Below are 288,358 nucleotides of genomic sequence, written 5' to 3' on the forward strand. Positions count from 1 at the left end.
GTTTGAAGAAATCAACTGTGGGAGCAATTTTTAGGAAATGGAAGACATACAAGACCACTGATAATCTCCCTCGATCTGGGGCTCCACGCAAGATCTCACCCCGTGGGGTCAAAATGATCACAAGAACGGTGAGCAAAAATCCCAGAACCACACGAGGGGACCTAGTGAATGACCTGCAGAGAGCTGGGACCAAAGTAACAAAGCCTACCATCAGTAACACACTACGCCGCCAGGGACTCAAATCCTGCATTGCCAGACGTGTCCCCCTGCTTAAGCCAGTACATGTCCAGGCCCATCTGAAGTTTGCTAGAGTGCATTTGGATGATCCAGAAGAGGATTGGGAGAATGTCATATGGTCAGATGAAACCAAAATTGAACTTTTTGGTAAAAACTAAACTCGTCGTGTTTGGAGGACAAAGAATGCCGAGTTGCATCCAAAGAACACCATACCTACTGTGAAGCATGGGGGTGGAAACATCATGCTTTGGGGCTGTTTTTCTGCAAAGGGACCAGGACGACTGATCCGTGTAAAGGAAAGAATGAATGGGGCCATGTATCGTGAGATTGAGTGAAAACCTCCTTCCATCAGCAAGGGCATTGAAGATGAAACGTGGCTGGGTCTTTCAGCATGACAATGATCCCAAACACACCGCCCGGGCAACGAAGGAGTGGCTTCGTAAGAAGCATTTCAAGGTCCTGGAGTGGCCTAGCCAGTCTCCAGATCTCAACCCCATAGAAAATCTTTGGAGGGAGTTGAAAGTCCGTGTTGCCCAGCGACAGCCCCAAAACATCACTGCTCTAGAGGAGATCTGCATGGAGGAATGGGCCAAAATACCAGCAAGTGTGTGAAAACCTTGTGAAGACTTACAGAAAACGTTTGACCTGTGTCATTGCCAACAAAGGGTATATAACAAAGTATTGAGAAACTTTTGTTATTGACCAAATACTTATTTTCCACCATAATTTGCAAATAAATTCATAAAAAATCCTACAATGTGATTTTCTGGAAAATCTTTTTCTCATTTTGTCTGTCATAGTTGACGTGTACCTATGATGAAAATTACAGGCCTCTCATCTTTTTAAGTGGGAGAACATGCACAATTGGTGGCTGACTAAATACTTTTTCCCCCCACTGTACATGTACATATTACCTCGACTAACCTGTGCCCCCGCACATTGACTCTGTACCGGTACACCCTGTATATAGCCTCACTACCTGTTATTTTACTGCTTCTCTGTAATTATTTTTTACTTGTCTATTTTTCATCAAATTTTATTTGTCACAATGTTGCAAGTTTGCTAGCACCAGCTTCAGGCCAGACATAGTTGATACAATGTTTCAAGTTCGTTGCAGACAGCCTTGTGTAGCCAATGTGATTTCTAGGATTTTTTAAAAAGAATTATAAAAATCAGGATTTTTTTCTACCTGCAGGCTGCAATGGTTTTATTTGTTGGCTTTATGTAGGCTATTTTTTATTCATGTCAATAGAAGTTACTTTAAAATGTGTATAATTTAGATAGAATTTAGAGTAACTACATGACAATGACTGAGATCCAAAGACTTATAAATTAAATGAAAATGTTCTACAAAAATATGTGTCTAAAAATAATAACTGGCACGCAGATCGGTAGAAATGGTAAGATAAATTGGCACTCCAACTGGAAAAGGTTGCCGACCCCTGGTGTAGCCTTTAACCAACAACTTCAGGAGCGTAGCAGCGGGTCGAGGGGGGGGGGACCCTAATGGGTATACATGATAAAACATTTGATGTACCAATCGCAGATTTCGATTTTAACAAAATGTATATATTTAGTGTGTCAACGGGCAAAGTGTCTCAGGCCAAGCATCCCTGCCAGTAGTGGGATGCAGACAGGGATAGTAGGAAACAGGGTTTCTGTGTGCAGGGTGATAGTCAAAGCAGCGCTGTAACTTATCCTGCCTTTCTAACACTTAACTAAACCCGTCTTACATTGAAAATGTGAGACGCTGGCTTGGGGGTCCTTCATGGTTATGCTGTTGGGACGGGTGTGGCAGGTGCGACGGCAGCGGCCTCCGGCTTGGCTCCCTTCTGCTCAGAAATGGGCGTAGAGGGGACCTGCTCGTCCTTGGGCTCCACGATGCTCACGTGGTCGGGGAGAGGCTTCTTGGGGCCAATCTTACCGCTGGGATCCCAGGGCAGCATGATCTTCACCTTAATCCCCAGCACACCTTTGGATAGGCAGAACAGATTGCACCCCAAATATTAGTCACCATTTCATCACTTTAATTATTTTGGTACTGTTGCATAACACGTCCTCTTGGTCATGGTCTGGCCCATCACTAATGCTTGATTCACACCATAGGGCAGACCCCAACCATACAGAGCTAGCTTGGATAATTTATTCTCACTTTGTGCCTTCCTGTAATATCGCCTTTGTCCTTAAGTGTACACTCGTTCACTACCTCCCACAAATCTAAAAACATTGGATTGGTGGAGGCATGGGCTAGTTTCAACCATATTTCTTATACCAACCATTTCCTTTCAAATCAGTGAAAGGACGTGAACAAGTGCACACTTTTGGATGAATAAGAGATCATTGGGATATAGCCTCATTGTCCATTTCAGCACAGTTCTAGCAACCATGTTGGATGCGTAAAGAGGCCAGTGAAGACAGTGCCTTCAGAAAGTATTCACACCCCTTCATTTTTCCACATTTTGTTGTGTTACAGCCTGAATTCAAAATTGATTAAATTGAGATTGTGTCACTGGCCTACACACAATACCCCATAATGTAAAAGTGGAATTATGTTCAGAAACGTTTACAAATTAATTAAAACTGAAAAGCTGAAATGTGTTGAGTCAATAAGTATTCTACCCCTTTGTTATGGCAAGCCTTTAAAAAAATGCTTTAACATTTACATTTTAGTCATTTAGCAGACGCTCTTATCCAGAGCGACTTACAGTTAGTGAATACATATTTTTTTTATACTGGCCCCCGTGGGAAACGAACCCACAACCCTGGCGTTGCAAACGCCATGCTCTATCAACTGAGCTACATCCCTGCCGGCCATTCCCTCCCCTACCCTGGACAACGCTAGGCCAATTGTGCGCCGCCCATGAGTCTCCCGGTCTATTATTGCACAGTCCATTCAAAAGGTTGAATGGACTGTGCAATAATAGTGTTTAACATGATTTCAGTGACTCATCTCTGTACACCACACATACAATTATCCGTAATGTCCCCCAGTCGAGCAGTGAATTTAAAACAGAAATTCTACCACAAAGACCAGGGAGGTTTTCCAATGCCTTGGTAGATGGATTTTTTTTTTTTTAAGCACTTTGGATGGTGTATCAATACACCCAGTCACAAAGATGCAGGCATATGTCCTAACTCAGCTGCCTGAGACAAAGGAAACCGCTCAGGGATTTCACCATGAAGCCAATGGTGACTTTAAAACAGTTACAGAGTTGAATGGCTATGATAGAAAACTGAGGATGGATCAACAACATTGTAGTTATTTCACAATACTAACCTAATTGACAGTCAAAAGAAGGAAGCCTGTACAGAAAATATTCAAAAACATGCATCCTGTTTGCAACAAGACTAAATAAAGTAACACCGCAAAGTGTTATTTAAATATTTATTTTTGTTGGTTATAATTTTGTTTTTGTGTAATTGTTATTTTTACCCCTTTTTCCTCCCTCAATTTCGTGATATCAAATTGGTAGTTACAGTCTTGTCCCACTGCTGCAACTCCCCTACGGACTCGGGAGAGGCAAAGCTCGAGAGCCATGCGTCCTCCGAAACACGACCCTGCCAAGCCGCACTGCTTCTTGACACGCAGCTCGCTTAACCCGGAAGCCAGCCGCACCAATTTGTCAGAAGAAACACTGTCCAGTTGGCGACCGAAGTCAGCTTGCAGGCGGCCAAACCCTCCCCTAACCCAGACGACGCTGGGTGAATTGTGCGCCGCCTCATGGGTCTCCCGGTCACAGCCGGTTGTGACACTGCCTGGGACCGAACCCGGGTCTGTAGTGACGCCTCAAGCACTGCGATGCAGTGCCTTAGACCGCTGCGCCACTCAGGAGGCCAAAGTGTTATTTTTGGGGCAACTCCAATACAACACATTAATGAGTACCACGCTCCATATTTTCAAGCATAGTAGTGGCTGCATCATGTTATGGGTATGTTGGAAATCTTTATGGACTGGGCAGTTTTTCCAGGTTAATTCACGTTTCAGCAGGACAATACCCTAAAATTCACGTTTCAGCAGGACAATAACCTAAAACACAAGGCCATTTCTACACTGGAGTTGCTTACCAAGAAGACAGTGAATGTTCCTGAGTGGCCAAGTCACAGTTTGACCCAAATCTACTTTAAAATCTATGGCAATCTGAAAATGGTTGTCGAGCAATGATCAAAACCCAATTTGACAAAGCTTGAACAATTTTGAAAAGAATAATGGTTAAATGTTGCACAATCCATGGGTGCAACGCTCTTAGAGACTTAGCCAGAAAGACAGCTGTAATCGCTGCCAAAGGTGCTTCTACAAAGTATTGACTCAGGGGTGTGAATACTTATGCAAATGAGATAAATTTGCAAATGTGTCTAAAAACATGTTTTCACTTTTTCCCATTATCAGGTACTGTGTGTAGATAAGTTACTTTAAAAAATATTTAATACATTTTGTAATCAGGCTGTAACAAAATGTGGAATACATCAAGGGGTATGAATACTTTCTGAAGGCACTGTATAGTGTGAATCAAGCATGAAACCCCTGGGTGAACTCACCTTGACGGAGCAGCACGTGGCGGACAGCGGTGTCGACGTAGTAGTTAACGGGGTCTCCACTGTGGATCATGAGGCCATCAACGAACTTCATGGATTTGGCCCTCTGGCCCCTGAGCTTTCCAGAGACCACTACCTCGCAACCCTTGGACCCGCTCTCCATGATGAACCGTAGGACACCATAGCAGGCTCTGCAACACAAAAACGAGCAGCATTAGAAACAACATATAATCTTACAAGTGCTGTCTTCAACTTCCCCAGACAGTGCCATGAAAAATATCAAATGTTCCAATATTACAATGACATTCAAGAGATACTTATAGTCTTGATCTCCTAAACACTATTCATCCCACCAGTTAGAAGTGTAAAATATTGACTTTCACAACAACGGGATCTTCCAGTTGCAACTAAGGAATAACTGTATTCACAAGAGGTGTAACACTACACTACCTTTTCATTTGCGTATTCATGATAACTATTCGTTAAGTGTTATAAAGGTGAACTGGGGCTAAAGGCATAAAGTTTACAGTACGCTGTCAGTTCCAATTAATGGTTGTTCTAATACACAACTGAAAACTAAGCTTACCATTTTCACTGCACTTGACATACTCCACAAACATCTTAAAAGTTTGAAATGTCAGTGCATATAAATTTAACCTGCTAAATAGTTGCATTTCTAAATTCAGAGTACGTGTACTCGATATTAGCAATCAAACACAATCATGAATACGAACCTTGAATCAAGTACTATCCCTAGGCAGCATTTTTTTTTTTTTAAGTCAAAGATCCTAACCTGCGGACAGCCAGACCCCCGAGAAGCTTGTAGCGCAGAGACTCTGCCTGGGCGATGGCGCACAGACCACGTGTGGCAACCTTCTCAGCATACAGCTGATGGCAGCGGAAACAGACATGGCAAGTTACATAAAACACACTCAGACAGTATGGTGCAAACCTCAGTACAGAACACCGTTTTGGGGACAATGAGACAACAATGGTAGAATTACTGGTAGTATTTGACAAGGAACAAGCAAATATCAACTTTATAGTCACTCACCACCCCTCAAACAGGTTCCTGTGTGCAGGGGGGGGAAAGAACAGCACTGTGCAAGATGCACTGTAAGTTATCCTGCAGTCGGACCTTTCCTCCATCTGATATGATCTGAAATATAATTTACCTCAACACTGCCCTCTGGGAAGCCAAACCTCTTCTGGACCACTGCAGTCAGCTCACGTATACGACGCCCCTTCTCACCAAGCACGTTCTGTGTCCTGGAGAAAGAGAATGTTTCCTATTAGCGTACCCAGCTGTTGCAGAAAATGATTTGAAAATATAGGGAACGTTATTTCATTCACCACGAACAGCGATCCCTCGTAAAAAAAAAAAACATGTTTTGTCACTGGATACAGCTATGTGCCACAATCCAAAATGAAGGGAACAGATTTGCATCATGTAATTTCCTGATTTGCTGTGTTAAGCATTTCTATTCATTTTGAGTTGAGGCATATTGCACAACCAATAACGTGGATTAATCTTGACAGACAACTTTTGAGGTCAAAATATCCAACAAACTTTGATTTTGGAGTGGAACATGCTTTCAAGAATCTCATGATACAATAAATCAAGTGGTCAGTATTGAGTAGATGGCCATCACTAGTCCTCTGTGGTTTTGATGTCCGGGTTTTTGGTCTCACCTGGTAGCCAGGATAATGATTTCAGTTCTAGTTGGGGTGACACGAACCTCCACACCGGAGTAGCCATCCTCAGCCAACTCTCTTGTGAGAAACTCGTTCAGTTCGGCTTTGAAGATGCCATCGGCGACAAACTAAAAATATGAGACAAAGTGTAAAAATATGAGGACAGGCGGAGAGCGTGGTCATCAGCAGGGAACTTGGTGAGCCATCTTAACAGGGATGTCGTTTGACAGACGGCAACCTAGCTACTTGTTACAACAATGTTTAACTAAAGTAAAGACTGGCATGTTACATGTACACTTCAATCATTAGGGAAACAATTAACTCTCCTAGTCCAAATGAGAAAACCCCATATATCCCGTGTAACATTTACATTAACTAGTTTGCTAATAGTTTTCGAACGCACCTATTCTTCAGCCTCGCGGTGGCATTTTGATGTTTTATGTAAAACTGAAAATATTGTATAAGAAACATGCATGGCCAGGATAATACCCTTCAAGTTGGTGATTGCGTGACATCGAGGCTGCGGGATATAAAAGGTAACGGTGGGTTAGCAAAGTAGTTCAGTCTTTCGCTAGTTCGCTACACTAGTTAAGAGGAATATATTTCGGCACTTGTTCAGTACAGTATGGGATCATGTGCGCGTGCTGGCTAGCATGCTAACGAACTAGTTCACCGGCTGTGGCTTCCAAAAAAGCTACAGCATATCTTAATTCTACTCAAATGACATGGGCCGCAGAAATTAACTTAACTATAAGGATGGTTTCTGTTTAAGTGAATTAAAAACTCTAAAGATAAATCGGCACAAACCTTCCTCTTCTTAGAAATTTGCACGGCCATCTTTGGATGTGTCGTAGACCGGAAAGACCGATCTTTGGTTTCCGGGAAATAGTAATATGCAAACGTTTTTATATCAACGCATGCGCGCGCATTCCCCATGTAGGCTAGCCATTAGGTAGAATATAAACACACTGCTCAAAAAAAATAAAGGGAACACTTAAACAACACAATGTAACTCCAAATCAATCACACTTCTGTGAAATCAAACTGTCCACTTAGGAAGCAACACTGATTGACAATAAATTTCACATGCTGTTGTGCAAATGGAATAGACAACAGGTGGAAATTATAGGCAATTAGCAAGACACCCCCAATAAAGGAATGGTTCTGCAAGTTGTGACCACAGACCACTTCTCAGTTCCTATGCTTCCTGGCTGATATTTTGGTCACTTTTGAATGCTGGCGGTGCTTTCACTCTAGTGGTAGCATGAGACGGAGTCTACAACCCACACAAGTGGCTCAGGTAGTGCAGCTCATCCAGGAAGGCGCATCAATGCGAGCTGTGGCAAGAAGGTTTGCTGTGTCTGTCAGCGTAGTGTCCAGAGCATGGAGGCGCTACCAGGAGACAGGCCAGTACATCAGGAGACGTGGAGGAGGCCGTAGGAGGGCAACAACCCAGCAGCAGGACCGCTACCTCCGCCTTTGTGCAAGGAGGAGCAGGAGGAGCACTGCCAGAGCCCTGCAAAATGACCTCCAGCAGGCCACAAATGTGCATGTGTCTGCTCAAACGGTCAGAAACAGACTCCATGAGGGTGGTATGAGGGCCCGACGTCCACAGGTGGGGGTTGTGCTTACAGCCCAACACCGTGCAGGACGTTTGGCATTTGCCAGAGAACACCAAGATTGGCAAATTCGCCACTGGCGCCCTGTGCTCTTCACAGATGAAAGCAGGTTCACACTGAGCACATGTGACAGTCTGGAGACGCCGTGGAGAACGTTCTGCTGCCTGCAACATCCTCCAACATGACCGGTTTGGCGGTGGGTCAGTCATGGTGTGGGGTGGCATTTCTTTGAGGGGCCGCACAGCCTTCCATGTGCTCGCCAGAGGTAGCCTGACTGCCATTAGGTACCGAGATGAGATCCTCAGACCCCTTATGCTGGTGCGGTTGGCCCTGGGTTCCTCCTAATGCAAGACAATGCTAGACCTCATGTGGCTGGAGTGTGTCAGCAGTTCCTGCAAGAGGAAGGCATTGATGCTATGGACTGGCCCGCCCGTTCCCCAGACCTGAATCCAATTGAGCACATCTGGGACATCATGTCTCACTCCATCCACCAACGCCACGTTGCACCACAGACTGTCCAGGAGTTGGCGGATGCTTTAGTCCAGGTCTGGGAGGAGATCCCTCAGGAGACCATCCGCCACCTCATCAGGAGCATGCCCAGGCGTTGTAGGGAGGTCATACAGGCACGTGGAGGCCACACACACACTACGGAGCCTCATTTTGACTTGTTTTAAGGACATTACATCAAAGTTGGATCAGCCTGTAGTGTGGTTTTCCACTTTAATTTTGAGGGTGACTCCAAATCCAGACCTCCATGGGTTGATACATTTGATTTCCATTGATAATTTTTTTGTGATTTTGTTGTCAGCACATTCAACTATGTAAAGAAAAAAGTATTTAATAAGATTATTTCATTCATTCAGATCTAGGATGTGTTGTTTAAGTGTTCCCTTAATTTTTTTGAGCAGTGTATATACAAAATCTCAATACAGGTCTGACATTTACCATTCAGTTTATTTCCGTCTGGTAGTGTACTTTTTAGTTTGTCAGTGCTTTGTCTTTGATCAAATAAAGCCAGGATACGATCCTGTAGTTCAGTTGGTAGAGCATCGCGCTTGCAACGCCAGGGTTGTGGGTTCGATTCCCACGGGGGGCCAGTATGAAAAATTTATGCACTCACTAACTGTAAGTCGCTCTGGATAAGAGCGTCTGCTAAATGACTAAAATGTAAAATGATAAAAACAGTCATATATATGCTTCATGTAGGCCTACTGCCCTAGCTGAAATCCTTTGTGAAATTTTTAATAAAACAGAACAAATAATGGATTTCAGCGAATTTTATTTCATATTTAATCTTACAAGTTTTTTTTATATCCAATGAAATACTTTTGTTTCTCTACTGTTGCTGTAGTAGAGGCTACATCATAGAGTAGTGCAGCGTTTTCCAAACTTGGTCCCGAGGACCCCAAGAGGTGCCTGCACGTTTTGTTTTTAGCCATAGCACAACACAGCTGATTCAAATAATGGACTCATCATCAAGCTTTGATTATTTGAATCAGCTCGTAGTGGGTCATTTGTTTCTACCATATCTGAAGATGCTGAAAATAAATCAGAAACAGAATTAACTAAACAAACTTTAAAGTTGTGGGAAAGTGTATTTCACAACAGCATGTAATCTTTCAATAGAACAGGGTAAATGTAAACTTCAAAAATAAGTTGGATGACATTCAGATCTTAAGATCAACGAAAACACAGTAAAGTGGCTGACAGATACCCATTTCCCTCTGATCAACAACTAACATTTATCAATACGTTTCCTTGTGTTTTTATCCTCAGAAAATTGCTGCACAGATATCCATCTCCAAGCGCTCTGTAAACTATTAAAATTACATAAATTATATGAAAGAGCATACCTCCAACGCAAAGAGACACTACAATGGCTATTTTTTAAGACTAAATAAATCAAATGCCTTTTTAAAAAACAAGGAGAACAATACTCATACCAATATAGTAGGAGCAAAAACTATTAAAGGAGGCAAACAATGCAGCATTCACGAGAGAGACCAACCAGCAATACTGAAAAGGGCATTAACAAGAGAATAACAAAAAAGTGCTTCAGTATTTTAGACAGTTCACATTTCCTGTAGGTAGCTAGGAACTAAGGTGATTCTCCTCCGGGTACTTGAAGGCAAGTCCGACCCAGGGACACGTCACAGTACCCATGACGCTCCCCACGACAGCGAATCACCTTGAGATGCATTCCGTCTTGAACTGCGACCCATCTGCATTCCTGACTGAAGAAGAACTATTCTCACCAGCGACCATTATTATTGGCTAGTTTAAGCCTAGATTAGTATTGATAACATAGCTAGATCCTTATTTTTACAACAGAAAACAGCACAAAGATAGTCTAGATTTACTCATACACTACAGATTGCTCCTGGCTGTTTTGAAATGGCCCACCTTTTAATACAAAGAAATTGTACAAAGAAATTTGACATTTGTTATAGAGTAGGAATATTCAAAAGTTTCAGGGGCAGTTTTGTTCTGGTTTCACAGTGTGACCCAGATTTTGCCCCCAATGGGGCGATTTCTATCTATAACATTTACACCCCTCCAAAATTGCCACTTTTCCCTTGTTTATGAAATGTTAAGAAACACTTCTTTTTTTAAGATGTTGCTATTACAGGTACAGGAAAGGTACCAGCCTCTGCCATGTTGTGAATTTCCCTGAAATGTGTTTAGACAACAATAACACAACCCACCAAGAACCAAACAGATCTGGCTTGGACTTTTTAAAACTTTGTGACAGATGTACAATCCTCCCACGAAATTGGCATAACTTTGATGCATAGTAATCAAATGGTGATATCTTGCTTGAAAAATACCCCCCATAGCTCAATGCCCAGTTATGAAGGTGAGTGAGCTAGACAGAGAGAAAAAGAGAAAGAGGGAGGTAGAAAGAGAGAGAGAATACATAGTGAGAGATACAGCACAAATAAAGGAGGGAGAAAATGAGAGAGATAGACCAAGGAAAAGATGGGTAACAGAGAAAAATAATAAAGAGAACGAGAGGATAGAAAGAGGGATGTGGGGTTGGAAACTGTGTCAGAAAGGCACAATTGTTTGGGTTCTCCCCACCACACACCGTTTCAGCCCTACTGGCTTTGGACTGTGTGGACAGAGATGAGCCAAATCTCAGGCCCCCTCATGGAGCCTCTCCAGTGGGGAGTGGGGATATTCCCTGGCTGGGGAGGCTGGTTCAGGGGCTCTGGAGCCCGTTGTCCCTCCCTGGAAGAGGGGGGTCAGTCGGTCGGGGAACCTGGATCCACCAGGTCCGTTCTGATCTGGTATGGTTGTGGGAAGCAGCCACCGCCACCAAGGCAGCGCCGTTACACCAGCGTGATCTCCACCTCCTCCCTTCTCTTCACCTGGCCGCGAGGCTGCTGCGGCTTGGGGGGCGGCGGAGCAGCACGGACCTGTCCACAACATAGAACTAGTTATTTCTTTGAGCTCCAAGTGGAGCCTCGACAAAATACAACAAGTGTGTCTTATCAAACAGGACAAGGGTCAGTATCCATACAGTATTTATGATGCTTTTCATTAGCTTACAGAAGCATGTTTATGTGGTGACTTACAGGTCGAATGGTGCCCCCCGCACCACAATCTGCTGGGTACCTGGGGGGCTGGGTGGAGCTCTGGGAAGGACCTGAGGGTGAGGAAGGCAGACAGAATCATCAGCACCACGTCTTGGCTTAGAAACCACAAGAAAGCACTACAGGATCGTGACATTGTGCTCTAACGAACACAACCCAGATATGTCTCTCAGAATTAGGATTTTTAAAATCCATGCTGTTGTTTATTACTACTTTTATACATGAACTATTTTGTATGCATTTAATATGATAAATAACGTAGCCTGGTCCCAGATCTGGTTTTGCAGTCTTGCCAACAGATCTGGTTTTGCTGTCATGCCACAGACTATTATACAGCACAAAACAGATTTGGGACCAGGCAATGAATTATGTTCAATGCGATAACATTTCGAAAGCCAAGTAATAAATAGTCAGCCTTTGAGGAGTGGTTCTTACTCTGCAAGGGGCTTTTGAGTGGTGCAGGCGGTGGCCTATGGTGGCCGTTGATGTAGGAGGGTGGGCGAGATATGGGGGAGGCGTTGGCACTGGAGGGGCTGGACTGGAGTGAGGGCAGAGTGGGGGTCTGGAGGGGGCTGCTGTGGAACGGGCCCATCTGAAAGAGGCTCCGTGGGGAGCACTCAGAAAGAGGAGAGGGGGACACCTGAAAGACAATGTTCACCACAGAATGAAATAAAACAGTAATATATTGATTACTATTATTTGGATGAGGATGTATATCGTGAGCGAGAACTTCGGCATGCATTTTGTGATTGTAGAGTGTGCATCTAAAGGCCGGTTTCCCGCACCAAGATTAAGCTTGGTCCTGGATTTTAAAAATCATTCTCAACAGAAAATCTCCATGGAAAGTATGTTTTACAGGATAAGGTTTAAACCGGTTTTAAGTGTCCATTCATTCATTCACGTGTGTAAACAGCTCCTAGGGTGGGTGCATATGTGTGTGTACCTGCGCGCTGCTGCTGGCCTCTCCCAGGCTGTCGCCATTCTCGCCGTCTGCACTGGCGCCGCCCACCGCCAGCAGGTCCTCCACCAGCACGGCGGGGAAGACGCCCACGGCGCCGTTAAACTCGCCCTCCCAGAAGCCGTCGTCCTCGTGGGTTTCGCGGCTCAGCACGCGGATGATGGCACCCTCGGGGAACGAGAGCTCCTCGTCCGTCTGGCCCGCGTAGTCGTACAGGGCCTTGGCAAAGCACACTGAGGGAGGGAGAGGGGGGAGAGAGATGGGGTGAAAAGGGGAGTGGAAAGATAGTAAAAGCACGGAGTAAGAGATCGAAATGGAAAGACAGGGAGGAAAAAAAATGTCACAACACATCTGAATGATCTCAATGACATTGCCTGTATTACATATGTATACGTGTTTATTCTGTGTGGTGCGAATCCTAACTTTTACTTAAGTCCAGTTTCCTCTCATCTCCCATTGACATCAATGCATGACTAAGTGAAAATCTGATTTAAGTGAAGTTCAGGATTCACCCCTGTGAGAATGTTGAGTCATGCCACTCTGATAGTTTCACCCAAATTCGCTGTGTCTCTCACCACTGCTGGAGTCGCCGTTGATGCTGGGTGTGCCCGGCGTGGGCAGCTCTGACTCGAGCAGCTCGGGCTCGGTGGAGTTGCTGGAGGAGTGGGAGCGGGCGTCCAGTGCGGCCAGAGACTGGAGCATGCTCAGTAGGCTGTTGGACGAGGGCAGCTGCAGGTACTTCTCCGGGACGTAGCCCACCTGGCCCATCCGGTTCCTGGCCTAGAGACAATGTTGGAACACACACACAGGGTTACCAGTCAGTGATAGTAGGGCACACCACAGTAAAATGTTTTGCAATGGACAACAAAACTAAAACCTCCCCATTTCACTCCATAAAAAAAAAAAATATCCCTATTGAACACAACCCCTGGTGTGTAGGCATATGATGACTTTAGAGTACCACTTGCTTTATTCGAGTTTAAACGCAAACAGTGAAGTAGTGCCACTTTTGGAAAGCACTCTGTACCTTGACCCAGTCCTCCATGTCCCCATCATCGATAACCTCCAGCACCTCCTGTTCCTCGATGGTCAGCTCATCTGGCTGAGACGCCTGGGAGAGGAAGGAGGTCATGTTTCATTACTGCTAGACTGCCCCAGTTAAGATATTGTCGTCCATATTGTATGTTGGAGCTGTATTTGTGAAGTCTGAATTTGAATATTATAATGCGTGCTGAAGTGCTCAAAAGGACTTATATGGTACGAGGTACGGTACCATATTGCATCGCATCCAAGGCGCTGGGTTGATTGCAAGCTCAAAGGTGAGAATAGGACTACACTGTGTGCGTGTGTGTGTGTATACCTTGTATGAGTAGAGCACTTTGCAGTTGAGGGGGTAGTTCCTGAGGGTACAGGAGGGGCTGGAGCTGCTGTCGTCCAACACCTCTCCACTATCCTCCAGCTCCTCATCCTCCTCCTCTCTCTCCAGGTCAGCTGTACCCTAAAGACACACACACGGCAGGTTGGATGGGATCACTTGGAGCAAGGCAAACCACAGAATCGATACTTTTGATCACAGAGTGAGAAGTTATTTGGGATGCAAGGTGATTTGTAAATCAGTGATTCTGCGCAATCTAACTGCAAAATCAGTAGCCTTGTTAAACCAGCCTGATCTCAAGCTCACATGCAGTCAGCGGTCAGTCTGGTTTCACAAGGCTAGTCAATCTCAAACACAACACACTCCTTAAAGGAAAAATCCACCCAAAACCACTAATTCCAAATCAAATCAAATGTTATTTGCCACATGTGCCGAATACAACAGGTGTAGACATTACAGTGAAATGCTTACTTACAAGCCCTTAACCAACAATGAATTTTTTTTAATTAAGAAAAAAAAATATATATAATAGTGTTAAGTTAAAAAATAAAAGCTAATAACTAAAGAGCAGCATTAAAATAAAATAACAGTAGGGAGGCTATATACAGGGGGGTACCGGTGCAGAGTCAATGTGCGGGGGCACCGGCTAGTCGAGGTAATTGAGGTCATATGTACATGTGGGTAGAGTTAAAGACTATGCATAAATAATAAACAAAGTAGCAGCAGCGTAAAATAGGGGTTGGGGGAGGGGGGGCAGTGCAAATAGTCTGGGTAGCCATGATTAGCTGTTCAGGAGTCTTATGGCTTGGGGGTAGAAGCTGTTGAGAAGCCTTTTGGACCCAGACTTGGCGCTCCGGTACCGCTTGCCGTGCGGTAGCAGAGAGAACAGTCTATGACGAGGGTGGCTGGAGGCTTTGACAATTTTGAGGGCCTTCCTCTGACACCGCCTGGTATAGAAGTCCTGGATGGCAGGAAGCTTGGCCCCAGTGATGTACTGGGCCATACGCACTACCCTCTGTAGTGCCTTGCGGTCGGAGGCCGAGCAGTTGCCATACCAGGCGATGATGCAACCAGTCAGGATGCTCTCGATGGTGCAGCTGTATAACTTTTTGAGGATCTGAGGACCCATGCCAAATCTTTTCAGTCTCCTGAGGGGAATAGGCTTTGTCGTGCCCTCTACACGACTGTCTTGGTGTGTTTGGACCATGGTGTGTTTGGATCTCCTGAGTGGCGCAGTGGTCTAAGGCACCGCATCGCAGTGCTAACTGTGCCACTAGAGATCCTGGTTCGAATCCAGGCTCTGTCGCAGCCGGCCGCGACCGGGAGACTCATGGGCGACGCACAATTGGCCCAGCGTCGTCCAGGGTAGGGGAGGGAATGGCCGGCAGGGATGTAGCTCAGTTGATAGAGCATGGCGTTTGCAACGCCAGGGTTGTGGGTTCGATTCCCATGGGGGGCCAGTATTACAAAAAAAATACAAAAATATGTATTCACTAACTGTAAGTCGCTCTGGATAAGAGCGTCTGCTAAATATGTAAAATGTAAAAATGTAATGATAGTTCGTTGGTGATGTGGACACCAAGGAACTTGAAGCTCTCAACCTGTTCCACTACAGCCCCGTCGATGAGAATGGGGGCGTGCTCAGTCCTCTTTTTCCCCCTGTAATTTACAGTGTAAAATAACACTAATATGTGAGAACAATATTTTTTGTCAACAAATGTTTCATTTTGCCGTTATAATAAGGTTGGTAGCAACATGGAAAATCGTTGTGGAAATCTGTTGCAGCTCAAGTCGACTACAAAATCCAAAATGCAATGTTCTCTCTATTGGCTGGCTAGCTACGTAGCTAGCAAACGTAGCTAAACACAATAATTCCAAAGACAATATCAGCATGTAAAGTAGCTAGTTAGTGGTAAAATCGCCTAGAACTGCACTATCAATTTAGGAGTCTACAACCATGTTCAACCTGCAGATCGATGTGCCTCACAGAGCGGAGTCCAACATTCACAACGGCAAATATACTTTTGAGGAGATTGGAAACGTTGCCCATGCTACATCGATGGGCAGCGAGGTGCATTCTGGCCGATTCTAGGACAAGGAGAGCTCTCCTTCAAGGAGTGAATGGGAGTATATTGGGCGCTAGCTCAAAAACCCAACATTAGCACGAATTTTGTCAACAAGAAGTACAACATTGAAAATATTTTCCGAGATGTGAGATAATTAACTTGCTATCTGTCATATCATATAGCTTTGGAATCGTGACATTACTTACTTGAGAAAAATAGCCACGTTTCTCAACATATACACTGACTTTGAGAAGGGATTGCATGATGATTAGCTTAGCAACCGCGTAACGCAACAACGTGAACGCGATTGGTCGACAGTCGGCTGGGTGGGGCGTTTTACGTTCCTTCATTCATTGGATTCCTATCTCCTTTCTATAATATCTCTGGCAACGGCACCATGCAGTGAACCCTGGACTAATGAAGCGGACAAATAGGCAAAATGTACTAGACCCTCCGTTAAATTACACATTTCTCGAGGTAGTAATATCGAGAAAAAAAAATAATATATATATATATGATCAATGGCTCATTCGAGAGAATACATCCTCCCGGAGTTATGACATTGGCCAGTATTGAAATCTGACATGTATGATAGACGTTTTCGCGATTTAAAAGTCGTATTCCTATTAACGTCCAGTGTAGTGAGAGCGACTACGTCACAGTTCTACGTCATACCGGCCAGATTTCTGCCTGCTTGAACGCCAATAACTCAGACACACATGAAAACATGAAATGACCCAGGGAATCGATAGAACATCACTCAGAGATGCACAAAAACAATATAACATAAAAAACGGGTGAACCTTTCCTTTAAGGTTGAGAAACAGTGCTTTAAAGAAACACCCCAGTTTCCTTATCATGTGATTTACCTGAGCCCGAGAAATTTCAGTAGGCAGGTACAGGGGACAAAATGGAAAATGTTGATGTGTATGCACAAAGATGTGAGAAAATTTGCATTTTTGTCTCATCTTTCAATGTGTTTTATGACTCACGGAGAGTGACGGATCATGGGTGTTCAGGTTAGCCCACCGCTCGTTCTCCAGCTCCTCCATCACCTGGTTCATGGCGCTCTTCAGCCACGTCTCCACAGTGACGCCTGCCTCTCTCAGCAGGGCCAGGCGAGCCTCTGCCTTCAGCTTCACCGTCTGGAGTTAATAACATCATCATATGTTTTGTCATGTTTGTCATATTACGAATTTCTTGCTTATTCCCTCCTAATTCCAGCAATCTTTCCACTGGGACTTCTGGAAAAACTGTCAGTCATCATGTTATAATATGCTCTCATAAGAAGCTCCATCAGAACTACATGTTGGATGTAGTCTGCCTCATCAACCAGCAGGGGGAATCAGAGGCAAGAGAGGCTGAAGTGAGACAACCTACTGGCCCACTGATATACCAACCTCAGTTAGGGATCACACACACAAGCATGTAACTGGTGGGATCTGAACTCCGGTCTCTGGCTCGAGACACCAACGTCTTAAACATTCCCTTTTTGGCAGATTTTAAGTCACAGGCAGGGTTACCTTATCATGACAGCGTGAGTCCTACTCACCATCGCCACACACACACACAAGTTTACCTCTGCTCTCCGCAGGTTCTCCCTGGCCTCCTCCATCTTCAGCTCCAGCTCGCTGCGGTTCTGCTCCGATGGCCCCTGCTGTGTCCTATAGTCCTCCAGGGCCTAAAAGGTCACAGATAACATGTAGAGAACAAACCAATCTCAATGGCTGTGTCTGAAATGGCACCCTATTCCCTATATAGTACACTACTTTTCACCAGCGCCCTATGGGGATTGTTGATGGAGCTCATGACCTGGGCCTCTCTGAGCTAGATCTGTGAGTGTGTGTGTGTGTGTGTGTGTGTGCGTAAATTATGTATGTCTATGGTGTATTTACTGTAGGCACCTGATCTGTGCCATAAGTGAGACTAGGCATCTATCACCCCACTACCTATATTTTTGTCCCCCCCACTTCGGTTCTGAAAATGTCCATCACCCACTAATTAACTTGTCATTTTTGCAGATTAAGTGTTTGAGCTAGTAATATATATTTATTGTTTACAAATTAGCTATGACATAGCCAATGAATATATAGCACCATTTTGGATTTAACCTCCATCTCAAAATCGAATGGTTTTGACCGTTTTGAAGTTTTTAGTGAGCTTCTTTTCTCCTCCTGCTTTGGCCATGCAGTACGCCTCGCAAAGTGATTTATGTCCTCGTTATGAAATTATAAACTTTACCCTGTACAGTGGTGTAAAGTACTTAAGTAAAAATACTTTAAAGTACTACTTAAATGTGTTTTTTTGTATCTGTACTTAGCTTTAATATTAATATTTATGACAACCTTTACTTTTACTTCACTACATTCCTAAAGAAAATAATGTACTTTTTACTCCATACATTTTCGCTGACACCCAAAAGTACTCGTTACATTTTTAATGCTTAGCAGGACAGGAAAATGGTCCAATTCACGCACTTATCAAGAGAACATCCCTGGTCATCCCCACTTCCTCTGATCTGGCGGACTCACTAAACACACATGCTTCGTTTGTAAATTATGTCTGAGTGTTGGAGTGTGCCCCTGGCTGTCTGTAAATAAAAAATAAAAATAAATGGTGCCATCTGGTTTGCTTAATATAAGGAATTTGAAATGATTTACACTTTAACTTGATACTTAAGTATATTTTAAACCAAATACTTTTAGACTTTTACTCAAGTAGTATTTTACTGGGTGACTTTCACTTTTACTTGAGTTATTTTCTATTAAGGTATCTTTACTTTTACTCAAGCATATCCAGGAACCAGGAACAGGCTGCCTACCTCGCATTGGTCAGCGTGCGAAGCTGATCACAGTGCGCAGTTTGACTAGGCTACTGATATTCCCCGGTGTTGTTCAGCATACAAAATACCTTGTAGAGATCAATGACTGTCAACACAGTTACATGCTTAGTTCAACACTGAAGGAGAGGACGCATTCTTTGTCACAAAATATGAGGCACTTTCGAAAGTAATATGAGCAAAAAACAATGTGAATCATCGATTCCTAATGTTTGAATGGTTTTTCTGACTGATGCATGCTACATTTGGATCTGTTGGGAGTCGCGGACCGATGCAATCGTATCTTTATTATATATATATATATATATATCTTTTTTTAAATCGGGGACAGATGCATATCTCTGAATCGTTACATCGCTAGAATAGATAGAACTATCCCCTCCCTCTTCCTTTCCTACCCTTTCCCTTCCTTCCTCTCACCCGCTGGCTGTGGATGATGCTCTTGTGTTCTCGTGCCACTCGAGTCGCCCACTTCCGTGCCTCCTTATCCAGACTGTGCTCCTCCGCTGTGCCACTCTCCTTCTGCAGCTGCCCCACCTAGTGACCAGGGATGATGGATGGGGTAGAGAGAAAGACAGCGTTTAATAGTCTGATAATATTCAGCTAAACATCGTGTTTGTGTGTCTCTGTCTGTGCGTGTATCGCAATAGGTCAAAAATATACAGAACAAAAATATAAAAACGCAACATGTAAAGTGTTGGTCCATGTTTCATGAGCTGAAATAAAAAGACACCAGAAATGTTCTATACGCTTATTTCTCTAATATGTTGTGCACACATTTGTTTACATCCCTGTTAGTGAGCATTTCTCCTTTGCCAAAACAATCCATCCACCTGAAAGGTGTGGCACATCAAGAAGCTGATTAAACAGCATGATCATTACACGTGCACCTTGTGCTGGGGACAATATAAGGGCACTTAAAAATTTGCAGTTTAGTCACACAACACAATGCCACAGATGTCTCAACTTTTGAGGGAGCGTTCAATTGGTATGCTGACTGCAGGAATGTCCACCAGAGCTGTTGTCAGATAAATTAATGTTCATTTCTCTACTATAAGCCGTCTCCAACGTCATTTAGAGAATTTGGCAGACCGTCCAACCGGCCTCACAACTGCAGAGCACTTGTAACCACGCCAGCCCAGGACCTCCACATCCGGCTTCTTCACCTGCAGGATCGTCTGAGACCAGCCACCCGTACAGTTGATGAAATTATGGGTTTGCAAAACCGAATAAGTTCTGCACAAACTGTCAGAAACCGTCTCAGGGAAGTTCATCTGCGTGCTCGTCGTCCTCACAAGGGTCTTGACCTGACTGCAGTTCGTCGTCTTAACCGACTTCAGTAGGCAAATGCTCACCTTCGATGGCCACTGGCATGCTGGAGAAGTGTGCTCTTCACGGATGAATCCCGGTTTTAACTGTACCGTGCAGATGGCAGACAGCGTGTATGTTGTCGTGTTGGCAAGTGGTTTGCTGATGTCAATGTTGTGAACAGAGTGCCCCATGGTGGCGGTGGGGTTATGGTATGGGCAGGCATAAGTTATGGACAACGAACACAATTGCATTTTATTGATGGCAATTTGAATGCACAGAGATAACGTGACCTGATCCTGAGGCCCATTGTCGTGCCATTAATCCGCCGCCAACACCTCATATATCCAGCATCTTTGCACAGCCATTGAACAGGAGTGGGACAACATTCCACAGGCCACAATCAACAGCCTGATCAACTCTATGCGAAGGAGATGTGTCGTGCTGCATGAGGCAAATGGTGGTCACACCAGATACTGACTGGTTTTCTGATCAACGCCCCTACCTTTTTTAAGGTATCTGTGAGCAACAGATGCATATCTGTATTCCCAGTCATGTGAAATCCATAGATTAGGGCCTAATTACATTATTTCAATTGACTGATTTCCTTATATGAACTGTTACCCAGTAAACTCTTTGAAATTGTTGCATGTTGCGTTTATATTTTTGTTCCATATTTACGGAAAGATTTTGGAGCAGATATCCGTTTGAGGGTGGATGTTGGCAAATATTATTAAATGAGATTTCTGATACATTTACATTTTACATTTTAGTCATTTAGCAGACGCTCCTATCCAGAGCGACTTACAGTTAGTGAGTGCATACATTATTATTTTTATTCATACTGGCCCCCCGTGGGAATCGAACCCACAACCCTGGCGTTGCAAACGCCATGCTCTACCAACTGAGCTACATCCCTGCCGGCCATTCCCTCCCCTACCCTGGACGACGCTGGGCCAATTGTGCACCGCCCCATGGGTCTCCCGGTCGCGGCCGGCTACGACAGAGCCTGGATTCGAACCAGGATCTCTAGTGGCACAGCTAGCACTGCGATGCAGTGCCTTAGACCGCTGCGCCACTCGGGAGACTGGTGTCGTAGTAAAACTACTGAATCCCACTACTGAGGCAGACGGCCAAACAAACCATGTGTTGGTGTCAAAAGGAAAACAACCGAGGAAAAAATACTTCCTATGAATGACCTCACAAGAGACAAACAGCCAATCCATGCGCCCCTTTGGGATGAGAGGCAATGTCTCGAAATCAGGGATGTTATCAGGATAACACTGAAAATCGTGAAACTTAGAATATTGGTTTGGGGGTTAGTCGATTCCAATAAAATAGGATTAGAGGATGATCAGAAAAACAGGAATTCCAGATTAATATGGGAAAATCCTGTGCTTATTTCTCTCCAAAACCCCTCTCCAAGGCCTGAAGTCTCATTCCAGGCCACACTGGACCAGACTGGATTCTGGGGTGTACTCAGTAATGTGATATGTTCTGAACATCGCAAAATAGAAATGGAACGAATAGAGCTGACACGGTTCTTTAGTCTACATGACAGACAAACATATATGTTCTATACAGTACATTTCTATCAGAACGTTCTGTAATGCTATTTGTTCATTATCCACCAAACGGAAGAAAATGTACTGAAACAGGGATGGATAACCCTAGACTTGTCTAATAAGAAAGACTTATTCTCGTTTCCGGATACAAAATGATTTCAAATGTTTTCCATTGCACACTAATGAACAACCCTGGCTGGTTGGGATGATGGACACACACAACAGGACCAGGAGGTTTGGTCTCACCTCTCCTCAGGAAGTGTATAGGTCAACCCCCATGACTGATGATCCCTGGTATGCTTCATGTGCACAGAGCTGACTTCAAACCTCTGAGCCTTGACATAAGAATAAACACAGTCCAAATGGCAGATTAACTGAATGTGCTAAAAATAAGGTTTTTCCAACTACAGGTTGAAGAGGGAAAAAGAGCACCACAGGTGGAGCGCCGAGTTACGTTAGAGGAGGGAGGGGGAGAAAGAGAAACAGTGTTGTTCAGTGTGGACCGTACGTAAGGCCCATAAATCAGTGAAGGAGAGTAGAGCCACACCTAGTTCCTGTTAGAGGCTGAGGCAGGCAGTGGGGGAGGGGGGGAGGGGGTAGGAGTGAGCACACTGACGAGGCCCCCTTACAATGCCCCCTTTTCACAGATGCCTACGCCGTCCATGGTCCTGCCTTCCTGCAAAACGCCCCCACCCCCCTACGGCCCCTCTTTCAGTGCAGTTCTTTTCCGGATCCCTCCGTCGTCTCGCACAGGGAGGGGAAAGGGGGGGTGGGTTTGAGAGAGGTGGAGGAGGCAACTGCATCACTAAATGTTTTCTTTAGGAACAGGCCAGCGCTTGTTTGACTTCCAACGAAAACAACAACGAAGGCCTTGGAGGTTTCTAACAATTTGTCCAGTGTAGAGGAGGGGCGGATCGGATGTGAGGAGGAGGGGAGCGGGTGGAGGAGGGTGCGGACGAGTGCACTGGCGGGCAGACGACTGACTGGGTCAGCTGAGAACATAAATAAATAATATAAATAATATGCCATTTAGCAGACGCTTTTATCCAAAGCGACTTACAGTCATGTGTGCATATTTTTACATATGGGTGGTCCCGGGGATCGAACCCACTACCCTGGCGTTACAAGCGCCATGCTCTACCAATTGAGCTACAGAGGACCAGGTTGCTACACAGAACAGGTTCCTAAGGCACAGGATCTCTGGGGCGCACAGGCACACCATATACACGCACGTCATACACACATGTGCACCATACACATGCGCTACCCACACATCGGTCTTACACACATACACACCATAAATACAGACAAAGCTGCGTGCAACACAAACAAGCTCCACACACTCACCAACACACATGCACCACATGTAATAGCCGTCACTGTGTCGTTTAACAGCTTTGCTTCCTCTCTCACAAGTTCGCTACTGAGATTGATCTTGTCGCCCTCTGTCTTGCAATGCCTTAGCCAGCTTTGCCACCAAAAAGCTAGCAATTCGATGGCGCAGGTGGAGGCATTTATAATAATAATAATAATAATATGCCATTTAGCAGACGCTTTTATCCAAAGCGACTTACAGTCATGCGTGCATAAATTTTTCAAGCTGAGGAGTGAGCTTACCTATTCAACTCGGTTACACAGACGCAGAAGCATGTACGGTAAAGCGAGTTAGCTAGCCTAGCCTAGCAGTGAGGAATGATCAGTGGTTCTATGAGCAGGAAGTTTTAGCATAGCTAGTGTGTAGCGTAGCACTAGCCACCACGTTCCATGAGAACAGTAGCGTTAGCATAGCACTACTACCCACCTTGTCAGTGTCACTGGGCTGGAAGAGGATGGCTGGGGCACTGTGGAACACTGGGTTCTGCTGTACAAACTGCTGCTGGTGTAAGTCCTGCATCACCTGGAGAGAACACAGACATGCACACACTTGTTTAGGTAACCTCATAATAGAGGCATCTGATAATCTGACAGAGGCATGAAGGGATTAGAATAGATAACATATCATTATCATGACAGAAGAGGCTTTACTCAATCCTTTGAGAGTTTATTATGTCATTGGAGGGCAACCACACTGATCTTATTTAAGTCAGGGCCATCGAAGGACCACTGACGGTCAGAGCAGAGCGCAGTGTGACCCAAAGTCATGGGGGAGCATTCACAGTCACCTTAAGGGTGACCGTGAACACACACTCACACACACACACACACACACACACACACACACACACAGCCTGCTGTGTGGCGTAACAGTGAAAGAGGAATCATATGGGTCAACGGGTCGAAATCTGACCACTGTTAAAAAACAGAGTGCCCGCAGCTCGCTGACTCGCCAGAGATATACGGTCACGCTGGTCTGATAGGAAGCTAACTGTAAACCAAGGTCGGGTTACAGAAACGCTAGATGACCCCAAGAGCTCTGGACTAAGAGAGGCCAATAGCTGAGGGGTAACAGAATAGCTAGTAACACGACAGAGTATTGGGATAGGTAAATAGTAATCTCTAAATCTTTGATGGAAAAACAAAGCCCTAAACCATGGCATTAATGTGAATATGACAGACTAGGTTTCAAACCCGGGTCTTCTGCACGCCACAAGACTGTTAGCCATCTGAGCTAAAGCCTAGGCATTAGCTTGTGGAAACGTGACTGAACCAGCTCTGTTACACCAATTTCTGCGCATTCTCCTCATGAGGACCTTAGGAGTCGGCAAGACGGCACAAACAGATCTGGTAGCAGGCTAGTTCAATGAAAGCTAATATGTGGGCTAGTTTCCATGCCCTCACCCCGTTGGAGCTTTCCAGGAGGACATTGAAGGTGTCGTGGACAGCCTGGTAGGCATCCAACTCCGTCTGGCTCAGAGAGACCAGGTAGTCTTTCACCTGCTCATAGATGCCCCCATCCAGAACCTGAGGAGCACAGGGCAACAGGGAAATAACTTAGGAACTTAACAACTTGTAATTGATCAGTAAAGCTGCAATAAGCCAGCATCTCACTCACTCGTACATTAGTGGTTGTGTTCCATGCTAACTATGACATAGCAATCGTCTGAGATATGCAGCACGACTGCAAAAAAAGATGACCTGGAATGCCCCCATACGTGTGTGTGTGTGTGTGTGTGTGCTGACGCCTCACCTTGATGCAGTCGATCAGGTCCGTGTCGTAGTAACGCTGCTGGTGAGCGTTAGCCGCGGCTAGCGTGAGGAGATAGTCATTCCTGGCGTGGGTGGCTTTGGAGTTACACTCACTCCTTTTGGCTTTCAGCTGGTGAAAAAATAAAAAACACACTCCACATGTGTCAGTATATTAGTTTGATAGGTTGATGCTACAACATAAAAAAAAAAGAATCCCCTATGCAGTTGAGTTTGTGGTCATGGCCAATGTATTAATTTAATGCTCTCACCTTTACACTGGCCCTCTGCAGACTGGACCTGGACTGGAACAGACTCAGTTTGGACCTGGACAGAACAGAAGGAGAGAAGGATCATGTATGTGAACCGAGTTCCACAAGACCAGTGGTTCCAACCAAAAGTCTTACATTTTCACCCCTGTACATCTGAGGATTGGATATGTAGCATTACGGTAATAGCTCCACATTGCCCTCTGATAGGCTAGGTGGAATTGTCACCAGATTTCTTACCCATCTGATCCTCTCAGATCTCCACAAGGCTATAGATTGGACATAGTGTGTGTGTGTGTCTGCATGTACTGTACATACTTGGCATCCTGCTCAGCCTTGTCTCTGACGGTCTGGGCCATGGTCTCAGTCTCCTGGTACTTCTTCCTGGTCTTGGCCAGCTCCTTCACAGAGTCCTGCAGCTCCGCCTGCACCAGCGTCAGCTGGTCAATACACTAAACAAACAACAACCAGAGGTTATCAGTATGTGGTACAGTATGTGTATATACACTAAACAGTTATCAATATATGGTGGTGAAATACACTATATGTACTAAAGTATGTGGACACCCCTTAAAATTCTGCTAATTCAGCCACACCCATTGCTGACAGGTGTATAAAATCGAACACACAGCCATACAATCTCCACAGACAAACATTGTCAGTAGAATGGCCTTACTGAAGAGCTATGTGACTTTCAACATAGGTTGCCACTTTATTTAAAAATATATTGATATTTTCCTTTATTATTCTTCCCTGTAAGTGCGGTTACTGTGAAGTGGAAACGTATAGGAGCAACAACGGCTCAGCCGCAAAGTGGTAGGCCACACCAGCTCACAGAACGAGACCGCCAAGGGCTGAAGCACATAGTGCGTACAAAAATCATCTGTCCACGGTTGCAACACTCACTTCTGAGTTCCAAACTGCCTCTGAAAGCAACGTCAGCACAATAACTGTTTGTCGGGAGCTTCATGAAATGGGTTTCCATGGCTGAGCTGCCGCACAAAAGCCTAAGATCACCATGCGCAATGCCAAGCGTCAGCTGGAGTGGTGTAAAGCTCGCAGCCATTGGACTCTGGAGCAGTGGAAATGCGTTCTCTGGAGTGATGAATCCCGCTTCACCATCTGGCAGTTCGACGGACGAATCTGGGTTTGTCGGATGCCAGAAGAACGCTACCTGCTCGAATGCATAGTGCCAACTGTAAAGTTTGGTGGAGGAGGAATAAAGGTCTGGGGTCGGGCTAGGCCCCTTAGTTCCAGTAAAGGGAAATCTTAACGCTACATTCTAGACGATTCAGTGCTTCCAACTCCGTGGAAACAGTTTGGGGAATGCACAAAGCGAGGTCCATACAGAAATGGTTTGTCGAGATTGGTGTGGAAGAACTTGACTGGTCTGCACACAGCCCTGACCTCAACCCCATCGAACACCTTTGGGATGAATTGGAACGCTGACTGCGAGCCAGGCCTAATCACCAAACATCAGTGCCCGACCTCACAAATGCTTGTGGCTGAATGGAAGCGAATCCCTGCAGCAATGTTCCAACATCTAGTGGAAAGCCTTCCCAGAAGAGTGGAGGCTGTTATAGCAGCAAAGGGGGGACCAACTCCATATTATTGCCCATGATCTTGGAATGAGATGTTCGACGAGCAGGTCTCCACATACTTTTGGTAATTTAGTGTACATGTCAGCTAATCAATACACTGGACAAACAAGTGATGACATAGAGTTATTAAATATGTAAGAAATACTTGGTAGGGATGTAACGATTCACCTAAGGTATGCGGCACCTTCATTATTCAAATGCTAAAATGTCTTGAGCGTTATTAGGCCTTATTAGTTGAGTGACAACCTATGTAATTTGCTAGGTTATTGTTATCTATGAATTGTTGAAAATGGTGCTTTACCGGAATAAAAGTAAGCTACCAGAGACAACTCATCTGGCTATAGGCTACGTGCTGAACTAGACTTACAAACAATTTTATTTTGATTGTTCAGGTTCACCATCAGCAATAGTTTTGTTTTAAAGAATCAGTGTATATAGTAATTTTTGGATATACAGGGTAAAGTTCATAATTTCATAACGAGGACAGAAATCACTTTGCGAGGCGTACTGCATGGCCAAAGCAGGAGGAGAAAAGAAGCTCACTAAAAACTTCAAAACGGTCAAAACCATTTGATTTTGAGATGGAGGTGAAATCCAAAATTGTGATACAGTGAGGGAAAAAAGTATTTGATCCCCTGCTGATTTTGTACGTTTGTCCACTGACAAAGAAATGGTCAGTCTATAATTTTAATGGTAGGTTTATTTGAACAGCGAGAGACAGAATAACAAACAAAAAATCCAGAAAAACACATGTCAAAAATGTTATAAATTGATTTGCATTTTAATGAGGGAAATAAGTATTTGACCCCTCTGCAAAACATGACTTAGTACTTGGTGGCAAAACCCTTGTTGGCAATCACAGAGGTCAGACGTTTCTTGTAGTTGGCCACCAGGTTTGCACACATCTCAGGAGGGATTTTGTCCCACTCCTCTTTGCAGATCTTCTCCAAGTCATTAAGGTTGAGGCTGACGTTTGGCAACTCGAACCTTCAGCTCCCTCCACAGATTTTCTATGGGATTAAGGTCTGGAGACTGGCTAGGCCACTCCAGGACCTTAATGTGCTTCTTCTTGAGCCACTCCTTTGTTGCCTTGGCTGTGTGTTTTGGGTCATTGTCATGCTGGAATACCCATCCACGACCCATTTTCAATGCCCTGGCTGAGGGAAGGAGGTTCTCACCCAAGATTTGACGGTACATGGCCCCGTCCATCGTCCCTTTGATGCGGTGAAGTTGTCCTGTCCCATTAGCAGAAAAACACCCCCAAAGCATAATGTTTCCCCCTCCATGTTTGACGGTGGTGATGGTGTTCTTGGGGTCATAGGCAGCATTCCTCCTCCTCCAAACACGACGAGTTGAGTTGATGCCAAAGAGCTCCATTTTGGTCTCATCTGACCACAACACTTTCACCCAGTTCTCCTCTGAATCATTCAGATGTTCATTGGCAAACTTCAGACGGGCATGTATATGTGCTTTCTTGAGCAGGGGGACCTTGCGGGCGCTGCAGGATTTCAGTTCTTCACGGCGTAGTGTGTTACCAATTGTTTTCTTGGTGACTATGGTCCCAGCTGCCTTGAGATCATTGACAAGATCCTCCCGTGTAGTTATGGGCTGATTCCTCACCGTTCTCATGATCATTGCAACTCCACGAGGTGAGATCTTGCATGGAGCCCCAGGCCGAGGGAGATTTACAGTTATTTTGTGTTTCTTCCATTTGCGAATAATCGCACCAACTGTTGTCACCTTCTCACCAAGCTGCTTGGCGATGGTCTTGTAGCCCATTCCAGCCTTGTGTAGGTCTATAATCTTGTCCCTGACATCCTTGGAGAGTTCTTTGGTCTTGGCCATGGTGGAGAGTTTGGAATCTGATTGATTGATTGCTTCTGTGGACAGGTGTCTTTTATACAGGTAACAAACTGAGATTAGGAGCACTCCCTTTAAGAGTGTGCTCCTTATCTCAGCTCGTTACCTGTATAAAAGACACCTGGGAGCCAGAAATCTTTCTGATTGAGAGGGGGTCAAACACTTATTTCCCTCATTAAAATGCAAATCAATTTATAACATAATCATTTTTTTGACATGCGTTTTTCTGGATTATTTTGTTGTTATTCTGTCTCTCACTGTTCAAATAAACCTACCGTTAAAATTATAGACTGATCATTTCTTTGTCAGTGGGCAAACGTACAAAATCAGCAGGGGATCAAATACTTTTTTCCCCTCCCTGTATATATTCATTGGCTATGTCATAGCTAATTTGTAAACAATAAATATTGATACATTAGTAGCTCAAATACTTAATCTGCAAAAATGACAAGTTAATTAGTGGGTGATGGTGATTTCAGAAGCAAAGTGGGGGGACAAAAAAAATGCATATATATTGCTCCCCCCAATCTGTTAGTGGTAGTGGGGTGGTAGATGCCTAGTCTCCCTTATGGCTCAGATCAGGTGCCTCCAGTAGTCGGACAAAACGAGTATCGTAACGGATAGACAATTTTCTGGATACGATTATGCTTCAAGTATCTTTTTTATTATTATCTGTGATAGGGAAAAAAGTACTTTTTGTGTGCCAGTACACAACTTTCTCTTGTCAGTCAGTCATGTGCAAGGTTCTACGTGGTCTAAATAAATCAACTGTCTGTCTGTAAAGAGAAGGGCGGGCTGTACGTTGATCCTGTTGCTCTGATTGGATAGAGTGAAGCTGTATTTCTCCGTCCACTCGCTTCATGATTTCACCCGATCAGTTTTCCTCGCATGTTTTTTGGTTTGATCAGTTAGATTGCTGCTGCCTGCTACTATGATAAATCACATTACGAGGACGTTTGCTATCAAGCTATCAATGTGCATAATATCTAACAAGCAGGGCAAGGGTAGGGAAAAAGATGAACCGCTGATGTGCATTCTGACTGAGTTACAGGAAACTTGGCTGCCCGCTGCGAACTGAGGACACACACACACCCCCACCCCTCCGTGCGCTGCTCCTCATCTGCACCTTTTTTTGCAGTGAGAATGTGCAGGGAGGTATTTTGACATCTATTTAGGCATATTAAAACACTTCAGTTTTTTCCAATCACAAGTACCATCCGAACCAATTATCAACTGTCAATTTACGGATACGATTACGAGTATGGCCATGTCGACATAGTACATATGCCACAGACATGCATCATTTACACACGCACACATACTAGGGATTAACACCGGTAACCGGGATCCCAGGAACACTTCACATTTCCAGATTTTTAAAAAATGACCCTGGATATTACAACATTTTACGCCAATATCGCACTGCTGCAATTCCACAAAATACACAACATGCGCAGCAGCAGATTGGCAAAAATGTAGTTTTTTCCCCCCACATTATCCAAACAAGTTGTCGCATGGAAGCCTTTAGAATGCAGTGTAGAGTTCTCGTCAGAACCCAAGCCCGGTGAGCTGAAGCCCGAGCCCTGGTCCGACATCACAGAAATTAAATGAGCCCGAACCCGAAAAAAATACAAATGTTTTGAAAACAGTAGGCTATATTGATTTAAACTGGTGTTGAGAACAATGCAGCGGAGTGAGGAGACGAGGAAACAGCCATTGGGCCTAGAAAAAGCGCAGAAAGAGGAAAACTCACCTTAGTTATGATCAGCTGAATTATGAAAATATTGGAATAAAGTCGGCTAATGCAATTGAAGGCATGTATCACATTCTTGCTTGTACTGAAACTCCCAAAGTCATATCAAACCGTTATACTACTTTAAAGCAATAGTCATGTGTGGTCACCTAGATTATTATTTCAGCACCGTTTTGTTTGGAACAGCGCCATCGTGCTACTTTGAGACAGGAGTGGGGGGTACTCGTCTAGATAAATCAATCAATGTCAGATTTTTGTTTTCACTGAATCTCCGTTTGGATATTTAGTAATTAGGCTAGGGAAATGCTAGCTAAGTTAAGGTGAGTACTAATGATCATTTTTATTCTAGTTTGCTCATATATTAGCTGATTAGAAAAAATTTCTAGCATGTTATACAAGTGGATTTTGCTCTTTAGCCTGTCCTACTCCTGACCAAAAACCTGTGACTTGTCTGATAATCAATGTGATTTTGTTTCACTGAATCTGTCTGTATATTTGGTTAATTGATCTCTGGCTTCGTTTGCTCATCTTTCACTGATCAGAAACATTTAGCATGCAACAATGTAGCCTAAATCAAGTGTATTATTTAATATATTGACTCACGTAGTAGCCTTATATGGCCTCATATAGAGCCTATAGGCTATTTTCCTGTTGTCCCAATCCCACTGAAACCCAAAATCCTGACTCCTGTCTCGCATAATTCCAAACTTTATTCTGTAATCCATAGGTTGCATTATCAAAGCACGTCTCGCCTATGCATGTCAAAATACAGCTATAACATTTCCCCCACTTCTCTGCGCCGTCTCGTATTGCTGCTCATATGAGAGCTTCGGTAGAGAATTTGTGATCAAGAAACAGTATTACAATAGATATATTTTGTTTTTTATAGAGTTGGTCCCCGTTAAGATACCTTGATATTTAAAACAATTTCCTCTCTTCATCTCCCAATTATTTATGAGCTGATTTGCTATCCATAAAATCATCAACTCGATTTAGCCAAATAGGAAATATTCTGTCATTAGTTGGAGGTTATTTAGCAAGCTTAGCAACTTTGGTCATTTGACTTTTGTTTGACTGCAGTTAAAGTTTGTATGATTCGACAACGCTATATTCAGGTTGCACTCTGTGCCTCCTCAGCGCGCTCTGTGACAAGATAGTCTAGGCCTACTGCTGAAATGCGCTGAATTAATTGAGCAACATCATAAAACTCAGAATTTATGAAGGGCCTGTTTCGCAATTCACAACAAAGTCTTTACAATGTGGCGCAGCACCTGTCTTATTTTGGGAGAACCCTGGTATTGTGACCATATCTTGGTTTTAAACGCTTTAAAATGGGCACTTCCGATTTTTACGGTATTTCCTGGGACTAAGGTAAATATGAATTATTCCTGGTATTGAAACTTGGTAGATTCTCGGGAAAATATTACTCCCTAACACATACAGAAGTAATCTCAGACAGATCCAGCTCAGAGGCCCAGCTCATTAGCTCCATAAGCAGCAGATTTTAATTTAGAATGGAAAATGAATGTGTTTATGCAACAAATGTTAATGCATCAAATCGATTTGTTCTCTAATCAAACCGAATTGCACTGAATCGTTTCAAACTAAAACGTATCGTTCCTGTATCATATCGGAGCCCATGTATCTAGATATGAATCGAATCGTCTTGAAAGGGAGATGCATATCCCTAATACTCGGCTATATTCAGATGCATTGCCAATACAGTTAACATGCCTGGAAATGCATGCCTGTCTATTGGTAACCCATTCTAAGACGTACTAAGAGCTAACATAATATTCTTATTATGTTAGTCAGGGTGAACAAGAGGGTGCTCGTTGATGGTAGCCAGTGGAATGTGGAGACTGGACCGAGGTAACTAGAGACCAAGTGTTGGTCAAAGCCTGACCAATAGGTAGGGAAGCAATGTGGCCAAGTAGCTCCCGAGTGGCGCAGTGGTCTAAGGCACTGCATCTCAGTGCTTGAGGCGTCACTACAGACCTCCTGGTTCGACTCCAGGCTGTATCACAACCGGCCATGATTGGGAGTCCCGTAGGGCGGCGCACAATTGGCCCAGCGTCGTCCGAGTTTGGCCGGTGTAGGCCGTCATTGCAAATAAGAATTTGTTCTTAACTGACTTGCCTAGTTAAATAAAGGAGAAAAAAAAAAGTTATAAAATAAAATAAAAATGAGGGAAGCACGGGCATATTCAGTCGGGCGAAAACGTCTCTGAATGGAGTAAAGGGGGAGGATACTACCTGAACCTGTCCAATGAGAACACAATAATCCATTGCAAAATCTTTCGATAGGCTGTGTACAGAAACTATTCATACCCCTTGACTTATTCCAGATTTGTTGTGTTACAGCCTGAATTCAAAATGGGTTAAAATATTATTTTTTCTCTCCCATCCATCCACACACACACACACACTACCCTATAATGTCGAAGTGAAAACATGTTTTTAGAAATGTTTGCAAATGTATTGAAAATGAAATACAGTATCTCATTTACATAAGTATTCACACCCGAGTCAATACTTTGTAGAAGCACCTTTAGTAGAGATTACACCTGTGAGTCTTTCTGGGTAAGTCTATAAGAGCTTTCCATTTACATTTTAGTCATTCAGCAGACGCTCTTATCCAGAGCGACTTACAGTTAGTGCATACATTTTCATACTGGCCCCCCGTGGGAATCGAACCCACAACCCTGATGTTGCAAACGCCATGCTCGACTCTTTCCACACCTGGGTTGTGCAACAATTGCCCATTACTATTTTCAAAATTCGTCAAGCTCTGTCAAATTGGTTGTTGATCATTGCTAGACCACCATTTGCATGTATTGCCATAGATCTTCAAGTAGATTTAAGTCAAAAGTGTACAGTGCATTCGGAAAGACCCCTTCTCCACATTTTGTTACATTACAACCGTACTCTAAAATTGATAAAATTATTATTCTTCCTCATCAATACCCCATAATGACAAAGAGAAAATAGGTTTTTAGAAACTTTGCACATTTATTAAAAATTAAAACAGAAATACCTTATTTACATAGGTATTCAGACCCTTTTCTATGAGATGAAATTAAGCTCAGGTGCATCCTGTTTCCATTGATCATCCTTGAGATGTTTCTACAACTTGATTGGAGTTCTCCTGTGATAAATTCAATTGGATTGGACATGATTTGGAAAGGCACACACCTGTCTATATAAGGTCCCACAGTTGACAGTGCATGTCAGAGCAAAAACCAAGCCATGAGGTCGAAGGAATTGTCCGTTGAGCTCTGAGACAGGATTGTGTCGAGGCACAGATCTGGGGAAGGGTACAAACACATTTCTGCAGCATTGAAGGTCCACAAGAAAAGAGGCCTCCATCATTCTTAAATGGAAGTTTGGAACCAACAATACTCTACCTAGAGCTGGCCGCCAAGCCAAACTGAGCAATTGGGGGAGAAGGGCCTTGGTTAGGGAGGTGACCAAGAACCCGATGGTCACACTGACAGAGCTCCAGAGTTCCTCTGTGGAGATGGGGGAACCTTCCAGAAGGACAACCATCTCTGCAGCACTCCACCAATCAAGTATTTATGGTTGAGTGGCCAGACGGAAGCCACTCCTCAGTAAAAGGCACACGACAGCCCGGTTTGAGTTTGCCAAAAGGCACCTAAATGACTCTCAGACCATGAGAAACAAGATTCTCTGGTCTGATGAAACCAAGATTGAACTCTTTGGCCTGAATGCCAAGCGTCACTTCTGGAGGAAACCTGGTATCATTCCTACAGTGAAGCATGGTGGTGGCACCATCATGCTGTGGGGTTGTTTTTCAGCGGCAGGGACTGGGAGACTAGTCAGGATCGAGGGAAAGATGAACGGAGAAAAATAGAGAGATCCTATATGAAAACCTGCTCCAGAGCACTCAGGACCTCAGACTGGGGCGAAGGTTCACCTTCCAACAGGACAACAACCCTAAGCACACAGCCAAGACAACGCAGGAGTGGCTTCGGGACAAGTCTCTGAATGTCCTTGAATGGCCCAGCAAGAGCCCAGACTTGAACCAGATCGAACATCTCTAGATAGACCATAGCTGTACAGTGACGCTCCCCATCCAACCTGACAGAGCTTGAGAGGATCTGCAGAAAATAATGAGAGAAACTCCCCAAATACAGGTGTGCCAAGCTTGTAGCATCATACCCAAGAAGACTCGAGGCTGTAATCGCTGCCAAAGGTGCTTCAACAAAGTACTGAGTAAAGGGTCTGAATACTTATGTAAATGTGATATAATTTCTTTTATTTTAAATACATTTTCTAAAATGTCTAAAAACCTGTTTTGCTTTGTCATTATGGGGTATTGTGTGTAGATTGATAAGGGAAGTTTTAAATTCATTTTAGAATAAGGCTGTAACGTAACAAAATGTGGAAAAAGTAAAGGGGTCTGAATACTTTCCGAATGCACTGTAACTCGGCCACTCAGGAACATTCACTGACTTCTTGGTAAGCAACTGTACTGTAGATTTGGCCTTGTGTTTTAGGTTTTTGTCCTGCTGAAAAGTGAATTCATCTCCCAGTGTCTGGTGGAAAGCAGTCTGAACCAGGTTCTCTCTAGGATTTTGCCTGTGCTGAGCTCCATTCCATTTCTTTTTTATCCTGAAAAACTCCCCAGTCCTTAATGATTACAAGCATACCCATAGCATGATGCAGCCACCACTATGCTTGAAAATATGGAGAGTGGTACTCAGTAATGTGTTGTATTGGATTTGCCCCAAACATAACTTTAAGTCCTAAATACAAAGTGTTAATTGCTTTGCCACATTTTTTGCAGTATTACTTTAGTGCTTTGTTGAAAACAGGATGCATGTTTTGGAATATTTATATTCTGTACAGACTTCTTTTCACTCTGTCAATTTGGTTAGTATTGTGGAGTAACTACAATGTTGATCCATCCTCAGTTTTCTCCCATCACAGCCATTAAACTCTGTAACTGTTTTAAAGTTGGCCTCGTGAAATCCTTGAGTGGTTTCCTTCCTCTCCGGCAACTGTGTTAGGAGGGACGCCTGTACCTTTGTAGTGACTGGGTGTATTGATACACCATCCAAAGTGTAATTAATAACTTCCCCATGCTCAAAGGGATATACAGTGTGGAAAAAAAGTATTTAGTCAGCCACCAATTGTGCAACTTCTCCCACTTAAAAAGATGAGAGAGGCCTGTAATTTTCATCATAGGTACACGTCAACTATGACAGACAGAATGAGAAGAAAAAAAAAAATCCAGAAAATCACATTGTAGGATTTGTAATGAATTTATTTGCAAATTATGGTGGAAAATAAGTATTTGGTCAATATCAAAAGTTTCTCAATACGTTGTTATATACCCTTTGTTGGCAATGACACAGGTCAAACGTTTTCTGTAAGTCTTCACAAGGTTTTCACACACTGTTGCTGGTATTTTGGCCCATTCCTCCATGCAGATCTCCTCTAGAGCAGTGATGTTTTGGGGCTGTCGCTGGGCAACACGGACTTTCAACTCCCTCCAAAGATTTTCTATGGGTTTGAGATCTGGAGACTGGCTAGGCCACTCCAGGACCTTGAAATGCTTCTTACGAAGCCACTCCTTCGTTGCCTGGGCGGTGTGTTTGGGATCATTGTCATGCTGAAAGACCCAGCCACGTTTCATCTTCAATGCCCTTGCTGATGGAAGGAGGTTTTCACTCAACATCTCACGATACATGGCCCCATTCATTCTTTCCTTTACACGGATCAGTCGTCCTGGTCCCTTTGCAGAAAAACAGCCCCAAAGCATGATGTTTCCACCCCCATGCTTCACAGTAGGTATGGTGTTCTTTGGATGCAACTCAGCATTCTTTGTCCTCCAAACACGACGAGTTGAGTTTTTACCAAAAAGTTCTATTTTGGTTTCATCTGACCATATGACATTCTCCCAATCCTCTTCTGGATCATCCAAATGCACTCTAGCAAACTTCAGACGGGCCTGGACATGTACTGGCTTAAGCAGGGGGACACGTCTTGCACTGCAGGATTTGAGTCCCTGGCGGCGTAGTGTGTTACTGATGGTAGGCTTTGTTACTTTGGTCCCAGCTCTCTGCAGGTCATTCACTAGGTCCCCCCGTGTGGTTCTGGGATTTTTGCTCACCGTTCTTGTGATCATTTTGACCCCACGGGGTGAGATCTTGCGTGGAGCCCCAGAACGAGGGAGATTATCAGTGGTCTTGTATGTCTTCCATTTCCTAATAATTGCTCCCACAGTTGATTTCTTCAAACCAAGCTGCTTACCTATTGCAGATTCAGTCTTCCCAGCCTGGTGCAGGTCTACAATTTTGTTTCTGGTGTCCTTTGATAGCTCTTTGGTCTTGGCCATAATGGAGTTTGGAGTGTGACTGTTTGAGGTTGTGGACAGGTGTCTTTTATACTGATAACAAGTTCAAACAGGTGCCATTAATACAGGTAACGAGTGGAGGACAGAGGAGCCTCTTAAAGAAGAAGTTACAGGTCTGTGAGAGCCAGAAATCTTGCTTGTTTGTAGGTGACCAAATACTTATTTTCCACCATAATTTGCAAATAAATTCATAAAAAAATCCTACAATGTGATTTTCTGGAATTCTTTCTCTCAATTTGTCTGTCATAGTTGACGTGTACCTATGATGAAAATTACAGGCCTCTCTCATCTTTTTAAGTGGGAGAACTTGCACAATTGGTGGCTGACTAAATACTTTTTCCCCCACTGTATATATATATATATATATATTTTAACGCATCTACCAATAGGTGCCCTTCTTTGCGAGGCATTTGAATACCTCCCTGGTCTTTGTGGTTGAATCTGTGTTTGAAATTCGCTGCTCGACTGAGGGACCTTACAGATGTGTGTGGTACAGAGATGAGGTAGTCATTCAAAAATAATGTTAAACACTATTATTGCACACAGAGTGAGTCCATGCAACTTATTATGTGACTTGTTAAGCACATTTTTACTCCTGAATTTATTTAAGCATGCCATAACAAAGGGGTTGAATACTTATTGACTCAACACATTTCAGCTTTTCATTTTTAATTAATTTGTAAACATTTCGAAAAACATAATTCCACATTGACATTATGGGGTATTGTGTGTAGGCCAGTGACCAAAAAAATCTACATTTAATAAAATGTTTAATTCAGGCTGTAACACAACAAAATGTGGAAAAAGTCCAGGGGTGTGAATACTTTCTGAAGGCACTGTAAATACACTGGTTGGTATCCAAAGAACAGCGTAGCTCCCCTTAGAAGGCAGAAAAAAACACATATCCTGAATTGTTTCAGTGGTTTCAACTCACCAACTGTATAAATGGAGACATGCATCCAATGTAAGACATGGGAGAGGAGAGAGTCTGCAAACTATGCAAAACTAAGCCGTGTTGTGGTGGTTTGGCCTCCATACCTTCCTGAGCTGCTGCTCCTTCTGCAGCCTGGCAGTCTTGGCCGGGTCCGACACCTGGTTCCTGTAGTTCTCACAGGCCGTGATCCTGGACTGGGTCAGCTGCACCGTGCCCTCCAGGTAGGCCTTCCAAACCGTGTACATGTTCCTGTGACGACACGCACACGTGCACACAGGCGCGCACGCGCGCACACACACACACACACAGGGACAAACGTTAAACTGTTATGGAGACAAATACATTTGACATGTTCTACCTTGTTGTTTACATGTTACACTTGTGCATAACTGTATACATACTGGTAAGCATAATTATGGAGAAATAACACATTTTTGTCCATTTCACTTGAGGGGGAGAGAGTGACAATAATTGACAATAAGATTTCTGATGATTCCACAGTGACGATGAGATTTCTGATGATGCCACTCTTTGCCGAGAGGTCTTACCTGTGGTCTGTGGGCTCCTCTGGTAGGCTGGCTGGCCATTCCCTCTTCAGGTACTGATTGGCCAGCTTGTGTAGAGCCTACGGGGGAGGAAGAAGACAGAAGACATTTAACCTTTGAACTCCTGACCCACTTTCTACCCCACCCCCCCAGATACTGCTGCTTCCAAGGCCTCTCATGATGACCTTGGCCTGGGTCGTGTTCAATAGGCATGAAACGGAGCAAAATAGTCCGGAAAGGAGAAGGTACTATCTAATCCTAGAGGGCCACTGATGTGGCGATCAACCTACTCCCTCACATCTGATTCCAGCGACCAATCCAGAGCCTGAGCGTCTTCTTTTTTGGGGAATCCCGATGGACGACGTCATCGAATAGGCCGTCATCACGACCACCGCCCACCCTGCTTCCCCGCAAGAAATGCAGGAGAGGACAATGTAGGAAGACGGCAACACCTGAAGTCCCTGACACATACACGGAGCAAGACACGGTAATTGGAGGAGTGGCCAGAAAAAAGCCATTGCTTAAAAAAAAGGCAGCAAAATAGGAAAAATGTCAAGGGGGTGAATACTTTTGCAAGCCACTGTACCTTCCACGATCCACACTGCTCCTATCTCAGTGGGGTCTCCCAAAAACCCATTGGTCAGAGCTGTGAAAATCTGTTTGAATATACCATACACATTTCCAGGTATGTTGCAATCATTATGTTCCAATGGTTTGTTAAAGACATCCACTTTCTGATAGCGCACTAATTATTCAAGTTGGATTTAAACAGAACTGTGCAGAACAGCTGCATATTCAATAATATGAGATCCATTTCTTTAAAGGCACTTTGCTTCAAAGGGATAAAATGATAATGTCCAATTACAAGCCATGTTGGAGTAGTAGTGTACCCGTTGAGCTAGCATTGATATATGGAGATTTAAGATAATGTTTTGGTTCATCCTGATGAAGGATGTCTTATAGGGAAATAGTTAGATTGTTCTTATATAGTGACCAATGGAGGAAGATATTATGGATATTATGGATTGTGATTTGTCATGTAATGTCATATGTCACTCAGTCTACAGTGAGAACTCTGCTAGACTCGGGCTGATGTTGTCCTCCCCAGGGGGACTGAGCTACACTCACTTGAACCAGGAAGTTTCTTTCAGGGCCACTGTGCCCTAGAGACCCACCCTTGGGCTTTGGCCCTACTGTCAGGGCCTGTGTGTGTGTTAAATATGATTTATGCATTCTTGAAAAATAGTAATAATACCAGTAATAACAATGGTTGATTATGATGCTAACAACGTGGATATTCAAGTTATAACACTGTTTGAAGTTTAATAAGATATTGTATTTGTAGCAGATTTTTTCCCAATAAAAACACTGACCCATCAAAAAAAATACAAAAATAAAAGACAGTAATTAACTTGTCCAACAAGTCTATATCTGATACAGTGGGGGAAAAAAAGTATTTAGTCAGCCACCAATTGTGCAAGTTCTCCCACTTAAAAAGATGAGAGAGGCCTGTAATTTTCATCATAGGTACACGTCAACTATGACAGACAAAATGAGAAAAAGACTTTCCAGAAAATCACATTGTAGGATTTTTTTATGAATTTATTTGCAAATTATGGTGGAAAATAAGTATTTGGTCAATAACAAAAGTTTCTCAATACTTTGTTATATACCCGTTGTTGGCAATGACACAGGTCAAACGTTTTCTGTAAGTCTTCACAAGGTTTTCACACACTGTTGCTGGTATTTTGGCCCATTCCTCCATGCAGATCTCCTCTAGAGCAGTGATGTTTTGGGGCTGTCGCTGGGCAACACGGACTTTCAACTCCCTCCAAAGATGTTCTATGGGGTTGAGATCTGGAGACTGGCTAGGCCACTCCAGGACCTTGAAATGCTTCTTATGAAGCCACTCCTTCGTTACCCGGGCGGTGTGCTTGGGATCATTGTCATGCTGAAAGACCCAGCCACGTTTCATCTTCAATGCCCTTGCTGATGGAAGGAGGTTTTCACTCAAAATCTCACGATACATGGCCCCATTCATTCTTTCCTTTACACGGATCAGTCGTCCTGGTCCCTTTGCAGAAAAACAGCCCCAAAGCATGATGTTTCCACCCCCATGCTTCACAGTAGGTATGGTGTTCTTTGGATGCAACTCAGCATTCTTTGTCCTCCAAACACGACGAGTTGAGTTTTTACCAAAAATTTCTATTTTTGTTTCATCTGACCATATGACATTCTCCCAATCCTCTTCTGGATCATCCAAATGCACTCTAGCAAAACTTCAGACGGGCCTGGACATTTACTGGCTTAAGCAGGGGGACACGTCTGGCACTGCAGGATTTGAGTCCCTGGCGGCGTAGTGTGTTACTGATGGTAGGCTTTGTTACTTTGGTCCCAGCTCTCTGCAGGTCATTCACTAGGTCCCCCCGTGTGGTTCTGGGATTTTTGCTCACCGTTCTTGTGATCATTTTGACCCCACGGGGTGAGATCTTGCGTGGAGCCCCAGAACGAGGGAGATTATCAGTGGTCTTGTATGTCTTCCATTTCCTAATAATTGCTCCCACAGTTGATTTCTTCAAACCAAGCTGCTTACCTATTGCAGATTCAGTCTTCCCAGCCTGGTGCAGGTCTACAATTTTGTTTCTGGTGTCCTTTGACAGCTCTTTGGTCTTGGCCATAGTGGAGTTTGGAGTGTGACTGTTTGAGGTTGTGGACAGGTGTCTTTTATATTGATTACAAGTTCAAACAGGTGCCATTAATACAGGTAACGAGTGGAGGACAGAGGAGCCTCTTAAAGAAGAAGTTACAGGTCTGTGAGAGCCAGAAATCTTGCTTGTTTGTAGGTGACCAAAAACGTATTTTCCACCATAATTTGCAAATAAATTCATTAAAAATCCTACAATGTGATTTTCTGGATTTTTTTTCCTCAATTTGTCTGTCATAGTTGACGTGTACCTATGATGAAAATTACAGGCCTCTCTCATCTTTTTAAGTGGGAGAACTTGCACAATTGGTGGCTGACTAAATACTTTTTTCCCCCACTGTACATGTTAATCTGCCCTAGGTAAGGAACTATCATTTGTCCCAACATCACAGGCCAATGACTTTGATACAGTTATACTTTCAAAAGTTGTTCCGCAGTTTGAGTGACTGAGTTTTTTGGTAATGGGTTTTCTCCCTATACACCTGCCAATGTTAATCCATTGAACGATATTAGTAACCAGACAGGTAACGGTGCTAATGTTTTTCCCATTGATAACCTGAATGACGATGAACTTGACTCTCGCCCTGAGGACATGACTAGGGAAAATATATATTTTAAGAGGAAGAGCACAAATTTACCATCCAAAATAAATCCCTCTCTTGAAACATATTGCCGCCTAGTTGAGAAAGATGTACATAATATCCTGGCTAAGAAAAAAAGAATACAAGGTATTCCACAATATGTCCAAAGCAGAGAAAGAATCTCTTATTGAACTCAACAATGACTCCAGTATCATTATAAAACCTGCCGTCAAAGGAGGTGCAATAGTGATACAAAATGCTGCAGACTATGAAAAGGAAATTCTGAGACAACTTAGTGATGCTGAATTTGACAAAAGACTCCCTAAGGACCCTACTGATCAATTCAAGTCTCTGATCCATGATAAATTGTCTAAATGTTTTGAATGAAGGGGAAATTACAAAGACAGAATATGAGTATATGAAAGTTGACTGCCCAATCACACCTGTCATATATGCTCTCCCCAAAATTCACAAGAGCATGATGCCAGCTATACCAGGCAGGCCCATTGTGAGTAGTAACGGATCTCTGACAGAGAATATCTCTACCTTTGTAGACTATTTTGTGAAACCCTGGGCGATCTCCCTTCCCACATATACCAGAGACTCTATTGATTTTATTATTCTTTTGAAATCGTCGGACAATATACCTGAAAATTAAATTCTGTGTACTTTTGATGTTACCAGTCTATATACTATCATCCCCCATCAGGGCGGCCTAAAGGCCCTCAAGTTCTACCTCAATGAACGTCCCCCTAATGCCCTTCCCAGCACCAATTGTATTTGTGGACTTGGCTGAACTGGTACTAACCTCCAACTATTTTCTCTTCAGAGGATACTTTTTCTTCCAGACCAGAGGGACAGCAATGGGGAGCACTATGGCTCCTAATTATGCTAACCTACAGTGCCTTCGGAGAGTATTCAGACCCCTTGACTTTTTCCACATTGTTACGTTACAGCCTTATTCTAAAATTGATTAAATACATAAAAATCCTCAGCAATCTACACACAATACCCCATAATGACAAAGCGAAAACAGGTTTTTAGACATTTTAGCAAAATCCTTTGCTATGAAACTCGAAATTGAGCTCAGGTGCGTCCTGTTTCCATTTATCATCCTTGAGATGTTTCTAAAACTTGATTGGAGTCCACCAGTGGTAAATTCAATTGATTGGACATGATTTGGAAAGGCACACACCTGTCTATATAAGGTCCCACAGTTGACAGTGCATGTCAGAGTAAAACCCAAGCCATGAGGTCGAAGGAATTGTCCGTAGAGCTCCGAGACAGGATTGTGTCGAGGCACAGATCTGGGGAAGGGTCCCTAAATATTTCTGCAGCATTGAAGGTCCCCAAGAACACAGTGGCCTCCATCATTCTTAAATGAAAGATGTTTGGAACCACCAAGACTCTTCCTAGAGCTGGCCGCCCGGCCAAACTGAGCAATCAGGGGAGAAGGGCCTTGGTCAGGGAGGTGACCAAGAACTTGATGGTCACTGACAGAGCTCTATAGTTCCTCTGTGGAGATGGGAGAACCTTCCAGAAGGACAACCATCTATGCAGCACTCCACCAAATCAGGCCTTTATGGTAGAGTGGCCAGACGGAAGCCACTCCTCAGTAAAAGGCACATGACCACCCGCTTGGAGTTTGACAAAAGGAACCTAAAGACTCTCAGACCATGAGAAACAAGATTCTCTGGTCTGATGAAACCAAGATTTAACTCTTTGGCCTGAATGCCAAGCATCACGTCTGGAGGAAACCTGGCACCATCCCTACGGTGAAGTATGGTGGTGGCAGCATCATGCTGTGAGGATGTTTTTCCAGTAGCAGGGACTGGGAGACTAGTCAGGATCGATGGAAAGATGAACGGCGCAAAGTACAGAGAGATCCTTGATGAAAACCTGCTCCAGAGCGCTCAGGACCTCAGACTGGGGCGAAGGTTCACCTTCCAACAGAACAACGACCCTAAGCACACAGCCAAGACAACGCAAGAGTGGCTTCGGGACAAGACTCTGAATATCCTTGAGTGGCCCAGCCAGAGCCCGGACTTGAACCCGATCGAACATCTCTGGAGAGACCTGAAAATACCTGTGCAGCAACGCAGAGAAGAATGGGAGAAACTCCCCAAATACAGGTGTGCCAAGCTTGTAGAGTCATACCCAATAAGACTCGATGCTGTAATCGCTGCCAAAGGTGCTTCAACAAAGTACTAAGTAAAGGGTCTGAATACTTATGTAAATGTGATTTCAGTATTTAATAAATTAGCAAATATTTCAAATAACCTGTTTTTGCTTTGTCATTATGGGGTATTGTGTGTAGATTGATGAGAAAAACAAACATTTTAAATCAATTTTAGAATAAGGCTGTAAAGTAACAAAATATGGAAAAGGTCAAGGGGTCTGAACACTTTCCGAAGGCACTGTATATCTAGGAATGTTTGAAAAACAGGTGGTGCTGAATCCAGACCTTAAACCTTTTCTCTCCAATATTCTCCTAATTCTGAGATATATAAGGATGATATTTTCGAGATGTATACAGGGACCCAGGAAGAACTCTTCGAATTCCATGCCTATCTAAACTATGAATGAACACCTTAGTTTCAACATGAACTATGACCGATCACAAATCAGTTTTCTTGATGTGATGGTTAAGGACAAAACCTCCCGTAAAACACCAGTCTCCACGTCAACAGCGAAGAGGTGACTCCGGGATGCTGACCTTCTAGGCAGAGTTGCAAAGAAAAAGCCATATCTCAGACTGGACAATAAAAATAAAAGATTAAGATCTTTGCAACTCTGCCTAGAAGGTCAGCATCCCGGAGTCGCCTCTTCACTGTTGACGTTGAGACTGGTGTTTTGCGGGTACTATTTAATGAAGTTGCAAGTTGAGGACCTGTGAGGCGTCTGTTTCTCAAACTAGACACTAATGTATTTGTCCTCTTGCTCAGTTCTTCACCGGGGCCACCCACTCCTCTTTCTATTCTGGTTAGAGCCAGTTTGCGCTGTTCTGTGAAGGGAGTAGTACACAGCGTTGTACGAGATCTTCAATTTCTTGGCAATTTCTCGCATGGAATAGACTGAAGAGCTTCAGAAGAAAGTTATTTGTTTCTGGCCATTTTGAGCATGTAATCGAACCTACAATTGCTGATGCTCCAGATACTCAACTAGTCTCAAGAAGGCCAGTTTTATTGCTTCTTTAAATCAGCACAACAGTTTTCAGCTGTGCTAACATTATTGCAAAAGGGTTTTCTAATGATCAATTAGCCTTTTAAAATGATAAACCTGGATTAGCAAACACAACGTGCCATTGGAACACAGGACTGATGGTTGCTGATAATGGGCCTCTGTACGCCTATGTTGATATACCATTAAAAATCAGCCGTTTCCAGCTACAATAGCAATTTACAACATTAACCATGTCTACACTGTATTTCTGATCACTTTGATGTTATTTTAATGAACAAAAAAATGAATTGCTTTTCTTTCAAAAACAAGGACATTTCTATGTGACCCCAAACTTTTGAATGGTAGTGTACACACACACACACTCTCTCTACCGGTCAAATGTTTTAGAACAACTACTCATTCAAGGGTTTTTCTTTGTTTTCTACATTGTAGAATAATAGTGAAGATATCAAAACTATGAAATAACACATATTGAATCATGTAGGAACCAAAAAAGTGTTAAACAAATCAAAATATATTTTACATTTGAGATTCTTCAAATACCTACCATTTGCCTTGATAACGGCTTTGCACACTCTTAGCATTCTCTCAACCAGCTTCATGAGGTAGTCACCTGGAATGCATTTCAAATAAGCTCAAATAAGCAAATAGAAACGACAGTCCATCAATATTTTAAGACATGAAGGTCAGTTAATCCAGAAAATGGCAAGAACTTTGAAAGTTCATTCAAGTGCAGTCGCAAAAACCATAAAGCGCTATGATGAAACTGGCTCTCATGAAGGTTTTCACACACTGTTGCTGGTATTTTGGCCCATTCCTCCATGCAGATCTCCTCTAGAGCAGTGATGTTTTGGGGCTGTCGCTGGGCAACACGGACTTTCAACTCCCTCCAAAGATTTTTTATGGGGTTGAGATCTGGAGACTGGCTAGGCCACTCCAGGACCTTGAAATGCTTCTTACGAAGCCACTCCTTCGTTGCCCGGGCGGTGTGTTTGGGATCATTGTCATGCTGAAAGACCCAGCCACGTTTAATCTTCAATGCCCTTGCTGATGGAAGGAGGTTTTCACTCAAAATCTCACGATACATGGCCCCATTCATTCTTTCCTTTACACGGATCAGTCGTCCTGGTCCCTTTGCAGAAAAACAGCCCCAAAGCATGATGTTTCCACCCCCATGCTTCACAGTAGGTATGGTGTTCTTTGGATGCAACTCAGCATTCTTTGTCCTCCAAACACGACGAGTTGAGTTTTTACCAAAAAGTTCTATTTTGGTTTCATCTGACCATATGACATTCTCCCAATCCTCTTCTGGATCATCCAAATGCACTCTAGCAAACTTCAGACAGGCCTTGACATGTACTGGCTTAAGCAGGGGGACACGTCTGGCACTGCAGGATTTGAGTCCCTGGCGGCGTAGTGTGTTACTGATGGTAGGCTTTGTTACTTTGGTCCCAGCTCTCTGCAGGTCATTCACTAGGTCCCCCCGTGTGGTTCTGGGATTTTTGCTCACCGTTCTCGTGATCATTTTGACCCCACGGGGTGAGATCTTGCGTGGAGCCCCAGAACGAGGGAGATTATCAGTGGTCTTGTATGTCTTCCATTTCCTAATAATTGCTCCCACAGTTGATTTCTTCAAACCAAGCTGCTTACCTATTGCAGATTCAGTCTTCCCAGCCTGGTGCAGGTCTACAATTTTGTTTCTGGTGTCCTTTGACAGCTCTTTGGTCTTGGCCATAGTGGAGTTTGGAGTGTGACTGTTTGAGGTTGTGGACAGGTGTCTTTTATACTGATAACAAGTTCAAAGAGGTGCCATTAATACAGGTAACGAGTGGAGGACAGAGGAGCCTCTTAAAGAAGAAGTTACAGGTCTGTGAGAGCCAGAAATCTTGCTTGTTTGTAGGTGACCAAATACTTATTTTCCACCATAATTTGCAAATAAATTCATAAAAAATCCTACAATGTGATTTTCTGGATGTATATGTGTATATATATATATATATATATATATATATATATATATATATATATATACACATATACATACATACATACATATATATATATATACACACACACACACACACACACACACATATACATACATACACAGTGGGGAAAAAAAAGTATTTAGTCAGCCACCAATTGTGCAAGTTCTCCCACTTAAAAAGATGAGAGAGGCCTGTAATTTTCATCATATGTACACGTCAACTATGACAGACAAATTGAGATTTTTTTTCTCCAGAAAATCACATTGTAGGGTTTTTAATGAATTTATTTGCAAATTATGGTGGAAAATAAGTATTTGGTCACCTACAAACAAGCAAGATTTCTGGCTCTCACAGACCTGTAACTTCTTCTTTAAGAGGCTCCTCTGTCCTCCACTCGTTACCTGTATTAATGGCACCTCTTTGAACTTGTTATCAGTATAAAAGACACCTGTCCACAACCTCAAACAGTCACACTCCAAACTCCACTATGGCCAAGACCAAAGAGCTGTCAAAGGACACCAGAAACAAAATTGTAGACCTGCACCAGGCTGGGAAGACTGAATCTGCAATAGGTAAGCAGCTTGGTTTGAAGAAATCAACTGTGGGAGCAATTATTAGGAAATGGAAGACATACAAGACCACTGATAATCTCCCTCGTTCTGGGGCTCCACGCAAGATCTCACCCCGTGGGGTCAAAATGATCACAAGAACGGTGAGCAAAAATCCCAGAACCACACGGGGGGACCTAGTGAATGACCTGCAGAGAGCTGGGACCAAAGTAACAAAGCCTACCATCAGTAACACACTACGCCGCCAGGGACTCAAATCCTGCAGTGCCAGACGTGTCCCCCTGCTTAAGCCAGTACATGTCCAGGCCCGTCTGAAGTTTGCTAGAGTGCATTTGGATGATCCAGAAGAGGATTGGGAGAATGTCATATGGTCAGATGAAACCAAAATAGAACTTTTTGGTAAAAACTCAACTCGTCGTGTTTGGAGGACAAAGAATGCTGAGTTGCATCCAGAGAACACCATACCTACTGTGAAGCATGGGGGTGGAAACATCATGCTTTGGGGCTGTTTTTCTGCAAAGGGACCAGGACGACTGATCCGTGTAAAGGAAAGAATGAATGGGGCCATGTATCGTGAGATTTTGAGTGAAAACCTCCTTCCATCAGCAAGGGCATTGAAGATTAAACATGGCTGGGTCTTTCAGCATGACAATGATCCCAAACACACCGCCCGGGCAACGAAGGAGTGGCTTCGTAAGAAGCATTTCAAGGTCCTGGAGTGGCCTAGCCAGTCTCCAGATCTCAACCCCTTAGAAAATCTTTGGAGGGAGTTGAAAGTCCGTGTTGCCCAGCGACAGCCCCAAAACATCACTGCTCTAGAGGAGATCTGCATGGAGGAATGGGCCAAAATACCAGCAACAGTGTGTGAAAACCTTGTGAAGACTTACAGAAAACGTTTGACCTGTGTCATTGCCAACAAAGGGTATATAACAAAGTATTGAGAAACTTTTGTTATTGACCAAATACTTATTTTCCACCATAATTTGCAAATAAATAAATTAAAAATCCTACAATGTGATTTTCTGGATTTTTTCTTCTCATTTTGTCTGTCATAGTTGACGTGTACCTATGATGAAAATTACAGGCCTCTCATCTTTTTAAGTGGGAGAACTTGCACAATTGGTGGCTGACTAAATACTTTTTTCCCCACTGTATATATATATATTACTGTAAATATTGATCACATTCCTTGTGTATGATCATATCTTTTGATACATTGAATGTTTAATATTGTGAACCTATGTTATATATTTTTTAGCGGCGGCAGGTAGCTTAGTGGTTAAGAGCGTTGTGCCAGTAACCGAAAAGTCGCTGGTTCTAATCCCCAAGCCGACTAGGTGAAAAATCTGTCGATGTGCCCTTGAGCAGGGCACTTAACCCTAATTGCTCCTGTAAAACGCTCTGGATAAGAGCGTCTGCTAAATGACTAATTATTATTTATTATTATTTTTACCTCCTGTTTTAGGAAGTGATGTCACTGAGTACTGCCCCTATATATAGGACCTTCCACCCCTACCTGGGATATGGATGCCTGATGAAGCCCTAAGGGTCAAAACATTGTTATAAATAAAAATCACCTGGGAGCATGAGCAGCAGTGTGTGGTGTTTTCCTTTTATTTTACATGAATAAAAGGAAAACCTATAACAGCACCTGCAAAAAGTACCTGGATGTGCCTATGTTCTTCAGCTTTTGTACAAGAAGGTAAGATAGATAGCGAGAGCATTCAGGTGTCTGGGCAGTTCATTGTCCCCCAGGGCTCAGTTCTAGGCCCTCTCCTTTTCTCCCTATACACCAAGTCACTTGGCTCTGTCATATCCTCACATGGCCTCTCCTATCATTGCTACGCTGACGATACACAACTAATCTTCTCCTTTCCCCCTTCTGATAACCAGGTGGCGAATCGCATCTCTGGCAGACATATCAGTATGGATGACGGATCACCACCTAAAGCTGAACCCTGGCAAGACGGAGCTGCTCTTCCTCCCGGGGAAGGACTGCCCGTTCCATGATCTCGCCATCACGGTTGACAACTCCGTTGTGTCCTCCTCCCAGAGTGCGAAGAGCCTTGGCGTGACCCTGGACAACACCCTGTCGTTCTCCGCTAACATCAAGGCGGTGACCCGCTCCTGCAGGTTCATGCTCTACAACATTCGGAGAGTACGACCCTGCCTTACACAGGAAGCGGCACAGGTCCTAATCCAGGCACTTGTCATCTCCCGTCTGGACTACTGCAACTCGCTGTTGGCTGTCCTCCCTGCCTGTGCCATTAAACCCCTACAACTCATCCAGAATGCCGCAGCCCGTCTGGTGTTCAACCTTCCCAAGTTCTCTCACGTCACCCCCCTCCTCCACACACTCCCCTGGCTTCCAGTTGAAGCTCGCATCCGCTACAAGACCATGGTGCTTGCCTATGGAGCAGTGAGGGGAACGGCACCTCTGTACCTTCGGGCTTTGATCAGTCCCTACACCCAAACGAGGGCATTGCGTTCATCCACCTCTGGCCTGCTGGCTCCCCTTCCTCTGCGGAAGCATAGTTCCCGCTCAGCCCAGTCAAAACTGTTCGCTGCTCTGGCACCCCAATGGTGGAACAAGCTCCCTCACGACGCCAGGACAGCAGAGTCACTCACCACCTTCCGGAGACATTTGAAACCCCACCTCTTTAAGGAATACCTGGGATAGGATAAAGTAATCCTTCTACCCCCCCCCCCCCCCAAAAAAAAAATTGTAAAGCGGTTATCCCACTGCCTATAGGGTGAATGCACCAATTTGTGAGTCGCTCTGTTTAAGAGCGTCTGCTAAATTACGTAAATGTGCCCTTGAGCAAGGCACTTAACCCTAATTGCTCCTGTAAGTCGCTCTGGATAAGAGCGTCTGCTAAATGACTAAAATGTAAATGTAAATTGCATACGTGCTAGATCCCACATGGACCTCACCAGTCTCTGATCTCTCTGGGTTCTGAACGTTTCCAATAAGAAATACTCAATTTCGCTTTCCGTTGCAAAATGTGTTGTAACGGTGTGCCATAATGAACACAACCCTAGAACACCACAGGTCCAAGTTCCAGTTTGTCTACATTTTAGAACGGTGGATGTTAAAGAACAACGGGCCTGGGGGTGGGGACTTCATCCCTTCTTTGAAGTAATCAGTGATTAGAAATGATTGGACAGGTTAACTTAAGGGATCCACCTCATGACCCTATGGGCCCTGGTCAAAAGTAATGCACTATATATAGGGAAAAGGGTGCCATTTCAGATGCAGCCATGGACTCATTCACCTAGAGCATGGGTAGAGTTAAGTGGTGGCTGTTGCAGGCTTGCAGCACATTTATGCTGAGCTGGGCTCATTTTCATTTTGCAATGTAATTCATTTATTTTAAACCACAGCAGCACCCCCTGGAGATACCGCTTGCCGGCAGTGAGGTTCAGCTTTGAGGAACTGAAATAGCATTGCAGAGTAAACACTGAAAGACCAACAAATATTTCAGCCTTTTTTCCCCAGTGGGGCCTTTGGTATGCGAGGGCGCAAAGTCAAGCCGACGTGCGCACACTGCTATACGGAGCACATTCTCAGGTGAACAGAGAGACAGGTGATCTCAATGGGAACTTGGGCAAATGTCTGAGCTAAACATAGAATGCAGGCTACAGCAGGCTAGCTAGCACCTACTACCGTCCTGAAGGCCTACAAACCGACCGAGCGTGTTTGAGATCAATTACTATAATGCAGTTGGCTACTAATCAATCACCTTGCATCCAAAATGAATATCATTATGATTTATAGATCAGTCAGTCTGCAGTTGCCAACTGCAATGTAGTCCATCTCAAACACTGACTTACTGACTGACTGCTGTAGAGTTCATGCAGGGAGGTGAGTTCAATTCAATCGAGCCTGGTCCCAAATCGGTTTGTGCCATCTTGCCAACTTCTATGGTCATTGCCATACCAAATAACTGTAGGAGTTGGCTATAAAGCACAAACTGATCTGGGACCAGGCTAAATTCAATCCACAAGGGACACACTCCCATCCTGACACACTTCAGGCTCAGTCTCTGAACCCTTTGGTGCCTCTGGGTTCTGGTGCCAAAGTTCCAAATGGCCGAATCCACCGCCACAAACCCAGCCATTGTGGGAGTCACAAAGAGGGTAGCAAGCAGAGCGGACATGTCTGAATGGTGTAGCGGGGGGTGAGGGAGGGATGGATGGACGGACAGACAGAGGGAGGAGGGGATGGGAAGACGGGGTAAGGACGAGGGACAGAGACACACAGGGGGTCATTTTATCACTTACTGTGATTTGAATATCAATCAGGTCATGGCAGCATGCAGGTGTTAAGAGAGAGAGGAAAAAGAGAGGGATAGAGAAGACGCAAAAGGAAGAGGGGTAAGTTAGAGAAAAATAAGCGTTTCAGAGTCGACTGTGACCCGCTTTGATTCAGTCTAAAGCTCGTCTCTAATTTGGCGCCCAATAAAGCCATCTGTTGCTTCTACCAGCTCATTAGGGAAAACGTTTAGAAATGTTTTGCAATGGAAAATGACTACAAGTGCTTCTTATTGAACAAGTCCAGGTAGTCCCTCCCTGTTTCAGACCGTTTAAAAAAACATTTGGTACCTAATGAACACAACCCATGACAGTTCAGAGACGAAAGCTGCAAGCAGAGTGAGAAAAATACTCCTGTTGCATTATCACAAGCAAACACAACTGTATGTCATTGAAACACATGTTGGGAAAGTCATATTGATTGCATGTACAGACAATCCTCATGCTTGGCAACTACAGCGTGTGCTCTTGGCGTAAGGGTCAGTTTAGCATTTCCATGACTAATGGATAAGGTTAGGATTGAGGGATGGGAAGCTGATCCTAGATCTGTACCTAGGGGAAACTTCACCCCGGAGTGTGTGCTCTTTAGGGAAATCCAAATAGTCATAATCAAATGACCTAGTATGAGTCACTGGAATAAATAGGCACAAACATGAGCCAGGTGGTGTTCCCCAATGTATACAACCCAGTTGACCTTTTCCACATTTTGTTACGTTACAGATTTATTCTAAAATGGATTATATAACTTTTTTTCCTCATCAACACACAATACCCCATAATCACAAAGCGAAAACAGTTTTTTTGACATTTTAGCAAATGTATTTAAAAAAAAAATATTTACATAAGTATTCAGACCCTTTGCTATGGAGACATGAAATTGAGCTCAGGTGCATCCTGTTTCCATTGATCATCCTTGAGATGTTTCTACAACTTGATTGGAGTCCACCTGTGGTAAATTCAATTGATTGGACATGATTTGGAAAGGCACACACCTGTCTATATAAGGTCCCACAGCTGGCAGTGCATGTCAGAGCAAAAACTAAGCCATGAGGTCGAAGGAATTGTCCGTAGAGCTCCAAGACAGGATTCTGTCGAGGCACAGATCTGGGGAAGGGTACCAAAATATTTCTGTAGCATTGAAGGTCCAAGAACACAGTGGCCTCCATCATTCTTAAATGGAAGAAGTTTGGTACCACGAAGACTCTTCCTAGAGCTGTCCAAACTGAGCAATCGGGGGAGAAGGGCCTTGGTCAGAGAGGTGACCAAGAACCTGATGGTCACTCTGACAGAGCTCCAGAGTTCCTCTGTGGTGATGGGAGAACCTTCCAGAAGGACAACCATCTATGCAGCACTCCACCAATTAGGCCATTATGGTAGAGTGGCCAGATGGAAACCACTCCTCAGTAAAAGGCACATGACAGCCCGCTTGGAGTTTGCCAAAAGGCACCTAAATGACTCTCAGACCATGAGAAACAAGATTCTATGGTCTGATGAAACCAAGATTGAACTATTTGGCCTGAATGCCAAGCGTCACGTCTGGAAGAAACCTGGCACCACCCCAACGGTGAAGCATGGTGGTGGAAGCATCATGCTGCGGGGATGTTTTTCAGCGGCAGGGACTAAGAGACTAGTCAGGATCGACGGAAAGATGAACGGAGAAAAGAAAAGAGAGATCCTTGATGAAAACCTGCTCCAGAGCACTCAGGACCTCAGACTGGGGCTAAGGTTCACCTTCCAACAGGAAACAACACTAAGCACACAGCCAAGAGAACGCACGAGTGGCTTCGGGACAAGTCTCTGAATGTCCTTGAGTGACCCAGCCAGAGCCCAGACTTCAACCCGATCAAACATCTCTGGAGAGACCTGAAAATAGCTGTGCAGCGACGCTCCCCATCCAACCTGAAAGAGTTTGAGAGGATCTACAGAGAAGAATGGGAGAAACTCCCCAAATACAGGTGTGCCAAGCTTGTAGCGTCATACCCAAGAAGACTCGAGGCTGTAATCGCTGCCAAAGGCGCTTCAACAAAGTAAAGGGTCTGAATACTTATGTAAATGTGATATTTCAGTTAAATTTTATATATAGTTGTAAACATTTCTAAAAACCTGTTTTTGCTTTGTCATTATGGGGTATTGTGTGTAGATTGATGAGAGGAAAAAACTATTTAATCCATTTTAGAATAAGGCTGTAACGTAACAAAATGTGGAAAAGGTCAAGGGGTCTGAATACTTTCCTAATGCACTGTATCTCTTAGACTGACGTCTACATGAGACAGAGACTATATATTACTGAGTGGGGGTTGTTTGGAGTGCGTGTGTGCGTGTGTGCGTGTGTGTTTGCATAATCTTGCCCCCAGGCTCAAATTACTGGTGCATAGAGGTAACAGTGTGGGACTGTTTGGGACTCAGGGGGTGTGGATTTCCTGAGAGACATGATAATCAATTCACATTCTGAGCTAGTCACACGACTATGAGGCGTGGCTCCAAATCGAGGCAGAAAAGTGTTTATTATGGTGCACCACATAAATAATAACAAGCATCAGTAATGTATTTGAGAAGCAGCTGCATGGCTACCTTAGAAAGATATCTTAAAAAATACATGTGTGTATCTATAGTTCACAGGATGGCTTTAGGGAAAGACACAATGACACAGGAAGTAGTACAAAAAATGCTATTCGACAATAGATCATGTGGTGATGAGAATTATTCAGTGTCCTTGTTTATAGAGTCCGTGTGCACGTTTGTATATTGTGCACAAAAGACTTGCATGCTATTTATGGTTTTGTTGTGTGGCACCCTGAATCTTTAGCCGGATAAAGTGTTGGTTTTAGAGTGGGTGTGAGAAAGTGTCTTGGAAGCGCTCTGTCTTGAGGGTGACTCTTGATATATAGAAAATGGTGGTACATACAGTGCCTTCAGAAAGTATTCACACCCCTTGAATTTTTCCAAATTTTGTTGTGTTACAGCCTGAATTAAACATGTATTACATTTATATTTCTGTCACTGGCCTACACACAATACCCCATAATGTCAAATTGGAATTATGTTTTGATTTTGATTTTTTATTTGTATTAATAAAAAGCTGAAATGTCTTGAGTCAATAAGTATTAATAATAATATGCCATTTAGCAGACGCTTTTATCCAAAGCGACTTACAGTCATGTGTGCATACATTTTTTTTGTGTACGGGTGGTCCCGGGGATCGAACCCACTACCTTGGCGTTACAAGCGCCGTGCTCTACCAGCTGAGCTACAGAGGACCAACCCCTTTGTTATGGCAAGCCTAAATAAGTTCAGGAGAGACAATTTGCTTAACAAGTCACATCATAAGTTGCATGGACTCACTTTGTGTGCAATAATATTGTTTAACATGATTTTTGAATGACTACCTCATCTCTATAACTCACACACACAATTATCTGTGTAAGGTCTCTCAGTTGAGCAGTGAATTTCAAACACAGATTCAACCACAAAGACCAGGGAGGTTTTCCAATGGCTCGCAGAGAAGGGCACCTATTGGTAGATGGGTAGAAATAAACATTGTAGTTACTCCACAATACTAACCTAATTGACAATGAAAAGAAGGAAGCTACGGTAGCCTCAACAGCACTCTCAAGGGTAGCACCATGGTGTAGCTGGAGGACAGCTAACTTCCTTCCTCCTCTGGGTACATTTACTTCAATACAAAACCTAGGAGGCTCATGGTTCTCACCCCCTTCCATAGACTTACACAGTAATTATGACAACTTCTGGATGACGTCCTCCAACCTGTCAGAGCTCTTGCGGTATGAACTGACATCCTGTCCACCCAATCAAAGGATCAGAGAATGAATCTAACACTGAAAGAATAAGCTACAGCTAGCTAGCACTGCAGTGCATAAAATGTGGTGAGTAGTTGACTCAAAGACAGAAAGACAATAGCTAAACAGTTTTGAACAAATACATTCCTTAAAAAATGAAGGAGAAGCAAGAGAGCGGGGAGAGAGAGCTAGCTATATTTCGTAGTATTTTTTACACTTTCACTTCGCTAGTTTAGCCTACTCAATCACCCGGCTCAAACAGAGAGGGTTGCTATGTTAGCTAGCTGGCTGGCTGGCTATCCAACACTGGAACTCTTCCAAGTCAAGGTAAGCTTTCGATTTTACTAATTTATTGCCACCGGGGCCCGCCGGTGTAACTGCTAAACTGCCTTCTGACTGTACACTGTACTGCATGATTGTAGCAGGTTTACTAATGCGTTAGTTCTATTAGCTATGTAGACTATGATGGTAGATAATATAGTGACAATGATGTAGGTTGTGTGTAGCGCTTAGCGGTTATGATATGACGGTTGTCTTCTAAAGGTTTTTTTTCGCCTGGTCACAGACACCTGATGTGTTGTGCACTAAAGTCCACAGGTGGAGGGAAAATGTGAGAGAAGATGAGAGCGTGTTGATGCGAAAAGGAATTACAACGAGCAAAGTGATCATTCTGTTTGTTTGCGGCTGCTATGAAAGTAAACTGTGTTTACGTGTGATAAGGGGTGTATTCATTCCGCCGATTCTGTTGAAAAACCTTTCTTAAAACGGAAGCAAACGGAACGAAGATAAACATAGAAACTCTCGTTTACAAATGCTGGAATAATGATGATTACACCCTAGATCAGCTAGATGCAAGCAATAGTGTGCAAGGTGTCTGTCACCTTGATTATTAAAAATTATCTCAACCTGTGCACCTACGTTGTAAACTTTTATTCATAGGCTAGGTTGTAGTAACCTCATGATGGGTATAGGGAAAATGTGAGTATCATGTAGTAGCCTAAACCTATCGATGTTACATTGAGCTGGGTGAATGGAATATGAATGACAGTCATCCATTATGCTGTAATAGAAATAAGCCCACACTCATTTAAAAAATGAACCGCGCTCCCTCATCTTAAACGGTCCTGTTCGCAACAAGGCACTAAAGTAATAGAGCAAAGAATATGGCAAAGCAAATAACTTTCTGTCCTGAACAAAGTGTTATGTTAGGGGCAAATCCAATACAACCCATTACTGAGTACCACTTTCCATATGTTCAAGCATAGTGGTGGCTGCATCATGTTATGGGTATCCTTGTAATCGTTAAGGGAGTTTTCAGGATAAAAAAGAAACGGAATGGAGCTGAGCACAGGCAAAATCCTAAGAAAAACTGGTTCAGTCTGCTTTCTACCAGATACAGATTAATTCACCATTCAGGACAAAAAACTAAAACAAGACCAAATATACACTGGAGTTGCTTACCAAGATGACATTGAATCATCCTGAGTGGCCTAGTTAGAGTTCAGTTAAATCTACTTGAAAATCTATAGCCAAGACCTGAAAATGGTTGTCTAGCAATGATCAACAACCAATTTGACAGAGCTTGAAGAATTTTGAAATAATGTGCGAATATTGTACAATCCAGGTGTGCAAAGCTCTAAGAGACTTACCCAGAAAGACTCACAGCTGTAATCACGGCCAAAGGTGCTTCTACAAAGTATTGAATTAGGGGGTGGAATACCTTGTAAATGAGATATTTATGCATTTCATTTTCAATACATTTGCGAAAACATTAAAAAACATGCTTTCACTTTGTCATTATGGGGTGTTGTGTGTAGATGAGCGAGATTTATTTTTGAATCCACTTTGAATTCAGGCTATTACACAACAAAATATGGAATAAGTCAAGGGGTATGAATACTTTCTGAAGGCACAGTATGAATGGTATATGAGCAGGGTGTGAATGAAATCCTCAAAACAAAAACACACAGACTCAAACACAACAGCAATCTCTCTCGCCCCCTCTCACACACAACACTACATTACACACAATGAAGTGGCTGGGTACTGCCTGGTTGGGGGAACTCCCAAGCCAGGCCCCTCTTTTCTCACAGTAATGGTTCACATTCCACACAGGGATGCAAAGCCGGAAAAGACCAAAGTAGAGGGGGGATTTTCGGACAGTAAATTGACATCCACAGGAAACTGTGGCATAAACAACTTGACGACAAGGAAGTGGGCCACATTAAACATCACAACTGAGACAGAACCCTTTAGAGTGGTCCTCTGGAATAGATGAGTAATCCATCTGACCACAATTGAGCCCAGATCCACCCAACAACTGCAACCTTACCCGAACCCCTTTGTGGGTCGTTATTTGGAGGCAAGTTATTTTTTGGGTGACACAAATGAAAAGACAGAAACGCCACAATGAAATGGCATCCACATGCAGGAATGAACACGCCTCCAGAGGGAGAGAGAGAACGAAGGATGGAGAGAGAGAGAGAGAGAGACACTCACCTGGGCATAGTCCCTCTCTACGGCAGCTTTCTTCTGACTGAATGTCCTACAAGGAGTAAAGGTAAAACCACAAAATGATATACAAAATAATGAATTAACTGGGAAAAGAGACTGAATGGACACTACAGGACAAAATAAATTAGGCAAAGCACGATATATTTAGTAGGGCTGACTCCATTTAGTCAACTGGTCGATTGTTTGGTCGATCGAGATTTCTTTAGGTCGAGCAGTCGCATATTTTTTATGGGTTTTTTCATGGTGCACAAGACACCTGTCTGATTCACGCCTGTCTCAGTGGACTAATACATTGTGGACGCCACGGGGATGGCACAGTCACTCCCAAGTCATTTGATACTGAAATTGTATATGGTTATATTATGTAAAAATAATGGTGCAACACTAATAAATCTAATATTATTTTATAACAAATGTGCTTTCTCCCACGTTGTATACGGACGCTGTCCGCGGTTCTGAAACATAATCTTCAGTGCGCTGTAGAATTGGCGCCTTTCCCTATGTTGCTATGTGCATAATAGCAAAGTTAACCAGCATATTGGGATTGAGAAGAATGCGGCGGAGGCAGCAGCAGAGACGAAGAAACAGCCCTTGCCTTAGCCTTGTTGTCTAAGAAAATTGAGGAGAGAGGAAACCCCAACTTAATTAGGTCTTTAATCAATAGCCTAACTGTTAAATGTGCCTGGCTTTATAATGTATCCATATATATCTACAGAAATAAGACAGATCCTGCTTCTGTTGCCTATTGAGTGTTTGTTTAATAGCATACTGATTCTGTGAGCACCAAGCCTCATGCAACGGCAAAATGTCGGATAAAGCGATTTCACAGATTTTGCTGTTTTTAGTCGTTGCTATGCTGTAATAAAGGCTTTAAAAATATATATAATTAGAGCAGTCTGGTATTACTTAGAATGTATTTAGTGTTGTCTACACTGTTCCAAACAGGCATTCAAATAATATTGTAATCTAACAGCACCTGTTTGTCACACATAATATGCACGCAGCTCTCGCTCCTATACCCTCCTTTTTCTTGATCTCCTTCTTATTGTTATTATTATGATCATCATTATAATAATAAGTAATGTCATTATCATTAGTAGGCTTTGTAGAGCAGCCTTGTATAACCACTATCGAGCTGTAGGCCCAAGAGCGCGTCCAGTTGTCTTAATACCGTAACTTACTTACTATATTCCAATATACAGGCTACTGTATCAATCAATCATTCATTCGTTCATGCCATCACACAGCATTCGAGACATTCATGCTTTGAAATGCAATCAAGCATTTTAGTTTTAAAATTAAATAAAGGGAGCTTTGAATAATTGGCCTAAACAATAAATAAACCGTAATTCATGAATGCATGCAACTGTTTTTAGTCTGCTGTAATAAAGGCTATATATCATTTTTTTATCTCGTTAGAACAGACTCTCTGGTACACTTATTTATTTAGTGTTGTTTACACTGTTCCAAATTGCCAGAAAAAATATTGTAATCTAACAGCAACTGTTTGGCACACATAATACTCACGCAGCTCCTATACCCTCATTTTTCTTGTTCTCCAGTAGTTTCCACAACTAAGTAAAATGTCCTCCACAGATCTGACTTCCCTTTCCCTTCCTGAGCAACTAGTAAACATTTGCCCGTTTCGAGTTTCTTTTTCATGTCCTCCGCATCCATTTAGCTGTTATAACAAATGTATTGATGTGATTATGATAGGCTATAGGTCAGGCCCTATTGGTCACATGCATGTGATGCTTACGCATTTCATGTAAAGAGAGCAAGGGTTGAGGGAATAGGGAATGTTTTACCTAAACAAATTAGGGATTTCAGTAACAGAACAGAACTTTTCAGTCAGAAACAAGTAAGAAACAAAATGCCTGAAATGTTGCAGCTTCAGCACGGACAGCGCAACAAACACTTGCTGTGCTGTGGTGCCTTTTCGCTGCAGTAGGGAGGAGAGCGAGACAAGGTGCGCCAGTCACACAGGCACTCACTGTCATTTCTTTAACAGTGTGACCATTGGGTTCTTTCTTGAGTCATTTGTGTGTCTTAATTATGTAACTAAACATTATGCTTAAAGCATCAGACAAAGCTCAGTGCATATATGTAGTTGATTTAATTCAAACACATAGGGTGTGTCTGTCTATAAATGGAAAACTAAGGTTAAACATTTTGACCAATCGATTGGTCGAAAGAACAGGACGACTCGGTCAACCAAGATATTTCTTTGTTGGGGACAGCCCTAAGATTCAAGAGCCAATGATATGCTAGGCATCATAACTGATGTATCAGTCTGATATCTAGTGAGTTGTGGCTTGTTGAATAGCATGTCAGATGATAAACCTGACAAATTGTTTGATTGAGATCAAAATAGTAGTAGTGGTGCAAAAAACATAAGCAGTGTAGACGTGATGTAGTATTTTTTCTCCATCTGAGCTCAGGTGCATCTTGTTTCCATTGATCATCCTTGAGATGTTTCTACAACTTGATTGGAGTCCACCTGTGGTAAATTCAATTGATTGGACATGATTTGGAAAGGCACACACCTGTCTATATTAGGTCCCACAGTTGACAGTGCATGTCAGAGAAAAAAAAGCCATAAGGTCGAAGGAATAGTCCGTAGAGCCTTGAGACAGGATTGTGTCGAGGCACAGATCTGGGGAAGGGTACCAAAAAATGTATGCAGAATTGAAGGTCCCCAAGAACACAGTGGCCTCCATCATTCTTAAATGGAAGAAGTTTGGAACCAACAATACTCTTCCTTGAGCTGGCCGCCTGGCCAAACTGAGCAATCGGGGGAGAAGGGCCTTGGTCAGGGAGGTGACCAAGAACCCGGTGGTCACTCTGACAGAACTCCAGAGTTCCTCTGTGGAGATGGGAGAACCTTCTAGAATGACAACCATCTCCGCAGCACTCCACCAATCAGGCCTTTATGGTAGAGTGGCTAGACGGAAGCCACTCCTCAGTAAAAGGCACTTGACAGCTCGCTTGGAGTTTGTCAAAAAGGCACCTAAAGGACTCTCAGACCATGAGAAACAAGATTCTCTGGTCTGATGAAACCAAGATTGAACTCTTTGGCCTGAATGCCAAGCGTGTGGAGGAAACCAGGTACCATCCCTACGGTGAAGCATGGTGGTGGCACCATCATGCTGTAGGGATGTTTTTCAGCGGCAGGGACTGGGAGACTAGTCAGGATCGAGGGAAAGATGAACGGAGCAAAGTACAGAGAGATCCTTGGCGAAAACCTGCTCCAGAGAGCTCAGTACCTCAGACTGGGACAATATTTCACCTTCCAATAGGACAATGACCCTAAGCACACAGCCAAGACAACACAGGAGTGGCTTTGGGACAAGTCTCTGAATGCCCTTGAGAGGCCCAGCCAGAGCCCGGACTTGAAACCCTATTGAACATCTCTGGAGAGACCTGAAAATAGCTGTAGAGCGACACTCCCCATCCAACCTGACAGAGCTTGAGAGGATCTGCAGAAAATAATGGGAGAAACTCCCCAAATACAGGTGTGCCAAGCTTGTAGCGTCATACCCAAGAAGACCCAAGGCTGTAATTGCTGCCAAAGGTGCTTCAACAAAGTACTGAGTAAAGGGTCTGAATACCTATGTAAATGTAATATTTACATTTGTTTTCATAAACGTGCAAACAAATTCTAAAAACCTGTTTTGCTTTGTCATTATGGGGTATTGTGTGTAGATTGATGAGGGAAAAAACAATTTAATCAATTTTAGAATAAGGCTGTAACGTAACAGAATGTGGAAAAAGTCAAGGGGTCTGAATACTTTCCGAATGCACTGTAGAGGTCCTGGATGGCAGGGAGCTCGGCCCCAGTGATATACTGGGCTGGCCGCACCACCCAATGTAGCGCCCTTTTCACGACTGTGTGGGTGTGTGGACGCCAAGGAACTTCAAGCTCTTGACCCGCTCCACAACAGCCCTGTCGATGTGGATGGGGGCGTGCTCTCCCCTCTTTCTCCTATAGTCCACGATCAGCTCCTTGGTCTTGCTGACTTTGAGGGAGAGGTTGACATGTCCAAATAGTCCCTCCCTGTTTCAGTCCGTTTTATTCCGTTTGATGTCTAATGAATATGACCCAGGTTGTGTTGTTTGGAGTCTTTACAGTTCCAGGAGTGAGCAGAGTATGGCACATCTTGTTCTCTCTCACGTGTAAACAGTAAGAGAACCACAGTGTCAACTGGCCTAGTCCTTCTGTGATCAATGTCTTTTTCCTCCCCTCTCACAACAAAAAATTATCCTATTTTTTTCCCAATACTGATTTACCCGGTTTCTCCCTCTGCGTTTATTAGGAACCAAACTGAGAAAAATGGACTGAAACAGGGAGGGACTACCTGGACCTGTCCAATAAGAAATGTATTTTCATTTTCCGTTGCAAGACGTTTCAAAAGACGTTGCAAGACGTTTCAGTGGCAATTGAACACAACCCAGCCTCCTTGACGAGAGGACGAGCCAGACATACAGTCAGACACCCCAGGGCCACAGTCAGTTCCTTTTGATTGGTTGGTGAAGTAGGCCAATTGGCTTTGACTAGACTGGTCATGTACACTGGGCATTTCATTGGAAATTAAAGCTAGAATCCTTAGTTGCTACATCCATTTTTGTACTTATAAATGAATAGCCCAGTCCACCTGGGTCACTTCAGGCTAAAACAAGACTACTGGTCTGAGTGCTCCAGTATTCAGCAAGGCCAAACTGACAACAGATCTGGCTTCCTCTCAGGTGATTTGCATGTCCTCTAGGCCTGTTCTTCCTTTCCCTCTGCATGGGTCATGTTTATTAGAGCACATATTTTAGTTTTTCCATTGCAAACTGAGTGTTTCTTATTGGAGTCCAAGTAGTCCAGTGTTTCCCAAACTCGGTCCTCGGGACCCCAAGGGGTGCACGTTTTGGTTTTTGCCCTAACGCTACCCAGCTGATCAAAGCTTGATGATTAGTTGAATCAGCTGTGCAGTGCTAGGGTAAAAACCAAAACGTGCACCCCTTGGGGTCCCGAGGACCAATTTTGGGAAACCCTGACTTAGCACCTCTGAACAGAGTGCCAGCTGTAATTTTCAAACCGATTCTATAATCTCGCGAAAATGTCGGCAGTCAGACACCCACCAGCGAGACTGACATTCGGTGCGGTGTGTCCGCTCCCTTAGGAATCACGTTGGCTCTATTCATGGTATTTCTATCTGCAACGTTCAACAATGTTTGCCAATTGAATGTGGCCCTGCTCTCCCTCTGCTTCCCTATATTATATCACTGCCTGTCCCTATCACTCTCCCTCTCCAATTATCAATATTGTTTTATTCTGGTAACTTTCCCAAAATTCCCATTTGGAGGATTCCAAGATTTCCTTATTATTCCATCCTAATTCCAGGAATCTTCCAACCAGGACTTCTGGAAAACCTGGTAATTTTAGGAATTACGCAACCCTGATTTTAACACTGAAAGTTATCATTTTCCTCCAAGAGTGACTGGCTGAACATCTCTGACTCGTTTGATCTTTAGTTATTTTTCTTCTCTTTGTCATCCTCCTCTCTTACATTTTACATTTTAGTCATTTAGCAGACGCTCTTATCCAGAACGACTTACATGAGCAATTAGGGTTAAGTGCCTTGCTCAAGGGCACATCGACAGATTTTTCACCTAGTCGGCTCGGGGATTAGAACCAGCGACCTTTAGGTTACTGGCACAACGCTCTTAACCACTAAGCTACCTGCCCCCCCAGCAAATCATTTATGGCAGCCAGACCATCTGGGAGAAACTTGCTTTTCACTACCAACTGTTTAGTGTGGATGGTTCTCCCTCACCCAAGCCAAAGGACAGGAAGCGAGACCCAAGACTACTGTCCCATTCCAAATAAACCCCTACCCCACAAGGGCACTTCATTTCATAGACATATACAAAGGTTGGAAGGTATTACCAATATGGTAATAGCGGCAAGGCCCTCTGACAGGCTAGGTGGAATTGTAGCCATTGATTATTTATATCCAAGCCTTTCACAACTATACAAGTGCCTAGGTAGTAGGGGATAGGGGTTGATTTGGAACTGGGGATATAGAAGCAGCCTCAATTGCCATCCACCGGCTCCCTCCACCACCAACTTCCACCATCATCTTCTAGCCCTGCACCCCCCTCTTCCACCTTCTATCCTCCCCTTACCTCAGGTCCTCCAGTAGGTCACACTCTGTCTGGTGTTTGATGTGTAGTCCGCTCATCTGCTCAGCGTGAGTGTGTTTCAGCTCCTGGGTAACCTTGACCTGAGAGAGGCAAAACAATTTTATCAGAAAAAGTGGGCAAGACATCCAAATCCAGCTCTCGTAAACATGGAGCAGAATACAGTCAACTCCTGATAAGTGCACTGCATGTAATTTAAGTGCAAACACATTTTTTACAGTCTCTGGATATCTGCGTGTTTCCGGTTGACACATTTACAACAGTACCAAGCCATTAAATTGATCTGGGTCATGTTCATTAGGACACAGCAAAACAAAATTGCGCATATCTTATTGGATAATTTCACAATTCCCCTCCCTGTTTCGGACCATTTTATTTTCTAGTGAACAAGGCCAAGGAGTTAACTGTGTACAAATCCACAGGCAGATGAAGCAAGGTAAAATGCTTCTCTCTGGGGCCTCGGTGGAGGAAAGCAGAGTGGCCTCTGTCGACTTCCAATTGGCCCCTGGGTTAGGTAACCCAGTCTCAGGACTAGTAATTGGGTGTGTGGTCAACTGGGAAAACATTAGGGTTCAAACTACACTCACTGACCTTATAGGATACCTTGAGAAGATAATTCTGTCGTCATGCATGGTGTTTATCTTGACTTGTCATTCGATCTCAAGTTGATCTGGACCGTGCATTAGTTGGTGTGTGTAGTACTGTAGGTCATAATACTATATATTTTGTGGTGGTGATTTGACTCCTATTTCTGAAGTGAACTGGTGAACCATAGCCTACTGTACTGTATTATTATACTATTATCATAACTTATAACTCATAACACAGCTGATCATTAGGGGAAAATATACTAAGGCTAAAATTAGAAGGCTATATTCAGGCAACTACAAACAAGTCAAGTGGTTGATCTAATTGACATTTCAATGGCTTTTGAAATGTTTTTTTCCCATTAGGATCATCATTGTTAAAAAATAAATTAAATCTGGATTTTATAGAATTTGATATCCAGTCAAGGTTCAACTTCAACTGATGGAATTGTAACAAAACACAGTACAATTTCTTATCTAAACAGACCTCGTCGACTTCTCCGATGTTGTGTAATGTTTCTGCAACATGATACCGTAACAGGACTCCCACTACAATAATTGTTTTGCTGTTCTAGTTACATTTGTGTTGCTCTTTTCTTTACACAGGTCAAAATTCTGTCATCCATCACCACTACAGCTTGCTACAAATTATCTCCACCAAAAGCAAGACTGTTACAAATGATATTTTTCATAGTTTGTGAGCCACGCAAAGGCTACAACATATTTGGAACCGTGCGATTTTTTTTCCTCCTTTAATTGAATACTAGAACACACAGGACATTTCTTAGGCTACTTTGGAACATCGCAACAAAAAAAAACAGTTTCAAGAAGTAGCCTACTATCCAAAAAGGTAGCGTTTGCGTTTGATAAAAACTATACAACTTTGTGCCAACGTAGTGGGCACATATCTTAAAGTTGGACTGCAACAAAGCGTGCACCTTCCAACAATTAAATATGCAACATTCGTCGAAACATTTGCAGAGAAAAGTAAAAACTGGACAACTCACCTTTCTCGGCGGAGGCTGCATGTTTGAATTTTGACCCCCCCACACAAAAAAAATCCTAACAAATATTTGCGTTAATCCGGAAATCCCGTGCAAAACTTTCGATTGTATCTAAATCACAGAAAGATAACCATGCACTGTGTGAATTTAGCTAGTCTGGTACAGGCGGCCATAACGACCCAACTCAACACACCGACGAAGTCCTGTTAAAAATGGACTGCCTCCGGGAACATAAAAGCGAAGTTTGCGATTCAGTGGGGTTTCCGGTGGAGGAGAGTAGAATGGCGACACGCTGAGGAAGTGCACGGGATTTTTCATGGGAATTGAATTGCTCTGGGTTGGGATGGAGACTCGCCGTGGGCTATATCCCTCTAGTGGCAAATGTCCTCTTCATAAACATTGGGATTAGTTGGGGATTAGGTGATACATTACATCTCTCTGACCCCTGCACATCTGTGCGTTTAGGCCTATGCCGTGGCCCTCATAAATACACCTATTTTATGATTATTTCTCCCTCAATTGTCTCAGATTAATATTGAGATGTATTCCTACCACAGATAAATGACACGTAAAGGCAAAAGTATACATATTTCTAGTAGCCTATCATTCAACATGGTTGACTAAAACAATGTCCAGGTTGTCTTGTGTTGTAGGCCTACTTTTGTGATTAAAGTAGGCTATTGGTCGTTAGCAGTGCACTGAGTCTGATGTGTTTATAATATAAGAGATTCATGGGAGAATACGATTGCATTTGTGAACGGGGCATTTAACAGGGACAGGCTCTTCAACAGCTTCTATCCCCAAGCAAAATATCTACCCGGACTATCTGAGTTAACCTTGTATCTTTATTGACCTTTTATTTTAATTGTTGCACTCTCTATGCACACTCACAGGGCCCTACACACTCACACACACTCACTCCATCATCTTCTCACTCACACATAATATGCACACACACTACACACACGCACACCCACTCACATACAAGCTGCTCCTACTCTGTTTATCTCATATCCTGTTGCCTAGTCACCTTACCCCTATACATATCTACCTCAATCACTCCAGTGTCCTTGCACATTGTAAATATGGTATTGGAACTGACCCTGTATATAGTATATTTACTTACTTACTTATTGTGATCTTCATATTTCTTCTTATTTTTCATGTTTATTTATTCTAGTATTACATTGTTATTGATTATTGCATTGTTGGGTTTTGAGTTTGCAAGAAAGGCATTTCACTGTACTTGTTCATGTGACATTAAAACTTGAAACTTAAAACTTGAAACTGAAACTAGACTGGGACCAGAAATCGGCCCAGGCATTTCTAACACACCAGACCATTTTTTCCTCAAGGACCCCACACCAGCCCATTCTTAGCAAAATAATGATATTTTGGCGCTTAAACCCTAATTTAGACAGGCCCACTGGGCTAAAGATGGACCAGCCCATTTGCCAAAATTGTCCTTTGGCCAGTAGACCTGGGTCCGTATCCATGAAGCATCTCAGTGTAGGAGTGCTGAACTAGGATAGGTCCCTATCTGTCCATATAATTGTAATCATTATGATCTACAAGACTAAATTGATCCTAGATCTGCATTCCTACTCTGAGACATTTGTGGATATGGGCCCTTCAAATACTATTTAGGGTATTTTAATTTCTTTCAAAGTCATTTGGAATTAATATTTTTTATTTGAAAACACAAGTAGTTAATTATTGGAATGTATTTGGATATACCCTTGGAAAGTATTGGCATGTATTTGAAAATACTCAAATACACAGTAATTATACAAATACTTAAATACTCCCATGCATTTGAACCAGGTTTGTTTGGTATTTAAAATAATGTATTTGAAATAGAAATAAGTATTTGAAAATACTTTCACATACACTGTACATCCAGTATGAGTAGTTGATTCGGGCCACATCATTTGAAAATACTCAGATACACAGAAAATAATTATTTTAATAACAAATAGACAAATACACATATTTGAACCCAGGTCTGATGGCTGTCTCTGCCGTTAAATGATAAAATCCCTGTGTAGGAGCTGGCTGTCCCCCTTACACAAAAGGTGTTATGACTTAACTTAATGGTTGAGAAATTACTTAAAACAGCTGATTCAGGCAATTTAAAACATATTGGCAGCTATAAACCAGTGGTTCCCCTGGTTGTCTTTGGAAAGGGTCAACCCCTTTCAATCACAACATTTCTCCACTGACGCATAGCTGACGTTAGAAATCTGAAGTGTAGTCTACGTCTTATCCTTTGACCGATTGCTTTGTTGCAATCTACAGAGAGGCCACAATGTTCCTTTAAGATGAATTGGCGGAGGACACAAATGTAACACAAGTAAAAGCTGGGCTTTTTGGGAAAGATTTTAATAGTTATTGAATGTTCTACATCGTACAGTAAGTATTATACAATTACAAACTTGCCTTACTTCTGTCACCAGGATCACTAACTGATCCTCATTAGAACGACATAAAAACAAAAACAGATTTACACTTCATATACACAAGTCTGATGTGGGTCTCTGCTTCACAAACGTCCCAGCTTATGTTACAAAAACATTCCGCCAGCGTTGCTGCAACCATGTGACAGAACGTTGCAAGAGCTGTTGGGGCCATTAGTTGGGAAGTGATTTTAATCTCAAGGTGCTGACTCTTTTAAACAATTTTTTGATTATTTTTTTGGGAAGACCCAAGAGTATACTTCACTCTCTCGAAATTAGTGTTCAAATCAAAGGTTGACAAGCCCGAAGTTCATCGTGACCAAAGAAAACAGACAAAGCATGGAGATAGTGTGTTCAACCTTGGTGGAGCTGCTTGCTTCTCGACCCCCGGGCACTGAGACACTCAGGGTCGCTCCCATAGCCTAGAATCCAAACTGAGTTTGTTACGTTGTATGGTTGTCACATAAAATGAAGTGAAACAACGGTGAAACGTAGTGAAAGCAGTTTCGATCGCAGGCTACAGCTCTCATGCTTCAGTCCGCAAACTGTGGACCCATATACTTTAGCATGTTTCAATAAACATACATTGTAGTGTAAGGACTTGACTCTGGGCTAACTTTCAGTCTATGCCCAGTTAGCACATTAGGTTCCCTGGATGTTCTGGGAACTTCGGTTTATGGTGTCAGTTTGGTTCTGGGAACATTCCTCTCGTGTTTCAATGCCCTGGGTCTTTGAGGGGAAAAGGCCAGCGTGTGGGGGGGACCTGTATGCCAGTCGCTTCTGACCGGATTGCCAGATTGTGTCCATCCGCACATCTGCTCCACTCATCCGACAGACTTGTGTTCTGAAATGCCTTCTGAAACCCCAAGAGGCAACCCACTTGAGCTTGACAATAAAGATCTTCTATCTTAAGAATAATAAACATCAATCAATCAACAAAACCTTAAATAACACTTATGGTAAAAAGCGCTTAAATTACATATCAGAAATGAAAAGTGTATCATTCTTTTCTTTTTTTTTTCCTCTTTTTTTTTCTTTTTAAACACTGCGGTTATACTCATAGTACGCATGGTTAAATTATTTTTGAGGTTTTTAACCTCCAAAGATTTAGCACTCAGCATAGTGTGCAACTAGTCATATGCATTGTTCAGTTCTTGAATCACATTACATGTTCTAATGAATAATTTTTCGATGGTCTTCCCTCTAATCGTCCCAAAAAATGTGGGACAATACATTTACTTTTGAGACTTGTTTTCAATGTTTTTCTTCTGTTTGGCTCTGTGATATGCTACTGACAGGGGAGAGTAGAGGTTAGGTGACGTTAGCTCTACACAGTCTGACCAGTGCCATGTTGGGAGGAAACTCTTACACAGGACTGTATACATGCTTCACACATGCGCGTGCACACACACACGCGCACGCATGCACACACACAAACACACATGCACACACACACACACACACACATGGTAGACGAGGGGCTGATAGCACACTGCCCACTGATACCTTCCCTCATACAGTCAACACACACTCACTCATATACACATCTATACCTCGTTCACTAGTGAATGCTACTCTATCAATTGTCATATGTTGGGTGCAGAATGCCTCTCCTTTAAATCAATGTTTTATTTCCATTGGCGACGTAACACTGTGACAAATAAAATTGCATTTAGAATTTTACATAGTAGTTAACTGATTGTAACAGATTGAAATAAGCAGTAGCAATTATTCACAACAGATATTCTCTTAAATGTACAGTTGTTGTTTATTGAGACCAAAGAGTACCCTATCAAATGCACTGAACTAAATGAACTCTTAAGATGTCTCTTAAAAGATGAGCTAAGTACCTGTTATTTAGTATAGATTATTACTTTTAGATGTTTGTGCAATACATTTTTGACACACTCACATGATAACTCTGATATGTGGTCACGACACGGTAACCTAGTGCTGAACCATAATAACCTAGTATGGAACTCCTCCTCACAACCTTTAAACTCCACCCAAGCGGAACCCTGCTTCCTTGCCAACTCCAATTCTGAATTCCAAAAGAACTCTAGCCCCGCCTCCCTAGCCACTCCTGTGGTTGTAGGCGGACTGGGTCAATACACTGTAAGCATTACGGTAAAATCTTGCCTTCTGATTGGCTAGGTGGAAATGTTGGCCATATTGCTTTCACCTATCCCAATCCTCTCAGGTCTACAGGTGTAGGGGCTAGGGAGGGAGTAGAGGATAGGGAGTAGGGGTTATGGGTTGATTTGGAGTCAATTTTCTCCCAACTCAGTGCCCCTGTCAAAGGGTTTTTGGACCCCGACTAAAGGCACATGATTGAAACCTTTCTAAAAATGTTCCCAATTTCCTGTTTGAACACAAATTCTTCTTCTCATACCCATGATTCCCTTCACGATCCTAACTCCCTTCCATTGTGTCTGCTATTGGATGCCCTGGAAACAATGATGTCCTGAGCCTGTTCTAAAGTGTTTTAGAGCATTTCTACACCTGCCATTGTTTAGAAGCGTTCACAAGAAAGGTGAACTAGTGTCAATTGCATGGACTACTTAGTAACATACACATCGAGACCAGATGATGACACAATTCTCTGGATTGGAACACATCTCTGTTGAGGTCAGTCTGTCTTCTAAAACCTTGTTTGCGTCCCAAATGGCACTCAATTCCCTATATAGTGCGCTACTTTTGACCAGAGCCCTATATAGGAAGGGAATAGGGGCCCTTCTAAAACCCTGAGCCAACCAAGCAGTGCACCAAAGGCATCCGCATGCTTCCCATCCGAAACAGTTTGGAACAGTTCATGCATATATTATGACGACATTTGGTGGAGTTTTTGTTCGTTTTGGCCTTCGGCAGGTTATTTTTTTCAACTGTTCGTGCACACACATTTTTTCTCTCGAGGCAAGCCGAAGTTCGGCAGCCGAAGTTTACGCCCTTTCATCAGTGATTGGTCAACAGTTTGCAAAAACGTCAAAATTAATGACATATTTCTTAGATTAATTTGGACTATTTTGGCTATGGAGTCCCAAAATGGACAAACAGTACTATTGCCTATTTCTTCTAGTTTTTCAAGCGAAGGTAAGGTCGGAAGGTATGCGAGCACACTCGTTCGGTTCGATTAGGCGCCACCCGAACTGAAGCATGCGGAAGAAGCCTTAACTCTGCTGCCTGCCCCGCACCCCTCACTACTGCCCTCTACCGGTCACTTGAAGAACTAGTGACACTGATCAGGGCCATGTTCAGTTCAGGAGAAGACGTTTTGAAAAGGAGTAAAACAGGGAGGTACTACCTGAATCTGTCCAATAAGAACACCAATTTTCGTTTTCCATTGCAAAACGTTTTGCTCTGGCGTGCCTTGCTGAACACGACCCAGGTAAATGGTGCAGTTTAGGACCTAGATCTCTATTAAACATGTAAACATGACATCACATGGGATCTTTATTGCGAATAACACTCATCTCCAGTCTGTGAGATCAATGGGAGGCATGCAGCTCAAGGCTATGGGCATAGATGCTTGACCACTATACAATTTAGATGCTTTTTTCACTCACTACTCCCCTTGTATTCCTTTATCCCCCTCTCTTCTACTGACCTTAAATCCCTCTGAATCCTTCGATTTAGCAATCCCTGGTCCAACTGACAATTTGCCTCACCCCTCAAACTCCATGCACCTCAGTTGACACTAGATTAGAATTGGAATCAGTTCACAACATAGCCTGCAAGTTATGAGGGAGACCCTATCCAGCAATTTATCCATTGCATCCTATGCCATCTACACTTTTGCGTGTGTGTGTGTGATGTCCTATAAATCTGTATATGTATATGCGTACATGTGCCACTACTCATGCCAACTGAAATACCTAAATGTGAGTGTGTTTTCAAGTTTGGCGAGCTTTTACGTGTACAAAAGAACCACAAACACGCGCAGGCGCTCGCTCACACGTCAGTATTCCTATATATAATATATTCATGTATAGATATTTAAATTGCTTACTATACTTTAGTAGACGTAAAAGCTAATTATGTCCACTGAACTTACTGAAAATGTACTCTACATGGTGTGTAACTATTACGGTACTTACGGTATTAGTCTTTCTTCTACCACATGACTGATATACAGTGGGTATAATCTTAAGAAGCCAAGTTAATGCACTGTTGCTACAAGCTGGAAGACGACCCTTGTTATCTTGTGCTGGAAGATGGTTGTGTTTGAACATAAACCGAAATGGGAATGCAAATCAATAAGGTAGAAAGTAATCTAGGCGCGACACTCATACTGCGCTTTCCCCCAAATGTTTTTTGAAACATTTGAAAATTTGGCAGCATACAAAGACGTGTACATTCTCACGGCTGAAGGGACTGGCTTTGCGTCGGAACCAGTGTTCAGAACAGAAAAATACACACACACTCACACACAAAAGAAGAAGCACAAATGTACTATACATGTACTATACTGCTGGTCAGTGTGTGTCTGGATTATAAGAGAGTCAAAATAAAAAAACAAATCCAAAAAATCTGAGGCTGGTAAAAAATAATAAAAACATGAAAAAGCAGCTTTTCCAAATCACAAAAGAATGCATAGTGACCCTTGCACTTTAGTTTTTTGTTCTTGCTGACAGACTTGATGCTCGTATGCCAGACCTCCTGCACCAATGTAAGACTTGAGTTGTGAGCAATGTTTGACTCCCGATCTGAGGGGAAAGAGTGAGAGAGAGAGAGATGGAGAGGGGGAGAGCAGTAGAAGGATGGAGAGGGGAGGGAGAAGACAAATGGTATTATGTATTATATATGTAATTTACAAAGAAAATATCACATTTGTCCTATAAATTCTTTTTCCAAAACCAAGTGACAATAACTCAAAATTACAGTTGCTCATATATATATTTTTATAATAATAAAAAATCAACGCACTTACGTATCAAAGCACTGTCAATAGATCGGCCCTTAACTCTCCTAACCATAGACTGGGATAACATTGTGATAGGTTAAAACTGATCTAGGACCAGTAACTTACATGAGTGGGGCCCAGTGGGGTCTACCAGTGAGGAGGCACATAGCTGTACCCAGGCGTCCCCTGGGGCCGATAGGTTGGCACGGTGACCGGATGTCCACCAATGTGCTGAGTGGCGTGCTGAGGCGTGGTCAGCAGAGTACCTGGGCAAAGAGGGTCAATCAGACAGACAGAGGTCATCAGCATGGTAACACGGCCAGACAGTTGTCATCACCATGGAAACATGTCGGTGGCCAAACACATCTACTCCTTGAGAACTAATCGACCGAATACTGTTAGAAATGTGTTATAAACACAGCCTTTACTCCAAACAGAAACATCACTGTAAGTAATAGTTGTGTGAACAATTTGTTTGAGCTGTTGATAGGGTCACAAAATTCCAGTAACTTTACCAAAATGCTCAGGTTTTCCAAAAATCTTGGTTGTAGGATTCCCAGATTTCCTGGATATTCTATCCTGATTCCACAAATCTTCCAACCGGGATTTCTGGAAAACCTGGGAATTTTGCAACCCTAGTAGTTTAGTTTTGACTTCTTACCAGCAGACATGGCCATGGTTGTGCCAGCCACCATGCCCATGGCCATATGGCCGTTGGAGCGGGGCTGTTGGACAGGGGCAGGGTAGAGGGCGGATGGGATGCTGTTGGGCTGCACCACTGTGGTGTGGTGTATGACGTGGGGCTGAGCTGCATACATCGGCTGTGTATAGTACGCACCCTGAGAGGAATAGAAGAAAAGATAAGTGATTTTTGGAATGCTTTGGCAATATTCAATATTGAAAAATTTAGAATTGGCTTTTCTTACTTTTCTAGCACAGCTAATTTTACTCAGCAAGCTAACTGTCTTCTAACAATCAAAAAACAAGTAGAGAGAGGTCATCAATCACATCTTATAAGTAGGTAGGTGATATTGTCAAACAGACAGCCAACCCCAGTGAGTAAAAGCCAGGCCAGGTCCTTACCTGAGTGTAGAGGTTCTGTTGGGGATAGGCACTTCTGATGGGGTACATGGCCGCCTGGTAGGGGTTAGGGGACGGGGAGTAGGGAGGGGGCGCCCCATTGGACTGACCAGGGGGGACCTTGTAGGGTGTCCCAGCAGTGTATCCTAGATGAGAGAGAGAGATAGAGAGAGGGAAGGATGGAAAGAGAGAAAGAAAGAAAGTGAAAGTCAGGGAGAAAAAAGCAAGAGAGAGAGAGAGAGTAAGAGAGAGATCAAGACGGGAGAGGGAAAGATGGAGAAAGAGAAAGCAAAAGAGAGGGAGGCAGAAAGAAAGAGAACATGCGGTGAGCGAGACCTAGTTTCAGTTTCCAGATCAGTTTTAATTGTCTTGAGATTCAGTGTGTCATTGGAGGAGGAGAACACTGAGGATTGACTGAATAACAGTGCTCCTTTACAAAATACATGTAGCCTCCAAGATATATATATAGTTTCCACAGAGCTTTGGACAGATATGAAGCAGAACCAGCTGTATTATGAATGCCCAAAGAGAGGCCATGGGCTTGTTCGACATTGCAGCCGACGTGATGCATTTTGGGTAAATTGTGACTGACTGATCTACAAATAATAATAAGTAGTTATATTTGATGCAAGGTAATTTGTAGATCAGTCAGTCGACAGTCGGCTGCAATCGTGAACAAGCCCTGTGACAACTACACAGAGAATGTGAACATTCTTTTTTTATACTCAAACACTCAAGCACACACAGCCAGGCACACACAGACACACACACACACACACACACACACACAGACACACACACACACACACACACACACACACACACACACACACACACACACACAGAGAAGTGTCTGTTCTGGTGGGTTTTAGAGGACATTGATCATTACATTAATGTTAGGAAACCACCAAATCACTTCCATGACTCGAACACACATTATCTATCCAACTGAAACGTAGTTACACTATTTGAGAAGAATGTATGCTGCAGCAGCCAGCAAATGTGTTATATGATACCGCACAGCAAATCAAATCAAATCAAATTGTATTTGCCACATGCGCCGAATACAACAGGTGTAGACATTACCGTGAAATGCTTACTTACAGCCCTTAACCAACAATGAATTTTTTTTTAAATAAAAAAGTAAAATAAAACAACAACAACAAAAAAGTGTTAGAAAAAAAGAGCAGAAGTAAAATAAAATAACAGTAGGGAGGCTATATACAGGGGGGTACCGGTGCAGAGTCAATGTGCGGGGGCACCGGCTAATTGAGGTAGTTGAGGTAGTTGAGGTAATATGTACATGTGGGTAGAGTTAAAGTGACTATGCATAAATAATTAACAGAGTAGCAGCAGCGTAAAAAGATGGGGTGGTGGTGGGGGGGGCAGTGCAAATAGTCCGGGTAGCCATGATTAGCTGTTCAGGAGTCTTATGGCTTGGGGGTAGAAGCTGTTGAGAAGCCTTTTGGACCTAGACTAGGCGCTCCGGTACTGCTTGCCGTGCGGTAGCAGAGAGAACAGTCTATGACTAGGGTGGCTGGAGTCTTTGACAATTTTGAGGGCCTTCCTCTGACACTGCCTGGTATAGAGGTCCTGGATGGCAGGAAGCTTGGCCCCAGTGATGTACTGGGCCGTACGCACTACCCTCTGTAGTGCCTTGCGGTCGGAGGCCGAGCAGTTGCCATACTAGGCGGTGATGCAACCAGTCAGGATGCTCTCGATGGTGCAGTTGTAGAACTTTTTCAGGATCTGAGGACCCATGCCAAATCTTTTCAGTCTCCTGAGGGGGAATAGGCTTTGTCGTGCCCTCTTCACGACTGTCTTGGTGTGTTTGGACCATGATAGTTCGTTGGTGATGTGGACACCAAGGAACTTGAAGCTCTCAACCTGTTCCACTACAGCCCCGTCGATGAGAATGGGGTGTGCTCAGTCCTCTTTTTTTTTTCTGTAGTCCACAATCATCTCCTCCCTATAGGCTGTCTCATCGGATGGTGTTGGAGTCGTGCCTGGCCATGCAGTCATGGGTGAACAGGGAGTACAGGAGGGGACTGAGCACGCACCCCTGAGGGGCCCCCGTGTTGAGGATCAGCGTGGCAGATGTGTTGTTACCTACCCTTACCACCTGGGGGCGGCCCGTCAGGAAGTCCAGGATCCAATTGCAGAGGGAGGTGTTTAGTCCCAGGATCCTTAGCTTAGTGATTAGCTTTGAGGGCACTATGGTGTTGAATGCTGAGCTGTAGTCAATTAATAGCATTCTCACAATTGACTACAGCTCAGCATTCAACACCATAGTGCCCTCAAAGCTAATGTCCAGGTGGGAAAGGGCAGTGTGGAGTGCAATAGAGATTGCATCATCTGTGGATCTGTTGGGGCGGTATGCAAATTGCAGTGGGTCTAGGGTTTCTGGGATAATGGTGTTGATGTGAGCCATGACCAGCCTTTCAAAGCACTTCATGGCTACAGACGTCAGTGCTACGGGTCGGTAGTCATTTAGGCAGGTTATCTTAGTGTCCTTGGGCACAGGGACTATGGTGGTCTGCTTGAAACATGTTGGTATTACAGACTCAGTCAGGGACATGTTGAAAATGTCAGTGAAGACACTTGCCAGTTGGTCAGCACATGCTCGGAGTACACGTCCTGGTAATCCGTCTGGCCCCGCGGCCTTGTGAATGTTGACCTGCTTAAAAGTCTTACTCACATCGGCTACGGAGCGCGTGATCACATAGTCATCCGGAACAGCTGGTGCTCTCATGCATGCTTCAGTGTTGCTTGCCTCGAAGCGAGCATAGAAGTGGTTTAGCTCGTCTGGTAGGCTTGTGTCACTGGGCAGCTCGCGGCTGTGCTTCCTAACCTGCTACAAATAGTCAAGTCTGATGTTAATTGGGCAAAAGCCAGATCCCTTCTAGCGATGACAGGCTGGCCCTGGTGTTTAAGCCAAGCATGATGCCATCCCACAGCCCCTCCCCCTACGATGTCATTTCCCCTGTGATGTCACTCACTACCTCACATCCTCCCATCGGCCTGTCTTACTCCAAACCTTTTCCTAACACCTTTTTCCCAAGAGTTCGAAACCCAGCCCAGCTCTGAATGTACCCCCAGCCATGCCAACATGTATGTGTGTGTGTTTGTGTGTGTAAATACAAATGTGTGTGTGTGTGTGTGTGTGTGTGTGTGTGTGTGTGTGTGTGTGTGTGTGTGTGTGTGTGTGTGTGTGTGTGTGTGTGTGTGTGTGTGTGTGAGACTGTGTGCCAGGGTTTCCATTAGGAAAATGTGGCACCGGACAACATGACCGGCAATCAAAATCACATTTACATTATTGTAATTCATTTTAACAGAATAGAAATTAGCCTGTAAAGTCTTGATAAAATAAAGTAGAACGATGTTCTTATACCAACATGACAGGTTTTATTGAAAAGCAAAACATTGCCCGTTGCATCTTCATCCCTGCTATAAATCACAAATTTAAAATTTAAAAACATTTAGCCTACAAGAACAAGTCGCCTACACAGGAATAAAACACAATTTCATAATATCATATTTGTATAATTTAATTTGCGAATGACTTGACCTGTAGGCTATTTGTATGACATTTTAATTAATAAATAACAAAACACAGCTGTTTTCAAATACAATCTAGGCCTCTCTAATTTAATTTAGCCCCGGCATGAACATTTTAATTAGGCCTAATAAATAACTAAACATGGCTGTCTACTAACACCAGGGCCAGCCTGTCATCGCTAGAAGGGATCTAGCTTTTGCCCAATTAACATCAGACTTGACTATTTGTAGCAGGTTAGGATAACTTATGCAACAGGTTAGCATAATTAATGTGGCAGGTTAGAAGAATTAGGTTAAGGTTAGGAAAAGGGTTAGGGATAGCTCAAATGCAACAAAAAAAGGACAAAAGCTGGATCGCCCCACTCCCCATTCCCGCTGCCATTCAGCACCACAGCAGTGGAAAGAGGACACTCTAGGCGGCCACAAAATGAAGAAATTATAGAACTGATGTTGGACAATCAAATTCGATATGTAAATAAACAAAAATAAGGCTGGTTAATTGAGAGAAAGCTTATTTTACAATGCTCCTCTGAAACGAGGCCTGCACCATGCATTCATGAAAGCACTTATTTCCAAAGTTCAAATGATATATCTCTCTTTTCACAGTTCTACTAGATGCTGTTAATAAATGTTATGCCTATTGTAATTTGAACTATCGTGGACTCGTGTCATGTGTCATGTGTGATATACATGGCTTATTGATAACAACTCTGTTTCCTACTATAGGCAGTTGGCTGCCTAGTGATTGCAACATTGTAACTCTCCGATGTGAATAGTTAGCAATAATGTTTTGTTTCCAAGTGCTACTGAATAAGCTCAACAGAAATGCACCAATTGCGCATGATACATCATTACTCTACTCTAGTCTATCAATCCATTCCAAATATTTATACTATACATGACACAGGGGCAGCATATGTTGATCTTGCCTAGGGCGGCAGCAGAACTGCTAGGACCGGGCCTGACGAACACAATAATTTGCCTCTAATTTACTTGTGTTTGAGGCGGACTTTCGCCTAAAGTGAGCTGCTGCTGTTGGGAAGTCAAAACTGTCCAACTCCTTGGAGCAGCTTGATGTGTATCAGCCTCGTTACTTTGTCCTGGCGCTGTCTTGAGGCAGTCTTTACTCTGTTTTGGAGAAAGTATACGGGGACACTGGAAATGGGAATAATCAAGACAATCTTCGCCAATTTTGCCCAGTCGGGGTACACTTAGCTGAAGTCTCTTATGAGGACCTCGCATCTTTTGCGTGAGTAAAAATACCCAACACTAATTTACAAGCAGCTTAATGGTTTTATTAGCATATGAAGTATATTTGCCTTTGAAGTTGGAGCACATCGACTGGTATTTCCTTCAATTAATAAAAAGCATAATTTTTCAATGGATTTTATCTTTCCTGGACAACTTGGTCGGCAACAATGTTATTTATCAGCTTTTCATATTATTATATTTTGGCCAAAAGCCACCATTTACCGGCTAACAGAAACCCTGCTGCGTGCATCCTGTGTATGTACGTGTGAGAGTGCATGCAAACGTGTGTGTGAGTATGTCTGTGTGCATACATATCTGTGTGTGTAGAGTACATAGGGTCATATTTACTGAAAGCTGCGGCTGAGGCCTGGTACTGGCGGCCCTCTGAGCCTGCGTCCATGGCCAGGTCATAGGAGCCCTCTGGGGCCCCTGCAGCACCGGAGGCCTGGGGCCAGCCCTGCTTCACCAGCAGCACTGTCCCAGACACAGACACAGAGAGATTACACACACACCCTCACACACGTAGAACACAGAGACAGATATAGAAGACAGACATGGATAGATAGTAATAAAACACACACAGCATGCAAATGCACTCACAAAAGCACGCACATAGAGAATACACACAAACAGAGTACACACAGAGTATACAGTACACACCTGGTCGCTAGTGAAAGTCTACACACCCCTTGCACATTCTTCACATTTTGTTTCCTTAAAATTAAATCTAAAAAGGGAATAAATTAAGAGTTTTTTTCTACCGATCTACACAACCTACTCCACATGTTCAAAGTGAAAGAAAACTATATAAAATGTTCTCTTATTGTGGTGGCAGCATCATGTTATGGGTATGCTTGTCACCAGCAGAGACTGGGGAGTTTGTCACGATCAAAATAAATATGAAAGGAGCAAAGACCAGATAAAAATTGAGGAAACCCTGCCTCAGTCTTCTGAAAACCTAACCCTGGGATAGAGTTTTATTTTTCAGCAGGACAAAAACATTTTATGCCAAAGACACACCAGAATGGCTTTCCAATTGGTGTTGAGTGTTCCTGAGTGGTCTAGTCTCAGTCCTGTCTTAAATCTGCTTGAAAATCAGAGACAAGGCATGAATATTGCTGTCCATCAATGACTCCCAACCAGATTTACTTAGTTTGAGCAATTTTGACAAAGACAATGGATATAAAAATCAGCAAAAAAAAGAAACGTCCCTTTTTGAGGACCCTATCTTTCAAAGATAATTCGTAAAAATCCAAATAACTTCACAGATCTTCATTGTAAAGGGTTTAAACACTGTTTCCCATGCTTGTTCAATGAACCATAAACAATTAATGAACATGCACCTGTGGAACGGTCGTTAAGACACTAACAGCTTACAGACGGTAGGCAATTAAGGTCACAGTTATGAAAACTTAGGACACTAAAGAGGCCTTTCTACTGACTCTGAAAAACACCAAAAGAAAGATGCCCAGGGTCCCTGCTCATCTGCGTGAAGGTGCCTTAGGCATGCTGCAAGGAGGCATGACGACTGCAGATGTGGCCAGGGCAATAAATTGCAATGTCTGTACTGTGAGATGCCTAAGACAGCGCTACAGGGAGACAGGACGGACAGCTGATCGTCCTCGCAGTGGCAGACCACGTGTAACAACACCTGGACAGGATCGGTACATCCGAACATCACACCTGCGGGACAGGTACAGGATGGCAACAACACTGCCCGAGTTACACCAGGAACGCACAATCCCTCCATCAGTGCTCAGACTGTCTGCAATAGGCTGAGAGAGGCAGGTCCTCACCAGACATCACCGGCAACAACGTCGCCTATGGGCACAAACCCACCGTCGCTGGACCAGACAGGACTGGCAAAAAGTGCTCTTCACTGACGAGTTGCGGTTTTGTCTCACCAGGGGTGATGGTCGGATTCGCGTTTAAGGAATGAGCGTTACACTGAGGCCTGTACTCTGGAGTGGGATCGATTTGGAGGTGGAGGGTCCGTCATGGTCTGGGGCGGTGTGTCACAGCATCAGCGGACTGAGTTTGTTGTCATTGCAGGCAATCGCAACACTGTGCGTTACAGGGAAGACATCCTCCTCCCTCATGTGGTACCCTTCCTGCAGGCTCATGCTGACATGACCCTCCAGCATGACAATGCCACCAGCCATACTGCTCGTTCTGTGCGTGATTTCCTGCAAGACAGGAATGTCAGTGATCTGCCATGGCCAGCGAAGAGGCCGGATCTCAATCCCATTGAGCACGTCTAGGATCTGTTGGATCGGAGGGTGAGGGCTAGGGCCATTCCCCCCAGAAATGTCAGGGAACTTGCAGGTGCCTTGGTGGAAGAGTAGGGTAACATCTCACAGAAATAACTGGCAAATATGGTGCAGTCCATGAGGAGGAGATGCACTGCAGTACTTAATGCAGCTGGTGGCCACACCAGATACTGACTGTTACTTTTGATTTTGACCCCCCCTTTGTTCAGGGACACATTATTCCATTTCTGTTAGTCACATGTCTGTGGAACTTGTTCAGTTTATATCTCAGTTGTTGAATCTTGTTATGTTCATACAAATATTTACACATGTTAAGTTTGCTGAAAATAAACGCAGTTGACAGTGAGAGGTTTCTTTTTTTGCTGAGTTTATGTTGCCCTACGAGTTGTACAAAGTTGGTAGAATCTTATTCCAAATGATTCACAGCTGTAATGGCTGCCAAAGGGTGCTTCCACCAAGTATTAACTCTGGGGCGTTAAGACATACGCAATCAAGACATTTTCATTTTCTTTTTTTTTTTATTCATTTGGAAAATGATCCATAATTGTTATTTTACTTTGAAAATGTGGTGTAGGTTGTGTACATAACATTTTATACATGTTATGTATTTAATTTAAAGGCAGCAAAATGTGAAGGCTGTGCAAGGGGTGTGTAGGCTTTCATTAGACAATGTATACACACACACAAACAGAGTACACACACACACACACACAGAGCACAGAAATAGAGTACATACACACAAACAGAGTGCACAGAGTACACACGCTAACACACACATAGAGAATACACACACAGACAAAGAGTACACACACTAACATACACATATAGAATACATAACATTTCACACATTAAACACACTGACATACAAGCATACACACACACACACACACGTACACACATCATTCATCCATTCCATTGTCGAACTTGGGCTTAGTTTCGGACGCATTTTCTCGTGTTTCATGCCTAGGGAACATGACCCAGCCCAGTAACGGCAGTGCTGCAGTGCACTGTAGTGCGACAACATGGCACAGCTCTCACTGACCTACTTCACTCCACTCTCTGATGCCCATCAAACCCTCTGGAGCTCCAGGAGAAATGCAGTAAAACCAGATTCTGCACATAACAAATATGGATCACCACCAACCACAACACAAACTACTAGCTACCAAAGCTAGGGTCAATTCCATTTCAGTTCAGTCAATTCAGGAAGTAAAGTGAAATTCCAGCTCCATTTTTTCTCATAGAGAAGCATTGAGGAAATTTTGAATTGAATACTTGCTGAATTGAAAAGTAATTGACCCCAACCCTAATACCTACCCAACCTTTGATGTGAAGAGATGCATTCCATTGAAACTACATTCATTTATTCTAACTAGCACAAGGAGATGCTAGAGAGCCCAACACTGCTTCTAGACATCTTAACGACAAACAGTATTACAGTATTTACGGTAATAAAATGCCAAACAACCCCAGGTTATATCACTTTCACTAACTGACAAACATCTCAAGCCATCCTCTAACATCAAAGGGCAATGTAACCACAACCATAGTAAGGCCTACATGTCAGAATCGTTTATCACAATAAAACAGAAAATAAATTCGGAATCATCTTATTAACAGTCATTCTCAAGGCATTCTCAAGTTCACACCAAAACACAACATTACACGCACACAAAACACACACACGCACACACACATTTCTGGACAGAACGTTCTAGATCACTGTGTGGATACAACATGAACAAAGCCTCTCTAGCAGCTCTACATAAGAGTCCTCAAGGCATTGTGAAGGCTCTGGGGTGAAGTTTCATGTAGGTACAGATCTAGGATCAGCTTCCCCTCACCCAATCTTAACCTTAACCATTAGTGGTGAAAATGTTAAACTGACCCAAGATCAGCGTCTAGGGGAAACTTCTCATTATGTGGATCGAGACATTCTTGAGTGCTGTGTAGTGCTGTAAGATATGCACTCAAGAATACGTGTGGAATAGACACATGTAAACAGAGAGGATGTTTGAGTGTGTGTGTGTGTGTGTGTGTGTGTGTATACGTGGTTGTGTGTGTGTGCATGCGGGTGTTTTTACCTTTGAGTAGACTGCACCGCCAATCTGATTCATATAGTGTGTGTTGTATTACATGTGTGCATATTCTTACCTTGGAGGATAGAGTGGACTGCTGGTTTGATCAAACTGTGTGTGTGCTTGTGTGCATGTGTGTGTGTGTGTGCATGTTTGTGCGTGCATGCATTTGTGTGTGTGTGTTCTTACCTGGGGGATAGCCTGGGCTGCCAGTCTGGTAGAGGTTGGGTGTGTAGGTAGGAGCCTGAGGATAACCTGCAGGATAGCCTGAGGACAGAGAACAGAGGCCTTTTAGAACATCATCGCCTGAGGGTGTGTGTGAGTTTGTTTGTGTGTGTGTGTGTATATTTGTTTGTTTGTGTGTGTGTGTGTGTGTGTGTGTGTGTTTGTTTGTTTGTTTGTTTGTTTGTTTGTTTGTTTGTTTGTTTGTGTGTGTGTATGTTTGTGCAGCATGGACGTGTGAGTGCATGCAAGTTAATATATGAGTGGATGTGGATGTGTGTGTGTTGTGAGACGGAAGGTCAAAGGTAGGACAGCACAGAGACAGTGTTCCAGAGTGCCTGTGTGGAGGGGATAATCACATGTTATTACTCTATGGAGCCTCCATCTCCCCACATCCCCATCACAGTGATTTACAGTGCAGCCCCACCCTCCTGCACCTGATTCATAAAATATATGGATAGGACACTGCAGTGGATGCAACCCATCCACATACAGTGGGGAGAACAAGTATTTGATACACTGCCGATTTTCCAGGTTTTCCTACTTACAAAGCATGTAGAGGTCTGTCATTTTTATCATAGGTACACTTCAACTGTGAGAGACGGAATCTAAAACAAAAATCCAGAAAATCACATTGTATGATTTTTAAGTAATTAATTTGCATTTTATTGCATGACATAAGTATTTGATACATCAGAAATGCAGAACTTAATATTTGGTACAGAAACCTTTGTTTGCAATTACAGAGATCATACGTTTCCTGTAGGTCTTGACCAGGTTTGCACACACTGCAGCAGGGATTTTGGCCCACTCCTCCATACAGACCTCCAGATCCTTCAGGTTTCGGGGCTGTCGCTGGGCAATACGGACTTTCAGCTCCCTCCAAAGATTTTCTATTGGGTTCAGGTTTGGAGACTGGCTAGGCCACTCCAGGACCTTGAGATGCTTCTTACGGAGCCACTCCTTAGTTGCCCTGGCTGTGTGTTTCGGGTCGTTGTCATGCTGGAAGACCCAGCCACGACACATCTTCAATGCTCTTACTGAGGGAAGGAGGTTGTTGGCCAAGATCTTGCGATACATGGCCCCATCCATCCTCCCCTCAATACGGTGCAGTCGTCCTGTCCCCTTTGCAGAAAAGCATCCCCAAAGAATGATGTTTCCACCTCCATGCTTCACGGTTGGGATGGTGTTCTTGGGGTTGTACTCATCCTTCTTCTTCCTCCAAACACGGCGAGTGGAGTTTAGACCAAAAAGCTCTATTTTTGTCTCATCAGACCACATGACCTTCTCCCATTCCTCCTCTGGATCATCCAGATGTTCATTGTCAAACTTCAGACGGGCCTGGACATGCGCTGGCTTGAGCAGGGGGACCTTGCGTGCACTGCAGGATTTTAATCCATGACAGCGTAGTGTGTTACTAATGGTTTTCTTTGAGACTGTGGTCCCAGCTCTCTTCAGGTCATTGACCAGGTCCTGCCGTGTAGTTCTGGGCTGATCCCTCACCTTCCTCATGATCATTGATGCCCCACGAGGTGAGATCTTGCATGGAGCCCCAGACCGAGGATGATTGACCGTCATCTTGAACTTCTTCCATTTTCTAATAATTGCGCCAACAGTTGTTGCCTTCTCACCAAGCTGCTTGCCTATTGTCCTGTAGCCCATCCCAGCCTTGTGCAGGTCTACAATTTTATCCCTGATGTCCTTACACAGCTCTCTGGTCTTGGCCATTGTGGAGAGGTTGGAGTCTGTTTGATTGAGTGTGTGGAAAGGTGTCTTTTATACAGGTAACGAGTTCAAACAGGTGCAGTTAATACAGGTAATGAGTGGAGAACAGGAGGGCTTCTTAAAGAAAAACTAACAGGTCTGTGAGAGCCGGAATTCTTAATGGTTGGTAGGTGATCAAATACTTATGTCATGCAATAAAATGCAAATTAATTACTTAAAAATCATACAATGTGATTTTCTGGATTTTTGTTTTAGATTCCGTCTCTCACAGTTGAAGTGTACCTATGATACAAATTACAGACCTCTATATGCTTTGTAAGTAGGAAAACCTGCAAAATCGGCAGTGTATCAAATACTTGTTCTCCCCACTATAGGTTGGATGTCAGCGATTGTGTGAAGTTGCTGACAGTTCAGATAAGATAAGGTTGAAGTCTCCTGGGTCGTATTCATTAGGGTACCGACTGGAAGAAAACAGACTGAAACGGAGCGACTACCTGAACTTGTCCAATATAAGAAATGCTTGTTTTCATTTTACGTTGCAAAACATTTTGTTGTGTCTTAATGAATACGACACTGGTTCAGTTTGAATGGGATGTATTGAGGTACTTGGTGACTCATAGATTATCTTATTTCAAAGGATATAGGAAGGAAGTGCTTTAGAAGGTGAAATGTGACTTTAGCTCCATTCAGTTTCTTTTTTATCCTGAAAAACTCCCCAGTCCTTAACGATTACAAGCATACCCATAATACGATGCAGCCACCACTATCCATGTAAATATGGAGTGGTACTCAGTAATGTCTTGTATTGGATTTGCCCCAAAGCAACTGAGTTAGGAAGGACACCTGTATCTTTGTAGTGACTGGGTGTATTGATACACCATCCAAAGTGTAATGAATAACTTCAACATGGTCAAAGGGATATTCAGCGTCTGCTACAATAGGTGCCCTTCTTTGTGAGACATTGGAAAACCTCTGTTGTCTTTGTGGTTGAATCTGTGTTTGAAATTCCCTGCTCGACTGAAGGACCTTACAGATGTATATGTGGTAGTCATTCAAAAATCATGTTAAACACTATTATTGCACACAGAGTGAGTCCATGCAACTTATTATGACTTGTTAAGCGTATTTTTTTACTCCTGAACCTATTTAGGCTTGTCATAACAAAGGGGTTGAATACTTATTGACTCAAGACATTTCAGCTTTTCATTTTTTATTAATTTGTTAAACATATATAGATAAACTTTAACATTATGGGGTATTGTGTGTAGGCCAGTGACAAAAAAGCGAGGGGGTGGTTGAGAGGAGGCGAAGGAGGGATGATCATACCGTATTGATCACCATGAGAAATAGAGAATAGTTCAGCAGACACCCATTCAAGTGTGTGTGTGTGTGTGTAAACGTCCATTTGTATACAGCGTGTTTGTGTGCATACACTGGTATGCATGCCTGTGTGTGTGTGTGTGTCTGTGTGCATGTATGCCTGTGTATGCGTGCATGTGGTGTATAAACATATGATTGTGTGTGGTGAGGAAGAGAGTTCATTGGAGGACAGGGAGGAGGTGGAACATCAAAGTACTTATCATTCATTTGAACTGTAATGGAACATGAGGTGGCACCATGGAGTCTAAACCTCATTGACAAGAGTTATCTTCTACAGTACTGGACCATGAAGTGGCACCATGGAGTCTAAACCTCATTGACAAGAGTTATCTTCTACAGCGTGAAGAGGCTCCTTCTCCTCTGCACTGCACACTACACTACCTGGCTGTCACTAATCACAGCACTGATATGAGAAGGAAAAAGGGGACTGAAGAGAGACAGGATTGAAGGGAGGGAAAAAAGAAAAAGACAGAGAGGGAGAGAGAAAGAGAGGGAGAGAGAAAGAGAGGGAGAGAGAAAGAGAGGGAGAGAGAAAGAGAGGGAGAGAGAGAGGGAGAGAGAGGAAGAGAGGGAGAGAGAAAGAGAGGGAGAGAGAAATAAAGAGAGGGGGAGAGAGAGGGAGAGAGAGGAAGAGAGGGAGAGAGGAAGAGAGAGGAAGAGAGGGAGAAAGGAAGAGAGAAAGAGAGAAAGAGAGAAAGAGAGGGAGAGAGAAAGAGAGGGAGAGAGAAAGAGAGAAAGAGAGGGAGAGAGAAAGAGAGGGAGAGAGAGGGAGAGAAAGAGAGAAAGAGAGAAAGAGAGGAAGAGAGAAAGAGAGGGAGAGAAAGAGAGAAAGAGAGGGAGAGAGAAAGAGAGGGAGAGAGAAAGAGAGAAAGAGAGGGAGAGAGAAAGAGAGGGAGAGAGAAAGAGAGGGGGAGAGAGGAAGAGAGAAAGGGAGAAAGAGAGGGAGCGAGAAATAGAGGAAGAGAGAAAGAGAGGAAGAGAGAAAGAGAGGAAGAGGGAGAGAGAAAGAGAGGGAGAGAGAAAGAGAGGGAGAGAGATAGAGAGAGCGAGAATAGAACCACACAGCGCCTTCAGAAAGTATTCACACCCCTTGACTTTTTCCACATTTTGTTGTGTTACAGCCTGAATTTAAAATTGATTAAATTTAGATTTTTTTTGTCACTGGCCTACACACAATACCCCATAATGTTAAAGTATATCTATATATGTTTAACAAATTAATAAAAAATGAAAAGCTGAAATGTCTTGAGTCAATAAGTATTCAACCCCTTTGTTATAACAAGCCTAAATAGGTTCAGGAGTAAAATATACACTTAACAAGTCATAATAAGTTGCATGGACTCACTCTGTGTGCAATAATAGTGTTTAACATGATTTTTGAATGACTACCACATATACATCTGTAAGGTCCTACAGTCGAGCAGGGAATTTCAAACACAGATTCAACCACAAAGACAACAGAGGTTTTCCAATGTCTCACAAAGAAGGGCACCTATTGTAGCAGATGCTGAATATCCCTTTGAACATGGTGAAGTTATTCATTACACTTTGGATGGTGTATCAATACACCCAGTCACTACAAAGATACAGGTGTCCTTCCTAACTCAGTTGCTTTGGGGCAAATCCAATACAAGACATTACTGAGTACCACTCCATATTTACATGGATAGTGGTGGCTGCATCGTATTATGGGTATGCTTGTAATCATTAAGGACTGGGGAGTTTTTCAGGATAAAAAAGAAACTGAATGGAGCTAAGGACAGTCAAAATCCTAGAGAAAAACATGGTTCAGTCTGCTTTCCCCCAGACAGAGATTAATTCACCTTTCAGCAGGAAAATAACTTAAAACATGAGGCCAAATCTACACGGTAGTTGCTTACCAAGAAGACAGTGAATGTTTCTGAGTGGTCGAGTTACAGTTTTCACTTAAATCCACTTGAAAATCAATGGCAAGACCTGAAAATGATTGTCTAGCAATGATCAACAACCAATTTGACAGAGCTTGAAGAATTTTGAAAAGAATAATGGGCAAATGTTGCACAATCCAGATGTGGAAAGCTCTTCGAGACTTACCCAGAAAGACTCACAGTTGTAACCGCTGCCAAAGATGCTTCTACAAAGTATTGACTCAGGATTGTGAATACTTATGCAAATGAGATATTTCTGTATTTCATTTTCAATACATTAACAAACATTTCTAAAAACACGTTTTCACTTCATTACGGGGTATTTTGTGTAGATGGGTGATGGGTGAAAATAAATCTATTTAATCCATTTAGAATTTAAGCTGTTACACAACAAAATGTGGAATAAGTCAATGAACAGATGAATCCTTTCTGAAGGCACTGAATGTCTCAGTTAGGTCACACAGAGGGAGCAGATCCACCTAGAGGGAATGTTCTCAATAATTATTACTGGGCATAGAACAAGGCCCTGTCCTCCTCAGTACTCATGACCACTTGTCACCCTAGAGAAAGGCTGAGTCCCAAATGGTACCCTATCCCTATATACAGTAGTGAACGTATTTTGACCAGGGCCCATAGGGTGGAAATCAGATGGAAACTTAAAGGCACACAGCATTTCCTGGAAATTGAAAAGATGGGGTTGGGGAAGATACAGAGAATAGAGGACAATACTTAAAGCTAGTCTAAGAAGCAGTAGATCTGTTTTATGTGCGCTATTTCTATGCTTCCCGTTAAGTTTAGTTTTTGCATCTTTTACTTTCAGTTTTTTACAGCAGCTTCAAACAACTGAAAATACAATATTTTGGTTATGGAAAATATATTTCACAGGGGTTTAGATGGTACAATGATTTTCTACACAATGCTTATTTTGTCACAAACTGAAATTAGGTAAACTATTTGAATTTTAGCAACCAGGAAATGGCTAAGCAATTTCTGCATATTGCACCTTTAAATAATATACAGTTGAAGTCGGAAGTTTACATACACCTTAGACAAATACATTTAAACTCAGTTTTTCACAATTCCTGACATTTAATCCTAGTAAAATTTCCCTGTCTTCCATCAGTTAGGATCACCACTTTATTTTAAGAATGTGAAATGTCAGAATAATAGTAGAGAGAATCATTTATTTCAGCTTTTATTTCTTTCATCACATTCCCAGTGGGTCAGAAGTTTACATACACTCAATTAGTATTTGGTAGCATTGCCTTTAAATTGTTTAACTTGGGTCAAATGTTTTGGGTAGCCTTCCACAAGCTTCCCACAATAAGTTGAGTGAATTTTGGCCCATTCCTCCTGACAGAGCTGGTTTAACTGAGTCAGGTTTGTAGGCCTCCTTGCTCGCACACACTTTTTCAGTTCTGCCCACACATTTTCTATAGGATTGAGGTCAGGGCTTTGTGATGGCCACTCCAATACCTTGACTTTGTTGTCCTTAAGCCATTTTGCCACAACTTTGGAAGTATGCTTGGGGTCGTTGTCCATTTGGAAGACCCATTTGCGAACAAGCTTTAACTTCCTGACTGATGTCTTGAGATGTTGCTTGAATATATCCACATAATTTTCCTTCCTCATGATGCCATCCATTTTGTGAAGTGCACCAGTCCCTCCTGCAGCAAAGCACCCCCACAGGATGACGCTGCCACCCCCTTATTCCTCCAAACATAACGATGGTCATTATGGCCAAACAGTTTTATTTTTGTTTAATCAGACCAGAGGACATTTCTCCAAAAGTACGATCATTGTCCCCATGTGCAGTTGCAAACCATAGTCTGGCTTTTGTTATGGCGGTTTTGGAGCAGTGGCCTCTTCCTTGCTGAGCGGCCTTTCAGGTTATGTCGATATAGGACTTGTTTTACTGTGGATATAGATACTTTTGTACCTGTTTCCTCCAGCATCTTCACAAGGTCCTTTGCTGTTGTTCTGGGATTGATTTGCACTTTTCGCACCAAAGTACGTTCAGCTCTAGGAGACAGAACGCGTCTACTGCCTGAGCGGTATGACGGCTGCATGGTCCCATGGTGTTTATACTTGCGTACTATTGTTTGTACAGATGAACGTGGTACCTTCAGGCGTTTGGAAATTGCTCCCAAGGATGAACCAGACTTGTGGAGGTCTACAATTCTTTTTCTGAGGTCTTGGCAGATTTCTTTTGATTTCCCCATGATGTCAAGCAAAGAGGCACTGAGTTTGAAGGTAGGCCTTGAAATACATCCACAGGTACACCTCCAATTGACTCAAATGATGTCAATTAGCCTATCAGAAGCTTCTAAAGCCATGACATCATTTTCTGGAATTTTCCATGCTGTTTAAAGGCACAGTCAACTTAGTAAACTTCTGACCCACTGGAATTGTGATTAATTGTGTCATGCACAAAGTAAATGTCCTAACCAAATTGCCAAAACTATAGTTTGTTAACAAGAAATTTGTGGAGGGGTTGAAAAATGAGTTTTAATGACTCCAACCTAAGTGTATGTAAACTTCCGACTTCAACTGTAGAAGATAAATATTTACTTGATGTTAGGCAGCCTATATGGAAAATAAGAGGTTGGGAAGATATGGGATATGGGAGAAAGGGGAAAATATTTACTGAAGGTTAGGCAGGCCTACTGTATATATTATATATAAATGGGGGAAAAAATAGTAATTATATAATTGGTATGACTATGAATTGTACTGATAACATAGCAATCACACTAAAACAAAGTAGCCTATTATTGGAAATAACAAAGCATGCAGGAGCAGCCTGTGTGTGTGTGTGTGTGTGTGTGTGTGTGTGTATCTCAATTCTGAGGCTACACACCACCCACGCAGCCAGATCTGACCGACCGACCGCCCACACATACACACACACACACACACACACACACACAGAGCCAGACCCCACGCCTCACTAATTAGCCTCCGTATTTATGGAACAGTGTGACTGTGGACTAATTGTGAGCAAAAGAGAAGCAGCCTGAGACAATTAGGGAGAGAGAAGAGGGAGGGAAGAACAGAGGAACGGAGGAATGGAGGGAGGGAGGAAACGGAGGGAGGGACGGAGGAACGGAGGGAGGGATGGAGGAACAGAGGAAGGGAGGAACGGAGGGAGGGAGGAACGGAGGGAATAACAGAGGGAGGAACGGAGGGAGGGGAGGAACGGAGGGAGGGAGCAATGGAGGGAGGAATGGGGGGAGGGGAGGAACGGAGGGAGGGAGCAATGGAGGGAGGAATGGGGGGAGGGAGGGAGGAACGGAGGGAATAAAAGAGGGAGGGAGGAACGGAGGGAGGGGAGGAACAGAGTGGAGGGAGGATGGAGGGAGGTAGGAACGGAGGAATGGAGGGAGAGATGGAGGGAGGAAGGGAGGGAGGACCGGAGGGAGGTAGGGAGGGAGGGAAGAACAGAGAGAGGGAGGGAGGGAGGGATCCCTACTATCAGCAGTATCTGAGATGCACCTGCTGCTCGCCGGTAGCTCACCTGTGTTCCCTATAAATGTTGTTTTGAATTAATAAGATTTGTACCAACACACTGAAGAAAGCTGCAACGTCTGTGTTACCTATCCCTGATGCAGTGAAAGATAATAATAATTAAGTAAGCTTTATGCAACATCTTTTGGAGTGCGGACCCATCACACTTTTTTGCTTATCTGAATATATGGGTTTTACGCAACAACCAACATTTTGGGACAGCGCGACAGTCCTCATTTAATTAGCAGTATCTGAGATGACATGGAGGGGGCCCCAACCGCACTCCTTTGGTCTGCTGTCCCCAAGATGTGTGTGTGTTTGTGTGTGTATGCTCCTGCGTGTGTATCCCCCAGCCTCCCGCCACACAGACTCCATCACACAAGGCTACTGCAACCACTGCAGGCGTCTGTCCTTTCTCTTAACTCTCTGATCAGCTGCAGCCTAAGGATGAGCAGCAATGCATTGTGGGTATGAAGAAGCGACAAGAGAGAAATAATAATAATATAACATGCCATTTAGCAGACGCTTTTATCCAAAGCGACTTACAGTCATATGTGCATACATTTTTACGTATGGGTGCTCACGGGGATCGAACCCACTACCCTGGCATTACAAGCGCCATGCTCTACCAATTGAGCTACAGAGGACCACTGAGAGCTAAGGGCACCTTAAAAATAAACTCCCTCTTATCAAAGCCGGCGCTGTGGTAACAGCTTGGCCAATGAATCACTAGCCGAGTGGCAGTAACGGGCTCTGCCACCTCGAGCCAGCGGAGGAAAGCACCACCAGTGTAATCACATTTCTATTTCCACACTCTATGTCCTCTTCTCCTCTTCCCTTTTCTTGTCTTCCTGCCTTCTCTTTTTCCGCCTGTCTTTGTACACGCCATGTGAATACTCAATTTTCACACAGACAGATCATTCAATGCATAGACTCATCTAGTGGTGAATGCACTCATAGCCGCGGGAAGTAGTTTGGGGGTGGGGGTAGGGGTGTATCATCTATATTGGTCCCCTAATACAGGACTAGTACAGGCCCAGTGCATTACTTTTGTGAAAGAATGTAAATGTATTTGAGTGTTTACCAGCATTTGTAACTTTAGTCTGATAATTATCTGTACAAAACAGTTTATCTGATAATACTTGTGGAATATAAAAATACTTGCTTGGTATACAGTATGTTTTCCAGTTTCTTTAAATACTTTGCAAATGCAACTTATTTCTATGTGAAAGCTGAAATCGTCTATTCATTCCTTTCCCATTTTATCCAGAGCAACTTACCGTAGTGAGTGTTGACATTTTCATACTTGTCCCCCGTAGGAATCGAACCCACAACCCTAGCATTACAAGCACCATGCGCTACCAACAGAGCCACATCATCACATCAGTACAAACCACTTGACGTCTCAATGTACTCAATTACTGTATTGTGCATTGTTTTCTTCATGGTGATGGAAGTCTACAGGTACAAACCTAGATGACCAGCTTCTATATCGTCCGCTAATACTAGTTAAGGCCCAGTGCACTACTTTTGTGAAAAAATAAGTTTGTGTCAGCGGGGACACCTCAAATGCTGTACTGCTCTTGTAAAACAAAACAAAACTGTATCTCCATTGTAAACCCAGTCATGATGATGACAGGAGAGAAGATTCAAAGCAACTGAAATGAATTAAAGCACAAAAGAGAATACAAGTCATTTCAGTTATTGCCAAGTAATTTCAGTTATTGCAGACGTGAGACAACGAGAGCAGGGAAAGGATGTGGAGGAAATACATAGGTGATGTAACACATTGTCACGCCCTGGCTCTGGGGACTATGTTATGTTGAGCCAGGGTGTGTAAGTCTATGTTTTGTATATCTAGGTTGGCCTTAGTGACTCCCAATCAGAGGCAACGAGTGTCAGCTGGTTGTCTCTGATTGGGAGCCATATTTAACTATCGGTCTTTTCACTTTGTGTTGTGGTTTCTTGTTCCTTTTGGTTTGTGTGTATCGAAGGACTTCACGTTTCGTTCGTTGTTTTGATCGGGTGATCTGTTTAATAAATAATATGTACGCATTCAACGCTGCGCATTGGTCCTCCTCCTTAAGCGAACGTGACAGAAGAAACCACCAAAAATGGACCAAGCAGCGTGAAGAGGAGAGAGGAAGGACCTGGGATCAGGGGAGTAGGAGTTTCGGCTGGGCCACGCTAAGTGAAGAGGAGAGAGGCTGGTCTATGAAGCAATGGATCGAGAGTCTGGCGAGAGCTAGGGAGGCCTGGTCCACGGGGAGGAGAGAACCCCAGAAATTTTTTAGGGGGGGGGCTCACGACGTGGACGACGGGGCAGCAGGAGGCCGCGATGGAGCGGTCCAGCGGGTGTGAAGAGGAGGCCGCCAGGTTAAGGGGGCCACTGGTCACAGAGGAGAGGGAAAGTGTGGAGGCACGGCAAGAGGTACTGGGGTGTATTACCAGTCCGGTCCGGCCCGTTCCTGATCCCTGCATAGGGCCAGTGGCGTGTGTCCCCAGTACGGTTCGGCCTGTTCCTGCCTCTCGCACCGAGCCTGTGGTGCGCGTCGTCAGCCCTGTCCGGCCCGTTCCTGCTCTCCGTACCAAGTCTGTGGTGCGCGTCGCCAGCCCAGTCCGGCCCATCCAAGCTCCCCGCACCAGGTCAGTGGTGCGCGTCGTCAGCCCGGTCCGGCTCATTCCTGCTCCCCGCACCAAGTCAGGGGTGCGCTTCGTCAGCCCGGTCCGGCCCGTTCCTCCTCCACGCATCAAGCCAGGGGTGTGCGTCGTCAGTCCAGCACAACCCGTGCCTGGGTCATGTCCGGAGCCGGATCCGCCGCCGAGGCGGAGTGCCCACCCGGTCCCTCCCCTGTTGTGGTTGTTTGGCGCGGCCGGAGTCCGCGCCTTTGGGGGGGGGTACTGTCACGCCCTGGCTCTGGGGACTATGTTATGTTGAGCCAGGGTGTGTAAGTCTATGTTTTGTATATCTAGGTTGGCCTGAGTGACTCCCAATCAGAGGCAACGAGTGTTAGCTGGTTGTCTCTGATTGGGAGCCATATTTAACTATCGGTCTTTTCACTTTGTGTTGTGGTTTCTTGTTCATTTTGGTTTGTGTGTATCGAAGGACTTCACGTTTCGTTCGTTGTTTTGATCGGGTGATCTGTTTAATAAATAATATGTACGCATTCAACGCTGCGCATTGGTCCTCCTCCTTAAGCGAACGTGACACACATATAATTAAATAGAGCATCATCCACTCTAGTAAATTATATATCTCTATGACGTAACTAAACAGTATAAGAACATGATCGAACGCATCTTATGCTCTACATAGGCCTTGCCGAATGGGCCAAGAGATTTTAAGAGAGTACCTGCCACTGTATTGGTATGGTATTGCTGGTTGTTTTTGTTGTTGTTGTTTTGGCACTCACCTGCGTATGCCATGTTCTTGGGGTTCCCGTACGGTGTCCCGGGCTGGACAGGACTGTACACAGGATTCATGTCGGAAGACAGTCTACCCTTACTGCAGGGAGAACAGACAGACAGACAGAGAGAGAGAGAGAGAGAGAGAGAGAGAGAGAGAGAGAGAGAGAGAGTAGAGAGAGAGAAGAGAGTAGAGAAGAGAGAGTAGAGAGAAGAGAGTAGAGAGTAGAGAAGAGAGAGTAGAGAGAGAAGAGAGTAGAGAAGGAAGAGAGTAGAGAGAGAAGAGAGTAGAGAAGAGAGTAGAGAAGAGAGAAGAGAAGAGAGTAGAGAGAGAGAGAAGAGAGTAGAGAGAGAGAAGAGAGAGAGAGAGAGAGCAAAACAGAGAGAGAGACATGAACATTTGGTGAGACGAAAGACATGGCTTTCAATAGTTATTAATTGAGGATATGCATAAGCTCAGAGGTCCCCATCTTGGAAGTGTTCCATAGTCAGCTTGAAGACATTTGACGTCTGCAAAACTAAACTGTACTCCACAAACAAATTATTTTTGCTGGTTGAAAGTAATCCAGGAGAAAATGTCAAGCACACAATACAAGGCACAGATCTGGGGAAGGGTACCAAAAAATGTCTGCAGCATTGAATGTCCCCAAGAACACAGTGGCCTCCATCATTCTTAAATGTAAGAAGTTTGGAACCACCAAAACTCTTCCTCGAGCTGGCCACCCAGCCAAACTGAGCAATCGGAGGAGAAGGGGTCAGGGAGGTGACCAAGAACCTGATGGTCACTCTGACAGAGCTCTAGAGTTCCACAGAAGGACAACCATCTATGCAGCACTCCACCAATCAGGCCTTTATGGCACCATCCCTACGGTGAAGCATGGTGGTGGCAGCTTCATGCTGTGGGGATGTTTTTCAGCGGCAGGGACTGGGAGACTAGTCAGGATCGAGGGAAAGATTAACGGAGCAAAGTACCGAGAGATCCTTGATGAAAACCTGCTCCAGAGCACTCAGGACCTCAGACTGGGGCGAAGTTTCACCTTCCAACAGGACGACAACCCTGAGCACACAGCCAAGACAACGCAAGAGAGGCTTCGGGACAAGTCTGTGAATGTCCTAGAGTGGCCCAGCCAGAGCCCGGACTTGAACCCGATCTAACATCTCTGGAGAGACCTGAAAATAGCTGTGCAGAGACGCTCCCCATCCAACCTGACAGAGCTTGAGAGGATCTGCAGAGAAGAATGGGAGAAACTCCCCAAATAAAGGTGTGCCAAGCTTGTAGCGTCATACCCAAGAAGACTTGAGGCTGTAATCACTGCCAAAGGTGCCATAAGTACTGAGTAAAGGGTCTGAATACTTATGTAAATGTGATATTTCAACAACAAAAAATTATACATTTGCAAACAAACAGTTCTAAAAACCTGTTTTTGCTTTGTCATTATGGGGTATTGTGTGTAGATTGATGAGGAAAATGTTTTATTTAATCAATTTTAGAATAAGGCTGTAACGTAACAAAATGTGGAAAAAGGGAAGGGGTCTGAATACTTTCCGAATGCACTGTATACTGAACAAAAATATAAACGCAACATGTAAAGTGTTGGTCCCATTTTTCATGAGCTGAAATAAAAGATCCCAGAAATTTTCCATACGCACAAAAAAGCTGATTTCTCTCAAATTGTGCACAATTATTTTTTTTACATACCTGTTAGTTAGCGTTTCTCCTTTGCCAAGATAATCTATCCACCTGACAGGTTTGGCATATCAAGAAGCTGATTAAACAGCATGATCATTACACAAGTGCACCTTGTGCTGGGGACAATAAAAGGCCACTCTAAAATGTGCAGTTTTGTCACACAACATAATGCCACATATGTCTCACATTTTGGCTGCAGGAATGTCCACCAGAACTGTTGCCAGAGAATGACATGTTGATTTCTCTACCATAAGCCGCCTCCAACGTCATTTTAGAGAATTTGGCAGTACATCCAACCGGCCTCACAACCGCAGACATCGTGTAACCACGCTAGCCCAGGACCTTCACATCCGGCTTCTTCACCTTCTTATACCGTCTTATACCAGCCACCCGGACAGCTGATGAAACTGAGGACTATTTCAGTGGGTGGGCCTGGCTCCCAAGTGGGTGGGCCTATACACACCCATGGCTGCGCCCCTGCCCAGTCATGTGAAATCCATAGATTAGGGCCTAATGAATTTATTTCAATTGACTGATTTCCTTATATGAACGATAACTCAGTAAAATCGTTGAAACTGTTGCATGTTGCATAGGCTGGTTTGCTGACAGGTTTGTCGATTTTCCATCACCAAACAGAAAAACAATGCCCAATAGAAATACGGAAAGGTGAATACAATGGAGGAACACAACTGATATGAATGGATTGGCCTAAATTCACACCAAAGCAAACCTCTAAAATGGAAGGTCACAATGTTGGAGATGACTACTTAGAAGTAACCCAACTTCATTTTCTGCATCTGTGCATGCAATGTTGTCAGAAATCATAAAAATTAGACAGTCCCCATTGCCTAGATCTTTCCCTATATTGTACATGAATTTGCACTGATGGAATGATTTCGAACTTTGTGCACTAGTATTTACTGATTGCTGGAGACAGCAGACACATTTGCACACATTTCTCTTCTGATGAAAACATTTTTTTTATATTCTAGAAACAAAACACTTGACAGTGAATTTTGTATTCACTAATGAGGCAAGAAAGTGATCAGAAGTTTGGCAAGTGTATTAAGGCATTTGATCATTGTTGTTCTTCTGTAGATACATTTGACCCCAGAAATTTGATTGAGGAAAAACGGTAATAGCCAAGAAACAGCTGCAGATAGAGAGATAGAGAGATAGAGAGCGCTTAAAGAAAAGAAGAGCAAAAGGAATGGACTGATAATGTCACGGTCGTCTATGTCGTCTAAGTAAGACCAAGGCGCAGCGTGTCCAAGAAACATGACTTTAATAGAGTAAAGCACGTAATACAAAACAAAAGACGACTCACATGAAGTCCACGGTACACTGACCGAAACGGAACAAAAACCCACAACCACAAGGTGAAAACACACAGTATAAATATGGCTCCCAATCAGAGATAACGAGCCGACAGCTGACACTCGTTACCTCCGATTGGGAGTCACTGACCAAACACGGAAACAAAACCAAAACCAAACACAACAAATGAACACACCCTATACCCAACACAACCAAATGAATACACCCTGGCTCAAACAACACAGTCCCGGAGCCAGAGCGTGACAGTACCCCCCCCTAAAGGCGCGGACTGCGACCGCGCCTCAATACGGGCTAAACAAGGGAGGGCTGGGCGGGCATACCTCCTCGGCGGTGGTTCTGGCTCCGGTCGTGGTCCCCACCCCACCATAGTCACTACCCGCTTTCGTCGCCTCCTCCAACTGACCCCCACCGGATTAAGGGGCAGCACCGGACTAAGAGGCAGCACCGGACTAAGGGGCAGCACCGGACTAAGAGGTAGCACCTCATGCCCAGCATAAGGCGCTGGTAGATTCGGGCGCAGCTGGGAATTTTATTGATAAAAAGTTTTGTTTAGCGTTAGGGATTCCCCTCATTCCTGTTGATGTTCCTTTTCCCGTTCACGCCCTAGATAGTCGTCCGTTGGGTACGGGCTTGATCAGGGAGGTCACGGCGCCACTTAGGATGTGTGCGCAGGGGGGTCATCAGGAGATGATTCAGCTGTTCCTGATTGACTCTCCTGCGTATCCGGTGGTGCTGGGAATGCCCTGGTTGAGTACCCATAACCCAGTGATTTCGTGGCAGGAGAGGGCTCTGATGGAGTGGTCTGCTCAGTGTGTGGGTAGATGTTTGGGCGTTTCCGTAGGGGCTACCTCGGTGGAGAGTCCAAACCAGGTGCCCGCATTGCACATTCCACCTGAGTATGGGGATTTGGCTATTGCGTTTAGTAAGGCGAGGGCGACGCAGTTGCCACCCCATAGGCAGGGGGATTGTGCGATAAACCTCCAGGCAGGAGCTGCGCTCCCACGGAGCCATGTGTATCCTCTGTCTCAGGAGGAGAAGAAAGCTATGGAGATTTACATAGACGAATCACTGAGACAAGGATACATACGGCCGTCCACTTCCCCCGCGTCCTCGAGTTTCTTTTTCGTGAAGAAGAAGGATGGTGGTTTGCGCCCATGCATCGATTACCGTGGTCTCAATCAGATTACGGTGAAGTATAGTTATCCACTCCCGCTGATTGCGACCATGACTGAGTCGTTGCATGGGGCGCGTTTCTTCACGAAACTAGATCTCAGGAGCGCGTACAACTTGGTGCGCATCAGGGAGAACGATGAATGGAAAACAGCCTTTAGTACCACCTCGGGCCATTACGAGTATCTGGTCATGCCATACGGGTTGATGAACGCTCCATCAGTTTTCCAATCATTTGTGGATGAGATCTTCAGGGACATGCAGGGGCAGGGGGTGGTGGTGTACATTGATGACATTCTCGTGTACTCACCTACCTGTGTCGAGCATGTAGCCCTGGTGCGCAAGGTGTTGCGGAGGCTGGTGGAGCACGACCTGTATGTGAAGGCAGAGAAGTGTCTGTTTTTCCAGGAGTCGGTCTCCTTTTTGGGTTATCAGTTGTCTGCGTCAGGGGTGAGGATGGAGGTAGATCGAGTGTCGGCCGTGCGTAATTGGCAAACACCAACCACTGTGAAGGAGGTGGGTTTTTCTGTCACGGTCGTCTATGTCGTCTAAGTAAGACCAAGGCGCAGCGTGTCCAAGAAACATGACTTTAATAGAGTAAAGCACGTAATACAAAACAAAAGACGACTCACATGAAGTCCACGGTACACTGACCGAAACGGAACAAAAACCCACAACCACAAGGTGAAAACACACAGTATAAATATGGCTCCCAATCAGAGATAACGAGCCGACAGCTGACACTCGTTACCTCCGATTGGGAGTCACTGACCAAACACGGAAACAAAACCAAAACCAAACACAACAAATGAACACACCCTATACCCAACACAACCAAATGAATACACCCTGGCTCAAACAACACATACCCGGAGCCAGAGCGTGACAGATAAGAGAGGAGTTCACAGATGGATGGGTTGTGTGTGTGTGTGTGTGTGTGTGTGTGTGTGTGTGTGTGTGGGGAGTATAAACAAAAAATAAACGAAGAGAGAGTCAGATACAAGAAGATGACTGACAAACGACAGAATAAAAAGACATCACATGATGGACAGATGGTGTAGGAAGAGAGGTGACAATGGAATATTGAACTGGACAGATTAGATGGGATGATGGATGGATGCATGGAGGTGGTGAGAAGAAGGGATGAGGAACTGATGGAGTGGTATAATAAAGAGTGAGTATTTACGACTGGTTAAGGAAAGTCCAGGAAAGCAGACATATATCTACACTGAGTGTACAAAACATTAAGAACACCTTCCTAATATTGAGTCATATCCCTCCAACCACCCCACCGTTTGCCCTCAAAATAGCCTCAATTCGTCGGGGCATAGACTCTACAAGGTGTCGAAAGCGTTCCACAGGGATGCTGACCCATGTTGACTAAAATGCTTCCCACAGTTGTGTCAAGTTGGCTAGATGTCCTTTGGGTGGTGGACCATTTTTGACACACACAGGAAACTGTTGAGCATGAAAAACCCAGCAGCATTGCAGTTCTTGACACAAACCAGTGCTCCTAGCACCTACTACCATACCCCGTTCAAAGGCACTTAAATATTTTGTGGTACACATACACAGTTCATGTCTCCATTGTCTCAAGGCTTAAACATGATTATTTAACCTTTCTCCTCCCCTTCATCTACACTGATTGAAGTGGATTTAACAAGTGACATCAATAAGGGATCATAGCCTTCACCTGGTCAGTCTGTCATGGAAAGAGCAGGTGTTCTTAATGATTTGTACACTCAGTGTATTTACTACATTGGCCATATACTGCACATATATATTGACCAATTACAAATATATGGGCCATATACAACACATACACTACCAGTCAAAAGTTTGGACACACCTACTCATTCAAGGGTTTTTCTTTATTTTTACTATTTTTTACATTGTATAATAATAGTGAAGACATCAAAACTATGAAATAACACACATGGAATCATGTAGTAACCAAAAAAGTGTTAAACAAATCAAAATATATTTGATATTTGAGATTCTTCAAATAGCCACCCTTTGCCTTGATGACAGCTTTGCACACTCTTGGCAACTCTCAATCAGCTTCATGAGATAGTCACCTGAAATGCATTTCAATTAACAGGTGTGCCTTCTTACAAGTCAATTTGTGGAATTTCTTTCCTTCTTAATGCGTTTGAGCCAATCAGTTGTGTTGTGACAAGGTAGGGGGGGTATACAGAAGATAGCCCTATTTGGTAAAAGATCAAGTCCATATTATGGCAAGAACAGCTCAAATAAGCAAAGAGAAACAACAGTCCATCATTACTTTAAGACATGAAGGTCAGTCAATACGGAAAATCTCAAGTACTTTAAAAGTTTCTTCAAGTGCAGTCACAAAAATGAGGACCGCCACAAGAATGGGAGACCCAGAGTTACCTCTGCTGCAGAGGATAAGTTCATTAGAGTTACCAGCCTCAGAAATTGCAGCCCAAATAAATGCTTCACAGAGTTCAAGTAACAGACACATCTCAACATCAACTGTTCAGAGAAGACTGTGTGAATCAGGCCTTCATGGTCGAATTGCTGCAAAGAAACCACTACTAAAGGACACCAATAAGAAGAAGAGACTTGCTTGGGCCAACAAACACGAGCAACGGACATTAGACAGGTGGAAATTCGTCCTTTGGTCTGGAGTCCAAATTGGAGATTTTTGGTTCCAACCGCCGTGTATTTGTGAGACGCGGTGTGGGTGAACGCATGATCTCCGCATGTGTATTTCCCACGGTAAAGCATGGAGGAGGAGGTGTTATGGTGTGGGGGTGCTTTGCTGGTGACACTGTCCGTGATTTATTTAGAATTCAAGGCACACTTAACCAGTATGGCTACCACAGCATTCTGCAGTGATACGCCATCCCATCAGTTTTTTTGCTTACTACATGATTCCATATGTGTTATTTCATTGTTTTGAAGTCTTCACTATTATTCTACAATGTAGATAATAGTAAAAATAAAGACAAACCCTGGAATGAGTAGGTGTGTCCAAACTTTCGACTGGTACTGTATATTGGCCATATACAACAAATATATTGGCCATATTCTACAAATATATTGGCTATATGTTGCAAATATATATGGGCCATATACAGTGTACTACACATAAATTGTCCATATACTGTACATATAGCATACAGCGCTACCCAGGTAGGTACAGCACTGCAGGGTTTCCGAGCTGCTACCCACTCACTGCGGTAAGACCGGCACCTACCTACCTCAGCCTTCCCAAAATAAACTGGTGGGTTGTTGGAGAGAAAAACAAGCTGCTCTGCTACAAACAAAGCATCAAGACTCTGTGGGCTCAGAGGAATCATATGACAGCAGAATGCCAGCGAAGGGCTGTCTAAATATACACACACAAAATAGCACTGAGACGCTTGAAATCACTTGTATGTTTTCATGCAAAACACATGTACGCTTTCAGGGTTGGGTTGGTTACATTCACAATGTAATCCGTCACAGTTACTAGTTACCTGTCCAGAATTGTAATCAGTAACGTAATAGTGGTCTCTGACTTGTGGTCAGACTCGCTCAGGTGGAACAAACTTAAACTTTTTTTAATGCTGAATTGAAAGTCATTGAGAATGTGTCATAATGTATTTTTTCACAAACATCCTTTCTGAATTTAAAAGTAATCCAAACATAATCATCTATTTTTTCAAAAGCATCTGTAATCTAAATACAATATTTTAGCTGGTAACGTAACTGATTACAGTTCATTTTTTTGTAATCATATTAAATGTAATCAGTTACTCCCCAACCCTGTATGCTTTGTACATATATATTATTATAATTCACTGTATAGCACAAGGCCTATACTCTGTCACTGAGTAGCAGTTAGAGAGATATAGAGGAGAGTGTACACTTGAAATCACTCATATGTTTTCACCCAAAACATGATATGTACATGTATGGGATTATAATTTAGCCTTTAACACAAGGCCTATACTCTGATATGACTGTCACTGAGTAGCAGATAAAAGAAATACGGGAGGGGATTGTAAACCACGGATTGGTAGACACAGAAAATGCAGAGAGGAGAGAGTGGAGTAGGAGGTCAGTGAGTGAGTAAGCAAATCCTTCTCCCCCTTTCTGTGCTCCAGTAGAAAGATTCAAGCACTCCTGTCACTGTCTGGCTTATCATGGATCCTTCTGTATAGGTGTTGACACGGCCAGTCTCAGAGGCACCAACACAAACCTCTCATTCAAACATACAAATGTTTATGATGCAAGCATTCACTGTAATATAGTAACAGTATAGTATAGTATAGTATAGTATAGTATAGTATAGTATAGTATAGTATAGTATAGAGTGGAGACAACAGAAATATACATAAAGCAATAAACTGTGCATAAAGGTTAGGAAATAAATAATATCATAGTACACTGTAATATATAAATACTGGTAAGGACTTAAGGTGTGGTCATCCACTTTGCATCATTTTGCATTCATCACATTCAAACATTCATTTGGTGACATGTTTAGAAGTCGGCAAGACATGAACCACAACCTCACACCTGTAGCCTATTCAGTGAGGTGAAAAGTTGCAGAAAGTTGCAGATATAAATGTAATGGATACTGCCGACACGATTCCCTATTCTACACAATCTATTTCTATCTCAACGTTCTGTTAGGGAGTGGTCAAAATGTACACAATTGTTACCGGGAGGAAAATTGGGAAGGGTCATGCTTTTTCAATTTCAGTCAGGGGGAGGGTTTTGTAATTTGTAATTGATTAACAAACCTAACACAATGGTAAATCTAAGTGGTGGCGGTAGTGCTATAGGTTCTGGGTTATCATCACAGTGCTGGCGGTGGCACAAAAGGGCTGGGTTTTCATGAATAAACCAGTTGTGGGTGTGTTGAGGCATGGCTGCTCACTGGCCAATTGGAACGTGCTCCATGGCTAAATATGAGAGGAGGGGAGGCTATGCTTGGTTTTTAATCAAATAAAACGAATTGGGAAAAAACATCCGTTTCTAAATACAAAGTACAGTGGGGAAAAAAAGTATTTAGTCAGCCACCAATTGTGTAAGTTCTCCCACTTAAAAAGATGAGAGAGGCCTGTAATTTTCATCATAAACAAAATGACAATTTATTTTCCTGAAAATCACATTGTAGGATTTTTAATGAATTTATTTGCAAATTATGGTGGAAAATAAGTATTTGGTGAATAACAAACGTTTCTCAATACTTTGTTATATACCCTTTGTTGGCAATGACACAGGTCAAACGTTTTCTGTAAGTCTTCACAAGGTTTTCACACACTGTTGCTGGTATGTTGGCCCATTCCTCCATGCTGATCTCCTCTAGAGCAGTGATGTTTTGGGGCTGTCGCTGGGCAACACGGACTTTCAACTCCCTCCAAAGATTTTCTATGGGGTTGAGATCTGGAGACTGGCTAGGCCACTACAGGACCTTGAAATGCTTCTTACGAAGCCACTCCTTCGTTGCCCGGGCGGTGTGTTTGGGATCATTGTCATGCTGAAAGACCCAGCCACGTTTCATCTTCAATGCCCTTGCTGATGGAAGGAGGTTTTCACTCAAAATCTCACGATACATGGCCCCATTCATTCTTTCCTTTACACGGATCAGTCGTCCTGGTCCCTTTGCAGAAAAACAGCCCCAAAGCATGATGTTTCCATCCCCATGCTTCACAGTAGGTATGGTGTTCTTTGGATGCAACTCAGCATTCTTTGTCCTCCAAACACGACGAGTTGAGTTTTTACCAAAAAGTTCTATTTTGGTTTCATCTGACCATATGACATTCTCCCAATCCTCTTCTGGATCATCCAAATGCACTCTAGCAAACTTCAGACGGGCCTGGACATGTACTGGCTTAAGCAGGGGGACACGTCTGGCGCTGCAGGATTTGAGTCCCTGGCGGCGTAGTGTGTTACTGATGGTAGGCTTTGTTACTTTGGTCCCAGCTCTCTGCAGGTCATTCACTAGGTCCCCCCGTGTGGTTCTGGGATTTTTGCTCACCGTTCTTGTGATCATCTTGCGTGGAGCCCCAGATCGAGGGAGATTATCAGTGGTCTTGTATGTCTTCCATTTCCTAATAATTGCTCCCACAGTTGATTTCTTCAAACCAAGCTGCTTACCTATTGCAGATTAAGTATTCCCAGCCTTGTGCAGGTCTACAATTTTGTTTCTGGTGTCCTTTGACAGCTCTTTGGTCTTGGCCATAGTGGAGTTTGGAGTGTGACTGTTTGAGGTTGTGGACAGGTGTCTTTTATACTGATAACAAGTTCAAACAGGTGCCATTAATACAGGTAACGAGTGGAGGACAGAGGAGCCTCTTAAAGAAGAAGTTACAGGTCTGTGAGAGCCAGAAATCTTGCTTGTTTGTAGGTGACCAAATACTTATTTTCCACCATAATTTGCAAATAAATTCATAAAAAATCCTACAATGTGATTTTCTGGAAAGAAAATTCTCAATTTGTCTGTCATAGTTGACGTGTACCTATGATGAAAATTACAGGCCTCTCTCATCTTTTTAAGCGGGAGAACTTGCACAATTGGTGGCTGACTAAATACTTTTTTCCCCCACTGTATACAAGCACCAAAAGCAAATTACTCTTGTTCCATGCACATATGGGCAGTGTGCTGGATAGGGCTGGATAGGCTGCGTATTCGCTGTCAAAATTAATGTCATAACAAACCGTGTTACCATTAAAACCAGCTTTTTGTTGGTCTTAAATATCCCTACCAGCGCTGCCTGAAATTAGCACTTTGGATCATGTTTTTAAGGACACATATCAAATATTTCCACCCCTCCCATCTGAGCGCAAGCAAGCTAATACAAGACAGGTAAATTACCCATCCTTGCTCAACAGTTTGAAAATAGCAGAGCACTGGCTTTAACAGGTCGAAATTGGAAACGAACAGGTGTTTGACACTAGGGCCGCCTTAACACCAGCCAAAAATAGAGCCCTGAATGTCATATTGCTGTGTTTGAGTTGGAGCCTATTTCTTCCTATTCAAGAAATAAGAGGTAGGCCTACCTGTTTGACAGACAAACTTATAGTCTACTATCCATAGAATTTGTCAGCCAATTCCTTCAGTCACCATGCATTTACATTTTAGTCATTTAGCAGACGCTCTTATCCAGAGCAACTTACAGTTAGTGAATACATTTTTTTTTATATACTGGCCCCCCGTGGGAATTGAACCCACAACCCTGGCGTTGCAAACGCCATGCTCTATCAACTGAGCTACATCCCTGCTGGCCATTCCCTCCCCTACCCTGGACAAATTGTGCGCCGCCCATGAGTCTCCCGGTCGCGGCCGGCTGCAACAGAGCCTGGATTCGAACCAGGATCTCTAGTGGCACAGTTAGCACTGCGATGCAGTGCCTTAGACCACTGCGCCACTCAGGAGACCATGCACTCCTTAAATATCTCAGTGTCAGTAAGTGAAGGGCTTGGTGTGTTAAGCTAAAACCAGGGCTCAAATTGAGGGTATGTAAGAGTATTGACGCTTTTGTTAAACCTTCTATAGCCAAGGAGAAAAAAAAAGGACTATTAAACAACATACTATCTCTAAATCAGTCAGGACCAAGCCAGGTAACCTCGGAAGGAATGAAAATGAATTATTTAGGCTATATTATTATTATTTCAAGGCTATAGCCTGAAATGTAAGAAATAAATTGCAAAGCCTTTCTGAAATGAAATTTGGAAAAATTATTACTTAGAATTAAATAACAATGAAAGAAAAAAATGTCTTATTAGGCTATACAATCATTCTACAGTGCCTTTGAATTCACTTTTAGAAACACAAGTTTGGCCAGTCTTTGGCTTGAGGATCATGCGATGAGCTATGCATGCCTAATTTGTTAATTTAGCCTAGCAGATGCTCTTATATTCCCATGCCCTAATCACAGTCAACAGAAATCTATTTTGTAACAACAATATCATGGAATAAAATTGAATACATTTGAAAATGATAGTTTCCCGAATGAAAAAAAGTTACAAGTGCATATAGGCCTACCTGATAATATGAGGCTGTTGTGTTAAAAAACAAATGGCTTTTTCTCAAATTCATTGATGATCAGATACTTCAGTTGTAACTGGTTCTGTTGTGCTCAATTTTTACAGTTGATAGACAACTTTAGCACTGTTCCAAACTTAGACTATCCTCTTTTTTAACAACAGCCTGAATAGAAATCAAAACCTCTTTGGTGCTGCAGCAAGAACTAATTTGTTGTCATGCTCTGTTGTGGTATTAAACGATTCTGCGTATCTCCAGTCATGTAAAATGATGTAGAATTGCATGAAATGCGTTTATGAAGGCATTTTTTTCTCAGACTGCAAATAAGATGATAGATTCATGCAGTGCTTTTATTATAATGGAGATATTTTCACCCCTACCCTTGTCTTCTGGCTATTTTGCCATGTAGGCTAATGCTTACAAAATGAAGAAGTTTCTAAAACTGCATATCTAAAGGCTCTGGTCTGTCCTAGGAGTGAGGGTACACAGTAGGCATGTTCTCTGCTATTTTGGGTATAGGGGAGGGTCACTAGTTTTTTTTCAAGCGTTACCCGAGGAAAGAGAAAGAGAGAGAGGAGAGAAAGAGATAGGGGGAGGAGAGAGAGAGGAGGAGGAGGAGAGAGGTCATGATAATTGAACAGTAGAAGCAAAGGTAGGTCACAACTAAAGCAGAAGCACAGAGCACACATACAGCAGCATGACAGAGGTGCAAATGCAAAAACACTGTGGGTGGAAGGTAACCAAACAAAGCAATGTGGTTTAATGATCCAAGACACATGAAATCCATGCCATATTTTCTAACAATAGCTTGAATTGAGGTGTGTTCCACCTCCTCATTAATTCACATAGAAGTAGCCCATTTAACTGTTGCGGACAATTTACTACCTGCCACATTTTTTCTCTGAAAAAACAGTGTGGCCAGCTCAAATGCTGACTGTTGCGTCAATCATAACTGGACGTTCTAAATAAGTGTTCTAATCACACTGGTTTGAGTGTACGCTGCAGGGACAACTGTAGAATGATCACACCAGTATGTTCATAAGTGTCAAAGGGTTAAGTCCATTGGCTCTCAAAGTTGTTCCTCAAACCAGTTTTATCTCCACCACGGCTCTTGAAGTGAAGCGCACGTCTTCACATTTTTGTCTTTATATTTTTGTTCTTGGGTTCTTAGACAGATGCGGTAAGAGGTAAGTTGCATTTTAATTACCTTCTGCCTTTTGTATTATGATATATTTCTGGAGTAAGTATTTCTAAGATATAATTCTGCTATTGAAATTGTGTTTTGACGACAAGTGCAAATCAAATGGCTAGGTAGACTTCATGACAAAGTATGTGGACACCTGCTTGTCAAATCAAATCAAATTTGTGTTTAGCAGATGTTATTGCGGGTGTAGTGAAATGCTTGCGCTTCTAGCTCCGACAGTGCAGTAATATCTAACAAGTAATATCTAACAATTTTACAACATAAACCCAATACACACAAATCTAGTAAGGAATGGAATTTAAGAATATATACATACAGTGGGGGAAAAAAGTATTTAGTCAGCCACCAATTGTGCAAGTTCTCCCACTTAAAAAGATGAGAGAGGCCTGTAATTTTCATCATAGGTACACGTCAACAATGACAGACAAAATGAGAAAAAAAATCCAGAAAATCACATTGTAGGATTTTTAATAAATGTATTTGCAAATTATGGTGGAAAATAAGTATTTGGTCAATAACAAAAGTTTCTCAATACTTTGTTATATACCCTTTGTTGGCAATGACACAGGTCAAAAGTTTTCTGTAAGTCTTCACAAGGTTTTCACACACTGTTGCTGGTATCTTGGCCCATTCCTCCATGCAGATCTCCTCTAGAGCAGTGATGTTTTGGGGCTGTCGCTGGGCAACACGGACATTCAACTCCCTCCAAATATTTTCTATGGGGTTGAGATCTGGAGACTGGCTAGGCCACTACAGGACCTTGAAATGCTTCTTACGAAGCCACTCCTTCGTTGCCCGGGCGGTGTGTTTGGGATCATTGTCATGCTGAAAGACCCAGCCACGTTTCATCTTCAATGCCCTTGCTGATGGAAGGAGGTTTTCACTCAAAATCTCACGATACATGGCCCCATTCATTCTTTCCTTTACACGGATCAGTCGTCCTGGTCCCTTTGCAGAAAAACAGCCCCAAAGCATGATGTTTCCACCCCCATGCTTCACAGTAGGTATGGTGTTCTTTGGATGCAACTCAGCATTCTTTGTCTTCCAAACACGACGAGTTGAGTTTTTACCAAAAAGTTATATTTTGGTTTAATCTGACCATATGACATTCTCCCAATCCTCTTCTGGATCATCCAAATGCACTCTAGCAAACTTCCGACGGGCCTGGACGTACTGGCTTAAGCAGGGGGACACGTCTGGCACTGCAGGATTTGAGTCCCTGGCGGTGTAGTGTGTTACTGATGGTAGGCTTTGTTACTTTGGTCCCAGCTCTCTGCAGGTCATTCACTAGGTCCCCCTGTGTGGTTCTGGGATTTTTGCTCACCGTTCTTGTGATCATTTTGACCCCACGGGGTGAGATCTTGCGTGGAGCCCCAGATCGAGGACGATTATCAGTGGTCTTGTATGTCTTCCATTTCCTAATAATTGCTCCCACAGTTGATTTCTTCAAACCAAGCTGCTTACCTATTGCAGATTCAGTCTTCCCAGCCTGGTGCAGGTCTACAATTTTGTTTCTGGTGTCCTTTGACAGCTCTTTGGTCTTGGCCATAGTGGAGTTTGGAGTGTGACTGTTTGAGGTTGTGGACAGGTGTCTTTTATACTGATAACAAGTTCAAACAGGTGCCATTAATACAGGTAACGAGTGGAGGACAGAGGAGCCTCTTAAAGAAGAAGTTACAGGTCTGTGAGAGCCAGAAATCTTGCTTGTTTGTAGGTGACCAAATACTTATTTTCCACCATAATTTGCAAATAAATTCATTAAAAATCCTACAATGTGATTTTCTGGATTTTTTTTCCTCAATTTGTCTGTCATAGTTGACGTGTACCTACAGTGGGGAAAAAAAGTATTTAGTCAGCCACCAATTGTGCAAGTTCTCCCACTTAAAAAGATGAGAGAGGCCTGTAATTTTCATCATAGGTACACGTCAACTTTGACAGACAAAATGAGAAAAAAAAATCCAGAAAATCACATTGTAGGATTTTTTATGAATTTATTGGCATATGATGGTGGAAAATAAGTATTTGGTCAATAACAAAAGTTTCTCAATACTTTGTTATATACCCTTTGTTGGCAATGACACAGGTCAAACGTTTTCTGTAAGTCTTCACAAGGTTTTCACACATTGTTGCTGCTATTTTGGCCCATTCCTCCATGCAGATCTCCTCTAGAGCAGTGATGTTTTGGGGCTGTCGCTGGGCAACACAGACTTTAAACTCCCTCCAAAGATTTTCTATGGGGTTGAGATCTGGAGACTGGCTAGGCCACTCCAGGACCTTTAAATGCTTCTTACGAAGCCACTCCTTCGTTGCCCGGGCGGTGTGTTTGGGATCATTGTCATGCTGAAAGACCCAGCCACGTTTCATCTTCAATGCCCTTGCTGATGGAAGGAGGGTTTCACTCAAAATCTCACAATACATGGCCCCATTCATTCTTTCCTTTACACGGATCAGTCGTCCTGGTCCCTTTGCAGAAAAACAGCCCCAAAGCATGATGTTTCCAACCCCATGCTTCACAGTAGGTATGGTGTTCTTTGGATGCAACTCAGCATTCTTTGTCCTCCAAACATGACGAGTTGAGTTTTTACCAAAAAGTTATATTTTGGTTTCATCTGACCATATGACATTCTCCCAATCCTCTTCTGGATCATCCAAATGCACTTCAGACGGGCCTGGACATGTACTGGCTTAAGCAGGGGGACACGTCTCGCACTGCAGGATTTGAGTCCCTGGCGGCGTAGTGTGTTACTGATGGTAGGCTTTGTTACTTTGGTCCCAGCTCTCTGCAGGTCATTCACTAGGTCCCCCCGTGTGGTTCTGGGATTTTTGCTCACCGTTCTTGTGATCATTTTGACCTCACGGGGTGAGATCTTGCATGGAGCCCCAGATCGAGGGAGATTATCAGTGGTCTTGTATGTCTTCCATTTCCTAATAATTGCTCCCACAGTTGATTTCTTCAAACCAAGCTGCTTACCTATTGCAGATTCAGTCTTCCCAGCCTGGTGCAGGTCTACAATTTTGTTTTTGGTGTCCTTTGACAGCTCTTTGGTCTTGGCCATTGTGGAGTTTGGAGTGTGACTGTTTGAGGTTGTGGACAGGTGTCTTTTATACTGATAACAAGTTCAAACAGGTGCCATTAATACAGGTAACGAGTGGAGGACAGAGGAGCCTCTTAAAGAAGAAGTTACAGGTCTGTGAGAGCCAGAAATCTTGCTTGTTTGTATGTGACCAAATACTTATTTTCCACCATAATTTGCAAATAAATTCATTTAAAATCCTACAATGAGATTTTCTGGAAAAAAAATTCTCGATTTGTCTGTCATAGTTGACGTGTACCTATGATGAAAATTACAGGCCTCTCTCATCTTTTTAAGTGGGAGAACTTGCACAATTGGTGGCTGACTAAATACTTTTTTTCCCCACTGTATGATGAAAATTACAGGCCTCTCTCATCTTTTTAAGTGGGAGAACTTGCACAATTGGTGGCTGACTAAATACTTTTTTTCCCCACTGTATATGGACAAGGCACGGTCATCTCCCGTCTGGATTACTGCAACTCACTGTTGGCTGGGCTCCCTGCCTGTGCCATTAAACCCCTACAACTCATCCAGAATGCTGCAGCCTGTCTGGTGTTCAACCTTCCCAAGTTCTCTCACGCCACCCCGCTCCTCCGCACACTCCACTGGCTTCCAGTTGAAGCTCGCATCTGCTACAAGACCATGGTGCTTGCCTACGGAGCTGTGAGGGGAACGGCACCTCCGTACCTTCAGGCTCTGATCAGTCCCTACACCCAAACGAGGGCATTGCGTTCATCCACCTCTGTCCTGCTGGCCCCCCTACCTCTGCGGAAGCACAGCTCCCGCTCAGCCCAGTCAAAACTGTTCGCTTCTCTGGCACCCCAATGGTGGAATAAGCTCCCTCACGACACCAGGACAGCGGAGTCACTCACCACCTTCCGGAGACACTTGAAACCCCACCTCTTTAAGGAATACCTGGGATAGGATAAAGTAATCCTTCTACCCCCCCTTACCCCACCCCAAAGAAAGAAAGAAGAAAAAAAACATATTGTAAAGTGGTTATCCCACTGGCTATAAGGTGAATGCACCAATTTGTAAGTCACTCTGGATAAGAGCGTCTGCTAAATGACGAAAATGTAAATGTAATGTCACACCCTGACCTGGAGAGACTGTTATTCTCGAGGTAGTTTGGTCAGGGTGTGAATATCATGTGTGTGTATTTCTATGTGGACGTCAATTCCCAGTCTCGTTACGTCAGTTCCCAGTCCGGTATACCTCGTGCCTGCGTCTCACACCAAGCTAGTGGTGCGTGTTCCCAGTCCGGTACGGCCCGTACCTGCTCCCCGCACCAAACCAGTGGTGCGTGTCGCCAGCCCGGTACGCCCCATACCTGCTCCCCGCACCAAGCCAGTGGTGCGTGTTCCCAGTCCAGTACGGCCCATCCCTGCTCCCCGCACCAAACCAGTGGTGCGTGTCGCCAGCCCGGTACGCCCCGTACCTGCTCCCCGCACCAAGCCAGTGGTGCGTGTTCCCAGTCCAGTACGGCCCGTCCCTGCTCCTCGCACCAAACCAGTGGTGCGTGTCGCCAGCGCAGTACGCCCCGTACCTGCTCCCCGCACCAAGCCAGTGGTGCGTGTCCCCAGTCCGGCCCGGCCCGTCCCTGCTCCTCGCACCAGACCTGTGGTGCGTGTCTCCAGTCCGGCCCAGCCCGTTCCTGCTCCTCGCACCAGACCAGTGGTGCGTGTTCCCAGTCCGGCCCGGCCCGTGCCTGCTCCTCGCACCAAGCCAGTGGTGCGTGTTCCCAGTCCGGCACAGCCCGTGCCCATTCCACCAGGGCCTGGTCCAGCTCCGGTCAGCAGCTCCACTCCGGAGCCAGAGCAGTCCGCTCCACTGGTGCCTAGTCCAGCTCCGGTCAGCAGCTCTACTCCGGAGCCAGAGCAGTCCGCTCCACCGGTGCCCAGTCCAGCTCCTGTCAGCAGCTCCACTCCGGAGCCAGAGCAGTCCGCTCCACCGGTGCCCAGTCCAGCTCCGGTCAACGGTTCCACTCCGGAGCCAAAGCAGTCTGCTACACCGGTGCATAGTCCAGCTCCGGTCAGCGGCTCCACTCCGGAGCCAGAGCAGTCCACTCCACCGGTGCCTAGTCCAGCTCCGGTCAGCGGATCCACTCCGGAGACAGAGCAGTCCGCTCCACCGGGGTCCAGTTCAGCTCCGGTCAGCGGCTCCACTCCAGACCCAGAAGTCAGCCCCTCTCCAGGGTCGGGGCCTCCCACACCAGGGTCCAGACAGGGCTTGGTGCATCGCGGGAGGATTGCCGATCCAGGCCCAGCCGTCAGCCCCTCTCCAGGTTCGGGGTCTCCCACACCAGGGTCCAGACATGGCTTGGTGCATCGTGGGAGGAAGGAGAGGGGAAGCATCGCGCCGAGGTGCAGACCAGACCAGGGGTGCAACGGGGAGGCAGAGAGGGAGAGGGTGACAAGTGGGTCTAGGGTGACAAGTAAGGTAGAGGTGATATGATCCTTGACTAGTCTCTCAAAGCACTTCATGATGACAGAGGTGAGTGCTACGGGGCGATAGTCATTTAGTTCAGTTACCTTTGCTTTCTTGGGTACAGGAACAATGGTGGCTATCTTGAAGCATGTGGGAACAGCAGAATGGGAAAGGGAGAGATTGAATATGTCCGCAAACACACCAGCCAGCTGGTCTGCGCATGCTCTGAGGACGCGGCTAGGGATGCCGTCTGGGCCGGCAGCCTTGCGGGGGTTAACATGCTTAAATGTCTTACTCACGTTGGCCACGGAGAAGGAGAGGCCACAGTCCTTGGTAGTGGGCCTCGTCCGTGGCACTGCGGACGAAGAAGGTGTTTAGCTTGTCTGGAAGCGAGACGTCGGTGTCGGCGACGTGGCTGGTTTTCCTTTTGTAGTCCGTGATTGTCTGTAGACAATGAATTGCGACTCCGCTTTGTCTCTATACTGATGTTTTGCCAGTTTAATTGCCTTACGGAGTGAGTAGCTACACTGTTTGTATTCTGCCATATTCCCAGTCACCTTGCCATGATTAAATGCAGTGGTTCGCGCTTTCAGTTTTGCGCGAATGCTGCCATCTATCCACGGTTTCTGGTTAGGGTAGGTTTTAATAGTCACAGTGGGCACAACATCACCTATACACTTCCTGATAAACTCAGTCACCGTTTCATTGTATTCGTCTAAATTATTTTCGCAAGCTACCCGGAACATATCCCAGTCCGCGTGATCAAAACAATCTTGATGCGTGGATTCCGATTGGTCAGACCAGCGTTGAATAGTCCTTAGCACGGGTACTTCCTGTTTGAGTTTCTGCCTATAAGAAGGGAAGAGCAAAATGGAGTCGTGGTCAGATTTGCCAAAAGGAGGGCGTGGGAGGGCCTTATAACCATCCCGGAAGTTCGAATAGCAATGGTCAAGGATTTTAGCAGCGTGAGTACAACAGTCGATATGTTGATCTTCGGCAGCCTAGTCCTCAAATTTGCTTTGTTAAAATCCCCGGCTACAATAAATGCAGCCTCAGGATATGTGGTTTCCAGTTTGCATAAAGTCCAGTGAAGTTCTTTGAGGGCCGTCGTGGTATCGGCTTGAGGGGGGATATACATGGCCGTGACTATAACCGAAGAAAATTATCTTGGGAGATAATACGGTCGGCATTTGATTGTGAGGTATTCTATGTCGGGTGAACAAAAGGACTTGAGTTCCTGTATGTTACTACAATTACACCATGAGTCGTTAATCATGAAACACACACCTCCGCCCTTCTGCTTCCCGGAGAGATATTTATTCCTGTCTGCGCGATTAACTGAGAACCCATCTGGCTGGACCGATTTCGACAGAATATCCCCAGAGAGCCATGTTTCCGTGAAAAAATGTATGTTACAGGCCTTGATGTCTCTCTGGAAAGAAATCCTTGCCCCGGAGCTCGTCGACCTTGTTAACCAGAGACTGAACATTAGCGAGTAGTATACTTGGAAGCGGTGGGTGGTGTGCGCGCCTCCTAAGTCGAACCAGCAGGCCGCTCCGAGTGCCTCTCCTCCACCGGCGATGTTTTGGGTCAGCCACTGGAATCAGTTCAATTGCCCTGGGGAGAGCAAACAAAGGATCTGCTTCGGGAAAGTCATATTCCTGGTCGTAATGCTGGTGAGTTACCACCGCTCTGATATCCAATAGTTTTTCCCGGCTGTATGTAATGATACAAAACACTTTCAGAGCTAATAATGCAAAAAAAATTATACATAAAAAAACAAAATACCGCAAAGTTTCCTAAGAGCTAGTCGCGAGGCCACCATCTTGTCGGCGCCAGGGTTGTCAAACATCTCATTCCAAAATCATGGGCATTAATATGGAGTTGGTCCCCCTTTGCTGCTATAACAGTCTCCACTCTTCTGGGAAGGCTTTCTACTACATGTTGGAACATTGCTGCGGGGACTTGCTTCCATTCAGCCACGAGCATTAGTGAGGTGGGGCACTGATGTTGGGCAATTAGGCCTGGCTCGCAGTCGGTGAGGTCATGGCTCTGTGCAGGCCAGTCAAGTTCTTCCACACCGATCTCGACAAACCATTTCTGTATGGACCTCGCTTTGTACACGGGGGCATTGTCATGCTGAAACAGGAAAGGGCCTTCTCCAAACTATTGCCACAAAGTTGGTGATCTTAGGCTTGTGTGTAGCTGCTCGGCCATGGAAACCCATTTCAAGAAGCTCCCGACTAACAGTTATTGTGCTGACGTTGCTTCCAGAGGCAGTTTGGAACTTGGTAGTGAGTGTTACAACCGAGGACAGACGACTTTTAGCACTCGGCGGTCCCGTTCTGTGAGCTTGTGTGGCCTACCACTTCGCGCCTGAGCCGTTGTTGCTCCTAGACGTTTCCACTTCACAATAAAGGCACTTACAGTTGACCGGGGCAGCTGTAGCGGGGCAGAAATTTGACGAATTGACTTGTTGGAAAGGTGGCATCCTATGACGGTGCCACGTTGAAAGTCAATGAGCTCTTCAGTAAGGCCATTCTACTGCCAATATTTGTATATGGAGACTGCATGGCTGTGTGCTCGATTTTATACACCTGTCAGCAACGAGTGTGGCTGAGATAGCCGAATCCACTAATTTGAAGGGTTGTCCACATACTGTTGTGTATGTATGTATGTATATATATATATATTAGTCTAGCTAGCTTTGGCTAACCCAGAATCTGACAGAAAAAGTTTAATCTTCTGTTTTTTGCTCCCCATATGATCTCTCTTTGTTTGCCTAACTAGCCACCTTGTCATTGGCATAAAGAGTTACTAGATTAATCAGATGTGTCTGGCAATAGCTAACTAGCTATCACATTAGGTTTCCACTAGATAAGCTGTCTAAGCTAGCTGCAGTGTCAACCATGTAGCTAGCTAACGTTAGCTAGATCTACAGGTCAGTTCACCGCAGCATCCTCCCACGCATCGCTCTCTCTCACTCTTTCTGTATGTGTGTGTGTCTAAATGTAATTCTGGCCTATAATACAGTCAGTGTATCATCTCAGTAAACTTTTTGTGCCATATATAAATCAATATATTTTGTTGTGTGTGTCTTTTTATTTATCGCTTGTTGCAGCACAACCGAGGGGGAGGAGAATGGGCCAGACAAAAAAAGAAAATACCCTTCAAAGTGGAAAAGAGAGGTTCGGAAGAGGAGGAGGATGTAGTGTAAATCCGGTTTTGTCTAGAAGGGATACAGCGTTTGTCAAAAATGTACTTTACATAGCAGGTTAGGAGAATTAACGTAGCAGGTCAGGAGGAGTATATTCAAGTTAGGGAAAGGGTTAGGGTTAGCTAAAATGCAACAAAAAATACTTTTGACGTCAATTCAATTCCATGGTGAAGTGTGTCTCATTTGCATACTAGTAACATGATTGATAGTGAAATTTGATTGTTTGACTGTTGTAACACTTACCTGTTCATTCTGAGTGAAAAATTAAACATCACACTTGGCGTAAATATTTTTTGTATGCATTCACCATACTCAAATACATTTTTATTAATGCTATTGAAATTGTAAAATTATTCCAATGTCTCGAGTACCATATACCTTTTTATGAAATTGTGCACATTGATAGATATTCAGTCAACATTGAATGACCGAAATTGAAACTGTACAGCCTACGGACTTTGTGTGATGTTAGTCTTCATTGGAGAGTACCTGTGCTGGGGGACATTTGCAAGATGGTGCTGGCAGGCTTTAACAATTAAATGAATGTCAAATCAATTGCACTAAGTTGTTGTCCTTTTGGTTTGCTGTCACAGTTTACCATAAGGTGCAAGAATTACCAAAGATATGTTCGCCCTCTGGTCGGTATTGTCATCGGAACAATTGAGTCCTTTTTGAGCAGACTAAGGGCGACTTATCTATTTTACAAGCATTCTGTACAATAGAAATAAAGTATTTCCTAATTTACCACGGCAAATCTACTGTGGCAATTTACCCGACACTTTTTATGAATGGAAATTAATGTTGGTGTACTGTTATTTACTATTTATGTTATCCAAAAGTGTCTGGTATGGTCACTTCTTATCAAGAAAAATAAGAAATTACCCTGGACTGTCCATATTTGAAATGTCAAACTACATCAAGTCAATCAGGAGATCGCATTATTTGTATCAGAAGGGCTTGGGGCAGAATCGAACCCACGGCAACATGGTGGGCCTATACGTGCGCTGAAGGCAGTGGCCCTAACCGCTACACCACCCCAGGCCACGATTGAACTCAATTTTGACAGTTCATTCGGATACACTAGAATTTAATTTTTATATTTTTGTACTTTTACCCCTTTTTCTCCCCAATTGGTAGTTACAGTCTTGTCCCATTGCTGCAACTCCCCTACGTCCTCCGAAACACGACCCTGCCAAGCCGCACTGCTTCTTGACACAATGCTTGCTTAACCCGGAAGCCAGCCGCACCAATGTGTCGGAGGAAACACCGTCCAGCTGGTGACCGAAGTCAACTTGCAGGCGCCTGGCCCGCCACAAGGAGTCAATAGAAATCCCGGCCAAACCCTCTCCTAACCCGGACGACGCTGGGTCAATTGTGCGCCGCCCACATGGGTCTCCCGGTCACGGCCGGCTGTGACACAGCCTGGGATCTGTAGTGATGCCTTAGATCGCTGCGCCATTCGAGAGGCCCCACACTAGACACTTGTATGTCATAGCCTAAAGGGGACCAATAACTATCTTGTGTTATTAAGCTATATAAAACAATGATTGTTGATGTGTATGGCTGAATTTCAGATACATTTTTGTACATTTCAATGTTGCAATAATAGGACCTAAGCCTATAGAGAGAACATTATTTTAAGATACTGAGCCCTGATTCCAATGACTCGACTGCCCCCTGAGTGGAGAGAAAGAGAACTGCTAATTTTTAGCCAATCACAAGGCTCATTTTCCTGATGCATCAGGAAAATTCTCTGCAATAAGAGTGATCAAGTTAAGATCTGACATCTGTAGATCTGATCATATCCATGATATTACCTTGATATGTAGCACAGCCAGGTTAGAAGGTCAATGTGATGACTTTCAGACCTCTGATAGGCTACCTTCAGAAGAACCTCCCAGAATCACTCATTCCTTACCCTATCACCCAGCATCATCTATTGCCTTTTATCTTCTTCTTTCTCCTTTTCTCCTCCTTCCTCATTTTCTCCTTTCTTTTTTCAAACGAAAAACCTGCTGATACAGAGTTAAAGAGCCATCTAGTAGCACACACTGCTGCGGGCTACACTTTGATAGATGGAGAGGAGAGATGACTGGAGCGTACAAGGCTATGGCTCGCCAAGCTCCAGAATGTTGCAGGAGCGTTGTGGCTTAGCCATGCGTCATTGGAATGCATTGCAGCCAGGACCACTCCACTTCTGATTGCGGAGTGCTGTCTGTTTCAAGGCCCTGTGTATCGAGCACCGAGTGCCTCCAAGAAGGAGATGATACATTTTTCGCCTTTCGCTCCCCGACAGCAAACAAGTGTTTACATTCTTGCCACCCACGGGCAGCATGACACGGCAGCTATTCTAGTCTCCTCAGACTCAGACACTAGGATCAAGGTAAACAAAATGGCTGAGTGAGAGAGAGAGTGACTTATGCAAAGCAAACAACATCTTTTGAGCTTACTCCATAGATCTCCTTTTTCTTTGAAGTCCAGTGCTGAATCCTCATCCTTAACTATAAGCGATGAGAAATGATTGGAATTGTTGAGTAGAATTTGTTGTCTTTTTTTACATACCTGGCTGTACCTATCGAGACAAAGTGAGACAAAGCTATGACCCTACAGGTTAAGAGCCGATAGGCATCCTAGGGTTGTTACGGAGTCATTGTAGACTCGAATACACCCCCTTTGGCAGCCTCCTGGGGAGGGTTCAGAGGTACAACGTCCCAAAAAAACAACTCCGACATTCCATCATTTCACAGTCCATGGAGGAGGCCTACGGAATGACAGAAGATAACTTTGTACACACATTCCAGCCCTGAGCTAACCCATAGAAAAACCCTGTCTGTCAGCTACTCACCTCTTCATCAAATCACACAGATGAAGGGCTCAAGTGAACATATGGAGGTTAGAGGAAGAGAGGAAAGGAGTGAACCCATGACGTCAGAGGAGGTAGAGAAAGGAGGGATGAGTTTTTTGTGCCTCCTTTACTACAGCAAAACAGAGCAGTTACAGAAGCTGCAGGGCTGTGGAGAGAGATGGGATGCATCCAAAATGGCACCCTATTACCTATATAGTGCAATACTTTTGACTAGAGCCTGCATAGATCCCGCCAAGGACTTTTTCTCTCTCTCCTCAATTTTGAGAATAGAAACCATTTCAAGATCACTCTCCTCTCCTCCCTGAGATAGAAAATGATTCCTCAGCCAGCCAGCAGTCAGCCAAGAGATTAAATGACCACTCTGTTCACTGTGAGCCTGCACCCCTCACTGTGTGTGTGTGTGTGTGTGTGTGTGTGTGTGTGTGTGTGTGTGTGTGTGTGTGTGTGTGTGTGTGTGTGTGTGTGTGTGTGTCCGGGTTTCCGTTAGCCGGTAATAGGCAGCTTTTGGACGTAATGTTGTTGTTTTTTTACACCGATAAATACAATTGCCACCAGCCAATTGTCCGGGAGAAGAAAAAAATCCCATTGCAAAATAATGCTTTTCTGCCTATTCATTGACGGAAATACCAGTCGATGTAAATACATTTGACCAGTCATGCTTATTGGTCTATAGGTTCATTTGCATAATTCTGCTTACAGATACAGAGCCTAGTTTGAGCTGAAAATCTGTCAGACAGCGCAAGAGCGCATGTTTCCCTCCTGTTGCTGCTGGAGTCAAAAATGCTATTTTATAAGCTCACTCATTGCACAACAATTCTAAATGCAATCGTTTGTTAGAAACAGTTTTGATGGTCACAATTAAAAAGAGCTACTATTTTTATTTCTCAACTGGTAATTGAAGCGTGCTTCCCATTCACCATTCACGTGCTTAGGTAATGATAGGCAAGCTTCAGCGTGTCACACCACTTTGCAATGTGAATTGGAGGCAGTATGCATTTTGAAAACATATACTTAATTGTGTGAAACCGTAACATTTGACCTTGCTTCAAAGTAGCCGAGCCAAAATCTGTTTCTATAAACGTGGAGTCAAATATTTTATGAAGACTTCTACAGTGGGGGAAAAAAGTATTTAGTCAGCCACCAATTGTGCAAGTTCTCCCACTTAAAAATATGAGAGAGGCCTGTAATTTTCATCATAGGTACACGTCAACTATGACAGACAAAATGAGAAAAGAAAATCCAGAAAATCACATTGTAGGATTTTTAATGAATTTATTAGCAAATTATGGTGGAAAATAAGTATTTGGTCAATAACAAAAGTTTCTCAATACTTTGTTATATACCCTTTGTTGGCAATGACACAGGTCAAACGTTTTCTGTAAGTCTTCACAAGGTTTTCACACACTGTTGCTGGTATTTTGTCCCATTCCTCCATGCAGATCTCCTCTAGAGCAGTGATGTTTTGGGGCTGTCGCTGGGCAACACGGACTTTCAACTCCCTCCAAAGATTTTCTATGGGGTTGAGATCTGGAGACTGGCTAGGCCACTCCAGGACCTTGAAATGCTTCTTACGAAGCCACTCCTTCGTTGCCCGGGCGGTGTGTTTGGGATCATTGTCATGCTGAAAGACCCAGCCACGTTTCATCTTCAATGCCCTTGCTGATGGAAGGAGGTTTTCACTCAAAATCTCACAATACATGGCCCCATTCATTCTTTCCTTTACACGGATCAGTCGTCCTGGTCCCTTTGCAGAAAAACAGCCCCAAAGCATGACGTTTCCACCCCCATGCTTCACAGTAGGTATGGTGTTCTTTGGATGCAACTCAGCATTCTTTGTCCTCCAAACACGACGAGTTGAGTTTTTACCAAAAAGCTCTATTTTGGTTTCATCTGACCATATGACATTCTCCCAATCCTCTTCTGGATCATCCAAATGCACTCTAGCAAACTTCAGACGGGCCTGGACATGTACTGGCTTAAGCAGGGGGACACGTCTGGCACTGCAGGATTTGAGTCCCTGGCGGCGTAGTGTGTTACTGATGGTAGGCTTTGTTACTTTGGTCCCAGCTCTCTGCAGGTCATTCACTAGGTCCCCCGTGTGGTTCTGGGATTTTTGCTCACCGTTCTTGTGATCATTTTGACCCCACGGGGTGAGATCTTGCGTGGAGCCCCAGATCGAGGCAGATTATCAGTGGTCTTGTATGTCTTCCATTTCCTAATAATTGCTCCCACAGTTGATTTCTTCAAACCAAGCTGCTTACCTATTGCAGATTCAGTCTTCCCAGCCTGGTGCAGGTCTACAATTTTGTTTCTGGTGTCCTTTGACAGCTCTTTGGTCTTGGCCATAGTGGAGTTTGGAGTGTGACTGTTTGAGGTTGTGGACAGGTGTCTTTTATACTGATAACAAGTTCAAACAGGTGCCATTAATACAGGTAACGAGTGGAGGACAGAAGAGCCTCTTAAAGAAGAAGTTACAGGTCTGTGAGAGCCAGAAATCTTGCTTGTTTGTAGTTGACCAAATACTTATTTTCCACCATAATTTGCAAATAAATTCATAAAAAATCCTACAATGTGATTTTCTGGATTTTTTTCCCTCATTTTGTCTGTCATAGTTGACGTGTACCTATGATGGAAATTACAGGCCTCTCTCATCTTTTTAAGTGGGAGAACTTGCACAATTGGTGGCTGACTAAATACTTTTTTTCCCCACTGTATATGCCATTGAAACAAGTAGCCTATTTCTCTCATGTTCTATTGGTTTTCAAATCAACTTTCTTTCATTGTCCAGTAGCCAAAGGCACAATCCTAGTTATATTAGCAACCCATGCTAGTTGTTGCATGTTTAGATCATTAAACATTTCTAACGGATATTTTCATCCGCATGTGCAGTGCGCTTTTGACAACTGTGTTCCATATTGCAATTAGCGGGAAAACAAACATTCACGCGTAGCCTACTATCGTGTGCGCATTGCTGCGCTTATAATGTGAAGAAATAATAGTTTATCAACATTTTAAGCTAAACATTCAGATCTGTTGCATCAGCCTGTTGCAAAAGATATTTTGATGTACTGGTTGTATGAATTTGGGATCTATCGTCCCACAACTGTCCCAGAGTCTGTTTGGAATAGGCTATTTCATACTCGCACAGAACGACAAGCTGACCAATAGTATAGGTAAACTTGTCTACTATGGGGGATAGTAGATTGACATAGGCTAGTGATTTTTCTGTTCGTTTTTCGTCTTGTTGGCTGAGGAAAAGTAAATGTGAACAGTTATTCTAACATCTTAAAAGTGTGCATCGGAATTCGGTTAGAAGGACGCACGCCGTTGTGTGTTCTGTTAAGATGAATTACCATAATCTAAATGTGATTTCTGTCATTCCGAGCACCGTGGGTGGATGCCCTAATCAGGTTACACAACCAATGCATATGCATCCGGTAAATTTCTCAAATGTCCGGTAAATTTAAAATGCTACCGGTCAAATGTCCGGCGCCACATTTTCGTAACGGAAACCCTGTTGTGTGTTTGTGTGAGAGAGAGTGTGTCAAGAGGGAGAGTGAGAGTGTGTGTGCACTTTTGTGAATGTGGGCATGAGTTGCAACTGCAAGTGTGTTTGCTACTGTGTGTTTGGGATGTGCGTGTTCGACAGTATGTGTGTAGAGACTGGTTTTAGCATCCTCTGCCTCTAGCAGAGTCAAGGAGGGTGGTCCAGGGCCAGTTCAGATTCCCTCAGACATGTCTGCCCCTAAGGACCGAGCAAGAGCCAATCAGCTTCCTACTTCCTGGTCCGATTCTCCCACTGACCTGATCCCTCCCCTTCACTTCCACACACGCTCCAGGGTGACGTTTCCCCTAGGTACAAATCTATGATCAGCTTCCCCTCTCCCAATACTAACCTTAACCATTAGTGGATACAACTTCACAGCACTGCGGCTTTCACTACAAACTATGGGTGTGAACGTTTTAAACGTTTAAACGAAATTGGGACCCTTAACGTTAAGAAAAATCCCCAATGGAAAAACAGTTTTTTTGTTTTTCCCCCCCAACTAAATTAAAATCACAGTGCAGTTGGCTCGCCTGCTCTTTCTCTTCGCTAATGATGCGAGTGTGTGTTCAGTCTTCGGTGTGATAGGGCCTGCTTTACTTAACCCAAGAAATTGTGAAATACAGCATTACATTGCGAGATACAGCTTTTGTTTGCCGATAGATAGGCCTAGTGCACGGTTCTGACTCAGTCTGCCAGGTGGCTGACCTGCCTATACTGTGCCCCCTCCCCTTTCTCGCCATCCCTCGCTCGCTATGAAAGATGCAAGTGTTTGTGTTCTCGGAAGTACGGACACTAATCAGTCTCATCCGTTTAAAAGTCGATTCTTAGCGTAAGATGTGTTTTCTTTCTACTAAATGTCTTGGTAAGTCACGGTATTTAACTTTAAAGTACTTTTTTAGGAGAGAGTGATCTGAGGAGAGAGTGATCTGCGTGCAGGCAGCAGGCAGGCTGCGCACAGGCAGCTCGAAATTATTTGATTGACTGTTCTGGTCACCCAGTGACGGACGTTAGTCCAGCTTCAGAAGCGGCATTCCTTTACAGTAAAATGCCCGTTCTGTTGCGCTTCGAAAGTATCTCCAGACAAGGTTTTGTGTCGGCATTAAACATGCCGTAGCCGAGGCGCTTTCAAGAGAATATGACTGCGGTATATATAATTTTATTGCCAGGCCCTAGCGGTCATACATACTTAATAGGACCATTATTCTGCATTGTGAATTGACGTGGAACTTTATGGTTTTTTCTTATCGTTTTAACAGAAAACTGAAAATCTATTGGCAGTTTAAACATTAAGCAAAATTGTCAATTTGTCACATCCCTACTACAAACATCCTGGCCACTGGCCAAAAACACATTAATTACACTATACTATGTACAGTGCCTTGCAAAATTATTCATCCCCCTTGGCGTTTTTCCTATTTTGTTGCATTACAACCTGTAATTTAAATGGATTTGGATTGCATGTTATGGACATACACAAAATTGTCAAAATTGGTGAAGTGAAATGAAAAAAATTACTTGTTTCAAAAAATTCAAAAAAATAAATAACGGAATGTGTATTCACCCCCTTTGCTATGAAGCCCCTAAATAAGATCTGGTGCAACCAATTACCTTCAGAAGTCACATAATTAGCTAAATAAAGTCCACCTGTGTGCAATCTAAGTGTCACATGATCTGTCACATGATCTCAGTATATATACACACCTGTTCTGAAAGGCCCCAGAGTCTGCAACACCACTAAGCAAGGGGCACCACCAAGCAAGCGGCACCATGAAGACCAAGGAGCTCTCCAAACAGGTAAGGGACAAAGCTGTGAAGAAGTACAGATCAGGGTTGGGTTCTAAAAAAATATCAGAAACTTTGAACATCCCACGGAGCACCATTAAATCGATTATTAAAAAATTGAAAGAATATGACACCACAACAAACCTGCCAAGAGAGGGCCGCCCACCAAAACTCACGGACCAGGCAAGGAGGGCATTAATCAGAGAGGCAACATTTAAATGTCTTGGAATGGCCTAGTCAAAGCCCAGACCTCAATCCAATTGAGAATATGTGGTATGACTTAAAGATTGCTGTACACCAGCAGAACCCATCCAACTTGAAGGAGCTGGAGCAGTTTTGCCTTGAAGAATGAGCAAAAATCCCAGTGGCTAGATGTGCCAAGCTTATAGAGACATACCCCAAGAGACTTGCAGCTGTAATTGCTGCAAAAGGTGGCACTACAAAATATTGACTTTGGGGAGGGTGAAAAGTTATGCACGCTCAAGTTTTCTGTTTTTTTGTCTTATTTCTTGTTTGTTTCACCAAAAAAAGTATTTTGCATCTTCAAAGTGTTAGGCATGTTGTGTAAATCAGATGATACAAACCCCCAAGAAATCAATTTTAATTCCAGGTTGTAAGGCAACAAAATAGGAAAAATGCCAAGGGGGTGAATACTTTCGCAAGCCACTGTACATATCAGAGGAGGAAGGGGAGGACCATCCTCCTCAGTGAATTTCATAACAATAAAAATAGTGAAACATTTAAAAAGTTATCCTTTTTAGATAAAACTATACAAAATACATTCACGTCACTAAATAATTGATTAAAACACACTGTTTTGCAATTAAGGTCTACAGTAGGCTCAACAGCACTCTGTAGGGTAGCACCATTGTGTAGCCGGAGGACAGCTAACTTCCTTCCTCCTCTGGATACATTGACTTCAATACAAGACCTAGGAGGCTCATGGTTCTCACCCCCTTCCATAGACTTACACAGTAATTATGACAACTTCCGGAGGACATCCTCCAACCTATCAGCGCTCTTGCAGCATGAACTGACATGTTGTCCACCCAATCAAAGGATCAGAGATTGAATCTATTACTGAAAGCATAAGCTACAGCTAGCTAGCACTGTAGTGCATAAAATGTGGTGAGTAGTTGACTCAAAGAGAGAGAAAGACAATAATTGAACAGTTTTGAACAAATTAATTTCTTCAAAAATGAAGGAAGGGCGAGAGAGAGAGCTATTTCGTAAATTATTTTCACTTTCACTTGATTAGTTAGCAAATGCAGCTAGCTAGTTTAGCCTACTCAAACACCCTGCTCAAAATGAGGGATGCTATATTAGCTAGCTGGCTATGACTATCCAACACTGGAACTCTTCCAAGTCAAGGTAAGCTTTTGGTTTTACAAATTTATTGCCACTGGGGCCCGCCGGTGTAACTGCTAAACTCCTTACTACACTGTACTGCTTGATTGTAGCGGGTTTACTAACGCGTTAGTTCTATTAGCTATGTTGACTATGATGTTACTTTAGCTTATATGGTGAGATAGCTGCAGTTATGATATGAAGGTTTGGCTTGGAAAGGTTTTCTCGCCTGGTCACAGACAGCTGATGTGTTGTGCATTGAAGTCCACAAACGAAGGGAAAAGGTGAGAGGAGGAGAGCGTGTAGATGCGAGAAGGAATACAACAAGCTTTTTGTTTGTGGCTATGAAAGTTAACTGTTTGCGTGTGATCAGGGGTGTATTCATTCCGCCGATTCTGTTGAAAAACGTTTCTTAAACGGAAGCAAATGGAACGAAACAGGGATAAACATATCTGAATTTGTCCAATATAAACTGTTGGACTAATGATTACACCCTAGGTCAGCTAGATGCAGGCAAGAGTGTGCAAGGTGATATTGAATGTGTCACTGTCTGTCACCTCAAATCATTATCTCGACCTGTGTGCAGTGCACCTATGTTGAATTCATTGGCTAGGTTGTAGCAACCTCATGATGGGTATACGGAAAATGTTAGTATCATGTAGTAGCCTAAACCTATCGATGTTAAACTGGGTGAATGGAATATGAATGACAGTCATCCAATATGCTGTAAATAATCGTCCTCCCTTATCTTAAACAGCACCGACTGCCACTGGTACGTATCAGATAAAGGACTTGCAGAAACAACATTCTGAGTTTGAACATGGCCTAGCTAGTGGAACAGAGTAGGCCATAGTCATTAAACCATGATAAACAGTGTCATTAAACCATGAGAAACAGTGTATCAATAACAAAGAAAGGAGCCATTTAGACACATTAAAACATTAACACTGGAACAAGTGCATCTCCACAGATAATGGAGCGCCCCCACATCTCTGGGGTGTGTTTTGTCTCACTGCCCTCTGGAGCCCAGCAGAGCACACAGCAGCACTCACACTCACACAGATTGTGGAGCAGCAGATTCAGCGCCCCGACACCATCCGACTCCACAGTCCACAGTGTTTACCTTGAACATGTTCAGCAGGCCAGGGCACAGCGTAGTGGAACGTAAAGGTAGAAATATGCTTTGTAGAACAAACATGCCTCTCTGACAGATAGAATAGGGAATCATGTCAGCTTTATATATTCATGACATTTCTATCTGCAACGTCCCCAACGTTTGCCACAACGTTTTGCCTTTTGAATGTTCATGCTCTCTAAAGCAGCAGCGATTGACAACTACATTTTCCTAAATGTATATTGTTTAAACATGCAATAGGCCATTGGCTAGTGATCGGTTCCTTCAAAATGAAATTGAAAAACAGGTACAATATTTTCATAATTTAGCATTATTCTTATTATTCTTGTTATATTGTAGTATTTACAGTATAATTTGTATTATGCGTGCTTATGTTATTAAACAGCTTAGATGTGACCATATTTGTTACCTTGCACAATTAGCCCACCTCCTATAGCCTACTTTCTAAACGCATCATAATCACAGCAAATAGTGAGTCATAACAAAAACATTTCCCAGCAGCTATTGCACGCATACAATACATCAACTGTCAGGTCTTGTTCTATTTCACACTTAAAAATGTAATTAGTAGTTTTCCTTATGTGCCCTCGCTGTCGTGTGGACTCATGAAATAATTGCTGCGCTCAGAAATTCACTTGGCTTTTTAAAATGGTCACACAGTCAAACTCCCGACACCATTTTGAGCCGCACATTTCTTTACCAAAAGCCGATCTGCTACTACATGAGTAGGAAAAATGTATAGCCAGGACAAGGGGTCGGCTGCATTTCCTCTGCACTCGCTCTCAGTCTATGTCACGTTTTATAATGCATCCTTGAGATCCAAGGCCGTTGCAGCCCCGATTACATTGTTGCAGACACATCAACACGCATTGTTACACACTTATGTCTGGTTTTATTTGCCAATGGACCACAGCGACCTATGGCTTGCAACGTGTAGCCTAGTCTTACCCATCTGTAATATTTTACACCATGCATGTCCATTAGATTTTTTATATATGCATCGCAAATATATATATATATATATATTTACATTATCAGGCAGGACACGTCTGTCTCCAAGACTATGAACACGTTATGATATCAAACTCACCAAATGTCCAAGGGAATTTGTTATCGTGGAGCACCTCGTTTTTAATGTTATGCCGAGTCCGGGTTCACTGTTTCCCTTGTTCAATGCTGGCGGTTTTCTCCCAAGGTTTGCTTCGGTGGTTTCTCATAAGCGCGATGGTAACATCGACATCCACACAAAGTGGGGGGATGGGAATATTGAGCGAGAATGATAGGTAACAGAGGGGGGCAGTAAAACCTTGCAAACACTAGGGGAGGACCTTTTTCTCCTACGTGACTGTCAAACAGGGACCAATTCAGAAGTCTCACTACCTCACAACTACCTCTCACATCTATCCATCTAACATCAAGTTCACTGGAGTTGGAAATATAAGCTACATTTATTAAGAAAAATGATGACATGATCCTTGATTAAACTTTCTCTGATTTATGTGTTCTCACATCTCTGTATTTTGCTCCTGTTTAATGTGTGTGTGCACTGGGATAGACACATTTTCAAAGAGGACTGCTTGAATCCCCTATAGAATGAGCATGATAGCAAGGAGGTTTTCATATAAGAAAATATTAAAATAAAATGGGAGATTTATGGCAGATGACGGAATAGAATAGAATATTTTTGCTTTGCAAAACATACTAGGCATCCCTGGCTTGTGGCATACTAGGCATCCCTGGCTTGTGTTTTCACTATTGCCATGTCAATCATGATTTATGTATATAATAGCAGTAAGATATGTGTTGTATGATAGTTTGACTAAGTTGTATAGAATCAGATAAACATTGCAAGTCAACCCATTTTCTTATGCAACCAACCACCTCCCGTAATGCGTGATTTGAAGGAGTCAGGCGCAGGAGGGTAAATCACAGTATACAGAGTTTATTCAGTAATCCATCGTAACCAGTCCAGTGCGCAAAACAAGCGCACTGGAACAAACATGCACACAGGGAAAATACCCCGGCAATACAAAATACTGAGCTCAACCTCACAATGAACAATCACCCACAAGGACAAGGGGGCAGAGGGAACACGCACTAATGAGGGGAATATGAACCAGGTGTGTGTAATTGCCAAGACAAGACAAGACAAATGGAATGATGAGATATGGAGCGGCAGTGGCTAGAAGGCCGGTGACGACGAACGCCGAAGCCTGCCCGAATAAGGAGGGAGAAGTTGTGACACCTCCAAAATTCTGCTACAGTACTTGCTTATCACAACTAAATAAAGACTCCAATGATAGCCTTAACCATATTGCTCCAAAAACCTGACCGCAGCCCCAGAAAGCTATCAAGAGGTTTTAAAGGGCCAAAAACATGCAACAGAATTTAGTGACAAGAGTCAGTGGCAAATGTAATTTACAAAAGTTCAATCAGGAAGGCTGATCTGAATACTCGTATAACTTCATCCAGTAAGCGTTATCATTCACTTTGTTTCCTATTCTTCGGGCTTAGTGGGGATGAATACAAAAATATGATCAGCATAGCATCTTGTCTCTTCGCCTCTTTCCTATAAGCCATGTGCGGAATGTCATTCACCTATTTACCTTATTGCCTATAAACTCTGCACAATATTGCACATTCCTCACGCTTGCTGTTTAACCTATGGGCTCACTCTTGCAATTATCACCTTCCTCTCTCTCAACCAATGGGTGTAAATCTTGGGATGTATGTCAACTCACCCATGTTCTCTCACTTGCTGTTTTTCAGCAACAGTTTTCAACAACCATCCACCTCCCCACCACTACCAGCTATAATAACCTTAAGGCCCGTCATTAGAACTCCTTTCCCCAGAGGCCAGCAGCCCCGCCATCACATCATCTGGCCATTCCCCAACGATTTAATAAAATGTCATATTGCATTCCGTCTTTGTTGTTCATTCAGTTAAGCCTGTACTCGATTGAACTGAAGATAAACACTCCAGACAAAGAATCTCTTAGGCCCAACCAAATGCTGAGTGCCAACAAAGCACAAACATATTCATACAGAAATACTAATACAATATTATACCATGTTATAACTCTCTGTTAGGCTTTTACAACATATTATAGATTATGGAGTTGTACTGTTATTGGGGCTGATGATTTGCATGTTTGCACTGAACCGGATAAATCGAAGTTACCTCAGCTGGTTTGGTGTAAGGTAGTGATGTGAGGTGAGCTAGTAGCAGGTAAGTGGAGAGCACAGTCTTCTGAACTCTAATGACATTTGCAGACCCAACAGTCTAATTCCACTTTTATCACCATAAGTAAAGGGATAGGCCTGTGCAGTTCACAGAATTACTTTACTTGAGCACGCTTTCCTAGAAGCCAAAATAATTGCTTGCTGTCATAATAATGTCCTAACAGGTGAAAGCTGATGTGGCATAACGTCACATATAGTTATTTTGCAAGTTGGCTGGTGTTTTACCAAGCAAATTAGCTGAACCACACGTTGGTTTGTGTCATCATGATTGTTGAGATAACTGTCGAGACACTAGCTGTCATGAATGTTATTGTGTGATATGCGTTATGTAGCCCCTTATGACAGAGGGCTCAAAATAAGTGCTACCACCGAGCTTTTCAAACAGCTAGAAGTCAGTGTGATTTCATGCAGGGCAGGCCAGTAGATAGGGTTAAAGGCCTGTTCTTCTGGAAAGGTGGGGTGTGTCTAAAAACACTTACATTCTAAACATAGCGCTACTGTGTCAGTCACCACCAAGTACCATTGACCTCCGATTGAGTACTAGTACCAGTATCCTACAGAGCACACTAGTAGAGAAATATCTTTATTTCAGAATGGCTACAAGCAGTGGTGGAAAAAGTACCCAATTGTCATACTTGAGTAAAATTAAAGATACCATAAAAGAAAATGACACAAGTAAAAGTGAAAGTCACCCAGTAGAATTCTACTTGAGTAAAAGTCTAAAAGTATTTGGTTTTGAATATACTTAAGTATCAAAAGTAAAAGTATAAATCATTTCAAATTCCTTATATTAAGCAACCCAGACGGCACGATTTTCTTGTTTTTTAAATTTACGGATAGCCAGGGGCACACTTCAACAGTTAGACATAATTTAGAAACAAAGCATTTGTGTTTAGTGAGTATGCCAGATCAGAGGCAGTAGGGATGAGTGCATGAATTAGACAATTTTCATGTCATGCTAAACATTCATAATGTAACGAGTACTTTTGGGTGTCAGGGAAAATGTAAGGAGTAAAAAGTACATTATTTTATTTAGGAATGTAGTGGAGTAAAAGTAGTCAAAAATATAAATAGTAAAGTAAAGTACAGATACCCCAAAAAACTACTTAAGTAGTACTTTACAGTATTTCTACTTAAGTACTTTACACCACTGGCTACAAGTACAGATTTCAGAGGTCCTCAGCTTTGCTGGGCTATGGTGAATGTTGAGGGACTGTCGTGTGATGTCATGTCATGGAACGCAGTGGGTCACTGCTGACTTTGCAGACCATGATCTACAATAAAATACACAGCGTGTGGTACTGATAGGGGTAGGAATAGGGCCATCTAGTGGCAACGGAGTGTACAGAGAGGATAAATAGAGTCCTTATGTTATGTTGAAGGTCAAACCCTGAGAGGAGGAATCCAGCGTTCCCACACAGTCACAATACAATGGCCAACATTCAGTCCCAGGCAGCAATATGTCATCAGAACATCTGGCTAGCAGTTTTTCCCCACTAGGATACCCTTCATGACTCACACATGGTGAAAATAGAAACTGATCATCACCAAGCAGGGTTGGGGTCAATTCCATTTAAATTCCAGTCAATTCAGACACCCCTGGACACCCCCATAACAGATCAGAAGCCCACCCCTCCCTCCCACATAAGAATTTAAATATCAATGTGAGGCCCAACCCCACAATTGCCAAAGATATCGACGTCAGGCACCACTTGACACTTTAGGCTCCCCAAGAGTCAATGTATAATAAGAACCCTGTGGATAAGTAAGTATCACTACTGCCTTCCTGAAACCTGAAGTAGGGCTATTGTTAGACCCAGACTCAGCACTGCATTGGCTTTTCTGGGTCAGTGGTATTACTGGTGCTTCTGGAGGACATTGTGGTGTTGTGCTGTGGCGTGGGTTCGAATCTCGGGTCTGCCATGGCAGGGATGGACCACATTATACAATATTACAGTGTGATTAGTAATAATGCATCTATATATACTTCTATAAATACAGTTATTGATATTGTTTCTCTGACCTTGTAAACAAATCTATCCTCATTGGCTATATCCAGATCATTCTAACCATCTCAAACTCAAACTCTCTATATAATACACTGACCTGAGGCAGTGACCATGGTACAGGCACCAGAAATGAGGTCATCATTATACCTCCATGGGATTGGCTCACTTGGAGGGAACAGACCGAGTCTTCTAGTAAGGTTTAAAATAGAGCCAGGGTGATTCCTTAGTGAATCAATCTAAACACCTTGACATTTCTGCTGGGTTCACTTCATATAATTGGCATCATGACTTCTTTCTCAGCAGACCCACATTTGTGCTTATAAAAGTGTTTGGGCAGCTTTCATAATGATGTTACAACAGTGACTCAAGTATGCTCAGGTCACGGTTGCATCTGAGCTAAAACAGGGCAGTTCGGGCAAATGGCAGATGGGCTGGTCAATCTTTAGCCCAGTGGATTTGTAGAAAAAATATTTTGACCCAGAATTACCATTATTTGGCTAATAATGGGGGTCTCAAGGAACATTTTTGCTGGTGTGTTAGAAATGCCTCAACCGATTTCTGGTATCAGTTTGTCCCTGACAGGAAGGTTCTCCTGAGTTACCCAAAGAAAACTGTAACAGTCAGCTAATTCTCATGGTGTTATTTTAATGCAGGGATTAAGGTGTTTGAGTGTGTTATGCCTTTTTCACTACACGCTATTAACACATGCAGTAGTCCAAGAACCCCAGTTCCTAAAGACAGATGACAACACATGCAGTAGTCCAAGAACCCCAGTTCCTAAAGACAGATGACAACACATGCAGTAGTCCAAGAACCCCAGTTCCTAAAGACAGATGACAACACATGCAGTAGTCCAAGAACCCCAGTTCCTAAAGACAGATGACAACACATGCAGTAGTCCAAGAACCCCAGTTCCTAAAGACAGATGACAACACAATGAGTAGTCCAAGAACCCCAGTTCCTAAAGACAGATGACAACACAATGAGTAGTCCAAGAACCCCAGTTCCTAAAGACAGATGACAACACAATGAGTAGTCCAAGAACCCCAGTTCCTAAAGACAGATGACAACACATGCAGTAGTCCAAGAACCCCAGTTCCTAAAGACAGATGACAACACAATGAGTAGTCCAAGAACCCCAGTTCCTAAAGACAGATGACAACACGTGCAAAATATAAAGAAAGATGAAGCAGAGAAAATTGAGTAAATAGTGGAGGAATAAGAGGAGGTGGAGGAGACAGGAAGTGAGAACATTCCAGCCAGTGAGGGAAGCAGAAAATGAGTCAGGAGAGAAGGTGTGGCCAATCCAGGCCCACTAATCCCAAATGATCTAGTTCAGCCCCATTCTCCACCTCTCGCGCTCAGATTAGACGTGTGGGCCAGAGTCAAAATAAAGGTACTGTACGTCTCTCTGTCTCTCTGTCTCTCTGCAGACGACTCCTCGACCAACAACAAACACTTGACAAACATAAAACAAACACTCCTGGCACAAACACGCTCTGGGTTTCCTCTCTGGATTATTTGGGGTGAGGAATTGTGACATGGACAGATCTCCGACCATACACATAGCACTGCTGAAGTCAGGCTGGCTATGGAGACAGAGTGAGTACTGTAGCTTCAATGTTTCTCAAATAATGTAATATTGTAGTCTAACCTCGTGTCTACATGTTTTGGTCTTAGATATAGCCTTAGCCATTGCAGGTACTATCTTTACCAAGTGTAGACCTCAACGGCTAAACAAAGCATAAGAAGTTGTGTGGAGCACTAGTACGAGAGTGATATCAGCACTGTATAGAACCCTTTGAAAGACAAGTTAAGGCCAGGCACCACAGGCTGAAATTACATTTTTGCATCTACCTATCAATTTTGAGATTTGTTGGCATTTTGGTCCATTTAATATTAATATCTTCAAAAACTAAACATAAAAGTGCCAAAATCTTGATGAAAATTTAGATTTTCTTTAGTACTAAAGTCATCATACTAAAGTCATCCAAATTTTATGAATTTTAACCACTTTAAAATGGACATACATCCATCATTTCAAAGCTCACTATATTGAATTACACATAATTTAAAAGCCCATGTAATAGAAAATGTATCAAACTCTTTTGCATATTTTAATACAATATTTCAGAATTGTTTTTATTTTAAAAAAGTATTATATTTATGTCTAAATTCAACTGGTAAAAGTTGATTGTGATATGATTATGCCTGGCCTTAAGTGAGTGTGTGAGGTCTGTAGCAATTTTTGCTCAAGTCCGCAGTCCGTGCCACTCTCTCCAAAAACAGTTCTCCCATGTTCTTAAAACTGACACCACTGAAAAGAAAATGGAGGACTCTGTTGATGTCATCAAGATCGCTAACAGATTAACCTACAGTACCTACCATTTAGCTTGTCTTGATGAAACCAATGCACTAAAGGGCATCTTTGCCCTATTTATTGAGTTGCGGTTGCTTGTGAATAAATAAGATCAGAATCGTTCTAGAAGGTGAATGTTACAACTGTTATAAAAGTCCAACCCTTACTCTGCTTGTCCAGCCTGGCCATAATCTAATTAGCTTCCTGTCTGTGTTAGCAAATCAGTGACTCACACAGACAGGCCTCAAGCCAACTACTGGGGATTCACCCGCCAGAGGAAAACAACAACATATACAGATTTACAGCTTCAACCATATAAATACAAAACACTCAAAATGGCTGTAGGTCTACCCATTATAGACCCATTGACTAGAATGCATCTTTGAGATTCTTCTTGTAATAAAAATTGCTATATAAATTAACATTATTATTATTATTATTATTACTATTATTATATGCTGAATTGAGACAATCATATCTGTCTGACAGTGCATTTCACTTAATGTGGATAAATGAAATAGCTAGGGCATTTCAGTTTGTAGATAAATTAAGTAGAGTATTTCAGTTAATGTGGATAAACAAAATAAAAGTATACAAAGTGGTCAAAGTCCGAACTGACCGTTAGGAAACTGGACATCTTAACCTAACCCAAACTCTACTCCACTTCACCCTCCGTCAGCCTCCATCCTAAAACGGTGGAAGCTGAATTGGTGTGACCTGTGGATCGATGGTAGCCTGGTCTTCTACAAGACGGACAGCAGGCGAGAATTTGAGCACCGAGTGGGTCTCAAGACCAGCTGTGTGAGCGTCAAGTCTGGCCTGGAGTGTGCAGGTGAGGAGGGAGTGTATGGAAAGATGAGGGTGTTCAACATGACAATGGATGCATCCGAAATGGCAATCTATTCCCTAGGCCTATAGTGCACTACTTTTGACCAGAGACCCATGAGACATGCTGTATGTTTTATTACAGAAATAAAGTGGACTGAGGAGTCCAAATATCTGTATTGACCCCCAGAAGATTTTATCCTTTGCTGTGGACTGACGTGTGCGTATGTGTGTGTAACCCTAGCTGTCCCTGTTGTTGTACAGGTCTCTCTCCCCCAGAGAACCACCCCAGTGAGAACATGGTGGTGGTGCAGCTTAGAGATGGCTCCACAGTGATCCTTTGTGCCAACAGTGAGGACGAGGCACTGTGAGTCTATATCCTGTCTCTCTTCCTCTCCCTCTCTCACACTCTCTCCCTCTCTCACACTCTCTCTCTCACTCACACACACTCTCTCTCTCCCTCACACACACAATCTTTCTCTTCCTCTCCCTCACTCACACACACACTCTCTCTCTCTTTTACAGTGCAGACACTCTCTCTCAATCTACTTCCTCTCTTTCTCATTCTGTTTTTGCAGAGCATGGAAGTTGACAATTCTAGAGGCAAGACAAAACCCAGTAAGTAACCTGGTAATATTTCTAAACCAGGGTTTCCCAAACTCGGATGCTTAGAGGACATTCTTGTCTTATCGTCTTGTCTTTCCCACTTAGTTCCCGTATGACCCGTACGACGACACCTACCAGTCCGTCCCAATGGACGGCCACAACACCATCTACCTCGCCCCTGGATCAGGTAAAGACAACACAACACCCGAGGTCTGAGTCATATTCATTAGTGCACACCGTAGCAAAATGTTTTGCAACGTAAAATGAAAACAAGTGTTTCTTATTGGACAAGTTCAGGTAGTCCCTCCCTGTTTAAGTCTGTTTTCTTCTGTTTGGTGCCTAGTGAGTACAACTCTGATGTCAGCAAGTCAACAGTGTGACTCTAGCACTCCTTTCCGAGACTCCCTGAAATCAGTTGTTGACATAACTATCCTGGTTACATCAAATCAGAAAAGTTGAATAAAACACACTCGTATATTCACTTATGCTCCCATAAATACTCTAGTACACCCTATATTCAGCATCCTGTCTCTCCCTCCCTCTCTCTCAGGTACCCACCACATACTGATCCAGAGAGACCCATATGATGGCATAGGAGAGCAGGTGGCACTGGGGCTACTGGCGGGCATGGCGGCGGGGGCTGCCATGCGCTCCTTCCTCTGGATGCCCTTGTTCTTCTGCTGATAGAGAAGGCCTCTGATCTGGACCAGGCTGCTTGCTTGGGCGCCCTCCCCAGTGCGCTAGCTCCATGAGCAGGGAGGCACGGCTGGGAAACGCCCAGGCTGCATATATGTAGGACTGCTGCTGTAGGCCTCACTCCTACAAGTCTTATTATTGTATTTCAAACACAATGTTTTTCCTGTTGCAGAAAATGGGTGCCCGAGTGTGTGTGTGTGTGTGTGTGTGTGTGTGTGTTACAAGTTTTAATGTCACATGAACAAGTACAGTGAAATGCCTTTCTTGCAAGCTCTAACCCCAACAATGCAGTAATCAATAACAATGTAATACTAAAAATAACAAGGTAGAACAAAAACACACGAGATATAAAAATAAGAAGAACACGATAAAGTAAGTAAGCATACTATATACAGGGTTTGTGTGAGCGTGCGTTCATGTGTTCGCGAACGCGTGTGTTGACAAATTGGTTTACAGAACAGGTTGATGGTAACATAAATATGTAAATATGTCCTTTATAACATAGGTTAAGATCACACAGCATATTTAGTAGGAATGCATATGAAACGTATACGGTATGCAACGTACAGGGTGTATGAGAAACAAAAACGTCCCGCTCCACATATTCAGCTGCCTGAGGTGCAAAAGTGGATCACTTTTATTAACCTTAGATCCTGTATTAAAGCTCATGTATGGAATTTAATTCACTATGAGTACAATGCTGTTGTTGTCAAATTTAATAAAAGTGTTCAAAGCCATGGATATGAGAATTCATATTCAATGTCAGAATACTTACTTGCTTAAATCGACTTCATTCCTATTTGGAACATAAGGCTTCTGCCTGTCTGGAAATGATGTTCCATGACAGACCACAGTCCTTAATCTCATTATCCACTGTTCTCCTACATGTCTCTTTGGGGCAGCCACACTTTCTTTCTATAATATAAGAGATAGAGAAATATGTATAATTTATTACACATCAGTAGTAGCCTACACACTAGTCACTCACAATCTAAGTTGATGTCGTTTTTCTCCAAATAAATATTCACATGATGGTGAACTTCAGAGAAGCAATCGCAAAACACACCACTAGACAGAGACAGAGCTCATGAAACTAACCCATCTCCTACCAACTCACAGTTCACAGACTACATTCAGGGGTGAAATTGATGGGGAATGACTGGGAACTGAGTTCCCAAAGTTGAACTCATTTTAACATCTAAACATTTATTTAAAATGAATTCACAGTGCTGACACAGAGGGATTAAAAATATATATTTTTAAACCTGCTTGTTCATGTGGTTTTTAGCAGTGATTCATAAACCACGAATCTGAGTCTGACCCTTCCACATCCATGCCTTCCCAGTTCCCACCATAAAAAAATAAACCATACTACAAAATCAAGGGTTGTTTTTTGTTGTTTGAAATGACATTCTCCTTAGTAACACTGTTATTCATCAAAATGATTAATCACACCCTCATAATGGGAAGGCTGTTGTAAAGTAGGCCTACAGTTAGCCAAATGATGGGCTATATCAATTATAATAAATGACTTCATCTCTAAATGATAAGATTACATATTTTGTTCTTTTTTTATGAAGCTCTCAATACATGACTAAACAAAACCCTTAATTTTGCACTTAAATAATCCTTGATATTCCCTTTGATGATCAATTGGCATTTAATTAAGGTTTCAAAGATTTCATGGTATGATATACTGAAGTGTTTTTTTCTAGATGGATTACAATGTTATTAAGGTTTAAATGAATGAAAACAACCCCTGAATTAAAGAGGCTATATGGAACTTTTGCCTCTGGCGTGCTCTTGAGCCAAAAGGGTCCCAAATCGACAGAAAATGTTCCTGAAATTACTTAATTGGACTCAATGACACTCAGAGGGAACCATTAGCCTATAGCCTCGCTGTAATGTTATGCAATAAGAAACATTTTCACATTTTGCTATTTTTTGTACCACTTTCCCGGATTGTGTGATGCAGTGTGGTTGTTTTGAAGATCTTGTATTTTCTTAAGAAATTGTCACCAAACTGTCATATTTTTATACACAAACCACGGCCTAGGCCTGCCTAGCTGAGATACGCCCAACTTTGTTATTTTACACCGAGGCGGAGTTGAGTTTTGATAGCTAACTGGTCGCGTGATTTGCTAGCAACAACATTGAGTCAACATCAGTCAATACTTAAATTTCAATTCTGAAAACGCTTTACCTGTAACTATGTTTGTCCTGTACAACTGCGGTCCTTCCGCGGGGTGGTGAAATTCATACTTTTAATAAAAACCTTTATCGAATACAACCGCTGACTTTTTCCTCATTTGCCTTGATGTACTGCTGGCTGGGCTGCAACCTAAACAGAGATTCAATTGGCACATGTGCATTCGCGCTGAGTTGAGTAACACAAATGCGCTGTCCAACTGTTGCCTGCCATATAATTTATATAGCCTCCTGCTGCTCCACCGACAGCGCCATGCCAGCCAGGATGCCTGCATGCCCCATGTGCCCTTGTTTTTTAACAATGTCCGGTACAGACAGGGATGACAGGAAGGGTAGTGGTTGTTCTGGCTCAGGTTCGAAGAGACATGCCATTTCAGTGAACCTGCCCCGGAGACGGTTCTTTAGCCACTGAAGATCCTCCTCTGTGGACTATCGGGACAGAGGGTTGTAGTCTTTGGCCGGGTACAGGTCCTCCAATGACCTGGTTGCGCACGGCTGGCTTCCTCCACTCGCATTCCACATCCGTATGGCCAATATTGTGAACCGCCAAAATAGGCTGCATGGCTACACTTACGAGCTCCACGGAGGCATTCTCATGTGGTAGAGTTAATCTCCTGGTCACCTATAGAGACCTGCCAAGAGGAAGGATGTTAAGTGCCACATGCCTTTCAACGCATGACTTTGAACACCTTGAAATGCATTCATTGTAAGAAATGTGCTATATAAATAAAGTTTGATTTGATTGATGACATTACAGCTGTAGAATATTTAATAAATTATAATTTTCAGGTGGACAAGTGCAGTTTTTCCATAAACTTTTAATTGATAACTTGGGATTTTATCATTTGACATATCAATCATATTGTTGGAAGGATCCTATAAATCAAGACTAAGTGAATGCATGTACCACTCCAAATAAATAAATACTGTGCCTTTGAAGATTTGTCTCTGGTCATGAAACTACAATACAGGCTGGATGTCTAAACAAACTCAATTCTGAATGTCAATAGATTTTTTGATTCATTCTCATCAATGACAACATTCTAGAACTGAGTTATCGCTCATCTAAGTCTGGTATCCGTGGTAATCTGGTTAATGATTATATAATTGATTAAGTGACTCTTTCCTTGTAGAATGCTGACAGCTGTATAGAATATATTGTATTGCTAAGATGCTCAAACTTAACTTAATAGCTACACTCACCGACACAGGATCAACTTTATCCCTCATGATGGCCCTGACCAAACCGCTAAATTGCCCCTCACTATTGTTGCACTTCTCCACATGGCCAGACTTATAGTGGTCTTCTCCCCTTTTAATGCTCTTATGCTCATCCTTGAAAAATGCCATAAGGTCTGAAATAGACGCCAAAGTCAACATACTGTAAAAACAATTATCTAGGCTAAGCAATACACAATTATTTTTTGATCTACTGCTCTGCTAACTAGCTAGCTAAAGCGTAGTCAGTGCCTAGCTAAGACAGAGAAAGAGGATAGAAGATTGGGAAGAAGTTCAACACTTTTTTCAATTATTTTCAATACAGCACATGGATTCATCATGGATTGGGCACAGGTCTCTGATTGCCCTGGTGAACAGTAGCTGACAGTGTCGGATAGAGATGAGGTCCAGGAGCTTCCTGCAGGAATTTGTAGTCTTGCTGAGGTCTTCTCTGTTGCTAATTAGCATTTTAAAATTGTTAGAGTAAATTGAGGCAAATATTTTGATAAAGTTCACCTTGTCCGAGAGAGAATTAGGCTACACAGTTATCAAAACATGCTACGGTAAGCCTACACCAAACACATACTTCATTTGAAGTGTTTGTAAAATTCACTATATGAAAAATGAATGGTGGAAAGACGATTTGAACCATTTCCGTGTTTGACCGCTAGGTTTAATGGGTATTATGACGCCTCCACTGTTGTGGACTATTGCCGCGTTCAAAACAACAAGGTCAAATCATGACGTAAGTGATCTTCAGGTCGGAGCTCTAAAAAGAGGCCTGAGTTCCTGAGTTGGAATTCCGAGTTGAATTACCGTTTAAATACATTTTTCCAAGTAGAAGCTCTTTTTTTCCGAGTTCCCAGTTATTTTGAATGCACTGAGGTCAAAAGTCGGAGATTTCCCAGTTCCTAGTTGTTTTGAACGCCGCAATAGGCCTACATTTTAGCCTAGTACAAATAAATGTAGGCTGTTGCAGTGAAAGAGGATACTGTGCCACCTTGGCATAGCAAATGCTTTTGAAAAGGCAGACAAATATAACTGGGGTTACTACCTTATTATTTCTTTAACGATTAATTGATTGAGCACATTCGGTTATTTCTTATTAGATTACTTAAAATCGATAGAGAAATCACTAGAAAGCAATCAAAATGTTACTTTCAGGGAAAGCTCCAACCATCAGAAACGGTGTTTACAATATGAATGCAGTTGCATTATGGGATAATAATGATTGACACGGCAGCCATTTTCCTACTAGGCGCCCTGTTCCCATTGTGTGAGAGATAGTAAATACTGACACTGCTAGAAAACCATAACATTTATTTCCTTGAGAAAAAACGTGTATATTCACGTCAGGTAAGTGCCACATTTTGAAATATATTTTTGTCTAAAACACTTAACCACTGTTTTATATAAGTTTCAGATGGGTTAAACTTCATTTTATTTTAAAATAGCGTTTTTTTCCGACGGTGTAGAAATGGAAAAGCGACTGCCGCGATGCTAGAGAAAAAGGCTTTCTACTTCACTGGCCGAGGCAGATGTAAATTCCGCTCCAGTTTCATGTGCATTTTTACTTCGCTTGTATGGTGTAAACAAACGTTCACCTACAACTCAGAGCGACTTTTTGGATAGCTACAGTTGTCTAGTTTTATGTTTCAATGTTCGTAGTTCTGAACATTGTTTAGTTTTTCGAAGATTTTTGAAAGTTTATGTCCCGCTCTTTGCCTGTATATTGGTAGGCTCATTCGACTGCTTCTTCATCTGCGGCCATAATCTTGCGGTTAGAGGCGGAACTAGGGTTTGTGGACCCACCCCTACGCTCTAAACAGTGTATCGCGATTGGTCGACAGCGACGACATTGCCCACTGGATTGGATGTTTTTCGATAGGTGATCTGCATACTAGTTTGATTGGTTGGGCAGTATCCCAGTATTCTAGGATAGTGGCCCACTGTTGCTGGATTGCAATGCAGCTGCTCAGCGAAATAGAAAGTTATCACAACAGAGTAGTACTCCAGACGGCAGCATTTCAATCATCATTTCTCAATAATAGCAACACACTAGTATACATTTAGCACTTGGAAAAATGGCATTGCAATATATTTGCAACTCACTGAATTTTTGGAATTGTATCTAACAGAGCTTTATCGACACATACATTGAGGGGGGAAAAAAAGTTTTGTTTTTACCTGTCTCTCAGGTGATAACTAACTCGTCATGGCTCGTACCAAGCAGACCGCCCGTAAATCCACTGGAGGAAAGGCTCCACGTAAGCAGCTGGCCACCAAGGCTGCCCGCAAGAGTGCACCGTCTACTGGTGGGGTCAAGAAGCCCCATCGTTACAGGTAAAGTATCGGTTCACCCCTAGAAATAAACATTTGTGTTCACCACAGATCGTAGATGTTAAGGTCGGCTAGCGATACAGCCCCATTATGACATGTAAAGCTTGTGTGAAACCACAGAGGGGGTACCAAACCATATTGGTGTGGAAATGACTTCACACTCCAATTGTTCAAAATGGCACGCTATTCCCCATATAGTACACTACTTTTGACCTGAACCCATAGGGAATAATGTGCCATTTCAGACGCAGACACTGTTTTCAATGAGCAGTTCAACTAGCCTTATAACTAAGCAGTGACTGCTGGTAAACGTCACCACTCAGTATTTACCACGGCCAGACACGACTAGTAGAATTCAGCATGGGGAAGTGATCGGTGAAGTACTATAGTAGAATAGAAGGCCTTTTTCCTCCCCTAGTCATACTGACTGTGTGTTGGTTCCAGACCCGGCACAGTGGCCCTGCGTGAGATCCGTCGGTACCAGAAGTCCACTGAGCTGCTGATCCGCAAGCTGCCCTTCCAGCGCCTGGTGAGGGAGATCGCTCAGGACTTCAAGACCGACCTGCGCTTCCAGAGCGCTGCCATCGGAGCCCTGCAGGTCAGTGGCTGTGTGTGTGTGTGTGTGAAGCTCTGTCCCCCCCTAATCCAGATCCTGTCCTAATTGGCCTACTACATACACACACGGTAACAAAACGATTAGTTACCGGAGTGTAACTCCAGTTCTATGAGTGGAGCGGAGCCCCATAGGGGAGCTCTGCTCCTATTGGTTTACCCACTGCCCTAAGGCAGCATCAGCCTGAGACAAAATGATGCACACACCTGCAGCCAATAGGAGTACAGGTGTCCCTATAAGATGGGATGCCTCCCCTCAATCAGCCTCCCGAGATATTTATCTTCAGCGAGACTAGAGAGGGTCGGCAGGGCCTTAAGTCCTATGGGGCTCCGCTCCACTCATAGAACTGGAGTTACACTCCGGTAACTAATCGTTCTATATCGTGGAGCTCCGCCCCATAGGGGAGCTCTGCTCCTATTGGTTTAAGGCGGAGCGTAGCGCTCCAAAATGTACTCCCTGCCGAGCCCAACACTTCCCATCAAAATGTCTCCACAGTCCTGCATTCCTCCTCCTAGCTCAAAGTCTCCCTTCAGCCACGCTGAGTACAGACTGAGCCAAAGAGTTAGAATACATATCCAAGAGATAGAAACGGATAAATGGAGACGGTGTTGACCATGACGCCGCTCTACATATATCCTCTACCCCTGTTCCTCTGAAAAGGGCAGTAGAAGCTGCTACTCCACGAGTGGAGTGAGCTCTGATACCCTGAGGCAATTGTCGCCCCGCTGCCTCATAAGCTGTCTCAATGCCCTCACAGAGCCAATGAGACAGACGCTGTTTCGAAAGTGGTCTACCTAGTGCAGCAGCACCATGACACACAAACAGCTGAGGCGATGACCTAATCGCTGCTGTGCGCTCGACGTAACACGCCAAGGCGCATACTGGGCACAGGCGATGGAGCCTTTCCTCACTCCTCTCTCTATGAGGAGGAGGAGAAAAAGCCCACAGCTCCACGGTCTGTGATCTATATGAACTCCTAATAACCTTCGGCACAAATGCCGGGTTAGGACGTACCACCGCTCTGCTCAGATCGCCATTAATGGCCAGGCAGTCGGGTCTCGTCGAAAGAGCACACAAATCACTAACACGCTTAGCTGTAGTCAAAGCGAGCAACAGTGCTGTCTTCAAAGACAGCATCTTAAGGGGTATTTGATTCAATGGATCGAACGGCGACTTACATAGCGCTTCGAGTACCAAATCCCACTGAGGAAGCGTGGCTCTAGGTGTTGGCCTAAGCTGCCGCGTTCCTAATAGGAAACGTTTCACTAGAGGGTGGCTAAAGACATTGTCTCTGCCAAACCCCTTGTGACAAGCTGAAATCGCCGCTGCAAACACCTTAATGGTGGCGGGCGATCGCTGCTTGTCAAACATAAGCTGTAGGAAAGAGAGAATACTCTCAACCTGACAGCTCATGGGGTCTACACCTTGTGTGACACACCATTGTGAAAACACGTTCCATCTACTGGCATACATCTTAGAAGTGGAACTGGCACGTGAACCCTGTATGGTCCTGATCACCGCATCAGATAACCCACGGCGCTCTAGCCTGTCCCTCTCAGCAGCCAGGCCTTCAGTGGTTGGCCGATTATGGGCAACTGCCCTATCGTGCCCCCCGCCTGAGACAACGCGTCCCGTCGATGTGGAATTGGCCAAGGTGGCGCAATCAACATCTGACTCATCTCCGCAAACCAAGGAGCCCCTGGGCGATCGGTGGCTACCAGTATCACTGACAGCCCTCCTGACCTCACCCTGGCTAACAGTGGGAGAATGCAGGACAGCGGAGGGAATGCATACAGAAGAACTCTCGGCCACGGTTGGTGCGCAAAGGCGTCTCTTCCTAGTGGCGGTTCTTCCTGTTCCCTTAGAGAGAACCATAGGGGACATTGCGCATTCACACGTGACGCGAATAGATCCACCTCGGCTCTCCCGAACTGTTCCCAAATTTGGAGAACAATGTCCGGATGCAGACACCACTCGTCGTCTCGAGGACCCCCTCTTGACATGAGGTCTGCTCCTACGTTCAAGTAGCCCGGAATGTGTGCTGCTCTCAATGAGCGAAGGTGCTCGTGAGCCGACAGCCACAATTCCTCTGCCGCCCGATGGAGAGCAGGAGACCTGACTCCTCCCTGGCGATTTATGTGGGCTACTGTGGTCCGGTTGTCTGACCAGACCAGCACATCGCGACCCCAAAGGGTAGACGCGAAGTGGGTCAAAACCAGTCTAACCGTTTCCAACTCCAAGAGGTTGATGTGGCGACTCGAAAGAGGCCACACACCTCCTATCGCTTGGGTCTGACATGTCCCTCCCCATCCCGTCAGAGACGCATCTGTGAACACTGGGACGTAAGAGGACACTTTGCCTATCGGGACTCCGTGCGTGAGAATGCGCGGGTTTCTCCAATAGTTCAGATCTGCACTGAGCGAGAGGGGAACCACCACCAACCGATGACGTTGACGTAATGGGTCTAGTCTTAGTTGGGGGAACCATCGCTGCATCCTGCGCATGTGCAGGAGTCCCAGCGGAACCACAGAGTGGGCTGACGACATGAGACCCAAGAGTGACATGATCGACAGCGCCGTCACCGTGTGATTCGGATGACACTTCCTCAGGGCTAGCAACAAGGCTACCCTTCGGGGGTCCGAAATTCGAGCCCTCATCATTACAGTGTCTAGCTGTATCCCCAGGTAGACAATCTGATGACTGGGCCAGGGCGTGCTCTTTTTCCAATTCACAGCGAACCCCAGACGTGTGAGATGAATCACTGTCTGTGTTGGGTGAGTGATTGCCAGCTCTGCTGACGGGGCGAGAACCAGTAGGTCGTCTAGGTAGGCTAGTAGCCGTATTCCCTGACGACGCAACGGTTCCAATGCCGCCTCCACATACTTGGAAAACGTGCGAGGTGCCAGGGCGTACCCGAATGGCATCCTCGTGTATTCGTACGCCACCCCTTGAAAGGCGAATCGCAGAAACTTCCTGTGACGCGGCTGTACCGGCACATGAAAGTACGCGTCCTTTAGGTCTATGCTCGTACAAAAATCTCCTTTCTGGACACATTCCAGCAGACGTTTTGTCGTTAGCATTCGAAAGGGCCGTTTGGTTACGCTCTCGTTGAGAATGCGTAAATCCAATATTGGCCTCATTCCCCCTGTCTTTTTTGGCACCAGGAAGTAGGGAGAATATAGCCCCTTGTTCCTTTGCTCCTGGGGAACCACTGTGACCGCCTCCTTCGCCAAAAGTTCTGTAATCTCTGAAACCAGAGCGGCCACTTTTTCGGGCGTTTTCATCACCGTCTCCACCACTCCCCTGAATGGGGGTGGGGTCCGATGGAATTGGAGAGCATAACCCTTCTGCAACGTCTGTTCTAGCCAGCGTGAGAGGGTGCAGCTTCGCTGCCACTGCCAGCAATATAGAGAAAGCGGCCGAGCGCGAAGCTGTGGTACATTCAGTAGGAAGGACCTGTATTCCTCTATGGCCCTTGCCGCCGCTGTTCCCCAACACTGAGGTGGTGGAACAGCCCAAGGCGGGCCTCCCATGAAAGGGAGAGGAAGCATTAGTGCGTTCTGATCCAGAAGGAGGGGCAGAGACGTCAGTTAAACCCGTAACCGTCGTATTCCTGCCCTCCGTGAACGCAGCGCGGGTCTGAATTGCACTGACCGAGGCCACAGCCTGCGACAGGGCACCATCCCCAGCAAAGTACATGACTGCAATTCGCTATTAGAGTCCCTCACTACAATACTCCTAGGAGTCTGTAATATGAGGTCTCTATGAGGTAACACAAGGCGGCGCCTTGATACCTTCTGAACCTTCACCTTCTGTGTGTGTCCACCTCTGGTGGGTTGAGTCACGCTCAGTGTGGTGAGTATTAGCGCGTTCTGTGACAGGTGGGGGCGCCGATACGTTGGTTATTCCTGTAACCTTAGTAATCCGGCCCTCCGTGAACGCAGCATGGGTCTGAATCGCACTAACCGAGACCTTAGTCTGCGATAGTGCGCCATCCCCAAATAGCGGCTGCGTCATCATGTCTCCTGACTGAGACTGCAGTCTGCTATGAGAGGCACTCACTACAGTACTCCTTGGAGTCTGTAATGTGAGGTCTCTTTGAGATAAACCAAGACGGCGTCTTGGTATCTTTCCTCCTTTCACCTCCTGTGTGCGTTCAGCTCTGCACCTCTGGTGGGCTGAACTACACTCAGTGTGGTGAGCATTGGCGCGTTCAGAAAGAAGTGGGGGCGCCGATACACTGGGCACCTTCGTGACCGTGGTAATCGGGCCCTCCGTGAACGCATCATGGGTCTGAATCGCACTAACGGAGACCTTAGTCTGTGATAGTGCGCCATCCCCAAATAGCGACTGCGTCATCATGTCAGAGTCTGACAGAAACTGCCGTCTGCTATGTGAAACACTTCTTATACCTGAAGTGTTATGTGAACCTACTCTGAATGCCTGTTCAGCAGTGCACCCTTGGTGGGCTGAACGGCGCTTAGAGTGGTAGGGGAGAGAGGGTGAGATTTGAACGCTCTCGGACGTATTATGGAAAAGGGGCTCTTTTTTGACAAAGTCAGGTGGAGCCAACTCTTTATTCAACACATCAACAAAAGCATTTACATCATCACCCATCCCTTCAACCGAAGGGTGGGGGGGAACAGTGGTCACGTTCAAGGATGACGTGTCCTCCATTCGCTCCCCCGCGTCCCGTCATGTGCGCCTCCTCTTGTGGCCTCCCTTAGGGGCCCAGGTCGGCGCTCTCACCACCTCCCTCGCCGGCTGCAATGGGGCCACCGTGGCTGCTGGGGGGGCTGGGCCCGCTCTCCTGCCTCCTGCGGCCGCCGACTGGCGCCGGATACGCCGCCTCGCTGTAGATCTTTGTCTACTCTGGGGGGCGGAAGTGGATGGTCTACGTGACGGTGCAGGGCCTAACCTCCCTGCCAGTGGCAGGTGTCTGGCCAGCTGCTTCTTTTCCTCGTCCAACTTGGAAAACCTCTCAGTCGCCTCTTTGACGGCGACTCCAAAGAGCCCGTCGTCAGAGAGGGGGGCGTTCAAAAGGGACGTCCTGTCTGCTTCCTTCATGGTTGTCAGGGACAACCAGAGGTGTCGCTCCGCGACCACCGAGGTGGCCATGGACCTCCCCGAGCAGACGGCCGATGTCTGTGTTAGGTGTAGGATGGCGCCAGCAATCCTAGACGCCTCCTCCACCTCCTCTGGCTCCAGCGCTGTCTTACCCGTGGTTAAACGGGACAGAGCGGCTGCCAAGAGGGCAATGTTGTTAGCTGCTGCTACAGCTTGGGCTCCCAAATTGAAGGACTTCTCTAACAGCTGTGCTGTGAGACGGTCCTTCTGAGATGGCAATGTGGCCTTCCTGGAAGAGGGCCAGGGACTCGAACCCGGTACGAGATATGGCGCTCTCTAACCTGGGGATTCCCTTAGCTTGGCCCTGGAACCTTCCCTCCGCTCTAGTGAATGGGATGTACGTTTTAGCCGGCGAACGCGCCGCTAAAGGTGCCTCCCATGAGTCCTCGACGTATTTTGCCAATGAAGGCATGGCAGGAGCTAGTGGCTCTGCCGCTCTTCTTGGCCTGGAATAAGGGCCGCCCTCCATTAAGTCAACCTCCGGTGCGGAGGGAATAGGGGGCAGCGGTATTTCCAGCCGTCTAGCAGCTCTCTCAATGAGACCAGGAAAGTCCGTTCTCAGAGACGCTGCGGTGAAGGACAGGGCTTCTGATTTCTCAGAGCCCGTGTCGTCATCACCATAGGAACTACAAGCCCTCTCGCTAACCAAAGGAAAGGGGGGCTTGAATGTATGAGGGACGGGGTCTGACTGTTCCATAGGAATGTCAGCCTCCTCCTCATAGTCCCCATCATCCCCTGAGTTTGCGCCGTCAGATGACGCCTCTGAAGCAGAGTATCGACAACACGTCCCCTAGGGGGATATCCTCCCTAAAAAACGCCCAGCGCTGCTTCCTCTCCTTTGTAGAATGCTGGGACCCTAAACACACGAAACATAAGTCGTGGGAGTCGCCGGCCGCATCTGCATTGAGCTCTGAAAATAGCTTTTGTGGGTGGAAAATCTCCTGGTGTGCTCATTGCTGGACGACGTCGATGACTGGAAAATCGACGGCATTCTCGTCCTGAGTCTTCTCTTCTCTTCGTCTCGTCTTGGCTTCTTCAGTCTAGTCCAGTCGCTGAAGATAAAGGGAGGCTGATTGAGGGGAGGCATCCCCTCTTATAGGGACACCTGTACTCCTATTGGCTGCAGGTGTGTGCATAATTTTGTCTCAGGCTGATGCTGCCTTAGGGCAGTGGGTAAACCAATAGGAGCAGAGCTCCCCTATGGGGCGGAGCTCTACGATATAGAACAACATGCACAAACGCTCAAATTCATTTTTTTGTGTTGACCTATTCTTCTCTATGCATTTGTTTGTGTGTGTGACATTTCTTCTCTCTGTCTGTCTGCAGGAGGCCAGCGAGGCATACCTGGTGGGTCTGTTTGAGGACACCAACCTGTGTGCCATCCATGCCAAGCGTGTCACCATCATGCCCAAAGACATCCAGCTGGCACGTCGTATCCGCGGGGAGCGCGCTTAGCCCACCCTCCTTTATTTTTTCTCTTTAATATTTCATATTCTATTCTCTTTTTTTTCTTTACCTCTCACTGTCCTCACCCTCACTCCCTCATTCGCCCCGCCCTTCCATCTCATCCCCCCAGCCCCCTCTCCCTGTTTTCTTCTTGGTAGACTTTAGAGTAATCGTGATTATGATGAGAGAAACGTGTTGAAAAGTCTTGTCTCTCATAGTTTTTGTCTTCAGCAGATGTTTTAGGGTACCTTTTTCATGCATGTCGTAGGTGTCGCTGATCAGACACACACACACACACAAGCATGTGTGAACCATGCGTCCTCAGCTCTCATACAATAAAAGTCACTCACACACAGGTGGGCAGACCAGAAGGGCGTCGCCCGGGGGCTAGTCTGCATAAAGGGAGTGGCAACTTCCACAGCAGGGTGCTACTAAAACTAACCCCAGGTCTGTGTGTGTGTGTGCGTGTGTGTGCATGTGTGTGAGCTCTGATCAGCCAAACAAATTGTATTCAACAGCAAACAAGTATCTCTTCTTGGTTACTTAAAAATAATTGATGATTACTATCATTGTGGATATGGTGTCTATTTTAAAAATATATATAATTCATACATATACACATCTTTTCTTTAGACTACTGCCAGAGACATCAAAATAATAAGAAGTAACTAAGTGATTGACGTTTGGCAAACTTCTGTTTTTACAGAATTATTTTAAAACCAATCAGAAAGAACTTCTCGGTGTCATAAGAGCTACTGTTCTAATGGCAGCCACATGGGGGTGATATATACCAGCCCCCCTCCTATTTAGTTTCTTCTCACTATCAAGCTATCATTATCCATGATACTACTCTCAATCTCTTTACCCGGTCTCCTTCTCTTAAGATTAGTTGTGTTCGGCATTAGAGTTGTCATACCAGTATGAGTTGACTTTGTAGTAGCGAGAGTTACTCTTCAAGTTTGGGTTATTTTCTGACTTCTTTCTCTCACTTCCTTTGTATATTGAACCAAAATATAAACACAACATGCAACAATTTCAACGATTTTACGGTGTTACAGTTCATATAAGGAAATCAGTCAATTGAAATCAATTCATTAGGCCCTAATCTATGGATTTCAAATGACTGGGGGGGGCAGCAGCCCTGGGAGGGAATAGGCCAACCCACTTGGGAGCCAGGCCCAGCCAATCAGAATGAGTTTTTCCCCACAAAAGGGCTTTATTACAGACAGAAATACTCAGTTTCATCAGCTGTCCGTGTGCTGGTCTCAGACGATCTCGCAGGTGAAGAAGCTGGATGTGGAGGTCCTGGGCTGGTGTGGTTACACAAGGTCTGTGGTTGTGAGGCCGGTTGGACGTACTGCCAAATTCTCTAAAATGACATTGGAGGCGGCTTAAAGTAGAGAAATTAACATTCAATTTTCTGACAACAGCTCTTGTGGACATTCCTGCAGTCAGAATGCCAATTGCAAGCTCCCTCAACTTGAGACATCTGTGGTATTGTGTTGTGTGACAAAACTGCACATTTTAGAGTGGCCTTTTATTGCCCCCAGCACAAGGTGCACCTGTGTAATGATCATGCCGTTTAATCAGCTTCTTGATAAGCCACGCCTGTCAGGTGGATGGATTATCTTGGCAAAAGAGAAATGCTCACTAACAGGGATGTAAACAAATTTGTGCACACAATTTGAGAGAAATATGCTTTTTGTGCGTATGGAACATTTCTGGGATCTTTTATTTCAGCTCATGAAACATGGGACCAACACTACATGTTGCGTTTATATTTTTGTTCATTATAGATCTGACAATAGAATCTGTCGGTTTCCTCAATTTGTGATAAGCAATATATCCTCATTTTTGTTTTCTTATATATTTGTTCTTATTCCTCAAGATTTTCAGATGTTTAAGCTGATCTTTGTATTTTCCAAATTCCTCATATTATGGTGGTAATAAATAGATGTTACACAAAATAGGTGTCTTTGTCAGATTCCTTTTTTACATATGTTTCACTCTTTGCTTGTTCTGTGCATAGTCTGTAAGAGTTGGACGATTTTGATTGATGAAACATTCCAGTGGACTACCTCTTGATTTGAAAGATTACCCTATCGTAACCAAAAAAAGGACCTAAAACTCATGTTTTTGCAGGCAAACAAATGGCAAAGCTTCAAATCATGTTTTTAAAAAGTAATGTTGCTCTCATGGAATGTCATTATAGAAACCAACTGATATTTGCATGTGAAACCAATTGAATAAAATAGAAACCAATACTATAGAAACCAATAGCTATTTCCATGTGAAGATGCCTTGGAATCCATTGCTCCTTGGCCCACTCCAAGAGGAATTGTGGAAAATGTGCTACATAACAGTGAAAACCAGCGATTCCCAGGTTAGATTATGTTTACCATTATGTCAGCTTTGTAAATGTACAGTGCCTTCAGAAATTATTCATACACCATGACCACAGGAGGCTGCTGAGGGGAGGATGGCTCATAATAATGTCTGGAATGGAATGGTATCAAACGTGGAAACCATGTGTTTGATACCAATCCATTGATTCCATTCCATTTTATTTAACCTTTATTTAACTAGAAATAGCAATTGGTTCCAGCCATTACTATGAGCCCGTCCTCCCCAATTAAGGTTCCACCGGCCGCCTGTGCCCATGGCTTATTCCACATTTTGTTGCGTTACAGCCTGAATTCAAAATTGATTTTTTTTTAAATCTCACCCATCTACACACAATACCCCATAATGACAAAGTATAAACATGTTTGTAGAAAATTGTGCACATTTATTGAAAATGAAATATAGAAATATCTAATTTACATAAGTATTCACACCCCTGAGTCAATACTTTGTAGAAGCCCCTTTGGCAGTGATTACAGCTGTGAGTCTTTCTGGGTAAGTATCTAAGAGCTCTCCACACCTGTATTGTGCAACATTTGGTCATTATTCTTTTCAAAATTCTTCAATCTCTGCGAAATTGGTTGTTGATCATTGCAAGACAACCATTTTCAGGCCTTGCCATAGATTTTCAAATAGATTTAAGTCAAAACTGTAACTTGGCCATTCAGGAACATTCACTGTCTTTTTGGTAAGCAACTCCAGTGTAGATTTGGCCTTGTGTTTTAGGTTAATGTCCTGCTGAAAGGTGAATTCATCTCCCAGTGTCTGGTGGAAAGCAGACTGAACCAGGTTTTCCTCTAAGATTGTGCCTGTGCTTAGCTCCTTTCCGTTTATTTTTTATCCTGAAAATCTCCCCAGTCCTTAACGATTACAGGCATACCCATAACATGATGCAGCCACCACTATGCTTGAAATATGGAAAGTGGTACCCAATTATGTGTTGTATTGGATTTGCCCCAAACATAACACTTTGTATTCAGGACAAAAAATGAATTGCTTTGCCACATTTTTTGTAGTATTACTTTTGTGCCTTGTTACAAACATGATGCATGTTTGGAATATTTTTATGCTGTACAAGCTTCCTTCTTTTCACTCTGTCAATTAGGTTAGCATTGTGGAGTAACTACAGTGTTGTTGATCCATCCTCAGTTTTCTCCTATCGCAGCCATTCAACTCTGTAACTGTTTTAAAGTCACTTCTTTAAACCTGGGTGGTTTCCTTCCTCTCCGGCAACTGAGTTAGGAAGGACGACTGTATCTTTGTAGTGACTGGGTGTATTGATACACCATCCAAAGTGTAATTAATAACTTCACCATGCTCAAAGGTATATTCAATGTCTGCTTGCTTTTGTAGCCATCTACCAATAGGTGCCCATGTGAGTAATTGGAAAACCTCCCTGGTCTTTGTGGTTGAATCTGTGTTTGAAATTCACTGCTCGACTGAGGGACCTTACATATAGTTGTATGTGTGGGGTACAGAGATGAGGTAGTCATTCAAAAATCATGTTAAACTATTATTGCACACAGAGTGAGTCCATGCAATTTATGAACTTATTTAGGCTTGCCATAACAAAGGGGTTAAATACTTATTGACTCAAGACAATTCAGCTTTTCATTTTTCTAAAAACATAATTCCACTTTGACATTATGGGGTATTGTGTGTAGGCCAGTGACACAAACATCTCAATTTAATCCATTTTAAATTCAGGCGGTAACACAACAACATTTGGAAAAAGTCAAGGGGTGTGAATACTTCTGAAGGCACTGTATTTAATTTTTGTAACATCATCAGACATAATTTGTTAGTCGCTCTGGATAAGAGCGTCTGCTAAATGACTAAAATGTCAAATGTAAAATCTGTGTGCATAGGTAGACAGGCCTGTTTTCTTTCCTAGTTCCTGTTACAATGCCTGACCAGAGGGAGGAGAAGTTGAACAGCAGTAGATTCAGCACAGTTGTAGCTGTGTGGGCTAATATAGTCAAAATGTTTGCCTTGGGGTAAATTGAGCCAATGGCAATGGGGTATGTTGAGCCAATGGCCATGGGGTATGTTGAGCCAATGGCAGTTTGAGCAAATATAAGTGTTTTTTCCCCCAGGCATAATGCAAGGCATTATCGCTGGGATATAAGGCTTATGTTAAAAGGGTTAAAAGGGTTGTTTTTTTAAGTACTGAGTGTATGATAGGTGTTAAGCCTGTGTCAAAAGATGCTTAAAATGATTGTGATTGTAATGAATTGTGTTTGGGAAATAAAGATAGACATGGTTTTAAAACGTTTTATAAAATGGAAACTCATATGGTAATTTATAGATGCAGCACTGACTACACCAAAGTATAGCAATTGTAGACCTATACTAAAGTTGGCATTGCCACTTGGGTTGTATTCACTAGGGCTTCATTTCCCGTTGCAAATCCTTTTGATACTTTGATACTAATGAATATCACCCTGGCCCTGCAGAGTTACAGTGGAATGCAGGGGTTTGCTCCAGCCAACACAGCACCAAAATACCTGATAGAGCTAATCAACTCAAGGTCTCGATAAACTGAATGAAGTAGTTTTGTGTTGGGCTGGAGCTAAACCATCCACGTCCAGTAGCTCTCCAACAATCACCAGGGTCGCTGACCATTGCGTTACTATTTTTTTTGTTGTTGACCGTTTTATAAGGGTTAATGTAGTATACATGTATCAGTTTACCCACCTTTTTATTTTTGTGAATAGGGTTTATTTTGTGAATAAGTGTTTTTTTGCATTAGGGTACCCACATGTTTTACCACTACATCTTGTCTGACCTAAATGACAAAGGTAGTATGAAAATGTATGCACTCACTAACTGTAAATCGCTCTGGATAATAGCGTCTGCTAAATGACTAAAATGTAAATGTAATAAATCTGCTGTTATTCCATTTGGCTGACTTCTCCATCATTGAGAAGTTAGGGTAGTCATTGGACTCAAAAGTTGAAACTGATGTGGCTAAGTGTTTGTGTTCCCTATGCCCTAAAAAGAAAGAAATGCATTACTTTAAGGGGTCATGAATGGGTGATTGTGGTCTTATGTGGTTCAGGGTTTTGAGTTCGTAAGTATACTTCAGAGAGAAGAGATTGGGACAGTCTTGGGTGGCCAGGTTCATGTTCATCAGGACACAAAATGTGAAAGCTAGTCTTCACCTTGTGTCTGTTTTCTTCACTTTAGTGGCTAATAAAAACGACCCACATTGGGATATAATAAGGAACGCTGTGTGTCTCTATGTTCACCTTCCCCAAGGTCTGCCGGGTGCTGCTGTCCATCCCTCCCCCACCACATCTGCTCCTTTCAGGGATTACCGGCAACATGTCTGTCTGAAACTATCCGTGCTGATGACCGGCAGATTACAACCGCACTGCACCCTCTGAGAGAGATTAACCAATCAGAACGCAGACAGAGACAGAGATGGCAGGGATTAACCAATCAGACCACAGAGAGGGAGGGCAGAGGGATTAACGTGGTGCAGAGTGGGATTAACCCAGCGAGTTGAGTGCGTATGTCGTGTGCGTATTAAGTGCGCTATGGAAATCTCTCTAGTTTCCCTTTTACGTCTAAATGCTATACTGTATTATGTTTGTGTTCAAATTAATACTTCATCAGTTGAGGAAAAAGGCAAATGCACTCCTATGTTATTCATTCCCAATATTGTTATATACATTGAAGTTTGCTGCTCTCTGAAAAATAAGGTTATTCTATTCTATAAATGAATGGTTATGTATTCATTTTTAGAGTCCCCATTTGTCCAAAATTAAAGTACCAAATTGTTACCCTGTCACCACATAAAAAATCTAGTCATCTCCAGACACTGTCAAATATGTTATGGAATCTGTCTTTTGCCGAGTCTAGATTCCAACACACATTCGTAATGAAGACGTCTTTTGTGCAACGATAGGAGTAACTCAGTGAACTCAGTGTCCATCTCTGTTATGACACACACACACACACAAATGGCACACACATCACGTACACATGTTGTGCTCACAAACACTCACAAACAAGTATACACACTCACACAAATTTCCACTTGTAGTCAAATTACATGGCATGTAACCAGGTCAACTAGGGATTACTGAGTTGTCAGAAGAGGAGGGTGAGGTGGAGTAGTGGGGGTGTGGAGGGAGGCAAAGGGGGGTAAGAGACTGGCAGGGATGGGGAGAAGAGATGGGTTGGAGGGGAGAGGTTGCACGTAGGAAGAAAGTACTGTACCCCGAGGGACAATAGACAATACTTTATGTCACAGATGATAGCCTTGATTGTTTTTTGGACATTGAGACATTTCTGGAAGGAAAGAAAGAAAGAGGAAGTAATGAAGTTTCTGAGTCACTCATTGTCCTCTATGATAGCAGAGTTTGATGTCAGCTGTAATATGTTTTAACCATGGCCTGAGTGTTTCAAATCAGTTTCTAGTTAAGTCTTTTCCATATAGCATTATCATCAAGGGCATCGACCTTCCTTCATTTTATAGAGTATATGGTATACTTTGCCTGTTCAGAGAGAAAAGGAGTGATTGAGACCATTGGTGCAGAAGATTGAGAGACATGTAGACGGAGAGACAGACAAACAGGGAAAGGCCAAGGCCATAGCTACATACGAGGACACCGAGGTCAGGACCTCTGTACTTTTTTTGAATAAAGAAACAAAAACAAACATTTTAGGAACTCAGTCGGGGTCTCAATTTACTGTTGAAAGTTAGAATACTCAAGGTGCAATTTTGAAACTTGGCTGTGCATCAGCAGTTTTCCTCTTGTTATATGTCACTCACTGACTGAGGGAAAGAGAGAAGGGAGAGGTAGAGATGGGGAGAGAGAATAAAGAGGGAGAGAGAATAAAGAGTTACAGAAATGGGGAAAAGACAGAAAGATGGTGACAGAAAGAAGGAGGGGGAGATAGAGAGAAGGAAAGAGAGACAGAGGGGTAATCCTGACTAATTCACTTAGGACATTGCTGAAGGGAGGGTAAGAGGATTGAGCCACTCCAGAATCAGATGAGCAAAAATAACCGACAGCAAGACGCACTGGAGAGCCATGTGGGCCAAGGTGGAAACTGTTAAGAAACACAGTAGAAACCATAGCTAACTAACTAACAACATGGTGATTGTTATCATCAGAAGTCAACTGGTCACTTGTTTAGTTCTGGGTCAGTCATGTACTTGAACTGAACTAATTTTGATTCCGAATACCAATACATGACGTACAGTACGTTTGAATGCAAAAAACCTGAACCCTTCATATAAATTGTGAAACTGATATGTCACTCAAACTTGTAATCACAATAATTTTCAAAGTTAGCTTTAATATTTCACACAACAAAACAAAGAAGTTTATTTTTTCTCATTAAAATATAATAGCAATGATGCTAGCCTAACACCATAGTAACACGTTAGCTCCAAAAGCCTAAAAGTAACCAAATGAAAATCTAAATTGTAACATAGAATAACAATGACTAAACTCAAATTAACACTGATGGTCTTTCAGAACAAAAAAAGAGAGAGACTAAGAGAGTATCAAAGCTCTGTAAATTTGATCTATTGTTGTATTTCTTGAAAAAAAAACTCAAGCCATCAACAGCAGAAAAAAACATCAGAGGAACGATTGAGTTTAGCGTGGTTGTGTCAGTAGAATTCTCTTGAGGATGTCTTTCCATCACAGACCAATCAATGCATCTGAACCATGGCGTGTGTTTAAATCAGTTTCTAGCTGAGAGTCTTTCCCATGTAGTAGTATGATCCTCAGGGACATCCTTCCCTTCTACTGTATGAGAAAGTAAATGGACCTGATATCCTGCAATCACAGTCAGGAGGGATCAATAATGTCCCCGGGTCTCTCTTCTCCTCTCTCCCCTGAATAGAAAACACATTCTACAGGGGTTGCAAAAACCAAGCTTACAAATGAGAAACGGAGAGAAAAAAATAACAACAAAAAAGTCCTCAGTCAGAATCATTTGATCGTATTTGATCATACTGTATATCTGGCGAGGGCCTTATTAATTCACAACTCCTCCCACTCCACTCCCTCGTCTTCTTCTTTTTCTTCTTCCTCTCTCTACAGCACCTGGAACTTCCAGGAATTCTGGTCTTTGTGGTCCAGGCAGTCCATGGTGCTGAAGCCCAGCTTCCAGGCCTGCTGGTCTTTGTAGTCCAGGCAGTCGACGGAGGTGAAGCCCAGCGAGGCGGCCGTGCCGTAGCCCTGGGAGGAGAGCGATGCGGGTGACTGGCTCAGCGAGCCCCCCATTGAGGGCACGGTGATGGGGCTGAGGGCACCGCTAGCCGACAGCTGCGAGTGCATGGGCGACAGGTAGGCGCCGCAGTCCAGGCCCGTGAAGTAGGAGGAGGTGCCGGCGTAGCCCTGGGCGTAGCCTTGGGCGTAGGCCTGCGGCTGGCCGTAGCTCATCGGGTAGGCAGAGGGCCGCTGCATGCAGGGCGCCGAGGAGGCCAGAGGGTCAGGGAGTGGTGAGATGGCCGGGCTCCAGATGGAGCCGGCTGCGTTGCCAGGGTTGTTGCCGCTGGGCGGCAGGGAGGGGCCCGATGGGGTGGGGGAGGGGCTGTAGGAACCAGAGGGGTTGTTGGCCGACGGGTCTGGGCCAGCGCTGGGCTGGTCCTTGGCAGGCGACGCCTTCTTCTTGGGCGGGCGGGGCTTGGACTGGCCGCTGCTCTGCTGCTGCTGTTGGCGGCACTTGGCACGGCGGTTTTTGAACCACACCTGCAGAGACAGAGACACAACACAGCTCCTTAGCATAGAGACAGACAATATGTGGAAATACTGTGATGGTGATAGTAAGTTGTTTGGTGGGAAGATGACAATATGTTACTACATCATTGTTGATATATCTGTCACTATGCCAATGTGCACCTATACTCTGTGATATAATGCACGTGTCAAAACCAGTTTTCGTACCAGATAGAACTGTGAGCTAAACTGTCACGGGTGTGGGATGTGTCTGTACAGTGCATTCAGTACATGTCCTTCTACAGTCCCTACTACAATACTGGTGAATTATACTCTTCCATCTGAGAGCATGTGTCACACTCTCTTACCTATGAAGGTGGATGTAATTTTTTTTAACCTCAACAACAATATTGTAACACTATGTTTCGCTTGTGTAGGTTTTTCTTCCACTGTCTATGTTGTTATAACTTGAAAGGAGCTCCGATTGATAACATGTATAGATGTAAATTGCACTAACTGCATAACCTGTATAGGCCTACTCTCAATGTACTTCTAAATCCATTACATTGCCATATAGACATCTGTTGGTGAGACAAGAGGATGAGAACCACTTATAGATAGAGCCATGTCTGACTATGTATTTTATAGTTATTCTCTATATTTTCTCTATATCATCATTACACCGTACCTGTACGCGTGACTCGGGGAGGTTGATCTTGAGTGCCACCTCCTCCCTCATGAAGATGTCGGGGTAGCGGGTCTTGGAGAACAAGGCCTCCAGGATATCCAGCTGAGTGCGTGTAAAGGTGGTGCGCTCGCGACGCTGCTTTCGCGGGGTGGCTGAGAAATCCAGAGACACAGAGACTGTGTGATAATAATGGTAATGATGGAATGGCATTAATGGACAGTAGCACTCCTCAGTGCTCAAAGTGATTGACATTCACATTGAATTTCATTAGGCCTACAGTTCATTGGTAAAGGGTTGTATATCTGTTGATAACAGTGGTATTGATTTCATGACCCCTCATGACACCTCTCTATAAGACAAGTCATATAGTTTCTATGATCATTATGGTATTTTCAGATATTTAAATGAGTCATAGCAGGTATTAGCCTAGTAATAGAAAAAAGACCAAAGAAAAAATAAAGGCAACTATAGGCAAATGCAGGTATATGTGAAAACTATTCGTTTCCTGACAAAAGACTGTGCCCATATATGGGAAGATGTTTGTTAGGCTAAATGGCGATTGTCTGTATCTAAATTGAACAAGTGTTACAACTGGTGATGATGGTAATGGCAGATGCCAAAATATTAATTTTGACAGAGAAATGCATAGCCGACTGTAAAGGACCAGGCTACGCTCACATTTAGCCAATTTGGACTAGGATTAGGCAAAACTGTCATCATTGTCTATCAATATGGTTTTCAATTCTCACAATTATTTCATATTTTCTTTTTGATTAGGAATCGCTGTTATTTGATACTAGCCTACCCTTTGTTGAATAGCTTATTGTCATGCGAACCAGTCACAGAATAATCTATTATTATGATTAATATTGTGATATTATTATTGTTGTTGTTGTTGTTGTAGTTATTGTTATTAGTAGGCTATGTTATGTTGTTATACATTATTAACGGGGTTGAAAAATCCATGGTGCGTGGACTTTACGCATGCACTGACCTGTTTTACACATAAATCGCGTTAATCTTTGGCCACCGTAGGCTATAAAAAAAATAAAATAATGTGGTAAATTACAATAAAAAAAGTGGTAGTATTATTATACTCACATGGGTATCCAGCCGTGGTGTGTAGCAGGTCCATCCCAGTCATGTTTAACCCGTTCATGGCGTAATGGGGTTGCTTAATGTAGGACATCATCCTCGCGCCGGGCTTTTATGCCTTCTCGCTCACTCGGTTGTCTCTCTGAACTGACACACACGACTGGACTTTCTTGGGAGACTTTGCTATTTCCCACCAGTCCCTCTTGGTCGGTTAGTTTGGGTCTCGCTCCAAGTCAACCTCGCCAAGTGCGTAAAAGTGACAAGGATATCTTGTAAATTATTTTTCTTTCTTTCTTTCTTTCTTTCTTTCTTTCTTTCTTTCTTTCTTTACTCTTTCTCACTTTACTGACTTGTCGAAAAAACCAAACATTTGAAGTGCACTCCTTGTTACAATTGCGCGCCTTAGTTTAGATGATGTTAGAGCGCGCGGACCCTTCTTTTTTGGCGCGCCAGGAGCAGGTAAAGAGGCGCGTGCTGCGGTTGAGCGGGGTGAAGCCGCTACACTGACTTATTTTACAGACACGGTTAGCTAATTAGAGGGACGACGTGGACGCATAGAAACCCCTCCCTTCTCTCTCTCTCTCTCTCTGTCTCTCTCTCTCTCTCTCTCTCTCTCTCTCTCTTTCGCTCCGTCTTTCCCTCCTCCCTCTATCTCTCTCGTCTCTGCCCATCCGACTACACTTCGTCCCACATGTTCCTTTTATTCCAAGAGACATTTATAAACAATTTTGCAGTTAGGTCTACTTTTTCAATTGACCATGTAGAGGCATCTAATTTTTACAGCATTTATCACATTTTCATGAAACAAAATAAGCATTTTCCGTATAGGCTACAGTTTATGTAATCTTTGACGGGTTGGGTAAAATATTTTGTTGCATATGCCTAATTGCCTATCTATTTCAAACTATTCATTTTCAGTGCTGTAGCAATAAATAATATTTAGCAGTATATTTTTTTAAATGCTGATGATTTATCAAAAATTGATAAACATTCGTTCTTTAAACATTTGAAATCAAGGCATAAGATTATAAATGATAAAGTCTCAGAGACATTATACTGTATATACAAAAGTATGTGGACACCCCTTAAAATTTACATTTGAGTCATTTAGCAGACGTTCTTATCCAGAGCGACTTACAGTTAGTGAGTGCATACATTTTCATACTGAAAATGAGAGGATTCGGCTATTTCAGCCACACCCGTTGCTGACAGGTGTATACAATTGAGCACAGCACACACCCATGCAGTCTCCATAGACAAACATTGGCAGTAGAATGGCCTTACTGAAGAGCTCAGTGACTTTCAACGTGGCACCGTCATATGATGCCACCTTTCCAACAAGTCAGTTCATCAAATGTCTGCCCTGCTAGAGCTGCCCCGGTCAACTGTAAGTGCTGTTATTGTGAAGTGGAAAAGTCTAGGAGCAACAACGGCTCAGCCGCAAAGTGGTATGCCACACAAGCTTACAGAACTGAATGTAAAAATCGTAGGTCCTCGGTTCCAACACTTACTACAGAGTTCAAACTGCCTCTGGAAGCAACGTCAGCACAATAACTGTTCATCCGGAGCTTCATGAAATGGGTTTCCATGCCTAAGATCACCATGCGCAATGCCAAGTGTCGGCTGGAGGGGTGTAAAGCTTGCCGCCATTGAGCTCGTTCTCTGGAGTGATAAATCACACCTTACACTCTGGCAGTCCGACTGACAAATCTGGGTTTGGCAGATGCCAGGAGAACGCTACCTGCCCCAATGCATAGTGCCAACTGTAAAGTGTGGTGGAGGAGGAATAATGGTCTGGGGCTGTTTTTCATGGTTTGGGCTAGGCCCCTTAGTTCCAGTAAAGGGAAGTCTTAACACTACAGCATACAATGACGTTCTAGACAATTCTGTGCTTCCAACTTTGTGGCAACAGTTTGGGGAAGGCCCTTTCCTGTTTCAGTATGACAATGCCACCGTGCATAAAGCAAGGATCATACAGAAATGGTTTGTCGAGATTGGTGTGGAAGAACTTGACTGGACTGTGGAAGAACCCTGACCTCAACCCCATCGAACACTTTTGGGATGAATTGGAACACCGACTGCGAGCCAGGCCTAATCGCCCAACATCAGTGCCCGACCTCACTAATGCTCTTGTGGCTGAATGGAAGCAAGTCCCCGCAGCAATTTTCCAACATCTAGTGGAAAGCCTTCCCAGAAGAGTGGAGGCTGTTATAGCAGCAAAGGGGGGACCAACTCCATATTAATGCCCATGATTTTGGAATGAGATGTTTGACGAGCAGGTGTCCACATACTTTTGGTAATGTAATGTATTTGGCCCATAAGCCTATAATACAGAAATGAAAATGACTGAATTGAGTCCATGGTTAATAGACTGCATGAATCAAAAATAATATTCCCATTAAATTCTAAGATTCAGAAAGAGGTGGACATCATAAAAACTGGGACAGCTTAATCCTGACATGTTTTATTTCTTGGACTGACAAGAGAAAATCCAAACCATTATTACTAAACCCTTGCAGAGAAACCACATGATCAAAATCACATCACTTCATTGGTGTGACATCATAGAGAGGGGCAGAGCAAGCTTAAAACAGGAAGCTCGCCCCCTGAAGCATACAGTGAGATCAGTGACATAGCTTTTTTTCAGTTTTGATGTTAAGGTTATAAAACTGTCATAAATAATGCACTGTGCCAAATTGTGACATAAATGTGGATACTACAGTGAGGGAAAAAGTATTTGATCCCCTGCTGATTTTGTACGTTTGCCCACTGACAAATAAATGATCAGTCTATAATTTTAATGGTAGGTTTATTTAAACAGTGAGAGACAGAATGACAACAAAAAAATCCAGAAAAAACGCATGTCAAAAATGTTATAAATTCATTCGCATTTCAATGAGGGAAATAAGTATTTGACCCCTCTGCAAAACATGACTTAGTACTTGGTGGCAAAACCCTTGTTGGCAATCACAGATGTCAGACATTTCTTATAGTTGGCCACCAGGTTTGCACACATCTCAGGAGGGATTTTGTCCCACTCCTCTTTGCAGATCTTCTCCAAGTCATTAAGGTTTAGAGGCTGACGTTTGGCAACTCAAACCTTCAGCTCCCTCCACAGATTTTCTATGGGATTAAGGTCTGGAGACTGGCTAGACCACTCCAGGACCTTAATGTGCTTCTTCTTGAGCCACTCCTTTGTTGCCTTGGCCGTGTGTTTTGGGTCATTGTCATGCTGGAATACCCATCCACGACCCATTTTCAATGCCCTGGCTGAGGGAAGGAGGTTCTCACCCAAGATTTGACGGTACATGGCCCCGTCCATCGTCCCTTCGATGCGATGAAGTTGTCCTGTCCCCTTAGCAGAAAAACACCCCCAAAGCATAATGTTTCCACCTCCATGTTTGACGTTGGGGATGGTGTTCTTGGGGTCATAGGCAGCATTCCTCCTCCTCCAAACACGGCGAGTTGAGTTGATACCAAAGAGCTCGATTTTGGTCTCATCTGACCACAACACTTTCACCCAGTTCTCCTCTGAATCATTCAGATGTTCATTGGCAAACTTCAGACGGCCCTGTATATGTCCTTTCTTGAGCAGGGGGACCTTGCGGGCACTGCAGGATTTCAGTCCTTCACGGCGTAGTGTGTTACCAATTGTTTTCTTGGTGACTATGGTCCCAGCTGCCTTGAGATCATTGACAAGATCCTCCCGTGTAGTTCTGGGCTGATTCCTCACCGTTCTCATGATCATTGCAACTCCACGAGGTGAGATCTTGCATGGAGCCCCAGGCCGAGGGAGATTGACAGTTCTTTTGTGTTTCTTCCATTTGCGAATAATCGCACCAACTGTTTAGGGATGGTCTTCTAGCCCATTCCAGCCTTGTGTAGGTCTACAATCTTGTCCCTGACATCCTTGGAGAGCTCTTTGGTCTTGGCCATGGTGGAGAGTTTGGAATCTGATTGATTGATTGCTTCTGTGGACAGGTGTCTTTTATACAGGTAACAAGCTGAGATGAGGAGCACTCCCTTTAAGAGTGTGCTCCTAATCTCAGCTCGTTACCTGTATAAAAGACACCTGGGAGCCATTAATCTTTCTGATTGAGAGGGGGTCAAATACTTATTTCCCTCATTAAAATGCAAATCAATTTATAACATTTTTCAAATGCGTTTTTCTGGATTTTTTTGTTGTTATTCTGTCTCTCACTGTTCAAATAAACCTACCATTAAAATTATAGATTGATCATTTCTTTGTCAGTGGGCAAACGTACAAAATCAACAAGGGATCAAATACTTTTTTCCCTCACTGTATGTACTGGTGCATCAAAATACATACAAAAGTAGCCAATATTATGTTTTAATTTTGTACTAAGGTTAGGCAGGGCTCTGGTTCTTATAGTACTATATCCTGTAAATATTTTGTTGTAGTACTGTCAGTGCTTGACTTGGGCAGGAACTCACTGTCGCTGAGTACCGGCACCTCAAATGTTCCTGTTCCTCTTAATAGGTCAAAAGTATTGTGGAGCTTCTGCACTTAAATATAAAAAGTACCCATACCCAAAATGAGTACCGGATCCTATTTCAGCCCAAGTCAAGCACTGACTACTGTTGTTAGTACTGTTATTAGAGTGAATTCAGAAAAAGTGGGACACTTTTTGCATTTCTGTCTTCTGTAACCTCGTCAGACATCTATCCATCATGTTAGCCCAACACATGATACATTTCGGAAATCCTCAGATGTTTCCTAAGCACATAAAATGGAATTGAATTGTCATTCATTGGTGTACAATTAGGACTATAATAATGGTGTCCCAGTTTATCTAAACTGCTGTCCCAGTCTACCAAATGCGAACGGAAATATGGTTTTAAATCAGTGTGGGTGTGTCATGACTCCTGTCAATATGATATTAACATTCGTTTTTTTGTGTGATTAGGAAGCATCTTGAGGATTTCAGAAACGTATGTGCTGGGCTAATATGTTGGATAGATGTCGAAAGAGGTTACAGAAGACGGAAAAATTCACCCTACAATTTTACGTTTCAATTTGTAATTATAATTTGAAAATCAATGAGAAATGAGTTCATGTTGGTACACATATTTCGATTACTATGGCCTCCAATTACAACGTTGAAGTAATAAACTATACTCAGAACGAAGATTTTATTGATCAGTTCTTTTGACTTTCGATTTTTTGTTATTGGGCCAAAATTGTTAAAATATTTCATATTCGTTTCGTTTGTTCTGTCACAAACACGTATTTTTGCCAGGTTTTTTTTGTTGTAGAGTTATGTGGGCCTCCCTAAACGGAATTTTTATTTTGAATATTGTTGACAATGAACATTTTTACAATAATTTGACCAAATTAAACAAATTAAGCCACAACAAAACATTTACCTTCATGTGACACAAGGTTCAATGTAAAAAAGAATGAGTCCCTGATTTAAAAGGAAGGTGATTGTGGCACAATCTGCAATATTTTATTTTGTTTAATGGTCATTTCAATTATATACCCATTCTCAAAGAATATAACTTATGCTTTATGTGCATATTACAACTCATAACCCAAATATCCTAAGTATATTTTTTGGTTTATAGCCTGGCTGAAACTCAGGATTGTGGCTTCAACTTTGATTCTAAATTGCATCTAAAGGTTTTCAATCAGTTATTGAACAGGTGCATCAAACAATGAATCGCTATTCATAAAATCAAGCCATTCACATATTAATTGACCCATCATCAAAAGATTACAGTGAGCTGTAATAAACCAGTGTAAAAACAAACACCTACACACACACACACACACACACACACACACACACACACACACACACACACACACACACACACACACACACACAGGTTCACAAACACCCACAAAGCTCATTTGATTTAGCTATCATAATATGCTTTATCTGAAAAGTATCTTATCTCCAGATAAAGGCAGGAAAGAGAGCGCAATCCATTCAGTGGCAGAGGGAGAGAGAGTGGATAGAGAGAATGAACTATCACCTAAAAGAGAAAAGAGAAGTAGTCTACAGACAACTTGGACAGAGAGACAAGGAGACAGAATGGTTCGTAAGTCTAAAGACAAACAGACAGACAGGTGTTAAGATGTACAGCCAGCCAGACAGCCAGCCAGACAGACAGACAGACAGACAGACAGACAGACAGAAATGAAGGAAATATATACCTTCTACACCTGCAACTCAAAACAAGAACATTTACATCAAGAAAATACTTTACAGAGACAGACAAGACCAATCACCAAACTCATGGAATGAGCAAGACGGAACAACCACCATGTTTTTATGGACTAACATCATTGACTTATGGAACCGGGAGAAATTAGTGTTGGTGGAGGGATTTTGTTTGCTATTTTGTTATGTCTGTTTTATGTTGATGTCTATTTTGTTTGCGTGTGTGTGTGTCAGTGCCAATGGGTTTGTCAACAGTTCAAGCTAAGAGAATATTAACTACGTGGTTGTAGGTTTTGTTAGCTGTCTTTTTGGAGATCATGGTTGATTAATATTTGGACAAAACAATAATTTTAAGGCAGGATATTTTGTTGAGGAAAAATGTGTTTTTGCAAAATAAAGATTTGGCAAAATCCAATAATAAACCACTTCTGTTTTAAACTTTATTGACGTTTATTTTTTATTGACACTCAGCATATATTCAGTGTCTATACTGTAGCCATACAGATGATATAGACAGGCAGCCATGTTAGATTGTGGAACAGATAGTTCTGCAGCTTTAGGAGCAATTAGGGAATTGAGGACTGAGCACCCGTAATCCTCGGCCACATGCTGCCACGTGCCCCACCCCCCATGCACCCACACACACACACACACAGAGACACACACACAGAGACACACACACACACACATGAACATGCCGGCACGCCAAACTACACTACGGGAGAGCTTTGGGATGAAATTGTTGAAGAATTGCATGCAATACAAAAGATGGTGCAGTTAGAGAGAGAGGGAGATGAAAACAGATCGAGGACAGAGTGAATTAGGTGATAGAGAGGGAGGGGGGACAGGTAGACAGAAGTGATCAGAGAGAATCAGGTAAGGCGATTGAGAAAGAGGACAGGAGAGAGGAGGGGAGGTGGAAGAACAAGGTAGAGAGGAGGGAGAGTTGGAGGGAGGAAGAACAAGGTGACAGAGGGAAGATGGGTAGGAAAGAGATGGGGTGAGGAGGGAGGGATGGAGAGAGGGAGGGATGGTGAGGGGGAAGCAGGTGAAGGGGTATAGAGGGTGGAGGAGGGCGTGGGCCATGTCCCCACTGACACACTGCAGTGGTTAATCCAGATTAGACTGTCTAAAAGGGGTTGGCTAAACCAGTAATACAGAGGCTGTTGTCAGTCCCAATCACACTCACACACACACACACACACACACACACACACACACACACACACACACACACATCTCCTACGTGAAGACCTGGTGCTCAGCCACCAGCAGCTCAGCACAACAACCCCCCATTACCCTTGCACCCAGTTAGGAGATATACTGTACCAGCTGGCACCAACCCAGGAGCCTTACAGACTATTCTAGAAACACTGGGACATGGCAACATGTCAGAGCCTCTGTCCCTGGTCATTTCCATGTAAAAAGACCCATGAGCACCAACATGTGAAGTTTATAGGAGCATATCAAATTTGGTATCAAATGAAAGCTAAGAGTCTATATTTTTGGGAAATGACGGTATACATATGTCTTCATTAATTAGGAATAGGCAAAGGCTTTTTTTTCTGGTTACACAGATGGAAAAGGGGTCTTAAAAAACATATACTAGAAAAAGTCTTAAAAGATATTAGAAATACATCAAAACCCCCCCAAAAATTGAAGTAAAGGCCCCTGTCAATTAATATCAACATTTAAATATAGTTTTATAAATGTTAACAAAGCGACTGAAAAATCTCTAACAAAATGACTGCAATTGAATTGGCCACAATGGGAAATCATGGTAGTCACAAACCACAGTTGCAGTACAGCACAGTAGAGCACCGTACAGTAAAGTAGAGCACAGTAGAGTACAGTACAGTACAGTAAAGTAAAGAAAAGTAGAGTAGAATATAGTTCACTAGAGTAGAGTACAGTAGAGCACACATGAGTAGAGTACAGTATAATGTAATATACTCTACTCTACTGTACTCTACTGTACTGTACTGAACGATACTCTACTCTACTCTACTTTTCTTTACTGCGCTCTACTGTGCTCTATTGTGTTCTACTGTACTAAACTCTACTCTACTGTGCTGTGCTGTGCTGTACTGTACTCTATTGTGCTCTACTGTGCTGTACTGTGATGCCCAAACCTGTGAAACATAGACATCTATGATTGGTACAGATTTGGTCCAGTCTGGACCAACCAAATTTGGTCTTGTTTGGGGGCAGGGCTCATTAGAATAATAGCCAGTATGTAGAATAATAGCAGATATTAAATGTTTCTACCTTTGTGTACCTATTTAGGATGCATCACCATGAAGAGAATGACATGCATAATTACGCATTTCTGTATAGTACAGATCAGGGACCCATGATGTCATTATTTTACCGTCATTCTTTTCCGGGTGTTGATCCACTTCACTTACTGTAGTTCGATAACCAAAATACATTTTTTCCAACTCAATGTGTCATATTTCTGCAGACATCTTTGAATCTTAATTCTGAGTTAATATTTAACAGTTTTTGGAAAACGTGGTCACATACAAAACTGAGGGAGATTTTACTGTCCTTCTGTTACCAAACTTTGCATCTGCACTGTTCCTCAAGTGAATGTGTTTTTTTTTTTTTCAGTGGCAATTGTTCAAAGTAGACTTCTGCATATACACAATATATACAAAAGTATGTGTACACACCTTCAAATTAGTGGATTGGGCTATTTCAGCCACACCCATTGCTGACAGGTGTATAAAATCGAGCACACAGCCATACAATCTCCATAGACAAACATTGTCAGTAGAATGGCCTTACTGAAGAGCTCAGTGACTTTCAACCTGGCACTGTCATAGGATGCCACCTTTACAACAAGTCAGTTTCTCAAATTCTTGCCCTACTATTGTGAAGTGGAAATGTCTAGGAGCAGCGAAGTGGTAGGCCACACAAGCTCACAGAACGGGACGACCGAGTGCTGAAGCGTGTAGCGCATAAAAATCGTCTGTCCTCGGTTGCAACACTCACTACCGAGTTCCAAACTGCCTCTGGAAGCAACGTCAGCACAATAACTGTTTGTCGGGAGCTTCATGAAATGGGTTTCCATTGCCGAGCAGCCCCACACAAGCCTAAGATCACCATGCGCAATGCCAAGCGTCGGCTGGAGTGGTGTAAAGCTCGCCTCCATTGGACTCTGGAGCAGTGGAAACAATGGAACGCTACCTGCCCCAATGCATAGTGCCAACTGTAAAGTTTGGTGAAGGAAGAATAATGGTCTAGGGCTGTTTTTCATGGTTTGTGCTAGGCCCCTTAGTTCCAGTGAAGGGAAATCTTAACACTACAGCATACAATGACATTCTAGACAATTTGGTGCTTCCAACTTTGTGGCAACAGTTTGGGGAAGGCCCTTTCGTGTTTCAGCATGACAATGCCCCCGTGCACAAAGCGAGGTCCATACAGAAATGGTTTGTCAAGATCGGTGTGGAAGAACTTGACTGGCCTAATCGCCCAACATCAGTGCCCAACCCCACTAATGCTCTTGTGGTTGAATGGAAGCAATTCCCTGCAGCAATGTTCCAACATCTAGAAGAGTGGAGGCTGTTGTGCAGCAAAGGGTGGACCAACTCCATATTAATGTCCATGATTTTGGAATGAGATGATTTTGGAATGGTCGAGCAAGTGTCCTCATACTTTTGGTCATGTAGTGCAGGTGTGTGGTTTGAAATCAATGTTATTTGCTTGGCATAAACATTTTAAAGTGAAAACGTCTGTTACTGTGGAATTTGTGTCTCCCGAGTGGCGCAGTGGTCTAAGGCCACTAGAGATCCTGGTTCGAATCCAGGCTCGTAGCCGGCCGCGACCGGGAGACCCATGGGGCGGTGCACAATTTGTCCAGGGTAGGGGAGGGAATGGCCGGCAGGGATGTAGCTCAGTTGGTAGAGCATGGCGTTTGCCACACCAGGGTTGTGGGTTCGATTCCCATGGGGGGCCAGTATAAAAAAATTATGTATGCACTCACTAATGACCAGTTACCCCACGTGTGTCATTTTGGAGTCACTTTTATTGTAAATGAGAATATAATATGTTTCTGAACACTTCTACATTCATGTGGATGCTACCATGATTAGGGATAATCATGAATGAATCGTGAATAACGATGAGTGAGAAAGTTACAGATGCACAAAGACCATGCCCCCAAAACATGCTAACCTCTTACCATTGCCAATAACAGGGGAGGTTAGCATTTTTGGGGGGGTATGATATTTATGCCTCTGTAACTTTCTCACTCATAATTATTCACGATTCATTCATGATATGTAATCATGGTAGCATCCACATTAATGTAGACGTGTTCAGAAACATATTCTACTCTTATTTACAATAAAAGTTACTCCAAAATGACACAATAAATTACTGACCGTTATTTTCTTTTGGGCACAACATAATCCGAAACATAACCAAACAAACTGCAAATGCATCCAACAAGTCAGTAGAGTCCTAAGCTTGGTGTACCAACTGCGTGCTAGGAAAATGGGACCACATACTAAACTTTTTGACTAAATTGAACACACTATAAGTGAATTTGTCCAAATACTTATGATACCTCAAATGGGAGGAATAGATACATAAAGTGTTTTCATTTCTAAACAGTGAAACAAAATTGTATGAAAATACCCTTAAATAAAAAGTGACATTGTGTGTGTAATGAGTCAGAGGATGCTGTCTGAGGTGACAATGTGGTTGACTGATAATAGTGGACAGTAATCCTGCCAGAAGTTTACATTTTAGTAATTTAGCAAACGCTCTTATCCAGAGCGATTTACAGTTAGTGAGTGCATACATTATTTTTCATACTGGCCCCCCATAGGAATCGAACCCACAACCCTGGCGTTGCAAACGCTCTACCAACTGAGCTACATCCCTGCCCCTACCCTGGCCCAATTGTGCGCCGCGCCATGGGTCTCCCGGTCGCGGCCGGCTACGACAGAGGCTGGATTCGAACCAAGGTAGGGGAGACCCATAGTACAACAGGTGATATCACTGTCTGTACGTACAATATGCATACAAGACTCAATGACACAAAAGAGACATAGACCACTGTGCCACTCGGGAACTGGGAGTTTGGCACAAGCTATTCCTGAACTGGGAGAATATAGTACAACAGGTGATATCACTGTCTCTACATACAATATACATACAAGACCCAATGACACAAACACTACACATTGTCTTGGCAGGTATTGTCCAATGTCCATATGCAATGGACATTCTCTCTCCAAAAGAGACATATACACACAGAGGGTTTTGTAGTAGATATAATATATATTTTGTAGTAGATTCAAGAGCTTTCAATACTATTGATCATGAAATATTGTTACAAATTTGTGCCTCGATTTTTTACCACTGCATCCCTGGTGAACGCATGAGATAGTACTGACTAACCAAACAATGTGTAGATTAGATGTGACCTGCTGATTTAGACGTTGTGTAAACTGATACTGCGGTACTGTGTCTCCCGAGTGGCACAGTGGTCTAAGGCACTGCATCGCAGTGCTAGCTGTGCCACTAGAGATCCTGGTTTGAATCCAGTCTCTGTCGTAGCTGGCCGAGACCGGGAGACCCATGGGGCGGCGCACAATTGGCCCATGGTAGGGGAGGGAATGGCCAGCAGGGATGTAGCTCAGTTGATAGAGCATGGCGTTTGCAACGCCAGGGTTGTGGGTTTGATTCCCATGGGGGGCCAGTATGAAAAAAATAATAATGTATGCATGTAAGTTGCTCTGGATAAGAGTGTCTGCTAAATGACTAAAATGTAAATGTGTTCCCTGCTCTCTCTAACCATGTTTTATATTGAGGCAGCCTACTGTCTGTTGTGCAGTCCTCAAAAAAACAAAACTCTTCATTCATCTCTCCTCCACAATATTACACAAATAAGTAATTAGAGAGGCTTGATTCACAGAGATATGTGTCAGGGACTGGCAACTGTTATACTGAATTGTGAGGTGTGCTCTGTGTAAGAAAGCCAGTGAGATAAAAAATAAATAAATAAAAATAACGCCTGCTTAGAAGAGGACCCGCAGCCGCTCAGAAGTAATATACATTATACTGTTCACAAGTGAAAAGTATTTGAGGACACTAAGTCCAATAAGTTAATATATAAACTGAACACTCAAACAGATTACTTTTATTTATATTCCAAGCCAAGAGACTAGAATGCATGCCGTTGTTTTGCTTACGCATGATCCTATCTATAGGAACATCCATAGACAGGATCATGGATTTTATTATATAGTTTTTTGTGACACCTAGTGGTTGACGTTTGCGTATTGCACTGCAGCGACTGAACTACGAAGTTAAGTGATTGGTTGAAGACCTCCACACTGATTTGCTAGAAATCATTAAATGTTTTCCAATTGGACAATTTTACTCGTAGTTCCTCCCACATCCGGATGTTGTGTTTTTGGACTGCGTGTAGGGTGATGGAGGATTTGGGATTATTGGAATAGGCTGGTGTTTTGCACTAGTTTTGGCAAATTCTGATTAGATCAATTTTATTTACTACGTCACGAGGATGCTACGCGAGGGGAAAGAAGCGTGTCCATTCGTGGAGGACAGTTTCAGCCGCTTTCTGTCCCAGAGTAACATGTACGGACTCTGTCAGGCTGGAGAGCAACAGCTACTCGCCGCTACTCTGAAAGGCAAAGTGGTCTGTTTCAGGTACCAAGACCTCCAACAGAAAATCAGACCTGTGGCTAAAGAGGTACAGTTCACTTACATACCAGGTGAGGATAAGATAGCTAGCTACAGAATGTATCCTGCTACTGTTGCATTATTGCTATTGTTGCATGCATTGCATCGATTCATGTGTTGTGTATGTGTATACAAAATGTGTAGATAGTAAACTTGCTAATGTGTGTCTGTCGTTCTCTGTCTCTTCAGTTGATGCAGAGATTGTATCAATTGACGCTTTCAACAAATCCTCACCGAACAGGGGCCTGGTCGTGGGAATAACGTTCATTAAGGTATATTTATATCACCTACCCTTCTCCTAGTGAACACATCTGTACACATATCCTACCCAAACATGAGTCGTGTTCATTAGGCCACACTGTAGCAAAACAGAAAACGAGCATTTCTCATGGGCAAGTTCAGATAGTACCTCTCTGTTTTGGGACGTTTTCTTACGTTTCGTGTCTACAGAATGATACGACCATGATCACTTCTCTCTCTTTCTCTTTGGTAGATGAAAGTGTGTTCACACATCACTGTATCCCAGGGTTCTTCAATTCCGGTCCTGGAGGGCCGAAACACTTCTGTTTTTTATTTCTACCTGGTAGTTAATTGCACTCACCTGGTGTCCCAGGTCTGAATTAGCCCCTGATTAGAAGGAGAGGATGAAAAACAGAAGTGTTTCGGCCCTCCAGGACCGGAATTGAAGAACCCTGCTGTATCCATAACACTTGTCTTCACTCGTTCCCCCCAGGACTCTGGTGACAAAGCCACTCCGTTCCTCAACATCTACTGTGACTACGAGCCAGGGTCAGAATTCAACCTGGAGTCCATTGCACGTGAGTCATCGCATCACCTGCTGCAGCAGAGTCACATAGAACACACATTCCCTTCTGGTATTCACATGGTTTTGCAGGGTTGTTTTCATTAGGAACACATTGTACGATTGAAAACAAAAGAGTTCAGATAATACCTCCCAATTTCACCCTGTTATGAACCGGTTTCTTCTGTTTCGTGCCTAGTGAACATGACCCTGATTATAGCTTGTTTCTTTGTCCTCTTTTTAGAGAGCTGTCTGAACCTGGAGCTGCAGTTCACCCCCTTCCAGCTTTACCACACAGAGTAAGTACTGTACACAGTAGAGTGGGCCCCAATCTAACTTGCCTAAACAACTTTAGACATAGTTCATACTTCTTTGACTCCTTTCAAGGCCTACCACACATTTTAGGTGCACAATGCACTTTCAAGTTTAAAGTTTTAATGTCGCGTGCACAGTAGTACAGTGAAATGCCTTTCTTGCAAGTTCTAAACCCAACAGTGCAGTAATCAATGTAGTACTAAAAATAACATAAAGTAGAAATAAGAATACTGAAATAAGAAGAACATGAGCAGTAAGTAAGCTATATACAGGGTCAGTTCCAATACTATACAATGTGCAGGGAGACTGGAGTGATAGAGGTAGACATGTATAGGAGTAAGGTGACTTGGCATCAGGATATATGATAAACAGACTAGCAGCAGCGTATATGTTGACTGTTGATGTGAGTGTGTGTGTAGAGTCAGTATAAATGTGTGTGCATGAATGACCCAATGTATGAGTCTAGATTATATTATTGAATGTATAAAAAAAGCCTGGCATGACGATAGGGTTTTATCACTTCCTTACATTGTTAATGACATGACTAACAACAGTATATCACTGTTCCAGAGTGCAGTGCGAAGATGGATGCAGTGAGACAGTGTTTCTGCTCAGTGGTCATGACCAGAGGATTCATCTTTACAAGGAGGTAAGCCTATGTACCTGTGTATGTGCAGTGAGATTTGTAATGTTTGGTGTGGGAGACTAGTTAACATCTCTTCTCTGCAATAGAACGCCTCCCTTCACCAATTTGAAGAGCAGCCAGTCGAGAGACTCTTCCCTGAGCTACAAGAGCTGCCCAGCAAGTTAGTTTGTGTAACCTCTGTCTGCTGTTCTCTCCCAGTTGTGTGTGTGTAATCACTGTTCCCTCTCTTTGCAGTGTGTTGTGGCTTGATGTGCTGAGTATCCCCAGCGGTCATCGTCTCTCGGCCTTTGGCTGTCAGAATGGCTGCGTGGGGCTGGCTCTGGTGGACCAAACTGGACCTAGTGAGGACTGCCTATACACAACACATACACTAACTCACTATAGGATTGTGTCCCAAATGGCACTCAATTCCCTATTTAGTGCACTACTTTCGACCAGGGCCCGTAGGGCTTTGGTTAAATGTAGTGCGCTATATAGGGAATAGGGTGCCATTTTGGACACAACCTATGATTTGCGGATGTACTTTCCTTTCTGTGTTTTCACATGCGTCCGCGCGGATTAGAGATTGTGCAGAGTTGGCGGGTGCAGCAGGACAGTCCCATCTCCACCGTGCTGCTCTTCCCTCTGCATTCCCGAGCGGAGTCGGCGGACCCCGAAAGGGCAGGAGAGGAGGGAGGGGACGGTATGTATGAGCAGCAACGATATGATCTCTGGATATTGTTGTGCCCAACTGGCACTACATTCCCTATGTAGAGTTCTACGTTTTACCAGTGCCTATAGGGCTTTTGTCAGAAGTAGTGCACTATATAGGGAATAGGGTGCCATTTGCGACATAACCTATGATTTGCGGATGTACTTTCCTTCCAAAACTCTGGACGTGTTTGAGGGAATCATTCTGCTCAGTTGCTGATCACCGACTGACTGAGCAGACTGACTGATCTACATAATAATAACAAGTCGTTCTTTTGGATGCAATGAGATTTGTAGATCCATGTTTATGCACAGTCACACACAAAATGATTAGATAGGAGAAGAGAGCATTTGGTCAGAACCTCTCCCTAGCCTACCAGTGGGCTAGGTGGAGCTATAGATGTATTGCAAATTCTATGCAGATGTTGCACCGTCCTACAGTTACCCTACACATAACAACAAATCCATTCAGATTATAGCCTAAATAGCAGCCTACCTGTTGGCTTTTGGTCATTGTAGCCTTTCTTTCTCATTTAACTTTTCATTCTGTAATTTTAATTCCATCTTCCATTGATTAGATATCCCCTAACTTGCTTGCCACACAAGCAGAGCAGCAATGCAATTGTCTTTCTCTCTACGCGTCAAGCGCAAGGATCAGAGCGCATGCCTTTTTTCCAAATCATCAATATAGAGTCACATCATGCAGCCCTTACAGTACCAGTCAAAAGTTTGGACACACCTACTCATTCAAAATATATTTTACATTTGAGATTCTTCAAATAGCCACCCTTTGCCTTGATGACAGCTTTGCACACTTGGCATTCTCTCAACCAGCTTTATCTGGAATGCTTTTCCAACAGTCTTGAAAGAGTTGCCACATATGCTGAGCACTTGTTGGCTGCTTTTCCTTCACTCTGCCGTCCGACTCATCCCAAACCATCTCAATTGGGTTGAGGTCGGGGGATTGTGGAGGCCAGATCATCTGATGCAGCACTCCATCACTCTCCTTCTTGGTAAAATAGTCCTGACACAGCCTGGAGGTGTGTTGGGTCATTATCCTGTTGAAAAACGAATGATAGTCCAAACCAGATGGGATGGCGTATCGCTGCAGAATGCTGTGGTAGCCATGCTGGTTAAGTGTGCCTTGAATTCTAAATAAATCACAGACAGTGTCACCAGCAAAGCACCCCCACACCATAACACCTCCACCATGCTTTACGGTGGGAACTACACATGCGGAGATCATCCGTTCACCCACACCGCGTCTCACAAAGACATGGCGGTTGGAACCAAAAATCTCCAATTTGGACTCCAGACTAAAGGACAAATTTCCACCGGTCTAAGGTCCATTGCTCGTGTTTCTTGGCCCAAGCAGGCCTCTTCTTCTTATTGGTGTCCTTTTAGTAGTCGGTGCTTTGCAGCAATTTGACCATGAAGGCCTGATTTACACAGTCCCCTCTGAACAGTTGATGTTGAGATGTGTCGATGACTTGAACTCTGAAGCATTTATTTGGGCTGCAATTTCTGAGGCTGGTAACTCTAATTAACTTATCTGTAGCAGAGGTAACTCTGGGTCTTCCATTCCTGTGGCGGTCCTCATGAGAGCCAGTTTAATCATAGCGCTTGATGGTTTTTGCGACTGCACTTGAAGAAACTTTCAAAGTTCATGAAATGTTCCAGATTGACTGACCTTAAAGTAATGATGGGACTGTCGTTTCTCTTTGATTATTTGAGCTGTTCTTGCCATTATATGGACTTGGTCTTTTACCAAATAGGGCTATCTTCTGTATACCCCCCCCTACCATGTCACACCACAACTGATTGGCTCAAATGCATTAAGAAGGAAAGAAATTCCACAAATTAACTTTTAAGAAAGCACACCTGTTAATTGAAATGCATTCCAGGTGACTACCTCATGAAGGTGGTTGAGAGAATGCCAAGAGTGTGCAAAGCTGTCCATCAAGGCAAAGGGTGGCTATTTGAAGAATCTCAAATATAAAAAATATTTTGATTTGTTTAACACTTTTTTGGTTACTACATGATTCCATATGTGCTATTTCATAGTTTTGATGTCTTCACTATTATTCTACAATGTAAAAAATAGTTTAAAAAATAAAGAAAAACCCTTGAATGAGTACGTGTGTCCAAACTTTTGACTGGTAGTGTATGTTTTGATTTCTAAAACATTCCCAGGTTTATAGGCCTATCACAAGTAAATAAATAATGGATTTTATTGTGATGGTGTAGGCTATATTAAATAGATTTATTCAACTTTTTTAAATGTAGCTGTTCCAAAGGCATGCTTCAGCAGCTTGTATGCGTGGAAGCCTGGAGATTGTAAACATATTTATGTTAATTAACGGTAAATTACTGTGAGACCGGCTCCATTTGCAATACAATTACCGCTTGACAACATTTCATGACCGCCACAGCCATAAAAAACAAAATGTTTGTCTCCACACTTTTCTCAGACATTGAGGTCGTTGGTTACAACCTCCTGGTGACCAGCAGTATAGAGATGGCTGTCGTGTACAGGTCAGTATCACAGGCCTATTAGAGACTAAGAATACATTAATAAAGAATGCAAACCATTTGCGAGAGGTGCTTACTAATGGAACATTACCTCAGAAATGTAATTAAAGTCGCACACCCATATCTTATTGCAGTGGTAGCCAGTCATTTGTTGAATAAAGCTTTTTCATACTCTGTGGTGGTCGGTAAGGATATTCTATTTTGTCCTGGTGAGTGTTTTGTGTTCCCTGGGTGGTCCGTGCGCTTTCTAGTCTACGGTCACTGTGTGGTCAGTTAGGTTTCTATGGTCAGAATGGTCAGGACATTGTGCTCTCAGGGATGTCCAGGGGTACGGTGTGAGTCGCCCTGCATGCCTCTCGGAGAGTGACCAGTGTGACGCAGTGCTCTGTGCGCTGGTCACAGACCTGGACTTTGATGGACAGAAGGAGCTGTTACTGGGAACCTATGGACAGGTGAGTTTGTGGGGCTTCTCATAAGGGGCAGAAGGGCTATGAGCAAAAAAAAAAGACTTCATTTAAACTAATGAAATACTGTGCATTTGGAAAGTATTCAAACCCCTTCCCTTTTTCCACATTTTGTTACGTCACAGCCTTATTCTAAAATTGACTAAATGTTTTCCTCATCAACCTACACACAATACCCCATAATGACTAAGTGAAAACAGGTTTGTAAAAATGTTAGCACATGTATTAAAAATAAAAATAGAAATACCTTATTTACATAATTATTCAGACCCTTTGCTATGAGACTCAAAATTTAGCTCAGGTGCATTCTGTTACCATTGATCATCCATGAGAGGTTTCTACAACTTGATTGGACATGATTTGGAAAGGCACAATCCTGTCTATATAAGGTCCCACAGTTGACAGTGCATGTCAGAGCAAAAACCAAGGCATGAGGTCGAAGAAATTGTCCGTAGAGCCCGGAGACAGGATTTTGTCAAAGCACAGATCTGGGGAATGGTACCAAAACTTTTCTGCAGCATTGAAGGTCCCCAAGAACACAGCCTCAATCATTCTTAAATGGAAGAAGTTTGGAACCACCAAGACTCTTCCTAGAGCTGGCTGCCCAGCCAAACTGCGCAATCGGGGGAGAAGGGCCTTGGTCAGGGAGGTGACCAAGAACCCAATGGTCACTCTGACAGAGTTCCTCTGGGGAGATGGGAGAACCTTCCAGAAGCCCAACCATCTCTGCAGCACTCCACCAATCAGGCCTTTATGGTAGAGTGGCCAGACGGAAGCCACTCATCAGTAAAAGGCACATGATGACACCCACTTGGAGTTTGCCAAAACGCACCTAACGGACTCTCAGACCATGAGAAACAAGATTCTCTGGTCTGATTAAACCAAGATTGAACTCTTTGGCCGGAGGAAACCTGGCACCATCCCTACGGTGAAGCATGGTGCTGTGGGGATGTTTTTCAGCGGCAGGGACTGGGAGACTAGTCAGGATCAAGGGAAAGATGAACGGAGCAAAGTACAGAGAGATCCTTGATGAAAACCTGCTCCAGAGTGCTCAGGACCTCAGACTGGGGCGAAGATTCACCTTCCAACAGGACAACGACCCTAAGCACACAGCCAAGACAACGCAGGAGTGGCTTCGGTCTCTGAACGCTCCCCATCCAACCTGACAGAGCTTGCGAGGATCTGCTGAGAAGAATGGGAGAAACTCTCCAAATACAGGTGTGCCAAGCTTATAGCGTCATACCCAAGAAGACCCGAGGCTGTAATATCTGCCAAAAGTGCTTCAACAAAGTACTGAGGAAAGGGTCTGAATACTTATGTAAATGTGATATTTCCAGTTTTTTTTTTTTTTTTTAAACAATGTATCAATTTTAGAATAAGGCTGTAACGTAACAAAATGTGGAAAAAGTCAAGGGGTCTGAATACTTTCCGAATGCACTGTACATACCCCTTGATGAGATTAGTACAACAGTCTAACCTTATCATAAACGAATGACGTTTTACTCCATTTGTCAATTATTTTTTTTGCTCCACTCTTGGATGGTAGTCACATCTTTCAGAGTGTGGCTTTAAAACTTCTCATCCAAATCATGATTAACTGATGTGCTGAGGGTCTCATATGCCTCTGCTCCTATGCTTCAGGAGCTGCTTTGCTACAAGTTCCAGCAACCAATGAGAGGGACAGAGGAACAGTTCCAACTGCTGTGGAGGCGGAGCTTCAAGAGCCCCTTGCTGTCCATAATTTACTTGGACTTGACTGGAGATGGGCTGAGAGAGCTGGCGATTCTAACACTCAAGGGGCTGCACATACTACAGGTACATTATCATAGAGGGCCATAGCACAGAGTGTAGGCCCTATAATACATTTTACGTTTACATTTTTAGTTATTTTTCCAGCTATCTTAAGATAGCTAGGCATTTTACAACAGCATATGCAAATGTTATTACAGAAATATATGTACTGTATCCAGTGGCGATTTAAGCATGTAAATCTTGGTGGGGCAATTTTTGTTGATGCATGCCAGCAAAGCCACAACACAACACTAAACAATACATTAATTTCACTATAACGGTGACAAACGGTGCCCACAAACTGTTAGGGCCTACATAAAGCTGTCCTAACAGCAGAGTCCCAACAGCAGTCCCAACACCTTACCACTGCTACACCTTGTTATCAGCGGAGCCTTGTTTGACAGCGAAAAAGTTCATTCAGCCTCATTTACTGCCTTTTTAAAAAACATAGCTGATATGGATGACTTGCTTAAACAAATGTGGTTTCTACTGACAATTGAGAATCTATGGCACAAGGGGATGAAGAGCGGATAAGAGGCAATCCGTAATTTCGATTAAGACGTTAATGAGCGATCTAGGACGGACGTAGTCAATATAACTATTTGTTCAGCACTTTTGAAATGTACAGCGACAGAATTCAGAACAAGGGCCGTTCTTACAGTATTCTCCCTGTACACCAAATCAGAACCGTAGGATAAATAAAGGGGGCATATAAGCAGACAATGAAAGCTCTTACAATATTTGATTATTACATTTCTCTAAAACAGGCTATAGGCTACATGTGCACCACCAAGTCAGAACAGTAGGCTAAATTATGAGGGGGAAATTGACCATATTATTAGGGTGAGGCACCGACTTGCAATTCCAAGTTGGATGACCGTTCAAAATGTATTTTCCCAGTCGGAGCTCGTTTTTTTCTGAGTTCCCAGTTGTCTTGAACTCACTGAAGTCTGAGATCTCCCAGTTTGGAGTTTCCAGTTGTTTTGAGCGCGGCAGAAGTCATGCTGGATTGAAAGCATGGCCAATGTTGAATGTTTATCCTTTTAAGATTGGAAAAAAGACCCTTAAACCCAGACTTGGACCACACACCCACTTCATGGAATATCAGGCTAGTTATTGCTTTGCAATGCTTGCAGTTAGCCACATATTCCTTCCAAACCACTCATTGTTGAATTTGTGATTTCCAACTTGTTGTGTAATGTTTATGGCTGATGAGCACCAATACGTTTTATCTATAATTTCTCTTCATTATTTATCTTCATATGACAAGGATTGAAAAGGATTTGCCAGTAGATTGTCGACTTGATTCATGATGATGACTGCTAGCTTGCTAGCTAAGATTTTGAAAGTATGATGTTGACATGATCAGTCCAATCAAAGCTACTGTTGATATAACATGATTTGACGTCATTTTATCTGTGGCCAATGACCTTGAGCCTTCTTGGATGGGCACTTCTAATGTAACTATGGCAGCACCCAAGGGGCTTGAATTTTCGAGCTTTACCCGTAGATTTTGCGTGATGTAGTGTCCCCATGAGTGACAGAACACTGAGCCAATCACGGGGCAACTAGAGAACATTACCAACCGCTACACTCCATATTTTCTGCTGGCTGCCCCACCACCACAGAAAGCACTGAGCAATGCTGAAACACCTGCATTTTGGAGCTGCCTTACTCAGGAAAGCTAAAAAGAGACCAAGTTTGTATGCAGATTTTTTACATTGTTTGCAAACTGATATGTGACACGTATTAATGCCAAAGTATCATACAAAACAGGCAAAAAATTATAAACAGGTGGGGTTCTGCCCCACCTGCCCTGATTGACGTGTTGCCACTGACTGTATCATCTCTTTCTCTCTACCACTCTCTTTCTCTTCTTTCCATTCCTCCATATGTTCCCCTCTCGTCCTCTCTCTAGCACAGTCTGACCAGCACTGCTGACTTGGTCCTTCAGCGACTGGCGGACAGGTTGTCAAAGCTGACCACTGGCTCGGAAGTTCAGCCAATCCCAGAACGGGAAACTGAAGAGGGACGCTGTGACCAATGAGGAGCGGAGTGCCCGATCAAACTGAGAACCACCTGTTTTTTTGTTACCTGTGCCAATAATTACAGTTTTACCATGAAGCATCTACACTTTTTAAAAAATGGTATTTGATCATGATGTTGTATGTTGCCTAACATGTAATATTGTCCATATACAGTATGTACACAATAAATGGTTAACCAAATAAGTTGTTTGCATTATTGTCAAGATGCTTTTTCAAAATTGTATTTAGGTCTCTGTAATTATGACAGGACTAAAAAGAGCTAAAACAACAAGTTCACTGGCAAGGTCTCATTTTGTTCATGAAGTAAGTATTTAGTAATTTTATGGTGTCATACAGCACATTGAAGCAGTGCTTTGAAAGGCTGGTCATGGCTCACATCAACAGCATTATCCCAGAAACCGTAGACCAACGCCAATTTGCATACCGCCCCAACAGATCCACAGATGATGCAATCTCTATTGCACTCCACACTGCCCTTTCCCACCTGGACAAGAGGAACACCTACGTAAGAATGCTATTCATTGACTACAGCTCAGCATTCAACACCATAGTGCCCTCTAAGCTCATCACCAAGCTAAGGATCCTGGGACTAAACACCTCCCTCTGCAACTGGATCCTGGACTTCCTGACGGGCCGCCCCCAGGTGGTAAGGGTAGGTAACAACACATCTGCCACACTGATCCTCAACACGGGGGCCCCTCAGGGGTGCGTGCTCAGTCCCCTCCTGTACTCTCTGTTCACCCATGACTGCATGGCCAGGCACGACTCCAACACCATCATTAAGTTTGCCGACGACACAACAGTGGTAGGCCTGATCACCGACAACGATGAGACAGCCTATAGGGAGGAGGTCAGAGACCTGGCCATGTGGTGCCAGGACAACAACCTCTCCCTCAACGTGACCAAGACAAAGGAGATGATTGTGGACTACAGGAAAAAAAAAGAGGACTGAGCACGCCCCCATTCTCATCGACGGGGCTGTAGTGGAACAGGTTGAGAGCTTCAAGTTCCTTGGTGTCCACATCACCAACGAACTATCATGGTCCAAACATACCAAGACAGTCGTGAAGAGGGCACGACAAAGCCTATTCCCCCTCAGGAGACTGAAAAGATTTGGCATGGGTCCTCAGATCCTCAAAAAATTCTACAGCTGCACCATCGAGAGCATCCTGACTGGTTGCATCACCGCCTGGTATGGCAACTGCTTGGCCTCTGACCGCAAGGCACTACAGAGGGTAGTGCGTACGGCCCAGTACATCACTGGGGCCAAGCTTCCTGCCATCCAGGACCTCTATACCAGGCGGTGTCAGAGGAAGGCCCTCAAAATTGTCAAAGACTCCAACCACCCTAGTCATAGACTGTTCTCTCTGCTACCGCACGGCAAGCGGTACCGGAGTGCCAAGTCTAGGTCCAAAAGACTTCTCAACAGCTTCTACCCCCAAGCCATAAGACTCCTGAACAGCTAATCATGGCTACCTGGACAATTTGCACTGCCCCCCCCACCCCATCCTTTTTACGCTGCTGCTACTCTGTTAATTATTTATGCATAGTCACTTTAACTCTACCCACATGTACATATTACCTCAACTACCTCAACTAGCCGGTGCCCCCGCACATTGACTCTGCAACGGTACCCCCATGTATATATAGCCTCCCTTTATTTTACTTCTGCTCTTTTTTTTCTCAACACTTTTTTTGTTGTTGTTTTATTTTTACTTTTTTTGTTAAAAATAAATGCACTGTTGGTTAAGGGCTGTAAGTAAGCATTTCACTGTAATGTCTGCACCTGTTGTATTCGGCGCATGTGACCAATAACATTTGATTTGATTTGATAATGTTAATGCCCAGGCCTAGAATTTCATGCACCCACCTGGAATGGGTCAACATAAAAAGTGGTGATGTAATATCACTATTAGTCCTAAAATAATTAAATCCTGTATTGACTTATATCTAGTTACATTATTTCATAGCTCACTGCAAGTTCACACCTGTCATTTTGGTATATGAAAGTTGGTGTAAGAAAGTATGAAGACAGTAACTTTAAAGTGGTTTGGACCATTTCTGGGGTGAACACAAGTGTACCTCCATTTTACTTTATTTGTACATCTTTTATTCACCTGCACCTTACTAGCTGCACGGATGAAGTTCACCACCCTGGGTAAGTCTATTTTGTTGGTAAAAGTGTATTTGCTCCAATCCGGTTAGAATGTAGTCAAACATGTTCCATGTGAACTTTATTCGTGTTTCAGGTCGAAATTCACTTTATTCATCTTATGCGCGAGTTGGTTAGCAGAAGGATCACACTATCAGGTAGCCTAATTCAGAAGTAGCTTTAGGGCCTATTTACATGTGGATCGCATTTTTTTTTTACTTAATCAATTAAAAGCAGTATCATTTGGCTGATATTTGCATTTTGTTTGAATGTGCAAATTTTGCAAGCTACTTTACATTTTGGACCAGAAAGGCCAAAGGAGTAAAAAAGTGGATTCTGATCCACGTGACTTAAGCTTGTGCTCTTCTGACAGGCTTTCGGCCGAAGAAGATGCCCTGGTCAGCGGCAGTGTGGTCTACTTCAGAGCTTTGAAATAATATTTCCCTCTTGTACTTCAAAGACAATAACAACAGCTACACTTGTACTGCAGCCGAACTGCCGTGGACTTACTGTACATGTTTATCCCAGAAGATGGCGTGAAGATGACATGTATATATATATTTTCCCGGGCAATTCTTCGCAAATCTTTAAAATGTTTACCTTTTTGATAGGCTAGTTCATCAGTCTCTACTGAGTTACGGTATTATTTTAAGGCACCTTGATGGACTATTGCGTATGAATCACGGGCAAGAGGACACCACTACTGAACACAAAGCTAATGAAGTGACAGGCTAATGAATGCATTTCCCTCAATGGATTTTTATATTTAGCTTTCTGTGACGCTCTATCAGCCAACTGCAAGCAGAGTCAAGAAGAACAAGCAGGACCGAATGCGCTGTGTTGCCTGTCATTTTGGTGTTCTCAAAGAGGAAATCGGAGACATTTTAAGTCAAGAAGGAAAAACTTGGATCATTTTGTGAGAACTCGCATACATGTAATGTGGTGAGGGCGTTGTGGAATACCGCAAATAGGCCTATACAAACTGGTCGGAAAATGATGGCCGGTGGAGCGGTTGAACAAAACGGGATATTCTTGAATCCTCTTCATCACAATCAACAGCCCCACATGGAGTCAGATCCCCCCGACACTCGTAAACGACCTCTAACTCCGACCGAGGAGGACTGTTGTACCAAGCGCACAAACACGGGAGGTAAGACATTGCACTAGCCCTGCACACGCACCGTAGGCTACATTGTCTTCAGCGTGATCAAGCAGTAACTCATGTTACATTTCAGCAGACGCTCTTATCCAGAGCAACATACAGGATCAATAAGGGTTAAGTGCCTTGCTCAAGGGCACATCGACAGATGTTTCACCTAGTTGGCTCGGGGATTCGAACCAGCAACATTTCGGTTATTGGCCCAACGCTCTTAACTGCTAGGCTACCAGTCGCAAACATTGGGATCCTATAAATACATGGTATGACATCTGATTGACATAGTAGAAAATAGTTGCCATATATCAGCAGTTTCTAAGGCCCTCAGTGAATTTAACATGTCATCAGCCCATTACATTTGACAGAGAACTTAGAAACTGCTTATCTATGGCAACTATTTTCTAGTATGTCAATCAGATGTCATACCATGTATTTATAGGATCCCAGTGTTTGAATGCATAAGATTATACAACTTTTGTAGCCTTTGTTTCACAAGCATGCTCTGACTTAAGTTTCAAAGCACATTGCATCAATGTATCTAAATAGCTATTGTAGCCTCACTATCAGTCTCGGTACTTACATCATCACATAAAATACAAACCAGCCTTTGTATGATGAGTGACAATGCCCCATTTGGCATCTGTCAGGTTTGAACCAAGTCACCCCTTCATGATGCACATCTGGAGATACACAATGACATTTTCCATTGAGTGGAACATTTATGTGGTAGAGGTTCAGACTCATGGGACCTCAGAAACATAGTAAATGAGATGGACGCTGATAGTTCACTTCAGAAAAATACCACTAAGGAAAATATTTGAAATGTTTTCCTTTAGAAATGTCATCTGTGAATGTCAATAACTTGAAACGATCACAATTTACTATCAGGGAACAGCAACTTCTAATACATTGCGTAGCCATTTTCTTAGAAAGCCACGATTTGTTTCTGCAGAAATACTCTCCATAAAACTAACATGATTTACTAACCATTACATAGTACCCGATGAAATCTTTACACCCCAGAGCACCCAATGTAATTCACTTATCGGCTACAGGCTAAAATAGGCTACCTACGTAGTAGTAAACTGGTAGACTACCACATAGAGGATGGAAGTACAAACAGAAATGATAGAAAAATATTTAAACACACTTTTGGGTTTTCTTATGAAAACAAAATTACGTGATTGCAGCATGGTGATAAAGCATTTAAAGCATTCATTTGAATCTTTGTTCAGGGGTTAAACAAATAGCAAACCAAAATAGATAGCCTGCAATGTGTTGCTCACAAGTTTGCAATATGACTCATCTAATGCGCTAGTGACATTTCAGTAATATTGAGGATAGTGCTGTTGGTGACAGCAGAAACATTTCTCCTTGTTTAGGCAAGTTTTTCCACCCCAGTTTTTGATAATAAAGGTATGAGGTAGCCTAGAGAAAGGGTTATTCTAGACCAGCACACAGGAACCAGTTATTCCATTAGTTACTATGGTAATAGTACAGTATGTCTGCAGAGAATAGTCTGTTTTCTTTTCACCAGCTGGTGTAGCCTACCAATTGGCTTTGTCCATCTTTGGATGTTACTCGCCTGTGTAAGCCACCAATAATGTAATATCTAACAACAAATAATGTCATAATCTGTAATAAATGTTTAATCACAGGGTTTACATTGAATGAAATTGATAAGTTATATCTTCCTCTATGAGATAATTAGAATATCTGTGATTTTCCTCACTGCAATAATTTCAAACATATAATGCTGAGTCCACATTACATTTACATAAGTATTCAGACCCTTTACTCAGTACATTGTTGAAGCACCTTTGGCAGCGATTACAGCCTTGAGTCTTCTTGGGTATGACGCTACAAGCTTGGCACACCTGTATTTGTGGAGTTTCTCCCATTCTCTGCAAATCCTCTCAAGCTCTGTCAGGTTGGATGGGGAGCGTTGCTGCACAGCTATTTTCAGGTCTCTCCAGAGATGTTCGATCGGGTTCAAGTCCGGGCTCTGGCTGGGCCACTCAAGGACATTCAGAGACTTGTCCCGAAGCCACTCCTGCGTTGTCTTGGCTGTGTGCTTAGGGTCGTTGTCCTGTAGGAAGGTGAAACTTTGCCCCAGTCTGAGGTCCTGAGCGCTCTGGAGCAGGTTTTCATTAAGGATCTCTCTGTACTTTGCTCAGTTAATCTTTGCCTCGATCCTGACAAGTCTCCCAGTCCCTGCCGCTGAAAAACATCCCCATAGCATGATGCTGCCACCACCATGCTTCACTGTAGGGATGGTGCCAGGTTTCCTCCAGACGTGACGCTTGGCATTCAGGCCAAAGAGTTCAATTATGGTTTCATCAGACCAGAGAATCATGTTTATCATGGTCTGAGAGTCTTTAGGTGCCTTTTGGCAAACTCCAAGCGGGCTATCATGTGCTTTTTACTGAGGAGTGGCTTCCATCTGGCCACTATCATAAAGGCCTGATTGGTGGAGTGCTGCAGAGATGGTTGTTCTTCTGGAAGGTTCTCCTATCTCCACAGAGGAACTCTAGAGCTCTGTCAGAGTGACCATCGGGTTCTTGGTCACCTCCCTGACCAAGGCCCTTCTCACCCGATTGCTCAGTTTGGCCGGGCGGCCAGGTCTAGGAAGAGTCTTGGTGGTTCCAAACTTCTTCCATTTAAGAATGATGGAGGCACTGTGTTCTTGGGGAACTTCAATGCTGCAGAAATGTTTTGGTACCCTTCCCCAGATCTGTGCCTCGACACAATCCTGTTTCGGAGCGCTATGGACAATTCCTTCGACCTCATGGCTTGGTTTCTGTTCTGACATGCACTGTCAACTGTGGGACCTTATATAGACAGGTGTGTGCCTTTCCAAATCATGTCCAATCAATTGAATTTACCACAGGTGGACTCCAATCAAGTTGTAGAAACATCTCAAGGATGATCAATGGAAACAGGATGCACCTGAGCTCAATTTCGAGTCTCATAGCAAATGATCTGAATACTTATGTAAACAAGGTGCTTCTAAAAACCTGTTTTTGCTTTGTCATTATGGGGTATTGTGTGTAGATTGCTGAGGATTTGTTTTTATTTAATCCATTTTAGAATAAGGCTGTAACGTAAGAACATTTTGAAAAAGTCAAGGCACTTTAGGCTATTTAATAGATATATATAGCCAGTCAAAAGTTTGGACACACCTACACATTCAAGGGTTTTTCTTTATTTTTACTATTTTCTACATTGTAGAATAATAGTGAAGACATCAAAACTATGAAATACATGGGATCATGTAGTAACCAAAAAAGTTTTAAACAAATCAAAATATATTTTAGATTCTTCAAAGTAGCCACCCTTTGCCTTCATGACAGCTTTGCACACTCTTGGCATTCTCTCAACGAGCTTCACCTGGAATGCTTTTCCAACAGTCTTGAAGGAGTTCCCACATATGCTGAGCACTTGTTGGCTGCTTTTCCTTCACTCTGCGGTCCAACTCATCCCAAACCATCTCAATTGGGTTAAGGTTGGGTGATTGTGGAGGCCAGGTCATCTGATGCAGCACTCCATCACGCTCCTTCTTGGTCAAATAGCCATTATACAGCCTGGAGGTGTGTTGGGTCATCGTCCTGTTGAAAAACAAATGATAGTCCCACTAAGCGCAAACCAGATGGGATGGCGTATCGCTGCAGAATGTTGTGGTAGCCATGCTGGTTAAGTGTGCCTTGAATTCTAAATAAATCACTGACAGCAAAGCACCATCACACCTCCTCCTCCATGCTTCACGGTGGGAACTACACATGCGGATATCATCTGTTCACGTACTCTGCGTCTCACAAAGACACAGCGGTTGGAACCAAAAATCTCAAATTTGGACTCATCAGACCAAAAGACAGATTTCCACCGGTCTAGTGTCCATTGCTCTTGTTTCTTGGCCCAAGCAAGTCTCTTCTTTTTATTGGTGTCCTTTAGTAGTGGTTTCTTTGCAGCAATTCGACCATGAAGGCCTGATTCACGCAGTCTCCTCTGAACAGTTGTTACTTGATCTCTGTGAAGCATTTATTTGGACTGCAATTTCTGAGGCTGGTAACTCTAATGAACTTATCCTCTGCAGCAGAGGTAACTCTGGGTCTTCCTTTCCTGTAGAGGTCCTCATGAGAGCCAGTTTCATCATAGCGCTTGATAGTTTTTGCGACTGCACTTGAAGAAACATTCAAAGTTCTTGACATTTTCCAGATTGACTGACCTTCATGTCTTAAAGTAATGATGGACAGTCGTTTCTCATTGCTTAATTGAGCTGTTCTTGCCATAATATGGACTTGGTATTTTACCAAATAGGGCTATCTTCTGTATACCACTCCTACCTTGTCACAACACAACTGATTGGCTCAAACGCATTAAGGAAATCATTACGGTATTTTTTATTGGTAAATTTACAAACACATATAATGATAAATAGACTTGAAACTTGTATCTCATTATGGTGTATGGTGAAATAAGTATAGCCAGTTATAATTGTAATGGCTTAGCAGATAATAACAAAAGAAGAACAATATTTACAGTGGGGAGAACAAGTATTTGATACACTGCCGATTTTGCAGGTTTTCCTACTTACAAAGCATGTAGAGGTCTTTAATTTTTATCATAGGTACACTTCAACTGTGAGAGACGGAATCTAAAACAAAAATCCAGAAAATCACATTGTATGATTTTTAAGTAATTAATTTGCATTTTATTGCATGACATAAGTATTTGATACATCAGAAAAGCAGAACTTAATATTTGGTACAGAAACCTTTGTTTGCAATTACAGAGATCATACGTTTCCTGTAGGTCTTGACCATGTCCAATGTCTTTGCATTTTATTGCATGACATAAGTATTTGATCACCTACCAACCAGTAAGAATTCCTGCTCTCACAGACCTGTTAGTTTTTCTTTAAGAAGCCTTTCTGTTCTCCACTCATTACCTGTATTAACTGCACCTGTTTGAACTCGTTACCTGTATAAAAGACACCTGTCCACACACTCAATCAAACAGACTCCAACCTTTCCACAATGGCCAAGAACAGAGAGCTGTGTAAGGACATCAGGGATAAAATTGTAGACCTGCACAAGGCTGGGATGGGCTACAGGACAATAGGCAAGCAGCTTGGTGAGAAGGCAACAACTGTTGGCGCAATTATTAGAAAATGGAAGAAGTTCAAGATGACGGTCAATCACCCTCGGTCTGGGGCTCCATGCAAGATCTCACCTCGTGGGCATCAATGATCATGAGGAAGGTGAGGGATCAGCCCAGAACTACACGGCAGGACCTGGTCAATGACCTGAAGAGAGCTGGGACCACAGTCTCAAAGAAAACCATTAGTAACACACTACGCCGTCATGGATTAAAATCCTGCAGCGCACGCAAGGTCCCCCTGCTCAAGCCAGCGCATGTCCAGGCCTGTCTGAAGTTTGCCAATGACCATCTGGATGATCCAGAGGAGGAATGGGAGAAGGTCATGTGGTCTGATGAGACAAAAATAGAGCTTTTTGGTCTAAACTCCACTCGCCGTGTTTGGAGGAAGAAGAAGGATGAGTACAACCCCAAGAACACCATCCTAACCGTGAAGCATGGAGGTGGAAACATCATTCTTTGGGGATGCTTTTCTGCAAAGGGGACAGGACGACTGCACCGTATTGAGGGGAGGATGGATGGGGCCATGTATCGCGAGATCTTGGCCAACAACCTCCTTCCCTCAGTAAGAGCATTGAAGATGGGTCGTGGCTGGGTCTTCCAGCATGACAACGACCCGAAACACACAGCCAGGGCAACTAAGGAGTGGCTCCGTAAGAAGCATCTTAAGGTCCTGGAGTGGCCTAGCCAGTCTCCAGACCTGAACCCAATAGAAAATCTTTGGAGGGAGCTGAAAGTCCGTATTGCCCAGCGACAGCCCAGAAACCTGAAGAATCTGGAGAAGGTCTGTATGGAGGAGTGGGCCAAAATCCCTGCTGCAGTGTGTGCAAACCTGGTCAAGACCTACAGGAAACGTATGATCTCTGTAATTGCAAACAAAGGTTTCTGTACCAAATATTAAGTTCTGCTTTTCTGATGTATCAAATACTTATGTCATGCAATAAAATGCAAATTAATTACTTAAAAATCATACAATGTGATTTTCTGGATTTTTGTTTTAGATTCCGTCTCTCACAGTTGAAGTGTACCTATGATAAAAATGACAGACCTCTACATGCTTTGTAAGTAGGAAAACCTGCAAAATCGGCAGTGTATCAAATACTTGTTCTCCCCACTGTGTGTATGTGTGTATATATATATATATATACATATATATATATATATATATAAACATTGGGGATTGGAAGTGATGCAGACAATTACATTGATGGAAGTTACAATCTATCTGCAATATTAAGCTGATCTACCCCCTAAAAAAAAAAAGATGCAAAATAAAAGAAAAAAAAGGAAAGAAATTCCTTTTAAGAAGGCACACCTGTTAATTGAAATGTATTCCAGGTGACTACCCCATGAAGCTGGTTGAGAGAATGCCAAGAGTGTGCAAAGCTGTCATCAAGGCAAAGGGTGGCTACTTTGAAGAATCTCAAATATATAAAATATATTTTGATTTGTGTAACACTTTTTTGGTTACTACATGATTCCATATGTGTTATTTCATAGTTTTGATGTATTCACTATTATTCTACAATGTAGAAAATAGTAAAAATAAAGAAAAACCCTGCAATGAATAGGTGTGTCCAAACTTTTGACGTAATACGTTTTTTCTGGTGTCACGGCTTGATGATTCTCAGCCATCTTGGTCATTACATTACACATTGTGTCTGATATTTATCACATCATCATTCCTGTTGGTCATTAACATGACTGGCAATGACCATAAAAAAGGAGTAAGATGGTGGTGGTTTTTACTGCTGTGTGCCTACTGTGCATTTAGGATTGCTGGAGAATTCCTGCCCAACTCGAGGACGAGGTAGCCTATTTCTTCTCCTTTTTTTAAATAAGCAACACCCCTCTCCTCAAAACGAACATATTTTTCATTCATCGCTCATGCTAATTTAGCCTGTAATTACCCATGTCCTGGATTAGGTATGATATGGTAATGTTGCTAATGGAAAGGTTGGCAGAGGAATGTGGTGGTTTTTTTGTGTGAGAAGGACACAGGTGCCCTTGCAGAGTGATGTGACGTGAGCGGACTATGAATTTGCCAGGTGGCAGAGGGAGAGAGGGGGGAGCCTATAGAGAGACAATGCTCATGTAGCCACACCAGTGAGTCCTGGCGACACAATGAATGGTTTATTGGTATAATGTACTGGAAGACAGTCACAAAGATGTTTATGTGCCTCAGTTGTTACCCCAGTTTGCTCTATGATTTAAAGACATTGGAAATGTATCTAGAAAATACCTGGAAATTACTATTGAGCGGATCCAAACCAACCCCCCCCCCCCCCACACACACACACACACATAGGATACTGCTCTCTATAGTCTATACGATTTATAGACATAGTGATTGGCTTCGTTGCCCTCCTCCCCCCACCTACACCATTCTGCGGCACTGCCATTTGCAGTGGTTGATGAGGCCCCCCCCCCCCCCCCCCCCGCTCAAACATGGCCGTCTGAGGGAAGAGGGGTGGGAGATCACTCCTCCTCCACCTCCTTCATCATCCACTCACTACATCCACACACCTTTTCAATCATAGGTCAAGGTAACCCCACGCTCTCTCCCATGAAACGCACAAACCAACCCCACTGCCTGTTTCACTTTTGTCATTTTCCACGGAAAAATAAAGTGAATGGGCCGCTACGCTTTATAGTGCTGCGTCAAAAGAGGCGGACTGGGGAAGAATATCTATTTTTTGGGGGATAGGCATTGGGGGGGTGGGGGCATGACGTGCTGGGGGAGGAGGCTGCCCATTGGCCAGGCGAGTTGTCAGTTGTCCACGCTGCTGCAGACGGACAGGCCACTCGATGAATATGGATGAGAGCAGTGAAAAGGGTGATGCGGCAGGGAAGACCCCCCCTTCAAACCGGTGCAGGCTTGAACAATGCGTGGCGTCTTTCACTGAAAACACTGAGAGCCTGCATTAGCATTTTCTCAGACAATCGAGGCTCTGGCCAGCTGCAGGCATGACTTGGATGTTGCGGTGAAATCTTTTTTTTGAACCCACTGATGTATTAGACCTCGGTTAAAAAGGTTGACTGGCCGCATTCCTCAACGCCACCATTTCACCTATGACTAGCCTAACGTTAAGGTACCCTTAAGAGATTGTACCCCGGCATTGATGGCGATCTGACAGAGGATTTTACCAGCAGATCTCAGAATGGGTAAGAGCCAAACTGTTTTTGTCGTGACTTGTTGAATTCATTTATCACACTCAACTCTTTTATATTTGACTACCTGAAATCTCATCTGCTCATTATTGGCCGTTTTGTTCCATCGTCCTTGTTGCCTGTCAGCGGCAGGTTGGTCCATTGAAATGCAGAGTGGGTATTTGGAGGGGGGGGTGGGGGCAATAATGTGATTTCACTAAACACGTTTGGCTCGTTGTCTGTGTCTCTCCAAGCCATCCCCCCAGTATTAGATGCATGGGGTTTGAACTCAATACCCTCGACTGGCTTAACGTTAGCTCCCCAACATGCCCCATACTGCTCCCATTCCCCTGGCGGATTGCAGCAACAGATTGCCATGTTTACTCTACCACATGACACCATTGAAACCTGTTACTGTGTTTTTTCAGACTCTAGGACAGAATTAATTATTGACTAATGACAAAACTCTGCTGTGAGGGCAATGGAGGGAAACTCAATGGCATGCTCTCCCATGCTGGGTTCACCCTGGTTTTAAGACACATAGAAACGGGGACTTGTACACCCCTGCCAACACAGGTGTAATAGAGGACATTTCCACTGTTCCATTCCTATTGTTCAGTTTGCCCTGTGTGGAGAGTTGTAGTAACATTTGTCCTCTGACTGACAGTAGAAAGAGCCTGTAGCTCCATGAAGACAATGTCTGAGCAATGGTCTTTACTTTTTCATCAAGGTCATCTATCATCATGTTTCTCTGAAAGGGGAAGATGAGTGGAGTAGAAAGCAGAAATCCAAGCAGAAAAAGGGCCTTGGCTAAAGATATGGTTTGTGTTGAGTGTAATGCCATCATAATGGTTTCTCTCTGATTGATAGAGGAATGATAGATGTTCTCAGAAAGGCTATATCATTCATCAGTGTGATTTACAATATAAATGTGTTGACGGACTAGACGTTGAAGGTTGAATGTTCATGTAAATGTTGGTTCTAGTAGTGTAATGTGTGAGCAGCGAGGAAGGTCCTTTAGTCTGAGGTAACTGAATGAAATCTGATTGACTTTGGATTTGAGAAATCAACATGTCATGACTGTATTGAGAGACCTATGAAAATCCAAATGGAACATGAGGGGCATGTTAAAAGAATCAGTAGAGAGCTGACACGTAGAGGGACTGTGAAATCCCTAGATGTCACAGTGCCACGTTCATTATGATCAGGATCTAATGAGCCCATTTTGGAGGCAAACAGAAGGTCAGTCTTAGAACAGTGACACCGATGTGTGCAGAGCTCTATCCATCCATCTTCCCTGGACAAGCCTGCAGATCCACCCCCCTGCATGAAGCTATACAACGACGACACAGGCAAACACGCATCTTAGCGTTGGCACCCTAAAACTAACAACAATGTTGTGATATCATCATTATATTTTTTGTGCTGGTCTGTATTCAAAACTCGTTTGAATGCATATATGAACAGTTCTTTGAACGTGCCTTCTTGACAGAGTGACGTCACACTTGCTGCTGGTAGAGGCATTGAAGAGGTCCCAAAGTGACGTCATTCATTGAAAAATGTATGTTAAAGATAATAGATTATATCTGAAAAAACATACTAGATCATTTTTGGGTCATACCAGCATTTGAAGAATGATGTAGGCTACAATTATCTAATTGATTTCTTGGGTGATATTGGGTACTTATTGTTCCCACAGGTTCATACATAGATTGCATGTCTGTCTCCCCTGTTGATTACTTATGTCTGGAATAGCACAACCAGGTGTTGGTTGGTACAGAGATGGAAGAGGAAGTGAGACATCCCAGTTGCTCATTTATTCTGGTTAATATAGGCCTACAGTCAATTAACTAAACAGACCAGACCCAGCTGCTATCGCATTGGTGTCTATGGGAGAGCTACCCCTTAAGTCAGGGCTCTCCAACCCTGTTCCTGGAGAGCCACCTTCCTGTAGGTTTTTTCGCTCCAACCCCAGTTGTAACTAACCTGATTCACCTATCAACCAGCTAATTATTAGAATTAGGTGCGCTAGATCAGGGTTGGAACAACACTCTCCAGGAACAGGGTTGGGGAGCCCTGCCTTAAGCAGACTGATACTGTGACCATTTTTTTCAATGGTAAATGGCCTGAGTGGGACATCTTCATTTATCCACCATCTTTGGGTTGGTATTCACAGTAATTGGCACTGTGTCCAATCCCAACATTGGGTTGATTGCTCTTGTCGGAATTTAGCCTACCCAATCTGGATTTGTTTGGATTGACACACACTGCTAGTGCTCACCTGGGTGATGGTTACAGTAAGTATTTTTGATTAGCCATTACGTGTATGGAGGGGAACATTCTCAATTAAAAGGTTGAAGAACAGAAGATTTGGTCGGTCAATTCTTTGAGCGGACACGACATCAATCACTGACTGATACAAGACAGTGTAGTAAGCCACTGAACCCCCTTTTAAATGGGAGGACATTGAGTCTGTTTTTTTGACAGTATCCAGTTTGATAAAATCTGAGGGATTTCAGTCCCTTATGTTCTCATCCCTAACAGTCATTACTCAGGATCACACTCGGTTGGATTTCATGCACTGCAAGCATAAGATTGATATGTTTTGACATAGTCCTGTGTGAGTAAAATTCAGAGTAATGTTATTATATCCTATAATTTTCACATTATTCTGATGTTGTTTATGCTCCCCTTTGTCTCTTGGATTGCAACATGATTGATAACATTATGTAGGAGTTGGCTTGAACTGGACCGTCAATTAGATATTTTGTCCCGAAGATTCTGATAAAGGATACTAAAACTCCTTGAAAACAGTTAAAATTAGACCTCTGCAAACTGGAAAGGAGGTCAGCATTTACTCAACAGGAAATCTGGGACAGAACACAGAACTCTGATGAATTGTGGGACTAGAGGCTGCAAAAGAATCACACTCCGAAATGAAAAACCCGTCTCTAGATACCTACCTACCAAAGCCAGTCTGACAAGAAGATATGTGGCTAGCTACCTATTCATGTGTATGCATCTGACACGTACATGTTCCTATTGTGAATGATTGAATGGACCCAGAAGGGATACATTGTGAATGTGAATTGTAGTCTACTCCGTGCTGCAGGCGTGAATCGGCTGAGGTGACTGGGTTACTTTCAGTATGGTGTATATAATGTGCGTAGACAAGCTTCTTTACTAGCTCTGACCTCCTGTCTATTTGTCTCTCTCTCTGTCCCTACAGAGGAGGGTGAGTACTTCCTGAAGGTGCTGATCCCCAGCTATGCGGCCGGCTCTATAATTGGCAAGGGCGGCCAGACCATCGTACAGCTGCAGAAAGAGACGGGCGCCACCATCAAGCTGTCCAAATCCAAAGACTTCTACCCAGGTAAGTGGACCTCACTTTGTCCATGATCACATTGTCCAAATGTAAAGGCTTTAGGGCTGACCCCATTTAGTTGACTGGTGGATTGTTTGGTCGATAGGCTGTTGGTCGACCAAGCTTTCTTTAGTCCAGCAGTCAGTCGCAAATGTTGTAGTTTTTTTCATGGTGCACAAGACACCTGTCTGAGTCGCGCATGTCTCAGTGGACTAATCCATTGCGGAGGCAGTGGAGATGGCACAGTCCATCACTTTAAGACATGTGCTACTGAAATTGTATATGGTTATATTATGTAAGAACAATGGTGCAACACTAAGAAAAATAATATCCCACATTGGATAGCGGTTGCTGTCTGCGGTTCTTTTCCTAGACCATGTTGCTATTTGCATAATAGCAAAGTTATCCAGCATATTGGTGTTGAGAACAATGCGGCGGAGGCACCAGTGGAGTCAGGAGACGAGGAAACAGCCCTTGCCTTAATTGTCTAAGAAAAGTAACCTAACTGTTAAATGTGCCTGGCTTTATAAATCATCCATATATATCTACAGAAATAAAACAGATCCTGCTTCTGTTGCCTATTTGAGTGCTTGTTTAATAGCCTACTGATTCTGTGAGCTCCAAGCCTCACGCAACCACAACATGTCGGATAAAGCCATTTCACAGATTGGGCTGTGTTTAATCTTTGCTATGCTGTCATAAAGGCTTTACACTTTTTTTTGTTAGAACAGCCTCTCTCGCTCCTATACCCTCCTTTTTCTTGATCTCCTTCTTATTGTTGTTATTATTGCAATTTTTATGGTCATTATAATAATTAGTAATGTCATTATCATTAGTAGGCTTAGTATAGCAGCCTTGTATAACCACCAGCTGTAGGCCTAAGAGCGCATCCTGTTTACATTTACATTTTAGTCATTTAGCAGACGCTCTTATCTGTCTTAATACCGTAACTTATTTAAGGCCTATATGTCAATATATAGGCTACTGTATCAATCAATCATTCATTCATTCATGTCATCACACAGCATACGAGTCATTCATGATTTGAAATACAATCAAGCATTTTAGTTTTTAAATGAAATAACAAAGGGAGCATTGAATAATTAGCCTAAAAAATAAATAAACCGTTCTATGTTGGCAATTGCATTCACGAATGCATGGGACTGTTTTTAGTCTTGCCTGTAATAAAGGCTTTACAAAAAAGGTACGCTTATAATGTATTTAGTGTTGTGTACACTGTTCCAAATGGTCCGAAAAAATGTATATTGCACCTGTTTGGCACACATAATACTCACGCAGCACTTACTCCTTACCTTCCTTATTTTTCTTGATCTCCAGTAGTTTCCACAACTAAGTCAAATTTCTTTCACACAACTGACTTATCCTTTAATTCCTGAGCAACCAGTAAAACATTCCCCCGTTTCGAGTTTCTTTCTGACGTCCACCGCATCCATTTTGCTGTCATGTGTTAGTTACGGTGTTCGCAGTTTATAACAAATGTATTGATGTGATTATGATAGGCTATAGGTCAGGCCCTATTGGTCACGTGCATGTGATGCTTACGCATTTCATGTAAAGAGAGCAAGGGTTGAGAGAATAAATAAAAAAATCCTAAACAAAGTAAAGATTATGGTAACAGAACTTTTCAGTCAGAAATGGCTGTAATTATGTTGCAGCTACAGCAACACGGACAGTGCGATAAACACTGTTGGTGTTCTGTGGTGGTCGCTGCAGCAGGGAGGAGAGAGACAACAGGTGATAGTCACACAGGCACTCACTGTCATTTTCTTTTAACAAAGCGCAGCAAGTCTGAGCCCGGCCCAGCACAATCAAATAAATTGCGGTCAGATCCCTCTAGCGTCATTTGTTTGTCTAAATTATTTCATCAAACAGTGAGCTTAAAGCATCAGACAAGCTCAGTACATATAGTTGATTTTATTAAAACACATAGGGTGTGTCTTTATATGGAAAAATACAATATCCTTTTTTGTCGGGGACAGCCCTAAAAGGCTTACACACAAGTAAGAGCCCCCAAAACCATGGCACTCTCTGAATCCAAGTCCAGTAGAAGACTCTGTTATTCGTTGGTTACGCTGCAGTTTGAATTCCAGCTGGGGAACCCAACCAGTTTGATCCAGCCTTCCAAATGCACAGTATTTTTACCCAGACAAAAGACCCATGCAGATAGCTGCTATTGACGCAGGAGTATCATTTAAAGATGCAAGCAATTTCTCTTTCAATTTGTCTGTGCTCTTAGCAGGGCGCTTATCCTATTTCATTGTAAAGTCTGTATTCCCCAGAAGTACTATCATTCTTCATTCTGCTACAATGCAAAGACCGCATTTAATCAATTTCCCCCTTAGCTGCCTGGCTGACATTTTACTCCAAGATGGAGAGAGCACATTCTCCAATGTCGAGGACATGTAAGGTACACTGAAAGCACTAGTCTCCCAATAGGGCCTTGTTAAAAAAAAACATGTCAACATGGAAAAAGATGCTCATTTTTTCCCCAATGACCCCACACTGATGGAGGTCACTGCACACTCTGGTTGGTGCTGAAGCATTTTGTCCTCGGAAGAGAAATGCCCGAGCCGCAGAAAAGTATCTGCGTTTGTCCTTCATGGCTAAGGAAGCTTCAACCTGCTGAAAAATAACAGGTGTTCAGCGGCTCACTTTTGATCAAGTCCAGATCTCTTTTGTAATAACTAATTGAACTAAATTATCTTATTTATTTTGTACTGATCGCCTGTTTTCAACACATAGGCAATGGACTGTGGTACTGTCAAACTGAACGCATTTCTGTACCACACAGATACATAAATGGAAATAATTAATGTACTGGCTTTTGTTCCTTTTTACAATATATGGCTTATAGTAAATTCTGTGATTGCCTCAAGCAACCAATTATAGATTAGCTACATGTAGAACATAAGGATTAAACTGCCTGCAGAAAACAAAATGGCAATATGGCTCAAATATGGCCTATTTTCTGATATTTTCGCTTTGACTAAACCTTGTCAAAGAATAGAAGTACCATCAAATGTCATTTTTAGGGTATCCATTTCTTAGACAATCTCCTGTCTCTTCCCCTCCCCCACTACTGCAATATCTGAAAAACTGGATTCATCAATGGTAACCATGACACGCTGAAAATGAACTCTAGTAAATGGCTTACTGTTGCATATAATGTATCAGCACTACTTTCTTTGTCTACCTAGAAAACACACATTGAAGCAGTTGTGCTTTTGTATCCTCCTCCTCTCTCTGGATGGTGGATGTGTTGATAGGAGACCACCTGCTCTGCCCCTCCCCCTCCTCATTATTGCGATGAGTGAGGAGTTCAGGGAGATGGTACTGGCAGCGATTTGATTGGGTGCTGCTAGGGCCCCCCAAAGTAAAATTAAACTACTACACCATCTCACACAATGGGCCAGAACTTCTCTTTCAGAAAGTCTGTATGTATGCTACTTCAATATACACTTAGGACCAAATATACGATGCATCTGCACCTGTGCAAAGTTTGCACACGTTATTTTCCTAAGGAATTAAGACAACAAACAAGGCTAATCAATTGAACGTTATTTTTACTTCCTTTTTCCTTATCGCAAGTCTGTAACCTTCATTTTTGTTCTACCTTTCGTGATCTATTCCCTTCTGAACTAAGTGCAAACACATCGTAAATTAGGCCACAATACTTTATCTAACATATGTTTTTAATGAAAAGGGTGATTTGTGTTCAGCTATGAGAGGCCTGTGCTGACTTGTCATGTAAATACCAGTACGCACAGATCACCTCTTAACCTGTAACACTGCAGCTGCCTTGGCTTACCCTACCTACAGCACAACGAGGAGACAGACAGAGCTATTTCCCCTAGCAATCCGCTCAATAGTGAAAGTCGAAGTTAGAACAATCCCACCCACCTCCCGTCTCCCATCCGCCAGACATGAAACCATGAATGGGGGAAGGCCTCGATGGGAATGGGAACTGTATGACTAGGTCCTGCTGTGGCGGCCTGAGATAGATGACTGGAGATAGTGAAGGGTGTGGATGATGCATGATTGTGTGTGAGGGGAAGGGACGGGGTGCAGGCCCAGAAATACCCTTTTTCAATCTTTCTCTCTCTGGAAGTGACCCTGCCCCCACTGGACTCAAGATGCCCTCTCACTACGCCAAGTTTCCTCCTCCCCTCTCTCTCTCCTGAGTCGGTTTTTCTCATAGCATTTGTTCTTAAAAGTTTGATCCAGATTAGATGGCATTGTGCTGTCTCTACAGAGTTTTGTTTGTGTAGTAAAGAACAGCCCCAGCCCCCTTTTTGTCATACGATCGCATCCTTACTGATACCTTACATGACAAAATGACCCCTACCCCAGTATGTGAACAACATACTGTTCAGTCATACTGTACACACACGTGTGTACGCATTCACATACACACACTGTTCACAGCAGCTGCAAATGAAGCTGAGAGTCCCTGGTAAGGGCGCAAAGATCTTAGAACCAAAAATCCAGACTCCCTGCTTTGTGCAGCTGGCCGTCAGCCCAGCTAGTATATACAGTTACACACCGTGCTGCATGAACAGATCAAATAGTTATGATGTCATACGAATATGGTGCTGATGTTTTCGATTAGCTGAAAAACTGAAAGACCTCACCCTGAAATACTACACCAAGTCAGTCCTCTTTGGGTGAGGTAGTTCCATCAAAAAGCAGGTTAAAGTTAAGTAACCTCATTGAAATGCTTTGAAGACAGCCTTTTAGTATTCAGAGTGAAACGAAGCTGGTTGTTACCACTTTATGGCCCTCTGCAGTTAAAGAACTGCAGGGTAAGGCTTTGGACTGAAGCAACTGGACTCCAGAATCAAGGTCCTTCTTCATTCTGAAAGATAAACAGTCAAAGGAAGAGAAGATGCAGGCTATAGAAAGGACACGCCATTGCATCACCTGTTCCTACGGCGCAGCTCCTTAACCATGGCAACGGAATTCCGGTAGGGCCGACAAAGGGGGTGTAGAAAGAAGCCTCGGTGAGGGAAGGATGTGTGGAGTCTATGGAGGAGGTAGGGGGGCGAGGACAGGCCAGAATTCCAGGGCTCTGGAAGAGTTACATCATTTAGGAGGAATCCTTTGTCCCCATAGTGGTTTGTTACCCGAGCTTGTCTTTTCTTCTCTTTCAGCTGCTCTATTTTTGAGCACCTATATGGAGTATTATTGGATAGGTTGGCAATTAGCACCACTGTATAAAGAAACTGTTATCAAACCTCAAGCATTATTTTATTTTCTGCAAATAGTCACTGCATAAGTAACTATTCAGTTATAAATGGGGTTGCTTTGCAACACTAGGTACTACTTTTTGTAAAATAGGTCCTTGGCAAAAACATGTTTCATCCAAGAAATCCTGTTCCTTAAATTGAACAAGGAAGCCTCTTGTAAGTGATATACTACAGCCACATCAGACGCTGACCCCAAGGCACAAGAATCTACGCTCTCACAAGACTGTGATGCCGAAGAAAGGGAAAACTTACTCAGTTGCACAGCTGAATGCATTCAACCGAAATGTGTCTTCTGCATTTAACCCAACCCCTCTGAATCAGAGAGGTGCGGGGGCTGCCTTAATCAACGTCCACAGCGCCTGGGGAGCAGTTGTTGTTGGGGGTATCTGCCTTGCTCAAGGGCAGAACGGCAGATTTTTCCACCTTGCCGGGTCAGGGATTCGAACCAACGACCTTTCGGTTACTGGCCCAACGCTCTTAACCGCTAGGCTAGAAAGTACCCACCCTAACAAAAGACTATCGTATACTATGGTTAAATACTATAGTATTCAATTAAGTGTTTTTTTGCAGACTTTACTGTATTTACTGTAGATTTGCGGACATGAATGTAGTATACTGTAGTATTTACAGCTTACTGTAGTATAAATACTGTTGTAAGAAAAAAAATTGTAGTATATACTAGTAATTACTGTAGTGTTTTTGCGGACTGTAATATACATAAGCAATAAGTCCCGAGGAGGTGTGGTATATGGCCATTATACAATGGCTAAAGGCTGTTCTTATGCATAACGCAACGCGGAGTGCCTGGATACAGACCTTAACCGTGGTATATTGGCCATATACCACAAACCCCTGAGGTGCCTTATTGCTATTATAAACTGGTTACCAACATAATCAGAACAGTAAACAAGTAATTTTGCATCATACCCGTGGTATATTTAAGCAATAAGGCCCGAGGGGGTGTGGTATATGGCCAATATACCATGGCTAAGGGCTGTTCCTAGGCATGACGCAACGCAGCGTAATAATGTATTATTTATTGTAGTGTTTTTGCAGACTGTAATATACTGTAGTATTAACTGCAGGGTTTTTGCAGACATTACTATAGTGTTTTTTAAATTTATTATCTTTGACATAGCAGTGAGGGCTTTGTCCTTGAGGAAACCTACTGGACAAAATACTCAAAGACCACATTTTCCATAACCTGTAGGTTGGTAAGACTGGAGTCTGAACGGACAGTTTAGCGCTTCTGCTCTTTTCTTTAACTTGTAGGGAACACAATATATGGTCTATACTTGGCATGTCGGTTTATCACTTATGGGTGCCACAAATTGGGATATGGGGGAGGGGAATGGGCAGGGTATATGCAAATTAAGTACTGTAGTAATTCGTATTTACTGTAATGTTTTTGTGGTCTGTTGTATACTGTAGTATTTACTATAGTATTCTACAGTATACTACAACATTCTATAGAAAGTACTAGTAAGCATTTCGTTGGACAATGTATACCATGCGTATCCCGTACGTACGACTAATAAAACTAGGAAAAAAATATCAAAAGAAATAAATACACATTATCATGGTATACTACAGTGTATTGTATTCTACAGTATACCAGAGTTTACTATAGAATGATTTAGTACTGTAGTATTCTATAGTAAACTGTAGTATCTTTTCATGTGGGTATTACTGATACTGTTTATGATTTTTGTTCTATCTCCACAGGAACCACAGAGCGTGTGTGTCTGATACAGGGTACGGTCGAGGCGCTAAATGGCGTCCACAGCTTCATCGCGGAGAAAGTCCGTGAGATGCCTCAGAGCACCCAGAAAACAGAGCCAGTCAGCATACTGCAACCACAGACTACTGTCAACCCCGATCGCGTCAAACAGGTGAGGCACGGTCCCTTACAGTCAGCCAACCCTGACCAACCACCATACTTAACATAGGCCATGGTCCACGCCGTGCTTATCACATATAGAATACGACTGATCTGTCTGATGTCAATAGTGTAGACATGCAGAGTCATAAGGGCACGTGGTCAGTACATGGCAAGAACACAGTCACACTTTGTCTCACAGGGGCATCTGCCCCACAACCCTGGCAGGGTCAGGAAAATGTGAGGGCATGGGGTTATTTTTAACGGCTGCCCGTCCGCTAGGTCCTCCACAGTGCCACAGAGCTGGACAGCAGCTGCAGCCTTAACCCCTGGGATTAACACATCGCTGAGTAAAGCAGAGGGCTGGGATAGTAGAATGACTCAGTGAGAGATATCTTTCTCTCGTTCTCTCTCTCTTTCCTACATTTCAATCTCTCTTTCTGCCTCTCTCCCTTCCTCCCTCCCTCTCTCCGGCTCCCACCATTCCTCTGCAGGCTAAATTAATAGTGCCCAACAGCACGGCTGGGCTGATCATCGGTAAGGGCGGGGCCACGGTCAAGGCGGTGATGGAGCAGTCGGGTGCCTGGGTGCAGCTGTCCCAGAAGCCTGAAGGCATCAACCTGCAGGAGCGCGTGGTCACGATCAGCGGGGAGCCCGAGCAGAACCGCAAAGCCGTGGAGATCATTGTGCAGAAGATCCAGGAGGACCCTCAGAGCAGCAGCTGCCTCAACATCAGCTACTCCAACATTTCGGGCCCCGTGGCCAACTCCAACCCCACCGGTTCCCCCTACGCCAACTCAGCTGAGGTCCTGCCCAACGCCGCTGCAGCTGCTGCCACTGCCTCCAGCCTTCTAGGCCAGGCCGGCCTGGCAGGAATGGGCGGCTTCCCGGGCACCATGTCCAGCTTCTCTGGCAATGACCTGCTGGCCATCACCTCGGCCCTCAACACACTGGCCAGCTATGGCTACAACACCAACACCCTGGGCCTGGGCCTCAACCCCGCCGCTGCCTCTGGGGTCCTGGCCGCCGTGGCAGCTAGTGCTAACCCAGCTGCTGCTGCCGCCGCTAACCTCCTGGCCTCCTATGCCAGCGATGCCTCCGGCGGCTCCGGCCATCCCGCTGTCGGCCTTGGGGGCTTCTCCCTGGGCTCACTGGCCGCCGCCACGGGGGCCTCCAACGGCTACCTGAATGCCTCGTCCCCGCTGATGGCCTCCTCCCTGCTAGCCGCAGAGAAGCTGGGAGACGGGGCCAAGGACGTGGTGGAGATTGCTGTGCCCGAGAATCTGGTGGGTGCCATCCTGGGAAAAGGCGGGAAAACGCTGGTTGAGTACCAGGAGCTGACGGGTGCCCGCATCCAGATCTCCAAAAAGGGAGAGTTCATACCCGGCACACGGAACCGTAAAGTTACCATAACAGGGTCGCCCGCGGCAACGCAAGCCGCCCAGTATCTGATCAGCCAGAGGATCACCTACGAGCAGGGTGTGCGTGCCACCAACCCACAGAAGGTGGGCTAAATGAAAAAATAAAGGATGAAATAAAGGAAGGATGGAGACAGAGAAAAGAAAGGGAATCAAAGGTCACGGAGAGGGGAAAAAACGTCCAAATATCCATTCAATATTTCAGTATCAAAAAGAGAAGGTCACAATGGAGGAGGTGAGGCAGAGAGAAAGCCAGGAGAAGTGTGTGTGATATGTGATTGTGTTTTTAGGACCGAGGTTGTGATGTTTTTTAAAAGTGGTGTTGAGTCCTTTTGATGACTGTGATCAGAGTAAAGCTGAACTGGTCCACTGCCAAGCAGCAGATTCAGGGGTGAGTCCACACGATTTCACCCCCCTTCAAAAACCTCACAGCTGGGTTTCTTTTGGGTTTCTTTCTCTTCCGTTTTTCTTTTCTTTGGCTGTGTTGATTTTTCAGCTTCATTTGTAGACCTCTGCTCCCGGTGAGTTGAGGTTCCAGACATTCTAAAAGAGCAGAGATAGCATTTTGCTCATGCCTTTTTGCATTGATGTTAACCTCGCTCTGTGTGAACAAAGCAAAAAGCCTTATTTACATGGGAGAGGTTAAATGACGAGCACCAGAGGTCATCCAAGACCATTAGGCAGCCATTTTTATCTAAATTCTTAATGGATATCACAATATTAATGACATGCCACTGTATGGTTCATATCAAAATTGAGGTTTTAACAATTCGGTTGTTATTCTTTTTATTTTAATCAATTATTTATTTAAATATGGTCTCATTCAAACATGTAGATTATTTAAACCTGTGAATTCGGGTTGATGTGAATGTAAAGACATTATTATTGTTATTTTGTTATTAACGAGGATCAAATGCTGAGTTGCAATGACAGATATGTATAGTTTTAACCCAGAACTGCACAGTAACTATATATAAGTGTAGATCAGGGGTCAAATGTTCAATGTGAGAGGATAGAGGAGACACGCAGGAATGTACACACACATACACAGGAACAGACACACATTCATACATGTTTACCGCCACCCACATACACACCACTTTTGGTGCTACGAAAACATACAGATAGATAGGCCTATATTACCTGGATCACCTAAATTGAAAATCCCTTTGGAGATTGCTCTCCCTCTCCTTGATTGTAAGATGCCAAGCGTTGTCCACTTATCTGTAGTTTATGGGATCTAGTTCTGCCTTTAGGTAAGCAAAGACTGGATTTCATGCTGTTGAAGGTCAGTCTTAATATTTTACCCCACTAGTTCTCCTTTAGCTGCCATGGCAAAGCCACCGTGGACAGTTTAGATCCAAATAACGTAGTTACTGGTTAAAAATATGTTTTATCCTATTGTCATGAATTGGCCCTGTACTTTGAGTTTGCCTGCCGATATTGCGCCTTGGGACATACTCCTATGTAGAAATGTGATTAAACCCCCATGGGATAGAGCATCAAATCCGAGAGGGAAGACCGCACTATACACAGCTTGAGGTATCTTACATTACCTTTTCAATTGAAGAATCTAACCGGAAGAGTCCCCAAGGGAAAGAAGCACTACAAAGCAGTCTTGTTAAGAAAAGCAGTATTGAACCTTATCTGTGAGCAAGGAGATGATTGCTTTATATCAGGGTGGCTGGTAGTCAAGAAAGACACTAATGAGAAAGAAATGGACTTACCATGAAACACATTTGGACTGAAACACATTTTCTGTGAACCATTTTTCTCAACCAGAGTCAATACAAATATGGAGTCTAACAGTTTATGCAGTTGGTTAGTCCAACCTGTTATCTTGCTTAAAGCAGACATTGACGCTAGCTTACATTGGCAGTAGTGCATAATGCGTTGCCCAAACATTTAGCTGACATTCTGTAAGGATAATTGTTTGTCAAAAACGCAGGGAGGGTAATTGTCTTCTAGAACATTCTCAAACACACAAAGATTACCCTTGCTTGCTTCTGCGCTGCTATCCATTGGTTTTCATCCGAGTACACTGGGTCTCTTATGACTGCACTGTGAGACACAACAAAGACACAACGCAAAGTGTGTCTGTCCCTTCTTGAGCCAAGTGATCATATTTTCAAGTACATATCCAAGATATAGGCCTACAACTGGCACACTTGCAACGCATGTTCTAGAGCAGGGATGGGCCACTACAGTCCTCGGGGGCCGGAGTGGTGTCACGCTTCTTCCCCATCCCTAGCAAACACAGCTGATTAAACTAATCACATTGTAAACTGAAGATCATGATTAGTTGATTATTGGAGTCAGGTGTGTTAGCTGGGGCTGGAACAAAAGTGTGACACCAATCAGAGTTTCCCAACCCTGTTCTAGAGCAAAAACAGCCGAGCAGCGAGATAAGGAACATCTCCACAAGAACATCCATAATGTGATGTCTTGGAGATGTTTTGGGATACCAATAATATTGCACAGCAGAGAGCTGCTTATGGACGTTTCTTCTACTGATCAGTCAAGAGACATCAGTCAACCATATTGTCTTTTATTAAGTTCCATGCTATCCGGGATCCTTGGGATGTCCCTACCCCATTGAAGTTTAAATGTAAAATGGTTATGGTTATGGTTAGGTAAGGGTTATGGTTAAGGTTAGGGTAAGTGTAGGGGTTAGGATTTAGGGTAGGGACATCCCAAGGATCCCGGATAGCACTGACCCTTTTATTAACCCAAATGACTCCTACGACATTTATTTTCCTGCACAGCAGTCCCTGAATCCTATTCTGACCCACTTTTCCATTTCACACATTTATCCATAGACTTATGTAACCAGAGCTCTGTGATCGGCTTCCAATAATACAGGACCGGAAAGGATAGTGGCAGAGAAAGAAACGGCAACACTCCCTTTTTAGTGAAATGACAAGGCTCCTTCTCCACCATCCTATTCAATAGTTATTCTAAGGAATGTTTGCTCGAGAAAGAATTTACCTTTACCCCACCTTACTAACAGCTCTGTGTTTGAGCGCTCCGCATGGCATGGCACCAGCCACGAGCCCCATTACCTTGACTCACTGAATACACGTTTCCCTTTCATTGTATTTCTGATGGGATGTGCTGTGACTTTTAACAGTACTCAACGGTACACTAGTTACTTGAAATTAAATGGCACTCCAGTTAAAATATCTGTAACTTCTTCCACCTGTGGGGTTAAAAAACCTTCATATTTTAGCCCTAACCTCACAACATTTTAATGCTGATTTAAAATACAAGCACAAATCAAGGTGAATTTAATAATATAAGCAATGCAACTACACTTGGTTTAGAGAGAGACTACTCCAGAGCTGTCTGATCTGTACATTGTACCAACTCCTCTCTCTCTCCGTTCATTACTTTTCATCCTCTTTCTATAGATATTTCCCCCATGCTACACATGCTCTTTTTGGTCTATTTCAGAGTCCTTCTATATACAGATTACCTTTTCTCTCTCCTCCGCACTGCTCCCCCTCTCTCTCCTCCCTCCTGTCGTCTACTCATAGGCGCTGACGTCTGGGGTTGCAGGGAGTGCCGAAGTGATTGATAGGAGTTATGCACTATAGGTCATAAGGGTATGCAAATATTTTCACAGCCCATAGAGTTCACCAGACAAAAATGCACAGATAACACCTGCCTCCAAACTGTGACACCCCACAAGACCAACCAGCAACATTGGTTCAAACTACGGTATCAAATTCCCCACTAAAAGAAGAACAAGTAGGATTTAGACAGGCTTACACCGTGATCTATGACCTTTTAGGGGAAGGAGAGGGCTTATGTGTTTTTTTTCTACTGGAAACAAAATAGGAAGGCGAATCTTGGTTGAATGAGCAAATGTCTGTTGGTTGACCAAACAGAGCTTCTATTTCCGCCTCTTAACAAAAGAAAGCAGGAGTTTCTAAAAAATATAAAAAGTACATGAGAGAGAAAGGTGGGAACTCGTTCGTGACCTCATGCTGAAACAGTGACATCCTTTATGCATATCCTATTATCGGGAAAATGACTAGAAATTCATTTCTGTGGAATATGTCATGTCAACATGATCTATATGTACTTAATTGTAGCTATTCTAGTTTGTAGTCCAAATGCAGTCCAGCGTCGTCGATACAGTGTGAAACTCTATGTTATCTTTGTGTGGATGATGAAGAGTGCCAACTAACCCTGATTAAGATTAGCTTTGCGATTTGTTTGTGCATTACGATGACTCATCATCGACAGGTGGCGTCCATATTTCTGTTATTGATGATTTAGTTTGACCGTAAGAAAAACTTAAAGAATATTGGAAGCAATATAGTAGCATGTTGTCCTGTTTTGTGTTTTTGTTATGTCTATTGTATGAACCTTTGAAATTACTAAGATTTTGAATGAATAGGTTTACATGTACTTTTTGTAAGTTATGAAAATGCTGCTATTTGATAAGTAAAATATAAAAAATATTTTAGTTGAAAATATGTCTGGTCTGTTGTTAAGAAACATGCTCTAAAAGACAGGGGCATAAAACGAGGTGTATAGAATACTATACAGTATTGGTAAGATAGTAACAGTAATAATTGTACCTGTGCCAAACTAGACCTCTGCAGCTTCTGAAATTGTAGATGTGCGATCAAATGTTAGATATCAATAACTTGTTTAGAAGTGCTGATCAAGTGCCAATCAAACAATGTTTTTAAGTTAAGAAAAGAGAATCATATACATTACTTAAGAAAACAATGGACGAATAACTATTTTGTGCATTGTTTTACCCCATAGCTACATAGAGTAAGAGATAAAGATTGTGATTTATATGGATCCATGTTGTTTTACACTCCATGCATCCCCTGTGTGTTCGTTTGACCTGTGGCTTAAGCACTGCTGTTTTTCACAGATGTCTCTATAGGCCAGCATGGACTAAGCATAACATGTTATAAGCATTCATAACATAGCCATTAACAATCAGACTAAATGTGTTTCGTGGAGTTAGGTGTTATCTTTTTGCACGTCTTCTATTGCATGGTATCAAAGTGAAAAATGGAGGGAAAAAATAAACGGAAAAAAATTGCGAGGTGTTCTCAAAGACATAACGTTGCATGCAGTCAGTTGTAGAACACTTGAGTTAAAATCACCTCATATTTATAATGTTGTTTCATGTCGTAAGTTGGGAGGGAGCCCATTATTGTCATGTTGGCCCAAATACAACATATTTCAGATCAAATTCTCATACAGTCCATCTCTTTATGTTATAACAGACCAGGTTTTGTTTTCTTAAGGTACCATGAGGAGTATTACAAATGTGAAACAAGCAAACGCGAAAATGTTATTCAGTGTTATTCTTGAGTTTTGCTTTCTAGAATATCAGGCATTTTTAAGATCAGGTTAAACCTCACAAAACCTGTGTAATATTTTTTAAAGATTTTTTGTACCACAGCTTGAATGCCCAGATCTAATCTATGAATGTAATCCCATTTGCTCATTTTTTCAGTTGAATGTTTATCAGTATTTTAATGTGAATTCAGGGCTGGAATTTCAACTACATGTAGAGTTAACATATTATGTCAAGAACCAATTTCAGCTATAGTCAGATAGGCCATAGTCATAACCCAGATATGTTTCAACAACACTTCCAATTCGCTGTCAACATTGTCCTGTTTGTTTAGTGTTGCATAAATGCACTTTACTGATCAATGGGTCATACCTTTTTACAAATGACATCTCCTATTATTGGATGTGAAACAAAGCAAACCATGTTAACGTTCAGCCGTTTTTGTCATTCTTTGCTGTTGCTCTGGTATTGTTTGTTGAGTTTTTGTTTTTTTCTGATCTTTTTGGGTCTCTGTGTATCAGACTTCTCTGAAAAGGTGGCACCCGAGTCCACACAATATGGCTTATCCATTCCCTTTAGCAAAGATTTGTGTAAATCACAATGAGCGAATCTTCTTTAAAAGAGGGAGAGGGAATTTAGAGTGGAGCTGTTCCATCTTGTCATGTTGCATTCTGCTGCCTTGAAGTCTAGAGGGCGAAGTATTTTTATGAACAAATTGGCATTGAAAGCACGGTAAACCTCATGCAATGTCTCTATGTGGTGTTATCAGAGAGTACACGTTTGTTACGTTACAGAATGCAATCCCAAGGTCTCGCTGATATAATTTTAGATTAGAGACAAATACAGCACCAGCAAAATTTGATTGCCTCGGTCATACCGCTGTCAGTGTTGGTGGATTTGACAACTCAACCCGTAAGAACCCTGTGTAACCTAAAACTACTTTACCACTGCATGCTGTGACTTTCTGTCTCATCCTTCTGCCATGGACTGCTACTAACCCCCACCACTCTTCTAAACCCTCCACTACTGAGTGCCAAACTAAGTCAACACCATTCCAAACCTTAAAAAAGTAAAATATTATGTAGTCTGGACATTCATCTGACCCTCCAGGATCCTCCTGAGGGGGATTCTATCGAACTATCGGACACAGGACAAAGCCGGTTAAGGCTGCTTGCCCCCTCTTCTCCTCAACTCTCTCCATCATCTTTTCAGCCTACATGACATTATGATTATGTGTGCCATTGTGTCTGGCACCTGTCATTGTATTCACCCTTTGAATGGAAAATTATTCTGAGCCCATTCCTCTGAATAGTGGGAGAAAGACAGGATTTTTACCAACCAGCCATGACGCCATCTCTTATCTTTGACCCTCCCATTAACTAAGTTCACCTTATCCACCCTTTGCGTGCTCATCTGCGTGTTTGGATTATTTTGACCCCAGGTTTTTTGCCAAAATTTGCTGAGACTACAACTGTATTAATTTTCATTTTGTTTTTACTTGTTTGCTTTCTTGTCATCCGGACAATTCTGCAGGGTTGAAAGATAACAAATGTTGTCTGAAAAAAGCATGACAATGCCCTGCACACCTCTTTGGCTCCATTGTAAATATTATTTCGGGTTACGTTTGTAATTTTGTAAAACTCTTTTTGTTTTTCCATCTTAAGAAATGGACTGTCAGCATATGTAAAATGTTATCCAAAACTAAAAAGAGTTGTGTCAATTGGAATGACTCGAGTGTCTCTATATTGAGACAGAGAAGATACCATTTAAAAGTCCAGGCCTCACTTGTCCTTTGACTGAAGCTTTTGCTTCGATGTCTTTACACAGACACAGTCTCAAGCTTAAAGATACAAGGGCAATCTTAAAGGTACAAGGGCAACATTGTCTTTCCTTGTGCCATGTCAGTGAAGTACGGGTGAGAGCTTTTTATCGAGATATTTGCCAATACGAGTGCCAAATGAAATCGCCACTGAGCCAAAAGCCAGCCAGCCTACACACACTGAAGCTGTGGTAGCACTGGGATGGTTCACTTCCCAATCCCATAACCCCCCAAACACTTAATTGTTTGACATTTGACTTGACATGCCACTATATTCTATGCTGCCAGTCTATTTACTGCTTTCCTCAGTGAAACATCTCAGAAGCAGTTCCTTTTATAACGTTACACTGTTGATCAATGACAACAGCAACTATGAAAGGGAATGAAAGTGTATTTTTATTATTATTATCAGTTTATCTGAACATCATTCATTAATAGATTTAAGGGTAATGACTATTTAATGTAACTGTAGTACTGTGTTTGTAAAAAAAAAATCAGTGAGTTGTGTTTGATGACTCGTGGACTACCAGTGAAGTCAGCATTTCAGTGTTAATATATTGAATTGTTTTTTAAAGATTATTTTTGCGACGGCAACAGCAACAAAGAGTCATTATAAATGTTCATTTTAGCATCACTTGTCTTCTGTTCCTTTATTCTCCTCCACCTCTACTCTCTGTCTCATTGGAGTGAAAGGTCTTGAGTTGATTAAAGTGCATGCTCACGGAAAAGTACATTTTCTAAATGGTGTGCTGAATCTTAGCTTATGAAGTAGTCCATTAACAATTAATATGACAATACTCTCCAAATAATAACTGCGGTTTTATTGTGCATGTGCTGTCCTAGTCGTTGTTCAAGATCTTGAGTAAAAGCCAAAGCAAGCGTCTAAGCTAATTAGTAGTTCTAGTACAGTGGCGTGTGGGCAGAATGTTGGAGCGCTATCTGTTTTGTGAACCTGTGAAGTTCTTCACATAGGCCAGAACCTGTTGAGGAAGTTCAATTAATCTTTCCTTGATTCTTCGCATTTTCTCTTCTTGCCTCCTTCTCAAAACCCATTGGAGAAGAAGGTCAGAGGGGGGACCGGGGACCTTCTCCTCCAATGCAGTTGAGAAGGAGGAAAGGAGATAGGATACGAAGAGGAATCACCGAAAGACAATTGAGATAGAGCCATAATCCCTCTCTGTCCCTCCAACATCGCTGAGCTGTTCAGTGTTCTATCACTCCTTCTGCTCCATGTGACATCCTCCATTAACAATAACTTCTAAAACCAGAGTATAACAATAACAGTCATTGATTTATAAAGCGGTTTTCATTACATCTCAAAGTGCTAATTGTTACTGGCGCTTCAAGATTTGTAAGACAACACAGAACAAGGAGGGGTCTACTGGGAAGGCACCTCTATATAGGTGCGTTTTGAGGTCAGATTTGAAAGAGCCTAGAGTCCAAGTTGCCTTGAGGTGGACGGCGGGGAGCACATTCCAGAGGTGAGGAAATGGGATGCTGCTCAACCATGTCTCCGCCACTGAGAAAGATATGAGTCTAAGGAAGTTTATAAGAATATATGTTTAATATTTCTATGGAACGTGACAGTTTAAAACAGCGTAAGGGCTTTCAACACTGCAATACACCCACAGTAGGCCTACCATGTGAAGCTGTTTGGTTTCTCCTAGCCTTTGGATGTTCTCATTCAGAGACCCACTGGGGCCATACTTGCAAACTTTTGCTTACACCCGAGGTTTAGACCTGTGGTCTAAAATGGCTAGCTGCTAGCTTTTCTCATAGGTCAACCTGGCACAATAGGCCACTATACTGAGGACGACCAGCTGAGCACATCATTAAATCCTGTAACAGAATAACGAATCAACCTAGCAGTGACCTTACAGGGTAGAGCCACTATCCAATCACATTTGTTAAACAGGTCAACTTGTCCACCAGAGGGAGATTATAAAACCTCCAACTTCAAAGTAGGTGTTTGTTACCCTTGCCTTGGTCTTAGAAGTGGAGTGTGACAATAAAAATTGCATGCTTCCTTATGGGCTACTGACGTTACACAAAATTCAAAAGGCACGTTTTCGCATGTATGGCCAAATTCAAAGTTGTTGCTTACCGTTTCACACACATCCATGTTCTTTTACAGAAAATAATACATGGAGGATTCTACATTTATATTCGTAGATACATTGTAAAAACATTAGGAAGGTGTTCCTAATGTTTGGTATACTCAGTGTATATGTAATATATACTGAACAAAAATATAAAGGCAACATGCAACCATTTCAACAATTTTACTGAGTTACAGTTCATACAAGGAAATCAGTCAATTGAAATAAATTCATTAGGCCCTAATCTATGGATTTCACATGACTGGACAAGGGCGCAGCCATGAGCCTGGGAGGGCATAGTCCCACCCACTTGGGAGACTGGCCCACCCACTGGGGAGCAAGACCCAGCCAATCAGAATGAGTTTTTCCCCACAAAAGGGCTTTATTACAGACATAAATACTCCTCAGTTTCATCAGCTGTCCGGGTGGCTGGGCAGAAGGGTTGAGTAATCGGTTGGTAGCCGGCTAATGACAGTGACAGTGACTAAGTTCAGGGCAGGTACTGGGTGGAGGCCAGCTAGTGATGGCTATTTAACAGTCTGATGGCCTTGAGATAGAAGCTGTTTTACAGTCTCTCGGTCCCAGCTTTGATGCATCTGTACTGACCTCGCCTTCTGGATGATAGCGGGGTGAACAGGCCATGGCTTGGGTGGTTGATGTCCTTGATTATCTTTTTGGCCTTCCTGTGACATTGGGTGCTGTAGGTGTCCTGGAGTGCAGGCAGTGTGCCCCCGGTGATGCATTGGGCAGACCGCACTACCCTCTGGAGAGCCCTGCGGTTGTGGGCGGTGCAGTTGCCGTACCAGGCGGTGATACAGCCTGACAGGATGCTCTCAATGGTGCATCTGTAAAAGTTTGTGAGGGTCTTAGGGGCCAAGCCAAAATTCTTCCGCCTCCTGAGGTTGAAGAGGCGCTGTTGCGCCTTCTTCACCACACTGTCTGTGGACCATTTCAGATTGTCAGTGATGTGTACGCCGAGGAACTTGAAGCTTTTCACCTTCTCCACTGCGGTCTGGTCGATGTGGATGGGGGCGTGCTCCCTCTGCTGTCTCCTGAAGTCTATGATCAGCTCCTTCGTTTTGTTGACGTTGAGGGAGAGGTTATTTTCCTGGCACCACTCCGCCAGGGCCCTCACCTCCTCCCTGTAGACTGTCTCGTCATTGTTGATAATCAGGCCTACTACTGTTGTGTCATCTACAAAGTTGATGATTGTTACCGGTTATAATTATGTGCTCAGCTGGTCGTACTTAGCATATTGGCTAATTGTGCCAGGTTGGCCTATAAGAAAAGCTAGCAGCTAGCCATTTTAGACCACAGGCCTAAACCTCGGGTCTAAGCAAAGGTTTGCGAGTATGGCCCCACTGAGTGTATCTGGTCAGGTGGCTGAGTAACCTCATGAATGAAAGATATTGGCTGTTCCGGCGACTTTAACTTTTCTGTGTCTCATCCAATCGCTGAAGGTATACAAAAAACTGAAGTGGGTTTCCCTTAGTAAATTAAGCATTTTATTAAGGTGTTTTTGAAAAGTCATTCAATAACATGGCCTGGTAGTAATAACAGAAAACACTGAAACAGACACACTGACAGATGGGTTCACCATGTGTGAAGACTAGCAAATAGCTGTCAAAAGCAGTACAGCAATATCTGGCTGAGCGGATACATTCAACAATAATTTAATCTAGGCCTACAGTGCCTTCAGAAAGTATTCACACCCCTTTACTTTTTCCACATTCTGTTGTGTTACAGCCTCAATTTAAAATTGATTAAATTGAGATTTTGTGTCACTGGCCTACACACAATACCCCATAATGTCAAAGTGGAATTATGTTGTTAGATTTATTTATTTTTTACATATGAATTAAAAATGAAAAGCTGAAATGTATTGAGTCAATAAGAATTCAACCCCTTTCTTATGGCAAGCCTAAATAAGTTCAGGAGTAAAAATGTGCTTAACAAGTCACAAAATAAGTTGCATGGACTCACTCTGTTTGCAGTAATAATGTTTAACATTATTTTTGAATGACTACTTCATCTCTGTACCCAACACATACAATTATCTGTAAGGTACCTCAGTCTAGCAGTGGATTTCAAACGCAGATTCAACCACAAAGACCAGGGAGGTTTTCCAATGCATCGCAAAGAAGGTCACCTATTGGTAGATGGGTAAAAACAAAAAAAGCAGACATTGAATATCCCTTTGAGGATGGTGAAGTTATTAATTACATTTTGGATGGTGTATCAATACACCCAGTCACTACAAAGATACAGGCGTCCTTCCTAACTCAGTTGCCGGAGAGGAAGGAAACCACTTAGGGATTTCACCATGAGGCCAATGGTGACTTTAAAACAGGTACAGAGTTTAATGGCTGTGATTAGGAGAAAACTGAGGATGGATCAACAACATTGTAGTTACCCCACAATACTAACCTAAATGACATAGTGAAAAGAAGGAAACCTGTACAGAATAAAAAAATATTCCAAAACAGGCATCCGGTTTGCAATAAGGCACTGAAGTAAAACTGCAAAAAATGTGGCAAAGAAATTAACTTTATGTCCTGAATACAAAGCATTATGTTTGGGGCAAATCCAAGACAGCATATCACTGAGTGCCACTCTTCATATTTTTAAGCATGGTGGTAGCTGCATCATGTTATGGGTAATCTTGTCATCGGCAAGGACTAGGGAGTTTTTTTAGGATAAAAATAAACGGAATAGAGCTAAGCACCAGCAAAATCCTAGAGGAAAACCTGGTTCAGTCTGCTTTCCAACAGACAGACAGTGGGAGACAAATTCACCTTTCAGCAGGACAATAACCTAAAACACAAGGCAAAATATACCCTCGAGTTGCTTACCAAGACAACATTGAATGTTCCTGAGTGGCCTAGTTACAGTTTTGACTTAAATCGGCTTGAAAATCGATGGCAAGACTTGAAAATGGCTGTCTAGTAATGATCAACAACCAACTTGACAGAGCTTGAAGAATTTAAAAAAGAATAATGTGCAAATATTGTAAATTCCAGGTGTGCAAATCTCTTAGAGACTTACCCAGAAAGACTCACAGCTGTAATCGCTGCCAAAGGTGATTCTAGCATGTATTGACTCAGGGGTGTGAATGCTTATGTTTGCAAACATTTCTAAAAACATGTTTTCACTTTGTCATTATGGGGTATTGTGTGTAGATGGGAGAGAAAAAATATATATTTAATCAATTTTGAATTCAGGCTGTAACACAACAACATGTGGAATAAGTCAAGGGGTATGAATACTTTCTGAAGGCACTGTATATGTGCAAGCCGATCTCATGCTTAGCGCATAATATGAAGGAGAAGGTCTCCCCAACTCCCTACCCTACACCCCACAAAGTTAAAGGAAGCAAATGTGGTACCATATATTTCAAGACATTCCCAGCAAACCACAGTCTTATCTGGCTCTGTAGAAGCATTTGATTCCCTCTGTGGGAGAAGGTAGTGGTGGGCTAGAATGATAAAATCATGTTGTCAAGGTAACGGGTTGTACCAAGGATTTCAATATGTCACACTGGGGATGCTCTTGCAAGGATTCAACCTGTAGACCTGGCAACACCTGAACAACTCAAGATCTGCAATGCACCACCATCAGGGCGACCAGGTAAGTGCGAGCTGTGGTGATATTTTATATTTAAATCAATCAAAATGTTCGAAACCCACGGCAAGGTGACTCGGGTGAAAGCTGTTTCAAATAATTATTGGTGCCCCCATTTGTGTGATTTCAAACCCTATCACTGCAGCACACAGCCAGATTCTTAAGATGGCACTGTCTTGCAACAAGGTGAAAGGAAAATAAAGGTGGAGAAACTACTGCAGAATCAAGAGGCACCCCTTAACATGGCTCCTGATGTAACCATGGAAACCTCTATTTCATGGTTAGAGTGATTCTTTGCTGGAGTGGAATTGAAAGGGTAGATATCTCTGCAGAGCCTTTGTAATACATTATGTTTTACATGGTTCTTCACAATACACCAAGTCTTATTGGTCCTCTGTAGCTCAGCTGGTAGAGCACGGCGCTTGTAACGCCAAGGTAGTGGGTTCGATCCCCGGGACCACCCATACACAAAAAAAATTTATGCACTCATGACTGTAAGTCGCTTTGGATAAAAGCGTCTGCTAAATGGCATATTATTATATTATTATTAAAATTATTCAAACTTGAACTTCTGTCCAGATACAGTCTTATATCATCATCCCTAATTGTCTTTATACATCCAAACATGTCCTGAATTTATATAATTTGGATTGTTTAATATGAGCAATGTATGATGCTCAAGATATGATGCATGTGTTTTGCGCATAATGGTAGTATGGTAACATTCAGGCAAATCAATATGAGATAAATTTTTTTAACATAGTCTGGTTCTAGGAGGTAACAGATAGCCTAACACACACTACAAGTACTGCACTGAACCACTGAGCTTGATCAAATAAAAATGTATACTTCATAGCAAAAAATAGGAATGACCCCATCTCTGATTGAACGAATGACAATCAAGTGCACAAGCCTGTCTCATTTGTAATATACTCCAGTGCCGTAGGTGGCACTATTTCACTACATATGGATTCAAGTCATATGTTCAATCTTTAGAAGAAGAATCTGATATCAGAAAAAATGCTTAATTGCCAACAATTAGCTAACTACTGGACCAATTGTTTGTCCTTTCAACATTTAACTCTTTATATAACATAATTTAGCTTTGGGTTCATAGTCGCTACAGTTAAATCTTATTTATTCAGAGATTATGACTAGTACAGGTGCCAGTTTGGTTACTAGCTAACATCAGCTACTTCCTTTCGACAATCACAGCTACTTTTAGCAGACATTCCATGTCAATTTTCAGGAGGGCACTGCAGTGTTTAAATACCAAAGAATGGGACATGTAGCTGCTCTGTGTAAAGGAAAGAAAAGATGTGCCAAGTGTGAAGGGGAACATGATTACGGTGAATGTGGAAGCAATGTGAAGGTTAAGTGCTGTAATTGTGGGGGAGAACACAGTGCAGGATTTGGTGGATGCCAGGTGCAGAGAGAGGCTAGAGAGACTCAGAGATATAGGATCAGTCATGATGTACAGTATCATATGCAGAGGCTGTAAAACAGATTGGTAGAACTACAGTGCTGACTGATGGAGCTTACATGGAGTTCCTGTAGTAAGTACTGTCGGGCTGGTGCTTCTGCTGGTCCTGGCAGTTAGTAAGGATTTATTTGGTTTAGAATTGTATTTTCATGGTAGTACAGAATTGGGCAGGTCATGATTGATTGTACATTCCAGCACAGTAGGTTGGCGGCATGTGCTTTAAACTTTTTTTTTTCTGACCGCCATGATACCATAGAAGAGAAGATTTTCACGAGGAGATATCCAACAACCATGCACTATTTTGGAGGATTTGGAACAATATGTCGTTAAAGTTGTAAAAAGAACTTTAGCACCCCCTATCATCATGTACTTTTGTTATATGTTTGGTCAGCTAGCTGAGCATCACTGAATCCATAAATACTGAACAAAAATATAAACACAACATACAACATATGAGTTACAGTTCATATAAGGAAATCAGTCAATTGAAATAAATTCATTAGGCCCTAATCTATGGATTTCACATAACTGGGAATACATATATGCATCTGTTGGTCACAAATACCTTTACAAAAAGGTAGGGGCATGGATCAGAAAACCAGTCAGCATCTGGTGTGACCACCATTTGCCTCATGCAGTGCAACACATCTCCTTCGCAGAGAGTTGTTGATTGTGGCCTGCTGAATGTTGTCCCACTCCTCTTCAATGGCTGTGCGAAGTTGCTGGATATTAGCGGGAACTGGAACACACTGTCAAACACGCTGATCCAGAGCATCCCAAACATGCTCAATGGGTAACATGTCTGGTGAGTATGCTAAATCTATGACCTTAAAATGCCTATTTACTCTGTTCCATCTGACTGCGCAATCCACTGTCTCATCAGCCCAGCCAGGCAATTTATAAACATGATCTCCACTATAAAAAGCATCTAGACATTATCTCACATTTCTTTTAGAGTAACATTTAGTTTTCAACAGCAGAGATTTGTATAAACCTTGCTGACTGTCTCTCCAACATTTGCAACATTGTTTCAATATTCAAATTCGATCTCCAGCTGTTCCATAGTAATGAACGTGTCGGGAGTCGGGACGAGACAGACAGGCAGGCAGCGTTTCTCAGCCAGTCAAAATCATGAATCAGCTGGCATCATTTTTATGGATACAGTGCATTTGGAAAGTATTCAGACCCCTTGACTTTTTCCACATTTTGTTACATTACAGCCTTATTCAAAAATTGATTAAATTAAATGTTTTACTCATCAATCTACACACAATACCCCATAATGACAAAGTGAAAACAGGTTTTTAGACATTTTTGTAAATGTATTAAAAATAAAAAACAGGTACCTTATTTACATAAGTATTCAGATCCTTTGCTATGAGACTCGAAATTGAGCTCCGGTGCATCCTGTATCCATTGATCATCCTTGAGATGTTTCTACAACTTGATTGGAGTCCACCTGTGGTAAATTAAATTGATTGGACATGATTTGGAAAGGCACACACCTGTCTATATAAGGTCCCACAGATGACAGTGCATGTCAGAGCAAAAACCAAGCCATAAGGTCGAAGAAATTGTCCGTAGAGCTCCGAGACAGGATTGTGTCGAAGCACAAGAACCCGATTGTCACTCTGACAGAGTTCCAGAGTTCCTCTATGGAGATGGGAGAACCTTCCAGAAGGACAACCATCTCTGCAGCACTCCACCAATCAGGCCTTTATGGTAGAGTGGCCAGACGGAAGCCACTCCTAAGTAAAAGGCACATGACAACCCACTTGGAGTTTGCCTAAAGGCACCTAAATGACTCTCAGACCATGAGAAACAATATTCTCTGATCTGATGAAACCAAGATTGAAATCTTTGGCCTGAACGCCAAGCGTCACGCCTGGAGGAAACCTGGCACCATCCCTACGGTGAAGCATGGTGGTGGCAGCATCATGCTGTTGGGATGTTTTTCAGCGGCAGGGACTGGGAGACTAGTCAGGATTGAGGGAAAGCTGAACGGAGCAAAGTACAGAGAGATCCTTGATGAAAACCTGCTCCAGAGCACTCATGACCTCCGACTGGGGCGAAGGTTCACCTTCCAACAGGACAATGACTGTAAGCACACAGCCAAGACAACGCAGGAGTGGCTTCGGGACAAGTCTCTGAATGTCCTTGAGTGGCCCAGCCAGAGCCCGGACTTGAACCCGATCGAACATCTCTGGAGAGACCTGAAAATAGCTGTGCAGCGACGCTCCCCATCCAACCTGACAGAGCTTGAAAGGATCTGCAGAGAAGAATGGGAGAAACTCCCCAAATACAGGTGTGCCAAGCTTGTAGCATCATACCCAATAAGACTCGAGGCTGTAATCGCTGCCAAAGGTGCTTCAACAAAGTACTGAGTAAAGGGTCTGAATACTTATGTAAATGTGATATTTCGTTTTTTTTATTTTTTATAAAAATTCTAAAAATGTTGTCATTATGGGCTCGCTCCCACACATTGCTGGTCTTCTACAGGCCCATCAGCACCCAGGAGGTGAGCTTCACAACAGGTTATTGTCCTGCTGAAAGGGGATTTCATCTCCCAGTGTCTGGTGGAAAGCATACTGAACCAGGTTTTCCTCTAGGATTTAGCCTGTGCTTAGCTCCATTCAGTCTCTTTTTTTTAATCCTGAAAAACTCCCCATTCCTTAACGATTACAAGCATACCCATAACATGATGCAGCCACCACTATGCTTGAAAATATGGAGAGTGTACTCAGTAATGTGTTGTATCCGATTTTCCCCAAACATAACACTTTGTATTCTGGACAAAAAGTTAATTGCTTTGCCAATTTTTTGGCAGTGTTACTTTAGTGCCTTGTTGCAAACAGGATGTTGTTGATCCATCCTCAGTTTTCTCCTATCACAGTGATGGGGAATACATGTATTTACCTGATTTGTTTAATGTTAATAGTTAATTAATATGTTTAACAATAGTAGAGACATTTCTTAACTACCAATGCTGTGCTTTTCATAAGGATGGTTCCCTCTAGCTCCCTGCAGCTGGTCTGGGCGTGTAGTCAAGGACATGGGATAGAGATAAACTTGAGGAACAGATAGACCTGTATTGTTTCAATTTCTCGTTGCCTCTGAGTAACCTGGTCACACGGTCAAGTCAGAGCCTCAGAGTGACCACAGTTTTTCAGTTGATCCTGTCTTTTACTATCTTCCAAGGGCACAGCTGTGTGGAGTAATGGGCAGTAACGGAGCTAACATTATCACTTGTTTGTGCGCTATGACCTGCCAGGGAAGGGAGTGCTAGTATAAAAGCAGAGATTGTTCTAGACACTTTGCAGAACTTATGAAGAGCTATACAAATCCCGTTGACTCTGTATTAACTTCTGCCTGCAATTAAATAACTAAATATATTTTACATATACTCAGAAGCCATTGTCTGTGTCATTTTCTCAAGTTTAAAGTTTGTTTAAGAATAAGAGAATATCAGCACTGTGCAAAGAATCCTCAACATTTTGGCGAGCTTGCCAGGAGTGAGTGACCACCTGCCGTTGGAGTAAGCGTCGACTCACTGTGCCACGCAACTAATTACTTAAAGGTAAGCAGACGCCTGTTATATCTAAAGTCTGTAATTTGAACAAAGCACTGTGTGGTTGATGCCTCATTCTGACACGTAAGTGGCACCTCACTCACAGTATGCTGTTCATTTAAGAGACGAAACCTACATTGTGGTATATATTGATTTATTACTAAACTCTTAATAGATAAACCTGTTGGAAACAGACACAGACCACCTAGGTGATAGTTAGAGATTCCTAGGTGTGAAAATGTATATGTTGACTTGGTGAGAGGATTTAGGGCAAATTCCAAGTATAAAGCCGATGGTTATGATTGAAGGCCTGTAATTGTGTACTCCGGAGTGATAGGACGGTAAACAAGATGTTTGTCCTAGTTGTGTTGTATGTTGTATAAATTGTATATATGATTATGAGTGACTGACAATCGGTGGTGGTTAGGCATGTATTTGTTTGTTGATTAATCATTAATGGCTAGATAGTGGAGTTATAATTCTGGTGTATCTCAATACGTGTTTGAACGAAGGGCATTTGCCTTGGTTCAATGGACTTTTAGTAACAACGGACACCAGGCTAGGTGTGCCGCATTAAACCTTGATATATATGCTAAAACTGTTATAGAGACTAACGACTTTAGATATAGGTTGTCCTTGTCTGTATTGAATGGAACCTCTTTTGAAACTGTTTTAGGGCCATTTCCAAATGAGAATTTGCCTGCTGAAATTAGAATAATAATTCAGACCAAACCTATTACCTCCCTAGTTCCTGTGTTTGTTGAACCCTTTACCCTAGCCTGGCTGGCGAACGGTTGTAATACCGTTAAGTTATCAGTTCGCCTGGACTGTATTACATTTAAAGTAATTTATCATCCTGTCTGTATGGGGATGATGAGACATAAAGCATTATACTGGTGTATACACTGTATTTCCACCTCACTGTTTTCTTACCTCAAACTATTAATAGAGGTAGTAGTAGGTAGATAGCGTTAGGCACCCACTGATATAGGAAAGACATTTGCATTTTAGCCCACATTACACGTAGGACGACCCCAATAAAAACTAGCAATCATGGCAGACAACTCAACAGTTCCCTCTCACATGCCCTTGGGACCTACACCAATGAAGCCTGTTACCCCTGTTGAGTATTTAACCCAACAATATCCAGCCCTCCAGAGAGATCTCATATGGATATTTAAGAAATGGCATGAATGGACAATTAGTCACGGGGAATTCCGGTTCCCCAAAGATGGGTCTTTTGACAAGAATCGATTTAATATCGTCCATGACATCGTGGAGAAGAGAAAACAAGAGAAGAAAAAGGCAAAGAAAAAAAGCCACACTGGTATCTGTAACTGTTTTACAACCACTCCGGTCAGAGGGAACCGTGTTTTGGGCACGATCCAGGTTAAACCATCTACAGACTGTTGTCAAAATGGAAGAAGAAAAAAGGAGACGCCAGAAGAAAAATCTGAAAAGAAGCCCTATAAAAAAGAATATTCTGCCCTCCCAACAGCACCACCACCACCTCCCCCATATGATGATTGTTCCGGCATTCCCTCTGAGATAGGTGGCTTCGAACCAGAACCAAAAGTAAAAACAGTAATCATTAGGGGCACCCTGGAAGAAACCGAAGAGGGAGAAGAGAGTTCCACAAACCCTGGGTCAGGGCCTTCTGTGGCAACCAGACTATCAGCTGAACTGAATAAACTAAGCCTGGATGCCAGAACTAAACCACTCCCAGCTACCAAGCCAACGTATCCATATGTAAGGACAGGGTGGTCGGTGATGGGAGAACAACAAGAGGACCGAAGAAGAGAAGAAGAAAGGAGGGAGGGGCTGAAAGAAAGTGAAGCAAGGAAACAGAGAGAAATGTTTGAGAGAGAGGATGCAAGACAAAGGGATAGAGAGCGAGAGGATGAAGAGGAAAGACGGAGAAGAGAAAGCGAATACAAGATAAGATGGGAAGGAGACACAGAAGGTGCTTTCTCCCCAGGAGCCAGACAAGACATAGAAGACAGAATAGCAGCTGAAGAGCTGGCGCTCCAACAGAAATACTATGATGATGTGGAGAGAATGAAGAAACAAGAAGAAATGACACTGGTGAAAGGTATGATAACACCCTAACCACTGAATAACTACTCTATGACAGAGCCTGCAGAAACCTACCAGAAGCGGTACAACTGAAACTGAAAGAAGTGGTTGGCTGGGACCGCAAAGATGACCCTGAGAAAGAAGACTATACGAGACATCACTGTCAATTCTGGAAGAAGACAAAGGCTGAAGAAAAATCAAAGAAAACAGGCCTGCAGACACAACTCCAGAAGGCCCAACTGGCTGCACTAGAGAAAAGTAGCAAGCCAGACAAATTGATGCTGAGTACTCCAGCACCTGTTCCAGCCCTGACACCTGTTCCACAGCCATGGCCCCCTGCAACGACCCCAGCCCAACAGGGACAGTTTCCACCACAGCCTTATGGTAATCCACAGCCATTCCAGCCCTATCAAACCTACCAGAGGAGGCACATAGGTGAGCCTATAGTCTACTGAGGATGTGGTATAGCTGGACATATGAGACACCAGTGCCCCACTGCTGTGGACCAGGGAGGTTGGGCACCACAGCCAGGTTTCAGAAGAGGCCGGGGTGGAACTGGCTAAGGAACCCCACACGTGTGTACTGAACTAATCGAACTTGATGCAAAAGCAAGACCTGACCTATTTGATTAACCTCTTGAGTTGGCTGACATGACACTTTTCGTAAATGGGTCGGCTTACATTGATCAGATGACAGAAAGGAAACATGCAGTTTATTTTTATTTATTATTTATTTTACCTTTATTTAACCAGGTAAGCCAGTTGAGAACAAGTTCTCATTTACAACTGCGACCTGGCCAAGATAAAGCAAAGCAGTGCGATAAAAAACAACAACAACACAGAGTTACATATGGAATAAACACAACGTACAGTCAATAACACAATAGAAAATCTATATACAGTGTGTGCAAATGTAGTAAGTTATGGAGGTAAGGCAATAAATAGGCCATAGTGCAAAATAATTACAACTTAGTATTAACACTGGAATGATAGATGTGCAGAAGATGATGTGCAAATAGAGATACTGGGGTGTAAATGAGCAAAATAAATAACAATATGGGGATGAGGTAGTTGGGTGGGCTAATTACAGATGGGCTGTGTACAGGTGCAGTGATCGGTAAGCTGCTCTGACAACTGATGCTTAAAGTTAGTGAGGGAGATAAGAGTCTCCAGCTTCAGAGAGTTTTGCTGTAACTACCATAGATAACTCCATACACACAGAGCAGTCCCTCCCTGATCATTTCTCTGCACAACAAGCAGAGTTACTAGCTCTCACCACAGCTTGTGAGGCTGCTGAGGGAAAAACAGCTAACATTTACTCAGACTCTGCCTACGCAATTGGTGTATGTTTATCATGGGCAGGTGTTTGGAAGGCTAGAGGTTTCACCAATGCATCAGGGACTCCTATTAAGAACAAATCTTACATATTGGCTCTCATTTCGGCTATAAAACTTCCTGCTAAATTGGCTATTCTTAAAGTCCAGGCCCATACGGGTAACCAAGAAGAGGCCAGTAAAGGAAATGACCTTGCTGTCATTGCTGCTAAAGCAGCTGCTGCCAGGTGTCACACCCATGCTGTGTATCTGGCTTCTGCTGTGGCCTCCCCTGTTGTTGATTTGCAACAACAACAGGAAACTGACCACATGTCTCACTCCCTTTGGGAGGCCAGAGGTTGCTCCCGGGGCCCTGATGGCCTCTGGAGACAACACCTTTCAGGTAAACATTTACATTTACATTTACATCATTTAGCAGACGCTCTTATCCAGAGCGACTTACAAATTGGTGCATTCAACTTATGATAGCCAGTGGGACAACCACTTTTTTTTTAACAAACATTTTATGGGGGGGGGGGGTAGAAGGATTACTTTATACTATTCCAGGTATTCCTTAAAGAGGTAGGGTTTCATGTGTCTCTGGAAGGTGGTCAGTGACTCCGCTGTCCTGGCGTCGTGGGGGAGCTTGTTCCACCATTGGGGTGCCAGAGCAGCAAATAGCTTTGACTGGGCTGAGCGGGAACTGTGCTTCCGTAGAGGTAGGGGAGCTAGCAGGCCAGAGGTGGATGAACGTAGTGCCCTCGTTTGGGTGTAGGGTCTGATCAGAGCCTGAAGGTAAGGTGGTGCCGTTCCCCTCACAGCTCCGTAGGCAAGAACCATGGTCTTGTAGTAGATGCGAGCCTCAACTGGAAGCCAGTGGAGTGTGCGGAGGAGCGGGGTGACATGAGAGAACTTGGGAAGGTCGAACACCAGACGGGCTGCAGCGTTCTGGATAAGTTGTAGGGGTTTAATGGCACAGGCAGGGAGCCCAGCCAACAGCGAGTTGCAGTAATCCAGACGGGAGATGACAAGTGCCTGGATTAGGACCTGTGCAGCTTTCTGTGTAAGGTAGGGTCGTACTGTGCATATGTTGTAGAGCATGAACCTGCAGGATCGGGTCACCGCTTTGATTTTAGCGGAGAACGACAGGGTGTTGTCCAGGGTCACGCCAAGGTTCTTTGCACTCTGGGAGGAGGACACAGTGGAGTTGTCAACCGTGATGGCGAGATCATGGAGCGGGCAGTCCTTCCCCGGAGGAAGAGCAGCTCCGTCTTGCCGAGGTTCAGCTTGAGGCGGTGATCCGACATCCACACTGATATGTCTGCCAGACATGCAGAGATGCGATTTGCCACCTGGTTATCAGAAGGGGTAAAGGAGAAAATGAATTGTGTGTCGTGTGCGTAGCAATGATAGGAGAGACCATGTGAGGATATGACAGAGCCAAGTGACTTGTTGTATAGAGAGAATAGGAGAGGGCCTAGAACTGAGCCCTGGGGGACACCAGTGGTGAGAGCACGTGGTGTGGAGACAGATTCTCGCCACGCCACCTGGTAGGAGCGACCTGTCAGGTAGGACGCAATCCAAGAGTGAGCAGCGCCGGAGATGCCCAACTTGGAGAGGGTGGAGAGGAGGATCTGATGGTTCACAGTATCAAAGGCAGCGGATAGGTATAGAAGGATAAGAGCAGAGGAGAGAGAGTTAGCTTTCGCAGTGCGGAGAGCCTCCGTGACACAGAGAAGAGCAGTCTCAGTTGAATGACCAGTCTTGAAACCTGACTGGTTTGGATCAAGAAGGTAGAGATAGCAGGAGAGTTGGCTAGAGACGGCACGCTCAAGAGTTTTGGAGAGAAAAGAAAGAAGGGATACTGGTCTGTAGTTGTTGACATCGGAGGGATCGAGTGTAGGTTTTTTGAGGAGGGGTGCAACTCTCGCTCTCTTGAAGACGGAAGGGACATGGCCAGCGGTCAAGGATGAGTTGATGAGCGAGGTGAGGTAAGCGAGAAGGTCTCCGGAAAGGGTCTGGAGAAGAGAGGAGGGGATAGGGTCAAGCGGGCAGGTTGTTGGGCGGCCGGCCGTCACAAGTCGCAAGATTTCATCTGGAGAGAGAGGGGAGAAAGAAGTCAAAGCATAGGGTAGGGCAGTGTGAGCAGGACCAGTGGTGTCATTTGACTTAATAAATGAGCATCGGATGTTGTCAACCTTCTTTTCAAAATGGTTGATGAAGTCATCCACAGAGAGGGAGGAGGGAGGGGGAGGAGGAGGAGGATTCAGCAGGGAGGTGAATGTGGCAAAGAGCTTCCTAGGGTTAGAGGCAGAGGCTTGAAATTTAGAGTGGTAGAAAGTGGCTTTAGCAGCGGAAACAGAGGAAGAGAATGTAGAGAGGAGGGAGTGAAAAGATGACAGGTCCGCAGGGAGTCTAGTTTTCCTCCATTTCCGGTCGGCTGCCCGGAGCCCTCTTCTGTGAGCTCGCAATTCTGTGAGCTCGCAATGAGTCGTCAAGCCACAGAGCAGGAGGGGAGGACCGAGCCGGCCGGGAGGATAGGGGACATAGTCAAAAGATGCAGAAAGGGAGGAGAGGAGGGTTGAGGAGGCAGAATCAGGAGATCGGCGGGAAGAGATGATAGGATGGAAGAGGAGAGAGTAGCGGGAGAGAGAGAGCGAAGGTTGCGACGGCACATTACCATCTGAGTAGGGGCAGTGTGAGTAGTGTTGGAGGAGAGCGAGAGAGAAAAGGATACAAAGTAGTGGTCGGAGACTTGGAGGGGAGTTGCAGTGAGATTAGTAGAAGAACAGCATCTAGTAAAGATGAGGTCAAGCGTATTGCCTGCCTTGTGAGTAGGGGGGGACGGTGAGTGGGTGAGGTCAAAAGAGGAAAGGAGTGGAAAGAAGGAGGCAGAGAGAAATGAGTGTGTAGGCAGACGTAGGGAGGTTAAAGTCACCCAGAACTGTGAGGGGTGAGCCATCCTCAGGAAAGGAGGACGGGATAAGCTGTTGCCAACACAGCTTATCCCGTCGGTTTGCCGAATGGCACATGGGATGTGTCATTCGTCAAGAGGGGATATGGTAACCAAGATTTCACAAGATTGGTTTTGCCCAAATTTAACAGAACATGTGAAACAACACATTTTTAAATGCATCACGTGCAAGGGGACACCACATAAACCTGGTCATTTCCCCTCACCTAGTGGCCCATTTACACACATTGCAATGGACTTTATTGAAATGACTGAAAGAAAGGAGAGAAAGCGCTATTGTTTGGTAATAACTGACCGATTCACAAGAAGGGTAGAGGCATTTCCTATCCAGTGTGATGCTAAATCAGTAGCTAAAATTCTGGTAAGGGAAATATTCCCTAGATTCGGAATCCCAGAAACCCTGTCTGCAAACAATGAAACATTTCACTGGAGATGTCATAGCCCAAATTGCCCTTTTGCTGGGGATAGATCAGAAATGGGTCTGTATCTATCACCCACAAAGCAATGGGGTTACAAAGCCAACCAGACCCTCAAAGGAGGACTGGCAAAGGCCTGCCAATCGACAGGTAAAACCTGGGTAGAGTGCGTACCTCTGGTGCTGATGAAAATGCGAAGCAGCCCCAACAGAGGCATTTACATTTTACATTTACGTCATTTAGCAGACGCTCTTATCCAGAGCGACTTACAAATAGGTGCATTCACCTTATAGCCAGTGGGATCACCACTTTACAAAGTTTTTTTTTTTTTTTTTTTTTTTTGGGGGGGTTGGGGTAAGGGGGGGGTAGAATGATTACTTTATCCTATCCCAGGTATTCCTTAAAGAGGTGGGGTTTCAAATGTCTCCGGAAGGTGGTGAGTGACTCCGCTGTCCTGGCGTCGTGAGGGAGCTTGTTCCACCATTGGGGTGCCAGAGCAGCGAACAGTTTTGACTGGGCTGAGCGGGAACTATGCTTCCGCAGAGGTAGGGGAGCCAGCAGGCCAGAGGTGGATGAACGCAATGCCCTCGTTTGGGTGTAGGGACTGATCAGAGCCTGAAGGTACGGAGGTGCCGTTCCCCTCACAGCTCCGTAGGCAAGCACCATGGTCTTGTAGCAGATGCGAGCTTCAACTGGAAGCCAGTGGAGTGTGCAGAGGAGCGGGGTGACGTGAGAGAACTTGGGAAGGTTGAACACCAGACGGGCTGCGGCATTCTGGATGAGTTGTAGGGGTTTAATGGCACAGGCAGGGAGCCCAGCCAACAGCGAGTTGCAGTAATCTAGACGGGAGATGACAAGTGCCTGGATTAGGCACTGGGTATACCCCTCGTGATGTTAACAGGCCGTCCCATGAATGTCCCATCTCATAGGCCAATGACTGACAAACAGACTGACCTGACTAGACTGGAAGATGACCTGTTAGGATATATGAAGGAACTAACTTCTACTGTTAGGTCTCTGTATTCTCATTCTAGGAAAGCCCAGGAAGTGCCAGCCGGAGAGGATAAAGACGACATCCCTGTCCAAATCGGTGACTGGGTGAAACTGAAGGTTCACAAGCGAAAATGGAACCAGCCAAGATGGATGGGACCATACCAAGTGATCCAGGCTACCCCGACGGCTGTCAGAGTGACCGAGAGACAGGGATGGCACCACCTGTCACACTGCCAGAAGATGGAGAAGCACCCACCAAAAGCATGAAGAATGACCAGAACCTGCCACCTGATGAAGACTCAACAGTTCTGCATGGACTCCATGGAGACAGAAGGAGGGGAGGCTGTGAGCCACATTCACTGGGCCATGAATGTGCTGTGTTATGTGTAATACTCTGTGCTCTGCTTGCTTCCTCAGTCTCGGGGGTGGAAATACAGAACAAACAATTGAAGTCAACCAATTCCTGGGTAAATATGCTGCAGGGCCTGGGTAGAATAGTGATGTTCCCGAAACCTTCTTTAGCGGGTGAGCTGTTTGGTACTATGGGTAAGCCTCTATCAGAGAACGATATGACCTGTGGATATCTCCACTTTATGAGACGTGATAAAACTAACAAGGAACAAGGCATATTTTTATATATCGCCACTAAAACAGGTACCAATAGTGCAGCTATCCTAGGGAGCCTCTCTGACAATGTGCACGTCCCCCATATTAAAGCTGACCCCTGGGGGGTTTGACGGCCCTGACGAAACTGAAACAACTCATGACTAGTCTCCCGAGTGGCGCAGTGGTCTAAGGCATTGCATCGCAGTGCTAGCTGTGCCACTAGAGATCCTGGTTCGAATCCAAGCTCTGTCGTAGCCGGCCGCGACCGGGAGACCCATGGGGCGGCTGTCATGTGCGACGTGAATGCGGTAGGCAAAGTCAAACGCAGGACACCGAGCTACTGGAAACGTACTTTACTCAAAAGTAACCAGAGTACAAACAACCTCCAAACAGGGAGGAAAATAACCCGCACAATAAGCTACTGCCGAATGACGAAAACAATCACACACAATACACAATGAAAGACAGAGGGTTATATAGGGAATACAATATAACATCATTGGGAACAGGTGTACACAATCAAGACCAAACAAGACAAACACCGAAACATAGATCGGTAGCAGCTAGTACTCCGGGGACGACGAACGCCGAAGCCTGCCCAAGCAAGGAGGAGGTGCAGCCTCGGCTGAATCTGTGACAGCGGCGCACAATTGGCCCAGCGTCGTCCAGGATAGGGGAGGGAATGGCCGGCAGGGATGTAGCTCAGTTGGTAGAGCATGGCGTTTGCAACGGCAGGGTTGTGGGTTCGATTCCCACGGGGGGCCAGTATGAAAAATAAAATAAATAATGTATGCACTCACTAACTGTAAGTTGCTCTGGATAAGAGCGTCTGCTAAATGACTAAAATGTAAAAAATGACTACTTCCCCATGCTTGGGGCTCCCTAACCACTCTAAACCAGTTCATCTGTTTGTGTGTGAAAATAATGGTTTTATGTTCTCTGTTATGACACAGGAACATGGAGAAAAGCAGAGACCAGTGGGTTACTATTCTAAGCAATTGGACAGTGTGGCGAGAGTGTCTGGTGTGTTGTTTGAGGGTGGTGGCTGTGGATATTCATGTTCTCATCTCACAGGCTAAGACTGCTCATCTGACTCCAGCGAGGTTGCTACACTATCAGAATGTGCTTCTAACCATGTCTCATGTGACCCTGAAAAGGTGCACTGTGCTCAATCAGGCTACATTGTTGCAAACAAAAAAGGACGGAGAAACCCATGACTGTGCAGCTCTGGTGGAGCTTGTATCATTGTGGATACAGCGTGGGTTCCTCACATCCTCTGGGGAAACTATTTCTCACTCGAAACTTGTTGATAACCTATTGAAAGCTATTCTTCTCCCTTCTGAAATAGCTGTATGTTAATAGACTGACCATGACTGTCCACTGTATAACCAGTCTGTTAATAGACTGCTGTACACCATGTAAATGTTTGGCTCATACTAACTCTTTTGATCCTGTCTCCAAGGGCAACACAATGGCTGATCTGGAAGCAAAAGCAGCAGCTGTGTCTGCTGATTCCCCTGTGTTGCAGATGATTTCGGTTCCTATTATGAATCTCTTCTCCCCTACTGACATCTCTGACTTGCAATCCTCTGTAGGTCCTGTCGAGTTGAGGAAGTGGAAGAGGCAGTGTACATATAACAATGTGCAGAAACTGTGGTTGGGCCCGGCTGGGATTCCAATTCTGCCACGTTCTTGTTTTCCCTAGCTTGCTAAGTTGGCACATGACACTTTTTGTTCACCTGGTAAAGTAACGTTAGATGGAAAGACAGAGGTAGAGTATAGTAGAGATTGTAGAGGGAATCAATTATTTGAGGGGAAGAGAAATGTACTGGGTGATGGTGATTGAGAGGGCTTCTGAGTTAAAGGAAACATATATGTAGTTAGTTAGTGAAAGTAACAAAGAAAGTGGGAAAGAAAGGAAATGGGAAGTTGATTGGAAAGTAAAATGGAAAGTAAGAATTCATTTTTTGAATTGTTTGGACTGATTAAGATGGTGAAACTCATGGCAGAAACTGGCCTCCCCTGGGTCACGGTAATGCCACTCGCATTGATGTACATGAGGGGGCGGGCACACAGAACTACTGGGCTGGCCCCCCATGAGTGGTGCCATTTTTGAATGAGAATGCTAAATACCCCTTTCCCACAGAGCGAGCTGACCCTGATGGGCTGCAATGATGATATGGTAAGTTACTGTACTGCTCTAAACAATGTTCTGAAGGCTATTCCCACTGGTGGGAATCCTACATAAGCTTCAACCTGGTGACTGGGTAGTGGTCAAGGACCTGAGGAGGAAGCATTGGAACCAGCAGAGGTGGACTGGACCGTTCCAGGTGTTGCTGACAACCCCCACCGCTGTTCAAGTAGCTGAGAGGTCTATGTGGATCCACGCCAGCCACTGCAGGAGGGTGCCATACCACTAGGGGGATGATGGACTTCAGGATGGCGCAGTGTCGTCGTTGAGGGACTAGATGGCCATGGGAGAGCCAAACTGAGACTCTGCGCATCATGTTTTTTTAAATTGTGTCTTTAGCCTTCTCATTACAGTTACCATATGGACAGTGACACAAGGGCAACCGGTCCTGGAAGAAGGACAAAATGGCATGGACTCGACTGATGACCGCTCAGTCCCATAGCGGGACTTAAATAACAGCCACTCCCCCCTGGGGTGAAGCCACGAGAAAGGCGGTCTCTGCACCGTCTCCAGGATTTCATCATCCTGACCCCTATTACTGCGTTCTTTATCAGAGAGATTACTGTCCTATTTGCTGTGATGAGGCATGTGTCTAGCAATATGTATTTTCTGTTTCTCATTTCTATTTTTTAAATTGTGATAATGTCTTGAGGAATAAAGGCTGTAAACTCAGTTTCCCAACAGAGGAAGCTTACATGGAAATAGAGTACTCGAAAGTGAGGGTTTTAATTCATTCATTTTATTGGTTTTCATTGTAACCATTGCCATGTAAGATACCATGTTACTGTTCTGATGTTTCTGGAAGGAACGGAGTCCCTTGAGAGAGAGAGTGTGGTGGAGAATCAGAATTAGCTAAGTAACATAGATAATTAAGATGTCTTATCTGCAGAATATGCTTATGATTGAACCGTTGAACTCTTGTTATTAGAATGTCTCCCTTCGGACTCTGGTGTTGGCAGCTGCACTTCCTCCGTCATATGGGCCTCAGTCACCTGGAGAAGTCAGGCTTGTCTATCACATGTCCCTGTTGCTATGCAGAATATCAGAAAGAGAATAGGGCAAAGGAGGTCAGAAGGAGACATTGTTTCCATATGTGAATATGTGTCTTTACCTATTGCAAACCATGTGAAGGGATGTCGTGAGTAATGGGGAACCAATCACTTGTCACCACAATGTCTGTGCGTCAGTCACCCCCTCCTTGGGCCTTGGGGGAGATTGTTCTCTCCCATGGTTCCCTTTTTAGCAAGGTGGAGACTAAGTAACAACAAATGTCCTTTTAAGTTCTTAGTACTGAACAAAACAACAAGTTATTTGTATTTCGGGCCAAGGTCTGGCACAGGATGTGTGGGGTTGGTGTCTGGAGCCATTTTACGTCATCTCTGATGTTGCACCTATCCTGAGATAGTATGGAATTATGTTTTCACTGGTTGGTTTTACAATTCCTAGATTTTGTTGAGACTTAGTAGTCTCAAAGAGGGGAATGATGGGGAATATACGTATTTACCTGATTTGTTTAATATTAATAGTTAATAATTAATATGCTTAACAATAGTAGAGACATTTCTTAACTAACAATCCTGTGCTTTTCATAAGGATGGTTCCCTATAGCTCCCTGCAGCTGGTCTGGGCGTGTAGTCAAGGACATGGGATAGAGATAAACTTGAGGAACAGATATACCTGTATTGTTTCAATTTCTCATTGCTTCTGAGTAACCTGGTCACACAGTCAAGACAGAGCCTCAGAATGACCACAGTTTTTCAGTTGATCCTGTCTTTTACTATATTCCAAGGGCACAGCTGTGTGGAGATATGGCCAGTAACGGAGCTAACGTTATTACTTGTTTGTGCGCTATGACCTGCCAGGGAAGGGAGTGCTAGTATAAAAAGCAGAGATTGTTCTAGACACTTTGCAGAACTTATGAAGTGCTATACAAATCCCGTTGACTCTGTATTAACTTCTGCCTGCAATTGCATAACTAAATATATTTTACATATACTCAGAAGCCGTTGTCTGTGTCATTTTCTAAAGTTTAAAGTTTGTTTAAGAATAAGAGAATATCAGCACTGTGCAAAGAATCCTCAACAACAGCCATTAAACTCTGTAACTGTTTTAAAGTCACCATTGGTCTCATGGTGAAATCCCTGAGCGGTTTCCTTCCTCTCCTACAACTGAGTTAGGAAGGACGCATATATCTTTGTAGTGACTTGGTGTATTGATACACCATCCAAAGTGTAATTAATAACTTCATCATGCTCAAAGGGATATTCAATGTCTGCTTCATTAATTTTTACCCATCTACCAATAGGTGCCCTTCTTTGCGAAGCATTGGAAACACTCCCTAGTCTTTGTGGTTAAATCTGTGTTTGACATTTACTTCTCGACTGAGGGACTTTACAGATAATTGTATGTGTGGGGTACAGAGATGATGAAATCATGTTAAGCAGTATTATTGCACACAAAGTAAGTCCATGCAACTTATTATGTGATTGCTTTTTTTTTTTTTTTTTACTTATTTAGGCTTGCCATGACAAATGGGTTGAATACTTATTGACTCAAGACATTTCAACTTTTCATTTCGTATTAATTTGTAAACATTTCTAAAAACATAATTCCACTTTGATATAATGGGGTATTGTGTTTAGGTCAGTGACAAATCTCGATTTAATCCATTTTAAATTCAGGCTGTAACACAACAAAATATGGAAAAAGTAAAGGGGTGTGAATACTTTCTGAAGGCACTGTATACAGACACTGTAGATGACATGCAGACTTACAGTATTACAAGATGTTAGTATTACTAACGTCTTGTCACTCACTGCGTCCCCAGCCGGAGGTTCCACAGACTGAGGAGAGCCGCTACCTCCTGTCTCTGCGGGTGCGGAGCCTTCTCATCCTCCAGAAAACATGTACAAGCGCTTCCTCCACTGCATCCAGGGGATGCACCACGACTCCCTCACTGGCAGGGTGGCCAACCTGCTCGCTGCTGGGGCCCTGACAGGGGTCACACTAACCCTAAGCACCAGGGTGACCCTCACCGTGCGCCACATGCCCAAAGTCATGAGGGCCAACCTGAGGAAGTAACATTTGAGGACTTGGAGTTCTGTACTTGGGAAAAAATGTACACCATGATACAGACTGATTTCACTGACTTGATTATGTCATTCATTGCCTGGATCCTTTATAAAATGTATGAATTATAATGCCAAAAGACACTATAAAATACAAGACCCTAAGATCTGATTAACCTTGGTTACCTTGGTTCATGGTAACCCATTGTATGTACAGTATGTTTGATCAGGCGAGGTGTTATCCAAGGCTTCATGCCGCAAAGCCACATTTTCTTCACTTTTAGCTCTCTTTGTCTTAAAAATATATAATACCTCACTGTCTCACATGAGTAATATGTCTTATTGAGCAAGGAATGCTGTTGAATGTACTAATGTACTAATCTTTAGCCAGCCTGTCAATATAGTGACGTTTTGGTCCACACTTTGCAGTTATAATCAATCACGAGCTCTCACATAGTCAACGTTGTGTGAGATGTTGCCGACAATTTCCCACGTCAAATCATCCTTTTAGGTTTTGCTTGAAACTTGCTCACATGTTGTGCAGATAAGTATTTGACATGTTTCAAGAGAAATGTACTGTCTTGTTTTGTATGCTTTGTACAAAATAATAAAATGCAGGACGACAGGATATTTATAAACGTAGCTCTTTATTAACTAGCTATAACTGGCATGTCCATGTGTCTCTGGCCATGATCATCTTTAGAATGACCTCACCACCTGGGTGGTCTTAACCAATCATAGCACAGTATGATATGACAGTATAATGCATCCAATTACAATTCAGTATGCTGACACATATGAATATTACATCCCCCTTCTTTAAAAAAAAAAGAAAAAATATGTAGAACAATAAAGCGTTTCTTTTGACTATATGCTCTGTAGTTTGAACTCGAGGTAAGTAACCATTTAAACTGCACCAACTGCATCAACATAACAGACTGAAACAATGATTCAGCATACTGTTACTTTTAGAACAAATATTTCTCAGCAACTCAGCTTTTCACTGTAGCAATGACATCTCAACATATCAAACAAATACCATACCAAAGCATTTCAAGTTAACTTTCAATAACAAGTTTACAGTCTGGAACTATTTTAGGGCAGCGATCCGCCTACACCCTTTGACATTTCACAGGTCTAGGACAGCTCTAGGCTTGACCTCTCTTCCCGACCTTGTGTGATATGAAGCTGAGCATGCTTCTGTGTCAGTCAACAGTTCTTGTGGTGTTGCAGGTAAGTATGGTGTATGTTGTGTTGTGTCTGTGTTTAGTCCACCCCGTTCTCTTTCAGGGGAACAGTTCATCTCGTCAGTGTGTTGTTCTTTTGTGTTCAGTAGGTGACGACGATTGCGGCGGTACACCGCTCCTTCTGCGGTGCGAACGAGATATGAACGTTCAGTTCAGTGGTGGCAGTGGTCTGGCTGACCTGTCGTAGTATCGCTTTTGCTGTTGTTGTCTCTGTGCACGTTTTGCATGCACTTCCTTGTAGCTGACGAACTCAGGTTGCAGCTGCTGGTTGGTGCTGGGAAGGATTGAGCGAAGTCTGCGGCTCATCAACAGCTGGGCTGGTGATTTGAAGTTGTCAACTGGAGTGTTGCGGTATTCAAGGAGACTGAGGTAGGGGTCTCTCTTGTCTGCTTTTGCTTTGTCCATGAGTGATTTAGCGATCTGCACAGATTTTTCAGCAAGGCCATTACTTTGAGGGTAATGTGGGCTTGTGGTGACGTGTGTGAACTCCCATGCTTTTGTGAAGGATTCAAACTCATTTGATTCGTAACAGGGCCCATTGTCAGATATTAAAGTATCTACAATGGCATGCCTGGCAAAGGCTGCTTTCAGCTTGTGTATCACAGCTGCAGATGTGGTGCTGTGAAGCTTGTCGAGTTCGAAGTATCTGCTGTAGTAGTCCTCTTCACTGACGGAGAGTCAGTTAGAATCCAGGAGCATGGCTACTGGAAGCCAGCAGTCGTCATCCCACTTCTGACACCATGTCTTGCTTTGTATGCTTTGTACAAAATAATAAAATGCAGGACGACAGGATATTTATAAACGTAGCTCTTTATTAACTAGCTATAACTTGCATGTCCATGTGTCTCTGGCCATGATCATCTTTAGAATGACCTCACCACCTGGGTGGTCTTAACCAATCATAGCACAGTATGATATGACAGTATAATGCATCCAATTACAATTCAGTATGCTGACACATATGAATATTACATGTTCCATTGTTCTTCATAATTTTTTGTTTTTCATCTTTTTGTACAGATAACCATACACACATGTTACAGATGATAGTATTTAATTTGTGGTTCAATCGGGATTGTGGCAAAGATGTTCTACTTGTGGTCAAGTTAAACTTGGCGGTAAAGACATCCCTTTTCTTTTCATTATCCACTCAGGGTCGGGGGGACACATCTAGCGAGTTTGATTGACAGCGTCAGGGGGCGTTTACTAACTTGGTTCATTTGCGTAACATCCTTTCTCTTTAGAAGTTCACTCACTGGCACCACCAAGTCTTGGTAAGAAGCAACCCCTAACATGTTGAATACTCGTGATTAAGTAGATGTTATAATAGTGTTAGCCTCGTTTGCTAATATAAGATTTGCCTGCAACCAGTAACGTCAGCATTCCTACTAACAGTAGATTAGTGCACTGCTAAGTAACGTTAGCTGCTCCCTGTCCAGGCAAGCTAGCTAATTAGCTGGTTTGTAGGCTTGCAAAAAAGGCCATCCGTTTTTTTAAACCGAAATCCATCCTAGAAAATACATTCGTAGCATTGATGTTGTGTGGCTACCAGGCATTTGTCCAACCTACATTAGCTGTCATAGTTTGTAAGCTAACGTTAATTTAGCTGGCTACATTATTCTGGTCGGCTAATTAGCCATCTCTAACTAGCTGTCGTAGGTTTAACATAAAAAAATATATATCATTCGCTGAGTTATCTAATTTAGGAAAAATTTACTTTTTAAGCAGACCAGCCAATTTGGAAACGTTAAAATTGGCAAGGCGTCGTTGGGTGAAATATTTGCAGTGGGCGTGACCTCCATGTGTCAACACTGAGTCATTAGCCTGCACTGTAGGCTTCCGTTATTCTTTAAATTGCCATATGATTCCCATTATGGCTGTTTATGACTATTAATTAATAATTAGTGCTATTTCAAACTACTTTAGAAAGGAATACGTTTTTAATGTTTATTTTTTCTCCCTTCTACAGGTTGACAAATTAAATTAAATTGATTGAAGATGTTTCTGGCCAAAAGACTCATTGGTGGCATTCTTGATGTTGTAAGGTAAGGATCTGGCTGTAGTATTAAGGACCTCTTCTAAACCATTTGCGCTTATAATGTATAAACAATGTTCACCACAGGAGTTTTCTGGCGCTTTTTGGGTTGTGTGGGTGCAAGGTAAATGAAAGTAGTCTAATCTTAGGACTTTGGCACTGCTTAAATTGGTTCTATCATTGCATAGACTTTCAGGTATGGATAATATATTATCACTGTGCCGTTTTAATCAGTTTGGAATCAAGAGAGAATACAATATGTTACTCGTTCAAGCTATGTTGGACAGGAGCATGATTCTTCAGCTAGTAATAACTGCAGCTATTACCACTGGCCAAGTCAATCAATGCCTTTATATCTCTGCATAGCTATCACTCTTAGGAATGATACCCAGTGACTAACCTATTCATCTCCCCTGTGTCCCCTGCAGCAATATTGATCCAGCTGCTTTTGTGCCCTCTGACCCAGTGAGTGGCATTGCTATTTTATCATTTAAGTTATCACCAGAAAACACAGTATCGCTGAAAATGTAAATTTGTTACGGATAGTAGTAACCTGAACCATAAATGCCTAATTTCCTAACGTTGTTATCCTGCAGCCCGCACCACGAAGGCCACTTGCGTACGCAGAGCAGAATGAGAGTGGTGAGGAAAAACAGTTTCGCAAAGTCTTCCAGCAGTTGGCTGGAGATGTGAGTACGACATTTCTCTGCCACTACTCCCTCACCACATACCTATTCTGGTTAACCTTCATAGTACCTCTGTAAAAGTAAACACCTTGTGGCAATCATTCACATTGCCATTAAAAAGGCACTGTGACTGCTGAAATGCCTTTGGTGCAGTATGATCTTCATTTAATGGCTCAAATTCACTATTGAATACTGTGAATAGACACATTATGCATGTTATGCTTCGATGTTGGGAATAATTAAACTGAATAACTTTTCCTTCAGGACATGGAGGTGAGCCCCACCGAACTGATGAGCATCCTGAACAGAATTATTTCCAAACGTAAGTCAGGCTTCTATTCTGTCTATTTGTGTGGCTCTGCCTGTGTATGTACATGCTTGCGTGCTTTAAGCAAGTCTACGTAGGCTTGTTTATTGACAACCCCTTTCTATCTCAGAAAGCCATGTTTGAGATGTAATATTCTTGATGAATTTCTTAGTGAGGCTTATATTTGTCTTTGTGAGCGAGTAAGGGGATGATACTCTGAGTGACCTGGCTGCTTTTTAATTTCAGATGGTGACCTGAAGACAGACGGGTTTAGCATAGAGTCCTGCAGGAGCATGGTGGCAGTCATGGATGTATCCTTCCTGTCATGACCTGTTTGTGGCGGGGGTCAGGGTCCAGTGGGTATGGCACATTTATACTTTTGTACCAACATCATACAATACATCTAATGTTGATACAAAAATATAATTTCCAGAACTTGGTGCCATAAGGATGGAGAGAATTCAGACATAGCCATAAAAAAAGGTTTAATAACAAGGTGGAAGGTCATGGACATTTTTCCCAAGTGTTTAGGTACATTAACATATCCATAATATAATAACTCTGATGGATTATTTTTAATTTACTTAAACCTTTGGGAAACATGGGTTGTCCATAACCTCCCCCTTGTTCTTAGACATTTTCTATGACTGGCCAAATTCTATCCATCCTACCAAAGTGTGCACTTGTTCACTTCCCTTCACTGATTTTAAAAGGAAATGACTGGTATAAGAAATATGGATGTATGTTGTATTGTTATAAACATACAGTGCATTCGGAAGGTATTGACCCCTTCACTTGTTCCACATTTTGTTACGTAACTGCCTTATTAAATTGATGAAACTGTTTTTTTCCCCTTATCAATCTAGACACAATACAATACGTTTGCAAATTTATATATTTATACAGAAGATAGACCTATTTGGTAAAAGACCAAGTCCATATTAGGGCAAGAACAGCTCAAGTAAGCAAAGAGAAATGACAGTCCATCATTACTTTAAGACATGAAGGTCAGTCAATACGGAACATTTCAAGAACTTTGAAAGTTTCTTCAAGTGCAGTTGCAAAAACCATCAAGCGCTATGATGAAACTGGGTCTCATGAGAACCGCCACAGGAATGGAAGACCCAGAGTTACCTCTGCTGCAGAGGATAAGTTCATTAGAGTTACCAGCCTCAGAAATTGCAGCCCAAATATATGCACCACAGAGTTCAAGTAACAGACACATCTCAACATCAACTGTTCAGAGGACACTGTGTGAATCAGGCCTTTCATGATCAAATTGCTGCAAATAAACCACTACTAAAGGACACCAATAAGAAGAAGAGACTTGCTTGGGCCAAGAAACACGAGCAATGGACATTAGACCGGGGAAAATGTGTCCTTTGGTCTGGAGTCCAAATTGGAGATTTTTGGTTCCAACCACTGTATCTTTGTGAGACGTGGTGTGGGTGAACGGAGGATCTCCGCATTTGTATTTCCCACCGTAAAGCATGGAGGAGGAGGTGTTATGGTGTGGGGGTGCTTTGCTGGTTTTTTATTTGCAATAAATTTGCAAAAATTGCTAAAGCTGTTTTTGCTTTGTCTTTATGGGGTATTGTGTGTAGATTGATGAGGAAAAACATTTTTTAAATCCATTTTAGAATAAGGCTGTAACTTAACAAAATGTGGAAAAAGTGAAGGGGTCTGAATACTTTACGAAAGCACTGTATGTGTCAGGTTTTTGTGAACCTTAACGCTGTTGCAGAGTGACAGCACTGGGAAGCTCGGATTTCATGAGTTCAAACACCTCTGGAACAATATCAAGAAATGGCAGGTGAGTATTTCATTTCCACCAGCTTGGTCAAATCTATTTGTCTCATTATTTCTTGATTTTAATAATAAAGTAGTTTGAGAGTATTAGCACTATTAGAATGTATGATAATGTGTAACCATGGAAATGTTATCATAGATGTATTATACTACATATTAGGGGTGTAACGATCCATCTACTACATCGATGTATCGATTTATATTCCTATGATCCAACTACATCGATCTGTGCTCGGCGAGTTGGCCTTTTGGACAACATATATCAATCTAACATCATTTTAAAATGTAATAAATCGATTGTATCGATACTAGGAAATAACCCATTGGATTTAAGCACGTCAGACTTTATATGGATGTTTTTTCTTAGCACTTTTAATGATAAAGGCTTTAAACATTACTCGATTCAGTCTGCCTATCCGTGACGTCATCGCCCCGCGCCAGCAGCAGCGCAAAGGCGCAAAGACAACAAAACATAGCATGGCGGACGAACTGGTTGAATTTTTGGCTAAAAGGTTACTGAATCGATTTCAAGTCACTGAATCGTTTCGGATCGTATCGTTCTAAATGAACCAATATCGTCCTTGAATCGTATCGACAACCACGAATCGTGATACAAATCGAATCGTTGTTAAAACGAATCGTTACACCCCTACTACATATAAATGTATCTCAAAATAAAGGTTTTTCTTTTGTTGTTTTTTCAGGGTTTGTATAAGACTTATGACACTGATGGCTCTGGGGTTATTGGTGCAGATGAGCTGCCCAACGCTTTCAGGGCTGCAGGTTAGAGATATCATACAGCACAGAAATATTTATATCGCTGTTTGGCAGACACTTTTTACAGCTCATATGTTCTTAAAACATTGCACTGGGATATGAATACATTTTGAATGTCAAAACTTCTTAAGTGGTGTTTGAGCCAGCAATCCTCTGTTGTTTCCAGCTTCATAGTTAAAGGTTTAGATATCAGCATTTCAGTTTTGACCAAGGATATAGATAAAATCTAAATATGTGTGTCTATGGTTTGGACACAGGCTTCCCCCTCAACGACCAGCTGTTCCAGATGATCATACGCAGATACAGCGATGAGAATGGGAACATGGACTTTGACAACTACATTGGCTGCCTTGTGAGACTGGACGCTATGTGCCGTAAGTCTGATTCCCTGCTCTTCCCCATATCATCATCATGTCAAGGGTTATTTTAGCTCTGTATAGGGTTTAGATATAAAAAAAAAACATATGCGTTAACCTTTTGCCACGTGTTTCAGCACAACTAATGGTACTCCTTTGAAAATAATAGGGTACATAGTCATTGGAATATTTTATTGCCAAAGTTGTTTTCTCTATTCAAAAGGCACTCGCACATCTGATCTATCTTTTTTGCAGGTGCATGGTAACAGTTGAATTAGATGAGAAGGCGAAGGCCTTGAGGTCGATATGTAAAGCTTATTAAAGAGCAGTGATACTATCAAGAGCAGTGTGCAGGTTTCTTTTTTTCTCAAAGTAGTTTTCTCTAAAAGTTGCATCTTCCTGATTCAGGTGCCTTCAACACCTTAGACAAGGATAACAATGGAACCATCAAGGTCAACGTTCAAGAGGTAAGCATGTCACACTTACAAGCTGTACCAATGAGATGGTTTTATGAATGTAATTAGCCTAGCAAAGCTACTTTAGGAACATATTGTACAGTGATGCCGATGACTATCACACAAGAGGTCAAAACCCACCATTGTACAGGGTTGATGTCAAACAATTGTTTTCTTCTGTTTCTTTGCAGTGGCTCCAGTTGACCATGTACTCCTGAGCATAGGAAATGCCTACAGGTGTTTACAAAACCACTCCATTTCTCTCTACTTTATGCTCTGCTTTAGACCACTCCATGGACCCCCTGTGCCAGTCAACCAGTCCCCCAGTGTATGCAGGTTTCCCTACATTATTTGCAACCTACCCAATGTGAATACAGCATTATCTCATACAACAAAAGGGGAGTTGTAGACTAACGAGGAACAAAAACCTGCACACACAGTGGTTCTATGGGCTGACATTGAGAACCTCTGGGCCACTCGATGCCAATGCTGGTCTTGCACTCAACCAAGAGTATCTGCTTGTTTTCCTTTTGAATTCAAGAAAACCTCTACACAGGTTATGGCCGTCTTATCTTTTCAATAGCTCTCAAATGGTAATCATTTACCAATCATTTTTAAGCCAGTTCTGAAATAGGCTATAACTGTGACACATACATGATGTAGCTACACATAATAACGCCAGCACAATGTTAGTTTTCATGTCTAACAAGAAAAATGTGGTTTGTGCCATTGCTTCATGAAACCAACAGATACCATTTAAGGATTTGGTAACTGTTGCCATAAGTCACTGAACTGTTACTGTCTTTGAAATGACCAGTGTCATATTTTGTATGGAATTAAAGTAATCTTAACAATATAGTGCTTGTGTTATTTAAACACCTTAAGCCTACTCATCTACAAAGTTTTCAAGTTTTATTAGTCATATGCACAGGATACACATGGTATACCCTGTCCAATGAAATGCTTACTTGCAGATTCCTTCTCAACAATGCAACAACAACAATAAGAAAAGATAATACGAACATAAAGTCAATGGCTAAGTGGAATAGAATGTGCATTTTAGCATAAGTATAATACAGGAAGGCACAATTTATAGTCCAATATTTACATGTTTTGAGGGCTTGGGGGAAAGTGTTTAGAAATGGTACAGTATTTAGCAATAACATGTCTGGTAGCATGAATGTATGTGCTAAGGTGCGGAGAGTCAGTATAGGTGGTCAATCCAGTTCAAGTGTTCAGCAGTCTGATGGCTTGCAGGTAAACTGTCTATGAACCAGTTGGTATCAGACCTCATTCTCCGATACCGTCTGCCCGACAGTAAGGGAGTGAACAGCTCATGGCTTGGGTGTGTGGGGTCGTTGATGATGCTGCGGGCCTTCGTTTCGAGTAGATGTCCTGGATGTGTAACATTCAATCATTTTGTAAGGGCTTTGTTTCACCCATGCTGTGGGAATAAGGGTTGATGCCATTGGTTGATGCATGTACCCGATGGCTGGATTGATAAATGTGTGTATATATATATATATATACAGCTGTGGAAAAAATTAAGAGACCACTGCACATTTTTCTTAAATCAGCATCTCTACATGTATGACAGCCATTCCATTCCAGTGTCTGTTGAATTCCAAGACAGGTACACCTCATTCTACTGAGTTAGGTACTGATTAGGTGATCACATGAACCAAATCTTATTTAACGAGGAAAAGTATAAAAACCACTGCTGTGGTCATCACTATCCTCTTGCAATAGGACCAGCTGGATGGCAAAAACAGTGCTAATAGTGAGGAAAATAAGGGTTAAATTCTGGCTTTACTGGCAGAGGGATACAGTGAGCGTCAGGTTGCTTCCATCCTTAAAATTTCAAAGACGGCGGTTCATAAGAACAAGGTCAAGCAGCAGACATTGGGGACAACAAAGCTACAGACCGGCAGAGGGCGAAAACGACTCTACTGACTGGGATGACCGCCAACTTATTCGAATGTCACTCAACAACTGTAGGATGACATCAAGTGACCTACAAAAAGAATGGCAAACGGCAGCTGGGGTGAAGTGCACGGCGAGGACGGTTCGGAACAGGCTCCTAGGGGCAGGGCTAAAGTCGTGCAAAGATAGAAAAAAGCCCTTCATCAATGAGAAGCAAAGAAGAGCCAGGCTGAGGTTTGCAAAAGACCATAAGGATTGGACCGTAGAGGACTGGAGTAAGGTCATCTTCTCTGATGAGTCCAATTTTCAGCTTTGCCCAACACCTGGTCGTCTAATGGTTTGACGGAGACCTGGAGAGGCCTACAAGCCGCAGTGTCTCGCACCCACTGTGAAATTTGGTGGAGGATCGGTGATGATCTCGGGGTGCTTCAGCAAGGCTGGAATTGGGCAGATTTGTCTTTGTGAAGGACGCATGAATCAAGCCACGTACAAGGTTGTCCTGGAAGAAAACTTGCTTCCTTTTGCTCTGACATTGTTCCCCAACTCTGAGGATTGGTTTTTCCAGCAGGACAATGCGCCATGCCACACAGCCAGGTCAATCAAGGTGTGGATGGAGGACCACCAGAACAAGACCCTGTCATGGCCAGCCCAATCTCCAGACCTGAACACCATTGAAAACTTCTGGAATGTGATCAAGAGGAAGATGGATGGTCACAAGCCATCAAACAAAGCTTGAATTTTTGCGCCAGGAGTGGCATAAAGTCACCCAACATCAAACGTGAAAGACTGGTGGAGAGCATGCCAAGACTCATGAAAGCTGTGATTGAAAATCAGGGTTATTCCACCAAATATTGATTTCTGAACTCTTCCTAAGTTAAAACATTAGTATTGTGTTGTTAAAAAATTTACATGAACTTATTTTCTTTGCATTATTCGAGGTCTGACAACAATGCATATTTTTTGTTATTTTATGCAAATAAATGCTCTAAATTACAATATTTCTATTTGGAATTTGGGAGAAATGTTGTCAGTAGTTTATAGAATAAAACAAAACTGTTATTTTTACCCAAACACATACCTATAAATAGTAAAACCAGAGAAACTGATAATTTTGCAGTGGTCTCTTAATTTTTTCCGCAGCTGTATATATATAAAAATAATAGGCCAGATGTGTATCAAATCAAGCACCTGTCTGTGTGTCTGCTACCTGTCGTGGTAAACTTCAGCATGACCACTGTTTCTTCACTATGATTAAAAGATTATTAGTTACATTTATAATAAAATAATATTTTTTTAGGTGCTTGGGTAAGTTTATTTCAAGTGATTCCGTGCTTTTGTCCTTTGAACGTATGATTTCAACAGCGCCCTAGCTCGCGCATTGTGGTCAGTCCGGGGACTTCTTTCTCATAAAAGAAAAACCACGTACTGAGCTTGCGTACAAACTAGCGCGAGACATCGGACTGTGGCTAGCTAGCTAACTACGAAGTTTTCGGACTAATCGCAGAAATCACAACCTTTCTTTCCCTCAAAAGGTAAAACTATAATGCATAGTAATATTACAAATATCGAGCCTATTTTGGTGGTTTTTTTCAGTCTCGTAAAATGAATGAAGAGGCGACAATGCGTGCGCAAACGTTTGCTAGTTACAATTTTGTTAAGACGTGACAGACTAGCTAACATTAGCTAGCTAGCTTACGAAAAAAAAACGCCCAAAATGTGAACAATGAGCAGTAACGGCATTTTCGATGTTGAGGCATTGTGTGTTTAAAAAGTGCTAATATCTGTTACCATATGGCATAGTTACTACACGTTTTCACCGCTATCGCATAGCTAATAACATCCTAGTTAGCTATAGCTAGTTAACTAACACGTATATTTTTTGGTACGGGTAAGTTAACGTCAACTAATGTAGCTAGCTAGCAGTCTAGCCCGTATGCCGAACTAAATCAAGAGAGCACTGACTGCTGTATAGCTAAATTCAATGACGATGATACTCGGGTTGCGTCTATCTTCTTGGCAAGACAGGCTGATGACTGGTCAACAAAGGGATTGCGCTAGACTGTCAGACAGCTGTGCAAGTATAGGGTGCGAGGTTTGTATTCATGATTCTGTCATGCAATGTTGTGATTGGGGGAACCAAATTGAATGCAATTAACTAGCTAATGAGTACAGACGTTCATTCGCGGACACACTTTACTGTACCTGAATTTAGACGCACTTGCTGAATTTTTTATTTATTTTTTCCTTCATTTTATCCACCTTATATTATCAATCAACAATTTCTCAAATTATTTTCATTCATGTTATATTTTGTAATCTGATATTTGTATTCAGTTTATCAAATGTTTCATTTTAGTTGTATGCTGTTGTGTATTTGATAGAGGTCCAGTGATGTATTATTATGGGTTATATTTTTGGCTCCAGAAGAGCTAGTAGTATCCCTACTAGGAGGAGTGAAGGCAGAGACCAGAGAGAAAGAAGCAGACCACCAGAGAGATAAGAGGCATCTTGGAAGATGTCTGCCTCGCACTTCTTCAATGAGGACAGTGTCACGCGGTTCAAAAAGAGAAAAGCTCGCTTTACCTTCAGTGAGGTCCACATCCTCCTGGATGAAGTGAAGAAGAATCGGCACATCGTTGTCGGTATGTACCTCTGTACCCTGCAGCACTTTATGTTGATGTGATGATTTCAGATTTTTTTTTTCAAACCATGTCACAATTTGGGTGTCATCCAAGGCTCATGCCAGTGTTCCATTTCAGAATTTAGGCACGTGGTCATGCTTAAATTTTGCAGGTGCACAGTAACTTGTCTTATGCTCGAGTACCGGCTCCTCTTAGACACCAGTATGTATGGCCACCCGAACCACAGCATCTGATCCTTTTCTTATTAATTGTCCCTCTGACTCTTACAGGGAAGTTTAACCGCGGTGTACCAACGGATGTGAAGAAGCGCGTGTGGGCGGAGATCACGGCCAGTGTGAATGAGATCGGCGAGAGCCAGCGCGAGGTCATCGAGATCATCAAGAAATGGTCCGACCTCAAGTGCGACACCAAGCGTAAGGTGGCCGCCATGCGGTCGGGGGCCAACTTCAAGGGGATCAACTCGCGGCTGTCCCGCGACCTCAGCCCCACAGAGAACATTGTACATCAGATCTTGGAGCTGGATGGGAAGCGAAGCCGGGTGCCAGGTCTCCATTATGGGGCTTTCAAGGAGGGAGATGATGATGAAGGACCAGAGGAGGAGGACGAGGAAGAGGACATGGCGGGGATACACAGTTACCCCAATGAAGGAATAGACGTCTCGATGCCACCACCCTCCACGCTTTCCTCGGCCATGCCCATGTCCTTTTCCATGGGGATGCCGGGCCCTGGCCACACACCCATACCCCCGGTTCAACCCAAAGACGACCATTCTATGGCAAACTACAGCGGCTCGTCCAGTGAGTTATCTACTTTGAAACTGGAAGGGTCTGGGTTGTTCAATTTATACACCACATACCTTTCAAGGTGTTATCGAGGGTGCATATTCAAATATTAGATTTTCTGTTGCAGGAGATTCGTCACATCCCTCTTATGAAATGCAGTATGAGATACCCACTGGTGAAGGTAAGTGTATTTACATGCATGCAGTGTGGCGCGTTGACCCAACATTCAACTCTGTCTATAGGGTCTGATGTGGTGTCTCAGTACTAGAAATACGCTTGTGAAATACTGCCTGATGTGTGGTTTAAGGGCTGGGAATTGCCAGGGACCTCACGATACGATATCGCGATACTTAGGTGCCGATACAATATGTATTGTGATTCGATGTTCCAAACATTTTGCTCACCATACAGTGCCTTCAGAAAGTATTCACACCCCTTGACTTTTTCCACATTGTATTTACAGCCTGAATTTTAAATGGATTAAATTGAGATTTTGTCTCTGGCCTATACTCAATACCCCATCATTTCAAGTGGAATTATGGTTTTAGAAGTGTTTACACATTTTATTAAAAATGAAAAGCTGAAATGTCTGAAGTCACTAAATAAGTTGCATGGACTCACTGAGTGAAAGTGTTTAACATGATTTTTGAATTACTACCTCGTCTCTACCCCACACATACAATTATCTGTAAGGTACCTCAGTTGAGCAGTGAATTTGAAATAGATTCAACCACAAAGACCAGGGAGGTTTTCCAGTTCCTCGTAAAGAAGGGCACCTATTGGTAGATGGGTAAAAATAAAACAAGCAACAGTTAGTTTGATGGCTGTGATAGGAGAAAACGGAGGATGGATCAACAACATTGTAGTTACTCCACAATACTAACCTAAATTAGAGTGAAACGGAAGCCTGTACTGAATACAAATATTCCAAAACATGCATCCTGTTTGCAATAAGGCACTAAAGTGAAACTGCAAAAAAATTTGGCAAAGAAATTAACTTTTATGTCCTGAATACAAAGCCTTATGTTTGAGGCAAACAACACATCACTGAGTACCACTTCATATTTTCAAGCATGGTGGTGGCTGCATCATGTTATGGGTATGCTTGACATCGGCAAGGACTAGGGAGTTTTTTTTTTAGGATAAAAAGAAATGGAATAGAGCTACGCAGATGCAAAATCCTAGAGGAAATCCTGGTTCAGTCTGCTTTCCAACAGACACTGGGAGACAAATTCACCTTTCAGCAGGACAATAACCTAAAACAAGGCCAAATAAACACTGGAGTTGCTTACCAAGACTATTGAATCTTCCTGAGTGGCCTAGTTACAGTTGACTTAAATCTATGGCAAGACTTAAATGGCTGTGTAGCAATGATCAACAACCAACTTGGCAGAGCTTGAATAATTTTTTTAATAATGTGCAAATATTGTACAATTCAGGTGTGCAAAGCTCTGACTTACCCAGAAAGACTCTCAGCTGTAATCGCTGCCAAAAGTGAATTAACATGTATTGACTCTGGGTGTGAATACTTATTTAAGAGTTATTTCTGTATTTAATTTAATACATTTGCAAACATTTCTAAAAACATTTTCACTTTGTCATGGGGTATTGTGTGTAGATGGGTAAGGACAAAAAACAACAATTTAATCCATTTTGAATTCAGGCTGTAAATATGTGGAATAAGTAGAGGGGTATGAATACTTCATGAAGGCACTGTATGTCTGCTGCAGAGGGACGAGAGCCATGAGAAAATGACTTTTGATCAGTCATGTAAATAAGTGCTGAAAACCAATTGGCTCCCTATTTAAAAAGATGGAGAACAAGCTATGAATAAAATATACTGGAGTTTTGGTGCAGGTACAGCCAACTAGCGCAAAAATATTGCGATATTGTCAATACGATATCGTAAAAAATTATATCACGATATGTTACTATCGATTTCCCCCCACCATCACTATGTGGTATGTGTAACCTCAAACACACGCACAAGTTCAAAATCACCTTTTGCCTTTCCCCAGACACTGAGAACCAGTTTGGGCAGACAGACGACGAGCATCAGGACGAGCTGCCCCCTTCCACCTCACACACGTCCAGCCTCACAGAGGACAACCAGGAGAGTGGCGGTGGCCCACACCCCTCCGCAGGCACCCAGCCCTCGCCCTCATCGTTCTCCACCGCACCACCTACAGCAGGCCAGCCCCCTCGGAACGCCAGGGAGAGCATGTTGCAGTGCGCCTCGCTGAGCGTTCAGGAGCAGCACGCCACCAACACCGCGCTGGAGACTGTGTCACGCTCCCTGGAACTGCTGTCCGAGTCGGTGCAGCAGCTGGCCGAGACGCAGCAGGAGTTTGTGCGCGAGTCGCTGCAGCTGCAGAGGGAGACGATGCACATACTCCGAGACTTCACCAGTGGGGCCCTGGCCCTCATGCATGACAAGCTCAATGGACGCCCGGCCCTATAGCCCAGACGTTGCTGCACTATCTGCCCCTCCTGTGGAGCTGGATGGGAGTGTTCCTTTACACTGGGTACAAGGTTGTTCGATTTCTTTCATTGAGTCATTCACTCCAGACATTTCTAGTGGGTTGTGTTCCGAATTACTGTATTTATAGGAGTAACCCTACTGTCTGCCTAAATTGTTAAATTATGAACTGTGTGTGTTATCCCTCCAAGGGAAATCCAGAAACTCAAAGCAGAATTAGGGGTTGCTTGCACAAATTAAGAGCCTATTTGTTTCTTCCCCCATTTCTCAGATCGTTAAAATGGAGTCTAGTTTAAGGCTCAGAGAGCTTCTAAAACTTGGCAAATTCTAAAGTGAGGTAATGTGTCATGTTTTCTAAAGTGTCCTGTTAAGGTTCTGATAAACCTGTTAGAGCGATAAGGCCCTGTCATTTGAAAAAGGTGTACTTACTTCTTTAGATTATGGACTGATTTCTGTATGTTCCTTTTTTATGTGAGACTGTTTAAAATTAATTATCCTTTTGTCTACTATGTTGATGTAGTCTCTCTATGTACTATTGTACGGAGATATTGTAGAACATGTAAATAAATAAGATGAACTGCTGTAAACTGACTTTTTTTTTTAAATTGCTCTCATTATACAGTAGGACCTCAGGTTCATAAAGGTGGCGGCAAATGCCTTGTTTACCCAAATAGCCGTATTGTACATTGCTCTCTGTTACTCATTTTTTGTAAAGTCATTAGCACAGTATACATGATCCCAATTTTGGCTTCAAGACGTTGACAATTTGAAAAACCAAATAGTAAATGGTGCTTATTTATTGGCACATTGAACCATGTCGCACGCCGTAGATAACTCCATGGATAGTAGTAAAACCATGACATCATACACTACATGACCAAAAGTATGTGGACACCTGAACATCTCATTCCAAAATCATGGGCATTAATATGGAGTTGGGCCCCCCTTTGCTACTATACCAGCCTCCACTCTTCTGGGAAGGCTTACCACTAGATGTTGGAACAATGAATGGAAGCAAGTCCCTGCAGCTGCCATGAGCATTAGTGAGGTCAGGCACTGAGGTTGGGCGATTATGCCTGGCTCACAGTCGGCGTTCCAATTCATCCCAAAGGTGTTCGATGGGGTTGAGGTCAGGGCTCTGCAGGGCAGTCATGTTCTTCTACACCGATCTCAACAAACCATTTCTGTATGGACCTCGCTTTGTGCACAGGGCATTGTCATGCTGAAACAGGAAAGGGCCTTCCCCAAACTGTTGCCACATAGTTGGAAGCACAGAATTGTCTACAATGTCATTGTATGCTACAGTGTTAAGATTTCCCTTCACTGGAACTAAGGGGCCTAGCCCGAACCATGAAAAACAGCCCCAGACCATTATTCCTCCTCCAACAAACTTTACAGTTGGCACTGCATTCAGTTCTTGTGCTGAAGTTGCTTCCAGAGGCAGTTTAGAACTTGGTAGCTATGCGCTTCAGCACTCGTGGTCCTGTTCTGTGAGCTTGTGTGGCCTACCACTTCGATGCTGAGCCGTTGTTGCTTCTAGACTTTCCACTTCACAATAACAGCACTTACAGTTGACTGGGGCAGCTCTAGTAGGGCAGACATTTGAGGAACTGACTTGTTGGAAAGGTGGCATCCTACGTTGGTGCCATGTTGAAAGTCACTGAGTTCTTCAGTAAGGCTATTTTACTGCCAATGTTTGTCTATGGAGATCGCATGGCTGTGTGCTCGATTTTATACTCCTGTCAACAACGGGTGTGGCTGAAATAGCCGAATCCACTAATTTGAAGGGGTGTCCACATACACTATATATACAAACGTATCTTTATGCACCTTGCCATTAAATCCATATGGACAATATTGATTGCATATTTACATGTTTTCTAATCATTTAGACCAGGGGTGTCAAACGTACGGCCCGCGGGCCGGATTAGGCCCGCAAACGGGTTTAATCCGGCCCGCGAGATGATAAAAAAAATATATATATATATATATATATATATATATATTTTTTTTTTTTTAAGTATAAAAATGCGCTGCAATTTTTCAATAAAATAAACTGCTGTTCCAATTGCGTCCACTGGATGGCGCAATATAAATTGTGTTAAGCAAGCAAACTTTTTATACCGGGGCAGAGCAAGTAGGTCAAGCACGTGCAGCCAATGAGCTACTTTGTTTTGCCCGCGATATTTATTACGGCTTCTACTTTTAACATTATGTGCTTTGGCACCCTCATTGCCCCAATATGTCTCTGTCAAAAAAGAGAAAAGTGGACGCAGAGTGCAGAGTGTTCCAAGAAAAATGGTCATCCTATTTAATCACGGAATTGAATGGGAAAGCTGTATGTTTGGTGTGTTCAGAGCATGTTGCAGTGCTGAAAGAATATAACCTTCGTCGCCACTATGTGAGTCTTCATGCCGACAAACATGACAACTTTCAAGGACAGCGGAGATGAGAGAAGGTGAATGAACTGTTGGCGGGTCTGAAGAAACAGCAGTCTGTTTACTCACAGCCGAGACATCAGTGACGCTGCAGTGAAAGCTAGCTACCTCATTGCTAATGAAATCGCAGTGGCTTCAAAACCATTTAGTGAGGGTGAATTTGTAAAAACATGCATGATGAAGGCAGCGGAGATTGTGTGCCCTGAAAAGCGGCAGGCTTTTGCAAATATCAGCCTGACAAGAAACCCAGTTGCAGACAGGATTTCCGATCTTTCAGTGGATTTGGACAGCCAGTTGAAGCAAAAAGTAAAGTCATTTATTGCGTTTTCGGTTGCAATTGATGAAAGCACGGACATTACAGATGTTGCACAACTGGCCATTTTTTCATCCGCGGAGTTGATGACACATTGACCGTCACCGAGGAGTTCGTGGAGTTGGTGCCGATGACAGATACAACGACAGCAGCTGATATTTTTACCGCACTCGTCGGCGCGCTGGACAGGGTCGGAGTGGACTGGTCCCGCGCTGTCAGCCTGGCTACAGATGGTGCGCCCTCAATGATCGGGAAAAAAGCAGGCGTTGTGACAAAGTTCAGAGAGAAAGTGCAATCTGCAAATGGAGGACGTGATTTTTTGACTTTTCACTGTATTTTGCACCAGGAGGCTTTGTGTTGCAAGTCATTAAAGATGGATAACGTCATGAAGGTGGTCATCCAAACTGTTAATTTCATCCGATCCAGAAGCCTGAATCACCGTCAGTTTGACAGCCTTCTCAGAGAGAAAGACCACATCTATGGCCTGCCATACCACACTGAGGTAAGATGGTTAAGCCGAGGTGCTGTGCTGAGGCGTTTCTTTGATTTACGAGAAGAAATTGAACAGTTCATGGAAGAAAAGGGCAAACCAGTGTTAGAATTTCATTCCGCAGAATGGATGCCGGACCTTGCATTTATGGTGGATGTTACAGAGCACCTGAATAACTTGAACAAACAGCTGCAAGGGCGCAACAAAGTTGTCACGCAGTATTATGACAGCATACGTTCTTTCAAGTTGAAGCTGTCATTGTGGGAGACGCAACTTGCCGGTGGTGATGCAGCTCACTTCCCCTGTCTGAAAAATGTGTGCGCGACCCAACATGTGGCAGACATGAAGCGGTTCAAAGATAAAATAACTGGACTGTTACGGGAGTTTGAGCAACGCTTTCAGATTTATGTTTATATGTTTTTATGTTGATGTGCTATTGTTTTTAATTGATTTTATTTTATTTGTATATTTAGCCTATTCTTGACTCTGTGGTTCTTGCACTTGTTTGGGGAACAGGATTTCATTATTTTTATCTACATTTCTGCCTGAGAAATGACACCCTGATATAGTTCTGTGATCTGTGATATACTTCTGTGAATCACTGAGGCATTGTGTGTTTGTGTGTTCTTTGTCCTCAGAACTTTCAAATAACTTGAGGTGTTTTATGATTAATAGTGATGTTGTGCTTTTGGACACTGTCCTCAGGCTCCAGCTTTATGTTTATATGTTTTTATGTTGATGTGCTATTGTTTTTAATTGATTTTATTTTATTTGTATATTTAACCTATTCTTGACTCTGTGGTTCTTGCACTTGTTTGGGGAACAGGATTTCATTATTTGTATCTACATTTCTGCCTGAGAAATGACACCCTGATATAGTTCTGTGATCTGTGAAACAGTTCTGTTAATCACTGAGGCATTGTGTGTTTGTGTGTTCTTTTTCTTTAGAATTTTCAAATAAACTTGACGTGTTTTATGATTAATAGTGATGTTGTGCTTGTACTATTTTGGACACACTGTCCTCAGGCTCCAGCTTTATGTTGTATGTTGATCGTATTAAAACAAAGAAAACAATCTGAAGTTGTTGTTTTTAAGTTATATATACCATGATTTTTCCTGTCCGGCCCACTTGGGAATAGATTTTCCTCCATGTGGCCACTGAGCTAAACTGAGTTTGACACCCCTGATTTAGACAGACACTGTCTTTAGCACATATAGGCAATGTTTCAAAGGCAAATGTTATTTACTTTTTTGTTGTTGTTGCATATCCCGGTTTGATATTGCCTGTTCGGTTGACCAGTCAGTCCGTAACTCTTAGGTTCGTATCTTTGACATTCTACTGTACAAACAATCCAACCACATGTTCGCCTCTGTGTGTACACGTCATGTGCCAGTGAGAATCGGGCCGTTGCCAATGGAGCGAGGCGAGCGCAAAGTAGACTATACATTTTGATCGACAACAACACTAACTAGAGCTGGGTCGATAAAACCTAAAATTATCAGCACTGACATTGCCATCCTCATACCGAAGCAATATTGCTTACTTCGGTAATTAGGCTACACAATGTTCCTGCAGAATTGTTGGTTCTAAAACCATTATTTGGTCAACAGTAATGTGCATTAACCTGCTTCCTGCAATGAAAGTATCTGCCCTGTCCCTGTTTTGCTGATGACTCTCACTCCCCTCTTTGCACACAAAGTGAAGGGAGAGGTGCATTCTGATGAACGCAATCATACTGATAGTTGAGCAACATTTCAAAATGTACAGTAATTGCGGGAAAGACAGTTTAAAACTATTGTTACTGATGTTAGTCATTTGGGGTGAATACATCAAGTAGCCTATATAACCCTACCAATGGAAAGTTTTTGTGGGACATTACATTTACTGTTGGATCAATTGCATAGCTATCTAGTAACACAATCATATTAAGAGTTAGCAATCTAGCTGTGCTTTGAGTTCCCACTTCCTCAGGTGGTAAATTACGTAGCATATAGGCATAGCCTAGGCCATTATGCACAAAAAACATGCAGGCAAATGAATCTCTAAAGAGCCAAAAATATATAGGTCGCGTTCGTAAATTCACTCTGGCTATCTATTCAGATTTCAGAGCACTCACGTTTGAGTGTGCCAGAGCGCAGAATAACTGATGAATTTACGAACTCAACACCCGTTGAATATGGCCGGTGTCAGTAAACGTCGGCAAAAAAGCGCTATTAAATTGTTGCCAGCAGCACAGTTAATCACCAACGCTCTGGATAACATGAAAACAGCCTAACCAGCTCTGCTAGGGCGAGAAAAATGGTCAGAGTGAGGTGTTCTCTCATTTGTGTCTGGAAGTAGCTAGCAAGTTAGCCAGTTAGCTTGGGTGCTTGACTGCCGTTGTGATGTCAGAACGCTCTGATCAACCCTACTCCTCCGCCAGAGCGTCCAGTGTGCGCTCTGAATTTACAAACTGACAACGCTCTGAATTTACGAACGCACATGAGCGCTCTCTGGCACTCCAGAGTGAATTTACGAACGCACACATAGTACTATTCTGGATCCTATTTTTAAATGTTGCACATCAAAATATAAACAATTTACATCATTTAGCAAAATATCCATCATGCATTCCCTGAACATGTTAGATGAAATGGATAACTTGTACTGAATAAAAATATAAAACGCAACATGCAACAATTTCAAAGATTTTACTGAGTTACAGTTCATATAAGGATATCAGTCAATTGAAATAAATTCATAATGCCCTAATGTATGGATTTCACATGACAGGGCAGGGGTGCAGCCATGGGTGGGCCTTGGAGGGCATAGGCCCACCCACTGGGGAGCCAGGCCCAGCCAATCAGAATGAGTTTTTCCCCACAAAAGGGCTTTATTACAAACATAAATACTCCTCAGCAACCCCTCATCAGACGATCCCGCAGGTGAAGAAGTCAGATGTGGAGGTCCTGCGCTGGCATGGTTACACGTGGTCTGCGGGTGTGAGGCCGGTTGGATGTACTGCCAAATTCTCTAAAACGATGTTGGAGGCAGCTTATGGTAGAGAAATGAACATTCAATTCTCTGGCAACAGCTCTGGTGGACGTTCCTGCAGTCAGCATGCCAATTGCACGCTCCCTCAAAACATGAGACATCTGTGGCATTGTGTTGTGTGAGAACATTTTAAAGTGGCCTTTTATTGTACCCAGCACAATGTGCACCTGTGTAATGATCATGCTGTTTAATCAGCTTCTTGATATGCCACACCTGTTAGGTGGATGGATTATCTTGGCAAAGGAGAAATGCTGACCAACAGGGATGTAAACAAATTTGTGAACAAAATTTGACAGAAATAAGCTTTTTGTGCATATGGAACATTTCTGGAATCTTTTATTTCAGCTCATGAAACATGGGACCAACACTTTACATGTGTTTATATTTTTGTTTAGTGTATTTTAATGTCTTACTTTGCACTGGAAAAAGTTAGTCGAGCCCTCCTGTTTAGCTACCTTGCTTTGAAGTATAGCCTTTTTATACCTGATTCACTGAATGAGGGAATTATTGTATTACTTTTTGGTTGTAAGCTATTGCTCTAATGTTATAGCATAATACCTCCAAGAGAGCTACTGTGTGGACTTTTGTTCCAGGCCTACTCCAAAACACCAGATTCTACAAATCAACAGGACCTTGTTAAGCTGACTCCGATGTGTTTGAGCAGTGCTGGATCAAAAGTCTGCATACCCAGTGGCCTAGCTCTCCAGATAGAGTTGACCACATGTTTTATACAGTAACAGTGCTGTATATTTGACTAAGGTATTTTTTTCCACAGTGGTATCGAGTATCATTATACTAAGCTGGTATTGGTATCGAAGCCAAAATTCTGAACACTTGATCTAGCTAATGATCAGCCCATTGGGGTAGCCTAAACAAATTAAGATGGGCAACCTTGTGCCTCAGCCATCTATAGCCTAGCCACTATGCTACTACATCCGTTAGGCTACAGGATTAGCTCATTGCTAAAATAGCACACCTGCATGATAATGAGCCATGAAGGCTATAGCCTTTGGTGAAAAAGCCAGCCCTAAAAATCCTACTTTTTGACAACACAGGCTCATTCCTGGAGAGGAATATTAGCAGGTGTGTGGTGCGCGGAGACCCAAAATTGGTATTAAATTGCATTCCAAGAGGCATTAGAAAGGTCTTAAATTCATGGGACCTGTAAGTAAGCCTTGTCCGAGCAAGAACGGCTCATAGGGCAGTTGCGTTTTTTTCCTGATTCTGTAGCGTGAAGCAGCTTGATATACAAGTACACCCCCCGGACAGTCTATCACAGGGCCTAGTTTTAGTTCATGCTCACCTTTAATTCAAGATTTAAATCTGAACAGCTTCAGAGTTCTCTTTATTTTGCTTGATTATTAAATACTTGATGAAAACAGAACACATTTCACAGAACAGAATGGGGAGACATACATGTCAAATTTAGCACACAGAGCGTGAAATACTGCTTATTTGAACATAGGAAAACTCAGGGGAGCACCTTTTATGCAGAAAGTAACAGACTCCAACCGCTTCCTTCCTTCAAAAGAAACACTTAATAACGGACCCCCCATGCCACCCTCTAGTCGGAGGGGCTCAGGGACTGAAGCTGTCCACCAGGTGTTTAGAGTTCCATGGACCTGCGTTGTTGGACAGGAACTGCTGGTTGACCACTGTCTTGGCATTCTGGTAGGAGTGAGCCTCCACCTGCAACAACAAGGATACACAAATAATTCACCACTTAACAGATTACATTATATCAATGGCTCACATTCATACCTTCAAAATAAAAAGTCAAATGGTCAGTCAAATAATCCAGCATTACATGATAAATGACACATCCCTGACAATTCAAACTGACAGAGTAGCTTACTCAATTCATGTTACATTTTCAATGATTAGCAATTAACACACACAGACTTTGGCACTGTGGTACGTGGGGAGATCCTGTAGGCAGTGGTATCCTCCCAGCGTTGCAATTTTGCGGAAGTTGCTGTAGAGGGCCCTCTTGCACAGCCTGCTGGAGAAGCCAGAGCCACTCACAAAAGGGGAGCTGAGGGACAGAGAGAAGTCTAACACCATTACCATCCCTGAGGCACCAAAGAAAACTCCCACCACAATGCAGATGTCTAAGTACTGTTCTATATCTAGTAAGTAGTAAAATGTAAATATACCTAGCCAAGGGGATGTATCCAAGAGGTGTTTTTAGTGATATGAAACATTGCAGATAGAAATGTAATGAATAGAGTTGGCACTTCAATCATACATCTACACAAGACATTTATATTCTGAACGTTCTGTAAGATTGCACCCTACTGAAGAGGCCCCAATTCTTTGTCCTTTGCCCTGATATAACCAACGTCCAGGCCCCAGGACCTCCTCTGGTCTGACTTTACCCGTCCACGGTGAAGCCGTTGGTGCTGTCTAGGACCTCGATGCTGGCATCCCCGAGGCACCAGTTGATGCTGAGGTCTGTGCAGTGGACGGTGCTGAGTGGAGGCCCCACCTCCTCACTGCTGAGGAAGAAGATCCTCTTCCTGCTGAATGGCGGGGCCAGCAGCTCCTCCCAGCCCCCCTCGCCCAGGCGCTTGTTGATGGTCTCCGACACCTTCTCAGAGTACTGGCTGGAGTCACCTGAATAATAGAGACCAGCAGATCTCTAAATTTTTCATTTCTGTGGGTTGTTATTTTTTCAATTTCATGATGCTGCCACCACCCCTTGCTTTGTTCTGTTGCAAAATGTTTACCCAGCACCACACTGGTGATGTACAGTGGCTGGACGAAGTGGCTAAGCAGTGCGCCCTGAATCCCAGTGACAGTCCAGCGGCACAGCTTGTCGCTGTCGGACATGCAGCAGACTCGGGCGCCCCACACACTGGGGTGGAGGAAGGCCACAGGAATCAGGGAGCCCTTGGCGTGGCACTGCAGCTTCAGAGAGGAGTAGCTGCTGCTTAGAGACTTCCTGTGGGGAGATAGATAAGAGTATGTACAGGACATAGTTAATAGTGATGGAGGTGGGGGGAATCGATACATTAGAGTATCGAGATATTATTTGATAATATTATATTGATTCTATTACTCAAAGTAACGATCCTCTTAGGTCTTTCTATAAATAATGGAACTAATGTGTGACATTTGGATTAAAAAATCAAAATGGTTTGAAACAAAAATAAAATAATTTTCATGCAGTGTACTTAGAGGAATAAAAGTGGCTTGCGAAAGTATTCACCCCCCTTGGCATTTTTCCTATTTTGTTGCCTTACACCCTGGAATTAAAAGGGATTTTTTGGAGGTTTGTATCATTTGATTTACACAACATGCCTACCACTTTGAAGATGCAAAATATTTTTTATTGTGAAACAAACAAGAAATAAGACAAAAAAACAAACTTGAGTGTGCATAACTTTTCACCCCCCCCCCCCAAAGTCAATACTTTGTAGAGCCACCTTTTGCAGCAATTACAGCTGCAAGTCTCTAGGGGTATGTCTCTATAAGCTTGGCACATCTAGCCACTGGGATTTTTGCCCATTCTTCAAGGCAAAACTGCTCCAGCTCCTTCAAGTTGGATGGGTTCCACTGGTGTACAGCAATCTTTGAGTCATACCACAGATTCTCAATTGGATTGAGGTCTGGGCTTTGACTAGGCCATTCCAAGACATTTAAATGTTTCCCCTTAAACATTTACATTTACGTCATTTAGCAGACGCTCTTATCCAGAGCGACTTACAAATTGGTGCATTCACCCTATAGCCAGTGGGATAACCACTTTACCATTTTTATTTTATTTTTTTATTTTTTTGGGGGGTAGAAGGATTACTTTATCCTATCCCAGGTATTCCTTAAAGAGGTGGGGTTTCAAATGTCTCCGGAAGGTGGTGAGTGACTCCGCTGTCCTGGCGTCGTGAGGGAGCTTGTTCCACCATTGGGGTGCCAGAGCAGCGAACAGTTTTGACTGGGGTGTTGCTTTAGCAGTATGCTTAGGGTCATTGTCCTGCTGGAAGGTGAACCTCAGTCCCAGTCTCAAATCTCTGGAATTCTGAAAAAGGTTTCCCTGAAGAATTTCCCTGTAATTAGCGCCATCCATCATTCCTTCAATTCTGACCAGTTTCTCAGTCCCTGCCGATGAAAAACATCCCCACAGCATGATGCTGCCACCACCATGCTTCACTGTGGAATGGTGTTCTCGGGGTGAGGAGAGGTGTTGGGTTTGCGCCAGACATAGCGTTTTCCTTGATGGCCAAAAAGCTCAATTTTAGTTTCATCTGACCAGAGTACCTTCTTCCATATGTTTGGGGAGTCTCCCACATGCCTTTTGGCAAACACCAAACGTGTTTGCTTATTTTTTTCTTTAAGCAATGGCTTTTTTCTGGCCACTCTTCAGTAAAGTCCAGCTCTGTGGAGTGTATGGCTTAAAGTGGTCCTATGGACAGATACTCCAATCTCCGCTGTAGAGCTTTGCAGCTCCTTCAGGGTTATCTTTGGTGTTTTTGTTGCCTCTCTAATTAATGCCCTCCTTGCCTGGTCCGTGAGTTTTGGTGGGTGGCCCTCTCTTGGCAGGTTTGTTGTGGTACCATATTCGTTCAATTTTTTAATAATCGATTTAATGGTGCTCCGTGGGATGTTCAAAGTTTCTGATATTTTTTTATAACCCAACCCTGATCTGTACTTTGTCCCTGACCTGTTTGGAGAGCTCTTTGGTCTTCATGGTGCAGCTTGCTTGATAGTGCCCCTTGCTTAGTGGTGTTGCAGACTCTGGGGCCTTTCAGAACAGGTGTATATATACTGAGATCATGTGACAGTAAAGGGGGTGAATACATATGCACGCACCACTTTTCCGTTATTATTTTTTTTGAATTTTTTGCAACAAGTTATTTTTTTCATTTCACTTCACCAATTTGGACTATTTTGTGTATGTCCATTCAATGAAATCCACATAAAAACCCATTTAAATTACAGGTTGTAATGCAACAAAATAGGAAAACCACCAAGGGGATGAATACTTTTGCAAGGCACTGTATGCAAATGTCTTCATACAACACTAAAACACTATAGGCCTAGGACTATACAGTGCCTTCAGAAAGTATTCACACCCCTTTGATTACTGATTGATTAAATTTAGATTTTGTGTCACTGGCCTACAATCAATATCCCATAATGTCAAAGTGGAAATATGTTTTTAGAAATGTTTACAAATTAATAAAAAATTAAAAGCTGAAATGTCTTAAGTCAATAAGTATTCAACCCCTTTGTTATGGCAAGCCTAAATAAGTTCAGGAGAGACAATTTGCTTAACAAGTCACATCATAAGTTGCATGGACTCACTCTGTGTGCAATAATAGTGTTTCACATGATTTTTGAATGACTACCTCATCTCTGTACCCCACACATACCATTATTTGTAAGATACCTCCGTCAAGCAGTGAATTTCAAACACAGATTCAACCAGAGACCAGGGAGGCTTTCAATGCCTCACAAAGGTCACCTATTGGTAGATCGGTAAAAAAAAAAAAAGACATTGGCACCAGGCCAAATATACACTGGAGTTGCTTACAAAGACAACATTGAATGTTCCTGAGTGGCCTAGTTACAGTTTTGACTTAAATCGGCTTGAAAATCGATGGCAAGACTTGAAAATGGCTGTCTAACAATGATCAACAACCAACTTGACAAAGCTTGAAGAATTTAAAAAAGAATAATGTTTGAATATTGTACAATCCAGGTGTGCAAAGCTCTATACTTTCCTGCAACCCGCCTCACCCAACGTGGAAAGGATTCTATTATTTCTTTATAACTTTCATCAAGAACCGTAAGCTGAAAATAGTGGCTACCTGTTATTAGTCACCGTTAGCGTCTTCACCATTGTCCGTGGCCTACACTATCCACCAGCCAGCTCTAGCTCTAGCCTGGACAATTCGTCGGCCAGTCTGCACAGCGTGCTATCGACCCAGCGTGCTATCGACCCAGAGCTTATTGGACTTTCTGCCGGAATCACTGGACCCTAGCGCCGGATCATCACAACCAGCTAGCTAGCTGCAACCTGTTGTTGGCTGATTACCATTACCATTGCCCTATAGCAAGCACCAGTTAGCCTTGAGCTAGCCTCAGGCCCATCTCCCGGCTATCTACCTCTCTGTCAACCGGACGGGACCTCCTAGTGTTGACACTGAGCCCCGCCGATCCAACACGACTGGTTTGCCGACGAAATAGTCTGATGTGGTTTCAACAGGCTTCCCGTTGCGACGACCACGAAGATCCATCTGCCACCCCCGGCCCGCTAGCACACGCAAACCACAACTGTGCTCCCTGCTAGCTGTGCTGAAGCACCAATTTGAACTGCTCTCGGACTCACATATTGCTGTTCACTGGACCTTATGATCACTCAGCTGCACAGCTGATGCCTGCTGGACTGTTCCTTTACACGGTACCCTGTCCTGTTTATTCTGTTTAGTCTTAGCCCAAACGTTATCGCTATTTCCAGTTGTGTCTTAGCTCTCTCTAATAACACATGTGACTGCTTTATGCCTCTCTCCCATGTCAATTATGCCTTGCCTATTGCTGTTTGGGTTAGTTCTTATTATACAATTTCAATGTAGAACCCCTAGTCCCTCTCAAACTGCCTCATACAGTTCCTTTGTTCCCCCCCCCATACACGCCGAGACCGGCTCAATCGATGCCTCCAATGACGCTATCTCTTTCATTGTTACCCAACGCTTAGGGTTACCTGAACTGTACTCATATCCTTCCATATCCTTTTCTGTACATAATGCCCTGAATCTTTTCTACAACGCCCGGAGAACTGCCCCCTTTATTCTATGTACCCAACGCACTAGAAGACCAGTTCTTAAAGCCTTTAGTCGTATCCTTATTCTAGTCCTCCTCTGTTCCTCTGGTGATGTAGAGGCTAACCCAGGCCCTGCAGCCCCCAGTATCACTCCTACTCCCCAGGAGCTATCATTTGTTGACTTCTGTAACCGTAAAAGTCTTGGTTTTCTGCACATAAATATCAGAAGCCTCCTTCCTAAGATTGAGTTATTCACTGCGTTAGCACACTCCGCCAACCCTGATGTTCTAGAAGTGTCTGAATCCTGGCTTAGGAAGGCCACCAAAAATTCTGAAATTTCCATCCCCAACTATAACATTTTCCGTCTAGATAGAACTGCCAAAGGGGGTGGAGTTGCAATCTACTGTAGAGATAGCCTGCAGAGCTCCATCATACTATCCAGGTCTGTGCCCAAACAGTTTGAGCTTCTACTTCTAAAAATCCACCTTTCCAGAAATAAATCTCTCACTGTTGCCGCTTGCTACAGACCCCCCTCAGCCCTCAGCTGTGCCCTGGACACCATATGTGAATTGATCGCCCCCCCATCTATCCTCAGAGTTCGTACTGCTTGGTGACCTAAATTGGGATATGCTTAACACCCCGGCCATCCTACAATCTAAACTAGATGCCCTCAATCTCACACAAATTATCAACGAACCTACCAGGTACAACCCTAAATCCGTAAACATGGGTACCCTCATAGATATCATCCTGACTAACTTACCCTCTAAATACACCTCCGCTGTCTTCAACCAGGATCTCAGCGATCACTGCCTTATTGCCTGCGTCCGTAACGGGTCCGCGGTCAAACGACCACCCCTCATCACTGTCAAACGCTCCCAAAAACACTTCAGCGAGCAGGCCTTCCTAATTGACCTGGCCCAGGTATCCTAGATGGATATAGATCTCATTCCGTCAGTAGAGGATGCCTGGTTGTTCTTTAAAAGTAATTTCCCCTCAATCTTAAATAGACATGCCCCATTCAAGAAATACAGAACTAAGAACAGATATAGCCCCTGGTTCTCCTCAGACTTGACTGCCCTTGACCAGCACAAAAACATCCTGTGGCGTACTGCATTAGCATCAAATAGCCCCCGCGATATGCAACTTTTCAGGGAAGTTAGGAACCGATATACACAAGCAGTTAGGAAAGCAAAGGCTAACTTTTTCAAACAGAAATTTGCATCCTGTAGCACTAACTCCAAAAAGTTTTGGGACACTGTAAAGTCCATGGAAAATAAGAGCACTTCCTCCCAGCTGCCCACTGCACTGAAGCTAGGAAACACTATCACCACCGATAAATCTACAATAATCGAGAATTTCAACAAGCATTTTGCTACGGCTGGCCATGCTTTCCACCTGGCTACCACTACCCCGGCCACCAGCTCTGCACCCTCCGCTGCAACTTACCCATGCCCCCCCCCCCCCCCGCTTCTCCTTCACACAAATCCAGACAGCTGATGTTCTAAAAGAGCTGCAAAATCTGGACCCCTACAAATCATCTGGGCTAGACAATCTGGACCCTTTCTTTCTAAAACTAGCCGCCGAAATTGTCGCAACCCCTATTACTAGCCTGTTCAACCTCTCTTTCGTAACGTCTGAGATCCCCAGAGATTGGAAAGCTGCCGCGGTCATCCCCCTCTTCAAAGGGGGTGACACTCTAGATCCAAACTGTTACAGACCCATATCCATCCTGCCCTGCCTTTCAAAAGTTTTTGAAAGCCAAGTCAACAAACAGATCACCGACCATTTCGAATCCCACCGTACCTTCTCCGCTATGCAATCCGGTTTCCGAGCTGGTCATGGGTGCACTTCAGCCACGCTCAAGGTCCTAAACGATATTATAACCGCGATCTATAATAGACAGTACTGTGCAGCCGTTTTCATTGACCTGGCCAAGGCTTTCGACTCTGTCAACCACCGCATTCTTATTGGCAGACTAAATAGCCTTGGTTTCTCAAATGACTGCCTCGCCTGGTTCACCAACTACTTCTCAGATAGAGTTCAATGTGTCAAATCGGAGGGCCTGTTGTCTGGACCTATGGCAGTCTCTATGGGGGTGCCACAGGGTACAATTCTTGGGCCAACTCTTTTCTCTGTGTATATCAATGACGTCGCTCTTGCTGCTGGTGACTCTCAGATCCACCTCTACGCAGACGACACCATTTTGTATACATCTGGCCCTTCATTGGACACTGTGTTAACAAACCTCCAAACGAGCTTCAATTCCATACAACACTCCTTCAGTAGCCTCCAACTGCTCTTAAACAATAGTAAAACTAAATGCATGCTCTTCAACCGAACGCTGCTTGCACCCGCCCACCCGACTAGAATCACTACTCTAGACGGGTCTGACCTAGAGTATGTGGACAACTACAAATATCTAGGTGTCTGGTTAGACTGTAAACTCTCCTTCCAGACTCACATTAAGAATCTCCAATCCAAAGTTAAATCTAGAATCGGTTTCCTATTTCGCAACAAAGCCTCCTTCACTCATGCTGCCAAACATGCCCTCGTAAAACTGACTATCCTACCGATCCTTGACTTCGGCGATGTCATTTACAAAATAGCCTCCAACACTCTACTCAGCAAATTGGATGTTGTCTATCACAGTGCCATCCGTTTTGTCTCCAAAGCCCCATATAATACCCACCACTGTGACCTGTACGCTCTTGTTGGCTGGTCCTCACTACATATTCGTCGCCAAACCCACTGGCTCCAGGCCATCTATAAATCACTGCTAGGCAAATCCCCGCCTTATCTTAGCTCATTGGTCACCATAGCAACACCCACCCGTAGTCTGCGCTCCAGCGGGTATATCTCACTGGTCATCCCCAAAGCCAACACCTCCTTTGGCCGCAATTCCTTCCAGTTCTCTGCTGCCAATGACTGGAACAAATTGCAAAAATCTCTGAAGCTGGAGACACTTATCTCCCTCACTAACTTTAAGCATCAGTTGTCAGAGCACCTTACCGATCACTGCACCTGTACACAGCCCATCTGAAATTAGCCCGCCCAACTACCTCATCCCTATATTGTTATTTATTTTGCTCATTTGTACCCCAGTATCTCTATTTGCACATCATCTCTTGCACATCTATCATTCCAGTGTTAATACTAAATTGTAATTATTTTGCACTATAGCCTATTTTATTGCCTTACCTCCATAACTTGCTAAATTTGCACACACTGTATATATATGTATTTATGTTGTATTTTTGACTCTGTTTTGTTTTACCCCATATGTAACTCTGAGTTGTTGTTTTTTATCGCACTGCTTTGCTTTATCTTGGCCAGGTCGCAGTTGTAAATGAGAACTTGTTCGAACTGTCCGAACCGGGTTCGGGGGCTGCAGCTGACGGGAGAGGACGTGTTTTTCTCTGGCTGGAGGTAAGTAGGTAAGTAGGTAAGTAGGGGTAAGCTACATGTAGTGTTGAGTATAGCTTAACCATGTATTAGATCGTAGGTAGGTAGTTAGCTGTAGTTAGGTATTGTATTTATTGTAGGTTAGTATTGTTGTTATTGTAGCTTTCCGTGGGTAATTTGTGGGTTAGTTTCGAGGCATGAGGCTAGCTAGCTAGCGGGTAGCTATTGGTAACGATTAGCAACGCTGGAGAGCTGGTTCCAACGGTAATGTACTCCTACCCAACGTTTAACTTTTGCTTAACCATGTATTAGATCGTAGGTAGGTAGCTAGCTGTAGTTAGGTATTGAATTTATTGTAGGTTAGTATTGTGGTTGTAGTAGCTTTCCATAGGTAATTGTGGACTAGTATCGAGGCACGAGGCTAGCTAGCTAGCGGGTAGCTATTGGTAACGATTAGCAACGCTGGAGAGCTGGTTCCAACGTTTAATTATTATTATTATTATTATTTTTTTTTTTTTTTGCTGCGTTGTGAAGGGAACTCGACACGGACTTGAATTGTCTGTTTGGTGTGCTGACACACTCTTGGCAGTTTGTTGTGCCCAGGTGTTGATGCTAAGTTGTGTGTTAATGGATGCTAGCTTGCAGGTTGGCTACGGCGTCATAGCTAGGCTTCGTGGGTTGTTGTGGGTAGTTACTGTGTCTTGGCAGTGTCCTCGGCCGTGCCAGCTGTAGCACGAAGCTAGCTAGCTAGCCGTTCTTCAAACAGAGTCGACACAGTGGCCATTGCTAGCTACCCAACATGACCATTTGGCTGTACTGTAGTAGTTAACCACAATTTACTTGTCCTAGCTAGCCAACGTCTAATCATTGCTGCGTCATATAAGGAACTTGACACAGACACGAATGATCTGTTTAGTGTGATATCACAATATTGGTGGTTTGTTGTGACCAAGTGTTGGCGCTAAACGGTGTGTTATTGTTATTGGATGCTAGTCTGCTAGTTGGCTATGGAGTCATAGTTGGCTAGCTGAACAAAGTGGGTTGAGTCTACTCCTTTAAACATTGAACCGCTGTGGTTCACAACAATTCTGATTTCCAAAGGCGGAAGTTGGGAGAGTTTTTGTTCGGGTGGTTCAGTGAAACAATTTTAGTTTCCGAGCTAGAAGATTTGGTGAGGGAGGCCCTGCTCTCTCCACTCCCAGATGCTTAGCCCATTTCATTCCGATCTCCTCTGCATTTTTGTAGCCATTTGCTACAGCCTGTCAACTATGCCTCTGCCTATCCCTGTTCTCTCCTCTCTGCACAGGCTACACAAACGCACCACAAAGCGTGGCTGCTGCCTCTCCAATTTGGTGGTCCCTGCACGCACCACCCACGTGGAGTTCCAGGTCGCAGGCAGCCTCTGGAACTGCCGTTCTGCTGCCAACAAAGCTGACTTCATCCCAGCCTATGCCAACCTCCAGTACCTCGACTTCCTGGCGCTGACGGAAACATGGATCACCACTGAAAACACCGCTACTCCTACTGCTCTCTCCTCGTCTGACCATGTGTTCTCGCATACCCCGAGAGCATCTGGTCAGAGGGGTGGTGGTACAGGAATCCTCATCTCTCCCAAGTGGACATTCTCAATTTTTCCCCTAACCCATCTGTCTATCTCCTCATTTGAATTCCATGCTGTCACAGTCACTAGCCCATTTAAGCTTAATATCCTTGTCATCTATCGCCCTCCAGGTTCCCTTGGAGAGTTCATCAATGAGCTTGACGCCTTGATAAGTTCCTTCCCTGAGGATGGCTCACCCCTCACAGTTTTGGGGGATTTCAACCTCCCTATGTCCACATTTGACTCATTTCTCTCTGCCTCCTTCTTTCCACTCCTCTCCTCTTTTGACCTCACCCTCTCACCGTCCCCCCCTACTCACAAGGCAGGCAATACGCTTGACCTCATCTTCACTAGATGCTGCTCCTCTACTAATCTCACTGCAACTCCCCTCCAAGTCTCCGACCACTACTTTGTTTCCTTTTCTCTCTCACTCTCCTCCCACACTACTCACTCCGCCCCTACACAGATGGTAATGCGCCGCCGCAACCTTCGCTCTCTCTCTCCCACTACTCTCTCCTCTTCCATCCTATCATCTCTTCCCTCTGCTCAATCCTTCTCCCTCCAATCTCCTGATTCTGCCTCCTCAACCCTCCTCTCCTCCCTTTCTGCATCCTTTGACTCTCTGTGTCCCCTATCCTCACGGCCGGCTCGGTCCTCCCCTCCAGCTCCGTGGCTTGATGACTCATTGCGAGCTCACAGAACAGAGCTCCGGGCAGCGGAGCGGAAATGGAAGAAAACTAAATTCCCTGCCGACCTGGCATCTTTTCACTCCCTCCTCTCTACATTTTCTTCATCTGTTTCTGCTGCTAAGGCCACCTTCTACCACTCTAAATTCCAAGCATCTGCCTCTAACCCTAGGAAGCTCTTTGCCACATTTTCCTCCCTCCTGAATCCTCCCCCCCCCCTCCCCCCCTCCTCTCTCTCTGTGGATGACTTCGTCAACCACTTTGAAAAGAAGGTTGACGACATCCGATCCTTGTTTGTTAAGCCTAATGACACTGCTGGTCCTGCTCACACTGCCCTACCCTATGCTTTGACTTCTTTCTCCCCTCTCTCTCCAGATAAGATCCTGCGACTTGTGACTGCAGGCCGCCCAACAACCTGCCCGCTTGACCCCATCCCCTCCTCCCTTCTCCAGACCATCTCCGGTGACCTTCTCCCCTACCTCACCTCGCTGATCAACTCATCCTTGACCGCTGGCCATGTCCCTTCCGTCTTCAAGAGAGCGAGAGTTACTCCCCTTCTCAAAAAAACAACACTCGACCCCACTGATGTCAACAACTACAGACCAGTATCCCTTCTTTCTTTTCTTTCCAAAACTATTGAGCGTGCCGTCTTTAGCCAACTCTCTTGCTATCTCTCTCAGAATGACCTTCTTGATCCAAACCAATCAGGTTTCAGGACTGGTCATTCAACTGAGACTGCTCTTCTCTGTGTCACAGAGACTCTCCGCACTGCTAAAGCTAACTCTCTCTCCTCTGCTCTTGTCCTTCTAGATCTGTCTGCTGCCTTTGATACTGTGAACCATCAGATCCTCCTCTCCACCCTCTCCGAAATGGGCATCTCCGGCGCGGCTCACTCCTGGATTGCGTCCTACCTGACCGGTCGCTCCTACCAAGTGGCGTGGCGGGAAGCTGTCTCCGCACCACGTGCTCTCACCACTGGTGTCCCCCAGGGATCGGTTTTGGGCCCTCTCCTTTTCTCCCTATACACCAAGTCACTTGGCTCTGTCATATCCTCACATGGCCTTTCCTATCATTGCTACGCTGACGATACACAACTAATCTTCTCCTTTCCCCCTTCTGATCACCAGGTGGCGAATCGCATCTCTGCATGTCTGGCAGACATATCAGTATGGATGACGGATCACCACCTCAAGCTGAACCCTGGCAAGACGGAGCTGCTCTTCCTCCCCGGGAAGGACTGCCCGTTCCATGATCTCGCCATCACGGTAGACAACTCCGCTGTGTCCTCCTCCCAGAGTGCGAAGAGCCTAGGCGTGACCCTGGACAACACCCTGTCGTTCTCCGCCAACATCAAGGCGGTGACCCGCTCCTGCAGGTTCATGCTCTACAACATTCGGAGAGTGCGACCCTGCCTTACACAGGAAGCGGCGCAGGTCCTGGTCCAGGCACTTGTCATCTCCCGTCTGGACTACTGCAACTCGCTGTTGGCTGGGCTCCCTGCCTGTGCCATTAAACCCCTACAACTCATCCAGAATGCCGCAGCCCGTCTGGTGTTCAACCTTCCCAAGTTCTCTCACGTCACCCCCCTCCTCCGCACACTCCACTGGCTTCCAATTGAAGCTCGCATCCGCTACAAGACCATGGTGCTTGCCTTTGGAGCAGTGAGGGGAACGGCACCCCTGTACCTTCAGGCTCTGATCAGTCCCTACACCCAAACGAGGACATTGCGTTCATCCACCTCTGGCCTGCTGGCTCCCCTTCCTCTGCGGAAGCACAGCTCCCCCTCAGCCCAGTCAAAACTGTTCGCTGCTCTGGCACCCCAATGGTGGAACAAGCTCCCTCACGACGCCAGGACAGCGGAGTCACTCACCACCTTCCGGAGACATTTGAAACCCCACCTCTTTAAGGAATACCTGGGATAGGCTAAAGTATTCCTTCTAACCCCCCCCCCCCCCCCCAAATTGTAAAGTGGTTATCCCACTGGCTATAGGGTGAACGCACCAATTTGTGAGTCGCTCTGGCTAAGAGCGTCTGCTAAATGACGTTAATGTGCCCTTGAGCAAGGCACTTAACCCTAATTGCTCCTGTAAGTCGCTCTGGTTAAGAGCGTCTGCTAAATGACTAAAATGTAAATGTAAAATGTAACTGGTTTACCTGGTTAAATAAAGGTGAAATAAATAAAAAAATAAAATAAAATAAGAGACTTACCCAGAAAGACTCACAGCTGTAATCGCTGCCAAAGGTGATTGTAACATGTATTGAATCAGGGGTGTGAATACTTATGTAAATTAGATATTTATGTATTTTATTTTCATTAAATTTGCACAAAAAAACATGTTTTCACTGTCATTATGGGGTATTGTGTGTAGGTAGGTGAGAATTATTATTTTTTAAAATACATTTTGAATTCAGGCTGTAACAACAAATTGTGGAATAAGTCAAGGGGTATGAATACTATCTGAAGGCACTGTACATCCTTTAAGCAAAGACTTCCAGGGACTTTTTCAAGCACTTAATTGTAATTTTCAAGGACCTCAATGTTATACAATTGTATAATTTATATAATTGTACATATAGGGCCTAATATAGACCCCCCCCCCCAAAAAAAAAAAAGTGTTTAAAAAAGTTGGCCATTACCACTTTTTTTTGCCAATGCACTGATATTCAAATTAGTATTACATTCTAAAATATATGAGAATAATGTGGACTTTGTCTGACTAACTAGATTTTTCTGGAGCCTATGTGGCCAACACAGGCACAAGTAATAAAGCCAAGAAGAGCGGTAGCATTAATCTCACCATCGCTGTTTTTATAATGATAAAATGAAAGGGGCCACATCTCTCACAAAATCTGATCAAAAATGAAAAGGGAGCAGAATAACTTGTAAATTGGCTACAATAAGTACAAGGACTTTTCAAGCACCAAATTGAGGAAATGTCTGATTTTCAAGGTAGGCCTATTCCAGTACTTCAATTTCTGAGCTCCTAATTCAAGTAGGCTAATTTAAGCCCCTTGTATTGTTTAAAATTGCAGGTGTAACATGGAAAACAACATGTATTTGTCATTACCAGATCATATTGTGAATACGCTCACTATGCTATGTAATTTGTTGTCATTATATCCAGAATAATTAATAGGAATAGTGTTGGGTGTCCAATCCGAGGCACAAAAACATATGAAAACAAACTCGTTACCTTAATGTTTTCTTGTTAAATCTAACGAGATCCTGCTGTAAATCATGCAGACAACAGATGATCAACATCAATTGGCTAGGGATATTAGATCAACGTGGATCCAGGCACAACTGTCTTCACCGGAGTAACGAATGAGACACCAAAATATTCTGGACATTCCTCGTGAACACCTTTTTTGGGCTGTTGTTGCATCGCATGCACTATCACAACAGCTGTTGTGACAAGCGGTGACTCTTTCGGTTAGAAGCATTCGATTTTGTAATCGCATGTATTATTTTGGATTTGTGTGCCCATGAAAACGGTTTTCACCCCGTAACATAAGGAGACACAAAATGTTAGGTCAGTGGGTAGGCAACCCTGTTCCTGGAGTGCTGTAGGTACTGCAGGATTTTGTTCCAACTAGGCACCACACCTGATCAACTGAGCTAACTGATCAGTTCAGTGATTGCCTAAATTCAAAACACCTGGTCTTCCAGGTCTGTTAAACCAAAACAAAATTGCCTGCGGCACTTCAGGACCAGGGTTGCCTACCCGTGTTATGTAGTTACACTGCATTTCTGAGATCTCTATATAAAAAAACTGTCTGACAGCTAGATCCAGGATTCTTACAAGGTTCAAGTTCAATGTCTAATTTAACTGATTAATGCTTAATATATGATATAAGGGCGACTTACACTGCCATAAACGCAAGGACAGAAAAGTAATGTTTTATGTCACGATTTTGAACAAATCCTTCAAGACACCAACCATGCATGATAAAGGGTTAAACATAGGTTTAAATCAACTCCTGAATTTTATTGAATATAGCTATGATCCCCATTATATCTTAATGTAATGACATGAAAATAATTGGCAGATTATTATCAATGACTTATCAGCAGCTGTAACAAGTTGTCCAGTGTAGGAAATCCTCACTGGTACCCTAGTTTATAGAGAGACCCACATACAGTACCCATAAATCTATACACACGCACATTGACGTGAACAACACACTTACATGAGGATGCACTGAGCGGCCCCTTTTGGGGTCTGGTTGGTGTAGAGGTGCAGGTAGATCTGGGGCTTGAGCTGGAGCAGGTGGCTGTCGGAGGTGCTCTGGTAGATGGAGCGTTCCTTGTGCTTGGGGTCATGGCTGAAGAACAGCAGCAGCTGCTTGAACAAATACCTGCACATAAAAAAAAGGAACATTAACATTATTTCCCGATATCCAGTAATAATGGCAACGCTGAACACAAAAAGAGAAGATAATGGATATTCAGAGGGATCCTATCAGGGTTGTGTTCATTATGGCACAAGGGAAAACATTTTGCAGCGGAAAAGGAAAATTAGCGTTTCAAGTCCAGGTAATCCCTCCCTGTTTCAATTAGTTTCTTCCATTTGGTGCCTAATGAACACGACCAGGATGTAGCCTACCTTTGGAGAGCCCGTCTGGCGATGACGATGGCATGACAGTCATGCACCATGGTGCCACTGAAGCAAAGCCAGCCGCTGCAGCTCGACTGGCCCGTGCCCAATGCCACCACCTCATAGCGCTCAAAGGACTGGCCCCCGGTGTCAATCACCTCTGAGGATACACCAACAATACACCCCATAGACACACACTGTCGATGTAAGATTAGGCTGAACAGTGTTTCACACTGAGTGTACGTTAACCCAATGTGAAAAATGCAGTGGGTCATTATATTTTGGGGTGACTTCTTATTTTTGGTCCAGAATGGGATCTATAGTGAGCAGTACAGGAGAACTAACCTCTCTGTAGGACAAAGGCAGCCAGGTGGCTTTTGCAGCTATGGAACTCTGGACACTCCCTCAGGAGGCGCTCAAACTTCTCGCTGCACACCGCTGCCATTCGATGTTTATGCCAGTCTGTGTAACCCACTGGAAACAGAGCTAGAGGAGATGTTCATTAAGATCTTTCCAAAGTGTGCTTAAAGGGATACTTCTGGATTTTGGCAATGAGGCCCTTTATCTAGCTACTTACCTAGAGTCAGATGAACTTGTGGATACCATTTTTATGTATCTGTGTCCAGTATGAAGGAAGTTAGAGATAGTTTCGCGAGCCAATGCTAACTAGCGTTAGCGCAATCGCTGGAAGTCTATGGTTAGCATACAGATACCCAGACTTCCAGCCATTAGTGCAACTACCTCTAACGTCCTTCATACTGGACACAGAGACATAAAAATGGTATCCACAAGTTCATCTGACTCTGAGGAAGTAGATAAAGGGCCTCATTGCCAAAATCCCGAAGTATCCCTTTAACTATATGTGTCTTTACAGGCAAAGTAGCCTGTTCCCTCTCAATGTTATTTATCCAGGAAGTCCCATTGAGGTCAGAAGACCTCTTTTACAAGGGACAACTGGTCAGTCGTTAAAAGCATCCACTGGCCCCTCACTCACCTCCAACCCTCTTGCCTCTCTTGGGGCTGCTCTCCAGGTTGTCCAACTGGTCCAGGACCCCTTGCTTGAGGAAGCTGATGTCCCCCTCGGACTGGGGCGGTGTGCCTGGGAGAGAGTACCCGTCACAGTCATCGCTAGAATCCTCCAGGTCTGCTGGCATCAGCCTGTGGCTCTGCAGAGGGAGCCTGGGGGAAGATGACCTCTGGAGGGGCATGCAGTCTTCTGTCAGCAACGGCCCCAGCAGGTCTGGGGTCCTGGAACCACCACCACCACCATCAATACATAGGGTCTTGTCGAAGCCCAGAGGGTCACCGACATCACAGTCGAAATCTCGCCCCATGGACCCGCCACTGCTGCTGCTCCGGGGGTGCATCCCCATCTCCGGCTCGCCCTCTGAGGGTAAACGCTTCAGCAGAGAGGCCGCCATTCTCGGCAACCGCTTGTTCACAACGTTGTGGTCCACCATTGTATGATGACCTGACTGAAAGGTAATGCAAAAAATACTTAACACATCAGTCAAGTTATTGCAGGAGTTTTCCCTGACCACAGCCCTATTTATGATCAATGCATGATGAATGCGCGTATAACGAAAGTGAGCTAGGTAGGAACTGTAATTAATCGTGATTGAACATTACAGGAACCACAGCAAAATAATGAACTAGTAACTCAGTTAAGTTAGTCAAGCAAACTAGGTCGAAATGTTTTCTATACTGAATTTGCAAGCCAAACCATTACCTGTCCAAATCCAGCAGGATAAGCTCACTTTCGTTATCCGCACAAGAGTTCCGCAATGACAAGTTGTGACAAGCCCTGTTTGGCTTCCTAATGCATAGCAAGACGTTAATCTTTCAATTCATTAGTGCCATAGCGTTACTTTCACATTAAATGCTATAGCTGTGAACATAAAACTTAAATGGTTACCGTAACCCCGAAATGTCAATTGAAAGTTCCTGATGTTTCTGAAGGTTGACGTTCCCTCGATGGATTTGGACACGAGCAGAAGCTTGTGACGTGTTTGGGGTAAAACAATATTGTTGAGGTTTAGCTACACACATCTACAATCTTGATGGTGAGTCGTCGTTGGAAGGGAAATGTCAAAAATGTTCTACTTCATATTCATCATCTCCAGCACCACCCCATCAACATATGTGAAAATTGCGCGTTTCTATGTTTAATAGAATATATATATATATATATATTTTTTTTTTTCGTGTTGTTAGTTTGTCTAGAAATGTGGGCTCCTGCATGCGGTGGAGCTGGGCAATTGCTAGATAAATACAGCTTATCAAGTTATTTTTTTTTGTTGCATTTTAGCTAACCTTAACCCTTTTCCTAACATTAACCTAATTCTCATCACCAATTACGTTAATTCTCATAACCTGCTGCTTAAATTCTCATAACTTGCTACGAATTGTCAATTCTGATATAAGATGTATCCAATGCTCATCATTGAGGCTGCCCTGTATGGAGTGACGTCTGTGTCACGTGTTTGAATTTGCAGGCAAGTGGTGTACATCTAAATGAATGCCGACGCAAATGTACAATACATTGATTGGTTCAGTTATTGATTAGGTTGTGAATGTGTCATAAGATTTGTATTCAAGCAGTAGATACATTGTTTGGTTTGAGGTTGCATGTGTTTTTGTGGCCCACTGCCGTACTCACCTGTTCAAACCAAGGTCAAGGCAGGGGTGAAGGTGACATAACATCGTCTGCTCACTATAGGGCAGCAAAGTAGCTACGTAAATTAGCTGCCTGGTCTGAACTGCAGTGTAGGCTGTTCTGCAAGAGTGCAGGTTTTCATTTCAGCAATCACCCATCAAAAGAGTTAGAAACGATATCAAGAATTCCAAAACAGTGCTGAATGTTGCAGCCTGTACACCAGCATTTTAACACACATTGGCCCCAATTAAAAGCAACCTACATAAACAGGTTCACTGTTATATCCAACTCTAGCTCACAGCTTGCCTTTGTGGCGAACAACCAGGCCTCAAGCTAAATTACTGGAAAATTTTTTTGTAATTCCTTCCTTAAGTTAATTATCAACTTAAAGTAATTCAGTTAAGTAGTCTAATTAAAACGCCATGTTGTAGTGACAATTCTGCATCACCAACAACACAACATTCTGGATTAGATATTCCTAACCCCCCCCCCCACCCCCCCCCCCCCCCCCCCCCACACACACACACACACACAGTGGCAGTTAACCCAGCATTGCATTGTTCTACAGCTCTTGTCTGTCTCAGTTGGCTGGTAAACAGCTGCCGGGGCTGGCTTATGGAGGGGGAGGGAGGAGTAGTATAGTATGGATGGTGCGGTCTGGAGGATGTGGTGTTGGGGGTTCCAATTCCTAATAGCTGGAGGCTGAGGGGAAGGGGAGTCTGCTCGGGGGCTGACAGGGGCCTCTGAATGGGCAGCTGTATTCATCACTGTTGTTGGATCCCTCCTCCTGTAACTTTAGTAGGAGAACTCAAGCCAGAGTGGTAAACATGTCTGTCCCTGGATGGCATGTTTATAAAGCAATTCACTCTGATGAAATACAACTTGTCAACCTTGGCATCGGTATTCTAGCCTGAAACATCTCTCCTCTTGGCCATTTGTTTAGACATCCGATCAGAGTGGTGAAACAGAGATTCATGACTTGTTCTCCTAAACTGGATTGTGAAAATACGTTCAACACTTATTTACTTTGAACATGTTATGGGTTCCAAATGGATGCTTCCTTCCTGCCAAGAAATGATACTAAATGTTGAACTCCTTCCAATTTCCCTGAAAACATTTCACTACTCTGGTCTTGCTGATAGCATTATGGGGCCCAGCCTCATTCAAATGAAGGAATTAAATGATGTCCCTATTCAGCCAAGTCAAACTTGCAGCAGGAGGTAGCGTCTGCACTAGTATAACAAATGTACAACCTTTATAATCACAAGAAGAATCAAACAACATTGGTGAGGGCCATTGCAACCTGAACCTAAAAGATCGAGATATGTTACATTAACTTTACCATTCTAAGACAACTTTGTGTGTGCTCGTAGATTTCCAGTTGACCTCTCAATAGAAGGTCGCCACTGGGCTATAGAGTTGACTGACATCTGGTGAAAAGAGTTGTGGATTTAGAGAGGAAAGAAAAGTAAAATCAACCCATCGATCTATCCTCCTCCGCAAGTACCCTCCCCCTTTCTTTTAGCCCCTGTTGACCTCTGCCCTTTTCTTTCTTCTCATTTCACCCCCACCTGTTCCTGTTCCCTCATCCCTCCTGCTCCGCCTTTCATCTCCCATCTGCCAGAGTAGCTCTAGGAGGAGAGAGAGGAATAGAGGGATATGGGGAGTGAGGGACAGGAGGATAATAATTATAATAGTCATTTAGCAGACGCTCTTATCCAGAGCGACTTACAGGAACAATTAGGGTTAAGTGCCTTGCTCAGGGGCACATCGACAGATTTTTCACCTAGTCGGCTCGGGGATTAGAACCAGCGACCTTTCGGTTACTGGCACAACGCTCTTAACCACTAAGCTACCTGCCGCCCATAGAGGGAGGGATATGAGGAGCGAGGGACAGGAGGATAGAGGGAGGGATATGAGGAGCGAGGGACAGGAGGATAGAGGGAGGGATATGAGGAGCGAGGGACAGGAGGATAGAGGGAGGGATATGAGGAGCGAGGGACAGGAGGATAGAGGGAGGGATATGAGGAGCGAGGGACAGGAGGATAGAGGGAGGGATATGAGGAGCGAGGGACAGGAGGATAGAGGGAGGGATATGAGGAGCCAGGGACAGGAGGATAGAGGGAGGGATATGAGGAGCCAGGGACAGGAGGATAGAGGGAGGGATATGAGGAGCGAGGGACAGGAGGATAGAGGGAGGGATATGAGGAGCGAGGGACAGGAGGATAGAGGGAGGGATATGAGGAGCGAGGGACAGGAGGATAGAGGGAGGGATATGAGGAGCGAGGGACAGGAGGATAGAGGGAGGGATATGAGGAGCCAGGGACAGGAGGATAGAGGGAGGGATATGAGGAGCCAGGGACAGGAGGATAGAGGGAGGGATATGAGGAGCGAGGGACAGGAGGATAGAGGGAGGGATATGAGGAGCGAGGGACAGGAGGATAGAGGGAGGGATATGAGGAGCCAGGGACAGGAGGATAGAGGGAGGGATATGAGGAGCGAGGGACAGGAGGATAGAGGGAGGGATATGAGGAGCGAGGGACAGGAGGATAGAGGGAGGGATATGAGGAGCGAGGGACAGGAGGATAGAGGGAGGGATATGAGGAGCGAGGGACAGGAGGATAGAGGGAGGGATATGAGGAGCCAGGGACAGGAGGATAGAGGGAGGGATATGAGGAGCCAGGGACAGGAGGATAGAGGGAGGGATATGAGGAGCGAGGGACAGGAGGATAGAGGGAGGGATATGAGGAGCGAGGGACAGGAGGATAGAGGGAGGGATATGAGGAGCGAGGGACAGGAGGATAGAGGGAGGGATATGAGGAGCGAGGGACAGGAGGATAGAGGGAGGGATATGAGGAGCCAGGGACAGGAGGATAGAGGGAGGGATATGAGGAGCCAGGGACAGGAGGATAGAGGGAGGGATATGAGGAGCCAGGGACAGGAGGATAGAGGGAGGGATATGAGGAGCGAGGGACAGGAGGATAGAGGGAGGGATATGAGGAGCGAGGGACAGGAGGATAGAGGGAGGGATATGAGGAGCGAGGGACAGGAGGATAGAGGGAGGGATATGAGGAGCCAGGGACAGGAGGATAGAGGGAGGGATATGAGGAGCGAGGGACAGGAGGATAGAGGGAGGGATATGAGGAGCGAGGGACAGGAGGATAGAGGGAGGGATATGAGGAGCGAGGGACAGGAGGATAGAGGGAGGGATATGAGGAGCGAGGGACAGGAGGATAGAGGGAGGGATATGAGGAGCGAGGGACAGGAGGATAGAGGGAGGGATATGAGGACCGAGGTACAGGAGGAGAGGTAGGAGTGAAGACTGGCAGATCTCGCTATAGGTGAGGGGATTGTGAGTCACATTGTAAAATTGATGTCTGTTCCTCAAACTGATAAACCATTTAATATTATGTATTTCAACGCATTTGTTTATGATCAAAAAATGGTATACAGGAAGTGATTTGTCTGTGGAAGTTTAGACTTTTTGGAAACGGATCAAACGATAGTTTAGGATAAAAATATTTAAAGACGGGGAGGGATATCAATGTATTTAGCCATTGTTTTCTTGGACATGGCAGATGCTAAATGAAAAAACTAGATACTTGCACATCCATGTCACACACAAATGACCCTAGTTGACACACGCCTTACAATATCTGACAATAGAGATATTCTTATTGGGATTGTGGTTGGGGCATTCGTCTTTGGGCCAGGCGACAAGAGTTTGTGGCCCGCTAGGGACCTTGTATTACAGTATCATAAGACAAGTACCATGTCTTTACACACACATGAAAAATAGCTATAACATCACATAGACACACACATACTTACCCTACATACACTTATCCCACATGCTTACACATGCACATGAGCAGCATATCAATGAGCACAACCTTCCACACCCAGCCACATGCTCCAGCACAACCCCCACACCTCCTCTTGTCCCGTCCCAGTCAGACTGCAGTCTGGGGGTAAGAGGAGGTAGGAGTGGTGGCCAGAACAGCCTGGCTTTTCCCCTGAGGGTCTGTGGCACTTGGCCTGATTCTCCCCCAACTCTCCCTCTCCCCCTTGAGGGAAATGGTCTCTGGGCGGGGGTATTGTGAACCAGGCAGATGCTGGTCCTTTTAATGGGAGTGATGGGAGGGCTGGGGTAACTCTGTGAATCCTCTTCCCAGGTTCCCATGCCCCGTGGCAGGCTCGTGTCACACCCCTCGAGGGGATACAGATGACACAGCACCAGAGAGGGAGAGAGACCAGGCACACAGTCCATCTGCTCCTTGACACAAAGACCTCTCAGGTATACCTATAGATATGCACAGCATTGGTCTGCAAACAAAGGCAACAGGTATGCTAACTTACTGGTGAACAGAGTGTGATATTGAGATAAGATTCTTTGACCTACTACTATATGATGAAAATGTAGCTATAAAACACAGTATGAGACAGAGAGTAAAATAGAACCATCATTACTGTATGTGAAGACAATAGCACTATGTAATAACCAGAGAAAACAATATAGGAATGGTAATGTACTGTACCAGTCAATAGTTTGGACACACCTACTCATTCAAGGGTTTTTCTTTATTTTTACTATTTTCTACATTGTAGAATAATAGTGAAGACATCAAAACTATGAAATAACACATATGGAATCATGTAGTAACCCAAAAAAAAGTGTTAAACAAATGAAAATATATTTTATATTTGAGATTCTTCAAAGTAGCCACCCTTTGCCTTGATGGACAGCTTTGCACACTCTTGGCATTCTCTCAACCAGCTTCATGAGGTAGTCACCTGGAATGCATTTCAATTAAAAGGTGTGCCTTGTTAAAAGTTAATTTATGGAATTTATTTCCTTCTTAATGCATTTGAGCCAATCACTTGTGTTGTGACAAGGTAGGGGTGGTATACAGAAGATAGCCCTATTTGGTAAAAGACCAAGTCCATATTATGGCAAGAACAGCTCAAATAAGCAAAGAGAAACGACAGTCCATCATTACTTTAAGACATGAAGGTCAGTCAATCCGGAAAGTTTCAAGAACTTTGAACGTTTCTTCAAGTGCACTCGCAAAAACCATCAAGCGCTATGATGAAAATGGCTCTCATGAGGACCGCCACAGGAATGGAAGACCCAGAGTTACCTCTGCTGCAGAGGACAAGTTCATTAGAGTTACCAGCCTCAGAAATTGCAGCCCAAATAAATGCTTCACAGAGTTCAAGTAACAAACACATCTCAACACCAACTGTTCAGAGGAGACTGCGTGAATCGGGCCTTTATGGCCCAACGGCACTGGAGGGTGGAGCGGGGGAGCAGAGGCGGCCGCCTACCTCGGGGGCGAGGTCCGGCAGGCTGGTTCGACATGGTCGTGGACTGACCCGATGTTCTGCATCGAAGCTGATGTCCAGTGGGTCTGTTCGGGGGTCGACCCCGAGGTCGGGGAGTGGGACGATCCGGACGGTTACGGTGGAATGCCTGAATCATCTCTGGGTCGAGGATGTCCTGGTCGGGAACCCAGGACCGGTCTTCAGGCGCATAACCTTCCCAGTACACTAGATAGTGGACGCAACCTCTCAGGTGTTTGGAATCAAGGATGGCCTGAATGGCGTAGGCAGGTTCCCCTCCGACGTCCAACAGTGGGGGCGTACTGCGGGTTGAGACTGGAGGATGAAGAGGACTGCAGGTGACTGGTTTTAAACAGAGACACATGGAAGGACGAGGAGATTTTATACTGACGGGGTAACTGGAGGCGGTACGTGACAGGGTTGATGCGATGGGTTATCTTGAATAGCAGAGTGAACCTCCCACTGTACCGGTCCCATAATGCAAGAGGAAGGAAGAATGCGTGTAGGGTCTGAGTTACTGGTCGGAAGGTCAAACTGGCGGGAGAGAGCATCAGCTTTTACGTTTTTCTTTCCAGGGATGTAAGTAAGATGAAAATGGAAGCGTGTGAAGAAGAGAGCCCAGCGGGCTTGTCTGGAGTTTAACCTCTTGGCCCCTCTGATATATTCCAGATTACGATGATCGGTTAGGATGAGAAAGGGATGTTGTGCGCCCTCCAACCAGTGGCGCCACTCCTCGAGGGCCAGCTTGATGGCGAGGAGTTCTCTGTTCCCCACATCGTAATTCCTCTCAGCGGCGGATAGCTTCCTGGAGAAGAAGGCACAGGGATGTGATTTTGGAGGTGTTCCCACCTGCTGAGAGAGAGTATGGCTCCTACTCCTACTTCGGAGGCATCCACCTCCAGGATGAAAGGAAGGGTCGGATTAGGTTGGCGAAGGACAGGAGCTGAGGTGAAGAAGCGTTTCAAGTTGTTGAAAACAGTCAGGCCGGTATCAGTCCATTGAAAGGTCCGGGTCTTTTGGCTGGTAAGGGCAGTGAGGGGAGCGGCAGTAGAACTGAAGTTCCGAATGAACCGGCGATAGAAGTTGGAGAACCCAATGAAATGTTGGAGTTCCTTAATGGTGGTGGGTTTGGGCCAGTTACTGATGGTGGTGACTTTGTGCTCATCCATGCTGACCCCTCCAGGTGTCAGTACGAAACCGAGGAAATTTACAGAGGTTACATGGAAGGTGCTCTTTTCAATCTTCACATAAAGGTTATGGTCAAGGAGCCGTTGAATAACATTTTTTACATGCTGTATGTGTTCCTTCAGGGAGTGGGAGTAAATCAGGATGTCATCAATGTAGACGATGAGAAAGCGGTTGATCATATCCTGGAAAACCTCATTCATAAAGGATTGGAAGACGGCGGGGGCGTTAGTAAGGCCGTAGGGCATGACCAGGTATTCGTAGTGCCCTCGTGCGGTGATAAAGGCAGTCTTCCATTCGTTGCCTTATTTGCACTTCGCAGGTCGAGTTTTGTATAGATGTTGGCGCGGCCCACTTGTTCAAGGGTCGCTGGGATCAGAGGAAGAGGGAAACAGTTCTTGACCGTGATGTCATTCAGGGAACGGTAATCAATACATGGATGGAGACCACCATCCTTTTTTCCAACGAAGAAGAAGCTGGATGCAGCCGGGGGAAGAAGAAGGACGAATGAAACAGTTTGAGTGCTTCATCAATGTAGTTCTCCATTGCCTAATTTTCCGGGATAGATAGGGGGTAAACGCGGCCCTTTGGTGGGGACACTCCAGAGAGTAAGTCAATAGCACAGTCCACTGGGCGATGTGGTGGCAGAGTGGATGCCTTGATTTTGCTGAAGACATTGCTGTACTGGGTGTATTCAGATGGTATAGTGGGTGGCACTGCAGAGGCAGAGTCCTCAATGGTGGTGGCTCTGCAGGGTAGTCGGAGACAAATGGTGAAGCAGGTAGAAGACCAGGACAGTAGTTCACCTTGTCGCCACGAGATGGCAGGGTCGTGACGACAAAGCCAGGGGTGTCCGAGGATGAGTGGCTGTTTGAGGGATGGGAGTTCCATGAGTTTAATGGTTTCGGTGTGGAAGACTCCAATCTGGAGGGTGACGCTCTGTGTCAGGTGCATAATGAAGCCCGTGCCCAATGGCTGCCCGTCCAGGGTGTTAGATCAATGTCAAGCTCTTGTACTAGCTGGTGAGCGATAAAATTACCTGCTGCTCCCGAATCTATCAAGCCCTCTACGTACTTAGTAACCCCCTTCACGGTTATCAATACTGGGATGGAGAATTGCTTCTGGGAGATATTTAGAAATAAGGACAAGCCTACCTGCATGGGAGCGGAGGGACCCTTCTCATCTCTCTGTGGGGGGCGAACAGGGCAATGGCTGAGTAGATGAGCTTTCCCTCCACAGTATAGGCAGAGCCCTTCTTG

The 288,358-nt window shown here is 43.5% G+C and overlaps 10 protein-coding genes and 1 pseudogene across 19 annotated transcripts in view; 6 read left to right on the plus strand and 5 right to left on the minus strand.

Annotated features, from left to right (window-relative positions):
• Nucleotides 1-7,339, minus strand: part of LOC311142363 (small ribosomal subunit protein uS3) — an 11,180-nt gene extending 3,841 nt beyond the window's left edge. The window contains exons 1-6 of the mRNA XM_084178005.1: nt 7,273-7,339; nt 6,463-6,593; nt 5,946-6,039; nt 5,564-5,658; nt 4,774-4,961; nt 1,971-2,209 (exon numbers count right to left, since the gene is read on the minus strand). Of these exons, the coding sequence (XP_084034131.1) occupies nt 2,010-2,209; nt 4,774-4,961; nt 5,564-5,658; nt 5,946-6,039; nt 6,463-6,593; nt 7,273-7,302 (738 nt within the window). The 5' untranslated portion in view covers nt 7,303-7,339 and the 3' untranslated portion in view covers nt 1,971-2,009. The remainder of the gene's footprint in view (nt 1-1,970; nt 2,210-4,773; nt 4,962-5,563; nt 5,659-5,945; nt 6,040-6,462; nt 6,594-7,272) is intronic.
• A 2,007-nt stretch (nt 7,340-9,346) lies between these two features.
• Nucleotides 9,347-65,906, minus strand: LOC311142778 (F-BAR and double SH3 domains protein 2-like). The gene is made up of 20 exons (XM_084178449.1): nt 65,691-65,906; nt 64,082-64,179; nt 57,893-57,938; nt 38,261-38,337; nt 37,817-37,961; nt 25,502-25,635; nt 25,187-25,241; nt 24,919-25,047; nt 24,570-24,692; nt 23,593-23,688; nt 19,339-19,455; nt 17,659-17,760; nt 17,072-17,224; nt 13,999-14,136; nt 13,666-13,749; nt 13,214-13,418; nt 12,624-12,871; nt 12,116-12,320; nt 11,663-11,733; nt 9,347-11,503 (listed from the first exon to the last, which is right to left on the minus strand). Exons 1-20 carry the CDS (start codon nt 65,709-65,711, stop codon nt 11,417-11,419), a joined length of 2,334 nt encoding a protein of 777 aa, XP_084034575.1. The 5' UTR covers nt 65,712-65,906; the 3' UTR covers nt 9,347-11,416.
• A 5,670-nt stretch (nt 65,907-71,576) lies between these two features.
• LOC311142812 (protein FAM168A-like) lies at nt 71,577-129,479 on the minus strand. Of its 2 annotated transcripts, XM_084178502.1 has the most exons (9): nt 129,319-129,479; nt 125,666-125,771; nt 95,435-95,526; nt 83,470-83,547; nt 79,281-79,406; nt 74,127-74,269; nt 73,705-73,882; nt 73,170-73,309; nt 71,577-72,846 (listed from the first exon to the last, which is right to left on the minus strand). In XM_084178502.1, the coding sequence occupies exons 2-8, from the start codon at nt 125,731-125,733 to the stop codon at nt 73,191-73,193; spliced, it is 804 nt and encodes a 267-aa protein (XP_084034628.1). In that variant the 5' UTR covers nt 125,734-125,771; nt 129,319-129,479; the 3' UTR covers nt 71,577-72,846; nt 73,170-73,190. The 2 variants fall into 2 exon arrangements, with proteins under 2 accessions (XP_084034628.1, XP_084034629.1); XM_084178503.1 differs by lacking the exon at nt 125,666-125,771 and having other exon boundaries at nt 129,319-129,454.
• A 5,364-nt stretch (nt 129,480-134,843) lies between these two features.
• On the plus strand, nt 134,844-139,321 carry LOC311142319 (pleckstrin homology domain-containing family B member 1-like). The gene is made up of 6 exons (XM_084177946.1): nt 134,844-135,082; nt 136,519-136,671; nt 136,929-137,031; nt 137,243-137,282; nt 137,376-137,457; nt 137,821-139,321. Exons 1-6 carry the CDS (start codon nt 135,022-135,024, stop codon nt 137,952-137,954), a joined length of 573 nt encoding a protein of 190 aa, XP_084034072.1. The 5' UTR covers nt 134,844-135,021; the 3' UTR covers nt 137,955-139,321.
• A 3,336-nt stretch (nt 139,322-142,657) lies between these two features.
• On the plus strand, nt 142,658-151,957 carry LOC311142162 (histone H3.3A). The gene is made up of 4 exons (XM_084177753.1): nt 142,658-142,748; nt 143,591-143,735; nt 144,177-144,330; nt 150,799-151,957. Exons 2-4 carry the CDS (start codon nt 143,608-143,610, stop codon nt 150,925-150,927), a joined length of 411 nt encoding a protein of 136 aa, XP_084033879.1. The 5' UTR covers nt 142,658-142,748; nt 143,591-143,607; the 3' UTR covers nt 150,928-151,957.
• Nucleotides 151,958-159,383: 7,426 nt separating this feature from the next.
• LOC311142282 (homeobox protein otx5-like) lies at nt 159,384-161,887 on the minus strand (the record flags this gene model as incomplete). 2 transcript variants are annotated; one of them, XM_084177905.1, is made up of 3 exons in its annotated part: nt 159,384-160,040; nt 160,696-160,847; nt 161,797-161,887. In XM_084177905.1, 3 exons carry the CDS (start codon nt 161,885-161,887, stop codon nt 159,384-159,386), a joined length of 900 nt encoding a protein of 299 aa, XP_084034031.1. The 2 variants fall into 2 exon arrangements, with proteins under 2 accessions (XP_084034031.1, XP_084034030.1); XM_084177904.1 differs by having other exon boundaries at nt 160,696-160,871.
• A 12,502-nt stretch (nt 161,888-174,389) lies between these two features.
• kptn (kaptin (actin binding protein)) lies at nt 174,390-184,167 on the plus strand. 2 transcript variants are annotated; one of them, XM_084178849.1, is made up of 12 exons: nt 174,390-174,733; nt 174,891-174,973; nt 175,435-175,519; nt 175,748-175,802; nt 176,389-176,467; nt 176,551-176,624; nt 176,699-176,805; nt 177,027-177,146; nt 179,626-179,689; nt 180,003-180,138; nt 181,792-181,965; nt 183,860-184,167. In XM_084178849.1, exons 1-12 carry the CDS (start codon nt 174,523-174,525, stop codon nt 183,986-183,988), a joined length of 1,317 nt encoding a protein of 438 aa, XP_084034975.1. In that variant the 5' UTR covers nt 174,390-174,522; the 3' UTR covers nt 183,989-184,167. The 2 variants fall into 2 exon arrangements, with proteins under 2 accessions (XP_084034975.1, XP_084034976.1); XM_084178850.1 differs by having other exon boundaries at nt 183,865-183,977.
• A 2,967-nt stretch (nt 184,168-187,134) lies between these two features.
• LOC311142661 (RNA-binding protein Nova-1-like) lies at nt 187,135-207,628 on the plus strand (the record flags this gene model as incomplete). 5 transcript variants are annotated; one of them, XM_084178315.1, is made up of 4 exons in its annotated part: nt 187,135-187,291; nt 198,780-198,977; nt 205,961-206,127; nt 206,609-207,628. In XM_084178315.1, 4 exons carry the CDS (start codon nt 187,135-187,137, stop codon nt 207,626-207,628), a joined length of 1,542 nt encoding a protein of 513 aa, XP_084034441.1. The 5 variants fall into 5 exon arrangements, with proteins under 5 accessions (XP_084034441.1, XP_084034442.1, XP_084034440.1 ...); XM_084178316.1 differs by having other exon boundaries at nt 198,792-198,977; XM_084178314.1 differs by having other exon boundaries at nt 198,834-198,977; nt 206,552-207,628.
• Nucleotides 207,629-241,559: 33,931 nt separating this feature from the next.
• Nucleotides 241,560-247,618, plus strand: LOC311142396 (calpain small subunit 1-like). Its single transcript, XM_084178043.1, has 11 exons — nt 241,560-241,611; nt 242,307-242,382; nt 242,801-242,837; nt 242,969-243,061; nt 243,323-243,380; nt 243,612-243,676; nt 245,110-245,178; nt 245,879-245,957; nt 246,209-246,325; nt 246,716-246,774; nt 246,954-247,618. Exons 2-11 carry the CDS (start codon nt 242,336-242,338, stop codon nt 246,978-246,980), a joined length of 651 nt encoding a protein of 216 aa, XP_084034169.1. The 5' UTR covers nt 241,560-241,611; nt 242,307-242,335; the 3' UTR covers nt 246,981-247,618.
• Nucleotides 247,619-250,078: 2,460 nt separating this feature from the next.
• On the plus strand, nt 250,079-255,256 carry LOC311142676 (uncharacterized protein). 2 transcript variants are annotated; one of them, XM_084178331.1, is made up of 5 exons: nt 250,079-250,777; nt 251,110-251,327; nt 251,597-252,124; nt 252,237-252,290; nt 254,128-255,172. In XM_084178331.1, exons 2-5 carry the CDS (start codon nt 251,201-251,203, stop codon nt 254,568-254,570), a joined length of 1,152 nt encoding a protein of 383 aa, XP_084034457.1. In that variant the 5' UTR covers nt 250,079-250,777; nt 251,110-251,200; the 3' UTR covers nt 254,571-255,172. The 2 variants fall into 2 exon arrangements, with proteins under 2 accessions (XP_084034457.1, XP_084034456.1); XM_084178330.1 differs by having other exon boundaries at nt 250,108-250,217; nt 254,128-255,256.
• Nucleotides 255,257-261,172: 5,916 nt separating this feature from the next.
• Nucleotides 261,173-280,019, minus strand: LOC311143191 (adenosine deaminase domain-containing protein 2-like; annotated as a pseudogene). Its single transcript, XR_014615532.1, has 9 exons — nt 279,831-280,019; nt 278,910-279,386; nt 278,261-278,401; nt 277,925-278,075; nt 277,509-277,676; nt 263,593-263,807; nt 263,242-263,479; nt 262,766-262,898; nt 261,173-262,552 (listed from the first exon to the last, which is right to left on the minus strand). The product of XR_014615532.1 is annotated as an adenosine deaminase domain-containing protein 2-like (transcript).
• Between the last annotated feature and the right edge of the window lie 8,339 nt (nt 280,020-288,358).

The sequence above is a fragment of the Coregonus lavaretus genome, assembly GCF_964263955.1.
Source record: "Coregonus lavaretus genome assembly, chromosome: 15".
NCBI classification, from domain to species: Eukaryota; Metazoa; Chordata; class Actinopteri; order Salmoniformes; family Salmonidae; genus Coregonus; species Coregonus lavaretus.

What these genes read in the sequence shown, in the direction of transcription:
- LOC311142812 (XM_084178502.1), bottom strand. Translation starts at nt 125,733, where the DNA reads ATGGTGCCGCTTGCTTGGTGGTGCCCCTTGCTTAGTGGTGTTGCAGAC. An exon ending in GGCCTCAGCCGCAGCTTTCA is followed by an intron (nt 74,270 to 79,280) that starts GTAAATATGACC and finishes TCTCTCATCTAG; the next exon opens with GATACACTGCTGGGACACCC. An exon ending in AACCATGGCCATGTCTGCTG is followed by an intron (nt 73,310 to 73,704) that starts GTAAGAAGTCAA and finishes CTCTTTGCCCAG; the next exon opens with GTACTCTGCTGACCACGCCT.
- LOC311142162 (XM_084177753.1), top strand. Translation starts at nt 143,608, where the DNA reads ATGGCTCGTACCAAGCAGACCGCCCGTAAATCCACTGGAGGAAAGGCT. An exon ending in AAGAAGCCCCATCGTTACAG is followed by an intron (nt 143,736 to 144,176) that starts GTAAAGTATCGG and finishes TGTTGGTTCCAG; the next exon opens with ACCCGGCACAGTGGCCCTGC. An exon ending in CTGCCATCGGAGCCCTGCAG is followed by an intron (nt 144,331 to 150,798) that starts GTCAGTGGCTGT and finishes GTCTGTCTGCAG; the next exon opens with GAGGCCAGCGAGGCATACCT.
- LOC311142396 (XM_084178043.1), top strand. Translation starts at nt 242,336, where the DNA reads ATGTTTCTGGCCAAAAGACTCATTGGTGGCATTCTTGATGTTGTAAG. An exon ending in CAACGCTTTCAGGGCTGCAG is followed by an intron (nt 245,958 to 246,208) that starts GTTAGAGATATC and finishes GTTTGGACACAG; the next exon opens with GCTTCCCCCTCAACGACCAG. An exon ending in GAGACTGGACGCTATGTGCC is followed by an intron (nt 246,326 to 246,715) that starts GTAAGTCTGATT and finishes TTCCTGATTCAG; the next exon opens with GTGCCTTCAACACCTTAGAC.
- LOC311142676 (XM_084178331.1), top strand. Translation starts at nt 251,201, where the DNA reads ATGTCTGCCTCGCACTTCTTCAATGAGGACAGTGTCACGCGGTTCAAA. An exon ending in GAATCGGCACATCGTTGTCG is followed by an intron (nt 251,328 to 251,596) that starts GTATGTACCTCT and finishes TGACTCTTACAG; the next exon opens with GGAAGTTTAACCGCGGTGTA. An exon ending in TGAGATACCCACTGGTGAAG is followed by an intron (nt 252,291 to 254,127) that starts GTAAGTGTATTT and finishes GCCTTTCCCCAG; the next exon opens with ACACTGAGAACCAGTTTGGG.
- LOC311142319 (XM_084177946.1), top strand. Translation starts at nt 135,022, where the DNA reads ATGGACAGATCTCCGACCATACACATAGCACTGCTGAAGTCAGGCTGG. An exon ending in AGGCTGGCTATGGAGACAGA is followed by an intron (nt 135,083 to 136,518) that starts GTGAGTACTGTA and finishes ACCCTCCGTCAG; the next exon opens with CCTCCATCCTAAAACGGTGG. An exon ending in TAGAGGCAAGACAAAACCCA is followed by an intron (nt 137,283 to 137,375) that starts GTAAGTAACCTG and finishes TTTCCCACTTAG; the next exon opens with TTCCCGTATGACCCGTACGA.
- kptn (XM_084178849.1), top strand. Translation starts at nt 174,523, where the DNA reads ATGCTACGCGAGGGGAAAGAAGCGTGTCCATTCGTGGAGGACAGTTTC. An exon ending in AGGAGAGGAGGGAGGGGACG is followed by an intron (nt 177,147 to 179,625) that starts GTATGTATGAGC and finishes CACTTTTCTCAG; the next exon opens with ACATTGAGGTCGTTGGTTAC. An exon ending in TACTGGGAACCTATGGACAG is followed by an intron (nt 180,139 to 181,791) that starts GTGAGTTTGTGG and finishes CCTATGCTTCAG; the next exon opens with GAGCTGCTTTGCTACAAGTT.
- LOC311142778 (XM_084178449.1), bottom strand. Translation starts at nt 65,711, where the DNA reads ATGCAGCCTCCGCCGAGAAAG. An exon ending in ACCTGATCGACTGCATCAAG is followed by an intron (nt 24,693 to 24,918) that starts GTGAGGCGTCAG and finishes TGTGCTCCTCAG; the next exon opens with GTTCTGGATGGGGGCATCTA. An exon ending in CAACGGCGACTCCAGCAGTG is followed by an intron (nt 12,872 to 13,213) that starts GTGAGAGACACA and finishes TCCCTCCCTCAG; the next exon opens with TGTGCTTTGCCAAGGCCCTG.